This window comes from Pholcus phalangioides, unplaced genomic scaffold (genome assembly GCF_987345545.1).
Source record: "Pholcus phalangioides strain wild (caught in Gottingen) unplaced genomic scaffold, Ppha-v1.0 ptg000015l_1, whole genome shotgun sequence".
Lineage (NCBI taxonomy): Eukaryota > Metazoa > Arthropoda > Arachnida > Araneae > Pholcidae > Pholcus > Pholcus phalangioides.
In genome coordinates this window covers 74,513,915-74,721,497 of record NW_028301608.1, presented here as the reverse complement: position 1 = coordinate 74,721,497, position 207,583 = coordinate 74,513,915, and the positions used below count along the sequence as shown (strand labels likewise).

The window sequence follows — 207,583 nt, the reverse complement described above, 5'->3', positions numbered from 1 at the left end:
GAATTCCCCCGCGTTGAAAATGGGTGACAAAAGCGTATGAAAAATTCGATTTAAGGGAAAAATAAATTTCAATGATCGAACTTAATCTGGGAAATAAAATCTACGATTATTAATAATTTTATGAAATTATTAGTAACCACGAGTGGAATTCGTTACAGTTAGTGCGCGATTAGATGTAAAATTGAATTGAACATTAATAATTTATAGCAATAATATTCGTTGATTATATAAAATATTCTTTTGAACTTGATTTTTTTTCTGTTTTAGTGAAAATGATAAATACGAAAATATTTAAGGGGAAAAAAAGGGTGAAATTCATCCACCCCCCCCCCTCCTTAATTTTGGAGGGGTCGGCATCAAAAAAAGAAACTCTTATTTACAGAAATGACAATTTAGAACTTTGCCACTGGACTTATCTCGTTGCCGAGATCGAACTGTGCTTCCAGAGATTACAGGAATATGATCTTCACATGAATAAGAAAAAGTGTTCATTTTTTCAAGAACGTATCGAATACCTAGGACTTACTGTGGAATTCAACAAAATTTCCAAAAGTCCTGAGAAAATTAGGGCAATTATGGAAATTCCCCGTCCATCAAACGTGGAAGCATTACGCCGATTTCTCGGCATAGTCACATATTATTCAAGATTTCTACCAAATATTTCCTCTGTTGCCGCAAAGACGCAACGTTCCTATGGTCAGCAGCAGGGCCGCAATTAGATATTTCGTGACCCGGGGCAAGTGCGCATTTTAGCGCCCCCTTCTAGTGCTGAGGGAGAGGTTTGAAAATAAAATTTGCACCCCCCTCTGGCCCAGCGTCCAGGTCACGAGACCCGCCTGCTCCCCTCTAGATCATGCTTCACATGCCCTGGTCAGCAGCATGTGAAGTAGCCTTGATCAAGCTGAAAATGGAAATGTCAAGTGAACTCTTAACTCCATGGCGCTTCACAATATGCGCCTGCTGATTTCTTTGGGGCTTGCTTCGCGGTCGCTTGTTCGGAATTATGAGACGACATTTTAGAACTAGATTTAATTTCTTCAAATACAAAATGTGCGAGCTACATACATGAGCGACTTGCTACCACGGTGTTTAGAACGTAACTCACTGTTGCCATCTTACAAACAGTAATAATGAGAATAATCGATTAAAAGGAATAAAACAAAAAATAAAACGATCCCCGATCGTCCACTCCATATGATCCAAACTTACCAGTTGTCCTGATGTGTGATGCTAGTCCTGTTGGTATCGCCGGAATCTTGGCACACATTATTGATGGACAAGAAAGACCTATTGCATATGCCTCAAGATCTTTGATGAAAGCCGAACAAAACTATTCACAGCTCGATCGTGAAGCACTAGCCATCGTGTTTGCAGTTAATCTACCAACCAGTTAATCTTGAACTACCTGTTCGGAAAACGTTTCAAATTAACGACTGACAATCGTCCTCTAACAACGGATTTTTTATCCGAGTTCAAAGCTACCTCCTATGACGTTTGGCCGTTTACTTCGATATGCTAGTGTGGTGAGATTCGATTTGTATTTTATCTCACAGATGGCGGCACTTGTAAAGCCGACGCCATCCTATTGTGACGCGTGAAAATCGCGGGAGAAGCGATCGAACCATCAAGAGCTCAACATGTCGCTCCGTAGATTTTTTATTTCGTCTTATGTTTCGTGTTGTAAATAAATAATTATTTTAAGAAATTAATCAATTATCCTAAATCCATCATTTTATTCAAATCACGCAACCTCACAACCCAAACTAGTTTTCTCTCAGTGTTTGATTACGAAATTACGTTTTAGAAAGGAATTGAAAACATAGATGCCAATTACCTTTCCAGGGCTCCAGTTGTGCCGAAAGAGACATCTAGTGACATGGCTATCAACAACGAGATCAATCAAGTGTGTATGGTGTCAATTAATGAAATATCAACAGAAGTATTGAATGCCGACTCAATCAAAAAAGCAACGGGCTCCGATGAAAATTTATCGAAAATCAAACTGGAAATTCAACAAGATCCTAAACTTTTCTATGAATATACTCTAGAAGATGGAATCCTATTCAAAGAACAGAGAGTAGTAATGCCGAAAATACTACAGAAATATGATTTAAATGAACTGCATCGAACACACAATTGCATAGGCGGAGATAGACTTGGAAGTCTGAAGGGGGGAGGGGCACGGTCATTATTACTGGAGGCACGATGATGTCATTTCATATATACGCATATACTATAGATCTGTCGACTCCACCTTTGACGCTGTGGAGGGCAATGCTCCCCCACGCCCCCCCACCCACCCTCCGTATCTTCGCCCATAACACATTGGCATTTCAAAAATGAAACAACTTTCTCGTAGATACATTTATTGGAAAGGAATCGACAAAGATATTGAACATTTATCTAGATCATGCGAACATGCGTACAGATCTAGACGAAATCTAGAAAAAATCTAGATCGAAAATGCAAGTCCATCCCTAGGACGAACTAAAGGAAAATTGGGACCGCGTCCACATCGATTATACTGGGCCTTTCCATGTCAGTCAAGTTGCGTATCTAAACAACGCAACATTTTTTTGGCCGAGTGAAATGTACAGACATTGAAAAATCGATTGAAAACAATGTCCAATGAGCCAAATTCAATACATGCAAAAGTGAGAGAAATAGTTTTTCGATATCGAGCCATCCATTGTCAAATGGTAAAACTTCGATGCTTTTGGACCTAGGAAACACATTAAAAGAACACTGAACACACAATCAAGTCTAGGCAATTAAGCGTGGGAGACAGAATACAAGTCCAGTGTTATATCAATAATCGAACTGTATGGGAACTTGATACTGTCATTCAAAAATTTGGAAAGCTTCACTATCAAGTGAAGTTGGATGATGGTTATTTTTCCAAAACACACATTGATCAACTGAGAAGAACAGAGGCTCCAAAAGAGTTAGTCTCCTTACCAACTACCAAATTTAATGATAATGAGGATTCAACAACAACCCAGATGGCAAGAGTTTTGTTATCCAGAAATGTATCAGCAACAACTTGATTACTCTGAATTCAGTTATTCAACCGCAACCAAAGCCGCTTGAAAGTTAACCTTTTAATGCAGCTTTGACCGCAACCAAGAAACAGCCAGGCTGTACCAGTCACAGACCAACCGAATACCCAGCTTCGAAGGTCAACATGGCAACGCAGATCTCCATGATACTTGCAAGAGTATGTCACAGATTAACTGTTCAATTTAGCGTGGGAGAACTGTTGTATCTGGCAATAAGATGAAAAAGCAGTAGTTAAGACCGTCCAGTATGTGTGTTTACGTCCCACTGAGCGATAAGTAAGAAAGCAAATAACAAGATGGAAGGCACGTGTGGTAGTTCCTTAGTGTTAATTCGCGTTTTTCGAAAAAAAAAAATTGTTTTTTTCTCGTTTTTTCCTTTCAACGTGTTTGAATTATTCTATACTTTTCTAGTGGTTCGGTGATTATTTATTTTGATATTTCGTAAATTATTTTTTCGATTTAAAGTGAAATCTTATAAAGTTCGGACTCAAGGTAAGGGCTCTGTTCCCCCACGTGGTTACAATGCCCTTCGCAAGAACAAGGATAATTTCATAGATTTTCTGGATAATAGTATTAAAGTGTTCCAAACAACCATGAATTCTGCCAAGTCAGAGACCTTCGCTTCGTCTAGCACAGGTAAGGTGCCTAACCCTTTTAATGTTTGGTCGTCCTCGATTTGCGACATGGATATCATCGATCATTCCGAACTAGCGTGTCTTTTTACTCTCAAACTTTCCGGTCCGCAAGCTATTCCGAAAACAAGACCCATTGATTTGAAGAAATACATTTGTGGCCAAATTTCAAACCCCAAAAATATTCATGAAATTCGCTTCACCCGTGCCGGTGAGCTTCTGATTACCACAGGTGATCCACAAATAGCTAAGGAGATCTTGAAGATAGTCAATATATTTGATATTCCTGTCAAACCTTTCCTTCTCACAGAATCCATCTCATCTAAATTTGTTCTCAATAATGTCCCTACTGATATTCCGGTTTGCGAAATCGCAGATGAGCTCCAAAGTGAAAACCTCCAGGTTATCAGTGTCCGTCGTTTCATCAAAGACAATAATCCCTTGCAGACGGTATTAGTCACGATTCTTGGTAAAAATATACCAAGTGAGGTTAAATTGTGGTTCCTAATTTTCCATCCACGCCGTTTCATAGATCAACCAAAACAATGCCAAAAGTGTTTTAACTATTCGCACAGAAAAAAGTTTTGCAGAGCTACTAATCAAATTTGCAAAAAGTGTGGTGGCGATAACCATGACTATGACCAATGTCAAAACTCTGTTTCTTGTATAAACTGCAAAGCTTCTCACTTTGCCACTGACTGTAATTGCCCGACATTTGTTTTTGAAGCGAAAGTCCTCAAATACAAAGCTGAAAATTATGTCCCCATAAACATTGCGCGAGCCAGGTGCAAATCCAATGATACGTCGTATGCTGGTCGAGCCAATATTTCAACTTCGTCGGACATTAACTCTTTGAAACAGGAAATCAGATCCCTTGTTCATGCAGAGGTAAACGCTCTTAGAGAAATCGTTCTCAAGGAGCTAAATGCCAGTCTCCAAGAATCTCTCCACAACTCAATTAAATCCTTGATACCGGTGATCGTGAGCTCAATTCAGTCATCACTCCGAAATACGTGCATGCCAGCTTCAGACGGTGCACTTATGGACATGGAGGCCTCCGGTCCTTCTGGTATAAACGTTAATGACACACTATCATCTGAGAAAGGTCTAATCTCCGATGTTTCTAGTGAATTCGAGTGTAATGATTTCTCCATTTCGCCCGCGGAAAGAGCGAAGCAACGCCGAACAATTAAAAGACAAAAAAAGGGGTCTGAGCCCCAATCCTGAACTTGAGTGCCCCGCACCCGATCGTTATCAAGTAGATAGCGATGTTTTTTATCTTTTTTGCCTTTGTTATGTGCGTAGTTTTTTTTCCCCCTTGTTTTTCTTTCTGCATTCAGTGAAAAGATTTCATTGTTATTGTGCTCAAACTTGTTTTGTTGTTTTTTTTTCCCTCCCCTAAAGTCGGTTATTTTTATGTTTTTTCCTTACCTTTTTTTTTTACTATTTGCTATATAATGAATAATGTTGACAGTAATATCAAGATTATCTCATGGAATGTTAGGGGTATTTCATCTAAATATTTAGCGATACATAATTATATGTTAGATTATGATGCTTTATGCTTTCAGGAATCTTTTTTGAAGCCATCAAAAAATTTCTTCCTTCCGGGTTATCATATCTATCGTGCTGATAGACCTGACGATTTCGGGGGTGGTCTTGTACTTGCAGTTCGTTCAATCTACCCCTCCCAATTTATTTGGAAAAGAGTGGATTCATCGTTTGAACTCCTTATTGTCAAAATATTTTTTACAGATCGTCCGTTATACCTCATCAATGCTTACCGGCCCTCATCTCCTTTCTCTTTCACAGCTATTAATGAAATTTTCAATTTTATTTCCGGGGACTTTGTTCTTCTTGGTGATTTTAATGCCCATTTCTCTGCGTGGAATTCGCATTTTGATTCAACTGCTGGCCGAGCTCTTTATAACTGGTATTTATCCAATAATGTTTGCCTTACTCCTCCTACTTGCCCTACCTATTATGGTGCTACCACGCAATCCTATCTGGATTTGTGTTTTTCATCGCCTGAGGTTCATCGTTCACTATCCTGGTCACCGTTGTCATCATTATTTGGTAGTGATCATCTTCCTGCTATGATCTCATTCTCCTCATTGTCAAGTTCCAATATCTACTACTCATACAAAATTCGTTGGGCATCCTTACTTAAAGATTTAAGTAGGGTTTCCGCTAACGCACCGTTTGATACTCTCTATGCTTCCATTTCTGAAATGGTTCAAAATAATTCCTTTATCACCAGGCGCCCTCGTTACCCTCGTATATCTCTTGATAAAGATGGGCGTCTTCTCCTTAAGGAGAAAAAACTGGCCTTTCGTCATTTTAGGTTTTCTCCTTCGCAAGACAACTGGATCTCATACAAACGGTTGTCTGCTAAATTCCGGTGCCACCTTCGCACTCTGAGAGTCAAACTTCTTTCAGATGAGATACTTCCTTTCTCTCCGCCTTCCAAGATTTATTCAACACTAAGACGTCATAGATACGTCGCAAACAAATCTTTTGATAACTCTCATCTTTTTTTTGTCATTGCCCAAAACTCTTATGCCGACGCTCTTGATCAAATTGACCTCTTCCGAGATCATCATTTCCCGTGCGGTCGTAGGGTTCCCCCTCATGTCTTTGTGGGGCCCCCTCATTCATTCGGTGAACATATGGATATGGCGTTTACAAATATAGAATTATTGCGAGCTCTTCGGACTGGTAGATCGAGTACTCCGGGTCCAGACAGTATCCCACTACGTGTCTATAAAAGTCTTCCAAAAAAAGGTCTGGAATTTCTACATGCGTTCAATGATTTATGGTCATCAAATTATATCCCTCCTTCATTTAAGGAAGGAAGAATTGTCTTTATTCCAAAACCTGGCCGTTCACCATCGGAACCCTCCGCTTTTAGACCTCTCACTCTGATTAACACTGTGAACAAAATTTTCGAACGCCTCATTCTTTTTAGATTAAATTGGATTTCATTCAAATTTAATTTGTTCTCTTCCTGCTTTTATGGGTTTCGCCCCAAAACTGGTTCAGAATCATGTTTACGAGACATTGTGTCCACTATCTGGGATGCTTTCAAGAACTCTCATGTCTTGTATCTCATTGCCTTAGACTTGAAAGCAGCGTATGATTCGGTTCGTCATGATCTTCTAATTAACAAATTAGCACGAATGGGATTCGATAAGAAATTTCTATCGTGGCTTTATGAATACCTCATCAACCGTCTCCATTTTATTCACTGGAGAGGCAGGAAGTCCAGTACGTTTTCTCCTACTACTGGTCTCCTTCAAGGCTCTTCTTTATCGCCTCTTCTGTTCGCTTTATTTACGATTGATTTACCTTCATACTTGCCTCCTAACATTCATCTCTTCTTGTATGCGGACGATATTTTCCTGGCCGCAAGTAGTTCGGATGGATCCTCCGCTGAATCTTCTCTTACTCTCGCTGTATCTAAGACCATGCAATGGGCTGAAGACAGTGGTCTCACTATCTTCCTTCCCAAGTCAAAATTTTCAATTTTTACTAGGAAACGTTCCTTTCATGTTCCTACATTTACAATTGGTGGAGTGTCTGTTCCTTTTGATCCCTTCATAAAAATTCTGGGGGTCTTTTTTGATAGATCTCTGACTTGGGCGAAACAACTCAGTACAATTAAAACTAAAGGCACTTTTATTTTAAATATTTGTCGGTCCATCGCATTCCGCTCTCGAAATGTTCCTTGCAGGTATACGAAACCCATTATCTTAAATATGATGTCTGGTCTTCTATGCTATGGTGCACATGCTTGGTTCAATTCCTCTCGCTCATCTCTTTCTAAAATTAATATTATTTATCACTCTGCTTTGCGTTCGATTTTAGGTTTACCTATATCTACTAGAATTGACAAAATGAGAATGATTTTGGCATTACCGACTCTTACTGAACTCCTTTCATCTCGATGTGGCTCTGCTTGCATTCGGTCAACGGCGTCACCCTCCCAGGGCCCTTCTAATCTGTGGGACTCAGGTTTCAGACGTTTAGCCCCCCCTCTGAGGATGAAAATGGAAAATTTTTCCGAGACTATTGATTTCAATCTTACAAGCACTCTTCAACCTATTTTTGATTTTTACCCTTGGCATCTTCAAAACGTTTCTTTCATCACTGATGACTTGGATTTTCAGAAAAGTTTCCCCCATGGTTCTTTGCAACTTTCGTTCCAGCACTATTTAGACTCCTTGGACCCATCTTCCATCATCATCGCCACGGATGCCTCTAAGAAAAATCAAGTTGTCTGCGGTGCTTTCTGTCCCTTAACTAACGTCGTCAAGACATGATTTATCAATTCTAGCTCTTCTGTGTTTACCGGGGAAGCTCTTGCAATCATTCTTGGCCTCCGATTTTTTATTCCTGGTTCTCGGCAACCCATTGTCATAATCTCAGACTCCAAATCTGTTATTTCTGCAGCACGAGCGTTCTCATTCCATTCTCCTACAGTCATTTTTCTTCTTTATTACCAGCTTGTTTTCACAAGCTCTCTTTCTAATCACATTTCTATTATCTGGGTCCCTGGTCACTCTGGCATTACTTTTAATGAGATTATTGATAGTCACGTTCGCACTGCGGCTTCTTCTCAGCGTGTAACCCCTTCCAGCCTCTACCCAGAAGATCTGATCTCAATTTTTAAATCCCGATATAAAAAATATTTCACTCAATCACTTAAAAATACACTTCCTGATTTCCGTCCATTTTATGATTGTTGCAAATTGTATTCATCCTTTTTTTCGTCCGGTAAATTTGAAAATATGTTTTACAAGCTCCTCTGTAACAGGGCTCCTCTTTTTGAGTATTTACATCGCATTAATAGGGCGGATAGTCCATTGTGTAGCCATTGTAACAATTTGGAAACTGCTTCTCATTTTCTTTTTTATTGCAGTCATTATGATTCTGTGCGTAATGCTACTTTCCGCAATCTTCATTTTCCGGTCTCATGTTGGCGAGATTTTGCGTCGACTCCTCCTAATATTATTATTCCTCTCTTTGAACGTTTCGTCACTCGTAGTTCCCGTTTCGTCTAGTTGTTGGTATTCAAGTTTCATCCTATCGATACTCACTATATATATATGTGTGTGTGTGTGTATATATATATATATGTATGTGTATAAATTTTTCAGTATTACTATTCTTTGCTTTGTTTCAATACTTTTATTGTTGTCATTATCTGTGCTATGATTCTTATGCTTTTGTTGTTGTCATCACCTGCGACAATGTATTATTCATGGTTTTTGTTATCATTCAATTTTGACAATTATTATTATTTTTTTTATTATTATTGACTGTTAATGTATAATTGATAGGCATAATTTCTTTTTTCTAATTTCCTAGATGTTTTTGTTATGATCCTGGCATCTCTATTCTCAATTTTTTTTTTTAATGATCAGGGGATGGTCATAGTAGCCGAGAGCCCTGTATAATTATTATTGTATTGTATTGTGAGCGATAAGTAAACTTCACTTTAAACTTATAGCTCAGTGTTACGTCCTGTATCAATCACGGGCGTCTGCCATTGAGCTCGATGCCTGCCTGTTCTTGGTAGTTTCTTGTGTGCGATGGAAGTGTAAGAACCGCGGTTTTTTTTTCAAGAACCGTCGCTCACTCGCTCTTTAAAAAGAACCGCTCTTCTAGATGACTCATGAGCAGATCGCCCATCTCTACAAGTCGTGCGTCTGCCTGATGCTGAGATGTTCTATATTGTACTTCTTTGTTCTGCACAGTTCTGTCCTTCCTGATCTCCTTGGCAACACTGCACTCTGAGGACATGAACCAAAGCGGTTAAAGAATCATATTCAGCTTTGAGATGAACTAAAGAGCCTTCAGGAGACAGAGGATGTCAATCTGCCAAAAACTTAAAGCAGGAAAGATTGGTTGTGAGTGTGCATCTGGTATGGAGGACATCAATCAGTCAAGCCAAATGTGCTTCTATATGTCTATTTCTTCATTTTGATTTTTACCAAGTTCATCGTAACTCGAAATGCACCTGCCTGCCCCATTTATAGCGGCTCAGTTCATCTGAAATCATCAGTAAAAGGGAAAAATATGATTGTGTCTCGTATATTTTCGATACTGTGTAGTAGATGTATGCATTCTGACAAGAGGGTAGTGGTGACAGGGTTAGGTATAACTTGTCCTCTGGGAACTGGTGGCAGATATGTTTGGGCGAATTTACTCGATGGAAAGATTGGTACTTCGAAATTGAATGGTGCCGAGTATAAAAGCATCCCGTGTCAAGTGGCAGCTTTTGTACCAAGAGGAACACAAACTGGAGAATTGGATTTGAGCAAAGAGTTCAGTGCTAAGGATTCCAAGAAACTTTCTCTGTCAACAAAGTATGGCCTCGTTGCAGCCAAAGAGGCTCTGGAGGATGCAAATTTGTTGCCAATATCAGAACATGATCAAGACATAATAGGCGTTGCCGTTGGCACAGGAATGGTAGATCTTAGTGATATAGTGGCTGAAGGAAATGTTCTGCAAACAAAGGGATATGGGAAGGTTTCTCCCCATTTTGTGACAAGAATTTTAACAAATATGACTGCTGGTCATATTAGTATAAAATATGGCTTGAAGGGGCCTAATCATTCGGTCTCAACAGCATGTGCAACAGGAGCTCATGCCATAGGGGATGCATATAATTTCATTAGGTATGGACACGCATCAGTGATGGTTTGTGGCGCTTCAGATGCTGTCATATCTCCTCTGTCCATTGCAGCTTTTTCAAGAATTCGAGCTCTTTCGACAAATTTCAATGAAAATCCTTCACAAGCCTCTAGACCATTTGATAAACTGAGGGATGGATTCGTGATGGGTGAAGGAGCTGGAATCTTAATTTTGGAATGTTTAGAACATGCTGTAGAGAGAAATGCCAAGATCTATGCCGAGATGCTGGGATATGGTCTTTCTGGGGATGCGTATCATATAGCTTCGCCATCTCAGAATAGCCATGGTGCTTACCGATGCATGAAATCAGCAATCCCGAAAAGCTATACCAAAGATGTTGGCTACATTAACGCACATGCTACATCAACACCTCTAGGTGACATTGCAGAACTGATGGCCATAAAACGTTTATTCAATAATGATATTTCAAACATGTGCATTTCATCTACGAAAGGAGCAACAGGCCATTTATTGGGTGCTTCAGGAAGTATAGAAGCCATTTTTACTGTGCTTGCTTGTCATACTGGACTCATCCCTCCAACAGCTAATTTAGATGAATGTGATTGTGATGTTGGCTTAAATATAATTGCAAAATCCAGTAACAATTGGCCTGAGAAACATAAAATCAACAGAATTGCGCTGACCAACTCTTTCGGATTTGGGGGAACTAACACTTCTCTTGTTTTTTCAAATTACAAGCAGTAACTTAAAAGCATAATATAGTCAACGTTAGTTATAATGACCCCCCCCCCTCGTTCCACAAAAAACGGACATTATTTTGGGAGCTGGTTATGTGGAAAGTTTGGGAAAGGGTAGCCTTTTTTGAAAGAATTTCATATTTGGATGGAATAAAAGATTATATTATTCTGTTATAATATAACATTTTCAATGAAAATGTTTCAGGTTGTAAAATACTTTAAAAAATACGTAAAATACTTATTGAAATTGATACATGAATTTCAGTTATTATTTGTAAATACAGTGAAGCCTGTATAAAATGAAAGGTTTTTAAGAGAAACAATAGTTTTGTTCCAGACAGGTTTTCGTTTCACAGGGTGCACATAAAAATATATGCAGCGATTTATTTCTATCATTTACAAAACTTGTGTTGAGAACATCACCCCAACTTTTCTATAAACCAACGAGTGTTAAACCAAGACATGCATATTTTTATTTTGAATTTTTTCACGTTTGCTGTTTCAAATAATTATACATTTGAAATTCCATATTTAATGCACTAATAGTTAAACTTCGATATAAAACGTTCTTCTGAACAGCAATAGAATGAACACTTACTTTTGTCAAAAAATGAAATTTTTTAATACAGTGAAACGTCGATATGATGATATTCTGCGGATCAGGAAAAATTATCCTTGTAGAGAGATTTATCATTATATGTGGTCAAATTTATGCTGCTATTGTCATTTCTACATCGACATTGTTAATACCATCAGAAAATGCACTTTTATGCATTTATTTGCTGCAAAAATTTTAATTGATTAATCTATTATATAAATTAGGAATGCATTGCCCCTGTGAAGAAGTTTACCGCATTGCACTTGCGTGTTGTACACAGAAAATAGCAATATCAATAACTTACTTTAGCTTTTGGTGATTTTTAGTGCAAAATATTGCTGTTATCAGATGCCTTCAGAAGAAGGAAAACAAGTGACGTAATTAAAATTAAATTCAAAATGATTTTAAGCAAAATATTTAAAAAATATCACTTTCGATTTCAAAAATCTCCCAAAAAAAAGTTGTTACAGAGCAATTTATCGTAGTAAAGGATATCGAGTATCGTTGTAGCAAGGTTTCATTGTATTTAAAATAGAAATTGAGAAATTGCATACCTTTTTTAAAAACAGTGACAATGAGATCAACGACAAATAAAGTTTGTGAAAAGAAGATTCTATATATCTTTAACACTTAAAAATTGTTTTTTTACACCTCTACGAACTCCATTTTTGTGTTCAAATTCAATACACGTTTCTTGCTGCTGGTGGCCATCTCTACATTGAATGAAAATCTCTGTAGTAGAGCCAAAACACTGTGTCGCTAAATTGTGAACAATAATTCAGTCTCCCTTGCATAATAATCTCCTGAAATTATCAAAATTTTTCTAAGAAATAGAAGTGTTTTCTAACAAAAGTCACCATTTCCATCTTAAATTAAATGCTAAACTCCCAAAGCAGAATGCTTTGCATTGTTCTGCAACAAACCCATGGTTACCTGGAAATGTTCTGCAATAGAAAACTACCATAATAAGAGTTTTTTACATTTTTCTTAAAATGCTTCCAGATTGTTCTGCAACTTATGTCACAGATTTTGGTGTATTCTGCTTTGGGGTGCTAAACAAGCGTTTACTAAATTTTGAATAGTAAATCTGTTTCCACTCAAGACTCCGAGAACCAGTTCAGATAATAAGCATTTATAGTTTTTTCAAGAAGTGAAAGAGTTCGCCTAACAAAAGGGGATCAGAATGACTTAATTTTCCGCCCATTCAAAGGACGAAAACTTGACTTGGCCAAGAATTCTTACAGTTTTAGCAGGTTTTGTATCTACAAATAAACTAAATATGCATTCTGTTTCCACATAGACAGTTTCCGTCTTGAAGAGGTTTCCTAATATTGAAAAAGCATTATTCACTAGACTATATATTTGTTCTGCTTAAGACAGGTTTCCATCTCATATAGTGTCTGTCTTAGACAGGTTTCCATCTCATATAGTGTCTGTCTTAGACAGGTTTCACTGTATTTCAATTGGACAACAAATTGTATTGCAATTAATTATACTTATAGACAAATACGGGTGGCCCTCTATCGCCTCCATTTAGTAAAAAATTTGTATTATTGACATGGGATGGAGATTGACATTTCTCCCCCATAGGCGGAGATAGACTTGGAAGTCTGGGGGAGCACGGTCATTATTGCTGGGGGGTATGATGATGATGGCAATTCATATATACATTATAGATCAGTTGACTTCACCTTTGATGCTGGGGGGGGGGCAATGCCCCCACGCCCTCCCGTATCTCCGCCCATGTCACCCCTACATCTCATTCCTGGATCTACTTATGGTTGTTCTAGTACAATGAATTCTTTTATTCTTTGGAAAAAAATAGCGGGATGGAGTGTATTTCAGACATTGTAACGAATTGAATGGTCTATTCAATTTCAAATTTATTTTACAATTTGTGTGAATACATGTTATATGATATTATTGGCAACCAAGGAGACAAATGTCCCATACTGGTTGTTGCAATGAATAGGTTTAAAAAATACAGTATAGTGATATTAGTTTCAGATATATGATGGGAAAAAAATACAAAAAAGATAGTAGTTACAGATAAAAATAGTATAATTAACAAAAAATAAATGTTAAAAATTGCAATAAAAATAATAAAGGATATTCTCATGCAACGGCGGAGGTGCTATAAAAATTACATATGAATAATATCAAAAGAGTTCTTAATATAGACTTAATATTGACCCGAAATACACAAAAGAAAAAAAATATGAATAACATATTAACGATATACATAATAAATATGGAGCCAATACATGACTTTGTACAGGATTATGGAAGGTGATTTAAAGATATGATTTAATTAAGCATAATGTTAGAGGATGTAATCAGAAATGGGATGCAATGTTAATGAGTTCGAGCGGGTAAAGTTTGAGGCATTTTTTAAAGGAAGTAAATGTAGTAGTGTCAGTGATTTCTCTGGGTAGATTATTATAGAATTTCGGAATCGGAAAGCAAAAGTGTTTTTTAAGAATATTTCTATGAACTAATGGCAGTGAGTAGATGGCATTTAGACGTGCAGAAGTACATGATACGTTAAGAGGTAAGGAGTATTGGTGTTCTTTTATTATTAATAAGGATTTATAAAAGTAGAGGTAACGCACTGGAAGAATTCTTAATCAATGAAATTTATCAAATAGAGGGGTAACATAATCATTAGTGATGCATCTGATAGCTTTTTTTTAGAGAGAAATAATAGGCTTAACCGTTTAAAGGCCAATGTTCCATAAATTGAACATAGTTTTTATTTACAAAAATATCGGATAAAAATTGATTCAAACATTTCCGGTTTTTTATCATATATAGAGAGAGTTCAAAGTATTTTTTGAAATAAATTTGGAAACTTTAGGTTGATATAAACATTTTTGACAGAATTTTGAAATTTGACATTTTCTGGGCATTTTTCCCCCATTTCGATTAAAATTTTCCAAAATTTCAATTTCAAAGTAAATTGAAAATTATTTTGTGTGTCTCTACCACTTAATATATCAATCAAAGTAAATCAATTAGTTTCTTTGTATTGTTAAACATTAAAGAGTTACACGCGTTCAAAAATGCATGTTCCATTTATGGAGCATTGGCCTTTCAAGAGAGCGTGATTCTAGGAATGTCTAATGTGCAGTGCGCTGCTCCGATTTTCCCGTTCGAACCTCAGGTTTTTGTCATCGTTGGACATGTGTATGTGTATAGGGGCTAATTCTGGGTAATATGCCACAGAGGAATGTGCTCTCTGGGGTGGATTGTTTATATTGGGTGAGTACTTTTTATTCTTGCATTCTTAGAAATGTATGTTTTTGCGAACTTCAGACTAATCAAACCGAGTTCAATGATCCTAGATAGCCTTGTTGTGTTCAGCTGAGTGTAACCATGTCAAAAAGGTATTTCACATTAGAAGAAGCTGTAGGATATTTAGAAACTCCTTCAGATTCCGAATTAGAGGAGGTAGATATATGCCGTTACGTGCTAATGAAAATGGGAACATCGTGGATGAAGATGATATTGATGAAAATGATGTAGTATCAACAGTTCCAACTGATGTACGTGAAATGCTAGGTAATGTTTCAACAACGAGGATGGGGGTGTTAGAAAACTCCTAAAATGTGTTCTTCAAAAGATGTAGGGCAGAAAAAAAGGACCAAACATAAGTGTAACACTCAAGTTTCAAGAAAATGCAAAACAGTTATGAGCAATCCGGAAAAAAAATTATTGCATGGGATAAAAATGTTCTTTTTAGAATCCCATCGAAACCTCGGCTCTGGATTCCATTAGAAAAGATTTGCCATATGACCATAATGGCACATTCAGAGTTGCGAGAAGCAGATCGTATTTCGCATTTGAAATTCCGAAGAGAAGTGACAATGAACATTCTACGAATGAAGGAGGGGTTAATTATTTATCTAGGTCCACGTTGTCAACTGAAAAAAAGATGTTAGGTCATCTGATGGCTATTATATTGTCTCCGACGAAAGAACGGTGTGCGGTTTGCCAAAAATGTGTATAAATGCTACCAATGTGACAAACGGGTCTATCAAATATGTTTTCTTTCTTTCATCATTGACATTAGAAAAAATTTTGAATTTTCTGCACTCACACACACACACACATTTTTATGTTAAAAAAGCCAGTATGTGTTACGAATTTGAATTTGTAGTAGAGAATAAAAAATTTTGTGTGATAACTGTGCTCCAGAAATAAATAATCGTGAGAATATAGGTGATACCATTTTCCGCTTTCACCTCTCCCCAAGTACCAATGTTCCATTAATGGAACATCGTGAAAAACAAAGAAAACATTTTTTTCCTTCAAATTTCAAAGTTGATCTATGTATAGGCATGCAAAAGGACCTCAAATTTCAAAACAATAAGTGACTTTGTTCATAGTTCGGCCTTTAAACGGTTAATATTAGTTAGATAATCTCCTCCCCAAACTGAGAGACCATACATTAAATATGAATAAAACATTGAATAATAGAATGTTATGAGAAAGTGGTTATTAATGTATGGTTTCAGATGATAGAGCTTATATAAAATGAAACAGAGCTGAGTTTGAAGGTATTTAATATGCGAATTCTATTTCAAATTTTGGTCAATATGAACGCCAAGGTATTGTTCCGGATAATTTTCCACAAGACTTCGAGATTGCAAAGCAAGCAGCAATTCGACAGACAAACACAGATTTATTTACAGAATAGCAATTTACACGTAGCTTTACAGGCTAATCAGAGAGCTAACAACTTTCTTGTAAAGCTTAAACACAACTGACTGAATCTCCTTCGGCCTGTCTAGCCTGCCATCTTGTGAGCGCCGCACTATTTATAACCTCGGAGAAACTTCGAGAAAAAGAACATTCCACGAAATTCTATTTTACAGTTTCCTAGTCGACGGCGCCACCATACGGAATGCCTGGAGGGGCGTTGAATCACTGTTTGGAGGGGCAGGATTTTTCTCTATACGCCCTGCCAGTTCTCCACCAATCACAGTCATTTCCGCCAAACCGAAACGGTATCAACCGATTTCGATAATTCGAACGAATCGCGCCATCTATCGTCGATAGTTCGTAACAGTATTTAATGGATGTTATTTGTTCAAGACATTGGCACGAGGTGAAGTGTGAACAGACATGGCAAGTTATATCATGGTTGATTTGCGGAATGGATTGAAGAGAAAAATTTATAAATTTACTTTTTGTTCCATTTATTTGTAAATCATTACATTGAAACCAATTTCTAATTTTGATGAGGTCGTTGTTAATAATGTCAGTGAGTGCCAAATACTCCGTTCCGGAATAAAGTATGACTGTGTCATCAGCAAAGGTGATAATTCTACCTACTATGTCGAGGTTAAAAAGATCGTTACTAAAAATTATGAATAGCAGCGGGCCCATAACCAATCCTTGAGGTACTCCCATTTTTATTTGCTTGATATACTCAGAACGCTATTGCATTTTATCATCTGGGTTCTATTGTCAAGACAAGATTTGATGATACTAAATGCATTTCCTCTAATTCCATAAGCATATAATTTCGAGAGTAGTATACTATGATTAACACTGTCAAATGCTTTCTTGATATCTAGAAATACTCCTATTGTTTTTTTAGAATGATCTATATTCTTATAAACAAATTCAATGAATGTCAATAGAGCAGATTCTGTATTTCTGACAGGTAAAAAACCATGTTGATTTTTCGAAAAAAAGTTATTAGTAGATAAAAAAGAGTAAATTCTGGATTTAATAACTGTTTCAAAAATTTTAGAGGCTAGAGATAAGATAGAAATAGGTCTATAGTTATGCAAACAATTCGAATCTCCATTTTTGTAAATAGGGATCACAACTGCTGATTTGAGAGACTTAGAATATTCCTCATTTTCAATACAATTATATATAAGATCTGTAAGAAGTTGTAAAGTACAGGAAGAAAGACCTTTTAAAGCCTTTGCAGTTATGATATCAAAACAAGTAGCCGAATTGCGCAAGGACCTTACAATTTCTGTAATTTCACCAATATCTGTTGGAGCAAGAAAAATAGAGTTTTCATTGGAACATACAAATTGTAGAAAGTTATTTTGTACCATTGTATGTTGTGTAATATTTATGAAATGAGTGTTGAAGTTATTAGCAAGGAGGTGTAAATTTTTTTCAGTGGGTAGTGTGCGATTTTTGATGTTGGATCCTTGTATTTTATTTGTTAGTTTCCAGCATTCAGTTGAAGTGTTGCAATTTAAAAATTGTACTGTGTAATAGTTTTGCTTAGCTATTTTTATTTTGTCTTTGAGAAACTTTGCAACATTTTTGTAAGCATGTTTGAACAGCATATCGTATGGATATTTTTTAGTTTTAAATACAATTTTTGTTTGATCTCAATTAAGTGTGTGGGCTAGGTCTGAATTTATCTAAGATTTGTACAATTTCTTGTTAGGAGATTTATGGTAGTATTCTCAGAATGATTGTGTATTATTGTTTGTAGTTTTAACATAAATTCATCAAAGATGAGTCCAGGAGTTGGGCTCTTGAAAACGTAAGTTATAGTTTTGTAAGTAAGATGTTAATGTTGTAAAATCTGTTTTTCTAATGTATCTTCCCATCTTATGTGATTTTAAAGCATGATAACTGAAGTTTAATTTGCAAATAATAGGGAAATGATCTGTTATTTCTGTATTGTAAATAGATGATGAAATTTCATTAATTTTATTAGAGTTTCGAATAAAGATATGATCAATGTGTGTGCAGGTTTGCTAGAGAGGTCTAGTTGTATTCATGATTAAGGGTGTAAAACCATGATAACATGTCCTGATAGTCGCAATGAATACCTGGGGCACTGTTTAGAATATCATTTATGTTGCCTATTATTAGTACATCTCTGCATTTGTTATTTTCTATCACGATTTCAAGCTCTTCAATAAATTGCTTAATAGGATAAGAATGTGATCTATAAAAGCTAATGATAGAGAATTTTAGAGTATCATCAAGAAGTATTATTGCTTCTCCAGATTGCATAGTAAAATTAACCGATTGAGTGAAATGAAAATTTTTTTTAGTATATACAAAAATACCACCCGAACTATTGTAATTTCTGCAACACATGAATAAATTAAATTCTGGCAATGTGTAAAAATTGATCTCGTCCTCAAATACCCATACTTCAGATAAAACAAGTTTATCAATAAAATCAAGAGAATCGTTCAATAAAACAAGAAGCTGGTCAAAGTTAGCTCTAATACTTCTAATATTTAAATGCACCACCCTAATACAACAAATTTGATTACAATTGTTGTTATCATCATGTGAGGATAGGTATTTGTTACATTCCTCTTGGGTGTCAAGGATTGAATAAAAAAAATTAGGATTCATGATGTAAATACATTTACACCGAGCAATTTTGCACCTCAAGGAGATCAAAAACTACACATTATTGTGTGGTTAAACTATTAAAAAAATTTAAAACTTTATAAAATATGGCGTGTTATAAAAATCAGATTAGTATTCCAAATGTAAACCAAAATTCGGTAAAAGCAACATATACACTATCTTGATTCGATAACTTCGGTTAAGAAGGGTGTGATTGTTATTTGTATATACAAAATTTGTTAAAAATGAAACATGACATCAATTTCAAGAGCTACTGATACACATAACATACTACTAATAAAAATACATGAATATTAACTTATTGACGTGTTGTAAAGATTGTCAATATGGGTTATCTTAAATACTCTGGATTTTTCTCCGATTCCCTTAAATATATTTTTCCATTGCGAGTCCAACAGAATTTGTAATTGTTATCTGTTTTGAATTTTTTTGCATGATAAAATACCTGTTTATTATACGGTGCTATGTGTTAATTGAAATAAAGACGGTTTGCTGCGAGACGATCATTGATCACACATGATGCACACATCTTTGTTTGGCGAGCTGCACTATAACACAGATCACGTTTGTTTTTAGAATTAAACTGGATTATAATCGGCTTTATCTTGTCTTTCCTTGAAGATGGAATACGACGCATTTCACTAACATCTCCCATTAAATCCAAGAGATTCAAATTATGGAAAATTGCAGTTTTTATGTTGTCCATGTCCTCATCCTCCGACTCAGGAAGTCTAAGGATTTCTATGTTGTTTCGTCTTGAATACTGTTGGAGATCTGAGATGTCAGTTTCAAGATATCGGATTCTTGATCTCAATTCGGCATTTTCAGTTTCCATTTTCACTTGATTTATCTTGTATTCAGAAATTATAGCCCTCTGCTGTGCTACTTCAGATTTCAGTGCATTTAATTCTATAGAGTGAGCCGGGAAATTCTGATTCATCAGGTCAGCAAGAGATTTGGGTGTGATTTTGGATCATTGAGGAGATACATGTGACCACTTTTGTTGATTCTGGTGATAATGAACTGAAAATATCGTTTAAAGCACTACATATACATATATACACAATACCACACACCATTCCTCCTGTGTATGGGACGAATAGAGATTTTCAGCCCCTCAAATATTTTTTTCATGTCATGTCAGCACCTCTGCTGCGCAGTTTCAGCTGAGTCACTATCATAAATTCTGGCAGAGGGACTCAGCTTCAGGAGAGGGGGAGGGACATGCCTACTTGGTGATGGTGAAAAAATATTTATTAGCCTATAAACTAAATGATCATGGGCAAGGTTGTAGCGTGCGTTCTTGGGGCCCCTGTTAAAAGGTTATAGAATTAGGAACAATTATAGAATTTTGTCATGAGAGAATTCAATCATTGTGCCCCCCTTTCCCCGAATGCAAGGGGACATGCTTAAAATTGTTTAAAGTATGTGCATAATAGATAAAATATGAACATGGAAATTTATTATTTGAAATCTGTATATTATATACCTATTTGAAATTTTACATGGTATGAGTTAAACATTAAATGAAACTTCAACACACTGATAATTGACTATATAAAAATTTCGGTCTTGGCACACTATATATTCTATACAGTGTTAAAATATTTCATCAATAACAATGTAACTTCTTGTCTCTCACTGACCACATTCCTTACTCTCTAGGTCAATCTCATGCTTGCACACTCTCTAGGTTGCTCTTTTTTTAACCTCACAGCCTAGTTCATTGCTCTTTAAGCCAATCCCATGCTTATACACTCAAACTAACCTGATCCCTTCTCTATATATGTTTTTTTTTTCTCATTATTCGCACGTTTGCACACTCTCTAGGTTATTCTGTTCAACCCTTGCTCTTTGGGTCACTCATTTAGTTGCTCACTGACATGTTTCCTTATTTTCCGAGTCACTCACATGCTGGTATACTCTCAAAATAAATCACTTTCAGGGTGGATTTTTTTAAAAATTGATTTATTTGATTTAAATCACAATTTTATTGATTTTTTTAAACAAAATATATAAAATATATATATATTACTAACAGACTAGTCATTAATCTATGCTTTCTTTAAATAATATAAAATTAAAGAAATTTAAACTTACACACACAAAAATAATGACTATTTAAAAAATATTTGCAAACTAAAGATAAAGAATCACACATAAGCTTGTGAAATATTTCAGAACATTTTATTAAGAAAAGGGGGGAAAAATAGTTCTTGAATAGATATTGTATTCAAGTTAGAAATATATATTGTATTCAAGTTAGAAATAGATATTGTATTCAAGTTAGAAATAGATATTGTATTCAAGTTAGAAATAGATATTGTATTCAAGTTAGAAATAGATATTGTATTCAAGTTAGAAATAGATATTGTATTCAAGTTAGAAATAGATATTGTATTCAAGTTAGAAATAGATATTGTATTCAAGTTAGAAATAGATATTGTATTCAAGTTAGAAATAGATATCGTCGCATCAAGTATTAAATAATTTTACCCTGCATGAATAATTGTTCATTTGTTTTTTAGAAGCACTAGTTTGAATGCTTTGTCTACTCTTAATCTGTTTCGCTATTTGGAATGAACTGCACCTTGAAAAAATCCTTTCAACACAGGCATCAATGATTTGGCTGTAGTTAGCATGTTTACAAATCACATATCGCTCTCTGTAATTGTATCTTTACCCAAAACATTATAAAAATTATTCCACTACTCAAAATCAGACATTGTATCAACGACCTTAGGGTGAAAAAAATTGTTTTTTAGTATGAAAATGGTTCCAACTTTCCCAAAAACTTTAATGTAATGGCCAAAAAATTATTTTTCCCTCTTTTTTTGAGACATCAATTCCCTATTAGAAGTTAACACTGATGAGCTTGGAATAAATGCAGCAAAGTGTGCATCTGTTAATGATTGTTCATATATATTTTTATACTCTGATGACAAAACCTTTTTATTGTTTGATGTTGATGCTTCTTTTATCTTCAATTGCAGCTTTTTCCATACCAATACACAGCTATGGAGCAGTTGTGTGTGTTCTTTTGTATAAGTACAAAATCGTTAATTTTGGCTATTAGTTTCAGAATTGCAGTAATGTCCTTGACATTTCTTTTTGAATCAATATTTAAGATTTCACTAGATGTTACTGAGATCTGTAGTCTTCACAAACTTTGGTAACAACTGACGAATTTTTAACATAAGATATTCAAGAGAATCACAATAAGTTTTCCATCATTACTCAGCAGGAAGACCAATGCACTTCCACCTTACACAGGATACCATGCTTTTGAGAGATGATTGCGGAAGTATTTAAATATACTTGTAACATACTTTGTTACATCAGTTTTAACTAAATCTTCGACTAACAAGTTTAAAATGGTACTGTACCAATATGTAAGTCCCGAAAAGCCAAGCTTTTCATCCAGAGTCTTTCTGGAAGAAACCATATTTGCAGTAACAAAATTTTGTCTGTAACAAAACTTGGTATTTTACATTTGAAGTTTTCTTCTGTGTTGACTTCACTGAACTAAAAACCACATTTGCTTGCTAAATAATTTCTAGCACGTGATAAGCTTATAGATGGCAGCACTGAAAAATCAAACACAACACTACATATGCTCTCAGACTGTTAGGTGGTACACACAGTTTCACTTCCGGCACGACTCACTAGGTAGTTGTCACCCATAAATGGTGATAAACCTGAGCAGTGTCGTCTTAAGGCATGGGCCCACCCGGGCGCCTCACAAAAATGAGATCTGGTTGAAATTTTCGAGAATTTGTTTGGTAGGGCCTCAGAAAAATCAATTGGCCCGGGGGCCCATGATACTCTTGAGACGGCCCGCCCTGAACCTGAGTTGTGCTCGGTTTGAAGGAAAAAGAAAGAAAGCATGTGATAAGCCAGATGTGTCAATAGTATCAACATGGATGGCTTTACCACACCGTTTGATAGCACACAGAATTCATTCATTACGTATATCCATCCATCGCCATGCAATTTTTGATTTTCTAAGTCAACTTTACATCCTCTAACTTCATCATTGTAAACCTTGGGTAACCATTTATCAGCTAAATTGGTACGACTATGGTATCTCTGATATTTGATAAATACATATTAATATCTATATTATAAAAATATATTTAAATTGATATTTAAAATAATTTAATAAAAATTTAAATCACTTTAGAGCTGCATAAATACTTTTATTCAATTACAACAGATAATTTTTCATATCTGAAAAAAATTGATTTAAATCAGTGATTTTTTTTAAAAAAAATCAGTTGATTTAAATCTGTACAACCCTGATCATTTTGTCACACTCACAATACAATACAATAATAATTATACAGGGCTCTCGGCTACTATGACCATCCCCTGATCATTAAAAAAAAAAAATTGAGAATAGAGATGCCAGGATCATAACAAAAACATCTAGGAAATTAGAAAAAAGAAATTATGCCTATCAATTATGTCACACTCACCTGATTTCTTGCTCTAGGTCACTCCCATACTCACACACCCTCTAAATCACTTTTTGTTACTCTTGTGCTTGCACACTGTTATTGTCACTCATGGACTTGCACTCTTTTTGCTGCGGAGCCACTTAGTTCCATGATCTCTTGGTAGAAGTGGATTTATGGTTTAGCCACCCTTCTCCCAGTTGACTTGACCAGTCATTCCTTAAATTTTCAGCCCCTTTGAAATTTTCGCCCTGAGCCATTACCTTCTAAAGCAGAAAGCCTGAGATTCGTGACGTCATCAAGATCCGTCCTACGAAACCCATCTTCCCTGTAAGATCGTTTTCCAGCAGTACCACACACTAATGCCGATGTTATATATTTTTGACCCACGTTGCTTTATTTTTTCTCAATGTTATAGAAAAAGAGGTCGAATTAGTAAAGACTTGAGCACTCGAATAGACAAGTTTATACTTATAATTCATTATTCCCAAGTATCAATTAGGGCCAGATTTTAATAAAAACTTGACAACGTTTGAAAAAATTACCCTTTCACCTCAAAACTTCCCCAAGAGTAGGCTGACCATATTTCCTCGAGAGAAATACGGGACATTAAGATTCCAAATACGGGACACCGCCAATTATCGCCAAAAATGACGCCAAAATCAAACAAAGTTGCCAAATATTGTTGATATTGCAGAAAAATCAAAATGGTGGGAAATGAACCATTACTGCAAATTGAAGTGGATTAAAATGAATTGTACGAAGAAAAACGTTCACCAAGACGAATGTGGGAGATTAATACTCTTATTTATAGTTGTAATTGTCATAAAATAATTTATGAGTTGAAAAATAATGTCAATCTTTGACTTCAATAAAGAGTAAATATTCATGTAGGCTTCGTGTAAAATACGGGAAAAACCGGGACACTTTTGCCAAAAAGTCGGGACGACCAAAAAAACAGAAAATACTGGGACTGTCCCGGGAAATACGGGACGTATGGTCACCCTACCCAAGAGCATTAATTTTTCAGAACTTCATTTCTGTTGATTTTAACCAAAAAAGTATCCATTGAATACCAAAAAAAAATTGATACCAATTCAACAATATAATATCCTTTATTTTTCATCACACATGCAATATATATTTTCAGTCATTTCTAAAAAAAATAAATACGTTAAAGGAACTTTTCATGAAATAAATATACGTTGCTTTGCTCCTTCCACTACGGATTGGATATGAATGATTCCACGATTCATACACAGATGCACAACATTCTATGCTAAGATGTGATTCAAGTAGCGATGTAAAATTTAGAGAGTATTATCAAGAATACATGTAATAACATGTATATAATAAATAATCTCAATAAATAACTTGAGAATAATTATTTTCGATAACAATATTCTCTAGTAATTTATATAATAGTAGTCCTTTGAGAGAATATTCTCTGTCCCTGTCTCTCTTCCCGTCAAGAAGATGAGAATATTTAAGGTTGTAGACACCACAACATTAAAGTTTGAAAGCAAGAAAATTAAACCAACAGGGCTGAATTGCATAACTTTTAAAGAAATGTGAGCGATGCAGAATTAAAGTGTATGTGCATTGAAGAAAACAACAGCTCTAGAATGAAGGTGATTATATAAGAATAGCTTCCTCTATATCAATCAACTTTGGTTTAATTTCTTTTGTTGTGAACTTATTTCTGAAAATTTATCTAATTTTAAAATAATTTTTTAAGGTTTTATAATTTAAAGGTTTCTAAAATCTTTATAACCAAGCTTTTAATACCTCTCATCATGACTTGGAGAATATTCTCGAACTAAAAGTTGCCATTGGGGTGATTATACCAAAAATTGTTTTTTTTTTAATGTTTCAGGCAATGAAAACTGATCTATATTTCAAAATATAAACAAAATTAGTAAAAAAGTTTAAATTATTTAAAAGAAAAATGAATATTCTCGATTATTCTCCAATTTTTTCACATCCAGGAAAATATTCTCAGCTGACATCTCTAGATTCAAGTAGTAAAAATCCACAGAATTGCCCCCTCCCACATACTTACCTGAAAGAAGTATTAGTATCTGTCTATATTTTCTAAACGTGGCTTTTGAATAAGTATTTGTATATACAGCAAAAAACTCGATAAGTCGTCACCTCAAGTTATCGAAAAATTATGACGGCTTAAGCGGAGTTCCGTCAGTTTTAATGTGCAATGTTATGAAAATCGTATAAATTTAAAGAAATATGACATTTATTGAAGTATGAATCAAAATAACAATATTAATAAAATTTATAGATTGCGAAAGAAAAAATAATAGCAATTTTTTTATCTCTTATTGCTTAAATTATTGTGGTGAAATGTACTGTACACTTTGATTTATACTAGTAATTTTTAATTTATAGACTAATAGAGCAACTGTTTGGATAAGTAGCTTTTCTTCGTAACAGAACTCTCTATTGCACATTAATTTTACATATACATCAAATTTAATTTTAGTGTTTGAATTCTTCATCAGCAGTTCATGATGCAACTACAAAGTAATCTCAAACACTTTCGACTTGGTGGAGGAACCCTGGGCAGGGAAAAGTAAACAGAAGACCTAAACTTGGGAAAGAATGTCTAATTTTTTTCAACAAAGATATTGTTACGAACTTTCGACGATAGATGGCGCGATTTGTTCGATAGAAATATCGATTCAGCAACATCGATGATACCGGTTCCGGTTATGAGCGAGAAGGTCCGATTGGCGGAGACTGGCAGGGCGTGTAGAGAAAAATCTAGAAAGTCCCGCCCTTCCATACGGTAGCGCCGCCGACTAGGAAACTGTGAAATAAAATTTTGTGGAATGTTCTTTATCTCGAAGTTTCTATCCGGGTTATAAATACCGTGGTGCTCACAAGATGGCAGACTGAGAGAGACTCAGAGAGGCTAGACAGGCTAAAAGAGACTCGAATAGACAGACTCTATTGCTGAAGTCAGTTGCGTTTAAACTTTGCAAGAAAGTTGTTAGCTCTCTGATTAGCTTGTAAATACGTGTAAATTGCTGTTCTGTAAATAAATCTGTGTTTGTCCGTCGAACCGCTTCTTGTTTTGCGACATCGAAGTATTGTGGAAAATTATCCGGAACAATATTTTGTTTAAATTTCAAGCCCTAAATTGGTAGAGTCCATGCTTTCTATGATTATTTATTATCCGTGCCTGCGCGCGTTGCACTTTAACTTGATTAATTTGATTCTTCAATTTACATAATTTTTGATTTCCCTTCACTATATGTAATCTTTGACGTATCAATAAATTTTGGTTTTGCCGAAGATGCCCTGCAAAGTGCTTACGTTGCTTCTTGCGACAGAGCTTGGGTGCCTCGCGGTTCAGTTTCTCCAATGGAGCCCAGGCAGAAATGAGATCTAGCTTGAACAGTCCCCAACGTTCCAATAACCTTAGTCGGCAAATGAACTTCCCCCAGTGTAACTTTCGTTACTTAAACTGTTCCGTTTGGGTATATAGAATTTTATGGTGACTTTTAAACGTATGGCAGTGCTGTTACCAAGTTCTTTTTTTAATGGGAGCCATAAAAATAGCCCGTTCGTCTTTCTCAAACTTTTTCATAGTGACGACTTAACAGAAATTAACGACGAGTAAACGAGGGTTTAATAACATTGTGGTCTATGAGAGCTGGAAGGGTCTGAAGAAAAATGACGACTTAACCGGAGTGACAACTTATCAGGATGACGACTTAACGAGGTTTTACTGTATTTTCCAGTTAAAACATGGAAAACCCAATTCAGCAAAACAGTATTTTGTAATTTCTAAAGAACCCAACCCAAAGTTGTTTATCATAACACATTGCAAGTCTATTTCGAAAATGGGAACAGCTTCGGTATAAGGGACACGCCAACTTGGCGACTTTTTTCCGACCATAAGTTGCCGGCGCACTGTGGTGTTCTGCGTTGCCGTTGCCTGCTGGGTTGTCGTTGTTCCAGAATGTTCTTTGTTAAAAAAATACAGCGAGATGGCCCTGGTTAGAACTCCTTAATACACAGGCTGGCGCATGCGGCATTCTGGTCCTTTTTGTAGCACTGCTTACTATCATCGCATTGTAGGGTCCTTTCAACGCTCCTATATATTAGTTAAATTTATTGCGTTTTTAGTTGTTTTTATCGATTTTTTTCGTGAAATAACTTCAGAAATGCCTTGTTGTTCGGCTCCAAAGTGTTCCAATTCCGACAAAAAAGGTTTTATACAATGTTTAGATTTCCGGCGGAAAAAGAACGACGCGAGAAGTGGATCGTGAACTCCAGGAGAGACAATTTCATACCAGGAAACGGAGCTCGCCTGTGTGAAGTGAGTTAAATTTAATTATTCTGTGTGAATTTTATTTTTTGAAAATCGTATTTGTGATAATGATTTTAAATGAGAACTATATGAAAAAATAAATCGTTTGGAGGTAGCAGACGATATTTGGCGCCATTGCTCACGTGTTGTGTTTAGATATAAAAGTTATGGTGATTTTCAATCATTTTCCTGGTTTTTTGTTCCGTTTGATTTAAGAGAAAAGATGCATAGGTACATAATTTTGACCAAGAGAACTAATTTAAATTCAAATTATTTACGAATTTATCGTGGAATGCTCACTTTCTCGGCTCTTAGTTTGGCGATTTATCGCTACTACGACGAATTACTGTTATAATGAATTTTAATTTATTTTGTTATGTTTTGAGGCAAAATTTCATGTGATATTTCTGTGGAAAATAGAAATGTTTTAATTTTGGCATTTTCAACTAAGGGAACAAGGTGATTTCAAATCAGTTGGAAATCGGTTCTTCAATCATCCTTGCTTGCTGTAGTGAGCTCTGCTGGTTTGGCGACTTATCGCTTGCAGATTGGGAGTAATTAGCTAAAATTGTATCTTCACTGAAAATCAAATAAATAATTTAATAAACAATAAATTAATTTTAATCCCATTAAATTTGAATTTGATTCGGAATTTAAAATTTCTATTTTTTTTAAATTTTAGACATTTTTATAATTTTTCTTAAATTTTAGACATTTTTATAATTTTTCTTAAATTTAAACATTTTTAAAATTTTCAATGAATCTCAAAAATTCTATCTATATCCCTATAATAGCTTAGTAAGTGTAAAAAATTGCATAACAATGTCAAATCATTCGCCAGTAACCAATTTGAGAAAAATGCATTTAAGTATTGTGAAGCAGAAATGCTGACATTTTTTTCTCAGACCCAACACCATACAGACACATGAAAATAACTTCAATGTTCAATAACATATTGTTTTTTTATATTGCTATCTTACTTTTATTTATCCCTTTAATGCTTTGAAAAGCCTGCCGCTTCTAACACTGGATGCTCAGCAAATTAAAAAAAGCCATAGATTAAAAAACTGATGAGGTAAAAATTCAATTGAATTTATTTTGCAGTCTGTTATCTATTTAACATGTTCTGAGAGTAATATTTGAGGCAAATTAGCAATTACTGTGACAAAGATAAAAAAATAGAAATTGACATTATAACCGTCAAAACGCATTATAAATGTTAATATTTTTTTACATTGACATTAGCATGAACAGATTTTCTGGTAAGTGTGATACAAAAGATGCGTAACAATTACTTTTTTAAATGAGTATTAAGCTCAACAATGTGTGCATAATTTTCCGTAGACGAAGTTTCGTCAATTGTCACCACCATATCTCATTGCATAGATATGCAATTGCGAAACACGTTATAATGATAGCAAGAAAAACCTTTTTGAAAATCAGTTTTTTTTTTCATTCACTTATTTCTGATGTCCGTTATCACAATACACAAATTCACAACAAATCACACAAAACACTGCACATCAATATAAATTTTGTGCTGCCTCCATTGTTTTAAGTGGTATTATTATAATTATTCATCTGTGGAATTTTCCCCATTTCATGAAAATGGTTTTAAGTTCATTGACCAGATTTTAAGCACACTGATAATATATACTAAAGATAAAGATATGAACTGTTGCATCCTATCTTTCTAGTATGTGGAATACATCCCCATTGATATTTTTCCTTTATCATCACACAACCTTGGTTATGTTCCAAAAACTCTGTTCATACCATTTAGATGTACTGCTAATTTGATTAATTAAAGGATAATTTCGTTGAACAAGAAACAAATAACCATGCATGAAAAAAATTATGGAAGTAATAATAAACTGTTAATGTGTAAAACAAAAGTACACAATAGATTCAATGATATACGAAATATAAAATGTAAACAAACAAAAAAAATGTAAGTCAGGGTTTGACAAATCAAGAGGGAAAAAAATTAATGCCAGTCAAACTTCTTAGGAGTCAAGGGTGATCTTAATCTCAAATAAAATGGTAATGAATAATGTTTTTTTTTTTTTTTTTTCAACTTTCTATATCTTTTTCCTACTTTAAGAGACACATGCTGCCTTGAAATTAAAAGACTCAAATTTACTTATCACATGATTTACTTTATAAAATTTGTAATGGCATTTCATCGCCATGGCGCCCTGGTGGGATTTGTCAAGTCCTGCTACAAGTAATTGTTTTTTCCTTTAACTAAATGAAGAAAAAGACTCATGAGCAAGTATTGTGAATGGCAGGGATTAGTAGGGAGTGTTTTATAGGGATTACAGATTTCAGTCAGATCGTCCATCTCAAGCTCTTTTTCACAAATTCATAGAAAAGCTCTATATTACACAGCTCACTCAATACACATCTAGGCAATTTCGTAAGCGGAAGGTTCAAATCTACACTGTTTTGTTAGTGAATGAGCACCAGAAATTTGCCACTGGACTTATCCTTTTGATGAGATCTCTTCTAGCCCAGCTTCGTGGCAGAGTACGGAAGACTGCGGGAGGTCCAAATCTATGCAACGTTTGTTAGTGATAAAGTAAAGGTGCTTGCATCCTTTTAGATTAGGTTTCTTCTTAGATCCTGTTAGGATATCAATAGGCTATTTACTATGTTTACTGGAAATTCAGATGCGTTATTTTAGAGCAGATTCAGACATCCCCATTACTGTAATTGAAGAAAATACTTTAAGGATAGGTATTAAGAATTCCATGAGTATCCAGTATTTAGAGATTAATTATGATGGTTAATGAAGATTTTAATTCCTATTCTGAGAAATTGGGGAAGAATTTTTCATCTTTGAAAAACAGATGTGTATCCCTTAAAAGGAATTTTGACTGTTTTGGACGTTAATATTTGTACCATATTAATCACTTAAAAATATGTATGTTATGCTGTTTTATCATTCTTATGTGTGATGCAATATGCACTTACCTGACATTACTTTGAATTAAGGTATGAAAAAAGCTGTGTGGTAATTTTTCGTTATTGCCCCTTTTTAAATTAGGTACATTTTGAAGAAAACCAGTATGAGTTGAAAAGGCAAGATGGCTGCAAGAAGTTAAAGCAAACTGCTGTGCCAACCTTGTTCCAGGTTCCTAACCCACCGAAACTTCTTACTCCTCAACGGAAGAAGAATATAGGCCTTCCAAAAGTTCTGAGTGATGATTATGTATGTGATATTCTCAAATAACCTTATTTTCTCAATTGTCATTATAAAGCCAGAAAATACACTAGTTAACTGTTTCATTCAGTAAGGTTTATGGCCAAAAATTAACAGTTCTTACTTTTTTGGTGCTGCTAATTTGTATAATACTAAATATAATCGGGATACAGTTATTAAAGAATTGCATTCTCTTGCACAAATGGCTGTGGCGAATGAAATATGAATGCAAACCTTCACACCATTTATTTAATTTCAGAAACACAAACATTTTATAAAACAACTTCAGCCCTATTAAACTATTTATCGGGTCTATTAATTTCACTTTTCTAGAATAATGTTTTCTTTCTTTTACAGCATTTTGAAAGCATTACTAGGGAACCTATTAAGGAGGTAGCACCGTCAACCTCAAAAAACCCAGAAGACCTTCAAGCTCAGATTAGGCAGTTGCAAGAGGAAAATGAAAAATTAAGGCAAAATCTGGAGTGCATAAACAACAAAGTGGGAACATTCTTGTCATCAGAGCAAGTTAGTGTCTTGGGGCAAAACCGTAAGTCCATTTCCCAGTGATCTAGTGCAGAGATTGTTCGGGGCTTAAAATTACGTTTTGCTTTAGGCAAGCATGGCTACAATTACTTGAGGTCAACTGGGTATCCTGCTCCCTCATACAGCACTATTAATCGCAAAGTTGCAAGCATTCAGGTTGAACATGGAGTTTTGCATGATGTTTTTGAATTACTGCAAATTAAAACAAGCAGTATGACTCCAGCTCAAAAAGACTGTGTTCTTTTATTGGACGAGATGGACATATCGGGCTCACCTGACTTTGATCCATATAAAAAAGTTTTTGTCGGCTAAGCCATTATTGGTTCACCTGGAGGTGGCACTCACTCACTTGTTTTTGTTTTGACGGGCCTGCAGATGCCATGGAAACAGGTAGTGGCCCATGAAGTAACTGGGCCATCAATCAAAGGAGAGGAGCTGAAGGGGCGTGTGATGAGCATTTTTTCAGCAGCTGAATCCATTGGCTTGACGGTTAGAGCCATTGCCTCTGACATGGCATCGTGCAGTATTTCACTTTGGAAATCGTTGTCTGTGCAGGTATCGAGGAATAATCGGGTTAATTCTTTCAGCTGGAGGAATGAAGATGTTTTTGTAATAGCAGATGTTCCTCATTTGATAAAAAATATAAGGAGTGCAACTCTGAGGCACTGCATTCACTTACCAGAGTTTGTTGCACAATCTGAAGGCCTCCCTACTCATATAGTCTCTGGTGGCTACATCAAAGAGCTTTGGCGAGCAGAAGTGGATATGATGACATGCCTCAGATCCTTACATCATTTAAGCTATGATCACCTCTTTCCCAGCCACTTCACCACTATGAATGTTGCTCTGGCAGTGCAGTTAATGTCAGTTAGAACTGCTGCTGCCCTGGAACAGGCAGTAACACTGCAGAAATTGCCAGTAGAAGCTTTAACCACAGCTTGGTGGTTACGTCTTGTTAGCCAGTGGTTCGAGTTAATGTCAGCGAGAAACAGGAAGTGCTGCATAACTACTAGGAACCATGTGGTCAAAATTTCTTTTTAAAAACCTTTATTAACATTAACCAGAGCACTGTGTTTGGTAAGGGCTGGAAGCCATTAAATACTGGCTTAATAATGTCCACACAGTCCGTCATTCATCTGCCAGAGGCATCCTTCCTGCGGGGCTACGATTTCTTTCTCCCTGGGCGAGTCAGCACAGATGCACTAGAAAATGTATTTTCGCAAGTCAGGAGGAAAGCAGGGGAAAAACCTACAGCTCTACAGGTGAAGCGGGCAATAAAGTGTACAGGTGAACAACACATTGCTGACAATGACAAGCTTCTTCTAGAATATGCAGATATGGGAGGCCTTACCAAAGAATCAGCAAAAATTTTTTTAACCTGCATAGAAGTTGAAAAGAATATTAAAGTAAATTATTCGAAAATACTCAATGGCCAAGCTCAAATAACTGAAGAATTTGTTGCCAAATTATTGAAGGCAACTGAGGAGCACTTGTTGCCAAATTGCTGTGATGTTAAGATGAAGGTCATCAAAAAATACATACAAATAAAATGTAATTCCATGAAAAGGCAGGTAGATTGTGAGAGGAAGCGAAAGCCGACATTTCTGTCAATCTAATAATGTTATAGAGCCTCAGTGTCTTTATATTTTTAAGAAAAGTTTGTGTTTCATTTTTACTCGTCATTGCTTATTTGTTTACTTTTTAGATGAGGAGAGAAAGCTTGGTTCGGAGGATACTAGCTACAGACAAATGTATTTATTAAAAGGAATCAATGTGTGTATTTTATTGGTGATTATCTATCCTAATGTGGTGATGTTTTTATACATTTATTAGGATTTTAAGATTAGCTTGTTATTGGCCCATGGCTGCAACCGGGGGGGGGGGGCATGTGGGTCTGGCGCCCCAGGCGCTGGACCAGAAGGGGTGCAGAATTCACCCTTTAACTGTTTCTACATGCAAGGGGGTACCAAAATTCTGGCTTGCCCGGGGGGACAAAGTATTTTGTTGCGCCCCTGTATTGACCTATTACTAGGGTCAAAGATAACGAAATATGGGTATTTACCATGTACGCGTAGACTATTTTTTTGGCATAATTGTAATTTTCAATTTTCAGTAGAGTTTTTATCTTGGCTCTCTTAAAGTATTGCTTTTGAATATATATATTATATATATATATATATTTATATATATTATATATATAATTTTTTTTTTTCCAGATTAATTGCTGTTGGGTCACAGTTTCAAGAAAAGAACTATATTTCTATTATTTAAGCATATTTTTTTTGTAATTTTCAAAGTTTACTGGTACTCTAGTAAGCAGCGTAATAATTGATTACATGGTGTAGAAAAATATGTGAAATTGTGAATGATATTTGTAAAATCTTGCTTTCATCAGTTATGTACATTATGTTTGAATATTTTTTTAATAAATAAATTTATTCACTCATTGAGCTCGTCAATTTACATTACTGAACCTGTGTGTGCTATTCAGAATTTGTAATTTACTGAAGAAAATTCTGATAAAATAAATGCTCCTAAAATATTTAAGAATGTTTTTACTAAATTTCCAATATCTAGAGGCAGTAGTTTATCAAATCCTTAACTTCACACAATCATTTAATATCCAGAAGAAATTTTCTTCATTTAATATCCAGAAAAATCTAAATTGACTATATATATTTTTGTATGCCACTTTTATCCGGAAATTAAGGATCGGGGTAAGGGATATATAGGAATATTTTATTTTCACCAAAAAACTGAAAAAAAGTTAAGAATTTTTTTTTTGCTATATACTTTTGTGTTTAAGATTAATTACTTGATCGTCATCACACGAACTGTTACGAATTCAACCTGTTGTTTACCAATAATTTCGTGATTAATCATAATTTCGTGAAACGTGGTTTATTTCCCATAGTAAATCCGTTCCTTGAAATTCCTTGTTTCTCCCACAAATTGAATTTTCCATACGCTTTTGCCAAGCATTTTTAGCGCGCGGGGAATTCTGTTAGGTTGCTATGCCAGATTTACCGACGCGATTTTTTTTCCCCTCTGTTTGGCGGTCATTTCCGAAGCGACGATTTCGTGCAGCAACCCTTCGGCGAGGACCAGAATGCTTGATGGTTCCGCTCGTATATGAAGGCGTCTTACCTGGAGGCATCCGTATGGGGACTCCAGGGTCTCCGAAAATAAACACTACATTCTTTTTGACGCTGCAGGCGCCGGTCAGGACTTTGGTAAAAGCTTTCTTTTTTTTCTCTCTCTCTTCTGTTTCTTTATTTGCGCTTAATGGATGGCCATCAGCGAAACAGAGACGCCGACACAAACAGTTCCATAGATGATCCTAGTTGGAATACAAAGAAATTACGGTGGTGAAAAAATCGGCTATAGACGGGGTTTGTGGTTCTGCAGAATAAGAATAGCTTTGTTTGGGGCCCCCTTGAAGTAAACGCCTTGTTTTTCCCTGAAAAAACCCCACAAATGTTGAGATAGGCAGTTCCACAGTATTTTATGGTTTGTGTGGACCACATTCGGTTGTGCATGTACAGTATAACCTTCTGTTAGTAGAACATGTTGTATTACAAGAAAACGGAAAAGTTCCTCGTGATTCCGCGCAGTTTCCTGACAGAAAAAGTAAGCAATATTAAATATAGCTACACATTTCTGATAAATTCATGCATTTTAAGCATTTTCTTCAATGATAATTTATTCAGAATCTTCAAAAACAATCTAGATACAGTATTTTTCAGCCCTCTCTAATACTTATAATCAATAAAGCGTAGTAAAGTAATTTTGTGTTTCCTGTTAGACATATCAATAAATTAATAAAACTTACCGCATGTTTTATTTTTTTCAAACATATTTAAAATTTATTTAGGAAAAACTTAAACTCCATTTCGCTTGCGAACTTCGAAAACTGACAATATTTAAATCGAGTTTTTATTAAGAAATTTATGCAACTAAAAAACACTTTTTCTAATTTAAAACCTGAGTAAAATAAATCTTAAATGAGTGAAATGTAATTTGATTTTGAGGGAAATATACACGCTGTATCATAAAATATAAATAAATACAGGACTTGACAAATCAGAAAAAAATTTATGCGCCAGTCAAATTCCGTAGGAGCCAAGCATGGTTTTTTCATGAGAAAAGTGTCTTAAATCATCTTTTTTCAACCTTTCTGGGAATTGATGACCCCTTCCCAGGGCCGCAACTAGATACTTTGTTACCTGGGGCAAGCCGGAATTTTGGCTCCCCTTAGTAAAAGTAAAACAGTTAAAAGATGAATTTGACTCCCATTATGGTCCAGCGTCTCTAGCACCAGACCCGCCTGCTTTCTCCAGTTGCGGCTCTGCTCCTTTCCATATTGAAAGACAGTTAATTATGGAATCAGAAAATTTTGAGCCATCCCTAGATTCTGATTTAGCAACCACATATACAAAATTTTAGGCGTCAATACAGATTTTCCAGTCACCATGGTGACCTGGCGCCTGGGATTTGTTCAACCCTGAAATAAATAAAGATGTATATACTGTATATATTTTTTGGATTTACTTGTATTCTTTGTATATACTGGTTTTCGTAACCCCGCCCAGGGATTTCGGGATTCATGAGATCCGGGGGGGGGGGAAACCCAGGGGGTCCTGGGTTCGTTATAACGAACTTTTATTGTATTACGAGCAATATTAATTTGAAAAATTATAAAAAATTAATTAATCTTCTGCACAACTTGAAAATAGCAGTTCTGAAAATTTTTCAATTACATAAATTTACACACACATTAATGCTAAAAAGAGGTTAAAATTGTAAGGGTGTAGCCAGAAATTTCATTTGGGGATCAGTGTTAGAACAATAGATTTGGCCATCTTATTCCCTTTTTTCGGTCATTTTCTCGCATTTCGGGGGGGGGGGAGAGGCAGACCCCCCTCAAGTACCCCCCCCCCGCTACACCCTTGAAAATATATAAATGCTAAAAACAGCACTATTCACAACAAATTTATAAATAATGCAAAAGAAATCAAAAATAAAAAGATCCCTTCTCCACTGGTTTTTCTCATTTTTTCAAATTTCCCTTCTTCCACTGGGTGACCTTTCATTAAATCAAGTTATATAATAACCAAGAATGGCCACTAAAGCAGTGTTTTCCAAAGTGCAAAATATCGCCCCCCTGGGGGAAGGGGACGATGAGGGTCCTGAGGGTCGGTAGAAGCTGTGGGTTTAGTATAGGATCCTATGGTTGGGGCTTGAGTTGGAAGAGATGAAAAATAAATTTTTTTTAAAAGAAGAGCTATGGAACAAAACGTTTGGGAAACTTTTCACTGAAGCAGCGGTTCTGAACCGGTGCTCCGTGCACCGGGGGCTCTGCCGCCACTCTAAGAAAATAAAATAAATCAGTAAATTCGATAAATGAATATAAGAGGAGGGCCTACGGGGCTCCGCCATAGAAATTTTACGTCGAATAGAGGCGACCACTGATGCATATTTGTGTTTGAGTACAGGCAGTGCCGTCTTAACGCATGGGCCCAACCGGGCACGGCCCGGGGGCCTCACGAGGAGAGAGGCCTCAGAAAGATGAGAAGTAGTTAAATTTTTCGAGAATTTGCCGGGTAGAGCCTCAGAAAAATCACTTGGCCCGGGGGTCCATGATGCTCCTAAGACGGCCCTGAGTACAGGTGATCATTTGTGGAGATTTTACTGTATTTAGGAAAATATAATGGAACCCTTCCTATACGCCTCCCTATTACGTTTCTGACCTTACTCATTTTCACGACGTTTGACCTCAGTTGCTATACATTCCTATACATTATCCCTGTATACAGGGCCTAATTTTTACATGGGCAACTGAAGCCTTTATAACTTTGATCCCCCGAAATTCAAACAACATACATTCACTGACTAATTGACATCTTTGACTCTTTCCGCAAGAGCCTTCTAATTCCCGCTTTACCCAGGGCCCCCGCCTGTATACACTTCAATTAATCAACGTTTTCACTTCGATTCGAACTCCCAAGTCTTTGGAAAACACCATTTCTATCAATCGAATATCAAATAATTTTTCAATTGGTAAAACCGTGTCATTGAAATACAGCGTTTCCCGGTTTTCAAAAACACATCATGAAAAAACGTTATAAGCGGAAAAACTAAGCGGGATCGACTGTTATTATTTATCGACTGATCTCATGCATATTTTTTACTGAAAAAGCCATAAAATTTAAGATGATTGACTGGTTCAATAGATTTTGACAGGTACTGAAATAATTATTGAACGGCCTATGGTATGCTGATAGCCAGGGCCGTAACTAGGATTTTTGCCGACCGGGGCAAATATGATTTTGCCGCCCCCACATTTGATAATTTTGTAACGGTGTTCTCTGTTCCCCCCTAAAATTGCCACCCACTAAATTTTGCCATCCGGGGCAGTTGCCTCTTCTGCCCTCCTCTCTAGTTCCGGCCCTCTGCTGATAGCAAACATGTACACTATTAGTTCTTTCTTTAAGAGAAAAATCTTTCAACAACGGAACTCAATATATCATCTACTTTTTGCTTATATATATAGAAACCAAAAGCAAAACAAACAAGTATAGGACGTTTTACAAAAGGTTTAAATAACACTTTTTTTTCTGTTAAATCTCTAAATGAATACCGTAAAATTGCTTGAGACTTTAGCAACGGTAATGTTATGAGAGTATAATATTTCTCCTCAAGCATAAGATTTTGGATCAAAACGACAGATTTTTTACAAAAAACTTTTTTTTGGGAAACGTCTGTAAAAAAAAGGGGGGGGGGAAGTAATATTCGAAAAAAAAATTCGAAGTCTCGTTTATACGACGCGTCGTATAAACGAGGTTCCATTATTTGAGGGGGGGCGCCCCCCCCCCAACATTTTTTATAAGTTTACGCCTATGTCCCCTTGTCAGCAAAAGTAAGCAAAACTCTAACCCCCCCCCCTGTCAGCAAAATTTCGTCATCACTGCCCCCACCTCCTAACGCATACTGGTGGGATCAGAAACGTACGCGGGAGGGTGGCATAGGGGGCTCGTGCGCCTCCCTCTCCCCAGACGAAAAAAAAATCATTTTTAATGCAAAAAATATTTAAAAAAAAATTAAAATTTCGAAAGAAAATACCTTTATATGTTATTATAATCGATTTCTGTTAATTTAAATGCTATTTGAAGGGTAAGAACTCAGAATTTCTCTTTAAGAAATTCATTGCGACCCATCCTTTAAGCCATATATAGTAAACTCTTGACCCGCGGACCAAATGTGGCCCTGAAGTTTATCTGATGTGGCTTGCCCCCCCTCAAACCTAATTTTGTAAAAATGAACTAAGCGGCACATCTACAAATCGCTTAAATGACCCATGGCACATTTTCAGAGCATTTAAGTTTCCCGTGGCACATTTTCAGATCACTGAGGTAGGTCTCAAAGATCGCTTTCACATTTAAAGATCACTTAACCCGCGACACAGTTACAGAACACTTAAACGATCCGTGGCACATTTAGGGATCCCTTGAGTGACATGTGGCACAGTTTTAGAGCACTTAAGCGGCCCCCAGTGCGGTTCTACGTATCTCTAAAGTTACCCGCGGAACATTTCCAGATTACGTAAGTCATCCGAGGCATAATTAAGAATCACTGGAGTGATGCGTGGCACAGTTCCAGAGCACTTAAGCGCAAACATAATTGTTGCACTCCATGGTCCAACTATTATCTGCTTTGCTCAGATATGGAAAGTTTTTCAAAAAAGTGAAAAGTTACGGTTTTTTTTTTCAAATCTTCGGAAGAGCAATATAAGAATACTCAGGATTTAAGGAACGGTGATGAAATGCGAATTAGTTATTTAAGTAATTTATAATATTGTTTTGAAAAATTTAATATTGCGGCTAATTTTTCTTAAGAATTATTATTATATAACAAACAAAATGCAATTGAAACCATTGAATTTTTGTGATATTTTCTGTGAGGTCTATGGGATGAGGTCATTTTCAAAGAAGTTTCAATTGTACGATTTTCACCCTCATACGACGTTTTGACGTGGCTTCTTGCACGTTGTGTAAACGAGGTTCTATTTGTGGTAACGAATCTGTATCATGGGAGAATCTGGTGGGGGCACAGAATGCAAAGGAACAATTTAATACTTCCGAATCTTTGAAGGAAGACCCTCATAAACATCCTCATGTAGGTCTCTTGAGAGTTTTGGGAATACCAATTCCCAGGAAGTCATGTTGACTGTTGTTGTCTGAAGGACTTGTGTGCGAGAATAGAAAAAAAGAAAGGAACCAATAAGAATATTGTTTGTCTTCTACTGGTCGATTATCCAATATTTTCTCTGAATTATTTTAGAGTGTCCGTTCTCACAACAGAAATAGAAATAAAAAATTGCTTCAGGTGAAACAGTAACAAGAAAATTTTTCAAGCTACCAGGGTTCCGGAATTTTGGGGTTCCGTCCCTTTTGATTCCGCAGAACCCCAAAAAAGATCTCATGGAACCCAAGGGTTCCGCGGGACAGCGGTTGGAAAACCCTGCTGTAGGGGCCTTATCAATAGGTAGAATGGCAGTTCAGGTGCCCAATAACTATCGAAAGGTTTTTTCGTTTTTGGCGCTCCGAATAAGATGCCATTACGAATATTTCATATCTTCATAAAGGGTGGTTGATTACGTAAGTATCATCCAAACCCCCCCTCCCCCCTTGTCAGCAAAAGTCAGCAAATCGGAACACCCCCCCCCCCCCACCATCGATGCTGACGTAATACTTGAATGACCCCAAACACGCTAGAGTGTTTGCATTTCATGTTAGTCCATGCATTCTTTGACAATTGTTTGTATTGTTGTGTACTATCACGTTTTAAAGTTTTTCTGAATCACCCTGTATTTTTAGGTGCACCTTTATAAAACGGAAACCTGTCTAAAGCGGAAAATAATTTCAGTTTCTTGTGGTTCCATCTTATGCAGGTTTGACTGTACTTACATTTTTGTTAAATTAGTAAAAAAATTAAAATAAATGAATCAATTGAAAAGTAATTAATTTAATTTAAAAAATAACCTCAACTAAAAACAAAATGAATTTAATTTGATTTTTTAAATTTAAAAGCGTTTCAAGTTCTTTGTACTAATGTATAATTTAAAGCTTAAGTTTGCATCTAAAGCGGGAAAAAAAAATGGTGGCTTTCCTAATTTCGCTCCCCCACTGACTCATTGTCTCATGCGTTGAGGTAACACATTGATTTCCTTAACCACTTCACGTACAACTTAATGAATCGGCGATAAATATGGTAACTTTGTCCTAACCTAACCGCACATTAGAAAAACGAAGAAAGGGAAAGAAAAAAATTAGAAAAGTAATACATTGTATGAGGGGGAAAAAATAACCTTCCTTACAATAGGGTTGCTATAAAGCAATCGATGGTGAAGAAAATGGAAAAAAAAACACACTGAACTTGTTTGAATTTAGTTCACTAAATTATTCACGTTATATTACGCCCGTGATCGTAAAGAGATTAAATGAAGCGTGAACATGGCCCGTGAATTTCACCGAAAATCTTTTGTTTTTTAAATTACATAATTAGCAGAGTAGACAACACATTCAGAGCAGACAGTAAAATGCTAACGAATATGGAAATTTTTTCGTAGTAGTCTTTTCGTCTTCACTTGAATGAAAAAGGTTGGATGTGTGTGTGTGTGTGTGTGTGTGGGGGGGGGGGGGGTAAAAATAAATTTGAATTTATTATATGATGAGAAACAAAATATTCAGAATTTTTATACCATCTACAAGCGAGCTCTAATTGAAAATCCTTTCAAACTTGGGATTGAAAACAGCTATTGGTGGAATTTTTAGAAAAATGTTTTTTAGTTTTGTATCATTTATGTGATTCAAGTTTCACGTATTTTTCTCGAGGAAATATGGTCAGCCTGGTTGCGACCATGAATATGAGAGTACATAGACTGACTATATTTGCTCTAGAAAATGAGGCTGTTTGGATCACGTGATATTTCCCCCTTTATTGAGGGACATACAAAGTAACCGATATGGCGACTTCCTGTGAGACTCATGAAAGAAACGAATCTAAATTGAAGAAACATGGGGAAATGAATCGTTTTTCTTCTTCTTCTTTTTAATGGGAGCTAGATATTTCGCATTTTTTTTTAACTTCAAGTTATCGATCTGCCTGTTTTTGTTTCAAAAAATGCTTGATCAAAGAATGAATTTCTTCAATGTAACTTATATGGGCCCATAATTAATTTCAAAACATCCTAAACTATATGGATTGATGCAATTGGATAATATAAGACAATACGGAGACATTAATTCTTATTTTCGTGCTTGAGAATATATAAATTAAAAACTGAAATTGTTATTGCACGGATATCCACCTCAAAAGTGGGTCTGGATAATTATTTTATATTTTATTTTCTGGGCTTCGTATCTCTAAGCGAACTCAATATTTCGAAAATCAAAAATTCAATTCAATTTTTAAAATTATTGATGCGGCTGAAAACCCTACTAAATTTCCGCATTTCTACGGTAAAATCGGCAATTTTAACATTGATCTCTATGGGGATCATCTAGTCTCTAGTGTTTGTCCTTCAAGGTGATGCTGATGATGATTATGACGTCTATTCGAAAATCCTCATACGTAAGCTGACCATATTTCCTCGAGAGAAATACGGGACATTGAGATTCCAAATACGGGAAAATACGGGACATCGCCAATTATCGCCAAAAATGACGCCAAAACCGAGCAAAGTTGCCAAATATTGTTAAAATTACGGTAAAATCACAATGGCGGGAAATGAAACGTTACTGCAAATTGCAGTGGATTAAAATGAATTTCACGAAAAAAACGTTCACCGAGACAAATGTGGGAGATAAATATTCTCATTTATAGTTGTAATTATCATAATATAGTTTATTAGTTGAAAAATAATTTCAATCTTTGACTTCAATAAAGAATAAAAATTCAAGTAAGCGTCGTGTAAAATACGGGAAAAACCGGGACACTTTTGCGAAAAAGTCGGGACGACCAAAAATACAGAAAATACCGGGACTGTCCCGGGAAATACGGGACGTATGGTCACCCTACTCATACGTGAAATTGGGCTTCAAAATACGGGACATCGCAAATAATTTCCAAAATTGATGCCAAAAGTAAGCAAAGTCGCAAACTCGTGCTAAAATCACAGAAAAGTTACTAATCGAGGAAAATGAAGAGCCACTTCTCAAACTGCAGTGAATTAAAAAAAACATGACAAATATGAGAAATAAATATCCTCAGTTGTGGTTTCAACTATCGTAATATAATTTCTGAGTTGGGAAGTTGCGGTTGTAATCGTTGATTTGAATAAAAGTCAAGTTTGCTTCGGTGAAAATACGTGAAAAACCGAAACATTTTTGCGAAAAAGTCAGAAAAAAACGGAACTGTCGTGGCAAATACGGGACGTATGGTCACTTCGAGAGTATATATTTTCTCACATATTTCTCACGTTAAGCGTTTTATTTCTTAAAATTTACTTTAATCCATGGCAATAGTGCTTCAATAAAGCATAAATATATAATATAATGAATCAGAAGATTTGTTTTCCTACGATAAGCAAATTATTTCTCTCATTTATGGTGGTTCCGTAAGTAGAAAGAGGTTGAAGAGAGAGAGAGAGAGAAAGAATAGTGGAACAAAAAAAAAAAAAAAACAAAAGCGGAAATACAACGGGTCATATGGTCAACCAGACTATCATTTCCTATTTCTTCAGCTTGAATGGCAACAGTGCTACTTTGGGTTCACGGTGATTCAAGAAACGGTCGGACATAAACTAGAGTTGGTTCGAATTTCGCTTCCATTAAGCTGAGTGAGATATTTGATTAAATTTGCTAGTTTATGTTTTCATTGGAAATTCATTCACTCTGAAGGACGTTCTTTAGTCTTGTAAGTACCTCGATGAGGATTTAGTTTCCTTCTTTATAACAGAAATTCTAACTTTGATATGTCAACATGTATCGCCTTTGATTCGAAGCTGCAGTGGAATCTCCAAATAACGGACGCTCCTTGGGACCGAAATTTTTCTCCGGTTTCAGGGAGCGTTCGTCAATAGAAAGTAGATACATTGAATCCCTTGGATGCTATTCCAAAAATTATCCTTGAAGGCAAGGGCGTACCCAGCATCTGAACTAGAGTGGCTACTAAATTGATACTGCGTGTCAATTACTACACTTTAATTTCTCTTTCGCTGGGTACGCCCATGCTTGAAGAGGAGGTGTCCGCTAACAGAGTGTCTGTTATATGGTAGGTTCCATTATATTGGTGAGCGCAGATTATATATTTCCTCAAATTATTCTTCCGTAGATTATGTCCCAGTCCTTCGAATAGTTTCGATAATGTAGAGTGTTTAAGAAAAAAAGAAAAAACCACGCTCGGTATGTTTAATGATTATCGAGTATTTTCTAAGTCTGAACAGAAAAATTTAGACTTCAGGTGCTCGTCAGTTTCCTTTTTTCCCCTTTTTCCAGTGCAGTTATGAAGACAACGTTCACTTGTACGCATCACACACACTGGGACGATTCTTTCTTTCCCTATAAATAGAAGGCCGGGGAAAATGGACCCGCCATAAATCTCAGCCTGGGAGCCCTGCTGCATTCACAGACGTATACAGGAAAGGGAGGATTTGCATCCTGAAGAGCAGTGGTTCCTGCCCTGCTACACTTCGCGGGGACCTTAAGCCGGGTTTTTCCTATGAGCAGGTTACCTGCGGCGTAGAAAACCTTTTCCTAGAAAATCAATTCCAAATTAATGAATAGTTAAAAAACTATTGAGAATTCAGATTTTTCTGATAAGGCCCGTTCAAGTATTACGTCAGCAATTTTTTGGCATTTTTGACCGCCTCCCCCCCGTCAGCAAAACTCTGACCCCCCACCCCCCCTGTCAGCAAAATTTCATCAGCTCTGGCTCCTAACACATTGGTGGAATCAGAGACGTAGGGGGGGAGGGGTCATGACCCCCATAAAAACCGATTCCCGGTTGGTCAGTTTTTTCAATCGGCTCAAGAATCCTTCAGAACACCGTACAAAGTACTGAACAAATGCTTTCATTGCAAGATCCGCTCGCTAATGAATACGCGCCTTAAGCCATATATAATAAACCCTTGGCCCGCGGACAAAATATGGCCCTGGGGATTATCTGATGTGGCCTGCTCCCTCAAACCTAATTTTGTAAAAATGAACTGAGCGGCATATTTTTACAGATCTCTAAAGTGTTCTGTGGCACAATGCCAGGACATTTAAGCGGCCCGTGCCACATTTTCAGATCACTCAAGTAGGACCGTGGCACATTCACAGATCACTTTAGTGACCCGTGGCACGGTTCCGGAGCACTTAAACGGCCCTATTCCAGAACACATGGAACTACGAAACAATAGAGATCACTAAAGTGGCTCTGTAAAGGGCTTCTAAAGGGACGCAATAGGGTGAATGTTAGTTCAGGTGCTCACAAACTAAGGAGTTTTACTCGTTTTTGGCGCACCGAGCAAGATGGGGGCCGTTCAAGTATTACGTCTTCATCAATTGGGGGGGGGGGTTCCTATTTGCTGACTTTTGATGGGAGGGGGGGGTGTTTGGATAATGCTTACGTCATCAACCACCCTTTATGAGAATATGAGTTAGGATTCAGAGGGGGCAGAGCTGATGACGAAATTTTGCTGACAAGGGGGGGGGGCAAAAATGGCTAAAAATTTGCTTACGTAGTACTTGAACATGCCATCAAGAATATTTTGTATTTTTATAAAGGGTGGTTGATGACGTAAGCATCCAAACCACTCCTCCCTCGTGTCATAAAAAGTCAGCAAATCGGAACCACCCCCCGCCCCCACCACCACCACCCACATCTATGCTACTACTTCACCAAACACCAACTCTGGCCACATCGCTATATTGCAATTTACTGCCATTAGTGAGTTGGATTGGAAGTGAAGGTGCTGTCTATCGGTGGTCGCCTCGAGTTCTTTTAGGAAAATATCTATATCCTCCCTTGGGTTCGAACCCGGGACCCTGACAACAACCTTCACGATGGTAGACGAGCATCTTACCACCATGGCACTCGGGCGCGCCCCAATCTATGCTGACGTCATACTTGAATGACCCGTAAATTATTCATTAACTATTATTAGTAAATAATTTCAACTTGAACTAATATCATTAATTAGTCATCATTATGATTCAGAAGCAACGGAAAATTATACCGTAAGAAAAAAAAACTGAATGTGGATTTACATCAATTACTGAAAATTTAGAATTTATACGAAAATTCCCCCCCCCTCTCTCTCTCTCTCTCATGTGTATGTATTATGTATGTATGTATATATATATATATATATATATATATATATATATATATATGTATGTATATATATATATATATAAAATCACAAACTCAAAAAGGGCCTGTTTCTACGCAACCGAAATTACTTTTATTATTTTCTTACGCAACCGACTGAAGTGGGTGACGTTTTTTGAGTGACGTTAATCTGTTACGATTTTCGGTCAAGTTTTCATTTAACTCTAGCATATATCGGGACCCATTTCACCTATCGGGGCCAAGTTACGTGCATGTACCGAGAGGCTCCCACATCCTACAGGGCCCTTAGGCTGGAATAGATGGCGAGCCCCCAAACCAGCTTTTATTCGTTGGTAAAATGAATATAAATGAAAATTTTTCATGGCACTCGCAGCGGGGATGACCGACAAGCTTTCAAGTAGTGGGCCCCATATTTACAGGTTTCATTTTGGGGGCCCTAGATGAATCTTATTCTTTTCTGTTGTTTAACGTAAAATTTGCAACATCGGTAGCCCGAAATAAAGCCAATCTGAGTTGTTTTATTATTGTAAAATTCGCTTCTTCATTAAGCTGGTGCTTTCACATGTCCCTTTCCATAGCACGCTAATGAAGTGGGACGAAATAAGATATCTTTGGAAGAGAAAGGGGGGAGAGGTTGGCTGCCAATTTGATCATTTGATCATTTTTGTCGCACCACGGTCATTTTCTGCACACGAGGGCTAGTTGGCTGCCAAAAGCGACAGGGGTGGAGCGCCCCCCCCCCCTCTACAGTTCGATAGAAAGTGGATTGAAAATACCGAAACTAATGGAAAAAAATCCCATAATCAATATGAATATTTGGAACTGGTCAAAAGTCAAAACATGAAAGGATAGATCACAGTTTAAAATTAATAAATAATTCCAAAGATTAATGAAACAGAATTAGTGAAATTAATAATTAAGTTTCAGATTTAGTGAAAAATAATTCCTCCATCGATCGATGAAATATAATTAATGGATATTCGGAATTAAAGCCGAATTCGGCAATTTAACGAAAATTATTTCATAGCCTAATTAAAAAATAAAAATGGTTTTTTCTCTAAAAAAGTAATGAAAATTCTGGGTGGAAAAAAATTTAATGAAAATTCAAAATTAATGACTATTGAAAATTTGGAAACAATCACACAATTAGTGAAAATTCGGTGTATCAATGAAAATTCAGGAATTAATGAATCCTATTATGAATTCGAAATTAACGAATTCCATAATTAATCGTGGGATTATTATATTAAAATAATTCCATAAGGAATGAAAATTTAGAGCTAAAAAATGAAAAGTCAAAACTAATGAGAGAACAATATTTAATAAAAATTCAGAAAGAAATTAAAAAATTCTGGAATTAATTAAAGAAATAATTGATAATACCGTGTTTATGCAAATAAACATCGATATTTTAAACAATATTTCATAAGAGAATGCGAACTCGATAAAAATGACTTTATTTTTACAAAAACTCCTACCGAATACGTGCACGGGGACACGAAAATCTGCGGCTCAGCAGCAGCGCCAACGAGTGCGCGCGTACACGCTATTATTAGCGTAGTAGCCTTGTGGCTGCAAAACAGGGTGTTGTCTTGCGTCGCGAACGCTGCACGCAGGCCCGACATTTGAGGGGTCGGGGGGAGGGCGTCGCTCCCCCCCCGGCTTTTGAAAATACACTAAAAATGGTATGTATATATAACCCGGAAAAAGTTGAAATGACGGCCCTGGGTGGCTGCACGCGGTTCAATTTGCGCTTAGCCGCTACACGCCTCCCGCCAGTGCTTTCACGTCGAGCGGGATTGGCCGACTGCTTCTGGATAGGGTATGAAAAAAAATCATGATTAGAAAAATCAGATTTTTTTTATTATAATTAACTGACTGCTTATTAATTAATTAAAACAAATCTTATTAAGCATTAAAAAATGTATATTTCTCATATCGCCTACCGATTTTTTTTTCACTTAATCACTCAAATTTAATTCAACATTAATGAATAAACTGCAAGTAACCAAATTCTGTGTTATGCAACATGAAAGGTCGTTGAGCTCAAATTCATGGATTAACATTTCTCTCGTAGAGAAAAGTGCTTTTAAGTTCCTCTTTAAAGTGAATGCCTGGTGGCGATTCACTATAGGATATGGTGCAAGGTTTCTCCATTCACTCGATGTACAACCAAAGGGTCATTCAGCATGAACTAAATGAAGAAAAATAATCAATTGGTAAGGTTGTTTCTTGCGCGATCGATGGATGCATTTATTTTATGTTTCCATAATAATGCTTAGTAATTTTTCACATTTTGTCACAGATTTAATGAGTTTTGGTAAAGTCCAACGGTATTTATATGTTCGTTCAATATCTATTATTTTAAAATCTAATTAGGGGCATAGAATTCAAGGCTTTATAAGAAAACTAATTTCTCTGTTTTTCTATCCGGGAACCCTAGTATGCAGATATTTGGACTGTATTGCAAATACTTAGCGCAGTAATATCTAAAGTTTAGCTTCCTATATTTCTCTGCAATTTTTTCCATTCACAAAATCTAGAAATACAGTAAAACCTCGTTAAGTCGTCACTCGCGTGCTCGAAAAATTATGATGGCTTAAGCGAAGTTCTGTCAGTTTCAATGTGCAGTATTGTGAAAATCGTACGTAAAATTCATTAAAATGTCAATTAAAATTACAATATTAACAAAATTTATAGATTACAGAAGAAGAAGAACGAAATTTTTACCTTTTTAAGCTTTTAGCACTTCACTTATTATTGCAAAATACACGTGCACTTATTCATGATATAAATACCAGGCCAAATTTGACTTGAGTGAGTCCTAGGTAGGACAAAACACAAGACCTCAGCTTGGGAATAAATCTTAGGTTTTTTAGTAAAAGATATAGAAAGTTGTTTTACTTTTTAGTATTTTTTAGTGAAATATTTTGTTTAAGAATTTGAAGCCCTAAATAAGCGAGGTCCCATGCAGGCATTGCCGTAATTACCCATTCCCGTGCCCTATGCAATAATTTCCATTCAGGCCCCCTTCCAAGTGGGCCCTGTTCTGGTGCACCTGCTTAGTTACGGCACTGCATGCAGGAATTACGTCCACAACTTGAAGTTTTAAGAACGTTTGCTTTTTAGTAAGCAAATGAAGCTGTTTCGCTTCGGTACATAAGGCTATTATTATAGTCACTTTGAACATATGTGGCGATGCTGTTATCGAGCTCTTTCTTTAAGGTCGGTATTACACTATAAAAGTTCTTTTACGTCTGTTCCGTAGGGGGCCGTTCAAGTATTACGTAAGCAAATTTTAAGCCATTTTTGACCCCCTCCCCCCCCCCCTTGTCAGCAAAATTTCGTCATCGGCTCTGCCCCTCTGAACCCTAACCCATATTTTCATAAAGGGTGGTTGATGACGTAAGCATTATCCAAACCTCCCCCCCCCCTTGTCATCAAAAGTCAGCAAATCGGAAACCCCCTCCCCCCCCCCATTGATGATAACGTAATACTTGAACGGCCCCTAAGACGACAGATATTGGGCCTAAAATTATCTGTCGTATCTTGAACTTCAAGGGTAAGGAAATTATAAAAAAATATGCTTCGAAGCTAAAGGGATCCGGATTTTCTATATCAGATGACTTTAGTGTCCGTGTGCGTACAATAAGAAAAAAGAACTTTGGGCTTTCGAACAAGAAATTAAATTACCATGGCAGAAACCACACCTCTATTTCGACAAACTTAAAGTGAATGGCAAAACATTTGTATATGTCGCAAACTCTGATTCGATCGAGGAACTGAAAATTGGAAGTTCGAAACTGAAATCGGTCCCCGTGGGCGGCAATATTCTCCCTCAAGATCTGATGAAACAGTAAGTTATCTAGGAATTTTATTTTACAATGTCACGGGAGTATTTTTAGTAAATTTTTATTTCCCGATTTTTCGAGACTTATTATCGCATGATATATTACTCTGTCTTGCTGAAACTTGGAATATAAATCATTCCCTTCTCCCTAACTTATTATCCGTATATTCAACCGTTCAAGTCGATGGTGTCAAAACTTCAAACAAAGGCAGGGCGAGCGGGGGAATCCATATTGGGTCAAAATGTAAAAATCAAAAATTTAAAAATTGTCTCGAAAACTACATTCTCTATTATTGCCGAATTTTCTTTGACGAGTGATCTAAAATGTTTAACAGTTTTTGGCTATTTCCCTCCTGGCAAAGAATATAACACTAATTTTAGACAGTTTTCATCAGACCTGTCTGAACTGATTTGTAACTTCGATAATGTTATAATTGCTGGGGGCGTTAACGCTAGATTAGGTGATAAGACATATTTTCTTATTATGCATGATGAAAATGATACTGTTACTAGAGCTTCAATGGATAGGATAGATAACGAGCGAGGTCGTTGCTTATATGATTTTTTCTTAACTAATAACTTGATCTTATTGAATGGGTATTCAAGGGGAGATGCGCATGACGCGTTCATATATTATTCCTACAATGGTGCTAGCACGGTTGAATTATTTGGGTTCAACAAAATCCAAGTCTTGTAAAAGCTTATCTTCCACTGATTGGCGAGAGTAAAAAACAAGAGTATTCAAAACTGATTTCTCCCGTATCGTAAATAGTAAAATTTTTTCTCACTATAAACATATGAAAACAACTTTCCTGATGGAAGAATATTTTTCCTCCCTTTTCATATCTCGGCAGTCAAAAGGGTTTTTGCCCAACTCAGACTTAACCAGACATCAATTTTCATATGATTTATACATACAATTTTTTCATGACTTGGAAATTTTGGATGATTGTTTCTTCGATCATTTTCCAATTAGTGCTAAATTTATCTCAGCTACTGTCCCTCAAAACAAAATATTATTAACAAGCTACAAAAGATCATTCTGGAATACCGATTGCTCAGATGAGTTTGACACGAACTCCAAACATATTCGTTGAGACTCTAATGTTGCTACTGAATTGAATCTTATTCGTACCGTACACAGTCGCGAGTTTTCCCATAGCAGATCAACATAGTTTGATGAGGACTGCCGTAATTTAAAAAAAAAAAAATTTCATAGAACTGTTCGTTCTCTCAGAAAATCTCACTCTCAAGAAATATTTTTAACTTTTCGAGCTCTAAAATTAAGGTATAAAAACTGTAAAACGAAAAATTTTTTTTTTTTCAAACCAATAGATTGTTGATTTTTGCCAAAAATTCTTATGAATTTTGGAGAATAATTAATTTTAAACCTAGACGTTCGAATCTCAATAATGTTTCTACACCCACATGGTACCAGTTTTATTCAAATCTGTTTTCACCCGCGACTGATAACAAAAAAGTACAAATTTTTCCCTCCAGTTTCGAGACGACTCTTGCTCATACGGATCCTATTTTGGACAACCCGTTTTCAATGGAAGAACTTTAGTTTTCCCTCAAGAATATGAAAAGTGGAAAGGTTCAAGGAAGTGATCTCATAAAACCTGAATATTTGAAGAGTTTGAGACCTGCGAATCTTTCAAGGCTTCTAAAAATCTTCAATGATATCTCTGAAAAATGATGTTTTCCAGTTACTTGGATCGAGATACAAGTCAATCTTGCTTGTCAGACCTCGCAGCGCGCCTATTTTTCCTACTTTTCATATTTTTTAGAAATGTCCTCCTATTTTCCTACTTTCGCCGCAATCGTCCTTTTTTACCGCAATTCTCTCCTACTATTCCTATTTTATCCCTCCCTCCCTTTTGTTTACAGCCGAAATCTCCTACGAAAATTCCGAGAAACCGCAAAATGTCACCGCTTTCCCTCCCTTTTTGACCTGTTTTATTCCCATCACAACTCGCTACTAAAAAAGAAGAAAAAAATTATTCAGTTCCACTGGAGAGGGGAAGACGACAACCGTAGTCAAAGCGCTGAAAACAAGTTCGGTGGGGAAAGCGAATCTGTTTCGTAGATCGGTTGCCGCGTAAATAAGAAGGCAAAAAAAAGGAGGGAAGAACAGGCTCTATCCATCCACACGAGATCGCCGACACGAGATTAACTTGAACGGTTGAATATGTGGATAATCCATTAGGGAGAACGAAACGCAAGTATTCCAAGTTTCAGTAAGACAGGATACATCATGCGATAATAAAAGTCTCGAAAAATCGGGAAACAAAAATTTACTAAAAATACCCCCCCCCCCCCCCCGCGACATTTTAAAATAAAATTCCTAGATAACTTACTGTTTCATCAGATCTTGAGGGAGAATATTGCCGCCCACGGGGACCGATTTCAGTTTCGAACTTCCAATTTTCAGTTCCTCGATCGAATCGGAGTTTGCGACATATACAAATGTTTTGCCATTCACTTTAGGTTTGTCGAAATAGAGGCGTGGTTTCTGCCATGGCAATTTAATTTCTTGTTCGAAAGCCCAAAGTTTTTTCTTATTGTACGAACACGGACGTTATAGTCATCTTATATCGTGGTCTCTAAATACTTAGCGGATCCAAGTGCTCTGGAATTGTGCGACTGGTCACTCAAGCGATCTGTAAATGTGCCACTTGGTTCATTTTTACAAAATTAGGTTTGAGAAGGACAGGCCACATTTCGTCCGCACAGGCCAAATGTTTACCGTGGGTCAAGGATTACCAAGGGCTCAGAGGTAGGGTTGCAATGAATTTCTTGAGCAATTTTGAGTTCTTAGCCTTCAAATAGCTCTGAAATTGATTATAATAACAGATATTTTCTTTCGAAATTTTAATTCTTTTAAGAAATATTTTTTGCATTAAAAAATAAATTTTTGATCGCTGTGGGGGGACCACGAGCTCCCAACCCAGATTCCACCTCTCTCCCCCCCCCCCCGCCATACGTCTCTGATCCCACCAATATGCGTTTGGAGGAAGGGGGACAGAGCGCTGACAAAATTTTGTTTACGGGGGGGGTCAGAGTTTTGCTGACTTTTTCTGACGAGGGGGTCAAAAATGGCTAAACATTTGCTGGCATAATACTTGAACGGCCCCTTATTTTAAAGCGTGCATGTGCTCAACCCATGGCCTAAATGTGGTCTGCCTCAAGTGGCCCCGGTGCACTCACAAATAAAATAAGTGGCTCGCGGCACATTCATATCGCATTTAAAAGACCCGCGGCATATTTCCAGATCACTCAAGTGGCTCGCGGCGAATTATTACTTCAATTGAGCGGCCCGAGGCATTGCTTGAGTGATCCGCGGCACATTTACAGATCACGCAAATAACCTGCGGTGCTGTTCTAGATCACTTGATTAAGTGGCCCGCGACAGGTTTTTAAATAAATGAAGTGGCCTGCGGCATGTTTTCAAATCAATGAAGTAGCCTGTGGCATGTTTTCAAATCAATGAAGTAGCCTGTGGCATGTTTTCAAATCAATGAAGTGGCCCCACACTCTCCATTAGTAGAAATTTTATTCATTTCTTTTTAGTTTTGCTGTTTACATTGTTTTCGATACCACATTCTGTGGAAATAAACATTTTTTAAATGCGTTAGAGAGAACTTGAGTTTCTTAAAATATCAATAGATAATACTATAATTAAAATATATAAGGTGTGAATCTCGATGGCACAACATTTTTAAATGTCACAATAATTTGGGAATTCAGTTTTCTCCCCTCCTATTTGTTGTCAATGGTTTTTCCTATTTTTCTTACTCTTTTTTTCAAATTTTCACTTCTAGGCCTGCCTGTGTATAAAAAAGGTGACCCCACCCAACCACAGACCCATTTCTTTGATCTCAGTCGCGACCAAGTTATTTACCTCCATCTTGAATAATCGATTAAACACCTGGCTAAATGAGAAAGGCATTATTCCAAGGGAACAAGCTGGATTTCGTTTCAATTTTTCAACCACTGATCAAATTTTTATTTTGAATAACCTCATATAGAAGTATATTTTTAAACCTAGAGGTAAACTCTTATGCTGTTTTTATTGATTTCAAAAAAGCTTTCGATAGTGTTAACCATTCCCTACGCTGGAATGTTCTGAGATCCATAGGAAACAGTGATAAACTTATCAAGATACTCTCCGACATGTATGCTAAAGCAAAAGTGAGAATCAGAACCCGCGATGGGCTAACTGCTGCAATAAATATTACTAAAGGGGTTTTGCCGGGTGAAGAGTTTTATCTTCCTCACTTCACTCTATTTTTATTATAGAACTCACAGACCGTCTAAATTCCTCTAGTATTTCACCAGTTTTTATAACCCCCCCCCCGGCTTTTGAAAATACACTAAAAATGGTATATATGTGGTATTTAAAAAAAAAAAATTTGCGTAGTGTTTTTATATTAAGATATAGACACGTAGATTCAGCACCAATTCTATAACATCAGGAAAAATGAGAATTTATTTAAAGTGGTGAGAGTAGATGAGAGCTGCTGCCACCCTTTGCAAAAGACAAACCTCAACTGATGCGAGTATATGGGTTTCTTCTATACACTCCCACGCAGACAGCGTGACCTATATTTACATTACCGTTCTCAAGCACATTCCAAGAATCCGAAAACATTGTAGAAGTTTCAAATACAAATACAACGCCACAACAGGCAAATTGCCCAACGAGGTGGTTGACTTAAGAACATCATGGATCCCCGAGCCATTTTTTGGAAGCCCTACCTACTACTACTACTATACTACACCCCCCCCCCCCGGAACCCCCCAACAAATCGGTACATGCGGGAATGTGCGTGTACGTGTAGTGAAACCTGACGTGAAGTTTTGTTGTTTCTCTGTAATGCTTGTTATGTGTAGTGCTGCCATCTGCCACTAGTTTTTCAAACTATGAGTGAAGTGTTATGTTTGAATGATTTATCGTTGTAGGACTGTTGCTCTCTGTGGCGAGACTTTTTAATGGGGAGATCGGCTCGCATTTGCGCCTTGAAGTTGGGAACCACAGAAAACCAACTTCAGCCGACCACCACTGTGGGGTTCGAACCCGGATCCTCGCATCGCGAGTCCGTCACTATAACCACTCGACCACCACAGCGGCATTGGGGGTACACCAGCACCTAGTATATGAGGGAACGTTTCTTTCTACGTAGAAATACGACATATGCTCCCTTAATAACAAGAGTAAAACTCTGCATTCAAAGGGAGGGTGGCTGGAAATACATAATAATAATAATATAAAAATATATAAGTGGCACATGTGAGAATGGCATTGAAAAATTAAGAAAAATATCACAAAAATACAAAATCATAATTTCTAGAGTAAAATAAAAACAATACACGATTGAATGTGCTTTTGATTATGTACAAGTCCTCTGACATGACTGTCTTGAGAGTTTGTCAGCATATTCAGTAAAATTGACGAAACACGATTTCACATCAATATTAATAATTGAAGACATTTTCTCGATGATTGCAACATTCTCTATATGACACAAAACCATAAATTTTACATACAGCATTACGCGCACACATGAAATAGGAAGAAATAACAATAGCAATAACAAGAAATGAAATGGAATTTTCTGAATACAAAATATTAATAATTTTACGGAAGCTTTACCAATATCTGAAAATGAACATTCTGAATTACCAACAGCGCCTGGGTTCGTGTCCCGGCGGAGACGTGATGACTTTTCTTTCCGAGCTCACCTCAGCATAATATCCGGAAAATAACTGTTTCCTTGATATCTCTGGCTGAGAAAAAAGCCATCTATATCTCTCTAAACCAGATTGAGTTTGTTCATTATCAAAAAATGGTAATTCACTAAAATAACATGATTTTTCAACAATGTGATCATTGTTTTCATTTTGAACATCACAAAAATATGGTTTTAACTTATTTACGTGTATAACTTCACTATTCCTTCGTGTGGGTTGGTTCGGTCTGTCTATTTCAACATTTTGTGGACTTAATATTGATATTATAGTGTAAGGTCCAGTGTAAGTTGGACACAACTTTCCGTTATCTGGATGGGGAAACACTTGAACCTGGCTGAAAATTATGTGGTGGATGTTTCTTTTCGTGGAGAGCAGCGCTCTTTTCATGTTGTTTTTGGGATCTAGAATATGCTAAACGTCTAGCTTCTTCCAGAGGTGGATATGGGTTTACATGCTCTGTCAAATCGGAAGAGATATCTCCAAACATGAGATACTGAGGTGGGAATACTTTAATTGTATGAGGAGTTGAATTGTATTGTTCCAAGATCGTTTTTATATGCTTTATCCAAGAGTTTTTTGATTCTCAAAATACAATATTCTCAACCTTTCAGTTAAAGTTCTATTTAACTTTTCATTTAAACCATTTGTAGATGGGTTGGCGCTTGATGTTAAAATATGTTTTATCCCTTGTTTACTTGAATACTTCCGAAATCTGGGACTCGTAAATGAAGGTGCTCTGTCTGTTAATAATAATTTTGGTTTTCCAGTTTCAAAAATCTTATTAAGGCATTGGATATAAGCATTGATGGAAGTAGATTTGGAAGGAAATCCCCATGCAAATCTAGAATGGTGATCTATAACCACATGAAGATAAGATTTCGTACTTCCGTACTTGGTCAAACCTCCAATTGTATCCATAGCAAGTAAATCAAAGGGTACTTTGGCTTCCGGTAAATTTCCTAAAACCCCTAATGTTGGTCCTACAGGTTTTTTTAGAGTCTGACAAGTTGTACAAGATTTAATGAAATTTTTGATGTCTCTAATTATGTAGGGCCAATAATATCGAGGAGACAGCAGTTTAATAGTTTGAGTAATACCAGTATGGCCATGTTTTGTATGCGCTCTGAGAATGAGTTCTTTTCTTAAGGATTCTGGTACGAAAACCTTTCGAATGCCTTTTCTCTGAATGTAAATGACATTATATTTATCTTTGAAATATCTTTTGTCAGACAGAATTGTATCTTCTTGTGAATTAATAATTTCGGTAGGTGATAAAAATTGAACCATGGGAAGACGTGATAACATGTCTGCTTCAACATTGAAATTTCCCTTGATATGCTTTACAGTAAAGTCGTATTGTGAAAGACGCAATGACCATCGGAATAACCTACCAATGGGATTTTTGATGTTTTGAAGATACTGAAGAGCTGAGTGATCAGTGTAGACCGTAAAATGGCGTCCGTGAAGATACACATGAAACTTTTGGATTGCATCTAAAATTGCAATGCATTCTTTTTCACTTATAGTCCAAATGAGCTAATTTCTTTACCAGAGAAATTGGGAAAGCCCACGGTGATGCACAAGGCTCAATGATTTGATATTTCACCAAGTCTGAAATTTGTTTCCTGATTTCTGATGAATCAGAAAAGGGCGGTCTATAAGGGTGAAGGTGAATCGGTGTTTTGTCTTTCAGAATTAATCTAGGGGAATCAATATTTAAAGGTGGAACATCATATTTTGATTTTGCAAAAATATTATGATATTGTTTAACCAATGGCCCAATGTGTTCCTTTGCTTCTAACTTAGAGCAGTCCTTCTTTTCAACTCTAGTAGAAATTGGAATCATAGGAGATATATAGAAACTTCTATCGATACCAATATTATAATTACTATTTGAAATAGAAATAACCTTATTAAATTGCAAAACACAGAAATTTACAAAACCAATTTTTAAGAAAAATTTCCGAAATTCCTTTAAAGATAATAACGCAAAATTTTGAGGAGCGTCTAATACAAAAAATTTCAGATACCTTGAAATAGTTCCAATTCTGATCAGCAAATTGACGGAACCGATACTATTAATGTCGCCACCGAATGTAGAAACAGTTACATTGTCCTTGCCGTTGATATCGGGACAGTTGTGAAAGTTCGCTAGTAGGTGTAGAGGAATGACATTTATACTGGCACTTGTGTCTGGAAACATTGGTATAGTCTTTTGTCCTCTTGATATACCTTCAATCAATAGCTGTCAGAATCCTTGCTTTGGTTTCGTGCTCTCTCCACTGTCGCAGTTGCATTTATTCGGTTGGCTTGGCTGACATCCATGGGTAGCTTGTGATGAGCACGCCATATTATTGTTATGTGGATTATTCTTGCGATACTGGTCTCTTGGAAGATGGCAATCGGACAGCCAATGATAATGACGCTGATTTTTCTGCTCGAGATGTCTTGGACAAGGTTGTTGAGGCATTTTTGATGAATTGAACATTTGCCGCTCAGGAGAAGGTACATGAAAAGGCATCTTAACTTTCGTTTGAATTCCAGGTTTTGGATCTGATGTGTGTGATGGAGACGAGTGCATCTTTTCCGCAACGTTTATCAATTTGTAAACAATTTGATACCATTCTTCGGTTGTATTTGGCTCATTAACTATAATTAGTCGTTGAATATTAGGAGGTAATCCATGGGTGAGTCCTTCTATGATTTGCTTATCTTCTAGTTTCGCGAGTTTTCCGTATTTGCACTTGGTAGCATAATAGTTATCAAGTCCATCAGGAAGATCAGACACTTTGGTTTCATTGAAGAGTGTGAAATACTTCAACGGTTTTGTGGGAATGATGCTCTTCAAAATTTCAGATGCTGTGGACCATGACATATGAACGTCATATTGAGTCAAGAAAGAATCCAGCACGCGGCCTCCAAGAAACTGAGGAAGAAGAATTACCAGTGCCGCATCTTCAAGTCCGATAATCTTACCCATTGATGAGTAGAGTTTCAAATAATCCTCCACTGCCATGGTCGAGTTTTCATCGAATATAGGTGGTTTGAATTTCAGCGATGGTGGTAGATTTGATACAGGAACGGATGGCATAGGGAATAAGAATGATGATGACGATAGAAGAGGTTGAGATCTTCTTCTTCTTGGCATCTTTTTCCTTGATATCTCTTGCCTTGACAATTCCACTGAGTTAATATCCTACCGACTTATTTGTGGTATTTAAAAAAAACAATTTGCGTAGTGTATTTATATTAAGATATAGACACGTAGATTCAGTAGCAATTCCATAACATCAGGAAAAATGAGAATTTATTTAAAGTGGTGAGAGCAGATGAGAGCTGCTGCCACCCTTTGCAAAAGACAAACCTCAACTGATGCGAGTACATGGGTTTCTTCTATACACTCCCACGCAGACAGCGTGACCTATATTTACATTACCGTTCTCAAGCACATTCCAAGAATCCGAAAACATGGGGGGTACACCAGCACCTAGTACATGAGGGAACTTTTCTTTCTACGTAGAAATACAACATATATATCCACTGAAGAGCCAAAAAAACTGGTACACCAGCCTAATATCGTGTACGGCCCCCGCGAGCACGCAGAAGTGCCACAACACGGCGTGGCATGAACTCGACTAATGTCTGAAGTAGTGCTGGAGGTAATTGACACCATGAATCCTGCAGGGCTGTCCATAAATCCGTAGGAGTAAGAGGGGGTGGAGATCTCTTCTGAACAGCACGTTGCAAGGCATCCCAGATATGTTCAATAATGTTCATGTCTGGGGATTTTGGTGGCCAGCGGAAGTATCTAAAGTCAGAAGAGTGTTCCTAGAGCCACTTTGTAGCAATTCTGGACGTGTGGGGTGTCGCATTGTCCTGCTGAAATTGTCCAAGTCCGTCGGAATGCACAATGGACATGAATGGGTGCAGGTGATCAGTCAGGATGCTTACGTACCTGTCACCTGTCAGAGTCGTATCTAGACGTATCAGGGGTCCCATATCACGCCAACTGCACACGCCCCATACCATCACAGAGCCTCCATCAGGTTGAACATGCAGCAACCCTGTTGACATGTAGGGTCCATGAGGTTGTCTCCATACCCGTACACGCCCATCAGCTCGAAGCAATTGGAACCGAGACTCGTCACACCAGGCAACGTGTTTCCAGTCCAATGTCGGTGTTGTCGGGCTCAGGCGAGGCGTAAAGCTTTATGTCGTGCAGTCATGAAGGGTACTCGTGTGGGCCTTCGGCTCCGAAAGCCCATATCGATGATGTTTCGTTGAATGGTTCGTACGCTGACACTTGTTGATGGCCCAGCATTGAAATCTGCAGCAATTTGCGGAAGGGTTGCACGTCTGTCACGTTTAATGATTCTCGTCAGTCGTCGTTGGTCCCGTTCTTGCATGATCTTTTTCCGGCCGCAGCGATGGCGTAGATTTAATTTTTTACCGGATTCCCGATATTCACGGTACACTCGTGAAATGGTCGTACGTGAAAATCCAAACTTCATCGCTACCTCGGAGATGCTATGTCCCATCTCTCGTGCGCCGACTATGACACCACGTTCAAACTCGCTTAAATCTCGATAACCTGCCATTGTAGCAGCAGTAACCGATCTAACAACTATGCCAGACACTTGTTGTGTTATTTTTTTTTTTTTTTTGAAACCGAGCACGACTCAGGTCTATCGCCATGGGCAATTTACTACCTAGTGAGTTGTGCCGGAAGTGTAAGTGTGTGTACCTAATAGTCTGAGTGCGTATCTAGTGTTGTGTATGATTTTTCAGTGCTGCCATCTATATCTCAGAAGTGAAGTGAGTGATGTGTAGTGACTGAATATTTGTACTGTTTGTAGGACTGTTGCTCTCTGTGGCGAGACTTTTTAACGGGGAGATCGGCTCGCATTTGCGCCTCAAAGTTGGGAACCACAGAAAACCAACTTCAGCCGACCACCACTGTGGCGACGGTGGGGCTCGAACCCGGGTCCCCGCGATGCGAGTCCGTCACTATGACCACTCGACCACCACAGCGGCACTTGTTGTGTTGTATAAGCGTTGCTGACCGCAGCGCCGTATTCTGATTGGTTCCGTATCTCTTTATTTGCATATGCATGCCTGTACCAGTTTTTTTGGCTCTTCAATTTATATACAAATACAAACATGCATATAGGTACAAACACATAAATACAAACACTTTGTGACCCCAAGGGACTTAATAAGTCCTTCCAGCAGGTGTAAAGGGGGTTATAATCACATGTTTCAGACAACAGCTTCTATAAAGATTAGACATGTTACATTGTATTTCTATTTATATATTTACGATTAAGGTATGTTAAAATGCTAGATTTCTCATTTTGAGTCATAATCACGGTTATATAATTAAATTACGTATTATGAATATCAGTTAGTACATTACATGTAACACCTCAATGTCCACCCCAAACACAAATTGCATAATTAATGATTAAATGAATCCATGCATAAAATAAGTCTCAAAGAATTTTCATCGATTGTTTTTCATTTTATATATGATTATAGCATATTTTCTGATTTTATTGATTAAAATATCGCAGTGCGAGTTCCATTTAAGGTCATGTTGTATTGTTATACCCAGATAATTGTACTCATGAACTTTTTTTATTTATTGGCAATAGCAATCACCATTATCTTGGCAACGACAATGATTATGTATTTTCAGGTGTATGCTTTCATTGAGATTCATGTTTCTTGTTTTTATAATTTTTTTTTTTTTGTTTTCTGTATGTTAAATTTTAATTTGTTTTATTAGCCAGATGTTAATATTTGTTAGGTCATTTACTTTTTTTTATTAAATCTAATGTTTTTGTATCTTCTACGTAAAGCACTGTGTCATCAGCAAAGGTTATCAACTTTCCATTTAATTTCAGATTGCATAAATCATTTATATATATATCAAAAATAGTATTGGTCCCAGTACAGATCCTTGTGGTACTCCTTTCTTCACGTCTCGAATGAAACTAATTTCTTTCTGAATCACAACTGCTTGTCTTTTATTAAAGTACTAGCTGATACCCGGCGACGTTGCCCGCCCCGTAAAAAATGTATATATACGTATAGCTTATTAATTATTTCTTAATCAAAAAAATTTCTGCATCAAGTAAGAGAAAATTACTTTTATTTTTAAATATTTTAATTAAAATCTTCAGGCAATCGCTTGTGGATACACAATATTTTTTCTTTTTCCATCTGGTGTGTAGATATACAAATTTTTGCTATTACCAACACGCGAACAGGTGACGAAAAGGTGTCCGTGTGAAAAACAGGGCTCAAGTAAGTTGATACCTGCCACTGCTAACAACTGGCCTTGCGCTTTGTTCATCGTCATGGCAAAAGCTAAACGAATCGGGAACTGTAATCGCTTGAAAGTGAATGGCATTTCTTCGGTGATGATTGGGATACGTGGAATGAAGACTTCTTTTTCTTTGTAACATCCAGTTAGAATCGTTGCTTCAATGATGCAATTGTGCAATTTCTTCACGCAGAGTCTGGTGCCATTGCAGAGTCTAGGTGTGTCCAAATTTCTTAAAAGCATTATAGGTGCTCCGACTTTGAGGGTCAAATTGTGTGGTGGCACACCCGGAATATCCAAAGGAGTTCAGAAATTCTGCAGGATACAGAACTAAATGCCTGTGCCGTGTCTGTGACAGCGTCAACCGATTTGTAAGATGTGGAGTCTCCTGGAATAATTTTTAGGATTTTTTCGTTGATCTTGTTCACACTGTCATTTTCCGGCGCCAGAAAGCCACTCATGGTTTTGGTCATTTTGTTGAATGTTTGGGAAGACTTTGTCTGCAAGTTCTATCGTAATCGGTCCAGTGCTTGGGTCTACTGGTTGGTCAACTGATGTGAAAATGGTAGCAGTGCTGAGTCATTTTGCAGTTGAACTCGCATGTTGGTGGATAATGATAATTTTTTAACTTCGTGCCAGAGTGTTCATGATTCGAGGCAAGCATTGAGTTCATCAGTTGGCGTTGAACATTTTTATTCCCAGTTTTGTCAGCGTAGTTGTTGTTCTCTGTTGTTAGCGACGTCATACGTCCAGCTTGTGCAGCGAATATTATTCAAACGCCTTACGCATTTTTTAAATTGAAACTATACCTATACGATGGGCGGTTGATGAGATAAAGGCCGCATTATCACTTACAGGACACCCTGTATATAGGCTAGAAGAAATACCCGGCGCTTCCCGAGTTTTCTGCAATTACTGAGAGGATTGGAAAACTTACAAACCGTTATAAATGAATAAACTGTTATAATAACAGAATTAAAGGTGTGACAAACCATTGTAAAGGCATATATACACGTCTGAAACGCATTGTTGGAAACCACGGTAACCGAAGTAAACGTTCCGAAAGTGATTGTTGAGGCCCCAAAACCATTGTTGCCCGACAGTTTTTTGTCCATTTCGGGCATTTGCCCAGCTCTGACGAACTTTTAAAGTAGCCTACGGTTCAATCCCGGACCTGTTTGGTATATATGCAAAATCTGGCGACGATCGGCTTAAAACTGTAGATTTGTATAAAGAGCATACATACATACATACACACATACTTTCACATTTATATATAAGATGACTCAAACCATTAAAGCATGTTTCCTCTGATTCCTATTGAGAATAGTTTACTTGTTAATATTTCCAGATCAACGAAGTCGAATGCTCTTTTTAAATCTAGGAACACAGTTATGGAATGCACATTATTATTGAAGCCATTGTTTAGATAGTTACTTAAATCTAATATTGCCATTTCTGTGTTTATTTTTTTGGAATCCATATTGATTAGAAGAGAAGAAATTTTGTCTGTTTAGGAAACAGACTAGTTTTAGTTTTATATAACTTTATCTATAACTTTAGTTTTTAACACATTTTTCAATTATTTTTGAAAAAAAACTGTAAGTATACCTATCGGTCTGTAATTTATCAGATCATTTCTATCTCCTGCTTTATATATAGGATGGACGAGAGTATTTTAATTCATGATAAAAGATACCATTTAAAATAGAATGATCAATTAATTTTTTTTAATGTATTTAGGTGGTATTTTGAAATTATTTTCATAATTTTAGTGGTTAGTCCATCATAGCCACTTGCTTTACTTTCCTTTAGGTCTCTTATTACTTGTTTCAGTTCTTCTTGATCTATCTCAGTACAATACATAGAGTTGGTCGAACTGATTGATATATTATTTTGTTCCATACAGTACATGCAAAAATTATTTTGTTCATTGGTGTCTAAATTCCTAGTAGTGAAGTCATTATTTAAGTTGTTAGCCAAGTCCATAGGGTCCTGGCAGTGTCTTATGTCCAATGTTTTTATTTAATATATTTTCATTAATGCATTTCCATTGTAGTCGTTTGTTTTTCCCAGTGTTTTTAAAGTTATCTTTAATATACTCCTGCTTTTTTTTTTTTAATGTATTTTTTAAATTTGTTTCATATTCTTTGTAATCTAATTTGTACGAGAAATTGTGAAACTTTCCCGAGATCGTGTCAAAAAAAACCGAATCTAAAAACTCACAGTTTTGTCATCTAGCTGCTATGTGGTAGTTACCGTTTCGCATCGCGAAAATCACGGGTGTGTACGCACAATCGGCTTTTGGAGGGGCTCCAAGATCTAATTCTTTACAGAAAGTTTGGGTCACTAACACTCGAAAACAATTTTAAATTAACAGATAGTATGAAAGAAATTATTTTATTGCAATATTTTAATTCTATACAAAAATAGTTTTAATTTTTGATCTTCAGGGCATTGACGTCTTAACGCATGGGCTCACTCGGGCACGGCCCGGGGGCCTCGAGAAGAGGGTCCTCACAAAAATGAGATCCGGTCGAAATTTTCTAGGATTTACCAGATAGGACCTCCGAAAAACCACTTGGCCCGGGGGCCCATGTGGTGGCCTTAAGACGGCTCTGTTTCAGAAGAGGAGAGGCCCCCTTATAACCCCCCAATATTGCGCAATGGTAATGGACTAAAAAAATGTGATTTTCTAAGGTTTTCAAAGTTTGAGTTTGAAAACTTTGAAAAAAAAACTTCCGATTGCCACGGCGATCACTTAGACCTACAACACAAATATGTATGCATTAAACTTCAAATGCACAGATTACCAATTTGGAGGAGAGATGCAGGACCATAGGCGTAAACTTGTATCCGGCCCATCGGCCCGAGCCCCCCAACATTTTAGAAGAGCGGGCTCGGCCTCCCCCAAAAAATTCGAATGGATATGTTTCTCACACGTGGCTCAGAAAAAACTTTTTGACAAAAAATTTCTCTGAATAGTTGAAAAATCATCTGCTCGAAATTTTATTTATTTACTTTTCTTTAGAATCTCAATGCACTTGTTCTGTGACAATAGTACAAGTAGTACAAGTACTTATAGTAGTCTTATCTCGCAATCACCCCGGCAAGAGCATCTCTTCTTTTGAGTGTGACCCTTGTTCGGGATGGGGACATGAGACAACAGCAAAAAAGTGGGAGGAGGTAAAGTGAACAACGATTAAGCTTATTAACAAGTTCGAAGGCCCGATATTTCGAGTCTTCACAACAGAGGCGCCAACATGAAGAAATTAACATTGGGTGGGGAGAGAGCGCTGAAAGTTGCTGGCCGTCCCGTATATACGGGGCTGCAGCGCATACGCAGAAAACAGATGACGTACTGCATTGTTTTTCTAAAAACTATTGGTGGGGCGGCTCAGCCCCATACAAAATTTATTGGGGGTGGGAGCTCAAATATCCACCGCTTCTAGGTTCCGGTGCCTTTGATGAGGAATCAAATAATAGTAAAATAAGCCCCTGAGCGCCGGGTACCATTGCATTCTAATACTAGGAATATGAAATTTAATCCTTACACAAATCAAGGATTCCCAAACTATTTACGTTCGCAGCACTCTTAGAAATTTTAAATATTTCAAGTTATATTGAAGGGAGGTTAAAGGGTGAAACTTGCGCCCCCCTCTGGTCCGGCACCCTGGACACTTGACCCTCCAGTTGCAGCCCTGTTTCCAGTACCCAAACATTTAGGTAGCCAAGGCTGGAACTAGGGAAGAAAGCGGTTTTCACAGGCGGAAATCTTGAGGAGGGCTGCTAATTCTGGGGGGGGGGGGAAAGAGAGAAATAGTTTCGATCGATTTTTTCAGTAGAGAGGGTGAAAAAATTACATATTCTTCCCTCCACGACTAAAATGAACCTATCTCCGTTGGACCGGGCTTTTGGATTGAGATCTTTCTCGAGGACCCCAATTTTTCACAGGGAAGTTCTTGGAACCTTCATAGGCGTAAACTTATATTGGGCCAATGGGATCGAGACCCCCCCCCCTCCCCTATTAATTTTGGAGAGCTGGCTCAACCCCCCAAAAAATCGCATGGATAAGTTTTCCACACCTAGACTCGGAATAATCACGTCACGTCAGTACGGTGTTTCGGCCTTTAGGGGCCGTTCAAGTATTACGTAAGCAAATTTTTAGCCATTTTTAACCCCCTTCCTCCCCTTCTCAGCTAAAGTCAGCGAAACTCTGACCCCCCTCCCCCTTTGTCAGCAAAATTTTGTCATCAGCTCTGCCCCTGTAAATCCTAACGCATATTGGTGAGATCAGAGATGTACACGGGGGGGGGGGGGAGGCATGGGAGGGCTCGTGCTCCCCCCCCCCCACGATCAAAAATTTATTTTTTCAATGCAAAAAATATTTTTTTAAATTGAAATTTCGGATGAAAGTTCATTTCACTGTTATTTGAAGTCTATGAACTCAAAATTTATCTCTAATTGTGCGACCCACCCTCCAACCCATCTAATGTTGAGACCCACCCTCCAACCCATCTAATGATGAATCGCATAAAGGCCCTTGGCCCGCGGACCAAATATGGCCCTGGGGTTATCTGATGCAGCCTGTCCTCCTCAAACCTAATTTTCTAAAAATGAACTAAGCGGCACATTTACAGATCGCTTAAGTGTTCCGTGGTATAATTCCAGAGCATTTAAGCGGCCCGTGGCACATTTTCAGATCACTTGAGTGCCCCCCCCCCAGTGCGGTTCTACATCACTCAAGTTACTTGCGGCATATTCTCAGATTATTTGTGATCCGCGGCACATATAATTATGGATCACTTGAGTGATGCGTGGCACAGTTGATCTTGTTTAAGTTATCGATCTGCCTGTTTAAGCTTCCAAAAATGCTCAGTTAAAGCTGTGGAATTTCTTCGATGCACTTTATGGGCCCATAATTAATTTTAAAACAACCTATAAACTATATGAATTTATACAGTTGAATATTGAAACTTTAATTTTCATGCTTGAGAAGATATAAATGGAAAGTTGAAACTAATGTTATTTTGCATGAATATCCAACTCAAAACTAGGTCCGTCTAATCACTTCGTATTTAATTTTCTGGGCTTCTTATCTCTAAGCGAACTCAATGTTTCAAAAATTGAGAATTCAATACACTTTTTTAAAATTATTGATGTAGTGGAAAGCCCCACTAAATTTCCGCATTTCTACAGTAAAATCGTCAATTTTAACACTGTTTCTATGAGGAATACCCTTTTCCTGACCCTCAAAGCGATGCTGATAATGGTTATGACGTCATTCAAAAAACATCATTACTGGGAGAATTGAAAATGTGGCAAACCATTATAAAGGCATAAACACGTCTGAAACGCATTGCTAGGGAACCACGGTAACCAATGTAAACGTTCGGAAAGTGATTGTTGAGGCCCAAAAACCATTGTTGCCCGACAGTTTTTTGCCCATTTGGGGCACTTGCACTTCTTCAATGAGGCTTTTTGGATCACGTGATAGCTCCCTCTTTCTTTGAGAGACATACAAACTGTGTCCAAGTTAACCAATATGGCAACTTCCCACGCGACTCATGAAATAAACAAATTTAGATTTAAAGAAACGTAGAAGTGAACATTTGTTTCCTTTTTTAAAGGGTGCGTATCTCTAAGCGAACTCAATATTTCAAAAATTCAGAATTCAATACATTTTTTTAAATTATTGATGTGGCGGATAACCCCACTAAATTTCCGCATTTCTACAGTAAAATCGGCAATTTTAACACTGATTTCTATGAGGATCACCCTTTTCCTGACCCTCAAAGCGATGCTGATAATGATTATGACGTCATTCAAAAAACCTCATTACTGGGAGAATTGAAAATGTGGCAAACCATCATAAAGGCATAAATATTATACATATATTGACAGCGTTGAAGACGTGGAAAGCCATTGTAAAGGCATAAACACGTCTGAAACGCTTTGCTAGGGAACCACGGTAACCAATGTAAACGTTCGGAAAGTGATTGTTGAGGCCCAAAAACCATTGTTGCCCGACAGTTTTTTGCCCATTTGGGGCATTTGCCCTGGGCTGACGAAATTTTAAAGTAGCCTATCGTTCAAGTCGGGTCCCATTTGGTATATATGCAAAATTTGGCGACGATCGATCTAAAATTGTAGATTTGTATAGAGAACATACATACATACACACAGACAGAAAATCAATTTTATATATATAGACTAGCTGATACCCGGCGACGTTGCCCGCCCCGTAAAAAATTAATATATGTATAGCTTATTAATTATTTCTTAATCAAAAAATTTCTGCATCAAGTAAGAAAAAATTACTTTTATTTTTAAATATTGTAATTAAAAACTTCGGGCAATCGCTTGTGGATAATACACGATATGTTTTGTTTTTACATCTGGTGTGTAGATGTACAAATTTTTGAAATTTCCAACACGCGAACAGGCGACGAAAAGCTATCCGTGAGAAATTCAGGGCTCAAGTAGGTTGATACCTGCCACTGCTAACGACTGGCCTCGCGCTTTGTTGATTGTCATGGCAAATTGGGAACTGTAATCGCTTGAAAGTGAATGGCATTTCTTCAGTGATAATTGGGATGCGTTGGATGAAGACGTCTTCTCCTTTGGCATATCCAGTTAGAATCGTTGCTTCGATGATGTAATTGTGCAATTTCTTCACGCAGTGTCTGGTGCCATTGCAGAGTCTCGGTGCCTCCAAATTTCTTAAAAGCATTATAGGTGCTCTGACTTTGAGGGTCAAATTGTGTGGTGGCACACCCGGAATATCCAACGAGTTCAGAAATTCGGCAGGATACAGAACTGTCTGCGCTGAGTCTGTGACAGTGTCAACCGATTTGTAAGATGTGGAGTCCCGGAATAATTTTTAGGATTTTTTCGTTGATCTTGTCATTTTTCGATGCCGAGAACGCCACTCACAAAGCCAGTCATGGTTTCGGTGATTTTGTTGAATGTTTGGGAAGACTTTGTCTGCAAGTTCTTGAACTGAATTTAACAACTGGCAAAATCCATTTGGGAAAGTAATCAGTCAAGTGCTTGGGTCTACGGGAATTCTTCCATTGCCAAGTTTGATCAACTGATGTAAAAATGATAGCAGTGCTGAGTCATTTTACAGTTGAACTCGCATGTTTGTGGATAATGATAATTTTTTAACTTCGTGCCAGAGTGTTGATGATTCGAGACAAGCATTGAGTTCATCAGTCGACGTTGAACATTTTTATTCCCAGTTTTGTCAGCGTAGTTGTTGTTCTCTGTTGTTAGCGACGTCATACGTCCTGCTTGTGCAGCGAATATTATTCAAACGCCTTTTACGCATTTTTTAAATTGTAACTATACTTATACGATGGGCGGTTGATGAGATAAAGGCCGCATGACCACTTACAGGACACCCTGTATACAGGCAAGCAAAAATACCCGGCGCTTCCCGGGTTTTCTTCAATTACTGGGAGGATGGGAAATGTGACAAACCGTTATAAATGAATAAACTGTTATAATAACAGAATTAAAGGTGTGACAAACCATTGTAAAGGCATATATACGTCTGAAACGCATTGTTGGGAACCACGGTAACCAAAGTAAACGTTCCGAAAGTGATTGCTGAGGCCCCGAAACCATTGTTGCTCGACAGTTTTTCCGCCCATTTCGGGCATTTGCCCAGCTCTGACGAACTTTTAAAGTAGCCTACGGTTCAATCCCGGATCTGTTTGGTATATATGCAAAATCTGGCGACGATCGGTCTAAAACTGTAGATTTGTATAAAGAACATACATACTTTCACATTTATATATAAGATTATTAGTTGAGAGTAAATAATGGGTGACATTTTTTTGATTAGACGTAAAATTGTGACAAGTGTTGAAAAAATTTGTGAGATCCGTGATGACCCTCCACGACGAAAGCGTGGGAAGGGTCAAGGGTCAGATCGGGGGACTGGACAGCTGCATACCAGGGACGGAAGAGAGAGAGAGGAGGTGACAAAAAAGAGAGACATTCTAGGAGGGAACGTACAAACGAGAGGATGTAAGCAGCTCATGTGAAGAGCTGACTAATCAAATTATACCTACGATGTAATAAGTGTACATAATTAACATATATACCTTAATTAAAGAAAATGCACCTAGCACAAATAGTGTGGTTCTTCCCGTGTTTCGGCAGCGTCGTTATTTATATTGGTGGCAGCGCGTGTGTGATGATAGAATCCATTGTCTTGGATGGAGGAGTGACGATGTCAGCAGTAGGAGAATCAGCACGGAGGAATCGACGGAACACCGAAAGGACGAACTGACGTGAAATAGTGCGAAAGAGTTTTCAACGAGGGACTGGCACATTGGAACAACAAGGCTGTATGGAGATCCTGGAAATAAGGGGTGAGTGGCATGTTTATCTGAAACCTTAAGATTGCTGGATCTGATGAGATAAATTCAAGTTGTTTGGTTAATTTTAAAATATTTTTGATAGAGTATAATTAACATTAATAATATTTCATAATGTTATTTCTAATGAAAGCAAAGAAATGTGATTTAAGGGTACTTGCCGAAGAATTGGGTGAAGATCCCGGTAATGCCATAGTATTTGAACTCAGAAAGTTAATACTTAAAAGTAAAAATTTTGAGGAAGAAGCAGTAGAGGAACGGTTAAAAACTATAGTTGAGGAAAGAAAACAAGAAGAAGAGCGATCACAACAACTTGAGTTAGAAAAACTAAAACTCGGTAATGAGTTGGAGCTAGAAAAAATCAGATCAGGCTATGGATCTCATAGGACGGAAGAAAGCGGTTCCGTAGAAACATATCTGAAAAGTATTCGGGCGTTGACGGTGGAGGTACCGCGGAAGTCCGAAGGCTGGAATTTGTTCTTCTTCATCTTGGAGAGAGCTTTTAGAACGAAAAATGTGCCAGAGCCGTTGAAAGCCGAAATTTTGATAACATTGCTGGGCAGTAAAGCGGCAAATATTTTGACTCATTTGTCAGAGGAATCGATAGTCTCTTACGAAGATGTGAAGATGTTGATTCTCAGAGAATATGAGCCGTCTGCGCAGGCATGCTTGGAAAATTTCAGGAAAGCCAAACGGTATCAAGAGGAAAACCACGTACAGTTCGCATCCAGGTTGATCACAGGGTGGGAACATTACTGTAAACTTAGGGGGGCCGACACGATTGAAAAGGTTAATAAATTGATCGTTGTCGATGCTCTAATCAACACCCCTAGATCGGGAGACTGGCGCACATATCCAGCTGAATACGAGCAAAGAGAAATGGTTGGAACCCATTGGAATAGCCCAGGAGTGCGACAAGTACTTCTTGGCTAAGAGCAAATCATTTTTGGTTTCTGGATTCAATACAGAGAAACCTAGGCACTATGGAGGAATGGATGGGTATGAGGAAAAAGGGAAAGACCCTCATATCATAGAAAACTCCCAAATTGGGAACCAAGCTTCACCGGTAAGGGGTGACAGGAGCTGTTTTTCCTGCGGATTGAAGGGACACTTCAAAAAGGCTTGCCCACAGTTGAAGGGACAAGGGAGAAGTGGAGGACATCCGAGATCAGGAAAAACAGTGGTGCACCAAGCATTATCAGGGAAAGGTAAGGTTCCGGAGGGGGCAGTTCTCGCCAGAGTGTCCGGGGAAAGGTATCTAAGGAGCTGTAATAGCCAGTTTAATGAACTCGAAAGGTGTGCTTTGAGCATTAACGGGAAACTGGTGCAGGCGTTAGTTGATTCCGGAAGCGAAATGACTGTCGTGAGGGCTGATGTGGTTCCCGGGATAACTTTAGAGGGGGCGGCGACCATTTATCTTGAAGGTGCTTTCGGAAATGCTGTTCAGGTTCCGTTGGTACAATTACCAGTAGCGATTACTTCAGGGATAAACACTAATGTGTTACACCAAGAAACAATGTGTGCTGTAGCCCCGGAGTTGATTGAGGAAATGATCATACACCCCAATACACTAAAAGAACTGAAGGGACAAAATGTGGATTATCCGACCTTAGGAGATACCAGCGAAGAACGAATAACAGCCGGAGTGGAAAAGGATTCAAATTTGTTAGGGTTGTGTGTCATTGAAGAGGCGGGTATCAGTAATTTCCCTCAGGATTCGGAGAACACTATATCAAATTCCGAAAGGTTCTCAAAAGAGCAACAGGATTGCCCAGATTTAGTGAAATTTTGGGAAGCGGCAAGAAATAAGAAATCGGGCTACTATGTGGTAGATGGTTTATTATTTCACAAGGATAATATTTTAGGAGAAGCTGTTGGGCAGCTATAGTTTGTTTCAGGTTAACTTTGCAGTGGAGAGAAAGGTAGAGAGTGTATTCCTTCGCCGCAAAATATAGTTCCCATACATCGGAGGTTTATGATGATCATTTATATAGAATATTTCAAATTTTTTTATGATTTCGAAAAAGATACTGAAAAAATACCATTTTGAACCAATGTATATTCGTTTAAAATTTTTAAATTAGAAAAATATTGGTTACCATTATCAAAAATCCATGGCGAGCTCAAGAACATTTTGGCGCGATTTCCAAAAAATTTTCCCCGCCAATATTACTATCGTGCTTTTTTTTTTTTTTTTGATTGCTCAGTTATATATATATATATATTATATCGTCATTTTGTTGAATTTTCCAATAGATACACTTTTCCATTCAGTTTTGCATGTAGTTATAGGCCTACACACCCAGACGAATATTCAATCAGGTTTTTTTTTTCTCGCGAAAATAACCTCCAACGAATTCAGATATTCACTCATAGATTACAGGAAGTGTCCCTCTTTCACGACAGCGCCGATACCGTTGTGAGAGGCTCTCTTTATGGGGGTAGGTTACGGTTCCAGGCGCCCCCCCTTTTTTTTTATATCTATCTCTTGCCGTGTTCGTAGGATAGGGGTGGTTTCTGATTCCAATAGCCGATAGCGGAGGGTGTTGACATAAGTAATGTCTCTTTTTCACCCACACCAACTTCCTCCCCCACAGCAGAGGCTGTTCCTCCAGATGCCCCTTCAGTGTCTCTCCAGATAAATATAAATAAGCAAGAGAGAGAGAGACCCACAATGGTTTAGGCTTGCAGTGTATTCTTTTCTTCTGTGACAGTTGTATCTTGCTTTGCACCAGAGATAGACACGCTAAAACGTTCTCCGCTCTTTTTGGCAATAATGCATAAAGCACGTTATTGAAAAGAAGAGGAATTTTGGATTGCAGGTGGCCTGATGGAACACATGTTGGAGCAACAACAATTAATAAGTAATAGAGAATCAGATAGTTCTACAACGTCAAGTGAGGATTCCATAGAATGGGAATCCGTGAAAAATGACTAAAACTGTAGTGATAACAAGTGGCATCGACGTATATGCGTTCGGGTGGATGAGCGACGGAAATTTCGGCAAGAAAAGTGAGTAAAAGAATTCTAAATTTTGCCTTATCATTTTTATTATTATTATTTGGGGCTATTCCCAAATTCAAACGTGAAAACCGGGTTAATAGGAGTTACTAAGATACTTTTCAATAAAAAAAAATTTTTTCAAAAACCGCACTTCAATTTCTGAAAGTATCGACGATGGTTTTTTTTTTTCATTAGCTAATTGTTACTGACAGCAATTTTTTCTACAAGCATTACGTTACACGTAAAAAATATTTTTTTCTGCGAGATTGGCGAGAATCGGCCATACCTTACCGAGGCCGCGCATCGATACATAGGTTAAGAGGCTTTCGTTGCCATAACAACGAGTGATGCGGTTCCCTCGTAGCTTCCTCTTCACTGCAAAGTTAACCTGAAACGGACTATAGTAGTGCCTAAGTGTAAGCGCGAAGAAGTAATCAATTTAGCCCATTCTTCAGTGTTCGGAGGACACAATGGGGCACGAAAAACAAGCCAAAGAATCAAATATTCATTTTTTTGGGATGGTTTGTCAACAGAGGTAAAAAAATTCTGCGAATCGTGTAATGCATGCCAGCTAACGAGAAGAGAAAAGGTTAAAGATAGAGCACCTATTACCCCAGTGGCAAGACCTGATCTGCCATTCCAAGTGGTAAATGTGGATATAATTGGTCCCATAGATCCACCGAATTCGAAGGGACATAAGTATATTTTATGTTTAGTGGACCAGCATACACGTTGGGCAGAAGCCATTCCACTAGGTAGTTTATCGGCAAAAAGTACTTGTGAGGCGTTGTTGCAAATCTTTTCTAGAACTGGGATACCCAATGTGATAGCGTCGGATAATGGGACGAATTTCAATTCGTCTTTGACCAAAGAGTTCGAAAAAATACTTGGGGTAAGTCCACGATTTTCGACCCCTCAGTATCCACAATCCAATGGATTGGTGGAACGATTTAATCAAACATTGAAGCGTATGTTGCATCATACCATAAGAGAAATGGGTAAGAAATGGCATGAACACGTACCCTACATTTTATGGGCTTATAGAGAAGTACCTAACAGTACAACGGGTGTGGCACCGTTTCAACTACTGTATGGTAGACCCCCAGAAGGTCCGTTATCGATTTTGAAATCTTCCTGGACCGAAAAATATCACAACGCTCAACTGAACACTATGCCCACTTCGCTATACCTACAGAAACTCAAGGACCGACTACAAAATGCAGCAGATTTAGCTAAGCTAACTTCGGAGGTGATGCAGGAACGTATGGGTAAATATTACAACCTGAGGTCAACGGATAGAACTTTTAATGTGGGAGATACAGTTATACTGTTGATTCCCGATTCCACTAATAAGTTATACTCACGATGGCAAGGGCCAGGTACAATTGTGGAACAAAAGAACCAACATTCATTCATAGTTGAACTAGAAGACGGTAGTCGCAAACATGTGCATCAGAACAAAATTCGGAAATATATAATTAGGGCAAACGCAGTGAATGTAATTTTCGAGGGGGAGGAGGATTTCGGACAGGTAGAATTCACACCGGTAAATGGGGAGGAAGCTGTAGTAGAGAAAAAAATATGTGATTTAAAAAATTCTGATTTGGGACCGAGGGAAAAACGGGAATTGAAAGAATTACTAATAGAATTTAAAGAGTTGTTTCAAGGTCCAGTAAAACTTGCCAAGGTAGGAGAACACCGAATAGAGTTAGTAGAAGGGGCGGTTCAAAAGAAACCCCATTGTTACAGTATTCCCATGGTATATAGTGATGAGGTAAACCGACAAGTCCAGGAATTATTAGAATTGAATTTGATTGAACCATCCACAGCCGAAATAGCACATCCGGTCGTTTGTGTGGGTAAAAAGGATTCATCAGTAAGGTTATGCGTTGATTTCAGGGCGCTAAACGCAATTACACGAGTGCCTAATTACCCAATGAAGGATGCACAAGAATTGCTATATACGGCTGGAGCGGCAAACTGGTTAACATTTTTAGATATGTTGCGTTGTTATTGGCAAATTAAGATGTATGAGGGCAGTAAACATTTGACTTCCTTTGCCACTCATAACGGCACATATCAGTGGAAAACAATGCCATTCGGATTATCCGGTGCGGCAGGGACATTTCAAAGGGAAATGAATAACGTTCTGAGAAACCACCAAGAGTATGCACAAGCATATATAGACGATATCATAATTTTTTCTAACAGCTGGGAAGAACATAAACACCACCTTATTTCAGTTTTCCAGGAATTAAAGAAATCAGGTTTCACGGTTAATTTAGAGAAATGTAAGTTTGCTCAGAAGGAACTGAAATACTTGGGACATAAGATAGGTGGGGGGAATCACGCTCCAGATGAAGAGAAAATTGCTGCTATAAGAGAACTAAAGAAGCCAGTCACTAAGAAGGACGTTAGATCAGTGCTTGGGCTTATGGGGTTCTATAGAAATTACATACAAAAATTTGCAGAGTTATCGATTCCCCTGACAAATCTGACAAAATCCAATATTTCAAATACCATCCCGTGGGATGAAGAGGCAGATGCGGCTTTCGAGAAACTTAAAGAACGCCTGTGCAACGTGACCAGGCTGGCAACACCAAATTTAGAACTGCCGTTTCAGTTACACACTGACGCATCTGACTTAGCAGTAGGCAACTTAACTCAAGGGGTTGAAGGCAGATACCAGCCTATCGCTTTCGCGAGCCAGAAGCTGAACAACACCCAAAAGAGATGGGCCAGTATAGAGAAAGAAGCTTGGGCAGTATTATTTGGGTTGAGAAAGTTTGAAAAATGGATCCATGGCCTGAATGTGGAGATTATAACGGATCATGAGCCTTTGAAATACTTAACCGAAACGACTCCAAAAAGCCCAAAATTGTTACGGTGGTCCTTAGCCCTGCAAAGATGGAATTTAAAGATCACTCACAAGGCAGATGCGCAGCATTTGGGAGCCGATGCTTTATCAAGGTTAAGTAGAGAAAATTGGGATTAAATTGCAAAAGAGTGAATCTTTTTTTTGTAAATAAGTCTAGTTATGATAATTTTTTTCATATTAATTATAAGTAGATCATTAGAATACAGTAAATGTTTCTTTTATTAGTATCATTATTTGGTATATGCAGTATCCAGCTTTCTTGGGGTGAGGGAAACTGTTCACTTCACTCTGTTATTACTCCAAGAAAAGGGTCCAGTGTTGTGTGTGCGTAAAAAAAAGAAAGAAAAGAAACACCCATTCTCCCAGCTGGTTGGGAAACTGTTGTGTTGGAAGAAAGAGAAAATGAGGAGAGTCCGTTAATGAGAAGGCTATCCCGTCATAAAAGGGGGTGAAGAAGCATAATCACCAGGGCTCTTTCTCTCTCTCTACACCATCTCGACGTGAGAAATACGTATGCCAGCATAAACAAAGAGTGTCCGAGGGTCCGAGTCATGGCAAGTCCATTGCATACTACGGTGCCAACAACAGCGCAAGGAGAAGAAAGAAAAACTCAACCATGAAGGCAGAGTTTTTACTTGTGTTCGGGCGTGTTAGATCCGTGATGACCCTTCACGACGAAAGCGTGGGAAGGGTCAGATCGGGGGACTGGACAGCTGCATACCAGGAGCCGAGGGACGGAGGAGAGAGAGAGGTGGACAAGGAGAGGAGGTGACAAAAAAGAGAGACATTCTAGGAGGGAACGTACAAACGAGAGGATGTAAGCAGCTCATGTGAAGAGCTGACTAACCAAATTATACCTACGATGTAATAAGTGTACATAATTAACATATATACCTTAATTAAAGAAAATGTACCTAGCACAAATAGTGTGGTTCTTCCCGTGTTTCGGCTGCGTCGTTATTATATAATTGGTTCTTTAAATAATATTTAAATACAATATAGAACTTGGTTAATTCAAAGTTAGGATAATTCGAACTTTTGCGATCTCCCCTGAGTTTTCTGTCTAATGTTAAAATTTCTTGTTTAATTCGACGTTAGAGGGAAAAATTATGCTTTTTGTATCAGCAAATTTAGTTTAGAAAAATTCTATAAGTCACACAAACTTTGTTTTATTTGACCAAGTTGTTAAACAACAAATTTTCAAAACAATTCTTTCTATGTTAATTTAGTGCCTATTTTGATATTGTTTAGCTGGAATGCATCGAGAATGTGTACCACTTAATACCAATTATGTTGTTCAACCTATGGATCAAGGTGTACCATTCAAAATCTGAATCTTTTTATAGTCAAAGTACAAATTGTAATACGTTACTGAAAGTCTATTTCATTGATAGCATAAGAATGACAAGGAAAATTTTTAAAGCGGTTTCGTAACCGATGATCATCAATTGTTTCAGTAAATAAGCATAGTCAAGAAATGCTGCAGTGATGTCGATTAAAGAACAGTAGCTAAGATCAATTACTATATAAATAATAATTTGGGAAACAGTTTCGTAACTGATGATAAAATTTTAATAATTGATGACTATTATTCCCCCCTTCCATGTGAATTTTGATGATTAAGTTGCAATTTGTAGCCTTTTTACAGGTCCAGGATAGATTAATTGGATTCGAATTTTGGATAAATTGAACTTCGTTCCAGTGACTTTGGATTGTGAATTAACTAAGTTTGACCGTTTATCATCGTTAAATTTGATTTTCAGTATCATGACAATAAAAGTCTCAATTTTACTACAGTTTTTAATATTTAAATAATAAGTTGCATAATTGAAATGCGATATCATTTAAAATTACAAATAATTTCATTTTCAATTAAAAACGCTAATTTTATTTACAATTTTGATGAATTTTAAGAAAATGTATATTCGGTATTCAGCCAAATCACTATTCGTCCCATCCCCAATTATGTCTGGCACGCTTGGTATGCTCGTTACCCGAAATTCCCGAACAGCTTGACGTGATAAACTCTCATTGCGATCAGGAACGCCGAATTAAATCTTAGCACCTCGAGACATTTTGTATGACTTGTCTTCAAAAAAGCATAACAAATTGACAGAAAATTGAAATTGATAATACTTTCTGAACAAAAATATTGAAAAACAATTTTTGATCGTCTCGGGGGGAGGGGGAGATATGCACCCGTCTTTATACCCTTACCTTCTTACGCCTCTGCGATGATCACTTCTAGCGATGTAACCATCACCGTTAGTCGAGTCGACTCACCGCTTATTCGCGGCTTCCTGGAGCAGTTTATTAAAGGATCTCTTTTTGAAAAACCTGTCAGAGCCGCAGCTTCGCGGTGCCCTTGACAAAGGTTTGCGGCCCGCCGTTTGAGAACTCCCTGGGTTAACGGGGGAAAAATTCATTGAAAAAAATAGAAAATTTCATATGTGTGAATCAGACTTTGTTTTAAACACAAAAGATGTATTCTATTTTATATACATTCTTCATTCTGTCGTTTATTTTATTTGTGTGTGTTACTGATGCTGTGCATTTTAGGAAATTTACTGGATGTCCTCGGAAAAGGGTAAGAACCAGGCTGTCGGCAAGCAAAAAGTTACTAGGAAAGGGCCGAAGAGAACAGCAATGAAATCTGATCCTGACGATAAACAGTGCAAAGCACGAAAGGCAAAGAAGCAGAGAAAATCTGTCACTGTTCAAAGCAAAGCTGTTGCTGCTAAGAAGAAGGTGCTTTCTGGTTCTCGCAGCACTGGCACTCGCAAGATTCGAACAAAACCGCGCTTTAGGCGACCAATTACTCAGAAGCTGCTCAGGAAGCCAAAATACCCGAGGCGCAGCGTGAAGATGCAACCGTGAGTAAAATTATTATACTCGAAAAATAAATGCAGACTGTCTACAGACAGACATTAGTAGGGGGGGAGGGCGCGTTAAGTCAGATGGTTTAAGTCAACTTTTAAGTTAAGTCCAAAAAATCTAGTGCTTAACTATTGGAAGGAAAAATGAACCAAGTCTCTCAATATTTGTAGTAAAGCCTTTTCTTATTTTCTTGTACAGGCGTTTGAGAAAATCACGACAGTTTTAGCAATACATAGTACTGCTAGTGTGGTATTGGTTTTATATAGTTTTACCCATAGGGTAGCCTTACTTGATAGGGTAGGCACTTGCGCCAAGTTGATTTTTAAAAATATTTTAAATCAGTTGACTTTTTCTGAATCCCCTGAACAAATACGTAACTATTGATTATTGTACAGGTAGAATTTGATAGAATTACATTATGTGATACATTTACTGCAAATAGTTGTTCAGCTAAGTTGAGGCATTTTTTAGTTTTGACATATTTACTTACGTTACGAAAATTAGTCTTACTCGAACGTTTTTATTTTGGAGAGTCTCACACCCCGCACCCAGGGGGTTGTAACTCACACTTTGGGCACAATACTATTCGATTTCTAATTTTTTTTATGTACATTTTTTTTATCACTATTTATTTTTTCATGCCATTTTCCTAAGTGAATATAATCTAATTTACTAGATGGACGTCTGGAATCTTCCAAATCTGGTGATAGTTCTTGTGAAATATCTTAATAAATACAGTGGAACCTTGTTATAACGGACTCTATTATGTATAACTGACAGTTAAAAAAAATTAATTATCATAAAGGGTAGAAATGAATTACCTTTTGGGTGAAACAATACTAGGGAAAGACCAACGTGTGTAGACACAAAATTACAAAAAGGAACCACGGCTGAACCCGTTTCGGAACTATGTAAAGTTCCTTCATCAGTAGCAAAGAAAGAATAGTGAAAATACTCCTTATAGCGGAAGTTACTCGCTATTGTAGACAAAGAGTCGAATTCAAAATGAACCGGCAACAAGTGCAAAGGAGGAAGAAAGAAAAGAAAAATGGCGGAGCTAATCACAAACGAGAACGTGATAGTGATGTTGATGGAGAAAAAATAATTATTGTAGGAACTGTTGCCAGATTTTTGAGAAGGGTTGTGTGCTAGTTGGATCGTTGACCAACTGGTTTGAGTTTTTGTTGATGCAGAATGATTCGAAGAAGTCCAAGTCAGACGGTGAGGGACATTTTTGAATAATTTTGGCAGAAGAAAAGTCCAATTTATGGTAAAAAAAGGACCAGCAATGTTGGGCCATGGATGAGCGGTTAAAGTCTTAGTTGGTTATATATCTTCTGTGCTCGTTTAAACGGTATTTTAGGGCACTTTTAGTTTGATCTATATGATAATCCGCATTGGCATGAAATGCTGTAGATGCCCCAATTGTTGAGTGGACAACTAAGCTTCTCTAAACTTTTAGTTTAGAGAAGCTGAGTTTATTGACGGGGGTGAAAATCAGAAAAATTATATTTTCGAACGATTTTAGCAATGCGTTGACTGGTTTTTGGATAGAAAGGCAAAATGATCAAGTTTTTTGAGTTCAGGTTTAGATTTCGTTTTGGAAGTGTTTTTAATTAGTTTGCTGTGTAGATTATCAATGAGAGAGCTGCGGTAGTCACGATCGACTGCTATTGCTCTAAGGATATTCAGTTCAGCATCGGGTAACGTCGGTGAAGAGCAAATATTAATGGCTCGCTTCACGTATGTGTAGAACGAGGCATACTTTTGTGCCGGAGGATGCGCAGAGAGGTTGTGAGGGGGGTTAGAGAAACAGCAAACGCGCGGTTTGCGAAAGACAGTGCTAGAGAAAGTTTGTTCGTGGCGAGTGACCAATACGTTAAGGAATGCAAGTTGGTTATTGTTTTCTTCCTCTATAGTGAATTGGATGTAGCGGTCAATGGAATTGAGGATCTTTAGAATATGGTCAATGTCAATGTTGCGGTCGAGAAGGACGAAGCAATCAACATATCTGACGTAAAAAGGAAATCTAATTTCACGGAAGAGTTTTACAAATACAATTTGTTTCGAAATAGTGCATGTAAATGTCGCTAAGTACAGGGCTGAGAGGATTTCTCATGGCAAGGCCTTCAGTCATGCGATAGAATTGTTTGTTGAAAGAGAACGTATATTGGTTGAGACAGACCCGAGTAAGATCTAACAGTTCAGAGAGATTTCAAATTGGGAAAAATGGAATTCTGTTAGTCTAGTCTCGAGACCTCGAAGAGCGCCTTCTACAGGGACATTCATGAAAAGAGATTTTACGTCACACAGTGTGTGTGTGTGTTATTGTAAAAGTGGTGAAAATATTGAGATGAGGTGTTTTGCAAGCTTGTACGAGGCAGTGCCGATATTCGAGACTATGGGTCGGTGTGGAATGTCAGGTTTGTGGACTTTGGTAAGTGTGTAAAACCTGTGGCAAAACGCAACCGATGGGGTGAGAGCTTTTTTCATAAGCAATGCACCACCTTCTGCCACATACCACTATAAGCAATGCACCACTATATGCAGTATACCACAATGAGCAATACAGCAAAAGCGCAATGCGCCACCACCGGCAACATAGCACAATGAGTAATGCACCACTATAAGCGGCACAGCACGCAAAACACCATCATCGGCAATAAAGCAGAATAAGCAATGCACCACTGAGAAATCATCAGTACACGACAATGAGAAATACGGCACGAAAAGAAGTGCACTACCATTGGCAATACAGCACAATAGTGTACCACGATAAGGAATGCACCATAATACGCAGCATGCACTGCATTCTAAGAAGCTTTACGGCACGCGATGCACTTCAGTACGTAATGCATAACAATACACAATGCACCACAGTAAGCAATACAGCACAATAAGCAATGCTTCGCTTATTGCGATACCATAATAAGCAATACACCAAAAATAAGTACCGCAATACAATAAGCAATACAGCATGTGATACACTGCAATACGTAATTCATAACAATACGCAATGGAGCGAAATCAGCGATGCGCCGCAATAAGCAGTTCAGCACAATACGCAATACAGCGAAGCGCTACAATACGTACCGTAATGTATTACAATAATACTGCACGCAATGCACTACAATATGAAATGCATCACAATCAGCAATACAGCACAATACGCAATGCACCACAATACGCAATGCGCCACAATACGCAATGCGCCATAATCAGCAATGCATCACAATACGCAATGCACCACAATCAGCAATCTACCGCATTGCAGTGCACCACAATCAGCAATATAGCACAATAAGCAGTACGCACTGCATTATAATACGGCACGATGCTACAGTACGTAATGCATAACAAAATTCAACCACAATAAGCGATATAGCTCAATACGCAACCACAATAAGCGATATAGCTCAATACGCGTGATTTATCGCAATAAGCACCACAATACGCCAGAACCACTGAATTACAATAAGCAATACAACAAGTGATACACTATAATCAGCAATGGACAACTATTTGCAATGTATCCACAATAAGCAATACAGCCCAATACGTAATGCACCATAATACGCAATAAGCACTGTATTACAATGAGCAATGCAGCAGGCGATGCATCATGATGCGTAAAGCATAACAATACGCAATGCACGACAATCAGCAATGCAACACAATAGGCAATACAGCGCAATACGCACTGTATTATAATAATCAATACAGCGCAATACGCACTGTATTATAATAAGCAATACAGCTCGATACGCACTGCATTATAATAAGCAATACAGCACGCGATGCACTGTAATGAGCAATACAGCACGCGATGCACTATAATACGTAACGCATTACAATATGCAATGCACCACTATTTCCAGTGCACTGCAATACAGCATAAAACGTAATGCAACACAACGTGCAATACAGCACTATACGTGATGTATCGCAGAAAGCGAAGCATCATAATATACACGCACTGCATTACAATAAGCAATACATCACGCGATGCACCACAATAAGCGATACACACTATATGCTGTGTTCCACAATGTAGTGCAATACAGCGTAATATGCCATGCACCACTATCGACAATTCATCACTATATACAGTGCACCACAATAAGCAATGCACAAATATATATTGTGCACCACAATAAGCACTACAGCACAATATGCAATGCACAAATATATATTGTGCACCACAATAAGCACTACAGCACAATATGCAATGCACAAATATATATTGTGCACCACAATAAGCACTACAGCACAATATGCAATGCACCACAATATGCGCACCATTGGCAATACAGCACAACGGGCAATGCAGCACAATAAATAGTGCACAGACCTGCCAACTCTCCGGATTTTTCATCCTTCCTTCTGCTCTCCGAATTTGTTAATATTTCTCCGGATTTCGGCAGAAAATTAGATTTTACGCGAGCTTTCACGGTGTCGTGACGTCAATGACTGCCGTCGTCGTTAGGGAAAGCACCCATAGAGGACAGCCGTGGTCATTTCCATCGAGCAGCCATGAAAAAAGTCTTGGTGACCGCATTTAAGCAACTGGCAAAGACGTGACTTCGTTTACGTAGCGTTTATCGGCAATCATTTATCAGGGGCATGACCTTGATTGCCGAAATTCCTGTATAATCGTTATTGTATTCCATTAACAGCCGTGCGGTAAACACAAGTTTTTTCGCCAGCAGCTTTGTATTTTGAAGTTTTTTAAAATTGTTTCCTCCGATTAAATATGTCTGCAGAAAGAAAATATAAAACTTTAAGCTTATATGAAGATGAATATAAATCTTTTAAGAGTTTAGATACCCACGGATAGCATCCACGAAAGGAAACACTTATGTTTTATGAACTGTATGGAAAGACTGACATGTGGAATTATATTTTGCTCAGGGGCAATGCAGAACCTGCCTTGGGAGGAATAATTAAAATTTGTCTTAATTGATTAAAAAAAATTGTTTAGTGAATTTTTTTTCCCTATCGAGTCTATGAATGCCGGGAGGGATTCTCCGGATTTCTGGATTCCAAAAGTTGGTACGTCTGAGTGCACTACAATACGCAATACAGCACAATACGCGATGCATCATAATATGCAATGCACCGCAATACACTGTAAGCCTACAATAAGCAATACAGCATTCCATGCACTGCAATAAGTAATGCGCCAACATTGGCAATACAGCACAATAAGCAATGCACCTGCCTATTCAAGGCACCACAAAAATCAATTAACCACTATATTCATGGTATCGCAATAAGCAATACAACACAATACGTCACCATCGCCAATACATCACAATAAGCAATGGACGACAATACACCATAAGCACTGCATTAGAATAAGCAATATGGCACCACATCAATCGTAGAGGCACGTGAAGTACTAAAATACGAAATGTACACCACTATTTACAGTACACCGTAATAAGCAACGCAGCACAATACGCGATGCATCGCAATAAGCAAAGCACCTAGGCTAATAAGCACTGCATTACAATAAGCAATACAACACTCAGTGTACTAAAGCACGTAATGCATCACAGTCAACAAGGTACCACTATTTAAAGTGCACCCCAATAAGCAATGCAGCATAATATCCAATGCACCAGAATTCGCAATACAGCACAATACGCGTTGCATCGCAAATAAGCAAAGCACTATAGTATGCAATGCACCGCAATACGCAATAACCGCTGCATTACAATAATCGATACAGCACCAGATGCATTACAATAAGCAATACAGCACTAGATGCATTACAATATGCAATGCACCACTATTTGCAGTGCACCACGATAAGCAATACCGCACGTTACGCAAAGAAAAGCCCGAAAACAATGAGATTCATTTTCGAAATGAGACCTGTCCTTCGCTACGAAGGTATATATGCATTGTCTCGCCCTGGGTACCCGGACTCTGTGTGTTGGAAGCACTGGTGCACTATATATACATACCTCATGGCACAAAACTTGGTCCCGATGGGTCAAATAGTGAAATGAGAACTTGACTCAAAATCATAACACAAAAACGTCACCGACTTCCGTTACATAAAATCGTCACTAATTTCCGTTACATAGAAACGGGCCCTTATCGAGTTTGTGATTTTATATTATATAGTAGATGTGGGCCATTATTTATTAGACTTGAGGATGTTTCAAGGTAATCCGATCCCGAGATGACTATTTACCCTCCTGTGCCAGCCTTGGTTATGGTTAGGTCGGGATTATCGCATAATTTCTTGACTACCATGCTGGTAGTCCTACATGATTGGGAATGGCGGGCCTTAGCGTTGAAATCCACGGTGTAAACGATCAGTTGTCCTAAAACATTTTTGTGTAGGTACCAGAGAGCTGAACTTGAAAGCTCTTTCGATGGGGTCAACTAATTGTGTAGCAGAAGGTCTACGTGGGAGATAATTAGTTTCTACATGGACATGAGAAATACACTGCTCAAAACAATTAGGGAAGCAAGCAAAAAAGTGAAGAAAATCGTTCGAGACAGCCACGTATTGGCATACAATGGATAGTACACGCGTATCAATGCGCAATACAGAAAAAAGACGTAAAAAAATTTGGAATTAAGCTTTAATTCTTTGAAAATATGGAAAAAACATGAAAAGATGATTTAGGGCAACAATTTGGTTACATGTAAACGATAAAAAAAAGTACTGTTTAGACATTATGAATGAGTTTTAATAGGGCGTGTGGTCTCCTCGAACAGCTAAGACTGCTCACACCTGTTTGCCATGGATGCGATGAGGTTATCGATCAGACTTTGGGGAATACTGTTCCACACCTCAAGAAGTGCAATCTGCAAGTCTCGGACAGTAACAGGCGGCCTTGGTCGCGCAGCAATGCGTCGTCCAGGAGATTGGATTCAGGTCAGGAGAGCACGCTGGCCATTCCATACGCTGTATTGTTTCAGCTTCAAGCATGTTCTCCACCAGACGAGCTCTATGCGGTCGAGCATTATCATCCTGGAAAACAAAGGAATCTCCAATGGCTCCAGCGTAAGGGATGACATGAGGTCGCAGTATCTCGTCTGCATACCTTCGGGCCGTCAAAGTGCCATTCCGAATGATATGCAGGTCCGTACGTCCGCCTATGCTGATTCCACCCCATACCATCCAACCAGCTCGTCTGTATTGTGACCTTTCACGAACGAATGCGGGGTTATTTCGAGTGCCCCTGTCCCTCCATACCAGAACACGTCGGGTGTCACACTCCAGACTGAATCGGGACTCGTCTGTAAACAGCACTTGGCTCCAATCATGTTGCTCCCAATCTCGATGTTCAGCAGCCCATCTTCTTCGAGCCGCACGGTGGCGTGGGGTCAACGGAATGCAGACCATTGGCCTACGTGCATAGAGCCCTCCCTCATGAAGCCGATTACGTACTGTTTGGCTGGACACCCTTCGTCCTGTTGCCAAGAGCAACCGTCTTTGCAGCTGCGTAGCATTCTCTGTTCTGTTTCGACGGGCTGTTAACCGTATATACCGGTCATCAGTTGCTGTAGTGGCGCGTGGCCGACTTTGCCCTGGTCGACGTCTAACATTTCCTGTTTCTTGGAATCGATTCCACAGCCTTGCAACAACACTTCTGGCGACACCAACAGCGTCCGCGACACTACGTTGTGTTTGCCCGGATTCCAGTCTGCCTATAACACGCCATGCCATGGATTCCGGTAAATCACGTTGTTGAGACATCCTCAAGTCACCTTGTCTCAAAAAAAATTACTGGGCAATCGAATTTCACAGTTACGGCAGTAAAACAGACGTTTCTGTAACATCCCGATTTCTGCCCTTTTTCTGGTTTTTGACGTCATGAACTTTGATTTGCATATGAAGTTTTCTTCTTCCGTTTCCTGCAAGTCTTTAAATTATGGATAATTCATTTTATGTTACTTATCGGTATACATCTTTGCGTAATTTTGTTAAAACCATGTGCTCCCCTAATTGTTTTGAGCAGTGTAGTTATTAAATTTTTGGGCGCGGAGCTCCTGGTCATTAATTTCAACTTCCGATAAATTAATTACAGCATTGTTGTTAACCTTGGGGAAGGGAAAAGTGGCATTTTTATGTACGAGTTTGGAAAATTTCATTTGGTGAGACATTCTATGGTTAGCTACAGATTGCATAGTTCTTATCTAAGACCCGTTGTCAATAGTATTCTAGTCATCAACTGTGTCGGAGAGAGTTAAATGGAGATCAAAAAGTTCATGTTCAATGCCGGAGATTTTAGTACGACAGTCTTGTATTAGAGCTCTTAAAATAGCGAGTTTGGAGTTGCGTAGTGCTTTCGCGATCCAGGGCGAGTTTGTTAAATTATATTTATTGTACGGCAATAAAACTCGGAACCAATTTCTTACGTTCACAGTCAAGGAGAAAATGAAGGTGCCCAAGAAATCGGTTTTTAAAGCGGAGATTACAAAATCCATTGATTAGGAACATAATTCAGTTGAAAAAACAAACGAGTTGTAAGAACGAGGAGAAAATGCCAAAAAATTCTGTGCACCACGTGCCGGCATCAAGCAAAACAAACAGTACGAAGGAAAATGGTAGCACGAACGACCAGAACTGAGGCGAACAACAAGCACACAAAAGTGAAAATTCAATATCGAAAAAAATAGCGAAGAAATACAACAGACGAAAAAATACAATATATACGACCCGTTGACGTCTAAAATAGAAACAATATTTTTATAGAATAAATTTTTTTTTTCTCCATCAGCATCACTATCACGTTCTCGTTTCTGATTGGCTCCGCCATTTTTCTTTTCTTTCCTCCTCCTTTGCTCTTGTTGCCGGTTCATTTTGAATTCGACTGTCTACAACAGCGAGTAACTCCCGCTATAAGGAGTATTTTCATTATTCTTTCTTTGCTACTGATGAAGGAACTTTATATAGTTCCGAAACGCGTTTAGCCGTGGTTCCTTTTTGCAATTTTGGGTCTACACACCCCCAGTATTATCATGAAGGGTGCTTCCAAGCAAGCGAAACATCGATTGTTGTGTTTTGCATAAAACAACATAACACAAATCAATGCAAATATATTGATGTGCGTGCGCCCTTATCACTCGCCGTCCAGAAAAATTGATATATTAATAATTAGGATATTAAAATCCCGAAGAGTGATACAAATACAACGCCACAACAGACAAAATGCCCAACGAGGTGGCTGATAAAAAGATGCCCATAAAAATATGATTGTCATATATTTCAAAAATACAGCAACCCAATTAAAAATGCAATTAACACAAATTATAAACAATATATACACATGATAAAATATTATACAATGCCCATAAAGAATACTTATGGTTGTCTTATTCTAAGAATGGATAGCTTCTCGATTTACCCCAACATGTTTATCGTACTTCTTTTTAAACGTGTCAATTGTGTTACAATTTACTACCTCCGGGGGTAAGCTATTCTATTTATTAACAACCATATTAGAGAAAAATTCCCTGCGACACTATAGCCTTGCATTGTCCCTCACCAATCGATACTGGTGTCCCCTTGTAAAAGCAGTCGATTGGCGGTGTACTAAAAGTTCATGGTCCATCCTATCCATCCCGTTGAAAATTTTGAACACTTCGATCATATCTCCTCGACACCTGCGTTCATCCAATGTAAACATATTCAAAAAATGAAGTCTTTCTTCATAACTCAAGCCCTGTGTGCCAATAAGGACACGCGTAGCTCTTCTCTGCACCCATTCAAACAAGTCTATGTCCCTCTGTAGGTATGATCTCCAAAACCTTACAGCATACTGCAGTCCAGGACGAACTAAGCCTCAAAAAAGCGGAAGAATGACTTTAGGAGAACGCGAAGAGACCTTTTTGAAAATGAGACCAAGCATTCTATTCGATTTTTTGACCACCGCTGAACAATGTTCAGAAAACCTAAGTCGCTCGTCAATGAGAATTCCCAAATCGGTGACCCTTGTTGAATCCGGGATAGTGACACCATTCAACTCGTAAGAGAATCGTGGGTTGTTCGAACCAAAATGAGCGACCATGCACTTATCTACGCTAAACGTCATGCTCCATTCATTTGCCCATGCTGCAATCCTGTTTAAGTTGGTCTGGAGCAACTCCCTATCGCTTTCATTCCCGATTACCCCCATTAGCTTCACATCATCTGCGAATTTGCTAGTAATCCCATCGATACCCTGATCGAGTTTGTCGATAAAAAGGGAAAAAAGTATGGGGCCAAGGACACTTCCCTGAGGAACTCCACTTGTGACGTCTGTCCAACCAGAGAATTCCCCGTTCACCATAACTCGTTGCGACCTATCTCTTAACCACGATTCTATCCAATTCAACAAGTTGCCCCCTATTCCAATCTCGTGTAAACGCTTCAAGAGTTTGCCATGTTGGACCCGATCGAATGCCTTCTGGAAATCAAGGTAAACAACGACATTTTTGCTCTTACCCAAAGCCTTAGTCACGTAATCATAAAAGCAAAGGAGGTGTGGGAAATCGGTTAAAGCCGTCCGGATATTACACATATTTTTCCTTGTGGTGGGAAGAGAAGTCAAAGCCGTCTGGAGATGACACTCGGTGGTTTGGTTGAGGTGTCACATGTTGTCGCGTATGTGTATGTCCGTTCCATGCGTATGTAGTGATTTTTGTGATTTGTTTTTGTTAATTAAATAAATTGAATAGATTTTATCATCGTTAATCACTACAACTGGTGACCTATATTGTGAAGAGGACAGGCAACCAAAGGATTTAAGCAGAACAAAATGGCAGATGAAAACGCAACTGGTTCGGCAGAGATCGCCCATGTTTCCGCAAAAGCTCCACCGTTTTGGCGAGCAAATCCGGGGATCTGGTTTAGGCAGATGGAAAGTCAGTTTCTTCTGGCAGGAGTGACAGCCGAGGTGACCAAGTATCATCACATCGTATCTGCCTTGCAACTATAGGACCTGTCTGTTGTCGGGGACATTATCACCAGCCCACCCACCGCAACATCTTACGCTACGATAAAACACCGTTTGTGCACGCAGTATGCGGATTCGGAGGAACAGCGGTTGCGCGACCTAATTTCTGGATTGCAACTGGGTGATCGGAAACCATCCCGCCTTCTCCTGGCAATGCGAAGTAAAGCTGGGCAACGGGTGAATGATGATATTTTGAAGTCCTCCAGCGGCTGCCTACAAATGTTCAGCAAATACTAGCAATATCCAATGATAGCCTGGATAAATTGGCAGAAATGGCTGATGCCATACTTGCCGCCGCGGAAAGCTCCACTGCAATTCATGCGGTGTCAGCTGAAGCTTCGCAAATGCAGACCATTCTAATGGACATTTCTTCCCGTTTGCAGCGTCTCGAAACGCGTGCTCGATCCCAATCAAGAAATCGCCGAGGATCTCGTCAGCGTTCCAGTAGTCGTGACAGAAATTACCAGCACTGCTGGTACCACTGGCGTTTCAAAGAAAAAGCAACCAAATGTGTCCAGCCTTGCAGTTTCAACCAGCAGGGAAACTAGTTGGGCTGTCACTCGACGCTCAGAGTGACGGCAAACTCGAGTGCTTCCGGCTATATCTGTCTGACCAGTCATCTTCCGTGCAGTTCCTCATAGACACTGGCGCTGATGTATCTGTACTGCCACTACACAAAGAAGATTCCCGACGTCAGCCAGACAAGCTTCAGTTGTTTACTGCAAACGGAACTGCCATACATACCTTCGGTCAACGACTGTTAAAACTAGACCTAGGACTTCTTCGTGCATTTCATTGGTCATTCATCGTTGCTGCCGTTTCACGTCCAATCATCGGATCTGACTTTCTGCGGCATTTTGGACTGCTTATAGATGTTCGGCGCGGTCAATTAATCGATCCACTCACTCAGCTTCGTTCACATTGCAAGATTGCTGTAGCAACGTTTAATGCTGTTAAGCATGACGTCTAACACTGCATTGAGACCAAAGGCCCGCCAGTTGCATCAAAACCTCGCAGGCTACCACCGGACAAGCTGCGTGCAGCCAAGTGGGAATTCGATCTAGTTGCCCAAGGAGTTTGCCGACAATCTCAAAGTTGCTGGGCAAGCCCACTGCACATGGTACCCAAGTGCAACGGCGATTGGAGACCATGCAGCGACTACAGGAGACTAAATGCTGCAACTATCCCTCACAGATATCCCGTTCCGCACATCCAGGACTGTCTTCAGGTGCTAGAGGGGAAACAAATATTCTCCACCCTAGATCTCGCAAAAGCTTTTCAACAAATCCCTGTGAGACAAGAGGATATTCCGAAAACAGCCGTAACAACACCATTCGGGCTGTTCGAATTTCTCTTCATGCCTTTCGGACTGTCGAATGCAGCTGCAACATTCCAGAGGTTCATACATATGGTGTTGCAGGGTTTCACCTTTTGTGTACCGTATTTCGACGATGTTCTCGTGGCATCTACAAACGCTGAAGAGCACAAGGAACATTTGCGCCAAGTATTCAAACGTTTTTCCGAATTCGGAGTTCGCCTCAACGCTGCTAAATGTGTTCTGGGGCAACCATCAGTTCGATTTTTGGGTCATATGATCTCTGCAACCGGCGTTGCACCTCTTCCTGAGAAAGTGTCGGTCATCGCTCAATACCCAAAACCAGACACAGTCAAAGAGCTCCGACGATTTTTGGCCCTCAATTTTTATCGTCGCTTCGTTCCAAAAGCAGCAGAGACGCAGGCACTCCTGCATAAATTTCTAGCGGGTTCCAAGCGAAACGATAAGAGGAAGATCGTTTGGACCAAAGAAGCCGATGAAGCATTCCTGAAGTCTAAGCGGGATCTGGTAGATGCAACAGCTTTGGCATTTCCAGTGGCAGCAGCATCTTTGGCTATTGTGGTAGATGCTTCCGATATTGCCATGGGCGCAACTTTGCAACAACGTGTGTCAGGATCTTGGCAGCCACTTGGGTTCTACTCCAAGAAGTTATCTCCTGCACAAAAGAATTACAGTGCCTATGATCGAGAGCTGTTGGCAGCTTACTCTGCTATCAAATATTTCAGGCACATGGTTGAAGGCCATTCATTCGTCCTGTACACGGATCAGAAGCCTCTCACATATGCCTTCAGACAGACTACTGACAAATGCTCACCTCGTCAGCTTCGACACTTGGATTTCATTGGCCAGTTCACCACAGACATCCGACACATCAAGGGTGCAGAAAATGTTGTGGCATTTCTGCCACATATGAGGTGTACACTGAAGGATAATACACTGAAGGTATGGATATGTCTCGGATATCCATACCTTCCATAGACACACCATCTCTCACCGACTTCAAACGAATGGCAGAGGAACAACTCAAAGATGAGGGTATTCAGCAACTACTCACCAATCCTTTATCTACTTCCTTGAAAATCCACTCTCTTCCTGTTGATGAATCAAAGCTTCAGCTGTACTGTGACGTCTCTACAGGACGCATTCGACCACTGGTTCCATCCTCGATGCGTAGGGACATCTTCACTGCCTTGCATGGACTGTCACATCCTGGAGTGAAGGCCTCTGTGAAACTAGTTCAAGAGCGTTTCGTGTGGCCCGCACTGAAGGGTGACGTGACCACTTGGTCACGTACATGCATTAACTGTAAGAAGTCTAAAGTGAGTTGGCATACGAAGAGCCCACATGGGGAATTTTCACCACCTGATGCCAGGTTTGAACATGTCCACATTGACTTTGCCTCCATCAGAAGGCTACACATATTGCCTCACCTGTGTGGATCGCTTCTCTAAATGGCCTGAAACCTCTATGCCTGATAGCTCTGCTGACACCGTGGCCAAGGTTTTCTATTCTGGATGGGTTGCTCGGTTCGGTTCACCTAACAGAATCACCTCAGATTAAGGTGTCCAGTTTGAGTCCTTTTTGTTCAAGGCTCTAACCAAGTTCTTGAGAACCAATCGCCAGAGGACCACATCATACCATCCACAAGCAAATGGTCAAGTAGAACGCTTCCATCGAGACCTTAAGTCTGCTATCAAGGCTCATGCAACTAACCGCTGGGTAACAGTACTTCCTACGATTCTGTTGGGTTTTCGAGCCGCCTGGAAGGAGGACTTGCAAGCTACAACTGCGGAAATGGTGTATGGTGCACCTATACGGCTTCCAGGAGAATTTTTCGTACCTAGTCGTCATCACCCAGATCCATCAAGCTTCGTTGATGAATTGAAGACCACCATGGAAAATTTAAGCCCAAGACAGACTGTTCGCCACGGAAAACATTCTGTTTTTGTCAGCAAGGACCTGCTGTCTTGCTCATATGTTTTCCTCCGCACGGACAGAGTGAAGAAAGGCCTAGAACCTCCGTACGAGGGACCTTACCAAGTACTGTCAAGATCAGAAAAGGTGTTCCAAATACTAATAAAAGGTCGACCAGTATCTGTAAGCATAGACAGAGTCAAACCGGCTTACATCTGCGGTGATGACCTGCCCTTCAATGCCCACAAGCCTTCCAACGATCAACAAGAAACAACAACTTCAAAGCATCAGCAGACAACTTCTAACGATCAACAAGCGACAACAACTTCACAGCAAGCAACAACAACTTCACGGCAAGCAACAACAACTTCACAGCAAGCAACAACAACTTCACAGCAAGAAACCACAAATTCAAAGCATCAGCAAGCAACAATAACTTCAAAAGATCAACAGACGTCCAGTGACGAGGACCAACCTTTCATGACCACCCGCTCAGGTAGACGGGTCAGATTCAGGTTGCCCTGCAGGTAGTTCTCTCGCTATCGCTGGTGGGGGACTACCTGTGGGAAATCGGTTAAAGCCGTCTGGATATTATACATATTTTTCCTTGTGGTTGGAAGACAAGTCAAAGCCGTCTGGAGATGACACTCGGTGTTTTGGTTGAGGTGTCACATGTTGTCGCGTATGTGTATGTCCGTTCCATGCGTATGTAGTGATTTTTGCGATTTTTTTTTTTGTAAATTAAATAAATTGAATAGGTTTTATCATCGTTAATCACTATAGAGGTTAGTTACACATGACTTCCCCTTCCTGAACCCATGCTGATTATCCGACAATACATTATTCTCGTCTATCCACTTCACAAACTGCCTTTTGATGATAATTTCCAAAATTTTCGAGAGGGAGCTCGTCAAACTCACTGGACGATAATTTGACACCGCTTCTCTACTACCCTTCTTAAATATCGGAACAACGTTAGCAAGTTTCCAATCTCTTGGGACGATACCCTCAGCAACACTATTCCTGTACATCTGTGTGACTGGCCCCAACAATTCATTACCACATTTCCTGAGGACCCTGGGATAGATATCATGTGGTCTTGTTGTTTTGCTTGCACATACATTTTTTAGAAGATTTAGGACCTCCACGTCTTCTACTTGAATATCGTTGAGGGTTTTATTACCCCATGCAACACCCGTATATCGAATATCGTTATCTCCATTAAAAACCGACGCGAAAAAGTCATTGAAAGCACTACACATGGCCCTACATTGCTCTCTACCCTAGAGCCTCCTATCGAGAGGGGGCCAACTGTCCCCTTACATCCATTATTGACGTATCGAGAAAATGATTTTGGGTCAGAGCCAATGTTATCTGCCAACCTAGATTCAACTTCATTTTTACTATCTTTTATCGTTTTCTTCAACAGTCTTCTTTTATCAGTAAATAATGATAGGTCACCTCGTCCACTTTTATACTCTCTGAATGCTCTTTTCTTTTCAAGATAAAGGTTCCGCACGCTATCCGTGAACCATAGAGGGTGCGATGTACAAACACGCGTTTTTCGAACAAAGGGTATGACGTCATGCAAAACGGAGGACAGCTTCGTACTAAATTCTTCCCATTGACTTACCACCCCTACTGATTCCAACCGGTCTTTGAAAACTTCCGCTAACCTTCTTCTCAAAACATCAAAGTTAGTTCTCCGAAAACAAGGAACCAGTCTTTTGTTATCAACCTTACCCGAGGAAAAGTTACAGTGAAATCTGACAATACGATGATCACTGGAAGAAAACTCTTCCCCCACCGAAACATGTTCAACTAGATCCTCAGAACTAGTAAGAACTAAATCCAAAATAGCAGTACCCCTAGTGGCTTCTGATACATGCTGATACAAAAAATTTTGGAGCACCAAGTTAAGAAAGTCTCTTTCATACTGATTTCCAGATGAAAGGTCCTCCCACTCAATACCTGGGTAATTGAAATCCCCTAGTATGAGAACCCTTTTTCGCTTACACATGTAGGAAATTTCATCGTGCAATTTGGCGATGTAGTTTTGATCCCTATTCGGTGGATTGTAACAAACCCCAACAATAAGTTTATGACGTCTTTTGTTCTCAAGCTCAACCCATACAGTTTCAATATCACTTCTCTTCACGTTACACTCTCTAGCCTTCAAACAGGTTTTTACGTATATCAACACTCCACCCCTTTCCTATGAGATCTATTTCTCAAAAAAGTATCGTATCCTGAGATGTGTAAGAAAGATTCATCCCCATCGTTTGCCCAAGATTCTGTAATGGCTATAAGATCCAAGTCCTCCACAACTATCATAGTTTCTAAAAAATCTTTCTTATTACCCAAGCTCCTGGCATTTATTAACACACATTTTTATTTGCCCGGTGATTTAGTGCCAATCGAGAAGCCATCCAAGTCAGAGGTGGGTAATTCCCCTTCAGTACTGTTGTGATTTACTAACCCGCATTCCCGACTACGTGGTCTGGGAGTAAAAAACCTGACCTAAGACCTCCCAGACCCCATTCTTATTTAGATGGATCCCATCCGAACGAAGCCACCTATCGGTAAATGCGGGAAGCTCCAAGAACGTGTCCCCAATAGAGGAGCAAATGTCCTTCAGGCCTATATTGAATTGGTGGATCCTACTCCTATATCCCCTACTACCCCTTGGCAGCACTGGAATCACTGCCACATCTGAACCCCCCTTCCCAGCGGATAATAGTGAATCCCGGTACTCTGACAGAGACTCACTAATATTAGCTCCTACCTGATTTGTTCCCACCCACAGAATCACCCGCAAGGGCAACTTTCGGCGATGAAAAACGTTTCGAACGTTGCCAATCTTCCCCCCCAGGAAGACAACAGCGCTCGAAACCCCGAAAATCCCTACACACTCGGTTCCCAAGTTCCCTAACCATAGAATCGCCGATGAATAAACCCCTATCACTATCCCCCTCTACCTCATCCACGACCACCCATTCGCTCTCTAAACTGTCGTTGCTCGTGGAGATTGCTTCTTCATCAACAGGTGGCTCGACGACGAGAGGCTCCGTTAGAACCGGGCCCTCAAACCTATTACCAAGTCGAGTTGGTAAAAAAGCCCGAAGAGTGGTAAAACCAGTCGAGCTGGTAAAAGCCCGAAATACGTGCTGACTGAAATCATAATTAACTAATTAGTCATTCAAATTCGTGAAAATTAGTAAAATTGAGAATTTTTATACATTTGAAAAGATTTCATAGCCGGGGGTGGGGGTTTAACAGTAGCAATCAGTAAAACCGTGGTGGACATGGTTCGATATGCTCGCGTGATATAAATTAGAGCTTGTCTTTTAATCCCGTCCATCTTTGACATTTGCCAGGAGCTGACCAGATGGGAGCCCCAAGTGTAATCTTTCGATACAGTACAGTTCTGTAGAGTGTAGAGGCTGTTCTTCAGATTACGATGGTATCCCCACTCTGCACCCAATAACCGTCTGAAATAATCCAGCGTATTGGTCGTTTTTTTAGTAAGTAATGTGCGCGTGTTAAAAAAATGAGCTTGTTGGCGAACCACGTTCCTAAAATTTTGAGACCTTTTTTTTTGGAAAACTTAATTCGTTCCCGGTTAATTTTGATAGTGGAACTCGTTTTGCCAGAGAAATGATGATTTGGATTGTTCCACTTGCAAATCATTTTGTTGTAACCATTCGGAGATCTGTGTCAACGCAGCTTTGGCAGAATCTGTAATTTCAGTGGGTTCCTTAGCAGACACCAAGAGAAGGTAGTCATCGGCAAAGGCTTGTGCTGTGACCCCCCAGGGCGCACTGGAGTCGAAGTAATGATTCGAATGCCGTATTCCAAAAAGCGGATTCACTACGTGAGCCCTGGGGGTAACCTTAAACCTACGTCTTGGATGCTGGTGCTGTACTTGTGTTAAGTTAAGGTGCTCACCGAGAAAATGTCCTACACAATTTTTCTCAGCTGAAGAGGAATAGAGATCCTTTGGAGGTTATTAGCTATTACCTCATGACGCACACAATTGAAAGCTCTCTTAATGCCGAGGGAGATAACGGCTGTGAGTAAATATTCCTTCCTCTTATTCTCAATCTCTTCCATTAGATGATGATGAAGAGCATCATCCGTTGAGCGACCTATACGGAAACCAAATTGAAGAGGATGAAGGAGGTCGTCCCGCTCAACATAGTTAGGAGAATCTTTGTATAAGAAGTTTTTCGAGCACCTTTCCCAAATTGGAGGTCAGTGTAATGGGACGAAGTATTTAAATCATCGGCTGCCGAATTGTGACTGAAATCTTTTAAGTGCGTTCCATAAGAACTGAGAGTAAAATATTTTTTTTTCTTTTTGCCTATAACTCTTTGTGAACCTCTTAAAGCTTTTCCCATCTTTTCTGAATCACCCTGTATTATTCGTAAGATATCATGTTCCTCAAATAGTGACTATGCAAGAGGGCTGTCCAGATGGTCGTTTTGAATCGGTATTGATGTACACACTTCTGGAAAAGGGCTTGCTAGATGTTGCTCTGCTATATATTTTGGTGGGGAGCTGGACTGCACTGGAAGTTGCATCTGCTTTCACCTGGGCCGAAATACTGCCTTATAGGGCATACATATGCCGTAGTAGTTTGCGTGCAGAGCCTATTCCAGGAGCTGGATTTGGTTTGCGTTACTTCTCGTTTGAAAAGTGCTCGAGCCCTTTCGAGTGTCGCGGATATCCTGTCCAGTCTTCTTCATACGGTTTAGTTTTCTCTCGATGGCCCGTACTTGCCATTTTTGTCGTTTGAGATCCTCCGTCCACCATTTGATGCCCTTTGGGTGTGAGTGGGTTGTTTTTACAATCTAAGATAGTCTTGCAGTTAATGTTTATTACCTCCATCAGTCTTGTAGCATGCTGCTGTAGCTGGTTTTGATCGGTAATCTGTATCAGCTCTTCCTGAAATCTTTTGAAGTACACCATGTATACTCCCTTGAAAACGACTTAATCTTTGTAAGTCGTAGAGTAAAGCGAATCCTTTCTAATATTGAGACAGATCTTTTCTAATATTGAGACAGATCCTTTCTAATATTGAGACAGATCCTTGTGCGTGCTCACTTATACTTTTTTTAAACCGAGCACAACTTAGGTCTATCGCCATGTGCAATTTACTTCCTAGTGAGTTGTGCCGGAAGCCGATCGTCGCCAAATTTTGCACATATACCAAACAGGACCGGGATTGAACCGTAGGCTACTATAAAAGTTCGTCAGAGCTGGGCAAATGCCCGAAATGGGCAGAAAATTTTCATGCGACAATGGTTTCTGGGACCCAACAGCCACTTTTGGAATGCTTACGCTCACTTATGCTTTTTTTTTTTTTTTTTTTCAAACCGAGCACAACTCAGGTCTTGCCATAGGCAATTTACTACCTAGTGAGTTGTGCCGGAAGTGTAAGTGCGTGTACCTAACAGTCTGAGTGCGTATCTAGTGTTGTGTATGATTTTTCAGTGCTGCCATCTATATCTCAGAAGTGAACTGAGTGATGTGTAGTGACTGAATATGTGTACTGTTTGTAGGACTGTTGCTCTCTGTGGCGAGACTTTTGAACGGGGAGATCAGCTCGCATTTGCGCCTTGAAGTTGGGAACCACAGAAAACCAACTTCAGCCGACCACCACTGTGGTGACGGTGGGGCTCGAACCCGGGTCCCGCTCACTTATGCTGTCCACTCGTTCATTTTTTCTTTCATGTGTTCTTCGGAGGCTTTAGCCAAGGAGCTTTCAACATATGGCCACATGTGGCCTTCGAAGCTTTTTGCTTTGGCCCGCCAACGAAAAATCTTATAGTTACAGAATTTATGGAAATTCTTGAGAAAAAAACCCTTGATGAAGGAGAGAGAGGGTATTCGAAAGTATTCATCGAGGGAATGTTTTCCACCTGTGATAAGTTTTTATTTTTTATATTGTTTGTTATGGAAAAATTCGATTCACGCAAATGTGAAGTTAAGAACAAAAGAAGTATTGTGCTTGTTTGGTATTATTTCAAATACGTAGACAAGCTATCAGTATGGAAGCAGTTATCGATGAAAACAAAAACATTTGTTATATTTTGAGTGGTTTGCCAAATACGAACTGTGACATCTTTGCAAACTCTTTTACTGAATGCTAAAACGTTATGATAGAATGATGACAAATATGTGAGATGAATTTTCTTATTTATAGTCGTTATTATCATAATTTATGAGTTGCAAATACAGTAATTTCAATCATTGATTTCATTACAGACTAAAAATTGAAGTTGGCTTCATTGAAAAAACCGGAACATTTTTACGAAAAAGTCGGCATAGCAAAAGTTACGTGAAAATACGGGAATGTCCCGAGGAATACAGGACAAATGGTCACCCTACTCATAGCTCCCAGTTCCGCTGCAAAAATGTCCCGAACAAAATTCAAGCCCATCCATTTAAGACTGCCACATTCTAAGAAGGAAAGAGGAGATTAAAAAACAGCATCTAACTGAGCGTGTGTACGAGCCTTAATAGGGCCGGATTAAGATGTTTGCAGGCCCTGAAGCATTTGAATGGTTTTGGTGTTCCCCCTCCCGCTAACACCTTTATTTTCCTACTTGCAAAGGCTTTGATAATATCCGAAGATGATGTCTCTCGCCGCTATTACTACGAGGGTTTTGACATCTGGAAGATAAATCCAGGAAAGAAAATTCAAATTCCTTTGTGGGGACCCACGTCCTCTCACATATCGGGTGAGCGTACTAGACCACAAATCCAACGAATCCTCTTTGCTTAGAGTTTGTGTGTGCTGAATGGGGCCGTACATGAACAGCCAGACCTAAGTCAGGCCAAAGCTCACAATTTCTGACACTGCCACCAGATGGAAATTTATCCGAAAATGATAACGCTCTCTGCTACAAAACTTTGACAATAGTCCATGTACAGTCGCGTTCACACGAGCTGAAAGGAAAGAGGATTCGGTGACTTTGTAGTCTAGTGTGCTCACCCGGCAAGTGAGAGGAAGTTGGTTCAATTCCCAGCAAGACCGGTTGAATTTTCTTTCCTGGATTTATCTTCGTATCAGCCAGCTGTTAAAAAAACTTCATATGGATAGCAGAAAGTAACATCATCCTCGGATGAAACTAAACTGTCTCACGACGGTCCCGGGCGGCGGATAAGCTCGAGCCACCGCATGAAGGGGGACAGTGGTAAGACGCCTTCATATATATCATGTATTAAGGAGTTCTAGACAGTGGTAATAAGATAATGACTCATGAGGCCTTTCAAAATATCTACAAGAAAAAGCACACTTTAAATGAGCTTCAAATATTCCCGTAGAGTAGATAACACTGTCTGCTTCCTTTTTTGTAAAAAAGGAGTAAAAAGGTATTCATATACACAGGATAGTTCAGACAAGTGGTTTTGAGATATTGAATCTGACCGACTCTTTTTTTTATCACACAGGATTTCTATCAGTTCCAAAAATTGCATAAAATAAAATGAAACAACTCCTACCCACTGCGCTGGGAACCCACACTGTTTAAGGAATGACAATGATTTCGAGAATAATTCTTTGAACCAACTTTGATTGGAAATTCATCTAAAGGTAATTAATAGGAATAAGATTTTTGGCTATTTCGAAAAACATTAGCTGGAAAAATTACTATAAATTAAATTCAATGAATTTGCCAAGACAATCATAATCAATCATTTGCAGAATTTGTAAATTACAGTTATTACGATTGATATCACAACTGTATAATAATCTTTTTTTTTCCAAAATTTGCCGATTGGTTTTGGTTGTTGCCGAGGTTAAAAAAGCCCGAAATGAGCTGTAATTACAGTTTACTGCCAATTATAATTAAAATGTCCGGAACATGTGTTCTCGATGGCGTGCGGGAAACTAGAAGCATTAATGAACTTGAATGAATAATTATTTAATTAATTATGATTTCAATCAGCATCGGGATCGTAATGATTCATAAATGACAAGCTTTAAAATTTATGAAAATTATAGAAATCGCAAATTTACTAATTTTAATGAATTTGAATGACTAATTAGTTAATTAATCATGATCATAATTAGCATCAAGATCGTTGTGATTGATAAATGACAAGCTTTCAAATTTATGAAAATTTAAAAATTTGCAATTTTAGTAATTTTCATGAAAGTTACTAAATGTCAGCTTTTAATTGATTGATGTCGAGGGTTGTTCTTTATTTGATCTACAATAAACATTTTTATATCTATATTTTCATGCCCGTATATTGGCTCTGCTTTATTTTCATTGATGCACGTGCACCATGTTGCATTGCACCCCTATAAAAATTATTTGTTATATAAACCGGACCTTTTCATTAAAACGAACAACCTTTAGACCAGTCGTTCCATGGGGAAAAAATTACATGTTGACTGATTCATTCAGGAAAATTAAAATGACGATAAAAGTTGAATTTTTCGATTCCTAAAAAAAATATAATAATAAATAATAATAAAATAAATATATATATATGAATCATACCAACATTTTGACGCCTCATCTTCAGACTTCTGCGCACAGAAATGTGTCTTACATTGTAGAAGTTTTTTTTTCCGATTAGTGATCGTATTTGTTTTCCGTATTTCGGTCGAGAAAAAATACCAATTTTTTACTTAAACTTGTCGTGGTTTCTTTACGTTGGTACCTCGTGTTATCAGCATGTTGTGCTTGGATTTTATACTGTCGTAAACGCACATGACTCAGGAAAAAGAAATTTAGTCAAGTGTCAAATACAAATACAACGCCACAACAGGCAAAATGCCCAACGATGTGGCTGAGAAAAAGCAACCCAAATTAAAAATGCAATTACAAATCTAACACTTCAATATGTATATATACATGATAAAATATTATACAATGCCCCCACAAAGAATACTTATGGTCGTCTTATTCTAAGTATGGATAGCTTCTCGATTTACCCCAACATGGTTATCGTATTTATTTTTAAACTTGTCAATTGTATTATAATTTACTACGTCCGGGGGTAAGCTATTCCATTTATTAACAACCCTATTAGAGAAAAATTCGCTGCGACACCATAACCTAGAATTGTCTCTTACTAATCGATGCTACTACTACTGCTAAACCAGACATGCACCTCGTCCATACTCCTCTGCGGAACTTCTAACGACTTGGTACATGTTGGAATGTGTGTGTATATACCGTGAAGTTTGCCTCTTTTAATGTTTGTTATGTGTAGTGCTGCCATTGCAATCAATTTTTTTAAACTATGTCCCTCTGTAGGTATGGTCTCCAAAACCTTACAGCATACTCCAGTCCAGGACGAACTAGTCCTCGGAAAAGCGAAAGAATGACTTTCGGAGAACACGAAGAGACCTTTTTCAAAATGAAACCGAGCATTTTATTCGCTTTTCTGACTTCCGCTCAACAATGTTCAGAGAACCTAAGCCGCTCGTCAATGAGAATTCCCAAATCGGTGACCCTAGTTGCATCCTGGATAGTGACACCATTCAACTCGTAAGAGAACTGTGGATCGTTCGAACCAAAATGAGCGACCATGCACTTACTTGTCAACGCTAAACGTCATGCTCCATTCATTTGTTTATGCTGCAATCCTGTTTAAGTTGGTCTAGATCAACTCCCTATCGCTTTGATTCTCGATTTACCTTCATTAGCTTCCCGTCATTTGCGAATTTGCTAGCAATCCCATCGATACCCTGATCGAGTTTATCGATAAAAAGTGAGAAAAGTACAGGACCAAGGACACTCGTGACACTTGTCCAACCAGATAATTCCCCGTTCATCATAACTCGTTGTGAGCTATCTCTTAACCACGACTCTATCCAATTCATCAAGTTGCCCCAATCCCAATCTCGTGTAAACGATTCAAGAGTTTACCATGTCGGACCCGATCGAATGCCCTCTAGAAATCAAGGTAAATGACAACATTTTTGCCGTTACCCAGAGCCTCAGTCACATGAACATAGAAGCAAAGGAGGTTAGTAACACATGACTTCCTCTTCCTGAACCCATGCTGATTATCCCACTATACATTATTCTCGTCTATCTGCTTGCCAATGCCTATTGGTAATAATTTTCGAGAGGGAGCTTGTCAAACTCACTGGACCAGTGGTTCTCAAATTGTGTGCCGCGGCGACCCTGATAAATGTTTTTTGAAAATATTCTTTTTCAAACAGCTCTGGGGAGTCGGCGCAGCTCGCAGATAAGCATTGAATAGGGGAAAGAGGCGCCTCGGGTGTAAAAAGTTTGAGAACCCCTGCACTGGACGATAATTGGACACATCTTCTCTATTATCCTTTTTGAATATTGGAACAACATTAGCAAGCTCCCAATCCCTTGGGACGATACCCTCAGCAACACCACACCTGTAAATCTGTGCGACTAGCCTCCAACAATCCATTAGCACAGGGGTTCAGGTTGTGCGCCATGGTGCGCCGCGAAGCGATGACCCCTGAGAGATGTCTTTCGAAAATATTCTTTGTTAAACAGCTCTGGGAAGCTAGCGGAACTGGTGGATAAGCATTGAATAGGGGAAAGGGGCGCCGAGGGTTGAAAAAGTTTGAGAACCCCTGCATTAGCACATTCCCTGAGGACCCTGGGATAGATATCATCTGGTCCTGGTGCTTTGCTTACACATACATTTCTTTAGAAGATTTAAGACCTCCACGTCTTCCACTGGAATATCGTTGAGGATTTTATTACCCCATGCAACACCCGTACATTGAATATCATTTTCTCTATTGTCAAAGAAACACTAATTTAAGTAGTTGCGCTCCGATCTTGCAATGATGAACGAGACCCCCCCCCCCCCGGCAGCGGTTCTAATCCATTCGAGGGTACACAAACTTCCTTTGTGTTCCTTTTTTTCCCCCGTTTGTGTTCGTTGAAAAACCGATTCGAGGTAGGCGCGCGCGCGCCCCTCTCTCTCTCTCTCTCTCTCTCTCTCTCTCTCTCTCTCTCTCTCTCTCTCTCTCTCTCTCTCTCTCTCTCTCTCTCTCTCTCTCTCTCTCTCCTCTCCCCCCCCCTCCCCCCCCCTCCCCCCCCTCCCTTCCTTCCTTCAAACGCCTTTAAAATCAATAAGTGAATCATTTCCCCGCAAATCTCAAATTAGTAAAGATAATAACCTGATCCTCACGTATTCCCAAGGGATCAGCATGAACGGAATTTTTTTTAGTGTTAGTAAACATCCATGCGAACCGGAAGTCGAATACAGTCCTGCACAGTAACAGGCTAGTTCCCTAACCACTGGCTGGCGGTATCAAGCTATGTAGTTTCGTTTTCGTATTTCATTTTCAGAAAATAGCCGATAAGGGCATTAAATATTACGTAAATTAACTCGTAGGAATTAATTATTGGATAATTAATGTAATCAATTGCAGAAAAAAAAACGAATTTTGTAACAGATAAAACACATTATTTAAGAGGGTGCGGGAAGGTAAGTCGCATTGCTCTGATGGTGCGGTAAGAATAAAAAAGGCTCATAACCACTGCTGTAGACCCCTATTTGTCCGTTATAATGAGGTTCTACTGCAATAGCATTTTTAAATTTTTGACAGTCAGGTCTATGTATCAAATTATATTTATCCGGTGGGCGTGAAAATGCTCAAGTATCTATTTGGAGATAGTCTGGCAGACGCTCTTTTTTTTTTCCCCCCCCCCCTTCAGCCCTTCCTACAGATGTGAACGTTTCGACATCATCAAGTACCCTCTGAATTCTGAGACCGCCATGAGGCTGATCGAACATCATAACATTATGGTATTTATTGTCGATGGGCGTGCTAACAAGCCAAAAATCAAATCTGCTTTGAAAAAGCTGTACAAGATAAAAGTCCAGAGTGTTAATACGTTGATACGGTAATTTGCTTATTTTTCCACTTTATGAACTTTCACGCATAGTTTTGCGAATTTAGTCATATATATGTATTATATATATATTTTTTTTCAAACAAAAGGGTTTTGGAGTAAGTAAATGTTTGGACATAAGGAGTGCATTTTATGTGGAATGAAAGAGGAAGGAAGAAAGGAAGATTTAGGCCGAGAATACACATGCAGTGCAAAAGCGTGCCACTTTCGAGCAAATATTGCCAGTATTGTATATGTATATTAGCACATATAAAAATTCGAGAACAGCAGGTTACTGAATCCTACAATGGTCTACTTTTCCTATGTGTGTTAGCAATGGGGTTAGGCCAGACGCGAAAATTAAGCCGCGTACAGCGTGTGCGACTCAACATCGTGTGCGGAAAATTCACCGACCAACAATTCACCGCTAGCAAAATTCACCGACTAGCAATTCACCGACAACAGTTCAATGCGAGTCAGTTAGCGAGGGAGTGAGCGATTGAGTTACTGAGTGACCCAGTGAGTGACCGAGTCCGTGATTGAGTGACCGAGTGAGTAAGTGATTGAGTGACCGAGTAAGTAAGTGATTAAGTGACCGAGTGATTGATCCACTGACCGAGTCAGTGATTGAGTGACCGAGTAAGTAAGTGATTGAGTGACTGAGTGAGTAAGTGATTAAGTGAAAGAGTGATTGATCCACTGACCGAGTCAGTGATTGAGTGACCGAGTAAGTGATTGAGTGACCCAGTGAGTGACCGAGTAAGTGATTGAGTGACTGAGTGAGTAAGTGATTGAGTGATTGATTGAGTGACCGAGTAAGTAAGTGATTGAGTGACCGAGTAAGTAAGTGATTGAGTGACCGAGTAAGTAAGTGATTGAGTGACCCAGTGAGTGACTGAGTGACCGAGTAAGTAAGTGATTGAGTGACCGAGTGAGTAAGTGATTGAGTGACCCAGTGAGTGACCGAGTAAGTAAGTGATTGAGTGACCGAGTGAGTGAGTGAGTGACCCAGTAGTGACTGAGTGAGTGAGTGAGTGACCCAGTAGTGACTGAGTGACCGAGTGAGTAAGTGATTGATCGAGTCAGTGATTGATCGAGTCAGTGATTGAGCGAGCGAGTAAATTGGTTAGTGAGTGAATTAGTTAGTTAGTTAGTTTTTAACCTAGTAGTGTCACAAATGATTAAAAAATCCGATTGTTCCGAAAACGTATTTATGATGAAGTGTAGATTTGAAGACACTTGGATCGGGCGTCCTCTTCGTCGTGGTGGTCGTCGCGCTTTGACATCGACATTTGGAACTGCTTTCAAGGAGAACGCGTAACTATTTCCCTAATACCAACAATGCTATAGAAGGATGGCATCGAGCGTTCCGACAGCAATTATCTGCTCACCACCCAGATATATGGAAGTTCATTTGATCATTTTTGTCGCACCACGGTCATTTTCTGCACACGAGGGCTAATTAGACCGGGACCTACAATTTTTGCCGATTCCGAACGACAGGCTTGTTTTTTTTATACTCATCGAGAGGTTGGTGCGCTAACCCCTCGATGGGGGACTCCCTGCGGATTTTTTGCTGCGGTCAAGTCGCCGTTTTTTGTTGTGTGTACCCCTGTCAGGAAAGTTTTCTGACAAGGACGGGTTGGTTGGTAGGGTAGGGGTATGGCAGCCCGGTCGATAAGATGCTCGCCTAATGTACCAAAGGATGTTTAGAGGTGTCGCGAGTTCGATACCCGGTTCGTCCTTGTCAGAAAACTTTCCTGACACAGGGGTACAACAAAAAACGGCGACTTGACCGCAGCAAAAAATTGCTACCGCAGGGAGTCCCCATCGAGGGGTTAGCGCACCAACCTCTCGACGAGTATAAAAAACAAGTCTGCCGTCCGGAATGGGCAATAAATTGTAGGTCCCGGTCTAATTAGCCCTCGTGTGCAGAAAAATGACCGTGGTGCGACAAAAATGATCAAATATATGGAAGTTCATCGGTGCCATGAAAAGAGAACAGAGTTTGAATGAAGTTCGGATGGAGCAAATTGTAAGTGGACAAAACCATCACGTTGATTAGGAGAAAGAAAAAGAATTAGCTATTAACTATTTGAGAGGTTATAGCTCATAATGTATCATTTTAATTATGATATCAATATTTGTGAGAAATGAATATTTTTCTCCCGTTTTTTCTTACATTTGCGTGTTATCTGTTTTTCTAGATCAGTAGATTGGAACCCTTTAACTATGAATATGTAAGGAAGAAAATCATGTCGAAAATTGTTAAATAAATACTGTATGTTTTGAATGAAAATTATGTCAGATATTACTAATTAAATATTGTAGGTTTTGATTGAAAATTACCAATTAAATATGTATGTAATGAAAAGTGTGTGATAATTATCCTTCTAAAATACTCCTCTAACATTGCCCAAAAAGAATGTCATTTTTTATATCGTTTTTTGAAACTGTGGTTCCGTGAGTTTCAGTTTTCGAAAATGTTATTTGTCACCCAAGAGGTTTTATGTCCAAGAATTGGATGTTTAAAACGAGATAACTTCATACGATTTTTGAACTCACGCATATAACTTTAAACAATATGAGGCTATGGCTTACTTTTACCAGTTTTGCTGATGGAGAAAATTAAACTTATCTTTATATTCACTTTATTCCATTAAATTTTTTTCCAGCATCAGTAGTAGGACATAATTATATGGCCTCTAGAAAACGAACTGCGTCGTAGCGAACTAATATGAGGTGGGGATCATACATAATCACCGGTAAATGTTAGGAAATAACTAAAAGAGCTCTAGAACAATATTCTAAAATTGAAAGCAATACAGCCAGACTCGGTTATAACGCCGAAATCCCGCGGAATCTTCGATGTCGTTATAACCGAGTTTAACTGTATTTAAAATACTGGTTTTAATAGGTGTGGCATCATCAACAACCAATTTCAATCCACTGCTGGATGTAGGTGTCCTCCTTAGATTTTCCCTCAAACGAAATGCGATATTTTATGAAATTTTCGGAACTTCTATATGGTAATATTGCAACAACAAATTAAACAACAAATTCAAGAAAACTTCGACTATAAACGATTAAAACTGTGACATTTTTCAAAAAGTCTGGATGGAGAAGAAAAAACGGGAAAACCGGACTGTCACGGAAAATACGAGACAAAATGCAGGACATGTGGTCACCGATGCTTAGACTAGATTTTTAAAGATTTGTAAAATCACCCCTACCAACAGCGAGCTCTAAATCCACCCCCGTCTTCAACATATAGGCTTGTGTCATCTGCGAATGAAATTATTTTACCGTTCTACTTCATTTTACATAAATCATTAATATAAACTAGAAATAATTATGACCCAAGGGCCGATCCTTGTGGTCGAAAGGATCCTCCTTTCATTATACTTCAAATGTGCTGATTTTACCATTTATTATGGCAGCTTCTTTCCTGTTGTAGTAATATGTTTTAAACCAATATAGTACATTACCTCATACGCTTGCTGAGAAGTGTTTTTATTTGTTAGAATATTTAAATCAACATAATTGAATGTTCGTTTTAAGTCTAAGACTGTAAGTCAAATGTCAAAATTCAAATGGGTTCAAAGGTTATATGGAGTAATCATCACTGAGCCGAAATCCCTGAAGCCATAAATACAAAATTTAGTAAGCATTATTTTATTACCAGTTGTTACCTGCGGCTTCGCTCGCGTGGATTTTGCAATCTCAAAATTACTCTCACCTCATAACCCCCATGGGTGATGAACTTTCAGAAATCCTGTCTTAGTGTGTATGTACATCATAGCTGCCAAGTCTTCCAAATTTTAACTTCATCGCTCGACCTCCCGAAAAGTTCTTAAATCTCCCGAATTTTTACGAAAATCACAAAAATCCCTAATTGTCCCTAAACATTCCCTACTTCATTAAAAAAAATCCCCGCTTATGAAACAATCCCTAAGAAATTTCTTGTGGGGCATCAAGCCTCTTTTTTTTCCCTTTCGAAATGACGTCACACGTCGTAAATGGGGAAATTCCCTTTTTAAGGAAGTTTTACAAACCCTCTGATGGTAACAAGGAAGTTGCTTGTCTTATCCTGCAGGGAAATGGCTTAGCAGCCAATAGTCCTGGATAATAATTGAAGATTATAGTGACGCGTATATGGTCAAAATTTCTCTTGTTGAAGTTACGTACGTGCGATATAACAAAGCATGAATACTGATAAGCAAAAACATATTTAATCAATTTTAAAGATACTTATTCCAATGAATTTCCATTCATCAAACGTTCCAGAAGAGGGCCGACTTTTCCTTTTTGTACAAGTTGTGTTACGGACATAAACATCGGTCATGGAAAGACTGCCATCAACAGTCGTGAAGTGAAAAAAAAAAACCATCAAGCAAGCGTAAGGGTACGTCCATAGTGAACCGCTTCTCGCTTCTCGTCTCATCGCGGCGGGCGAGCGGGGAAAAAAAGATCGTGAAAACTCATTGAGGTGGTCATAGCGCGCCCGCCTACCTGCATTTACTGGCTCAAACCGCTTTTAACCGCTTTAACCGGAATGAATTATTATTTCTTTTTCTCGCTTGAACTGCTCACCGCTTGAACACGCTCGGTGTGTTGTTATCTTCTGGTGCACGTGGTGTTCTTGTCCTCTTGAGACTGCACGTTTTTCTCTGTTTATATAAAATGGACGTGGATAAAGATATTTTAATTGCGAAAGTATTCCTGAAAAGTGTCATTTGGAACAAAATGTTGAAAGGCCACGCCAACCGCAACGTTGTTGACAAAGCATGGAAAGAGATAGCTGCTGAATTGAATGTTGAAGATGGTAAGTGAGAAATAATGTTTCATTATTATTCGTTTTTGACTCAGCTTATTTATAGATCATTATTTTTCAAACAACTAGAGCAGTATTTACTCAACAAACCTATTCACTGCATTTCACAATATTGTGTGGTTAGATTTTGCTGAATATTTTTGAATGGGACTAGAGCAGCCAGTTATTAACAACTAAGTTGAGTAAATATTCAAATTCAGTTTTATTTATTTCACATCATAATTATTAATCAATATCTTTGTTTGCATGCATAGACCCATGACAACATAAATATACGTTAAATTACATATTGGCAATTACAATAGAGCTATGAAATGGTTAAAACAAAATTACAAAATATTAATCGGTGAAAACAAGATATAAGTAAAAACACAAAATAACAAATATTAAGAATACAAACTATACAATGCATAAAATAAATGAAATGTAAGCACATAAAACATCAGGAAAACTGTGTAAGGGGTTTCAGTCAAACAAAGTACGGAAGTTATTCAACACAGAAGAAAACGGAAGATACTATTACAATTTACTGTGCATTAAGGTTTGCATAAGGCAATTTAAAGACAGTCTCATCGTGTATAACTTTAGAAAACTGAAGCCAGTCTCATCCAAAGTTGTTCAAACATTGGATAACCAGTTGCAGGGATTATTTGGGTCAAAATCCATCAACAACATAAATACTACACAACAGGCAAATGAATCGAACCAAAATGAGCGACCATGTACTTATCAACGCTAAAACATATTACACTGATGTGATAATCACGTCCCGTCAGAGACGTTGTGTATTCTGATTCCTAGCAAGTCTGTGACATGAAAATTATGTGACATGGAATTTTCACGTCACACAATTTCCACGAATCAGAACTCACAACGTTTCAGACGGGGCGTGGAATCACATCATGTCAGTGTAATGTGTTTCGGCATTAAATGTCCTGCTCCATTCATTTGTCAAGCTCCAATCCTGTTTAAGTTGGTCTGGAGCAATTCCTTATCGCTTTGATTCCCGACTATGTCCATTAGCTTCACATCATCTGTGAATTTGCTAGCAATCCCATTGATACCCTGATTGAGATCAAGTTTATAGATAAAAAGTGAAAAAGGTATGGGGCCAAGGACACTTCTTTGAAGAAGTCCACTTAATTGTGTAAGTAGGTTACATAAAACAAATTTCTTGTCAAATTTAAATGGTCAGAAATTAAACATTAAATTTTATGTACGTGTTTATGCATTTACTTTTCACACATAACTTAAAGGATATTTTTGGAAGTATTGCGCAAATGTGGATCTGACGTTTTCTGCTTGAGTTGCAGGCCTCCCTCTTCTTTCCCAACTGACCTCGTGTCCTGCAATGTGAACATCAGACAGGTTTCTATGCATTCCTTCTCGGTCAATTACGACATTGTGCAAAACACAAATGCATTTGACTATTTTATCAGCGAGACGTGCTGAGGTCTCTATTGATTTCGAAAGTATGCGCCATTTTGAGTATGTTATTCCAAATGCACATTCCACAGTCTTTCTGGCACGTGATAATCTTTCATTGAACATTTGTTTTGTCTCGGTCAGTCCCTCACGTTTATAAGGCTTCATGATGTACGGAAGCAAAGGGTATGCCTCATCCGCAAGAATAACGAAGGGAGCTTCCATTTGACTGTGCGGCAACATTTCTGGTGCAGGAAACTTTATCAGCTCTTGGTTGATGAAATTAAATAACTCAGATGCTAAATATGTCCCTCCATCGCTCTGTTTTCCATACCCTCCTACGTCAACAACTATGTACTTGTAATTGGCATCAACAAGGGCCTGCAGTACCAAGGAAAAATGCTGTTTGTAATTGTAGAACATTGAGCCTGAGTTTGCTGGACAAACTAAACGCACGTGCTTTCCGTCCAGACAGCCAACTACATGCGGAAAATTCCAAATGTTGTAGAATTCTGTTGAGTTTCTTTTCAGTGACTCAACAGTTGGAACTGGCATGTGTAGTGGGCACAGTTCAATCCATATCGCTTCCACTGTTTCCTTGACTATGTCAGCAACAGTGGATTTGCCCATCCGGAAACTGAAGGCCAATGCTCTGAACGATAGTCCAGTCGACAGATACCTAAAATGAAAGGATATTGAATTTATTCAGTTTTACTTGCATATTTATTAATATTAAATGAAAATAGAATGGAAGAGAAAAAACGAAACATGTATGTTGTGGTTGAAAACATTTAGAGAAACTAATAATTTTGTTTGTTTTTTTCAGATGGGGTTCTGCGTAAAAAGTGGAAGTATCTGAGAGACCAATTCGCAGTAGAAATGGGAAAGTTCCCTCCTAGACGTTCAGGTGATCCTGGCAGTCAAACGGTATCTAAGTGGCCATATTTCAAATCGCTCATGTTCTTAGCGGGCATCGTCAAGCCAAGAGCCTCATCGAGCAACTTGAATAGCAGCAAAACTGATCAGGGCAGTGAAAATTTTGAAATGATAGCTCACACTGCTGAGAGTGGAACAGAGCTTGCGGATGGTAGTCAGGAAACAGAAATGCAAGATTCTGACACCCAAAACACAGCTCAAGAAATGCAGCTGGATGAAACCCCAGATCTGCCAATAAAAAGGAAGCGAAATGATTCAAACTTCAGGTGCAATGAGCAAATGATAATAATTGAGGAAAAAAAGACGTCTTTGTTGGAACGCATAGTGCAAGAACGCAAACGTGATGACACGGATGATGCTTTGTTTTTCCGCAGCCTTTTGCCTTACGTAAGCAAAATACCGCAGGAGGTGAAAATGCGATTTAGAAGTCGAGTTCAACAGCTAGTTGACGAGTTCGCTTTCCCAGACACTCGAGCCAGCCCTAATTCAAGTTATGGTACCTCAAACGACCAAACTACTCAAATATTACCGCATGAAGAAATTATTGTGGAGGTGAACACCGCCTCAAATACAATTGCGTGGTGACAAAAACTGTCAAAAACCTAAATGAATGCGTTTTGATCACTATAGGAATATAACATGATGAAAAACTTTTTGTATATTACAATGTTTTATTTTTGAACATACATTTATTACAACAATTAAAACAAATATTAATTATAATTTGCAATTTTGAATTTTTCAACAAGAGTCTAGAAGATATAAAATATAGTTTTGTGGTTCATTTTATCTAAGCTACTGCTAACCTGTGTTCAATTTGCTAAGTGGAATAGAGCTGCTTATTCAAAATATGTATGATAGGGACATCACAGTTAGGTTTAAGACTTCAGAACATAGTTAATACACTAATTAAACCCATTTATTTTCATCTAAAAATTTCTTTGAGCTCAGTGTGTATTAATTCATAGAGTTTTAAAGAGTATTTTCAACCAAAGAAAAGCTGATGGGACTTGATACCCAAAACATTTTTTTTTGCACAGTTATTGAACATTGATATTAAATGAACATTAAAATTAAATACAGCTTCAACTGGAAAACCATTGCATTATAAATGCTATTAAATATACCATATCATAGTGCAGAAGTAAGAATAACTAGGTTTGACTAAGGATAAGTTAAGAAGTTTCTTAAGCTTCATGTAGACGCTAGCATTACCGAATTAAATGTCATTTTAGTTTTACAATTTAATATTTTGATCGCTAGATATATTTCAATGTTTTAATTGCACAATAAAAGTATCAGTGATTATCTAGATAATTTATTAATAACAAAAATCATCATCACATATATGATGTAATGAACTTTTTTAAGCACTCATCTGTTTTAAAAAAGAGTACAGCAGATGGTTTATATCAAAGCACATATATAAGCAGTTGAAGAAATTTTGGAAGGTCAAGAATCATTTTGAATCAGAGAATGTCAAATCATTCCATAGTTTTCCCTTCATGTTTATGCTATGCTTCATTCAAATTGCATATTTCATAAGAAAAAATATATATTTTTTGTTCAAAATAATTCTGTAGAGAGTAGAAAATTATTTTAGAATCATATTAAATATTTATTCTTTGTATAGCATAGCCACTTTAAACATTACATGCAATTAAAAGTGTGCATTTCCAATGGAAATTTTTATATTGAAAAGCAATATTTGACGTTTTTGAAGTAACAGTTTAAACCGTCAAAAACCTGCCAACCCCGCCATAAAGTATATTAAAAAAAAAATTCCAGTTTTAATTAAGCATTTTTAGAAGCATAAATAGGCAGATGGACAATTCAGCATAGTGATTGTGTTTTGTAAATAATAATATTCCCTTCCCACTTTTTCCAGATTTAGAACTGGCATACCCTGAAAATGCTTTGAAATGATTTTTAAAGTAAGCTAAGTTAGTATTAATTCAGTTACATGGTATCTCGAACACGTCACACTCATTGTCCAACCCACAGTAAATTGGTGCTAATTAATTATCAGCTGAGATTCATAGGCATTCAAGTACATGCAACATGGCTGCATGGCCAGAATTAAAAAGAACTGCAATACGTGTCCGCAACAGCATTGTTTGTAGTTCGCTTAGACAAAATTGTCCAAATCACACCATTGAAGCTTTTTTGGACTTCAGCGCCATACCATGCAAGCACTTTGAAAGTTTTTTTTAAGAGGAAAGGTAATTCCGAAGTAACCAGGAACTTCCTACCAGTGTAGCTTTTACTAATCATTCTCAATTTGAAGACCACTAGAATATATAACGTTTTTGCTGCTGTTTTTCCACTTGAAGCGAATGCTTTTGTATAATCACATTTCACAGTGACGTTTCAGCGCAATCTGAATCTCGAATCCTTCTTCAGTGTTGCAAGTCAGATACCAATACAGAATTGTGAAATATTCTATTTCCTTTCAACTTTTCACACTGATCAGTTGTCGTGGATTCCTTCATATCAGCAGAAATGTTCAATTCTGATGAATGAACAATCCTAATAGGCCTATCAGTGGTGGAAATGTCAGCGGGGGGGTGTCCAGCATCATGGATGTTCAAAAAAGCATTAGCAATTGTTTTTTACAGAGATAGAAGTTATAATAACAGCAATTTCTTATAAAATGTGAAACTGCAATGTAAACAAGCACAAAGATTTTGATTGGGTTGCCACTAACCTGATTATGCATTTAACATTAATATTTATTCATGAGCATTGCACAAAAATATTTTTAACTAATACATGAATTTAAAAAAAATGTGATTCAAGTTCATTTCTATGCAAGATAAGTATTTATTACAGTTAAAAACCTCATTGTTTACTTTTTTGGGCCCTTTAAACAGTACTTCAGGTGCTTGAAATTTTCACTTCCCGTTAACTGAATGAGCTATAACTTCGGTTCTAATTATCATTGGAACAAAAACAAACCATTTTAAGATTACTGAATGTTCTTTGACATGAGCATATAAAAAAACCAAAATTTTTTTTTTTTTTTTCAGAAAAATTTTTACTTCTTACGCTCCCACCCTACATTTTTATTGTTGAAATAAAATTGTTGACATTATTATTCACTTCTATTCATAACCCCCTTCCTCATCATCTTTTAGCATTTTTTTTGTAGAAACAGAGCAATCAAAACTAATAATTCAAAACGACTTACCTCAGAGTTACCATGAGACGTTCTTCAGGAAGAATTCTCTGCTGGTGAAAGTTGCACCACCTTTTCTTCAGCCTGCATTCGATTTTCTGCAGAATATATTCGAATGTTCCCTTATTCATTCGAAAATATTCGAAAAATTTCTCTGGGTGAGATTTGAGCTGGGGAAACAAAGTGTGGTATTCACCTACTTTAAGACGTGTGCTATTAATTTCATGCACGTTTGTTTCTCTTTCATGTTTAATTTTATTACAAATATTATCAGTTGTTAGCAAAACACACAACAGATCTTCATGCGACAGCTCCATGATGCTAACTGATCATGCAGGCGGACGCTCCCGCGAGCTGTGCACTATAACCCCCACCGGCTAGAATCGCGCAGGATCATCTCGCTTTCTGCAACTGCCGCTGTTTCAGCGATAAAACGAGAAGCGAGAAGCGGTTCACTATGGACGTACCCTTACAAAAAGTCAGTGTTCTTCAAAAATTGACGGTGTTTTCCTTCATCTTCCGATGATTTTGGGGTCATTCGCGCAGAATGTTTGTTCACAGCGTTTCTGATTGAACACAATATTTATTTTTACATCATTGAAGTTTTGGCCTCCAATTTCACTTGTTTTTTGCGTAGGGATTTTATTCCCAAGGGTTTAACTTCCATGTGTGTAAAATCCCTATTTTAATTTGACTTCAGTTTTTGAGTAGGGATTTTATTCCCTACGCTTTAACTTTTATGTTTGGAAAATCCCTATTTTATTTGGAAAAATCCCTATTGTATTTATTAGGGAGTGGTTTTAGCATAAAATACGGGTGTGCGCGAAAATCTCCCGAATTTTCATTTTCAAAAGTTGGCAGCTATGATGTACATTATAAAATATAATACTAACTAAATTTCATATTTATGGCTTAAGCGACTTCGGCTCAGTGCTGATTGCTCCATATAACTTTTTAAACCCCCCTTAGGGGGTTGAATTTGGAAAAATCCCTTCTCAGTGAGTCTGTATTACAATATTGATCTAATGTCATATTTATAGCTTCAGCTGTTTCGGCTCGGTATGATTTCAACGTTGACCCCCCCCCCCCCTCTTATGACGCCCTTAGGTTGTCGAATATGGAAAAACCATTTCTTAGTGAGTAGTGAGTCTTTACGTCGTGAAAAAAACTATTCACAAAATTTGATATTTACAGCTTCAGCGGTTTTGGCTCGGCGATGATGAATCAGTCAGGACATGTTATTTTATATACAGTACTAGGGGGCTCTGCCCCCCTACAACCTTTGGCAGCCAACCCCCCCCCCCTCTTTTCTCTTCACATTATATCTTGTTTATTTCGTCTCACTTCATCAGCGTGTACGGAAAGGGACACGTGAAAGCACCAGCTTACTGAAGAAGCGAATTTTATAATAATAAAGCAACAAAAAACAAATGTGATTCTTTAAGTAACCCCAGAAAACTTCCCCATGGGGGTCCCCAAACTCCAATTCGTTGAAGTTTAGTGGGAGACACAGACTGGATTTATCTCGGGCTACCGATGTGTTGCAAATTTTACAATGTTAAACAACAAAAATCAATGAGATTCATCCAGGGACACCCGAAATAAAACCTGTCAACTTTTCCACGGGGCCCCGACCTGAAGGCTTGTCGGACATACCCCCTGTGAGTGGCCACAAAATTTTTTAATTTTTATCAATTTTAAAACGAATAAAATCCAGGACCCACATCCAGTAACGGGGACCCAATACGCAGATATTTAGTGGGGCACCCAGACACTGGATTTATCTCGGGCTTCCGCTGTTGAAAATTCTACAATGTTAAACGGCAGAAAAGAATGAGATTCATCCAGTGCCCCCAAAATGAAACGGGACCCCTGACTCGGAAGCTAATCGGGCATCCCCCTGTGAGGGCCACAGCAAATATTAATTTTACCAACGAATAAAATCCAGCCCCCCCCCCCTCCACGCAATTACCCTCGACCGAATTCGAAAATTTTATGATGTCCCAGACTGGATTTACCTTGGGCTTCCGCTATCGCAAATTTTTCAATGTTAAACCAGCAAGAAAACAATGAGTTCCATTAAGGACCCCCTGGAAATGAAACCTTTTAACTTCCCCATGAAGGTATATGTGCAATCCCCCGGGTACCCCGACCCTGTATGTTGGGAGCACTGGTGATATATGTATATTTTACGTATACATACCTCTCTCGGCATGACCCCCACGAGGGCAGGGCTGACAGGGGCCAGAACGTTTCTTATCGTTTTTTGATATTTTCACACTATAAATTAAGCACAGAGGGGCCCGTGAAAAAGCTGGTTTGGGGGCCCGCCATCTATTTCAGCTTAGGGGACCTGCTGTAGGATGTGGGAAGCTCTGGGTACATGCACATAACTTGGTCCCGATGTGTCAAATGGGTTCCGATATATGCAAGAGTCAAATGAAAACTTGACCCCAAAATCGTAACCGACTTCCGTAACACAAAAACGTAACAGATTTCCGTCACTCAAAAAACGTCACCGACTCCCGTAATTAAAAAATCGTCACTAATTTCCGTTGCATAGGAAGTACACTGCTCAAAACAATTAGGGGAGCAAGCAAAAAAGTGAAGAAAACCGTTCGAGACAGCCACGTATTGGCATACAATGGATAGTACACGCGTATCAATGCGCAATACAGAAAAAAGACGTAAACAAAATTTGGAATTAAGCTTTAATTGAATCAACTGACCAATCGCAAAACAATAGTGTAGTTCAAGCCACTTATGTGCATAAATACAACCTGAGACTCCGGAAAACTTGACATTGATCCAGTTTATCAATTCTCCTGATGATGCCAACCACTAGTGTTGGGGAAACGTTGAGAACAAACTCAAACGGACGACGGTCTTCGAACCCGAAAAAACAATTTGTATTAAGCTTTAATTCTTTGAAAATATGGAAAAAACATGAAAAGATGATTTAGGGCAACAATTTGGTTACATGTAAAGGATAAAAAAAAGTACTGTTTAGACATTATGAATGAGTTTTAATAGGGCGTGTGGTCTCCTCGAACAGCTAAGACTGCTCACACCTGTTTGCCATGGTTGCGATGAGGTTATCGATCAGACTTTGGGGAATACTGTTCCACTCCTCAAGAAGTGCAATCTGCAAGTCTCGGACAGTAACAGGCGGCCTTGGTCGCGCAGCAATGCGTCGTTAGGTCAGGAGAGCACGCTGGCCATTCCATACGCTGTATTGTTTCAGCTTCAAGCATGTTCTCCACCAGACGAGCTCTATGCGGTCGAGCATTATCATCCTGGAAAACAAAGGAATCTCCAATGGCTCCAGCGTAAGGGATGACATGAGGTCGCAGTATCTCGTCTGCATACCTTCGGGCCGTCAAAGTACCATTCCGAATGATATGCAGGTCCGTACGTCCGCCTATGCTGATTCCACCACATACCATCCAACCAGCTCGTCTGTATTGTGACCTTTCACGAACGAATGCGGGGTTATTTCGAGTGCCCCTGTCCCTCCATACCAGAACACGTCGGGTGTCACACTCCAGACTGAATCGGGACTCGTCTGTATACAGCACTTGGCTCCAATCATGTTGCTCCCAATCTCGATGTTCAGCAGCCCATCTTCTTCGGGCCGCACGGTGGCGTGGGGTCAACGGAATGCAGACCATTGGCCTATGTGCATAGAGCCCTCCCTCATGAAGCCGATTACGTACTGTTTGGCTGGACACCGTTCGTCCTGTTGCCAAGAGCAACCGTCTTTGCAGCTGCGTAGCATTCTCTGTTCTGTTTCGACGGGCTGTTAACCGTATATACCGGTCATCAGTTGCTGTAGTGGCGCGTGGCCGACTTTGCCCTGGTCGACGTCTAACATTTCCTGTTTCTTGGAATCGATTCCACAGCCTTGCAACAACACTTCTGGCGACACCAACAGCGTTCGCGACACTACGTTGTGTTTGCCCGGATTCCAGTCTGCCTATAACACGCCATGCCATGGATTCCGGTAAATCACGTTGTTGAGACATCCTCAAGTCACCTTGTCTCAAAAAAAATTACTGGGCAATCGAATTCACAGTTACGGCAGTAAAACAGACGTTTCTGCAACATCCCGATTTCTGCCCTTTTTCTGGATTTTGACGTCATGAACTTTGATTTGCATATGAAATTTTCTTCTTCCGTTTCCTGCAAGGCTTTAAATTATGGATGATTCATTTTATGTTACTTATCGGTATACATCTTTGCGTAATTTTGTTAAAACCATGTGCTCCCCTAATTGTTTTGAGCAGTGTATATATATATATAGAGTAAGTAAATATAGAGTACATATAGATATAGATACGCACTAAGGCGGGATTTCCTATTTATACGCACTAAGTTCATCACGTGAAATCGCGGGTAACAGCTAGTTCAGCATAAAAAAATCCATTGGTTACTGACCATCAGCGATGTTTTTTATAATATCAAAGTGATAACAGGAGATGATTTTAAGCATTTTTAGGGGGTTGATGTATCGCGTATCCACTTAATTTATTATCTTTTAATTCTGTTATTACCCCATTTAACATTTCATTAGAAGTTTCTGAGTAAAGCAGAGTTAATGGAATTTTGTTGAATTTACTATTCTGTATTGGGCAACAGCAATTTGTAATTTATACAAATACAAGGCTACAACAGGCAAAATGCCCAGCGAAGTGGCTGAGAAAAAGATGCCCGCAATAAATATGGATGTCATATATTTCAAAAATACAGCAACCCGAATCCGTATCATCTGAATTTCTTCTCATAAAGTCATTATTTAAACTTATATTTTTTATATTTTTTTTCTTAGCGCTATATCTTTAGGATATGGCACTTACTCACTCACTAGATCGCTCACTCAGTTAGCAGCTCGCTCACTCACTCACGCACTGACTTGCTCATTGAATCAGTAACCCACTCGCTCACTGAAACACTTACTCACTCGGTCACTCACTGGGTCACTCACTTAGTAAGTTAATCGCTCATTCCCTCGCTAACTGACTCGCATCGAACTGTCGTCGGTGAATTGCATGGCGGTGAATTGTCGGTCGGTGAATTGTTGGCGGTGAATTTTCCGTAAACCACTCAACATAGCCTAGCCGAAGCCTCTTATATACTATCTAGGACAGGCGCGTCGAAAGTGTTTCGAACCTGTGGGTGCTCGTTTTATATGGAAAATTTTGATTTCTGAATACATTCTGGAGGTGCTCGAGTCATAAATTGCCGTGGCTGCGCGGCACCCTCGGCTCTCATGCCACTGATGTAAGAGCTAAGATTTTAGTTTTTTTGTATGGCCTTAGGGCCTCCTCAAACGGGGATACAACGGTTTGGCAATTGATAGGAGACTCGGTATCCAACGGATCGACGCGTATGTTTCTACAGAGTTTCTCACACGACGATATTGGTGTAATGGGAACGAAATGTCCTACGCAACGGAGTTAGTTACTTGGCGACTGGCGTGCTAGACGAACGCCAACATTTGTTGCGATCGTTTAGCATTTCTTCTTGTTATCGTTGGTCGAGTTTGTACGAGAGGTGTCCGACGCTGAATTTTGTAACAAGATAAACAGTTATATTATATGTAGCTTTTATTTTCTACACAAATGTTTTTGATGCAACCCTAACCCCCCAAATCCTTCTCGAATGGAATGTGCGTAATATAAAATATGTCACACAGTATATAAACTGAAGAGCCAAAAAAACTGGTACAGGCATGCGTATGCAAATAAAGAGATATGGAACCAATCGGAGTACGGTGCTGCGGTCGGCAACGCCTATATAACACAACAAGTGTCTGGCATAGTTGTTAGATCCGTTACTGCGGCTACAATGGCAGGTTATCGAGATTTAAGCGAGTTTGAACGTGGTGTTATAGTCGGCGCACGAGAGATGGGACATAGCATCTCCGAGGTAGCGATGAAATTTGGATTTTCACGTACGACCATTTCACGAGTGTACCGTGAATATCGGGAATCCGGTAAAAAATTAAATCTACGACATCGCTGCGGCCGGAAAAAGATCATGCAAGAACGGGACGACTGACGAGAATCATTAAATGTGACAGACGTGCAACCCTTCCGCAAATTGCTGCAGATTTCAATGCTGGGCCTTCAACGAGTGTAAGCGTGTGAACCATTCAACGAAACATCGTCGATATGGGCTTTCGGAGCCGAAGGCCCACTCGTGTACCCTTGATGACTGCACGACACAAAGCTTTACACCACGCCTGGGCCCGACAACACCGACATTGGACTGTTGAGGACTGCAAACACGTTGCCTGGTCTGGCGAGTCTTGGTTTCAATTGCTTCGAGCTGATGGACGTGTACGGGTATGGAGAAAACCTCATGAATCCATGGACCCTACATGTCAACAGGGGACTGTTCAAGCTGGTGGAGGCTCTGTGATCGTATGGGGCGTGTGCAGTTGGCGTGATATGGGACCCCTGATACGTCTAGATACGACTCTGACAGGTACGTAAGCATCCTGTCTGATCACCTGCACCCATTCATGTCCATTGTGCATTCCGACGGACTTGGACAATTTCAGCAGGACAATGTGACACCCCACACGGCCAGAACTGCTACAAAGTGGCTCCAGTAACACTCTTCTGACTTTAGACACTTCCGCTGGCCACCTAAATCCCCAGACATGAACATTATTGAACATATCTGGAATGCCTTGCAACGTGCTGTTCAGAAGAGATCTTCACCCCCTCTTACTCTTATAGGTTTATGGACAGCACTGCAGGATTCATGGTGCCAATTACCTCCAGCACTACTTCAGACATTGGTCGAGTCCATGCCACGTCGTGTTGCGGCACTTCTGTGGGTTCGCTGGGGCCCTACACGATATTAGGCAGGTGTACCAGTTTTTTTGGCTTTTCAGTGTATATCGCAGCACACACGTGCGTGTAGGAGTATATGGGAAAACACCGCACCCGCCCCTCAAAGATAAACACGGTCATATTTTTTTTCTCTCTGTATGGTAGCACTAGAGTCAGCTTATAAAAGGATATAAAGCTTCATGTTCTAGAATTAAAACTCCTTCCAAATACTGGATATTCGCAAAATGAATTTCACTTACCTTAATCAAAAATCACTAACAGTTATTCAGCTGATTATTAATTCAAGGTAAGTGTCTTTTCTGATTCCGAATAACGCAAATAATCCGATTCCCGTTGGCCGAAACGAATAGTGTACGATGAATGTTATTTTCAATGTATGAATCTACCCGTAATTTTGTGTCTCTATTTATTCATTTTTAGCGGAAATAATAGTGTAAGATTATAATTATTTATAATTATAATAAAATATCAACTTCATCACTGCTAGAATCGCTAAAAATTTGATTTTTTTTTCTCCTATCCCGGTATAACGGTCGTTGTACGGGAAGATAAAAAAGTGAACTTAATAAACACTGCGTCGTTTTTACTCATTTTCCCGGGCTTTGAGATGTTTTTAATAGCACCATGCGAGGGAGAACGGGCAACTCAACTCGTTCAAGTCAACTCAACTGTCAAGTTGAGGCAACTCCAGCTCAATTTTAGTTTCCCCGTATGAGGAGGCCCTTATAACTTCATCCGGATCAGTGGTTTCCAATCAGCACTTGCTCGAGGACCTTTTGGTCAAATAATGAGGGAAACAAAGGCCTTATCTATTACCATCGCTCGTTATATTTTCATATTTTTCCGATTTGTTCTGAAATAACTAAAATAACCAACGAATGAGGCAAATAAAAGGGAAAAGTCAAGAAATTCCTAACGCCTTTTGACACAATGGGTGCCGTCTTGAGAGGATAAATATGACCACTATCATGCTGGCCAGTGATCCCACTTGCGTTGGTTATCAAATCTTGACTCCCGGTTGCTCAGCGAAAAAAATACGTCTATGCAAGTCAGTCGTCGAGGTCAGAATTTCTGACTCGTAGATCGCTTGATATTTTTCAAGTTAAGATTTGGTAATTTATCCAAGTGGGATCCCCAGTCAGCGTAAGAGTGGTCATATTTATCGCCTGAAGACGGTGCCCTTTGTGCCGAATCGCGTTAGTAATTTCGCGGTTTTTTTCCCTCTTATTTGCCTCATTCGTTGGTTGTTTTTTGTGATTAAACAGTAAATAATCCTTTGCTGATTTAATTTTCTGAAAAACACTCCGTGCAAGGGCGGCTCAATAGGGCTGTGCGGCCCATGCGCCACAAAGGACGACACGATAAGAGGGACGCCAAACCAGAGCAGGGGCATGTCCAGACTTTTTTTTGTAGTGTCCTGTTTTTGAAATGTTTTCTTATTTTTGTGAAAGTATAATTTTTTGAATCAGTCATTTCAAAAAGGGCTCATATCGGTAAATTTGAATTTTTCAGGAGAAGCCGAAAACTAAATACGGTCAAAAGTAATGAAGATAATAACATAGTTTTTTTTGATGGGATTATCTTGAACAGAACGTATTCCATTATGCGTTGACGCGAAGTTTAGAATTTTAAAAATTTTCTGAGAACCGAGGTATAGCCAAAAACATTTTTTCGAGATAGGTCCTTTTCGAAATGAACTGGTTAAAAAACAGGAAATAATAAATAAAAAGTCGAGTAAAAATTTTTTTATTGATAATAACAAACATTATTTACTAGCTATAATACCCGGCGCTGCCCGGGTTTTCTTCAATGAGGATTTTTGGATCACGTGATTTGACCAATATGGCGTCTACCTGCGCGACTCATGAACGATCACGAATCTAGATATAAAGAAACGTAGAAATTAATATGCAGGGTGTTTCAAAAAGAATGATCCGCTTTAAAAAATCATTACTATTCAGCTTTTAATCCGTTTTGATCGAACAATGGTATAGGTAGAAAGGGAAAATTTTTTAAGCTTTTGCAATTCATGGCTTCATTTTTACTTGGCAATCTACTGACAAGGTTTGAAGTATAATGCGCTTGAGAAATTTGTGAAAAGATTGCATGTGCGAAATGAGAAAAAATAGCCACCAAATCCTGAGCAATGTAAAATACATACGTAGGACAACTTTTCAATGCTGATCAAATTTTGCATTGAATGAATTCATTTTGTCTAAAATACCAATGACAGTCATTAGTAGAACAATAAAATTTCATATTTCCAAAAGAGGACAGTTTTTACCCTATGAGGCAACTCTGACGAACGTTTAAAGTAGCCTATCATTTGAGTTGGGGCCTGTTCGCACACATATGCAGTTTGGCAAAAATTGGTATGAAATTGTAGGTTTGTATAGAGAACATACACACACAGAAAATCAATTTTATATATAACTAGCTATAATACTCGGCGCGCCCATATGTTCTTCAATGAGGCTTTTCGGATCACTTAATATCTATCTTTGAGCGACATTCAAACCGTGTCTAAGTTAACCAATATGGCGCCTTCCTGCGCGACTCATGAAAGAAACAAATCTAGATTTAAAGAAACGTAGAAATGAATATACAGGGTGTTTCAAAAATAATCATCCGATTTAAAAAAATTATAACTATTCAGCTTTTAATCCGTTTTGATCGAATAATGTATAGGTAGAAAGAAGGAAGTTTCACGTTTCAAGTTCTAGAGTTTCACGCAGTTGCCAATAGGTAGCGCTAACGCACTTCCTTTGGCCGCCACTTCAGTTTTAGTCAATATTGGCATTTCCCACAGTTAGAAACCGATTCGGATGACTTCATTTTCCAGCAAGACGGGGCGCCACCACACTGAAGCTTGGACGTTCGAGAATTTTTGAACAATCGCATTTCTAAACGATGGATCGGCCGTACGGGACCAGATGATTCAGTTAAACATCACTGGCTTCCAAGATCGCGGGACCTCATAGTGTGCGATTTCTTCTTTTGGGGGTTTATAAAAGACTACGTTTGTGTGCCCACCCCCCCCCCTTCCAGCTGCATTAGCCGAAATGAAGATACGCATAACAGCAGCAGTGAATACAAACATGCTCGCAAAAGTTTGGGACGAATTTGATTACCATATAGAGATATGCCGCGCATCCCAAGGTGGGCATATTGAGCACCTTTAATTTGGTTTGCAAAAACATGATTAGCCATGTGATATAAAATTAATCGTAAGTGTCTATGTTCAATATTTTTTGTAATATACGCATTTCAAATCAGGTGACTCTTTTTAAAACACCTTGTATTTTTCCTTTTTTAAGGGACGCTAAGTATTTTGACCCCCCCCCCCCTGAACTTGAAGTTATCCATCTGCCTGTTTCTGCTTCAAAAAATGCATAATTTCTTTTAATGGAATTTCTTCGATGCACTTTACGGGCCTATAATTAATTTTAAAACAATCTAAACTACATGAATTTATGCAGGTGAATATTAAAAGACAATACGGAAAACTTAATTTTCATTCTTGAGGAGATATAAATAAACAGTTGAAATCAATGTTATTGCATGAATATCCAACTATCCCACTGAAAACTAGGTTCGGCTAATTACTTCATATTTAACTTTTTGGGAACCCTCGCGAACTCTCAATATTTCAAAAACCGAGAATTCAATACAATTTTTAAAATTATTGATGTGGCGGAAAATGCCACTTAATTTCCGCATTTCTACAGTAAAATCGGCAATTTTAACACTGATTTCTATGAGGATCACCCTTTGCCTAACCTTCAAAGCCATGCTGATGATGATTATGGCGTCTAATCAAAAATCCTCATTACTGAGAGGTTTGAAAAAGTGACAAACCATTGTAAAGGCACGCACACGTCTGAAACGCATTGCTAGGGCACCACGGTAACCAAAGTAAACGTTCCGAAAATGATTGTTGAGGTCCAAAAACCATTGTTGCCCGACAGTTTTTTGCCCGTTTGGGGCATTTGTCCAGCTCTAAAGCGGCTCAAGATCTTCACTACAGCTTTGCCTAGTTCTGACGAACCTTTAAAGTAGCCTATCGTTCAAGTCGGGTCCCATTTGGTATATATGCAAAATTTGGCGACGATAGACCTAAAATTGTAGATTTGCATAGAGAACACACACACAGAAAATAAATATATATATAGATAGATTAGAAATATTTTTACAAGTAAAAAGTCGAGTAAACATTTCTTATTAATAGAAACAAACATTATTTTTATTGATAAACACAAACATTGTTTCAGAAGTCTTAAGGATTTTTTTTGCCGTAGAAGTAGTGAGCCATTGTAGGATTTATTCGTAGAAGTCACGATATTCTGCAGGAATGTACTGTTCGAGCTTTTCCAAGTCCCCCATCTTCAATATATTCAGGAATTTTAGGCACGTTTGAACAAACGCCTTTAGTTCTGGACAAAGAAAATGATTCTTGTCTAAGCTGGTTGTCGATATAAGTTCGAGCCAACACTTCGCTCGATACCTCACTGGTATCTCTAGATTGAACTCATATTCGTAATATTTCGAAACTTGCAATGTTACTTTGTGTTCCTTTGGTACGTTTTTTCCATAATTTCTCAAAGACAACGTTTTTTTCTTAAAATTGGAGGCAGACCAAGCCTTAAGTTTTAAGATGTCATTCAACAGTAGTGACCTCTTTGATGTCGAATTTGTTTACATTTGAAGGTTTTTAATGAAAAATCGAGTGGGAAGCAAAGAAATCTGGTTTATCTATCACAAAACAAATGAAATTCCAAATTTATGGTTTCATTAGTTTTTATTTTGTGAAAGATCCGTTTTTTAAATATGAAATTTTATGAATGGTCCTCAAAACAGACCCAAATTTTGGCTGGACAGACCCCTGCAGAGCTAAAGGGAAAATAATTGCAGAAAATTTTAGAAAAAAAAATGTTTTGTCTGTAAAATTCAAATTACAAACTACAGCAAATGTGCATTGGATGGAATGATTGAAGTAGGGAAAACTAATATTTGATGCATTCCATCTAGCTGGGAACACAGCCGTGAGTTTCCGTGGTTATTTTACTTGTGTGATTTGTAGGTTTATAGGGTAATTTGTAGTGTTGTGTAGGGTTTTGCAACGGGAGGGTTCCTTGGTTTAGGGGGGATAGTAGCTGGTAGTTTCAAGTGTAAGGGGTGTTTGGAAAGGGCAAGGTTGGAACTCGAAGCGTTACGGGAGAGAGTTGGTGTTTTAGAGGGCCCGGGTATAACGGAGTCATCTATCGTCGAAGAAGCAATCTCCACGAACAACGACAGTTTAGAGTAGTGGTTCTCAACCGGGGGCCGGTGGTACTTGGATACTTCAAGGGGGCCACGGAAGAAAATTGAGAAAGGGGCCATGACAGGTTGTTTGGACGGCTGCAGAGAGCTAAGAAGAAAAATTAAGGTGTGAAGAAATAAAGCTTTTATATTAGTGACTGGAAACTTACAGAATCAACTACCCGTAAAACCAGGGCCATTTTAGGGCATGGACCCACCAGGGCCACACCGTCTACATTAAGCAGCAGGTTCCCTAAGATGGGGTTTTTCACAGGTCCCTCTATATTCAATTTATAGTGTCAAAAAACTAAAAATGATGAAAACCATATCAGGCCTCCCGGGCTGCAGCTCTTTCAGTCCCACTCTTGTGAGGGGGTCATACCATAGCATCTCTTTTCCTAGGGGGCCGGCCCATGATGTTGAGACGGCCCTGAATAGAACTCGGACTAGCGGGGAGCTCAATAAATTCTAGGCCAGTGGTCTGGAAGCCAGTCTTATTAAAAAATTTTCGTTCAGTTTAAATTCACTGAAAAAATCCAATACGCATAAAGAATCTTGCTTCTAGATGAGGGTCGAAGACTCCGGGTAAGACAGGGGAGCCACGAGAAAAAAAATGTGGCTCAAAGGGAGCCACGGGCAAAAAAATGTGGTTCAAAGGGAGCCACGGGCAAAAAAAGGTTAAGAAACACTGGTTTAGAGAATGAATAGGAGGTAGGGGGGGGGGATAGTGACAGGGGTTTAATTATCTGGGATTCTATAGTTACGGAACTGGATCAGGGTGTGTAGGGATTTTCGGAGTTTTGAGCGCTGTTGTCTTCCTGGGGAAAGATTGGCAACGTTCGCGACGTTTTTCGTAGACGAAAGATCTCTGGGCGGGTAATCATGTGAAAGGGAACAAATCAGGTAGGAGCGGATATTCTGTGTCAGAGTATCGGACTTGCTATTATCCGCTCGGAAGAGAGGTTCAGATGTAGCAGTAATTCTAGTACTGCCAAGGGGTAGTAGGGGGGTATAGGAGTAGGATCCGCCACTTTAACTTATGCCTGAAGGACATTTGCTCGTCACTTGGGTTCACGTTCTTAGAGCTTTCCGCATTCACCGATTGGTGGCTTCGTTGGGATGAGAATAGACGGGGGGTCTGAGAGGTGTGATAGGCTTTTTACGCCCAGACCACGTATACGGAAATGAGGGTTAGTTAGTTAATAACAATAACAGTATTAACGGGAAATTACCTACCTCTGAGTTGGACGGCTTCTCGATTGACACTAAATCACTGGGCAAATTAAAATGTGTTATAATAAAAAAGTAAGAAACACCATTGGATAAACTATACCTTGTACTGTACCTATTGTTTGATCAACTTCTTTCATTTATGTATATTTGTAATGCTGAGCTAAGTATAGTGTTTCAATAGTATGTGTTTGTACCGTTGAAATTATTAGTAGTTCGACACTGGACAGATCACATATCTCTTGGGTCTGATATGCATTGATTTCCCCCCCCCCCTCCCGTTGTGTTTGTTTTCCCCTTATTCATGTTTTACTCCCCCGCGTTTTGTATGTTTCGTGTCAGAAAGACCAGACGCGCCTCCACGTTAATATTCGTGAGAACCTCTAACGTATTGGAGACGCGCCGGAGACCGTTTATTGAGTAAAAGAAAATCTGACTGCAAGAGCCATACAGAATGGACACAACCGTGGAAGACAATACTGTCCCAGAACGAGTCCAAGATTCTTGGATAGATATATGTGAGAAAAGGAAAGGTGACAGAGCAGCGCGTCCGCTTTCGAGGGAGCTTGGTGTCCAGACCGAGGCTCCCACCCGGGCCGTCTGCCAGAGAGTGATGGCTCCCATCTAGCCGTTGCTAGAGAGCGCTCCCATCCAGGAAGCTGGAGAGCCAAGTTTTACCAAGGGGGGGGGGGGACACCGCGCCGTCCCTCTACGACGGTTACAGAAAAAAAAAAGATTGAGCGAAGCAGAGTGCCCGTGCTGTGCAGATTTCCAAAATGATGAAAAAAAGGAGAGGAAAAAAAGTGCAAGAAAGAACAGTATACAAATTTTGGAAATGTACAGGAGATCCTATAATACACACTATACACACACGATAATACACATGTGATCCTATAGTTACGGCGTCGACATCAGGGAGCTTACACACAGAGGATGAATAATATAGAGCGCGCGCGAAGGGTTACAATGTGAAGCAAAGATCCGGAGTCACGTGACTCCGGTCAAAAGGCTGGTCAGGGAATCTCGCTTTCAATGCTTTCCTTATGGCTATTCGTATGACGATCTACACGCGCTGTCTTATTTTTGATTAGAATGGCCAACACTTGCGCAGCTTTCGGATGTTCTGAACGGTTTAGGAAAGGGGGACCAGTATCCTTTCACAAGGGAATACTTTTTTGCTTATTCCCCTTCTTATAAATTAAAAATTGGAATATTAAATTGACGATTCAACGGATTTCTGACGTAGTCTCAGTTTTTAACGATTTCATTTTGGATTTAATTCAATTAAAGTTCCAAGTTTTGGTAAAATTCAAATGTCATGAGCCATTATTAAATGTTTTAATAGAATTTTTGGCAATAAATGATTGAAGTAATGAGTTTTATTAACTTTTAACTGAAATATACGTCTCTGCAAGATTTGGCGAGATTTGACGAGCTAGTGAGTTTATTCGAGTTTTGCTCAACTTGAAGAAAATATGCTTTTCAGAATGAGGAATTTATGGCAAATATTTTATTTAAATAGAATGTAATGAAAACGCACCCTCTAGACCCAGTGATTCACAACGTGGGCGCTAACGCCCCCTTGGGGCGATAGAAGCTACGGATGTAACATAGGATCCTATGGGTGAGATTGCGTTAGGGGGCGATGGGAGAAAAAAATTTCTGAAGAAGGGGGCGATGGGACAAAAAAGGTTGGGAAACTATGCTCTAGACAATGGCAGTTTTGCAATGGCATGTATAACTACCTCTAAAAATAGTATTTTTACCTCTCTTCACGCCTGAGATAAAACTATTACAGAAAAGAATTTTTTTTATTGATTAATTTGTTTTTGTTGTATGTGAAATTGCCCTCAAATAACAAAAATCAATTAGTTAATTGATTAATTAATTTTCAGTCAATATCTTCATTAGGACCATCTGAGTTAAGATCTGAAGTCACTATGTGTACCTCAGATGTTAACTTGAAGAAAGAATCATTCGAAAAACTATTTAATGCCTAAAAAAAATGAAGATTCACATATGTATACTTCTGGAGCGAAGAGGTTACATAAATGTCACATGTAACATACATTTACGTACTCTACATTATTACATACTTTATATATGCTACACGAAATTTCATTTCTTATAATTTAGAAAAGTACTGACGATGAGGTATTACAATTTTCTTGAAAAATTCATTTTATTCCTGAAATATTATGTAAGTGTTTACATTTTTGTGTGATAAGGTTATAAAAGATTTTTCAAGAATGACTTTTACTTATTGTTTAAATATTTCATGACTGAATATGGTATGAGTGCGAATGTGTTACATTACATAACATAATATGATGCATTATAATTATATACTCAAAATAAATGTATGATTAAAGTAATTTTAATGTTCTTGGAAGATAATTTTTATGTTTTAATAACCCCTAGTTAAAATAAATTTTCGAAATTAAAAGTGACGAAGTGAATGAGAAAGAATGAGATAAGAATATTTGGAAATATAAATGAAATAGGCTGTATATATAAGAGATAGATTATATATGTAATAAGATTTAAAAACTCAAAAGTCTTAAATTGTTAGGAATTATCCCTTTTGGATCCGTTTTTTTTTCTGAATCCCTCATTCCCTAAATATTTTACAAAAGAATGAATGAAATTCATTGAACAATTGAAGGAAAGTTTTCATCAACTCGATCGAGTCAAATTTCGTTACAATAACATACTAGCATTAACACGAAATCACTATGTTCTGCGCAAACGAGCCAAATGTAATAGCGCAGAATCTGTTCTTTCCCCGACAATACTGTTCATCTTTTCTTCACGTTCGACAAGTTTTATGAATAGCGTGCGCGGTCTATTATATCTTTAGTCTATGAGCTTACACAAGCCCTGGGTGTGGTGAGTGGTTGAGTTGGTCGTATCGCATCTCGTTGAGGGGTTTCGGATTACACCAGCATAAAATGTTGACCGGTGGAGCGTGATCTGGTAACTGGCGGGTCAAGATCATCCGTATTTCCGCTGTCAGAGTCGCTAGACGGGGGTCAGACATGGTATCTTGGCGTAGAAGGTGCGAAAAAGCTTCCAAGAAGTTAATTAGTGCAGCAATTTTGTTGTAGTTGAAGGGGCTGCGCATCATACGTCGTTTCCATGCATATTGGTGCACGCTCCAGTCTCCCAAGAAGAAGGAGTGGTACGATTCCGTAAGGGTACATATGGAAACGTAGTGATGGAGATCGCCGATTCCCCCGCAGGCGCAGGAGCGGTTATTCGAGGCCTTAAACCTCTTCAAGTACGTCGGGAAGGGACCATGTTCCGTGTAAAATATGATTTTCGTCCTTGACCACACCTCCCGACCACGTGAGACCGTTGGGACAATGAGGTTAACATTGGTGGAAGTCTCCTCCGCATTCCATATGAGTTGCCACCTGCGGAGGACCCAGCGTAGCAAAATGTGACTTCGCGTGCGAAGCTGGCAGCGGGAGAGTGATGGCAGAAGTGGCTGTCGTGGCGCTTTTAGCTAGGGTGTCGGCCTCCTCGTTGCCTTTAAATCCTTGGTGGGCTTTAATCCATGAAAGGCGTATGCGTGGGTGCAGGAGGAGGGTATTACGAGTGTCGTTCACCAGTTAGGTTCGGTTGAACGGGTTTGATATGGCGTGGAGGGAAGAGAGGCTGTCAGTGAAGATCATGGAAGGTTCAGAGCATGATGAAGCGAAGCGGACCGCTTGGAGAATGGCAAAGATCTCGGCTTGGAAGATCGAGTTGAAATTGTTGAGTCGGGAGCTCCAGTCTTGTACTCGGACATGGTTGCGGAATGCCACGAATGCAGAGGCCACGCCGTCGGAGTTCTTGGAGCCATCTGTGAAGATCTGCCACTGTTGTTCGTTGAATGGCGCCTGGAAAAGAGCAATTTGGTCCGTGGGCAGCTCCTTTGACGGGTGCTGGGGAACGCTGGGGACCGGGCGTTCAAACCTGTCGGCCAGGAATCTCGTGTTAAAAAACGTGACGTCTTCCCTGAACCTAAGCAGCCGAACCTGGCGATTCTCCGCTTGCAGAACGAGGCCCAGAGGAGGGTTGTGGGTTGTCAGCTGGAGTACCTTGTTCGACGTGGACCCTGTATGCTCGAGTGATGAACAGGAGGTGCGGGCGCTGAAGAGCCTGAACCGCCCTTGAGAGCCTGACAATAAATTCTAATTCTAAAGTCAAAAAAAATGCCAGGAGCTTGGGTAATAAGAAAGATTTTTAGAAACTATGATAGTTGTGGAGGGCCTGGATCTTATAGCCATTACAGAATCTTGGGCAAAACATGGGGATGAATCTTTCTTACACATCTCAGGATACGATACTTTTTGAGAAATAGATCTGATTGGAAAGGGGGTGGAGTGCTGATAAACGTGAAATCATGTTTGAAGGCCAGACAGTGTAAGGGCCCTTTCACACGGAGCGGATGCGGATGCTGGTCCGGAAGAAGTTTTAACAATTGGAATATACTGCGCCTTTCAGACGAGCCGAAAAATCTCCGCACCTAGGAAATGTTCATGCGGGTCCGAACGTCGTCCGCATGTGTCAAAACCTAAGGCCCCTTTCACACGGAGCGGATGCGGATGCGGACGCGGGTCCGCATACCCTTTCAAACGAGCGCTGAAATTCGTATTCGAAATTCGTGCATAAAAACTGTTTTTTCGCAATTTTTGTAATTATTTTTCTCCTTCACCCCTGATTCAGTGCCCATAGGCAGCCTAGAGGCATTCTTTGGTGGTTTTTATCATTGAGCCTAAAGATGCCTCCATTCCGATCTTCACAAGTAGTCGATGGGAGAAAATATCTTAAAATATTTTCAAAAAATTTTGAAAAAAAATCTGTCTTTTCGGAAAAATATGAAAGAAAATTCCAAAAACACATCCAATGTTCGAAAAATCCAATCCAAAAACATCCAAAACATTCGATGTTCCAAAAAAAAAAAAAAAAATTCAGCAAATATCAAAGAATTTGCAAGTATAAAAAAAGGGAGGGATTGGGACTTTCAAAATGTCTGCGCTTAGAAATATTCACATCACAATTCTGTCTTAGGCCGGAATTACACTATAAAAAGTTTTGTAAAAGCTCTTTGATAAAACGTGAAAAATTCAACCATTAAGATCACCGGTTGCATTCGCTTGAATGCAACCGATGCGCCTATTGGTTGAATTTTTTAACTTTTATAAAAGATCTTTTACAAAAATTTATAGTATAATCCCGGCCTCAAGTACGGATTACACTATAAAAATTTTATAATAATTCTTTTAAAAAAGCAACTAATAAATTTATCGGTTGCACTTGCAATTTATTAGTTGCTTTTTTCAAGTTTAATAAAATAACTTTCATAAACCTTTTAGAGTGAAATCCCATCCTTAGATTAGTCTCACTTCTGAAATATAAAATTTCATTTTTTCAGTTTATAGACTGAACATCGAGTAAAATATACTTGTAGGTATTCGGGGGGAACCACCAAAAATATTTAAGCCCTAGGGTCTTCAAACGTCTTAATCCGGCCCTGAGTGAACACCGTACGTGGATAACGTTGTTTAATAAAAGTATTTTTTTAAAGTTTAAAAGAATTAACAGATTAAAAATTTAAAAAAATAACAAATATTTAAAATAATATTTCAGATATTTATATTTTTTAAATAATTTTAAAAATTTAAAAAGAAAAAAATTAAAATTTTTAAATTAAATTTAAAAGTTATTAAAGTATTTAGTCAATTAAATATTCGTAATGAACAGAACGGCTTATAATTTTGGTCCCGTCAGTGGCCGTTGTTGACAGGTTTTATTGTATAAAATTGTGAAATATGGACAAAAGGCAGTTAAAGTTGCTATATCTCCATCTCAGAAGGAAACGGAGGGATGGACGTATGTAGGTACATTATATTAATGAGCAGGGAATATGATATGGTTTTTTTAAGGCTATTTATGGCAAATAATTAAAAAAATTCCGTGAAAAATCACCTTCAAAAAGTAGCCAAAGATGCGGACGAATTCGCTCCGCATCCGCATCGTCCGAACAGCCCCGAATAACCCAATTGTCAAAACTTCTATGTGCGGATGCGGAGCCCGCACTTAGGTTTTGACACATGCGGACGACGTCCGGACCCGCATGAACATTTCCTAGGTGCGGAGATTTTTCGGCTCGTCTGAAAGGCGCAATATATTCCAATTGTTAAAACTTCTTCCGGACCCGCATCCGCTCCGTGTGAAAGGGCCCTTAGGTTTTGACACATGCGGACGACGTCCGGACCCGCATGAACATTTCCTAGGTGCGGAGATTTTTCGGCTCGTCTGAAAGGCGCAATATATTCCAATTGTTAAAACTTCTTCCGGACCCGCATCCGCTCCGTGTGAAAGGGCCCTTAGATCGAAGGGCACGGAATTTTTTAAATTATTTGCCATAAACACCCTTAAAAACACCATATCATGGTCCCTGTTCATCAATTATGATGTACCTACATACGTCTATCCCTCCGTTTCCTTCTGAGATGGAGATATAGCAACTTTAACTGCCTTTTGTCCATATTTCACAATTTTATATAATAAAACCTGCCAACAATGGCCACTGACGGGACCAAAACTATAAGCCGCTCTGTTCATTACAAATATTTAATTGACTACATACTTTAATAACTTTTAAATTTAATTTTAAAATTTTAATTTTTTTTCTCTTTAAATTTTTAAAATTATTTAAAAATATAAATATCTGAAATATTATTTTAAATATTTGTTATTTTTTTAAATTTTTTAACTGTTAATTTTTTTAAACTTTAAAAAAAATACTTTTATTAAACAATGTTATCCACGTACGGTGTTCACTCAGGGCCGTTTGAAGACCCTAGCACTTGAATATTTTTGGTGGTTCCCCCGATACCTACAAGTTTATTTTACTCGATATTCAGTCTATAAACTTAAAAAAATGCAATTTTATATTTCAGAAGTGAGACTAATCTAAGGACGGGATTTCACTCTAAAAGGTTTATGAAAGTTATTTTGTAAAACTTGAAAAATGTAACCAATAAACACATCTGTTACATTCGAGAGAACTTAACTGATCAGCCTATTGGTTGCATTTTTCAAGTTTTATAAACGAACGTTTATAGTGTAATCCCGGCCTAAGACAGAATTGTGATGTGAATATTTCTAAGCACAGGCATTTTGAAAGTCTCTACCCCTTCCCTTTTTTACTACTAGCAAATTCTTTGATATCTCCTGAATTTTTTTTTTTCTTTTTTTTGGAACATCGAATGTTTTGAATGTTTTTGGAATTTTTCTTCCATATTTTTCCGAAAAGACGGATTTCTTTTTTCATATTTTGAAAATATTTGAAGACATTTTCTCCCATCGACTACTTGTGAGGATCGGAATGAAGACATCTTTATTCCCATATTCTATGTGGCTCTAGATTAAACCACCAAAGAATGCCTCTAGGCTGCCTATGGCCACTGAATCAGGGGTGAAGGAGAAAAATAATTACAAAAATTGCGAAAAAACAGTTTGTATGCACGAATTTCGCTCGTTCTTCAGCGCTCGTTTGAAAGGGTATGTGGACCCGCGTCCGCATCCGCTCCGTGTGAAAGGGGCCTAACGCGTGCAGAGAAGTGATATTGAAACTATATGGGTTGAGCTCGAAAACAAAAGACGCCATAAACTTAATGTATTAGGGGATTTCAATATATAATTAGAAGAACTTTTGACCTAGAAATTAGAAATCAATATGAAAGAGACTTCCTTAAGTTGGTGCTCGATCATTTTTTGTATCAGCATGTATCAGAAGCCATTAGGGGTACTGCTATTTAGTTCTCACTAGTTCTGAGGAGCGCGGTATCCCGGGTCGATAAGATGCTCGCCTAAAGTACCAAAGGATATTTAGAGCTGTCGCGAGCCAACAAAAACGGCGACATGAACGCAGAAAAAAAATTGCTACCGCAGGGAGTCTTCCCATTGAGGGGTTAGCGCACCAGCCTCTCCATGAGTAGGAAAAAACAAGCCTGCCGTTCGGAATCGGCAATAACTTGTAAGCCCCGGTCTAATTATTCCTCGTGTGCAGAAAATGACCGTGGTGCGACAAAAATCATCAAATGATCCTAGTTCTGAGGATCTCCTCGAATATATTTCTATCGAAATGTGGAGGACGAGTTTTCTTCCAGTGATCATCGTGTCGTTAGTTTTCTCTGTCACTTTTCTTCGAGTAAGGTAATACTAAAAGAATAGTTTCTTGTTTGCGGAGAACCTACTTTCATATTTTGAGAGACTGGTTAGTGGGAGTTTTCAATGACCAGTTGGAATCAGTTAGGGTGTTGAGTAAATGGGAAGAATTTAGTGTCGGTCAATTTAGAAGCTGTCCTCTGCATTGCATGGCGTCATACGAGTGAGTTTGAGCGAGCTCCCTCTCGAAATTTTTCTAAATCGTTATCAAAAGGTTATTGCTGAAATGGACAGAGGAGAATAACGTATTGTCGGAAAACCAGCATGGGTTCAGGGAGGAAAGTCATTTGTGACGTCACCTCCTTTGCTTCTATGATCACATGACTAAGGCTTTGGATGAGGGCAAAAATGTTGATGTTGTTTACTTTGATTTCCAGAAGTCATTCGATCGGGTCCATTACGGTAAACTTTTGAAGCGTTTACAAGAAATTGGGATTGAGGGGGACTTGTTGAATTGGACAGACTCTTGGGTGAGAGACAGGTCACAACGGGCTATGGTGAACGGGAAACTTTCTGAATGGACAGATATGAAGAGTGAAATTGGCTCAAAAAAATGCCCATACTTTTTTCACCTTTTATCGATAAACTGGATCAGGGTGTCAATGGGATTGCAGGACTCCCACTCGTCCTAATTTTCCTTCTTTTTGGTAAAAATGTCCTACTTTTCCTACCAAAACCTATCAACAAAATTCATGTAATTGATTTTAATTGAGGAGGAAACCATTGATATAATGCCAAATAATACAAATAATTAATGATTCTGCCAAAGCAGAAATTGTATTGTTTTTAAAGTTACTTGGGGGTGTATGTGGACCATTTGCTGGTTTATTCATTTTTCATTAGTTTGAGGGTTCAACAAATAGAGTAGTGATTAAAAACTTCTACCTGATTGAGAAAAAATTAATTTTGTAGTTCATGAGATCTTGTGCAGTAACATTCATTATTCGAAATTATTTTGCACATTTTGTGTATAGGTGACACAACAGTTTGCATAACAAAGCAGTTGGGTACATAGGCCTATTCTAAGTTTTGTGACTCTGATGATACCCAATAACCATAGGCAGAGATTGACTTGGAAGTCTGGGGGGGGGGGCAAGGTCATTATTGCTGAGGGGGCACGATGATGATGTCAGCTCTCATATATACATTAGATCAGTCGACTCCACCTTTGACGCTAAATGGTGGGCATTCCCCCCCCCCCCCCGTATCTCCGCCCATGTCAATAACATTCAGTTGTCTTCTGTATTTTTAGGGCATACAGAGGCATAAACAATATTTACAATGCTCAGCAAAGAGCTAAAAATGAAAGTGCTTCATTTGTCAAAAACGATTACACTGGCGTTGAGCACTAAAATTTAAACAAATCCTTTAAAAAAATGGATTACTGACAATGCAGTAAAACTATCTGTGTACCTTGTCTCATTTATATCGGACATTGTAATTTACACATTTTGCACTGTGCTCTTGGAAGTCCAGTGCTTGGGTCTCTACGGGAATTCTTCCATTGCCAAGTTTGATCAACTGATGTGAAAATGATAGCAGTGCTGAGTAATTTTGCAGTTGAAACTCGTATGTTGGTGGATAAGAGTGTGTGTGTGTGACGTGAGAGAGATAAGAGAGTGACGTGTCAGAGTGTTGATGATTTGAGGCAAGCATTGAGTTCATCATGTGGTGTTGAACAGTTCTCAGTTTTGTCGTCGTAGTTGTTGATCTTTGTTGTTAGTGACGTCATATCTCCGTCTTGTGCAGGTGCAGCGAATATTATTCAAACGCTTTTTAAGCATTTTTTAAATTGAAACCTCTACGATAGGCGGTTGATGAGATAAAGGCCGCATTAGTACTAACAGGACACCCTGTATATAGGCAAGGAAAAATACCCGGCGCTTTCCGGGTTTTCTTGTAGTATTGGAAAAGTGACAAAAACCATTATAAAGGAATAAACTGTTATTATGGCAGCATTAAAGATGTGACAAACCATTGTAAAGGCATGTACACGTCTGAAACGCATTGTTGGGAACCACGGTAACCAAAGTAAACGTTCCGAAAGTGATTGTTGCTGCCCCAAAATCATTATTGTTGCCCGACAGTGTTTTTTGCCCAACTCTCACGAACTTTTAAAGTAGCCTACGGTTCATTCCCGGTCCTGTCGGTGTATATGCAAAATCTGGCGACGATCGGCCTAAAACTGTAGATTTGTATAAATTACAGACACTCATACTTTCACATTTATATATAAGATTTTCTTCCGGACAATTTTCCACAAGACTTCGAGATTGCAGAACAAGAAGCGGTTCGACGTTAAGTCGGCGGGTTGCATTCACTGTGGTAAGAGGCCAGTCTGTTGAAATGGACCACCTTGCACTTCGAGGATGGCGTTCTCTGGATCCGAGCTACGACGTCGTTCAGTCTCTTCACAACTCTGTAGGGTCCTTCCCATGACGTCTGAAGTTCCGGCACAACCCTTTCCGGCGCTTCGGGTTCCAGAGCCAGACGAGGTCTCCTTTGAAGTCATAAGATATGGCCTTCGCATCGTAGCGGTTCTTCATCTTTTCGGAGCCAATGTTGATCCTGTCTCTGGCGATTCGATGTACATCCTCGAGGCGCTCCTGGAGTCCCTGCACGTATTCTTAAGGTGGAAGAGAAGCATCTGGCGGACACCCAAACAGGCAGCCGCAGATCTCGTCCAATCAGCATCTGTGCTGGTGAAAATCCAGTGCTCTCGTGGACGCCAATTCGGTAGGCCAGCAGGAAAAGCGGTAACTTTGCGTCCCAATCCTGTTGGTTCTGCGACACGAAGAGCGAGAGATGATTCAGGATGGTTTTGTTGAATGTCTCGTCTATCCCATCGGATTCCGGGTGGAGCGGAGTTGTTTGGGTCTTCTCTATTCCTAGAAGCTTGCACATGCTGGCGGGTCGCCTGCTGACCTTCGTAGAGGAAGGCCTCACAATTGTTTACTCCGGCCGACGCGCAAACCGTCACAACGCTAGCGACGCGTATCTGCTTCACTCCCGGGTAAAAAATTTCCCTTTCTACGTCAACCAACTTTTCTCTATGGTCGCGAAGCGTCATAGCCGGCGCCATCTTGATTTCCATTGGCATCATGCATCGCAAGAACAAACAATTAACTATGCGGTAATTTAGGTAAATAATAACTGTTGGATTGCCGAATCAAGCACTCGCCATTGTGCCCAGCTGACTGGAAGCAAGCAGACCGAGGTTGCAGTGTCCAGACGACCGAAGTGAGCAAGACCAGTGCGACCCCAGGAGATCTCGACAACAGCATCACAGGGCCAGAACTACAAGATCCCGGAAAAATTTGAGCGGACAATTATTCTCTGTATGTTAGTTCTTTTTAGTTAATCAATGTAGGAGTACTTCGGGTCCCGGAATATATTCAGGTTAGTGTTTTACATATACAGTATATATATTTGCATATCGTTTAGCCAAAACTTTTTCTTAACGTTTTACACGTGCCATTTCGATAGGGGTCTCATCGTTTGATCAGATTTTATTTATTTATTTTCAATCCTCGTGCCACGTACATTTTTGTACATTTCTCGTCGTTTAAACACGTAGCCACGTTTTTGTGTATTTCCCCCCTAGCGCCATTTTTCTTTGTTCAGACATCCCTCCACCGGATAGGTAGCTAGTATTTTGTACTTCGCTGTAATTTTTTTTTTTCCTTTTCGAGTTTTTCTGTCCGCTTTCGTTGTTGAATAGCCATTCCGTAGTACTTCATGTAATATATATATATAGTGCACTTGTTTTTTTTTTCTCTCTCTCAGATTTTAGATAGCTTTATACAATATTTTTCGAGATGGCATTCTTTGATATTTTCACATGCACGTGCCGAGCCACACACTGTTCTTAGATTTAATTAAATGTTCCATAGTTCGATAAACTTCCAATAATCTCAAATAAATACCAAATCGGCATATTCCTCATCCAGAAGCCCTACATCTACAATAAAAGAATACCCAATATCCCAAAATCATAGTCGGTCTGGCTCGCAAAAAAAAAAATAAAGCTGCGATAATCTGTCCTAATCAAAACATAAAACCAATTTTAATAGAGACCCTTAATCACACCGTCGCCGATAAACTTTCTTTCGACAACAAGCCTCTTACTCTGATTTCAGCCTACGCCCCTCCCCAATGGTGACATGAAAGAAACACTCGCTGAAATTGCAAATATCCACGATGCAATCAAACTGGAACAAGCACTGATCGGGCAAAATCCGCTATGGAACTATCCGAGGCTTAACGGTAGAGGCAAAGACATAGAGCAATTCATTGGCGGACACATTCGTTTTCTCCATCACTCGAACTCATACCCACCGTCATATTGTTATGAACTATCGACGATAGATGGCGCGATTCGTTTGATGGCTCTCAGAAATATTGAAATCGGTTGATACCGGTTTCGGTTTGGCGGAAATGACTGTGATTGGTGGAGAACTGGCAGGGCGTGTAGAATCTAGAAAGTCCCGCCCCTCCAAGCAGTGATTCAACGCCCCTCCAGGCAGTCCGTATGGTGGCGCCGTCGACTAAGAAACTGTAAAATATAATTTTGTGGAATGTTCTATTTCTCGAAGTTTCTGTCGGGGTTATAAATAGTGCGGCGCTCACACGATGACAGCTAGAGAGGCTCAAGGAGATTCAGTCAGTTGTGTTTAAATGTTGAGAGGAAGTTGCTCTCTGATTAGCTTGTAACGTGTAAATTGCTGTTCTGTAAATAAATCTGTGTTTGTCCGTCGAACCGCTTCTTGTTTTGCAATCCCGACGTCTTGTGGAAAATTATCCGGAACAATATATTCATGGCGACAAAAAAGGCTGGCCCGATCTAACTCTCACAACAAACACAGAAATACTGCAATGTCTAAATCTAGTCTATAATATACACTCATGTCCATAAATTAAGGATAATGCCACCAGCTCCGGCAAATAAAGGTTCAGAAACAAAACAAACGTTACTTATTCATAAAGCCCATTTATTAAACAAAAGATAAAGAACAAAAACGATGGTGTATGTATGATACCATTCATAAAAACTACGATTTTTGCTCCCTGGAGCAATTGTATAAAAAATATCTCCTTTACAAAACCTTACTATTACATGGTTGGTATGATGGTTAATACATTGTATGTCTCCCATGCTATGAAATACAGTCCGTACAACGTCTAGGCATGCTGAGTATCAAATTATCGATCTGATCTTGAGGAAGATCACTCCACTCAGCAAGCAATGCTCTCCGAAGTTCCGGTACACATGTAGGAGGTGGTTGACGGGCTGCAACTCGTCGGCCAAGCATGTCCCACACATGCTCTATCGGATTCAAGTCAGGTGAGAATGCTGGCCATTCCATACGGGTTATATCCTCAGATTCAAGGCATTCGTTTACGATGTTTGCTCGGTGAGGACGGGCGTTGTCATCCGTAAACACAAATTCTGTGCCCATGGCACCCCTAAACAAACGTACATGTTGTTTCAGAATGATGTCCCGATAAATTTGGGCTTTCATGGTTCCGGTTTGAACATGCAGATCTGTTCTGCAACCCAGTATAATTCCACCCCAAACGAGCAATGCTGCAAGCTATACCTGGACTCGTCGGAAAACATCACACAAGCCCACTGTGACGATGTTCACATTGCATGTTCTCTATTTCAGGCTAATCGCTGCCGACAGTGAGTTGCCGTGAGCGGAAGACATCTGACAGGCCTGCGAACATATAGACCAATATCTCCCAAACGTCTGTACACGGTTTGCCTTGAAACTGTGGTACCCGTGGCTGCAGATAGCTGACGAGACAGGTCGGATGCCGTGCTCCGTCTGCTTCTTTTGGCAGTTACTGCCAAATACCGGTCTTCATTCGGCGTTGTAACTCGGGGGCGACCTGTACTGTAACGTCTACTGGCATTTCCGTTATCTTGGAATCGTTGTCAAAGCCTAGAGATGACACTTTGGGCAATTCCAAGTTCCTCGGATACTTCCATCTGAGTGCGCCCACATTCCAGGCGGCCGATAATTCTACCACGTAAAAAATCATCCACATGCGTCCTCTGTGTCATAACTATTCGCTTATGGCACTGAGCGCCTTACAGAACTCTTGTGAACAATTTTACTTCTTTGCCACCATTCCTTATATACCCCCCTCTTACACTCTCGTCATTGTGACGTACTATCGGCATCATCTGGTGGCTTCCTGAAATTTGCATATCATTCTTGCAGATGTGTGTGATAATTCTACAGGTGAAATTTTTACTTTAGATTTCGATTTCCGTGTGATTCTGAATTATCCTTAATTTATAGATATGAGTGTAAAATCACAAACTCGGAAAAAAGCCTGTTTCTAAGCAACCGATTAGTGACGATTTTATCTTACGGAAATAGGTGACGTTTTTATGTTACGGAAATAGGTGACGTTTTTGTGTTACGGAAGTCGGTGACGTTTTTGTGTTACGGAAGTCGGTTACGATTTTGGGTCGAGTTTTCATTTAACTCCTGAGGACATCGGGAACCACTTGACCTGTAGGGATCAAGTTTTGTGCATGTACCCAGAGGTATGTATACATCACCAGTGCTCCCAACACACAGGGTCCGGGTACCCAGGGCGGGACATTGGACAGATATCTTTATGGGGAAATTGACAGGTTTCATTTTGAGTCGAGGATGAATACTTGCTTCTCATTGCGCATTGTGCTGCATTGCTTATTGTGGCACTGCAAAAATAATGGTGTATTACTGATTGCGGTGCATTGCATATTGTAGTGCATCGCGTGCTGTATTGCATATTGTAGTGCATCGCGTGCTGTATTGCATATTGTAGTGCATCGCGTGCTGTATTGCATATTGTAGTGCATCGCGTGCTGTATTGCATATTGTAGTGCATCGCGTGCTAAATTGCTCATTGTAATGCCGCGTTTAATGCGTATTGTGGTGCATTGCGTACTATAGTGCTTTGCTTATTGCGATGCATCGCATACTATGCTGCATTGCTTATTTGTGATGTACAATATTACTTATTACACACATTACTGATTGTGATGCTTTACGTGTTGTAGTGCACCTGCTGTATTGCTTATTGTAATTCAGTGCTTATGGATTATTGTGGCTCATTGCGTATTATGGTGCTTTGTTTCGTGCGATGTATCGCATTTTATGCGGTATTGCGGTGCATGAGGTATTGTGCTGCATTGCTTATTGTGGTGCACTGTAAATATTGGCCAATTGCGCATTGTTATGTATTACGTATTTTAGTGAATCACGTGACATATTGCTTATTCTAATGCAGTGCTTATGGTGTATTGTGTGGTTCCTTGCGTATTGTGGTGCATTGCTTATTGCGGTGCTTTGAATATGGTGGTGCACTAATTATTGTGCTGTATTGCCTGATGAACGCCAGGGGTTCTGCCACCGGACTTATCCCGTTGCCGAGAATCAGGTGCGACCAGACGAAGAGTAGACGACGTCACAAGCAGATCACTTTTCCTGCCTAAATATTAACAAGTAATATAACTAACAAGCTCGTTCCAGGCATGTTTAATTTAAAAATTCCTGGTTAATTAAATGAAAATTTTTAATTAACAGTGGGCTACCCACTTAGACCTTTTCTCCCTACTTCTGACCAACTTACACGCACTTTCACTGAAACACACACACGAGCTCTCTTGCCTTTCCCCCTTATAATGGTCCCCCGCGGGCCTGTTCAGAGGGCAGTTAGTGCTCGCAAACGAGCAGGCACTGCCAAAAATTTGGATACATGCTCTCATGTTCCCTAGTTCAAGTTCAATAAACAGAATTGTGATGTGAATATTTCTAAGCACAGACATTTTGAGTCTCCACCCCTCCCCTTTTTTTCTACTTGCAAAGTCTGTGATATCTCCTGTTGTTGTTGTTTTTTTTTGGAACATGGATGTTTTTGGAATTTTTCTTTCATATTTTTCCGAAAAGACAAAATATTTTCAAAAGATTTTGAAAAAAAATCTAAGATAATTACTCCCATCGACTACTTGTGAAGATCGGAATGAAGGCAGCTTTATACCCATATTCTATGGGGCTCTAGATTAAACCACCAAAGATTGCCTCTAGGCACCGAATCAGGGGGTGAAGGAGAAAAATAATTACAAAAATTGCGTAAAAATAGTTTTTATGCACGAATTTCAAACTAAAGATACGGACCCGCGTCCGCTCCGTGTGAAAGGGGCCCTAATATGGGAAAAACTAGTCTGTCCCTTAAAATAACATTAATCACAATTAACTGCTGTATCACATAGTTAACTATGTGATACAGCAGTTTCTGTTCTAAAATGGGAAGGTTCTGATTAGCGGGCTAATTAGTTTTCGCAAAGTGTAATACAAAAAAATTAAAGTGGTAAAATTATTTAAATTTTTGATACAATATTTGACGTTTGAAATTAGTTCAGAATTAAGGACAGGCATCGAAATTTAAAAAAAATCCTTATGCAAATTATATTTTTTACTGTTATCTGGTCGAGCGAGCTAATCAAACAATTATTTCGTGCCAAATGGAACTTCACCGTTCCGTTCCTTGAATTTTTCTCTTGCCAAATTCCTCAGCAACCTCAATCGGAAACTAAGGTAGAGCACGCCAAATTTTCTCGAGGGGGTGGGGTCAAGTTTTTCCCTGCAAAATAACACTATAATCTTGGCTCAAGAGGGGAGGGGGGTGTTAGAACCTCAACCCCCCCCCCCTTTTGCGTACGCTAATGCGGTAGAGTACAAGCCACCAAACCTAGAAGAGACGTGGTCCAGGACGTGGCGCCTGGCCACAGAAGACGACAAAAGGCTAGAGCTGCAAAGCCATGGACGTAAATTTTGTACAATAAGAATTTTTCATCATAATTTTTTTAAATCTGTATGTACTTTTTGTTTGTCTTTTTTTATATGTGTATTTTATATCCATGTATTATTTATATATGCATAAAAGCACCCGACACCGCCCAGCCCCCACATCCGGGGCAGTGGCTGAAATTGTGAATGGTCGATAGAGCTTGGGTGGTGCACGGTATGCAGTGCCGTCTTAAGACATGGGCCCACCCCGGGCCTCACAAAAATGAGATCTGGTTGAAATTTTCGAGAAGGCCTCAGAAAAATCAATTGGGCCCGGGGAACCCATGATACTCCTAAGACGACTCTGACGGTATGAAGCGTCCAGCGCCCGGGCATCAGACACGCCCCTCTAGTTGCGGCCTTGATTCTCAATCTTATAGTTTTTTTTCACTTCTTTTCAACATGAGACACCCTTATTTGAGGCCCCGGCTCATGTATTAAGACGATCCTACTTTTGTCTCAGTTTCAACGAGCGAAACAATAACATAATTTCATGAAAGCTGTCATAATCAAGTAATCAAGTTTGACTCTACATGTACACATGAAAGTAAACGCACTCTTAAATTTGCAGTTAAATCATGCCCCCCCCCACCCCAAGGAAGCTAACAGGGCCTTCAGGGCAATTCTTACTCTTTGTCTTTTCACAATTGCTGTCTTAATGCAAGACCCGGGGGCCTCACAAAAATGGGAACCGATTGAAATTTTCATGAATTTGCTGTGTAGAGCCTGTGAAAAATCAAATGGCCGGAGGCCCCATGACGCTATTAAGACGGCCCTGCTTTGCACACTCGTAAATTCGTTTGTGAGAGCCTGTGAAAAATCTGGCCCGGGGCCCGCTCCGGATGCAAGTGCCCATGCCTGGGAGGGGGCTCTGTAGCAGATTGTGCGGGGGGGGGGGCAATAGTAAGATTGGTTCCAAAATCTTTCGCCGCGAAGAAAATGTAAATTTTCGCGGTAGAAAACTCGTCGCTTCAGCCGCCAGCGTATTGGTGCGCGTATAGTATAAATCTATATCTTTTCGATTCCCCCTCGAGTGCTGCTGCAACACAGCGGGATCTGGGCCTTACACAATTTTTTGCACCTCCCAATGACACATCGCCCAGAATAAAACCAGGGGATGGATCCGTGCCTTTATTGATACGGTTGGTCAGTTATTGGCAAAACTCTTGGAACTCTGGCTTGACCAAGTAAGTAACAGAGGATTTTGATCCGTACGTGAAGAGTCGCAGCATTTTTTTTTTTTTTTTTTTTCTCCTCTTTGTTCTCACTTTTGATCTTTTATTTATTCCGAGACAGGCCAGACGGGCAGAAGAAAGCTTACGTCAAGCTGCCGTTGGATTACGATGCTCTGGATGTTGCAAACATGGTAACCCCGTTTACCTATCTCTGCTAAGATTCTTTATTTTATCAGTTTTAGAAACAGTTTTTAATGGGGGGAGGGAGAAGAACCAAATTTGTATATCAACACTTCAGATGCAGTGGCTATGAAAATTATTGAAATCACAGGGCAATATCACTCGCTGTTATATAAGAACTAAGAGAGATTTAATAATAATACGTTAATGTTATTAAGCGGGATTATTATCTAACGGACGCTGTTATTTAAGAACTACGTTAGATAATTATCATGCTTTCACGGGATAATTCTAATTGTTTGTCCACAGTTTGCAATTATTACAAGTATACTTCCAATTACAAAATGCTTTCAAATGACTACGGTTTCTTATAATAAAGGCCTCGCAGCACTTTTATTTTTCCTACTTTTTAGAAATATCCTACTTCGCCACAATCGACCTTTTTTACCCCAATTCTCTCTTACTGTTCCTATTTTATCCCTCCCTTTTGTTTACAGCCAACATCTCATTACGAAAATTCCGAGAAATAGCAAAATATCACTGCTTTCCTACTCTCTCCCTTTTTCACGTTTTATTCACATCACAACATCACCATACAGGAATAGAAATTTCTTTTTTTCAGTTCCACTGGAGTTGGGGACGACGACAAGTGTATCTTTTCGCCGTCGCGCTCAGCAATATGCTAAAAATAAGCCTGAAGTCCAGTGGGGAAAGTGAATCTGTTTCGTAGATCGTGGGCCGTAAAATAAGGAAGACAAAAAAAGAAAAGGGAAGTGGAGGGACAGGCTTTTGTCCACAAGAGATTCCACGAAAGACGGGTTTCTCTCCCGTGATCCCGTAACGAGCAGGCCCTTCATTTGGGGGGTACGGGGGGGCCGTCATCCCCCCCCCCCGGATTTTGAGAATACACTAAAAATTGTGTGTAGATATATATAATTATAAATATACATTAAGTACATGTTCTTTGCCCCCTCCCCCCCCCCCAGAAAAAGTTGAAATGACGGCCCTGATAACGAGCGTTCATCCCTAACGGGACAGAATAGTGTCTAGGGCCGGTATTACACTGTAAAAGTTTGATAAAATCCCTTTTGTAAAACTTGAAAAATCTAACCAATAAGGTTATTGGTTACATTCTAGAAAATGCAACCGTTGACCTTATTGGCTGCAATTGTCAAGTTTTATAATAGGACTTTTATCAAACTTTTATAGTGTAATACCGGCCTAGGAGGTATTGACAGAGCCCGGGCAATACTTCCTAGATACTTACTAACCGAAACGGCGACCCAGTCCGTATTCCGAAGAATTTCTAACCGATAGGTCACCGCCTAGATACTTCCTACTAGATACTAAGCTATCTAGGGCGTATTGGTCCGGGCCACGTCTGGTTTTACGGGGAGGGGGTGGGAGACGAGCCGATTAGTCGCTAGTTGAACCCAGTTTTTTTAACCGTCAAAAAATAACTTTCGGGTGTTCTATGATATTTTAAAGCATACATGTGCTCAACCAATGGCCCAAATGTGGCCTGGGTACATTTACAGGTAATTTTAGGGGCTTGCGGCACATTCTTGCCTTATTTAAATGACCTGCGACATATTTCCAGATCACTCGTGATCTGAGGCTAATTTCTAGATCACTTAAGTGGCCCGCGACACACTCCCATATTACTCGAGTGATTCGCGGCACATTTACAGATCTCGCAGCCTGCGGCGCTATTCTTGATCACTCAATTAAGTGGCCCGCGACACGTTTTCAAATCAATGAAGTGGCCCACTCTTCTAAAGGTTGAGTTAACCCATTAAAGACGACTTTGATTTTTTGAAAGAAAAGAAAACACTCCCACCATTTATTGGCAAAGAAAAAAATTAAAATTTCGAATGACAAATTTTTTTACCAATCTGCGTTAATGGGTTAACTGGAAATGTGCCGCGAGTCATTCAGGTGGTATAAAAGTGTGCCGCGGGCCGCTTGAGTAATCTAGAAATGTATGCGGGCCACTTTCAGTCGTCTAGAAGTGTGCCATAAATCACTTGGATGATCTGAAAGTGCGCAGCAGGCCACTTGAATGGTCTTGAAATGTGTCTAGATCGTCAGTTAAATGATCTATAAAAAGTTCATCGGTCCACTTAAGTAAACTTTTGATATATCGCAAACCATCAGGTGATTTGTGTGCTGCGAGCCACTCAAGTGATTTCGACTCGAATGATCTATCGATAAATGTGCCTCCAGCCACTTAAAGTAATCTGAAACCGTGTCCGGAAAATTCACCGCCATGCAATTCACTACTAGGAAAATTCGCCGACAACAGTTCGATGCGAGTCAGTTAGCCTGGGAGTGAGCGATTGAGTTACTGAGTCAGTGAGAGAGGAGTGAGTGAGTGACCTAGAAATTGAATGAGCGAGTGAGTGACCTAGTGAGTGTGTGATTAAGTGATTGAGTGAGTGACCTAGGGAGTGAGTTAATTAGTCAGTTGTAACATAGTAGTGTCACAAATTATTAAAAAATCTGATTGTTCTATGTTATATTGTATATATTACAATATCGACCTAATGGCATATTTATAGATTCGGCAGTTTCGGCTCGGCGTGATTCCAACATATGACCCCCTCCATTATTGAACCCCACTTAGGGGTCGGTTCTTAGTTCATGTCATGAAACAAAACTATTCACAAAATTTGATATTTATAGCTTCAGCGGTTTTGGTTCGGCGATGATGAATCAGTCAGGACATGTTATTTTATATACAGGACTAGGGGGCAAAGGGCCCCCTACAGGACTCTGGGGATATTCCGCCACCTCACGGAAAAGAGACGCGACGTCCCCTTATAGAATTATATTAGCAAAATCTCTTTGGGTTCCTTGCGCATCTTCTCCAAGAAGTTTGAAAAGCTGGGAGGGGATGGTGCTTTTGGATTTAACTGTTTTATATTGTTTACCATAAGGATTAGAAGCTTTATTACAGAAGTCTCTGAAGGTTTTTCTTTTTGATTCACGAATTAGTTTATAAAATTTTGCTCTTTCACGTTTAAATATCATGAAAAGTCTGGGTTTTTCATCTGGGGACGCTTTTTGCGTTCTAAGCTGTAGAGCTTTGAGTTTAATTTGCGCGGCATTTACTTGGGGAGTTACCAGGAGGTTTTGATATTAAGTTTGGATGTTTTCTTTTTGAGAGATTTATGGCAAGCCTGAAAAATTAAGTTTTCCAACGCTTCCGTTTTGGCGTTGAGATCCTCCGAGGTGTGACAATTATTAATTAAAGTTATTAATTTGGGGATGTCCCTGAGATGCTTGTTAAGAAAACTTTAAATTTTAGTAAATTTGATCTTGAAAGATCAAATTTACTTTCGAATCTTGTGAGTGAGATAGCGTTGGCAGAGATATTTAGTTATATCAGAATGTATTTATGAAGGCTGGCTGAGAAGTCTGTTATTATATTTCTACTAGGGGGCAAAGCCCCCCTGACGCCTACGGCGTCCAACACACCTCCTCTCCCCAACTCCTCCAATGAAGCTAACTACTCGTCACATCTTTTTTAATTATAACGCAAAATATTCCTCAGGCACTGCAAATGCCTGCGAAATAGTTATTCATTGCAGTTTCCCATTCTGATTTCGATAAGCAATGCACTGCCATCATAAATCAGGGGTGCAAGAGCTGCGCCAAACTGCGCCGAAATGGTTCTCTTGCTACATGGTGCCGCCAAGGCGCCGAATCCCTGCGCATTTGCGCCAATTCTTGTTTGTGGTTTGCGGAGGTACCGCTAATGCACGTAGTGCGTCAAATACCCGGAATTTAGGAAAAAGAAGCATGACAATTTTGTTCACGGGACGCGTTCTTTCCGAGACAAGGAAAAAGATATGGAAGGGAAACTTCAATTTTTTTCACTTCCCACCATCTACCACAATCGCGTCATCTCGTGACTTTGGAAAGTAGTACTACTTTGAAGTAGTCCAATAACGGTCCCGTACCGTTATTGGTATAATATAATATACTTTAATATTAATATTATATTTGTATTTGTATTTGTAATATTATAATATACTTTAATATTATAATATACTTTAATATTATAATATACTTTAATATTATAATATACTTTAATATTATAATATACTTTAATATTATAATATACTTTAATATTAAAGTATTCAGGGCCTTTGATAGCCCGCGGGCTATCAAAGGCCCTGAATGAATATGCCGAATGTTCCGATTTCGAAGAGCGTTTTTTCTCCTTCGGGTTATATACTGTGAAAATAACGGTAATTTCTCCGCTACCAACCTGCGTTCAAAGACAGCGTATCTACGGCGTAAATTCGCTTTATTTCCCGCAAGATTGCACCCGCGCCTTTGCGAAGAATCAAAAAGGGACATTGGTTTACTCGTTTAAATTACCGAAATTTTTCGGAGATCGTTGGGAAAAAACGGAATCTGTAAAAACTCCAGCTAAAATATCCATAGCTTTGTCGTCTAGCCACTATGCGGTCGTGTGGTTATCGTCGGCGGTTGCCGATCGTGACAATTTCACATCGCGAAAATCCGAATTTGGCGAACAGGGCCCGGCTCGAGGAAAAAATCTCTACCCATGCAGAACCTATTTTTGCTGTTACTGACAATGTTTTATTGGTCGACAATGCTTTTTTCACCCTTTCAACTCCATTTAGCACCTCTCCTAGAGCAGCGCCCAATATAGCCGCAAGTTCCGCCCCTGCATTGGTGGGGGAGGGGCATGCTCTTAACAATAGTCAAAGGAAGGAGTTTATACTAAGAGCATGCTCATTTTACATAACTTCTGTGAGATACCTTTTTTATATTAATGTCCTACCTTTCCAAAACATGTTGTTGGAGAGAATGAAATATTTGCACCCTCTCTTGGCTTTCGCACTCCCTCTCGTGCATTGCTGGGATTGTACATTACTCCTTCACGTATTGCTAGGATGTTGCTTAACATTGTATCGCCAACAGAACTATCAATTATGAGTGATGAATTGGTTGCACCACAATGCAAAGAATTAGAAGAAGTGAAATCAGTTCAGAGGATATATATATATTGGGCAGACATATTGAAACTTTGTAACCTTGAAAGCAGCACAAAGTTCACAATTTTGCCAGTTTTGGTGAAGGCTTTTTTTATCTTTAGCACATGGTAATGCAGACAGTGAAAGAGAGTTCAATGTTAACAAAAGTCTGTTTGAACAGTGAAAAATCTGTCCATCCAATGCTTTAAAAGAATAAGACACACAAAATCTTATGTTCAAGGGCATGAAAAATTCGAAAAAAATTGTCATTAAGATGTTGAACTTCTGAAAGCGACTCTTGATTCGTATAGAAAATATTGTAAAAGGCTTCAGGCTGAGAAAAACAGCAGAAATTTTTTCTTTAACATGCTATTATGTTGAGAAATTGTTTAAGTAAATAAGGTATTTATATTTTTTTCATTTTTTGCATTTTACTTTTAAATTTAATCATTTCTTTAAATTCTGTGAGAAGCTAACTTATTTCACAGAAACCCTTATTATATTCTACATGCATTTTTTTTTTTTTGCCATATCAGGATGAATAAGATTTGGTGTTCAAGCAGCAGAAATTCTTGCTGCCTAGGTTTTCAGTATGCATGGTGCTTAATTTGAAAAGAGTCTAATAATTTTTATTCGTCATTTCAGTAATTCATGTTTTAGTAGTGACAGATAAGATGCTTCAGAAAAAATTTAAATGGACTTTAATTTATGAAGGAAATTTATTTAGAATTTATTCGTTCCAACCATTTTTGGCAAAACTTTTGGCATTTCACAGAAAAATTACTCCTTATATTGCAGATACAGTTAGTTTTTAGTTCTACTCCATTTTCAAAATTTCTGCTCAAAAATGGATGAGGGACGCTTGCACCCCTGATAAATACAACAGAATACTCGATGCACCGCAATACATACGTGATACACCACGATAGGCAATACAGTACAATAAGCAATGCACCACTATATGCAATGCACCACCATATCAGCAATACAGCAAATTAAGTAGTGATTCACTATATACGGTGTATCACAACACGCAAAGCACCACTATCGGCAATAAAGCACAATACTCAATCCACCACTATATGCAGTACAGCACAAAACGCAATGTACCACCAATCGGCAATGCAGCAATAAGCAATGCACCAACATCAGCAATACTGCAAAATAAGTAGTGTACCATGATAAGGAATGCACCACAATACGCAATATGCGATGCATCGCAATAGGCAAAGTACCATAATATGTACGTACAATAAGCAATACAGCACAATATGCAATGCACCAAAGTGCGTAATGTATCGCATTGAACAAAACACAATAGTACGCAATGCACCACAATACGTAATAAGCACTGCGTTGCAATAAGCAATACAGGATGCGATGCACTACAATACGCAATGCATTACAATCAGTAATGCACCACCATTTGCAGTGCACCACAATAAGCAATATAGTATAATATGCGATTGCATGTTATACTACGTATCCACCACAATACGCAAACGCGATATATCGCATCAAGCAAAGCATAATAATACGCAGTGCACCTCAATACGCAATAAGAACTGCATTACAATGAGCAATACAGCACGTTATGCACTACAGTACGTAATGCATAACAGTACAAATCAACAACCAGCAAAATCAGCAATGCACTGCAGTCAGCGAAAAATCGCATTAAGCAATTTACCACCATACGCAATACAGACTGCATCGGTCTGCATTATAATAAGCAATACAGCATGCGATGCACTAAAATCAGCATTGTATTGGCAGTGCACCACAATAAGTAATACAGCACAATAGCAATACCCACTGCATTACAATAAGCAATACAGCACAATAGCAATACCCACTGCATTACAATAAGCAATACAGCACAATAGTAATACCCACGGCATTACAATAAGCAATATAGCACAATGCGCAATAGCAATAACCACTGCATTAGATTAAGCAATGCAGCACAATACGCAATGTATTACAATACGGAATAAGCACTGCATTAGATTAAGCAATGCAGCACAATACGCAATGTATTACAATACGGAATAAGCACTGCATTATAATAAGCAATACAGCATGCAATGCACTAGCATCACGTATTGTAGTGCATTGCATGCTGTTTTGCTTATTATAATGCAGTGCTTATTCCGTATTGTGGTACATTGCAATGTGATGCACAATAATACGCAATGCACCATATTGCAGTGCACTACAATAAGGACTACAGCACAATAAGCAGTAGACACGGCATTATAATAAGCTATACGGAACACGATGTACTTCGTAATGCATACAATACGTAATGCAACACAATCAGCGGTGCACCCCAATACGCAATGCAACACAATCAGCGGTGCCCCACAATACGCAATGCAACACAATCAGCGGTGCACCACAATGCGTAATGTACCATATAATACGCATACTGCATTGATGCATAACAATACGCAATGCACTACATTCACCATATTGCAGTGCACCACAATAAGCAGTAGGCATGAAATTATAATAAGCAATCCAGTACGCGATGCACAACAGCATGTAATGCATAACAATACGCAATACACACCATAATAAGCAATACAGCTCAATACGCAATAAAGCACTATACATCGGAATAAGCACCACAATACGCCATAAACACTGAAACACAATAAGCAAGCGAGGCACAACTATTTGCAGTACACCACAATAAGCAATACAGCCCAATACGCAATGCGTCACAATAAGCAATATAGCCCAATAAGCACTGCATTCCAATGAGAAATACACTATAATGCATATAATGAGCGATACACTATAATGCATAACAATTAGCAACGCACCACAATCTGCAATGCACCACAATAAGCAATACAGCACGCGATGCACCACAATCTGCAATGCACCACAATAAGCAATACAGCACGCGATGCACCACAATACATATAACTATATGCAACACAGTACAATACGCGATGCATCACATAAGCAAAGCACCATAATAAGCAATACAGCACGAGATCCATTACAATACGCAATGCACCAAAAATAGCAATGTACCAGTATTTACAGTGCACCGCAATACAGCATAAAGCGTAATGCACCACAATACGCGATGTATCGCAATAAGCGAAGCACCATAATATACGCAAAAAGTACTGTATTACAGTAAGCAATATATCACGTGATGAGCTGCAATGCACCACAATAAACAATACAGCATAATACGCAATGCCACATCATAGGCGATTCGGTGCAATACCACACCATCGGCAATTCGGTGCAATAAGCAATTCACCATTTTCGGCAATGCAGCACAATAAGTCGTGCAGCCTTATATTAAGGGCACCACAGAAAACAATGCACCACTATGTCAAGGCACCACATTAAGCAATACAGCACAATACTTAATGCACCTCCATCGGCAATACAGGACAGTTCTTATTGCACCCATCATCGCCAATACAGCACAATAAGCAATGCGCCACCACAGACAATACAGCACGCCGCTGTGGTGGTCGAGTGGTCATAGTGACGGACTCGCATCGCGAGGATCCGGGTTCGAACCGCCACAGTGGTGGTCGGCTGAAGTTGGTTTTCTGTGGTTTCCAACTTCAAGGCGTGAATGCGAGCCGATCTCCCCGGTAAAAAGTCTCGCCACAAAGAACAACAGGCCTACAACGTAACAAATATTCAATCATTACACTTCACTCAAAATTTGAAGTACAGATGGCAGCACTAAAAATATCAAGCACAACACTAGCTACAAACTCAGACTGTTAGGTGCACTCACTTTGTTCCAGACTCTGCCACGAAGCTGGGCTGGAGGAGATCTCGGCAACGGGATAAGTCCGGTGGCAGAACCCCTGGCGTTCATCAGGCAATACAGCACAATAATTAGTGCACCACCATATTCAAAGCACCGCAATAAGCAATGCACCACAATACGCAATGAACCACACAATACACCATAAGCTCTGCATTAGAATAAGCAATATGTCACGTGATTCACTAAAATACGTAATACATAACAATGCGCAATTGGCCAATATTTACAGTGCACCACAATAAGCAATGCAGCACAATACCTCATGCACCGCAATACCGCATAAAATGCGATACATCGCACGAAACAAAGCACCATAATACGCAATGAGCCACAATAATCCATAAGCACTGCATTACAATAAACAACACAGCACTCAGTGCACTACAACACGTAAAGCATCACAATCAGTAATGTGTGTAATAAGTAATATTGTACACCACAAATAAGCAAAGCACTATAGTACGCAATGCACCACAATACGCATTAAACGCGGCATTACAATGAGCAATACAGCACGCGATGCACTACAATATACAATACAGCACGCGATGCACTACAATATGCAATACAGCACGCGATGCACTACAATATGCAATGCACCGCAATCAGTAATGCACCATTATTTTTGCAGTACCACAATAAGCAATGCAGCACAATGCGCAATGAGAAGCAAGTATTCATCCTCGACTCAAAATGAAACCTGTCAATTTCCCCATAAAGAGATCTGTCCAATGCCCCGCCCTGGGTACCCGGACCCTGTGTGTTGGGAGCACTGGTGATGTATACATACCTCTGGGTACATGCACAAAATTTGATCCCTACAGATCAGACCCGATGTCCTCAGGAGTTAAACGAAAACTCGACCCAAAATCGTAACCGACTTCCGTAACACAAAAACGTAACATATTTCCCTCACTCAAAAACGTCACGCATTTCCGTAACATAAAATCGTCTCTCTAATTATGTCTTTGAGAGCACACAATGACAAATGCAGACCTGCCAACTCTCCTGATTTAGGCGGGAGACTCCGGAATTTCATCCCTCCTCCCGCTCTCCGGATTTGTTAAAATTTCTCCGGATTTTGGCAGAAAATTAGATTTTACGCGAGCTTTCACGTTGTCGTGGCGTCAATGATTACTGTCGTCGTTAAGGAAAATACCCATAGAGGACAGCCGTAGTCATTTCCATCGAGCACAGCCGTAAGAAAAGTCTCTGTGACCGCATTTAAGCAACTGGCAAAGACGCGACTTCGTTTTAGTAGCGTTTATCGGCGATCATTTATCAGGGGCATGACCTTGGTTGCCGAAATTCCTGTATAATCGTTATTGTATTCCATTAACAGCCGTGCGGGAAACACGTTTTTTCGTCGGCAGCTTTGTAATTTGAATTTTAATTGTTTCTTCCGATTAAACATCTTTAGAAAGAAAACATAAAACTTTAAGCTATATAAAGCTTAATATAAAGCTTTTAAAAGTTCATATACCCAAGATTATCAATCACTGATAGCATCCACGAAAGGAAACACTTATGTTTTATGAACAGTATGTAGATGTGATTTCTCTATTCTGCATGTAAAGACTGGCATGGAATTATATTCTGCTCAGGGGCAATGCAGAACCTGCCTTGAGGGGGGGGGGGAATGTAACTTTTTCTTAATTGATTATAAAAATTCTTTTTATGAACTTTTTTTTTTGATCGAGTCTATGATTGTCGGGGGGGGGGGGGTCCTCGGGAGAATCTCCGGATTTCTGGATTTTAAAAGTTGGCACGTCCGCAAATGTGTGCCATGCTGATTCCTGTAACATCGCAAGGAAAAAAAAGCCGAAGAAGTCTCAACCTACAGAAAAATCGGTAGCTCCGATTTTGTACCATTTCCGTGGCCAATAAAAATTGACTCAAGTGATGGTGATTTGGCAATCCCTCTACTACCACGAGCTCATCCTGAAGCATTAAGTCAAACTGTGGTAAAGACAGGAAGATGCCATCCTATCAAGCACCACAACTGTGATAAATAGTGGAAGGAGGAAGAAAATTTCTCCCATTCAGCCAAGGAAATTGGAGGGAAATTTCCAAAGAATTCGACCTGATCTGCCCCTCTGGTTTTCAAGCAAAGACCATGAATAACAGAGTAACGGTCATTCCAGAGAGTGCCAATGACTGACAACATCGAATTTCACACGTATTTGTTGGACTGTGAAAAACCAGACTCACGTCATCAAGGGACTTGAAATTTAATTCCTCAAATGGGGATATTTCTCTCTCTTCACAGGACTTAAATTTTGTTGCTAAAGATTCAGCAACTTCGACGACGTCGAGACGGAAGAAAGTTACCTATTCGGAAAGTGGATCTTCCCCAAATCCCGAAGTCGGCGAGGATCCTGGAGCTCAAAACCATCGACCACATCAAGATCGAAAAATTCATGGAAAAGAGTACGCAGAGATACATCATCTGCTACCGCTGTCAAAAATGGGGACACCATAGCTCTGAATGTGAGGCGCCCGTAAGATGCGTCAAGTGTATTCTCGCGCATGCATCCAGGTCGTGCCCCAAGTTACGTGGAGTGAATCAACCTCAGTGTACGAACTGCTTGCTGTACCACACAGCTAATTATCGGAAATACCGATTTTCCCCATTTAGTAGGGAGTACAAGAAAGCCGAAAAAGAGGCCCAGTCTACTCAAGGACCCTCCACCAGGCCTAAGGAGCGTATCCAGAAAAAGACGCCCGAAACCCAAACTGATGTGGGAAAAAAATCAAGAAGGAAACGTAACTGCCCAAAGAAAATAGCATCTCCTAACCGGAGACATCTAACTCACCGGGAACAAGTGTGGAAAGTGCAGTTGACCCAGTTGACGAACTCGCCACCGTAATACAGCCCTTCATCATGAAATTGGTAATGGTGTAATGGGTGCAAACAGCGAACTAAGCCTAACTGATCTGGTTCAGCGGCTACAAGCCAGTGTTGTGTGATCGACCGAAGGTTATTCGGAAGTCGATGCCAGCAATTATGATGGACTAATTTTCAAAGAACAAGGGGTTGTTGCTCTTTTTCCACTGCAGAACAAGCGATTAATCGACTTGAATTGAGGAAATCAAGTAAAGGTGCTCTCCAACCAATGGGGAACATGCTGCTAGTTTGGACCTATTAGGAAGCTCCTGCTCTATCACTTCTTGCAGTGTTGCGGCGGCATTTTTCCTCTCTGACCAAATTTGACCTACTTTCTCGACTTAAATCAAGATTCCACTATAAAAGTTTTGTAAAAGTTCTTTGATAAAACGTGAAAAATTCAACCTATAAGATCACCGGTTGCATTTGCTCGAATGCAACCGATGGGCCTAGTGGTTGAATTTTTCAAGTTTTGTAAAATATCTTTTATTACACTTTTATAGTGTAATCCCGGCTTTCAGTACCACGTGTCTAAAAATTACTGGTTACCGTGGAGTTTCTTATCGATCAGAATCAGGGTTATAAAAAACCCAGCCGGGAGGGTTTTTTGAGCAAAATGGGAAAAATTGAATTTTCTTTTTCCACAACCTCAAAATATCTAATGTAAACATGTATGTACATTCTTTACGTGTACATTATGCCTAAATATATATTTTTAGTTCATGTTAAATTATGTATTTGATTAATAAAATTGACCGTACAATAAGGGAATAATTGTTCACTTGCAGCCCGGGCAGGTTTTTCGGGCAAAATGGGAGGAAAATTTCCTTTTTCCACAACCTCAAAATATGTAACTTAAACATGTATGTACATCTGGGCGGGTAGAAAAAAAATGAAGTTTTTATTTTCGAATTGCTATATTGCGAAAAGTTGCCTCCTTTAATAAAAAGAAAAACGACGTAAAAAATTTAAAATCGGTTGACACCTTCCGGTCGCACATCGTACTTGAAGTTTATGGAAACTGACGAAATCAAACATTTTTCTAATATTACGTAAAATTGAACGATCGACATGCAAAAGTTTGTTATGCTTATTTTATGGTTAGACATCATTAATATTTCAATGTTTATCGGTCGCGCAATGTGTTCGAAAAACGGGAATGACCAAATTTTTGCAAGTTTCATTATGCAGCTCTTCGCCACGAAGAGGTGGCTGCCTGTCGAATTCCTCCTACATCCTATCCAATTAACCATCCAAAGTAGGAGAAAGTGTGCAATTGACATTATATTTAAAAACTATTTACCAAAATTGACACGTTCAAAATCTGACGATTACGAGAAATCAGGCGTAACTGATCTTAATAATAGTGTAGATCTGATGTAGCCATCTCTAGCTTCATGTCTATATACTTTAGTTGAGGCATCTGTAACAAGTTTGACACATCTCTGGACTGTCCGAGTTTGACAGGGAAACTTTTTGATGTCTGTGATGTTAGTGTCGGAATTGATGAATATACTTGTAATATCATCATTACATACTTCCCGTAGCATTGTGGGAGGATACAACAGGCCAGTATTCCAGTAAATAATCTGAAGGTAATCTCTCGGTAGCTTTAAAGTTAATCTTAGGTAGCATGAAGTGTCTGAACTGTACAGAACAAACCGATCACAACCAGGCTCTGTCACATTGGCGATGTGTGCCCAGAAGGGCGCGGTCATGCCGGAAAAACTCCAGTCGGTAGTCTGGCCGGTTAATCAAGGGGATCAGGAGAAAAGAAAAGTGAGGAAATTAAGAATGTAACAGAAAATTATGGCAATTAAGCTGGGCTAATGCAATTAAGCTTAGCATGAAGTGTTCAGTAGTTTTTAATTCAGAGGCGGATTATCTTGCTTTTAAAATTCTTCTATACCCAATCTCTCTCTCTCGAATGTGTTCTGTTATCAATAATCATAGCCAATAGTAAATTTTCAGGGTGTGCATTGTGCTCAATTATTGGATTAACAACTTGAAGTAAGTCATCAAATAAATACTGCAATGTTTGAACTGCTAGAAAAACATGATTAACGCGTCACTAAAATACTTTTTATTTTTGATGTCGAACCTTGACAAGGCCAGGATCTCGAATTGGCAAATCCTCTGGACAATGTCTCGACTTTGTTGCTTTGGATACATCGAATAAATACAGTACTGCTGGTCTTTGCGCACAGCATCTTTCTGGCTACTTCTAGAATCAAATAATCTCTTGATTCATACTACACCACAGTGAGCTTTTCAAACCAAGTAAACTGGGCCCAGAAAAACGATTTTGGTCCTGTGGGTGCACCATCTACACTCATGTCCATAAATTAAGGATAATTCAGAATCACACGGAAATCGAAATCTAAAGTAAAACTTTCACCTGTAGAATTATCACACACATCTGCAAGAATGATATGCAAATTTCAGGAAGCCACCAGATGATGCCAATAGTACGTCACAATGACGAGAGGGGTATACACTATCTACCAATAAGTATTTGGACACCTATGCAAATGACGATATCTGCGGTCCTGAGATACGTCACGCCCTCCGCCGGTATATATCGTGTAGGAAACAACATCGGCATTAGTCGCATGCAAGATGCCGCGCAGTTCGGAGCTCTCTGATTTCGAGAAAGGTATAATTATCGGGTATCACAAAAATGACCGATCCTTAAGGGACATATATAGCGAGCTGAAGTACCCAAAATCGACAGTGGCCTATGTGATTAAGAAGTGGAAGGTGAGCTGTGATTGTCGGAATTCGCTCCGAGTCGGCAGACCAACGAAACTGGGAGATAGAGACCGACGGGTGCTGTCCAGAGAAATTCGGAAGAACCGCACCCAACCAATGGCCCTCATCCGCGAGGAGTTTCAACAGGCATCCGGGAGTATTGTTTCAATGAATACCATCCGTAAGGAAGCACATCTGATTGGTTTTCATGGTCGTGCTGCTGCCCATATGCCTTTGATCACAAAGTCCAACCGCGTTGCTCGGTTAATGTGGTGCAAAGCACATCGAAATTGGACCGTAGATCAGTGGAAACGGGTTCTTTGGAGCGACGAATCAAGATTCACCCTCTACCGTTCGGATGGCAGGGTCTGGGTCTGGCGTCTGCCTGGAGAACGTCTCCTGCCAGAATGCATTGTGCCAACAGTCAAGTTCGGCGGAGGTGGAATTATGGCCTGGGGGTGTTTCTCCTGGTATGGACTGGAACCCTTGGTCCCCATTCATGGTAAGCTCAACGCCGATGCCTACTGCACTATTTTGGATGACAATATGGTTCCTACGTTGTGTCAGTTTTACGGGGTGGACCCCTGTTACTTCCAGGACGACAATGCCATCTGTCATACTGCGAGTTTAGTATGGTGCCAATGGGGTTCATCGAATGGACTGGCCTGCCCAGAGCCCAGACCTGAACCCTATCGAGAACCTCTGGGACCAGTTGGATCGCCGAATTAAGGGGTGCCCTACCCGTCCAAAATCGGTGAAGGAACTGACATGTCTTCTCCAAGCCGAGTGGAAGAAAATACCACTAGCCGTCACACAAGGACTTGTGGAAAGTATGCCCCGGAGGGTTCACGCTGTAATTGCCTCTCGTGGAGGCTCTACCAACTATTGATTTTGAATAAAGTTAGTTTTTCTTTTCTATCACAGGTGTCCAAATACTTATTGGTAGATAGTGTATAAGGAATGGTGGCAAAGAAGTAAAATTGTTCACAAGAGTTCTGTAAGGCGCTCAGTGTCATAAGCGAATAGTTATGACACAGAGGACGCATGTGGATGATTTTTTACGTGGTAGAATTATCGGCCGCCTGGAATGTGGGCGCACTCAGATGGAAGTATCCGAGGAACTTGGAATTGCCCAAAGTGTCATCTCTAGGCTTTGGCAACGATTCCAAGATAACGGAAATGTCAGTAGACGTTACAGTACAGGTCGCCCCCGAGTTACAACGCCGAATGAAGACCGGTATTTGGCAGTAACTGCCAAAAGAAGCAGACGGAGCACGGCATCCGACCTGTCTCGTCAGCTATCTGCAGCCACGGGTACCACAGTTTCAAGGCAAACCGTGTACAGACGTTTGGGAGATATTGGTCTATATGTTCGCAGGCCTGTCAGATGTCTTCCGCTCACGGCAACTCACTGTCGGCAGCGATTAGCCTGAAATAGAGAACATGCAATGTGAACATCGTCACAGTGGGCTTGTGTGATGTTTTCCGACGAGTCCAGGTATAGCTTGCAGCATTGCTCGTTTGGGGTGGAATTATACTGGGTTGCAGAACAGATCTGCATGTTCAAACCGGAACCATGAAAGCCCAAATTTATCGGGACATCATTCTGAAACAACATGTACGTTTGTTTAGGGGTGCCATGGGCACAGAATTTGTGTTTACGGATGACAACGCCCGTCCTCACCGAGCAAACATCGTAAACGAATGCCTTGAATCTGAGGATATAACCCGTATGGAATGGCCAGCATTCTCACCTGACTTGAATCCGATAGAGCATGTGTGGGACATGCTTGGCCGACGAGTTGCAGCCCGTCAACCACCTCCTACATGTGTACCGGAACTTCGGAGAGCATTGCTTGCTGAGTGGAGTGATCTTCCTCAAGATCAGATCGATAATTTGATACTCAGCATGCCTAGACGTTGTACGGACTGTATTTCATAGCATGGGAGACATACAATGTATTAACCATCATACCAACCATGTAATAGTAAGGTTTTGTAAAGGAGATATTTTTTATACAATTGCTCCAGGGAGCAAAAATCGTAGTTTTTATGAATGGTATCATACATACGCCATCGTTTTTGTTCTTTATCTTTTGTTTAATAAATGGGCGTTATGAATAAGTAACGTTTGTTTTGTTTCTGAACCTTTATTTGCCGGAGCTGGTGGCATTATCCTTAATTTATGGACATGAGTGTATATGCTGAAAAATATGACGTAAATGGAGTAGACACACGATCCACTGTAGTGGTCTTCCTACATGCAATTCACATGTGCTCCAGTCCCACTCAGGTAGTCGAGAGATGTGCCTGACTTGTTACCGAATCCTCAACTAAAGTATGTGGAGATGAAGACACAGAATGATGACACATTGCGCGACCGATAAACATTGAAATATTAGTGATGTTTTAATTTATTTTACTTTATTGAACTTTACTTTATCAAACAATCAAATCTTTATTTGTTTGGGTGCATGAACGCATGACACCACAAATATGATGGCAATTACAATAGAGCTGCGATATTATTAAAAACATAGGATTACGAAGTATAAATTAGTAAAAACAAGATAATAAGTAAAACACAAAATAAGGATCACAAAGTATAAAAACTATTTACATGTGCAAATCAAAATAAATAAAAGACTCAAGCAAATACGACTGGAAGATTGTGTATGGGGGAATCAGTCAAACAAAGAACGAAAATTACAAATGGTACGGAAGATACTATTATAATTAATTGTGGGATCATTAAGGTAGGTTACTATATCATCGGTCGAGACCTGTCCCAGAAAATGCACTCTATATGAATTATATGCAGGGCACCTTAGCAAAATACGAGACCATGGAACTATAAAATAAGCATAACAAACTTTTGCACGTCAATCGTCAAATTTTAAGTAATATTAAAAAATTAAGAAAAATGTTCAATTTTGTCAATTTTCATAAACTTCAAGTACGATGCACGACCGGAAGATGTCAACACATTTTAAATTCTTCTACGTCATTTTCCTTTTTATTAAAGGAGGCAACTTTTCCGCACTATAACGATTTGAAAATAAATTTTTTTTTCGACCTCTAATATACATCCTTCATGTGTACATCTTATTATGTCTAAATATACATTTTTGGTGCATGTTAAACTATTTGATTGACAAAATTGATCATTCAATAAGGGAATAATTGTTCACACACAAATACACCCACTTCTGTGTAATTGTATCTGAACCTTGAGTTGCATGCGGAGCTGTTGCAAGAAGAAGATTGTGGTAGAATAAATGACTTTTGGATAATGAAAATTCTGAGAAATCAGGATGGTGCCTGACAATCTTTGCCAAATTTTTCAAACCCCGCAGAAAATGTATCCAAAAGTGTCCTGAAACGTCAAAAATAAAACCTTTAGCTGTGTAACCAGAACCATAAAGTTTTTTTAATCGAACCCAAACTTATAGGAACTAAAGTCACGTGCTTCTCTTTTTCTTGAATTCCTCACTGTTAAAGAATATCCCTACTTCATTAAATTAAATTCTGTAATATTTTTAAAGGAGCAGTAATTAAAAAGTGATCTGGTTGAGAGGAGATAGCAGTCATTCTGAGGATTCATTACTCTGGAAGTGTGTTCTACATGTCCAAATTAGCAGGGTTCGTACGGGTCAGGGAAAACCTGGAAAAAGTCAGGGGAAGAAAATTTTACTAAAAAAAGTCAGGGAAATCAGGGAAAATGGCCCATTTTTGCTTTAAAACCTGGAAATTTCAGACAACGACCTGGAAAATCGTCACGATTGCCGTCTGATCGGGAAAAAAGATTGATCAAAAATAATAATGAGGGGAAAAAATCCGTGGGAATGAAAAAGGGAATTCCGATAACATCGTAAATATTGATAATCATTAAAATATTGCAATATATCGCAAAAAAAAACGTTAGATACTGCCAAGGAGGAAGGAGGATTTCGTAAGTCCGCTTGGAAAAGCGTATTGCTACGACTTTATCGTAACTTTTTCCTAGTGCTTCCCCAGAAACATCATAACTACGCATTGTAGAAAGCCATGGGTACAAAGCGCAGTTGCGATAATTTCGTAAGTTGACTTCAGTTAGGAACGACAGATGACGCACGGGTATGTTTTGATTTTCCACTTGGGTATTTTTATTTGAAAACAATACGTTGTAAGAAAACTTGTCTGAGCGGATCGTCAGTAGGATGATTGGATCGAAGCAGTCAAAAATGACCCGTATGGTGGCAGCTTTGCGGTAAAACTCGCAACATGGGCAGATAAGTCATCCAGAACTATGCCAAGCACGTGAAATCAGAGTTCAGTGAACAACCCCCGATTGCGTAGCTTCTCGGTTCTAGCGCTTACGCGAGTGCAAGCCAACTGTAAAGAATTTTGATGCAGTGAAACCAACTACATCTTTGACTAATTATGTCACAAAGGAAGCAACTGTAAAGGCTTAAATCTTGTGGGCATTGAAATTGCCTAAAAGGGAAATCTTTCATTCCTTAATTGTGCTCCATTTTTCTTCTCCATCAGGTGTATTTGAAAAGCATGAATGTGTGTAAAAAAATCTGCGATAATGATGTCATTATGATATTGTAATTAAAATTATTAATTTTATAATTAATATAAATAATTTTATAATATAAATAATTTTATAATATAAATAATTTTATAATATAAATAATTTTATAATATAATTAATTTTTTCTAAATTTTTATTAATTTATATAAATTTTTTGATTTAAAAAAAAAACCTGGAATTTTTTTAAAATTTGACTGGAAAACCTGGAAAAGTCAGGGAAATTTTTTTACGAAAATGAGTATGAACCCTGATTAGCCATTTTTGGGAACTTAAAACTACAGAATAACTTGAATTATCATTAAACACAAATGTCAATAACATAATCGTATATTAATATCACTTTATACAAGAAAACCTGTCATGTATAGCAACAGATCTACAGAATGCCTTCATCTCGTTGACGATTTTAATAGGCAAATTTTCGGGATCAGGCTTATATTATGAGCATCTTGAAAAATCAAGCTAAGGCTTATTTTCTGGTTGTCTTATTTTTGGAGAAAAACTATACTTTTTGTTCTGTTTCACTTTAAAGTGTTCGTTACCAATTCTCAATTCAAGAATCCCAGTTATTTTCTTTTCGTTACTTTTGTCTTTTGATATTTCAGTTATGAAAGTCTGATGTGCCTGTATAAAACTTATGAAAAAGTAATGCAAACATGTAAATATATTTTTGAATGAAAATTCAGTTTACACACATTGGTACATTGGTTTACTTCTTCGCAGAGGCTTCAATATATTTATACAAGGGTGTGTGCGTGCGTGCGTGCGCGTGTGTGTGTGCGTGCGCTGTTTGTGGTTTCTTGTAACATATTTTAATATGTGAATCTCATGCCTAAATGCTTACATAAAAAAAGTAGTCAGAAAATTTATAAAAAAGTGTGTGATTCCAAGAAATTATTTATTATCACATTTTTCTTCTTAAAAAAATCATTCAAAAATATTGCAAAATATACATATTCTAAACACTGCACTATGCAGCAATTTTTGGAATATATAAACTAAGCTCAAACTAAAATTTTAATTGAAAGCAACACATTTTCTTCGAAAGCAAACAATATTCTTTGAAAAAAACCCATTTTTCCCGAAAAACCCAGCCCCTAGGGGGAAAATGGGTATCTACCCGGGGAGCAAATTTGACAACCCTGGAAACAACAGTTTGCATTACAAAGCAATTTGATACATAAGGCATCTAGGTTTGTAGCATTCAATTGTATTCTGTATTTTTAGGGCATGTGTGCGGAGGCATAAGCAATATGTACAATGCTCAGCAGAGCTAGAAGTAAAAGTACTTCATTTGTCAAATACGATTTTGCTGTCATTGAGCCCTAAATTTTAAACAAATCCTTTTTAAAAAGGGATGGACAATGCAATGAAACCATCTGGTCCACCTTGACTTATTTATATCGAGCCTTTTGTAATCTACATATTTTGCACTGTGCTTTTGAAAGAGCGTCATTGTTAAAAAACTTACATGCCTTCATAATTTGCTGTGCATTGTCGAGAACAGGTGACAGACTGGACAGTGGAAGACTCCAAAAAAGAATGGAATTAATATTGTGAAGAGAGACAGAAAGAAATTATTTTGTGTTTTGGCCAAAAATTGTTTTTGTAACCAAGTCATTTCTGTCATTTTGTTGTGGCTCCAGTCAATCTTATAGGATACTGAAATAGTACTACGAAAATAAAAAAAAATTATTTATTTTATACTATACTATGAATGTTGTTTTTTTGAGGGGCCTCTCCCATCCTACTTATTTTTTCTCATTTTTCGAGACTGGGAGCCCTGTATCCTTTTAAAGCAATCTCTCATGAGAGATGATTTCTTGTATTGGGAATGGTGCTGTAGCACCATCTTCAAAATTTTTATTTGCAACGGTCACAGAATCACCGACAAAATCATCTTTGTGATTTTCGGGAGGTACGTAATTTTTACTACCTTGTGAAAAAAAATATTATATTATAATTATATCATGGCCCCCATATAGGTGGGGCTGACAGGGCCCGGGACGATTATCACTGGGCTCCCACTCGTCCTACTTTTCCTACTTTTTGGTAAAATGTCCTACTTTTGTCCTACTTTCTCGGTTTTGTCCTACTTTCTAGTTTTTGCCCTACTTTCTGGTTTTGTCCTACTTTTCCTACTTTATTACCAAATTCTATCGACAAAATTTGTGTAATTGATTTTAATTGAGCAGGAAATTATTGATATATTGCCAAATATTACAAATGTTGGCGAATGCAATTAATGATTCTGCCAAAGCAGAAATTGTATAATTTTTAAGGTGATTTGGAAAGGGGAGGGAGGTGTATGTGGACCATTTGATTGATAAATTTTTCATTTGCTTAGTTTGAGGGTTCAAGTATAGTACTCATTAAAAACTTCTGTCTGGATGGAAAAATAATTTTGTATTTATTACTTCATGGTCTTGGACAGTAACTTTCATCATTCAAAATTATGGTGCAAATAGGTGAAACAACAGTTTGCATTTGAAAGCAGTTGCATACGTAGGCCTATTCTAGGTTGGGTGATTCTGATGCTACCCAGTAGCATTCAGTTGTCTTCTGTATTTTTAAGGCATGAAGAGGCATAAACAATATTTACAATGCTCAACAAAGAGCTAGAAATGGAAATGCTTCATTTGTCAAAAATGATTACACTGGCATTGAACAGTAAAATGTGAACAAAACAGTAAAATTTAAAAAATGATGAACAACACAGTAAAACTATCTGGTTCACCTTGCCTTATTTACGTCGGATCTTGTAATTTTCACATTTTGCATTGTGCTTTTGAAAGTGGTCTCGAAGGTGCGTCATTCTTAAAAAACTTACGTCTTCGAAATTTGCTGTGCCTTGTCGAAGAGAGTTGACAATCTCTTCACTTTGGAAGACTCCAAAAAAGAATTTAATATACACTGAAGAGCCAAAAAATAAGCCTAATATCGTGTACGGCCCCCGCGAGCACGCAGATGTGCCGCTACTCGGCGTGGCATGAACTCGACTAATGTCTGAAGTAGTGCTGGAGGTAATTGACACCATGAATCCTGCAGGGCTGTCCATAAATCCGTAGGAGTAAGAGGGGGTGGATATCTCTTCTGAACAGCACGTTGGAAGGCATCCCAGATATGTTCAATAATGTTCATGTCTGGGGATTTAGGTGGCCAGCGGAAGTGTCTAAAGTCAGAAGAGTGTTCCTGGAACCACTTTGTAGCAATTCTGGACGTGTGGGGGGTGTCGTATTGTCCTGCTGAAATTGTCCAAGTCCGTCGGAATGCACAATGGACATGAATGGGTGCAGGTGATCAGTCAGGATGCTTACGTACCTGTCATCTGTCAGAGTCGTATCTAGACGTATCAGGGGTCCCATATCACGCCAACTGCACACGCCCCCTACCATCACAGAGCCTCCACCAGCTTGAACAGTCCCCTGTTTACATGTAGGGTCCATGGATTCATGAGGTTGTCTCCATACCCGTACACGTCCATCAGCTCGAAGCAATTGGAACCGAGACTCGTCAGACGAGGCAACGTATTTCCAGTCCTCAACAGTCCAGTTTCGGTGTTATCGGGCCCAGGCGAGGCGTAAAGCTTTGTGTCGTGCAGTCATCAAGGGTACACGAGTGGGCCTTCGGCTCCGAAAGCCCATATCGATGATGTTTCGTTGAATGGTTCGCACGCTGACACTTGTTGATGGCCTCGCATTGAAATCTGCAGCAATTTGCGGAAGGGTTGCACGTCTGTCACGTTTAATGATTCTGGTCAGTCGTCGTTGGTCCCGTTCTTGCATGATCTTTTTCCGACCGCAGCGATGTCGTAGATTTAATTTTTTACCGGATTCCCGATATTCACGGTACACTCGTGAAATGGTCGTACGTGAAAATCCAAATTTCATCGCTACCTCGGAGATGCTATGTCCCATCTCTCGTGAGCCGACTATAACACCACGTTCAAACTCACTTAAATCTCGATAACCTGCCATTGTAGCAGCAGTAACCGATCTAACAACTTCGTCAGACACTTGTTGTGTTATATAGGCGTTGCCGACCGTAGCGCCGTACTCTGATTGGTTCCATATCTCTTTATTTGCATACGCATGCCTGTACCAGTTTTTTTGGCTCTTCAGTTTATATGAGGAGAGACAGCAAAGAATTATCTGTGGTTGCTAGTGCACTGTTTTGGCCAAAAATTGGTTTTGTAACCAAGCCATTTGTCATTTTGTTTTGGCTTGACTGAAATAGTGCTAGGGAAAAAAAAATTAATTAAAAAAATTTTTTTTAGGAATTTTTTCCCATTATGCTATGATTATGTTGTCTAAGGAGGTTACCCTCCCCCATCCTGCTTTTTAGTCCCGCTACAGGATGTGGGGGCCATGAATTATATATATATATATATTATTTCGTAGTTAAAAAATATAATTTTTATTTACATTGTTAGATACTATACTAACGGCACGCATGCCTAACAGGCGTTTCCACGCTTCGCTGTTTAGCGATCGACTCACTCTTCTCTTTCCCCTCTTGCTCGCGCTCTTAGGCCCCTTTCACACGGAGCGGATGCGGACGCGGGTCCGCATACCCTTTCAAACGAGCGCTGAAGATGCAGACGAATCGCCCGCATCTTTAGTTCGAAATTCGTGCATACAAACTGTTTTTTCGCAATTCTTGTAATTATTTTTCTCCTTCACTCCTGATTCAGTGCCCATAGGCAGCCTAGAGGCATTCTTTGGTGAGAATGTGTTAATCTAGAGCCACATAGAATATGGGAATAAAGATGTCTTCATTCCGATCCTCACAAGTAGTCGATGGGAGAAAATGTCTTCAAATATTTTCAATATATTTTGAAAAAAAAAATCCGTCTTTTCGGAAAAATATGGAAGAAAAATTCCAAAAACATTCAAAACATTCGATGTTCCAAAAAAAAGAAAAAAAAAATTCAGGAGATATCAAAGAATTTGCAAGTAGTAAAAAAGGGAAGGGGTAGAGACTTTCAAAATGCCTGTGCTTAGAAATATTCACATCACAATTCTGTCTTAGGCCGGGATTACACTATAAAAGCTCGTTTATAAAACTTGAAAAATGCAACCAATAGGCGGATCAGTTAAGTTCTCTCGAATGTAACAGATGTGTTTATTGGTAACATTTTTCAAGTTTTATAAAATAACTTTCATAAACCTTTTAGAGTGAAATCCCATCCTTAGATTAGTGTCACTTCTGAAATATAAAATTGCATTTTTTTAAGTTTATAGACTGAACATCGAGTAAAATAAACTTGTAGGTATCGGGGGAACCACCAAAAACATTCAAGTGCTTAGGGCCTTCAAACGTCTTAATCCGGCCCTGAGTGAACACCGTACGTGGATAACATTGTTTAATAAAAGTATTTTTTTTAAAGTTTAAAAAAATTAACAGTTAAATAATTTAAAAAAATAACAAATATTTAAAATAATATTTCAGATATTTATATTTTTAAATAATTTTAAAAATTTAAAAAGAAAAAAAATAAAATTTTTAAATTAAATTTAAAAGTTATTAAAGTATGTAGTCAATTAAATATTCGCAATGAACAGAACGGCTTATAATTTTGGTCCCGTCAGTGGCCATTGTTGGCAGGTTTTATTGTATAAAATTGTGAAATATGGACAAAAGGCAGTTAAAGTTGCTATATCTCCATCTCAGAAGGAAACGGAGGGATAGACGTATGTAGGTACATCATAATTGATGAACAGGGACCATGATATGGTGTTTTTAAGGGTGTTTATGGCAAATAATTTAAAAAATTCCGTGAAAAATCACCTTCAAAAAGTAGCCAAAGATGCGGACGAATTCGCTCCGCATCCGCATCGTCTGAATAGCCCCGAATAAACCTATTGTCAAAACTTCTATGTGCGGATGCGGAGCCCGCACTTAGGTTTTGACACATGCGGACGACGTCCGGACCCGCATGAACATTTCCTAGGTTCGGAGATTTTTCGGCTCGTCTGAAAGGCGCAGTATATTCCAATTGTTAAAACTTCTTCCGGACCCGCATCCGCTCCGTGTGAAAGGGCCCTTAGATCGTCCGTGACGTCATAGCTCAGCTATTTATTGGAGGCGACACTGCAGTACCCCCTTCGCAGTGTTCTTGAACACGTTAAGGGACGAACATGACCATAAACTTGACTTTGCGACCGGACCGCGTCTTTCGAATGCCCTTCACTTGATGGTCCTCTGGTGGGTCGCTGGTACGTACTTGTGTGTGCTGACAGTGGGACTTCAGCATCTTGAGGCATGAAAGCGGGCATGATTTGATCGATGTGTACGCCGTATGGCTCTCCCTTCTTTAGTATTTTGAAGACATCTTTCTTCTGCTGTAGCACCGGATAAGAGCCTTCATACGGCGATGCCAAGGGACCTTTCACTTTGTCAATCTGCAAGAACACATGCGAGCATCTTGCGAAGCCCTTGTGGATGAAGATATCTGTGGAACCGTGAGTTGACGTCGGCTTTGGTCGGAAATTCTGGAACAGTCACCTCAACCACTTCACGTAGGTCTTCTAATCTCTTAGTTGAAGTCTTCAAGAGTTCTCCCGCTAGTCGAATGGTTGAGCCATACATCTATTCGGCTGGACTCGCCTGGATATCTCTCTTCAGAAATGCTTGGAAGCCTAAGAGGATTGTCTGCAGTGATTTTGTCCCCCTGAAAGAACTAACAGACTTTATTGCACATTTTAGATGACGGTGTAAATTTTCTATCAAACAATTGGATTTTGGGTTATGAGGCTAAGTTCGTCTTCTTTCGATTCCGAACAGTTTAGTCATTTCATCGAATAGGCATGATTCGAAGTTCTCGAGTGCATCACGACCGATCAGGGTAGACAATACGAAGGACACCCATTCTGTGAAAGGTATTTATTTCACCGGCCACATGGACTATGTCGGTCGCATATGCAAGAAAGCCTACGAAACTGTCTCTTTGAATAATTCTGTGGTGTTTGGTCAGAACATGATATCTCCAAAAAATGGCTTTTTGATCTAGTCGTAAGTCTTGCTAATTATAATTAATTAGAAGTGAGATAAATGCACAAATACGTGCGTTCGGTTAATCAACATGCTGATGTATGATAATTTCATTTGTATTTGTGTGTGTGTTTAATTTTGATTTTTAAATGGCAATAAAAATGCTTATATCTCAAAATGTGATTTCTGACCAAACACCACAGAATCATCACCTGCCTTTCGAAAGGCATAGATGATCGGCTTATGATCGGTCTGGATTTGGCACAGTCGTGCTTCTAGCATATGCTTAAAAGTTTTTGCTGATTCGTGAGATTACGGCAAGTAATTCTCTATCGAAACTCGAATATTTCTGTTCTGTTTTATCTAAATGCTTAGAAAAAAAAAAAACTAATGGTTTTAGTTTCTAATTCCTTGTTATTTTCGAGAGTGTTCAATGTTGCACCAATTGCTTTGTCGCTGGCATCACACTGGAGTATTAATTTCCCTTTGTTTATAACAGTTAGTTCCCTCGTTTTCAATGGGGAGTCGACTAGTAAACGAGAATTCGGCTTTGGATTTTTTAATGTAGTATTTAGGTCTACATTCTACTCAATTTTCGTCTGATCATTATTTTTTGTTGACCCTCTAAAATTTGAGCGGCATTTTTAATGAATCGGCATGGAAATGTATAAATCCAAGATATTTTCCGAGTTTGGCAATGCAATTAGGTTTAGGAAAATTTTGAATAGCAGTGATCTTGGATTCGGATAGTCGTATGCCGTCATCGCTAATTTCGTGATCTGAGAAGGTGACTTTAGGTTGGCCATAAACGCATTTTGGAACATTTATATTTAGACCATAGGCATCGAGTCTCTCGAGAACGTTTTCTACATGTTGTATGTGATGTTACTCGTTTTCGGGGGGGGGGGGGGGAAAGAACACACATCGTCTATGGCGAAATTGAAAGAATGCACAACTTCGTTCCTTTGGAAGGTTTGTGCTGCACATCTAAGTCCGAAATTTAGATACAAAAATTCGGGACTTCCGAAAGGGGTCACGAGGGCTGTTTTCTTTAAAAACAGAAATGTGGAAATACGTATGTGGATTTGCTCTGCGAAGGCTCGTCGTTCAGGGAGGTGATTTGACTTAGAAAATTTAAGACACAATTTCTTAATTAAAAAATATAATTTTTATTTACATCGTTAGATATTAACGGCACGCAGGCCGAACAGACGTTTACACGAAGCCGTTTAGAGAGCGATCGACTCTCTCTTCTCTTTTCCCCTTCTGTGCGTGAGCGCAGGAAGGTTCATGTGACAGGACAGTTCCACGTGACGAGAAAAAAGTGAAATTTGAGATAAAATCATAAAAATAATTTATATAAGCAAAGTTTTTCTGCAAAATTTTAGAGGGAAAATGATTACCCCATCGTAACTGCGGTTCGATGGGTTGCCATAACTAACGTGGGCATAATTATCACGAAAAAATACACCAACTTGACGGTGATCCTGAATCGTGTCTCTTGTTATCGGACTTTGGACAGGGATCATCGGCCAGGTCGCGAATTGGCCAATTTCGGACTTTGGCAGTAACATATATATCTATATATATAAAATTGATTTTCTGTGTGTGTGTGTGTGTGTGTGTGTGTGTGTGTGTGTGTGTGTGTGTGTGTGTTCTCTATACAAATCTACAATTTTAGATCGATCGTCGCCAAATTTTGCATATATACCAAATGGGACCGCACTTGGACGATAGGCTACTTTAAAATTTCGTCAGCCCAGGGCAAATGCCCCAAATGGGCAGAAAACTGTCCGGCAACAGTGGTTTTTGGGCCTCAACAATCACTTTCCGAACGTTTGCTTTGGTTGCCGTGGTTCCCTAGCAATGCGTTTCAGACGTGTATATGCCTTTACAACGGTTTGTCACTTCTTTAATCCTGTTAGTATATGTATAATAGTTTATGCCTTTATAATGGTTTGCCACTTTTTCAATATACTCTCAGTAATGAGGCTTTTTGAATAGACGTCATAATCATCATCAGCATCGCTTTGAGAGTCAGGAAAAGGGTGATCCTCATAGAAATCAGTGCTAAAATTGTCGATTTTACTGTAGAAATGCGGAAATTAGTGGGATTTTCTGCCCCATCAATAATTTTAAAAATTGTATTGAATTCTCGATTTTTGAAATATTCAGTTCGCTTAGAGATATACGAAGCCCAGGAGATTAAATACGAAGTAATTAGCCAAACCTATACTTTTGAGTTGGATATTCGAGCAATATCATTGATTTCATTTATATCTTCTCAAGTATGAAAATGAATGTCTCCATATTGTCTCTTTTGATATTTATTTGCATAAATTCATGTAGGTTAGGATATTTTAAAATTAGTTATGAGCCCGTGAAAAGTGCATCGAAAAAATTCCACAGCTTTAAGGATTTTTGGAAGCTGGAACAGACAGATGGATAACTTGAAGTTCAGGGGGGGGAGGGTCGAAATACCTAGCGCCCCTTAAAAAAAGAAAAATATATATTCATTTCTACGTTTCTGTGTAAATCTAGATGTGTTTATTTCATGAATCGCGCAGGTCGCCATATTGGTTAACTTGGACACGGTTTGTATGTCCCTCAAGAAAAAGAGAGGGAGATATCACGTGATCCAAAAAAGCCTCATTGAAGAAAACCCGGGCAGCGCCGGGTATTATAGCTAGTTAGGAATAAAATAGGTCCTAGTTTTGATGCTTGAGGTACACCATTCGACCACCAACATTCGACTTTTACTTGTGAGAAAGGCTAAAAGTTACGTCTCCTATTTCTTGACAGGCCAAGCAAGAATGATTTTTAACCCTAGCATTTTGGAGGGAAATACCATTTGTGGAGGAGACATGTAGACAACGATGATAGAAAAGAAAGTTGGCAAACACAGTAAATGACATTTTTTTGAACTAATAAAAAATCTATGTAAATCAAATGATGTGTGCTCCCTGGCCGATGTGCTGGTCGAATGGTCATAGTGACGGATTCGCATCGCGAGGACCCGGGTTTGAATCCACTGTCACCACAGTGGTGATCTGCAGAAGTTGGTTTTCTGTGGTTGCGAAGATGATCCTGTGAACAAACAATTGGAATCGCCCTGTATATTTGTATCTATGTCTGCGTGTATGCTAGGATTGGTATAATTACAAAAAAACTTTCTCTGTCTTATTTATTTTTCAGATTGGACTCGTCTAACTAATCGAAGACATTTTGAATATTCAGTTGGATACCTTTTCCTGTCATTGTAAAATGCACATGTGTCCAAAAGTTAAGGAGAGAGTACATGCCAAGAAAAATATACACGAACAGCGACAAACACATGCCATGTGCATGTTGTGTTTGTCGCTATTCGTGTGTAGCTTTCTTAACATGTCTAAAAAAAGTGCTGTCTTACCCGTACGCAGAATGCATGATTTGCTATGTAATTTGGATACGCGTATTTACTATGTAAATCGCGTCTTTATGTAATGAATAAAAATATGAAAAATCAGTGGAAAATCTCATATTTTTGTATAATTCAGTGTTTTCCGAAAAAATAATTTTGAAGAGTAATTTCACTCCTTTCCACAATTTAAAGGGATATTTTTGTAACAAAAAAATGGGGGTAAAAAAATTGTAATGAAATACAGCTTTATTTACATTGTTAGATACTACACTAACGGCACGCATGCCTAACAGACGTTTCCACGCTTCGCTGTTTAGCGATCGACTCACTCTTCTCTTTCCCCTCTTGCTCGCGCTCTTAGATCGTCCGTGACGTCATAGCTCAGCTATTTATTGGAGGCTTGACTTTGCGACCGGACCGCGTCTTTCGAATGCCCTTCACTTGATGGTCCTCTCGTGGATCGCTGGTACGTACTTCTGTGTGCTGACAGTGGGACTTCAGCATCTTGAGGCATGAAAGCGGGCATGATTTACATCTTTAATGAAAATAGGGAAAAGTGAGGGAGATTAGAGAGAGGAGAGTTTTTTCACCCTCTGTAAAATTCCTTTAGTAATATTTACTTCAGCAGTTAGACCATAAGGGGTTCTAATTCTCACTCTTGCCTTAGCATACATATGAGAGAGTATCTTGTTTCGAACGCAGTCAGGAAAACGTCAAAAAGCCGATAAGTTTATCACTTATTCCTACGGATCTCAAAACATACCAGAGTAGGGAATGATCAACACTATCGAAAGCTTTCTTGAAATCGATAAATATAACAAAGTTTGTCCCTAGATTTGAAAATATACTTCTGTATGAGGTTATTCAAAATGAAAATTTGATCAGTGGTTGAAAAATTGAAACGAAATCCAGCTTGTTCCCTTGGAATAATATTTTTCTCATTCAGACAGATATTTAATCGGTTGTTCAGGGGTGCGAGAATTGCGCCGAAACGGTTCTCTTGCTACATGGTGCGCCGAATCCCTGCGCATTTGCGCCAATTCTTGTTTGTGGTGAGCAGAGGTACCGCTAATGCACGTAGTGCGTTAAATACCCGGAATTTAGGGAAAAAGAAGCATGACAATTTTGTTCACGGGACGCGTTCTTTCCGAGACAAGGAAAAAGATATGGAAGGGAAACTTCAATTTTTTTTCACTTCCCACCATCTACCACAATCGCGTTATCTCGTGACCCTTGAAAGTAGTTGTACCACCACTTTCAAGTAGTCAAATAACTGTCCTGTACCGTTATTGGTATCACCCGCGGGCTATCAAAGTCCCTGAATGAATATGCCGAGTTTTCCTATTTCGGAGAGCGTATTTTTCCCTGCGGGTTATATACTGAAAATAACGGTAATTTCTCCGCTACCAACCTGCGTTCAAAGACAACTTATCTACGGCGTAAATTCGATTTATTTCTCGCAAGATTGCACACGTGCCTTTGCGAAGAATCGAAAAAGGGGGATTGGTTTACTCGTTTAAATTACCGAAATTTTTCGTAGATCGTTGGGAAAAAACGGGATCTGTAAAAACACCAGCTAAAATATCCGTAGTTTTGTCATCTAGCCACTACGCGGTCGTGTGGTTATCGTCTGCGGTTGCCGATCCTGACAATTTCATATCGCGAAAATCCGGATTTGGCGAAAAGGGCCGGCTCGAGGAAAAAAATCTCTACCCATGAAACTATTTTTGGTGCTACTGACCACGTTTTTTTTTTTGGTCGACAAAGCGTTTTTCATCCCACCCTTTCAACTTCATTTGGCACCCCTCCTAGAGCGGCGCCCAATATGGCCGCACGGTTCGCCCCTGCGTTGGTGGGGGATGGGGCATGCTCTTAACAATAGTCAGAGGAAGGAGTTTGTACTAGGAGCATACTCATTTCATATATACATAACGGAACAGCTTTGGTATAAGGGACAGGTTGGCGACTTTTTTTTTCCGACGCCAAATATGTCCAACGGTCCGAGAAAAAGCCGCCAAACACTACGTGCGCCAGAAAAAAAAATCGCCAGCATAGAAAACAGCAAAAAACAATAAACAAAAATAAGCTCTGGATTGTTTAAAAAATAAAACTGGATAAAAATAAATCGATCAGGGTTTAAATAAAATCCGGCCATTGTTTAAAATAAAGCCCAGATCGTTGTTTAAATAATAAATCGATCAGGGTCTAAATAAAACCCGGGCATTGTTTAAATAATAAATCGATCAGGGTTTAAATAAAACCCGGCCATTGTTTAAAATAAAGCCCGGACCGTTGTTTAAATAATAAAGCGATCAGGGTATAAATAAAATACGGGCACTGTTTAAATAAAGGAAAAAAAAGGGAACAATACAACCTGACCAGCGACGAAAATGTAATAGAAACACTCGGCACAAACGACAAAATGGCTGTACGACTGTTTGAAAAGACGCGCTACAACAACTAACGCCGCCTGGCAGAATTTTCCAGAACAGCGACAACCCAGCAGAACAACACCGAACCAGAGTGCGCCAACGATGGCAACTTATCGCCGGAAAAAATTCGCCAATTTGGCGTGTTCCTTATACCAAAGCTGTTCCTACATAACTTCTGTGAGATACCAATTATATATAAATGTCCTACCTTTTCAAAACATGTTGTTGAGAGAATGAAATGTTTGCACCGTCTTATTAAGACCGCCAAGCTGCGCCATGCGCCAAACCCCTCCCACTGCGTGGGAGTAGAAGAGAGTTGCTGACTTAGCACGAGAGAAAGAGCACGGGCCTTCCGTCGCTCTCTTCAGTTATGTTTAAACAGCATAAGAATAAAGTTGTTTAAGTTTTCAAAGCCTTATTCAGATACAGTCCACTTGCTAGAGCAGAGTAAAAACATTTTGGTCAACATCTTCGCCGGAGAAATTAAAATTAAGATGGACCAGACAACACTCAACCGCACTCGCGGTGCGATCAAAAGGAAGATTACACGAGTCCAGTCGGTATTACAAAACATCGATGAATCGAGTGAAGAAACTTATGTTGTGCTCTTACAACAATTAGTGAAAATTGAGTACATTCGAACGAGCATCAAACTCTTAGAGGGATACGCCGCCTTGCCCGCGGACGCACAACTTGATGTCTTCGACCAAATCGAGGAGATGGAGGCGAACGTAGACGCACTAGAGGTATGTTCAAAATGCTTAGTTTCAAAACTAAAAATCAAATCGGAAAATAACCAGGTCACTCAACCTGCAACCGTAAAATTGCCGGAGATTCCTTTGCCGAGGTTTTCGGGAAATCCGGAAGAGTGGAGCTCATTCAAATCGGAGTTCAAATCTTTAATTATAGACAATGAATCATTGAATGAAGCTCATAAACTTCACTATCTTCGAGGCTCGTTAAGAGGGGAAGCGAAACTTGTCGAAAGGGTTGACGATGCCTTCGACTCGCTTTTCGGATAATTAGAGAAGCAATTTGAGAACAAAAGGTTCATCGCTGACACACATATCAACGCTATTCTCAACCTTGAGAAAATACATCATGAATCAGCTAAAGAGCTTCAAAAAATGGTGAATACTATCCTCAGACACCTCAGAGGGCTCAAACTTGTAAACCTTGAAATCAATAAGCTAACTGAGATACTGCTTGTTAATGCTATTTTGCCTGAGCTAGACCGTGAGTCACGCAAGCAGTACGAAATGTCACTGAAAAACACGGAATTTCCCGAATGGGAAGAATTTGTTGACTTTTTTTGCAAAGAAGGAGTCAAGTGCTTGAAAATACTCAACGAGTTTCCTACGCGAAATCTAAATTCGATGCATTTTCAAAACCTAAAAGTCTGATAGCCAAAGCGAATGCAAAGCAAAATTCCTGCCCCATTTGCGGAGAGAATCATCCAATTTATAAGTGTAGAACTTTTCATAGCCTTTCTATTGAAGGGAGAATATATGAAGTAAAAAATAAGAAACTGTTCTGTCTGGAATCCCATAGAGTAGTCGAGTGCGACAGCGATAAGAGATGCCGTATATGTGGGAAGAAGCATCATCTTCACTAATCCATAGAGAGGATGCGCAACCACAAAAACCAAAACAAAATGAGTGCCCCACTGAAAGAAGAAAAATCGGGGCTTGTGAGACCAAGAAAGAAAAAACAACAGACTCATGTGCTGCATTTTCCTCCGGTGTTGGCAATTGCTTACATTCGAACAAGAAAAGGGGATGCGTTCTGTTGTCAACAGCAATAGTTTACATTCAGAGACCAGCTGGTGGGATGTTTCCAATATGGGCTTTACTCGAAGCCGGCTCTCAAGTCAGTTTTGTCAGCAATGAGGTGGCAGACTCTTTACGACTTCGGAGAGACACTGTAAACGTTCCTATTGATGGACTGAATGACTCTATTCTGAACATAAAGAAAAAAGTAACAGTGCTAAACGCGAAGGGGACTATAGTAAAAAACTGGATCTTTTAGTTGTTCCAAAGAAAACAGATTTAACGCCGTCAAAGCGTTTGGATTTGACCTGCGTTGAACTTCCTAGAAACTTGAGTTTCGCGGATCCCAACTTCAATATTCCGCAAAAAATAGACACATTGCCGGATGCAGAAATATTTTACACGAGTTATTGGAGAACAACCAAATAAAATTGAAGAATGAGCCTATCATACTTCAAGCATCTGTGTTTGGTTGGATAGTAACAGAGACATTCCAGAATGCGATAACCTACTTGTACAACAATCTCCATTGCCATTTAACGATTTGTCGGGTTGAGGTTGTAAAGGGTTGGGCAAAGTTCTGGGAACTGGAGTCAATCGGGATAATGGACGATCCTAAGGTTGGCTTCCTTGAACTGTTTCTTGGATGATGATGATGGTATTTTGAGAGTTGGTGGAAGATTTCAGAATTCCGATCTAAATACCAACAGTAAATTTCCCATGTTACTGCCATCTAATCATCCTCTCACCATGATCATATTGAGATACTACCGTTTAAAGTATTTGCATATTGGTGCACAGCCGTTATTATATCATGTGAGACAAAAGTTTTGGCCAATCAATGGTAGAAATCTTTGTAGGAAGTTACATGAGTGTCTTATTTGTTTCAAAAACAAACCTGTACTGCAAAGTCAACTTATGGGTAGTTTACCAAGCACTCAATGGAGTACTGACAGGATCACCGAAGTGTTCCATGGCAACGACAGAAAGATAAGAGTTGTAAATATGCGTTTGCCCAGTGGCAAAATTTTAAAAAGAAGTGTGAGAAATATTTGTGTTTTACCTATTGAGTAAGAATTATTTTTGAAATTGTGTATAACATGTTCCAATGTATTTGTGGTGTTGTATATTCATTTCATTCTCTTATTCAGGACATTAATTTTTATTGCGTTATTCATTTGAACATTGTATTTTGAAACATTTTGTAATTGAAGATGTATTGTATAATTGAAATTATTTAATTTCAATCGGCGGGAGTGTTAAGACCGCCAAGCTGCTCCATGCGCCAAAACCCTACTACTACTACTGCGTGGGAGTAGAAGAGAGTTGTTGCCTTAGGGGCCGTTCAAGCATTACGTAAGCAACTTCTGAGCCATTTTTGACCCCCCTCCCCCCCCCCGTCAGCAAAATTTCGTCATCAGCTCTGCCCCTCTGAATCCTAACTCATATTTTCATAAGGGGTGGTTGATTACGTAAGCATCAACCCCCCCATACCCCCACCCCCCCTTGTCATCAAAAGTCAGTAAATCGGAAACCCCCCCCCCCCCCATCGATGATGACGTAATTCTTGAACGGCCCCTTATCACGACAGAAAGAGTACTGTCCTCCCGTCGCTCTCTTGAGTTATGTTTAAACAGCATAAGAATAAAGTTGTTTAAGTTTTCAAAGCCTTATTCAGATACAGTCCACTTGCTAGAGCAGAGTAAAAACAACTCTCTTGTTTTTCGCACTCCCTCTCGTGCATTGCTGGGATGGTGCATTACTCCTTCACGTATTGCTAGGATGTTTGTTACTTAACATTGTATCACCAACATAACTATCAATTATGAGTGATGAATGGGTGAATGCTACAATGCAAAGAATTACAAGAAGTGAAATCAGTTCAGAGAATAGATAGATATTGGACAGATATATTCAAACTTTGTAACCTTGAAAACAGCCCAAAGTTCAAAATCTTGCCAGTTTTGGTGAAGGCTTTTTATTTTTGGCACATGGTAATGCAGAGAGTGAAAGAGTTCAGTGTTAACAAAAGTCTGTTTGAACAGTGAAAAATCTGTCCATCCAATGATTTAAAAGAATAAGACACACAAAATCTTATGTTCAAGGACATGAAAAATTCGAAAAAAATTGTCATTAAGATGCTGAACTTCTGAAAGCGACTCTTGATTCGTATAGAAAATATTATAACAGGCTTCAGGCTCAGAAGCAGCGGAAATTTTTTTTTTTTAATTTTAACATGCTATTATGTTGAGAAATTGTTTAAATAAATAAGGTATTTATATTTTTCTCGTTTTTTGCATTTCGCTTTTAAATTTAATCATTTCTTTAAATTCTGTGAGAAGCTAACTTTTTTTTCACGGAAACCCTTATTATATTCTGCACGCACTTTTTTTTTGCTATATCAGGATTTGGGTGTTCAACCAGCAGAAATTGTTGTTGCCTAGGTTTTCAGTATGCATGGTGCTTAATTTGAAAAGAGTCTAATAATTTTTATTCGTCGTTTCAGTAATTCATGTTTTAGTTGTGACAAATAAGATACTTCAGAAAAAATTTAAATGCACTTTAATTTGTGAAGAAAATGTATTTATAAATATTTGTTCCAACCTTTTTTGGCAAAACTTTTGGCATTTCACAGAAAAATTACTCCTTATATTGCAGATATAGTCAGCTTTTAGTTCTGCTCCGTTTTCAAAATTTCTGCTCCAAAAATAAAAGTTTCTGCTCCAAAATGGATGAGGGGCGCTTGCACCTATGGTTGTTCAAGATGGGGGTAAATAACTTGGTCACGACCGAGATCAAAGAAATGTGTCTGTAATTCTCTCACGCATAAAAAAGTCACCTTTTTTATGCATGGGGTTGACTCTAACCTCAATCCAGGAAACCGGAAAACGTGATTTTTCGAAAATATCATTTGGAGGATCCAAACTCTTCAAATATTCAGGTTTTATGAGATCACTTCCGTGAGCCTTTCCTATTTTAATATTCTTGAAGGCAAAAAGTTCTTCCAAAGAAAAGGGGTTGTCCAAAATAGGACCGTATGCGTTAAAGCCAGCTCAGAATTGGAGGTAAATATTTGTATTTGATCAGCTGGTGAAAACAGATTTGAATAAAACTGGAACCATGTTACTGTAGGAACATTATTGAGACTCGAACGTCTGGGTTTAAAATTATTAATCATTCTCTGAAATTCAGAAGAATTTTTGGCAGAAATCAACATTTTATTTTGGTTTGAAAAGAAAAACGTTTTTTTTTTTTTGTTTTAGAGTTTTTTGTACTTTAGTTTGAGATCGGAAAGTCATAAATGTGTTTCTTGAGAGTGAGATTTTCTGAGAGAACGAAGAGTTCTATGAATATTTTTTTAAGTTACGGCAGTCCTCATCAAACCATGTGGGTCCGTTGTTGAAAAACACGATTTACTGTCGACTAGCAGCAAATGTTGATACGACGAACTAGAATAGAGGGCAACCGAAAGGTTCATGGTTCGAATCCCACTCGTAACGCTATTTTTCCCCGTTTTACCTTACATCCTCAATTTTTTGAATGATTATTTTTTTTATTTTTCATTGCACTCAGTGTTATTAAACGTCCTGGCATTCCCGGAGGTGTGTGTGTCCGGTGCTGGCGTGTCACGATGCGCTTGCCGCGGGAGATGGCTTATCAGCCAGCCGCTCCCACACACGTTTTATTACTTTTCGCATCGTAAAATGAAAGTATTTGAGGTTTTGTGATTGTGTTGTGATTATTTTTCTCAAAAATAAATAAAAAAATCAATTTTTCACAAACGCAACGCTATCGCGAGTGTAGAATAACGTAAACCGAATCTCAGTCAGTGGGTCCCTTCGACTTCTTGAATAAGCATCGTTTTCCCTCCGTGTATTCGGAGGTAAACCCAAAGAATCATGCGAAGAAATAAAGTAAGGGGGAGAAAAATAGAGTGGAGTTTCGAACCATGAACATGTTTGATGTCATCGTACCAACTACTCAACAGTTGCTGCTAGCCGTTCATGATTAAATATATCAATTTTCGAACATCTATTCGTCTCTAATGCGCATGCGCTCTCAAAATGGACACCTATAGTAATCCAGGGGATGTACCACCTTCTGATTCTTAATAACTAATCATCCATACGTAGGAATCGGTTCGTAAGAATCACGTTAAGAATCGAGCTCCGAATGCAACCACGGTTTGATTGTTAAAAGTTATTCTTAAGGTCACGTGACGATGGACAGGCCTATAAATTTCTCTTTTTGGGGAATTTCGCCATAGGCCAATCAGCGCCCAGCTAAAAATTAACAACAACTTGTTGTTGACAAGATGGAGAGGAAAAGAAATTTTAGAGGACGCTAGCCTGAAAAAATGGCGGAGATTATTTCTCAGCAAATGTGAATACGGTTGAAGAAGAAATGATAAATACATAATATTTTTTAACATGGTGCAGTAAAAAACAAACATATCCATACTTAATCGTCCGATATGATTCGAATCAAAGATTCATCCCACGTTCACTGGGATGGATCCCTGCCACCCTCCATGAAGAGGGACTATGCTATATATGTTATGGTGAAAGTGATAAAGAGCTTTTATTATATGAATAATCACCGGCCATTTCGGTAGGTTTGATAAATTTTGCTCATATACCGTGAATCTATCACATTTGTAGGTCATCTTATATATAAATGTGAAAGTATGCTGTCTGTATGTATGTCTGTTCCTTATAAAAATCTACAGTTTTAGGCCGATCGTCGCCAGATTTTGCATATATACCAAACAGGACCGGGATTGAACCGTAGGCTACTTTAAAAGGTAATCAGAGCTGGGCAAATGTCCCAAATGGGCGGAAAAACTGTCGGCCAACAATGGTTTTGGGGCCTCAACAATTACTTTCGGAACGTTTACTTTGGTTACCGTGGTTTCCTACAATGCGTTTCAGACGTATAACCTTTACAGTGGTTTGTCACACCTTTAATTCTGTTATTATAACAGTTTATTCCTTTATAACGGTTTGTCACTTTTCCAATCCTCCCAGTAATTGAAGAAAACCCGGGAAGCGCCGGGTATTTCTGCTAGCCTATATACAGGGTGTTCTGTAACTGCTAATGCGCCCTTTATCTCATCAACCGCCCATCGTAGAGGTATAGTTTCAATTTTAAAAATGCTTAAAGGCGTTTGAATAATATTCACTGCACAAGCTGGGCGTATTACGTCGCTAACAACAGAGAACAACAACTACGACGACAAAACTGGGAATAAAAATGTTCAACGCCAGCTGATGAACTCAATGATTGCCTCAAATCATCAACACTCTGGCACGAAGTTAAAAAATTATCATTATCCACCAACATGCGAGTTCAACTGCAAAATGACTCGGCACTGCTGTCATTTTCACATCAGTTGATTAAACTTGGCAATGGAAGAATTCCCGTAGACCGAAGCACTGGACTGATTCCGTTCCCAAATGGATTCTGCCAGTTATTAAACTCAGTTCAAGAACTTGCAGACAAAGTCTTCCCAAACATTCAACAAAATCACCGAAACCATGAGTGGCTTTGTGAGAGAGCGATTCTGGCATCGAAAAATGACAGTGTGAACAATATTGTTACGATCTGTAGGCGATAGATGGCACGATTTGTTCGATGGCTCTCAGAAATATCGAAATCGGCTGATGCCGGTTTCGTTTTATCGGAAAGAGATGCTATTGGTGAGAACATTCTAGAAAGTCCCACCCCTCCAGACATTGGTTCAACCCCTCCGTACGGTGGCGCCGCCGACTAGGAAACTAAAATAGAATTTTGTGGAATGTTCTTTTTCTCGAAGTTTCTCCGGGGTTATAAATACCGTGGCGCTCACAAGATGGCAGGCTCAAAGAGACTCGAATAGAGGGATTCGTTGAACAGTCAGTTGTGTTTTACGAAAAAGTTGTTAGCTCTCTGATTAGGTTGTAAATACGTGTAAATTGCTGTTCGGTAAATGAATCTGTGTTTGTCCGTCAAACCGCTTTTTGTTTTGCAATCCCGAAGTCTTGTGGAAAATTATCCGGAACAATTTGGTGTCAGAAGTGGGATAATTGAAGACTTGCATGAAGACGAGAAGAATGGACATGGATGAAACGCGAGAACAGCTGAATCAACTGATTTCTGTGATGGGCCAGATGTAATCAGGCATCAACGACGTCAACACGTCCATAGCTGCCGTCAAGGGAGATGTCACCGCTGTCAGCACGTCCATTGCTGCCGTGAATGACAGGATAGAGGCTACGGGCACATCCGTCAACACGTCCATTGCTGCCGTCAAAGACGACGTTGCCGCTGTCAATTTGTCCATCACTGACGTGAAAGAAGATGTCACCAACTCTGGCTGCTGTCAATGTCTCAATCGCTGACGTAAAAGAGGATGTCACCGCCGTGAAGCAAGATATCACCACCGCCATCGCCGGTGTAAAGGGAGACATCGCTGTCGTTGAAAACAGAGTGGACGGAATAGTCGACACCGTGAAAGAGCTCTCCCACGAAATGAATGCAGTTGATGAGAAGCTCTCAAAAATGATATTGGAGCTCGAGAAGAAAATTCAAGAGCCAGCAACGCTTTTCCCGGACGCTCACCAGGTCCTGCCAGCCATAGCTGACGTCAATCGGCCTAACATCAAGCCCTGCACGTATGACGGGAGGACATCGTGGTCAATCTTCAGGACCCAGTTCAAGATGTTCGCCTCAGCGAACGGATGGGACTGTGTACTCAAGGCCTTCCACCTAGCCGCCGCTCTCCGAGGTCAAGCCGCCGAAGTCCTTCCACCTAGCCGCCGCTCTCCGAGGTCAAGCTGCCGAAGTCCTTCAGACGCTCGCCGCCGAGGACCGATCCAGCTATGAAGCCCTGACGAGCGCACTCGAGCTAAGGTTTGGAGAAAATTACCTCAAGGACTTCCACCGTCTTCAGCTCAAGACCAGGCAACAGAAGGCTGACGAAACGTTGCAAGAACTGGCCATGGACATCGAGATACTCTCGCAACTGGCATATTCCGATTGCTCGCCAGACATCAGGGACGGACTCACCCTGCAGTGCTTCGTCGACTCCGTCAAGGACCCCGACATCCAGCAGGCGTTATGTCTGGGAGAGTACAAGGACGTCAAGAGTGCACTCGTCTACGCCATGAAGTACGAAGCAGCCCATGAAGCTTCCAGACGCGAGCGCCGAATGGTCCGCGGTGCTGTTGCGGAGGACGCTACGGCGGGCATCATCAGGGAATTGAAATAATTCCTGAAAAGTGTCAGGGATGACCGTGAAAGACGGAAAGACAAGCCCTTGGTGTGCTGGAGGTGCAACGAGGCTGGCCACCTGCGAAGATCTTGCCCCATGACAGTTCCCAAGAGAGGGGACACCTCCCGGGGCACCGAGCCGTTAAACTGTAACGCGGCCATCTCGCGGGACGGAGGTCGCTGCAAGGAGAAAATGCCCCATCAAGTGTCTACCATATCTCGCAGCTGAGCGGCGGAGACCATGGAATGTACGTGGAAGGTGAAATTGACGGATTTCCTTGCCGGATGGTCATCGACACCGGAGCCAATGTGAGCATCGTCCGCACCGATGTGGCTCAAAAATTCTGACAACGACTCCTATACGTGGCACCTTCACTGACGTTACAGACCGTTACCGTGGACAAGATGACCGTGCATGGGAAGATGGAAGCATCAGTGAAATTCGCTGCGGTCCCCTATCGTCACACCGTCTTCGTGGCTGACATTCAAGATCCATGCATTATCGGATTGGACTTTCTCAGGAAATATGGGATCTCCCTTGACTTTAAGAATAACCAGCTGCACACGCCAAAAGAGCATGTCGCCCTCTTCGGGTACGACAGCGAAGAGATCCGTCCCCGAAAAATATTGGCTGTTCGGGACTTTACAATTCCACCAAGAATGGAAAGCATCATCCATGGCACAGCCGGGACAGCCAGGGACTTTCAGCTCGGACTAGTGGACTTCCCTAGCGAAAGCAAGAATGGCCTGCTGATTGCCGCTGCTCTGTTGGATTCATCGAAGGACGTCGTCCCTGTCAGACTAGTCAATATTAGCGACAAGCCGAAGGAGATTCGGAAGGGCGAAGAGATCGCTAAGTGCGTCCCCGTCACGTGTGTGGTTCGGGACTCGTCGGAAAATCAACCAGAGGACTCCGGAAGTTTGTTCAAGAACCTAATAGAAGACGCCCAGCTGGTTCCGGACCAGAGAAGACGCGCAAAGTCGACTGTCGAAAAATTCCGAGATGTCTTCTCCACGTTAGCAGCTGATGTTGGCCGAACCAGCTTAACGCAGCATCACATCAACACCGGGGACCATTCACCAATTAAAGAACATCCTAGAAGACTTCCGTTTGTCAAGCAAGAAGAAGTTGGTAAAACTACTACAGGAAATGCAAGTCAACAACATTATCGAGCCATCAACGAGTCCATGGGCATCGCCGATCGTGCTGGTGAGAAAGAAGGACAGTTCCACACGATTTTGTGTCGACTATAGAAGATTGAACGACGTCACCAAGAAGGACAGTTATCCACTCCCAAGGATCGACGACACTCTTGACACACTTTCCGGACATCAGTGGTTCTCTACCCTGGACCTGAAGAGTGGGTATTGGCAAGTGGAAATACAACCGGACGATCGGGAAAAGACGGCCTTCACGACTGGACAAGGACTGTGGCAGTTCAAGGTGATTCCATTCGGCCTGTGCAATGCCCCCGCTACTTTCGAACGACTAATGGAGACCGTTTTAAATGGACCGTCTTACGAATCGTGTCTCGTGTACTTGGACGACATAATCATTATGGGAAGGACATTCTCGGAACATCTAGAGAATTTGAGCAAAGTCCTCCAGAAGCTGAGAGATGCCAACTTGAAATTAAGCTCGACAAAGTGCCGTCTGTTTAGACGCGAGGTCACCTACTTGGGTCACACCATCTCCCGAGAAGGAATAAGGACAGATCCTGAAAAGACCAAAGTCGACACGGACGCAAGTAACAGCGGGTTCGGAGCTGTTCTATCGCAAGAAATGGACGGCAAAGAAAACTTCATTGCCTACTTCAGCAAGAGTTTGTCCAAGTTGAATTATCGCGTCACGAGGAAAGAGCTGCTCGCAATCGTCAAAGCCGTAGAACATTTCCATCACTACCTCTAAGGTCGAAAATTTCTCCTTCGCACGGACCACGCTTCCTTGAGCTGGCTGTTGAACTTCAAGAACCCCGAGGGTCAAGTCGCCCGATGGATACAACGGCTGCAGGAATACGACATGGAAATCCAGCATCGTAAGGGAGCATGGCATCAAAAATGGCTGAAAATCTGCTCACGTAATACTTGAATGGCCCCTATCCCAATTATCACTGAAGAAATGCCATTCACTTTAAAGCGATTACAGTTCCTTATTCGTTTAACTTTTGCCATGACAATCAACAAAGCGCAAGGCCAGTTGTTAGTAATGGCAGGTAGCAACCTACTTGAGCCCTGTGTTCCCCACGGACAGCTTTTCGTCGCCTATTCACGTGTTGGTAATCTCAAAAATTTGTACATCTACACACCAGATGGAAAAACAAAAAATACTGTGTATCCACAAGCGATTGCCTCAAGTTTTTAATTAAAATATTTAAAAATAAAAGTAATTTTTTCTCACTTGATGCAGGAATTCTTTTGATCAAGAAATAATTAATAAGCTATACGTACATAAATACATATAAGCTATACATAAGCTATACTTTATATAATATTCCGGCCTGAGCGTATAATTCGGGACTGAGTCCGGATTACACTATAAAAATTTTATAACAATTATTTTAAAAAAAACAACTAATAAATTTATTAGTTGCTTTTTTCAAGTTTTATAAAATAACTTTCATAAACCTTTTAGAGTGAAATCCCATCCTTAGATTAGTCTCACTTCTGAAATATAAAATTTCATTTTTTCAGTTTATAGACTGAACATCGAGTAAAATAAACTTGTAGGTATCGGGGGAACCACCAAAAATATTCAAGTGCTAGGGTCTTCAAACGACTTAATCTGGCCCTGAGTGAACACCGTACGTGGATAACGTTGTTTAATAAAAGTATTTTTTTTAAAGTTTAAAAAAATTAAAAGATTAAAAATTTAAAAAAATAATAACTATTTAAAATAATACTTCAAATATTTATATTTTTAAAAAATTTAAAAAGAAGTTAAAATTTTTAAATTAAATTTAAAAGTTATTAAAGTATGTAGTCAATTAAATATTCGTAATGAACAGAACGGCTTATAATTTTGGTCCCGTCAGTAGCCGTTGTTGACAGGTTTTATTGTATAAAATTGTGAAATATGGACAAAAGGCAGTTACAGTTGCTATATCTCCATCTGAAGGAAACGGAGGGATAGACGTATGTAGGTACATTATATTAATGAGCAGGGACCATGATATGGTGTTTTTAAGGGTATTTATGGCAAATAATTAAAAAAATTCAATGCAAAATAAGCTTTAAAAAGTAACCAAAGATGCGGACGAATTCGCTCCGCATCCACATCGTGTGAATAGCCCGGAATAAACCTATTGTCAAAACTTCTATGTGCGGATGCGGAGCCCGCACTTGGGTTTTGACACATGCGGACGACGTCCGGACCCGCATGAACATTTCCTAGGTGCGGAGATATTTCGGCTCGTCTGAACGGTTCAGTATATTCCAATTGTTAAAACTTCTTCCGGACCCGCGTCCGCTCCGTGTGAAAGGCCTCTAACTATGCAACAAAAACGATTCTTAGTTAAGAATGTGGTTGCAAAATTCCCTCTTAATTCTTAACTAAAGATCAAATCCATAGTTAAGAAGCGGATTCTTATTAAGAATCAGAAGGTGGTATATCCCCGAAGCGCTAGACACGTCAAATTCCCTCGGAATATCCTTTTATAAGCATGGGGATAGTAGGGCTCCAAAATTATCTTTTGCAACTTGTTAATGATTTTTTGTTTTCAGGAACGATAGCTAAGACAAATTTTGCTCTAATTAGAAAACGATCGGAAAAATTACATCTAAAATTTCAAAATCATGAAAAAATTGTCTGTATACACCATATATGAGATAGCAAATAAATCAACCGGAGGAGGAACGTCGATAGTACGAAAATTTCCCTTTTATGCTTATATTGTCATAATCGGTGCGGATACGTATCGGATTCCTGGTCCAGGGGGCGCTACCATCTCCCCCCCCCCCATGCTTATAAAAGGATATCCGAGAGAATTTGACGTTTAGCGCTCAGGATTACTATATGTTCCATTCTAAGAGCACATGCGCAATAGAGACAAATAGATGTTCGATAATTGGTATATCTAATCATGAACGAGTTACAAATCAGTTCAGACAGGTCTGATAAAAACTGTCTAAAATTAGTGTTATATTCTTTGCCAGGAGGGAAATAGCCAAAAACTGTTAAACATTTTAGATCACTCGTCAAAAAATGCTTAATTAAAGCTTAATGACATTTCTTCGGTGATAATTGGGATACGTGGAATAAAGACTTCTTTTTCTTTGTCACATCCAGTTAGAATCGTTGCTTCAATGATGCAATTGGGCAATTTCTTCACGCAGAGTCTGCTGCCATTGCAGAACCTCGGTGTATCCAAATTTCTTAAAAGCATTATAGGTGCTCCGACTTTGAGGGTCAAGTTGTGTGGTGGCACACCCGGAATATCCAAAGAGTTCAGAAATTCTGCAGGATACAGAACTGTCTGCGTTGTGTCTGTCAAAGTGTCAACCGATTTGTAAGATGTCCCGGAATAATTTTTAGGATTTTTTCGTTGATGTTGTTCACACTGTCATTTTCGGTGCCAGAATCGCTCTCTCACAAAGCCACTCATGGTTTCGGTGATTTTGTTGAATGTTTGGGAAGACTGTCTGAGTAAATTCTTGAACTGAGTTCAACAATTGGCAAAATCCATTTGGGAACGTAATGAGCCCAGTGCTTGGGTCTCTACGGGAATTCTTCCATTGCCAAGTTTGATCAATTGACGTGAAAATGATGGCAGTGCTGAGTCATTTTGCAGTTGAACTCGCATGTTGGTGGATAATGATAATTTTTTAACTTCGTGCCAGAGTGTTGATGATTTGAGGCAAGCATTGAGTTCATCAGCTGGCGTTGAACATTTTTATTCTCAGTTTTGTCGTCGTAGTTGTTGTTCTCTGTTGTTAGCATTGGCGTACGGCAGGGGGGGGGGGTTCTAACTCCCTCCCCCCTTGAATCAAGATTACAGTGTTGTTTTGCAGGAAAAAACATACCCCTTCCCCCCCCCCCCCCCCCCCAGATGGAAAATAAATCTGAAACCTCCTCGAAAAAATTCTGCGTACGCCTTCAGTTGTTAGCGACGTCATACGTCCAACTTGCGCAGCGAATATTATTCAAACGCCTTTTTAAGCATTTTTTAAATTTAAACTATACCTATACAATGGGCGGTTGATGAGATAAAGGCCGCATTATCACTTACAGGACACCGTGTATATAGGCTAGCAGAAATACCCGGCGCTTCCCGGGTTTTCTTCAATTACTGGGAGGATTGGAAAAGTGACAAACCGTTATAAAGGAATAAACTGTTATAATAACAGAATTAAAGGTGTGACAAACCACTGTAAAGGTTATACGTCTGAAACGCATTGAAGGAAACCACGGTAACCAAAGTCAACGTCCGCTCCGCGGGACATAGCTTTCTTGAGAAAAATGCGAAAGGCTTAGGACCATCCCTTTTGTGAGTGTGAAGAACTGCTCCGATGGCAATGTCGGAGGCATCGACCATTACAGAGAGTTGTTGCCCAGGGGCCTGGAATGCAAGAGTCGCCGCTTGGGATAAGTCGGCTTTGCATTCTCAAAGTTAGCGAGGGAGTAGTATACGCAGCGGTATACCGCGCTTTTTTGGCACGCTCCATCTCCGGGGAACCTCCGTCTCTAGGTATTTACTGAGATATAGTATGATATGGTCTTCCCTACTCCGAGGACCCTCCGTCTCTGTGTTTATATGTTTATCCCCACTTTCGGTATCTCGAACGAAATCTCTCTATTATCTCGAGTTTTTGTCTATTCATAGTTATTTTATTATTTATGTTTCAACTATTACTTTTTATTTCATTCACTTGAAATTTTTTATACATTTCTATTAAAAGTTTTTAAAAGTTTAAAAAGTTTTAAAAATATGTTTTAACGTACTTAATTTTTTATACATTTATTTTTGTTATATTAGATTCAAGATTATTTTTACCGACTTTTTTTTATGTTTTTTTATTTGAAATTTTTCACTTTAATACATTTTTCAATTTCTATACAAAGTTTTTCAATTCAACTCTTTAAACAAATACTTTTAAACTGATTCTTTTTTCTATATATTTATAATATATTAATTCAATATTGTTATTTACTTAATGTTTTCTTCATTTCTTTAATACTTCTTATATTACATTTATGAAATTATATGATACATATAAAAAATAAGAGAATGCATGCAAAAAACCCACAAGACAGGAAACAAATCTATAGCAAAAATAATTTATTCATGAAATAGGAGCGTATATACATATTGGAGATAGGGGATTTTCCCCTATTGTGGAAACATTATCAATATCCGTAGGGTAACGTGGAGAAGTCATGCTTCAATATTCTTTTGTCGTAGACAAGGCCATACTTCTTCTCTTCAACTCTAGTGAGAATTCGTCTTCTTTTAACCTCTCTGGTTATCTTATATTCGTCTCGAATGACGACTTTTGCGGTGAAGTCCAGGGATTGAACCAGGGCATTCATCGTGTCGTAATTGAGGATTTTTGAATTCCTATAGTTCAGTGTGAAACCGCGAATCTTACAAAACACTCGTCCATCCGACCTTCTATATGCATAGTTTTTTGCTCCACCTATAAAATTTACGAAAATAGAATAAAAACGTTGACAAATATCAGTTTTCCCTATGGAAAAAAATATTAATGACACTTCATTCAAATGAGAACCTTTTTTTTTTATGGATTAAATATTAATTTTTTTAAAAAAGGGTATTACCTGATACAAAGTCAGTAATCGTATGTCCATCAAGTTCATCTGTGAACTGTCCAAGAAAATCACCAAGTGGCGGGTCGTTGGCCCCGTTACTGGCATAGATTATTCTGAAATTTAAAAAATAAAAATCAATAAGTAAATGATTGCTAATAAAATTAAACAGTTTCATCAAAATTTTTATAATATGTTAGCAACTTACGAGTCTGTATCAAAATACAACAAGGCATCTCCTAGCTTCTCCATCTCCGAGTATAACTTTAGCCGAGCCCACGCTGTTGTGAATGTAGCGAGAAAAATATTTGTCCTATCTGTTTGGGGTGTGCAATCAGTCTTGTACTGCCAATGAACAGCTGCTATGTTTTCGGTTGGTAGATACAAGTCCTTAACCTGCAAAAGTTTTTGGTTTAATGAATGAGTATTTGAATTTTTTAACTAGTTAAAATTATAACTCTGAATGTAAACTATGAAGAATAATCTAAAAAACATATTTACCTCTATCGCAGTATCATTCATCATCTTATAAAAATCGGATGTTTTGCTTACATACGTCAATTGGGTCTTGTTTTCTTGCATTCCCCAGCGACCCCAGAAGCTAAGAAAAAAACCGTTAGTTTACCAGTGATTCTATATGATCATGAAAAAAAAAGAGAAAAACATCGTGACTTTTATCAAACCATGTATGATAAAGTTAAAAGTTACCTATTTAGACATAACTTTGCCACCTGGCATCGACCTGGATTAACCTGGATGTTTTTGGGATCTAGTTCTATGTCCTCGACTTGCTTATACTGGTTAATGTATGCGGTTTTCTCCTCGTTTGTCACACAGTTAGTCGGCCAACCAGAGGATTCCTGTTTGATCTTGAGGAAAGCATTGATGTAGGGGGAGAATAGACCCTCCTGCGATTGCTCAAAATGGTAAACCTGGAAAAAACAATTTACGGTTTGAAACAATATCACATTATATGGATTAACGTTAAAAACTACAAAAAAAAAGTGATGAATAAACCAATTACCTCGTATATCTTCTTCACAATGTAGCCTTTAGACTCCTCTCTTCATCATTGTGCTGACATTCTTTAGATAATGTTTCAACACACGAACGACATAGGGGAAAAGTCAGTTTTCCATTAGACCTAGAAAAAAAAACATTTTTTAATAAATGAGTAAATAAATATTTAGAAAAAACACTCAAATAATAATAATTTAGAGGGGGAAAAAAGACGCTCTATTTACCTGTATGGGAGAACGGGTAGGTATAAACCTCTGGGTGCTAAAACCTTGCACTTTACTATACCGAAATATGATGATAGGTCATCGAAATCTTCTGTGACAATCCGTGGATGTCCGACCGGATATCTGGAATGGAAAAAACTATCGACGAAAACTATCGAAGCATAGTGACGAACTCAAACAATCCAAAAGGAGTTGTGACAGCTGTTTTTGGGATATCATCTGGGTGCACTGGAATTTGGTGGTATGCCCGTGTGAGGTCCAAGGTTGAGAAGATGGTTTTTCCGTGGAATAGTTGAGTGCAGTCCTGGATGTGAGGGACTGGGTAGCGGTCTAGTACCGTGATAGCATTCAATCGACGCAAATCTCCACATGGTCTCCATTCGCCATTGGACTTTCGAACCATACGAAGGGGACTAGCCCAAGGACTTCTAGAGGGTCTAATGATACCTTGTGCCATCATGAATTCAAACTCTTGTCGTGCTACTGACATTAATTCGGCAGATAAGCGTCTCGGCTTAGAAAATACTGGGGGCCCTTTTGTTTCAATATGGTGGAATACTGTGGTATTCTCCGTCTTGTCAGATAAAAGGAAGGGGGCTTGTGATTTCTGGATATTTCAGAAGTATTTGGTTGAAGTCGGAAGCTTCAAAAAGAATAGTGACGCTGGAGCTAGATGAGCTGACGTCAGCGGTTTTACCATATGAAGAGATATTGGTCTTTTTATCGATGAGGCAACTGTTTTTGGCATCGACAAGCAAATTAAAATGCTTGAGGAAATCAATGCCTATGATAGGATGTTCGACATCGGCTACTACAAATGACCAGCACGACGTAAATTTAGGTTGAGAGTAAGCAGTTTAGTGCCATATGTAGAGATTTTGGTGCCATTTGCAGCACGAAGGACTAGACCATCATCAGTTTTTTCTTGTGGGCGGTGGATTTTTGGGAGTACCGAAATGTCGGCGCCCGTATCGATGAGAAAGTTTACTCTATTCTTACGGTCGGCCAAGATGATTCGCCTGATACGGCAATCGCGGTCATGGCCGTCTAGCGATCGCCCGCTTAGTTTCCCGAGTATGCACGAGGGGATGCACACTTTTTAGCCTTTTCGCCGAAATTAGTGCGGTAGAAACACAAGTTATTTGCGGCGGGTTTGTATTGACGATTGCGGGAACGACTGCGCGGTCGCCGATACGAGAAACGTCTATGTGAGCGGGACGCATGGACAGTAGCTGAAAGTTCGCTCACCTGCCTGGTCAGCTGCTCAATTTGCTTTTCTAAGTGCGTCGTGGGGTATTCCACTCTAGCGGCATCTACGTGGGGTGAAAAGGTAAGATCATTGATCTTGTCGGCAACGGCGGCGAGTTGGGTTAGGTCTTCGTTTAAGGCAGCCAGACTGCTTTGCGTGTTTTTTGGGAGTCGGGACAACCATAGCGACTTCAAAAGTGGCTCACCAACGGAACCCCCGGCAAGCGATCGCATCCGAGTGAGAAATTGTGATGGACGCTGGTCACCAAGCTCGAGGCCTTAAAGGAGGGTTCGTATTTTTGAAGCCTCGCTTTCTGAATGCAGTTCTATGAGACGCTTCTTTAAGGCGTCGTACTTGTCACCTTCAGGAGGGTTGATAATGATGTCGCTTGCCGAATTGAGGACATCCGATTCCATAGCCGATACCACGTGATGAAATTTTGTGGCATCTACGGTGATTTTGGCCAAGGAGAATTGGGCCTCTATCTGCATAAACCGTAATGTGGGATTTGTCTTCCGAAATGGGGGAAGATTAATGGCAACGCGGTTGATTTGCGGCTCGGAATTGTCAACCATGCCCTTTTTATGCGTTGCGAAGAATGAAATAATTTAGATGCGAACAATTAAAAATGCGGTAAATACCGGGAAAAATAACATAGGTATATACATGGGTTGAGAGGGAAATTTGCTCAGCGTGACATATCGACATGCACCGATTCTATTTTCAAGCATCGTGGTAGAAATTAAAAAATAATTTCACGGATACATTAAATATACAGAATGTGCCACATTACCTGTTGTATATCGCTCGCATCTCGTGCAGATGTTCGGATGTTGATGGATCACTCCACGAGGTGTGTTTTTGTTGTTGTGTTTTTTTGTTTTTTTTTATACTGAGTCGGCATCAGATGAGAAGGTTTATATCACGTTTGGACACCATTTTATTTATGGGAGTTTGATGGAGTTGGAAAAGAACTCAAGTCAGCTTTTTTCTTTATATATCTACTATAACCTTTTTTCAATTTAACATAATATAAGAACAATTACATGTTTAAAGTAAAGCGACGGAAGAGCGTCCTATCAGTACCGCGTGGTCTAGCCAAAAGTGTCAACTCCTCTTGTTGCCAGATTCATCTCTCTTTTTGTCTCTTCCTGGCACTACTGAATCTAGTATTTGTTGTTTCTAGGCCGCACTAGATATACACCACGCATTATCTTTTACAGGACACCGTGTATATAAGCTAGCAGAAATACCCGGCACTTCCTGGGTTTTCTTCAATTGCTGGGAGGATTGGAAAAGTGACAAACCGTTATAAAGGAATAAAGTGTTATAATAACAGAATTAAAGGTGTGACAAACCATTGTAAAGGCATATATTCACGTCTGAAACGCATTGTTAGAAACCACGGTAACCAAAGTAAACGTTCCGAAAGTAATTGTTGAGGCCCCAATACCATTGTTGCCCGACAGTTTTTTTGCCCATTTCGGGCATTTGCCCAGCTCTGACGAAGTTTAAAGTAGTCTACGGGTCAATCCCGGTCCTATTTGGTATATATGCAAAATCTGGCGACGATATTATATATAATAATCACATTTATATATATAGAAGATATGATTCTCCCGCTTGTCCTGCCTGTCCTCGAAGTTTTGACACAATCAACTTGAACAGTTGAATATTCGGATAACATATTAGGGAGAACGAAATGATTTATATTCCAAGCTTCAGCCAGGCAAAATATATCATGCGATAATAAAAGTATCGAAAAATCGGGAAATAAAAATTTACGAAAAATACCCGCGACATTGAAAAATAAAATTCTCATATGACTTACTGTTTCATGAGATCCTAAGGATGCCATCGGTGGGGAAGTATCGCTGCCCACAGGGATAAAAGTAAATAATATATAATTAGGCATAGATATAGGCCGAACACATACTGGGGATGTGAGCGGAGAGGTACGAGATAGCATCGAAAACAAATGTACTGTTTTGTTCTGCGCCTCACATACTCGGGCAGCGAGACAAGGAGGAGAAAGAGGCAGCTCCAAGAGGTACGCGACTCTTTCAAGCCGGTTTGTTTTCATCGAGAGGTAAAATCAGACGCTATTTGGGGATTGGTCAGTTTTCTCCCCTTTTTTTTTCTCCTCGCTCTCTTGGAAAAAAAAGAGAACTTCTGAGGGGGGTTCATCATCATCATCACACCCATTGGGTTTGGAGCAAAGCGCTTGAAGAGGCGCTTTGCAAGCGCTTTGGTTTGGAGGGAGTGCTTCGGATTTTTTTTCACTTTTGGCGCTCTCTCTTCTTTTCAATTCCCATTTTTTGTGCTTAACCCAGTCTATCCTAATTTAAAAGTTTGACGATTGTTGTGGTAGCATTTTACGGATTAATTCCCCAAGTCATTTTTTTAGACGTGAATATTTTTCAAAATTTTACTGGGACTAACGAGATAGATATTTCGCAAATTTCCGCCCATCCCATTGCGCTTTTTGCATGGAAAACTACACTATGTGCAAGAGAACTTCCTTCTGATGAACGGACAGTGCTGCAACTAGGGGGGGGGGTTGGTCTGGTTTCCTGGGCGTAGTATCAGGAGGGGCGCAAATTCCATCCTTCAAATTTCATCTTTTCAATTGTCTCTGAATAGCTTTTAATAAGAAACGTACTGCCGTACTGCCATGGGACGTAGGCACCAAAACATGGCGGGGGGGGGGGGGGCTATTTCAACCCCCCCCCCAATAAATTTTGTGTTGGTGGGGGCTGAGAACCCCCTTCCCCAATTAATGAATAAATAAAGCGGGGCACTGCATCCTTCTACATACGGGCTCGAGGCTCGTCACGGGACGACTGGCAACTTTCAGCCCTCTCAATGTTTTTTCATGCCCACGCCTTTGCTCTGGGCTGCAAAATGTAAAGGGTGGCAAATTTCAGTCGGAAACTGGAAAACCACTATAAAATCATAAGTTATATACCACTATAAATCATTATGCAGTCGCTGGAGCGGAAAAACCTTGTCCTCCCCACAAACACATCAAAAATCTTTAAGAAAGAAAACTTTATCTATGTACTGTCTATACCAGCGGTTCTCAACCAGTGCTCCACGTTCACTCAATTAAAGTAGAGTGAATCAGTAAATTTTATGACCAAATGAAAAAAAAAAAAAAAAAGTAGCGTACGGGGCTCCGTCGTAGAAATTATATACTAAAAAGGGCTCAGTGACTCAGAAAAAAGGTTGAGAATTGCTGGTCGACACTAATTTTCTACACAATACTGAACATGTTCTTAGAATTTCAACAAAAAAATTTGTAGACATTTTTCCAGGAACGTCATTTCAACGTTTTCCAGGGGAGGGGGGGCAGGCAAAGAACATGAACTCAATTTATGTATATCTATTCTATAATATAAAATCACAAACTCGAAAAGGGCCTGTTTCTAAGCAACCGAAATTAGTGACGATTTTATGTTACGGAAGTGAGTGACGTTTTTTGAGGTTGGGAAATCGGTTACGATTTTAGGTCAAGTATTCATTTAACTCTAGCATATTCGGGACCCATCGGGACCAAGTTACGTGCATGTACTGAGAGGTTCCACATCCTACAGCAGGGCCCCTAGACTGGAATAGATGGCGAGCCCCCAAACCAGCTTTTCGGGGGCCCTCTGTGGTTAATTTATAGTGTGAAAAATCAAAAAATGATAAGAATCGTTCCGGCCCTTGTCAGCCCTGCCCTTGTGGGGGAAGGGGGGGGTCATGCTGAGAGGTATGTATATGTATCATATACATATAACACCAGTGCTCCCAGCACACAGGGTCGGGGTACCCGGGGGGATTGCACATATACCTTAATGGGGAAGTTAAAAGGTTTGATTTCCAGGGCCCTTGATGGATCTCGTTGTTTTCTTGCTGCTTTAACACTGAAAAATTTGCGATAGCGGAAGCTCAAGCTATATCCAGTCTGGGGGACCCCATAAAATTTGCGAATTCGGTCACGGGTAATTGGGGGGGGCCTGGAATTTATTCGTTGGTAAAATGAATACAAATGAACATTTGCCGTGGTACTCACAGGGGGGGATGTATGACAAGCTCCGAGGGGACCGTTTCATTTTGGGGCCCTGGATGAATGTCATTCTTTTCTGTTATTTAACGTTTTAGAATTTGCAACAACGAAAGCACAAGATAAAGCCAATCTGGGGGCCTCACTAAAAGTATGCGAATTGGTGTCCCAGGTAATTGGTTGGGGACCCTGGATTTTATTCGTTGGTAAAATGAATACAAATGGAAATTTTCATGGCGATCGCACCGGGGATGACCAACAAGCTTCCAAGTCGGGGGCCCCATGTTTACAGGTTCTCCTTTGGGGGCCCTGGATGAATCTCATTCTTTTCTGTTGTTTAACATTGTACAATTTGCAACAGCGGAAGCGCGAGATAAAACCAGAATTCAATCTGCGTCCCCCACTAAAAATCTGAGTATTGGGTCCCTGCTGCTGAACGGGGGCCGCCCTGGATTTCATTCGTTGTAAAATTGATAAAAATTTAAAATTTTCGTGGCCCCTCACCGGGGAGATGTCCGACAAGTCTCCAGGTCGGGACCCCATGGAAATGTTGACAGGTTTTATTTTGGGTGTCCCTTGATGAATCTCATTGATTTTTGTTGTTTAACAATGTAAAATTTGCAACACATCGGTAGCCCGAGATAAATCCAGTCTGGGCCCCACTAAAATTCAGCGAATTGGAGTCTGGGGGCCCCCATGGACAAGTTTTCTGGGGGTACTTGATGAATCGCATTTGTTTTTTGTTGTTTTCTTATTATAAAATTCGCTTCTTCAGTAAACTGGTGCTTTCACATGTCCCTTTCCATAGTACGCTGATGAAGTGGGACGAAATAAACAAGACATGTTGTGATGAGAAAGGGGGGGGGGGTTGGTCGCCAAAGGCGACAGGGGGGGGGGGGCAGAGCCCCCTAGTATATATATATATATATATATATATATATATATATATATATATATATATATATATATATATATATTGTATGTATAAATACTATTTTTAGTGTATTTTCAAAAGCCCCCCCCCCCGAATGACGGCCCAGGATTTGTTAACACGTTCATGGATTAGCAGGGGTTCTCAAACTGTGCGCGCCAACCTTTGTCAGGGGTGCAGCTTCGCAGTGGTCTTGACAAAGGTTTTTCAAAGAAATGCTTTTCTTACAACTGCTCTTCACATAGACGTACGCAGAATTTTCTCGGGGGGTGGGGGTTCAGATTTTTTTTTCCTTCTGGGGGGTTTACGTTTTTTCCGGCAAAATAACACTATAATCTTGGCTTAAGGGGGGGAGTGTTAGAACCCCAAATCCCCCCTTTACGTACGCCAATGGCTCTTCATAAGAGAAATGGGCGGCGCGGGTGGAAAATGTTTGAGATTGAGAACCCGTTTTTTAGGAAAACGGATAAACACCGTGATGATTGCTCATCGCTTACTAACATTGTCGAAACACGGTTTCTGTTTTTTTCTCTTTTATTTTATTGTACTGAATATCTATTATTTCCGTGGATTTGAATTGGAATGTCGTGTGTTATGAAAGAGACACGAGCTTTTTTCTGATACAAATAATGAACATCTCACACACAATACATATCTCTATATTTCTTACAAAATCAAAACCAGTTTATTGCATCATCCGCGCGTTCATTGAAATTGGTTATGTATAGAACACTGCCAAAAGCAGTGCCATCTTAAGGCATGGGCCCACCAGGGCACGACCAGGGAGCAGGGCCATCTTAAGAGCATCGTGGGCCCCGGGTCAAGTGATTTTTCTGAGGCCCTACCAGGCAAATTCTTTAAAATTTCAACCAGATCTCATTTTTGTGAGGCCCCTTTTCTCTTGAGGCCCCTGGGCCGTGCCCGGGTGGGTCCATGCCTTAAGACGGCATTGCCCGGGAGACCTCAAGATAAAAAAGGCTTCGCAAAAGAGAGGTGGTTGAGATTTTCGAGAATTTGCCTGGTAGGTAGGGCCTCAGAAAAATCATTTGGCCCTTGGGCCCATGATGCTCTTAAGACGGCCCTGCATATAGGAGGAATCTATAATTCCGGGGTGTCATAAATAATGGATCCACTCTGATAATTTGTGATTAACGACCACGTATACATTTATCGCTAATAACAATCATTTTCATAATGATACGGTGGCCATAAAAAAATTACAGTTGCGTCATCGAGGTGTATGGATAACTTCTCGCTTCATCTCATTAACGGTGATATTTTGTTTAGAAAGTATCGAAATTAGCTTCTGCGGATTATACGCATGTATTTTTATTCAGTGGCTAACTAATTCTGTTGTCTCTCTATCTTGATTGAAGTATAATTATTTAAATCTTTATGTAATAATATTATAATATAATAACATTATGCAATAATAATATTCGAAACAACGGTTTGATACAAGAAGTCATTAAAAACATATATCAGGACTTGTAGTCTTTTGAGGATTAATGGGTTTATTGCAGCGCTTCTCAAGCTTTTTTGACCCACGGAGCCCTTTCCGGTATGTAATTTCTATGGCGGCGCCCCGGACGCCTATTTTTTATTTACTCATCAAAGTTTCTGACCTATTTTTATTATTCAAAAATATTAATAATTATTTTTTTCAAATTTACTGGTTTTTATTACTTATTTTCCGCGAGTGGCCACGGAGCCCCTGGGAGTTCACACGGGGCCCTAAGGGCTCTACGGAGCACTGATTGAGAACCGCTGGTTTATTGGAATCCTCCAATATTGCCGAACTGATTGATTTGGCATGAGCAGGCTGGTAGGGTTACTAGTTGGCGAGATGTCACTTTTCCCGCTCAAAGGCTTCTCTTCTTTTCCCTTCAGAACGCCTGTGGTCATTTTCGCTCTCTCCGCCTCGTTAGCATGTGAGGGGACATCGAGATGAGCATCGATGTAATTTCTCTTTTGAAATCGCTCTCTTTGTCGACTCCCCAGTATGTGTTCGGCCTTACTATCAGTTCCCCCGACATTTTTGCGATAAACAAGCTTTGGAAGTCAAAAAGCAAATATATGAGAAAATACAAAATTATAAACAAAAACATGAAAAACTCGCATCAGTAGCACTATATTAAATTGAAGTGTGTCAAATAAATTTGGTTTTAAGTCAGTTGCTCTTTTATAATGCACGTTATACTTTATATATACACACACTCATACATTGAGCACATGTTCTTTGCGTCCCTCCCGGAAAAAGGTGAAATGACGGCCCTGGGCATGGGCGGAGATACGGGCAGGCAATGCCGCCTCCCCCCCAAGCGTCAAAGGTGGAGTCGACTGATCTAATACATATATGTAAACTGAAGAGCCAAAAACACTGGCAAAGGCATGCGTATGCAAATAAAGAGATATGGAACCAATCAGAATACGGCGCTGCGGTCGCCATATATAACACAACAAGTGTCTGGCATAGATGTTAGATCAGTTACTGCTGCTACAATGGCAGGTTATCGAGATTTAAGTGAGTTTGAACGTGGTGTTATAGTCGGCGCACGAGAGATGGGACATAGCATCTCCGAGGTAGCGATCAAATTCGGATTTTCACGTGCGACCATTTCACGAGTGTACCGTGAATATCGGGAATCCGGTAAAAAATTAAATCTACGACATCGCTGTGACCAGAAAAATATCATGCAAGAACGGGACCTACGACGACTGACGAGAATCATTAAACGTGACAGACGTGCAACCCTTCCGCAAATTGCTGCAGATTTCAATGCTGGGCCATCAACAAGTGTCAGCGTACGAACCATTCAACGAAACATCGATATGGGCTTTCGGAACCGAAGGCCCACTCGTGTACCCTTGATGACTGCACGACACAAAGCTTTACGCCTCGCCTGGGCCCGACAACACCGACATTGGACTGTTGAGGACTGGAAACACGTTGCCTGGTCTGACGAGTCTCGATTCCAATTGCTTCGAGCTGATGGATGTGTACGGGTATGGAGACAACCTTATGAATCCATGGACCCTACATGTAAACAGGGGACTGTTCAAGCTGGTGGAGGCTCTGTGATGGTATGGGGTGCAGTTGGCGTGATATGGGACCCCTGATACGTCTAGATACGACTCTGACAGATGACAGGTACGTAAGCATCCTAACTGATCACCTGCACCCATTCATGTCCATTGTGCACAGGACAATACGACACCCCCCACACGTCCAGAATTGCTACAAAGTGGTTCCAGGAACACTCTTCTGACTTTAGACACTTCCGCTGGCCACCTAAATCCCCAGACATGAACATTTTTGAACATATCTGGGATGCCTTGCAACGTGCTGTTCAGAAGAGATCTCCACCCCCTCTTACTCCTACGGATTTATGGACAGCCCTGCGGGATTCATGGTGTCAATTACCTCCAGCACTACTTCAGACATTAGTCGAGTCCATGCCACGTCGTGTTGCGGCACTTCTGCGGGCTCGCGAGGGCCCTACACGATATGAGGCAGGTGTACCAGTTTTTTTTTTGGCTCTTCAGTGTATATGTTAATTGACATCATCATCATCATCGTGCACCAGACTTCCAAGTCTATCACCGCCAATGCCCTGGGGAGGGTATCTTCTCCGTAGAGCTATCTATGGAGGTGTTGGTGCAATGGTCAGGACGAAAAAAAAGGGGTCTTTCCGTGACTGAAGGCTGCTGCACCCTTCCCAGCTGACCACAAAAAACATTTCAATAGCTCAATTGGGGCTCTTTTTGAAGGTAAAAAAGACAGAACATTCAACTAATATTAACGACGCCCGCCATATGAGAAGGAATCTTCTGCAACAAAGATGCTTTTATTGGCTCCGGTCGGGGCATTGGTGAGAGTCTTTAAGTGTGGGCTATGGTTGACCATCTTGGGGGATAGAAACAGTGTTAAGTGCTATAAATGGAATGAATGAATTTGATTATAATATGATTTTTTAAACTTGTTTGAGAATCGAAATGGGATGAAGCTGCTCAATCCAGAACGTCTGTTTGCAGTCACTAATTGGAATATAAGGAAATCATGGTACAGAATGGTAGGCGGGGGTCACATGATTCCGTTTACTGGTCCTCTAAGGATAGCTCTCCTCATGTGACTTTTCCTGAAAAAAAATGGGGGTGGGGACAAATGTGGAGCTTGGCAGAACCCAAGAATCCACATTTTTATTAATTGTATACAATATTACAAAACTACATTCCGTTATAAACGCAGTATTACCAACAAAACGGGAAAAGCTCCTCTTCATTTTACACTTTCCCGAAGAAAACAAAGTAAGTAAATAAGAAATATAGCTACTCACATTTCTGTAAGTTCATACGTTTTGTATTTTCTGAGAGTTTTCTTTAATGATAATTTATGAACAATCGCCACAATTCAATCTTAGGTAATTTGGAATCCTCTGTAAGGGTGTGAGCATAGTGCTTCCGTATTTTCGATTCTGGAAAACCGATGTTCATTCTCGTTTCAAAAAACAATTTGCAAGAGATTGGCCAGTTGAATCACGTGATATTCAACTGTCAATTAACCGAGTAGCATTTTGAAAATTGGCAAAAATTTAACAACTATTTCCAAAGTTAAAAATAAGTATTCAATAAATTTTGTATCAGAAATGTGCGGCTGATGCTTGGCCTTATGTTAAGTTCATAAACAAAATGTCATACATGATGGGTTTTTTTCGATACAGCGACGCATACAGTCATGTGGTGATTATTCCAAGAAATGTGGTACTGTATTAAACTACATGTACGGCAATGAAAAAATATACGCAACGAAATATAGAAACAAAAGACCACAATATATATATATATATATATATATATATATATATATATATATTAGTTATTGCTAATTTCATTTACATTCCGCAAGAATGACTTTAATATCTGTCACCGTTTTCTTGCTATTCCCATTTTGAAAACCGCCAGGCAACTGTGGGACACTCTGTACATTCCAGTAATGCAAGCATTTAAATTACACGCGTGCACAAACCACTGGCGGGACCCGTCTAGAATTTTAATCGGTCCGCGAAACAGTTTTACAAATGTAGTTACCTGTTTCAAAGTACACTTTAGGACGTGCGGTTAAACATAATATGTATAGATATTATATAATGCATTACTGATTTTGTTGCTAGAC

General features: G+C 39.2%; 7 protein-coding genes across 11 annotated transcripts; 6 read left to right on the top strand and 1 right to left on the bottom strand.

Annotated features, from left to right (window-relative positions):
- Positions 1-9,179: 9,179 nt before the first annotated feature.
- Positions 9,180-19,630, top strand: LOC149076677 (3-oxoacyl-[acyl-carrier-protein] synthase, mitochondrial). Its single transcript, XM_089244286.1, has one exon. The coding sequence runs from the start codon at positions 9,773-9,775 to the stop codon at positions 11,093-11,095; it is 1,323 nt and encodes a 440-aa protein (XP_089100412.1). The 5' UTR covers positions 9,180-9,772; the 3' UTR covers positions 11,096-19,630.
- An 8,130-nt stretch (positions 19,631-27,760) lies between these two features.
- Positions 27,761-33,374, top strand: LOC149076675 (uncharacterized). Its single transcript, XM_089242288.1, has 4 exons — positions 27,761-27,859; positions 30,900-31,064; positions 31,413-31,583; positions 33,307-33,374. Exons 1-4 carry the CDS (start codon positions 27,761-27,763, stop codon positions 33,361-33,363), a joined length of 492 nt encoding a protein of 163 aa, XP_089098414.1. The 3' UTR covers positions 33,364-33,374.
- Positions 31,977-32,642, top strand: LOC149076676 (uncharacterized). The gene has a single exon (XM_089245366.1). It carries the CDS (start codon positions 31,977-31,979, stop codon positions 32,640-32,642), a length of 666 nt encoding a protein of 221 aa, XP_089101492.1.
- Positions 33,375-34,897: 1,523 nt separating the features above from the next.
- Positions 34,898-176,828, top strand: LOC149076673 (large ribosomal subunit protein uL23-like). 5 transcript variants are annotated; one of them, XM_089244281.1, is made up of 5 exons: positions 34,900-35,231; positions 78,701-79,014; positions 104,914-105,102; positions 147,226-147,295; positions 176,519-176,828. In XM_089244281.1, the coding sequence occupies exons 1-5, from the start codon at positions 35,169-35,171 to the stop codon at positions 176,531-176,533; spliced, it is 651 nt and encodes a 216-aa protein (XP_089100407.1). In that variant the 5' UTR covers positions 34,900-35,168; the 3' UTR covers positions 176,534-176,828. The 5 variants fall into 5 exon arrangements, with proteins under 5 accessions (XP_089100409.1, XP_089100408.1, XP_089100411.1 ...); XM_089244284.1 differs by lacking the exon at positions 34,900-35,231 and adding an exon at positions 43,363-43,517; XM_089244283.1 differs by lacking the exon at positions 147,226-147,295 and having other exon boundaries at positions 34,898-35,231.
- LOC149076674 (uncharacterized) lies at positions 109,237-113,567 on the top strand. Its single transcript, XM_089244280.1, has 2 exons — positions 109,237-109,915; positions 112,176-113,567. The coding sequence occupies exons 1-2, from the start codon at positions 109,774-109,776 to the stop codon at positions 112,868-112,870; spliced, it is 837 nt and encodes a 278-aa protein (XP_089100406.1). The 5' UTR covers positions 109,237-109,773; the 3' UTR covers positions 112,871-113,567.
- An 11,752-nt stretch (positions 176,829-188,580) lies between the features above and the next one.
- Positions 188,581-189,429, top strand: LOC149076672 (uncharacterized). The gene has a single exon (XM_089242286.1). It carries the CDS (start codon positions 188,581-188,583, stop codon positions 189,427-189,429), a length of 849 nt encoding a protein of 282 aa, XP_089098412.1.
- Positions 189,430-194,515: 5,086 nt separating this feature from the next.
- On the bottom strand, positions 194,516-195,503 carry LOC149076671 (uncharacterized). Its single transcript, XM_089242462.1, has 4 exons — positions 195,440-195,503; positions 195,147-195,334; positions 194,951-195,054; positions 194,516-194,808 (listed from the first exon to the last, which is right to left on the bottom strand). Exons 1-4 carry the CDS (start codon positions 195,461-195,463, stop codon positions 194,519-194,521), a joined length of 606 nt encoding a protein of 201 aa, XP_089098588.1. The 5' UTR covers positions 195,464-195,503; the 3' UTR covers positions 194,516-194,518.
- Positions 195,504-207,583: the final 12,080 nt, after the last annotated feature.

Bases quoted from the DNA above. Each gene is read 5' to 3' on its own strand.
- LOC149076677 (XM_089244286.1), top strand. From the start codon at position 9,773: ATGATTGTGTCTCGTATATTTTCGATACTGTGTAGTAGATGTATGCAT.
- LOC149076675 (XM_089242288.1), top strand. From the start codon at position 27,761: ATGTTTAGATTTCCGGCGGAAAAAGAACGACGCGAGAAGTGGATCGTG. The intron at 27,860-30,899 runs GTGAGTTAAATT...TTTTTAAATTAG, and splicing joins ACGGAGCTCGCCTGTGTGAA to GTACATTTTGAAGAAAACCA. The intron at 31,065-31,412 runs GTATGTGATATT...TTTCTTTTACAG, and splicing joins AAGTTCTGAGTGATGATTAT to CATTTTGAAAGCATTACTAG.
- LOC149076676 (XM_089245366.1), top strand. From the start codon at position 31,977: ATGCCATGGAAACAGGTAGTGGCCCATGAAGTAACTGGGCCATCAATC.
- LOC149076673 (XM_089244281.1), top strand. From the start codon at position 35,169: ATGTTGTATTACAAGAAAACGGAAAAGTTCCTCGTGATTCCGCGCAGT. The intron at 79,015-104,913 runs GTGAGTAAAATT...CCCCCCCTTCAG, and splicing joins CGCAGCGTGAAGATGCAACC to CCCTTCCTACAGATGTGAAC. The intron at 105,103-147,225 runs GTAATTTGCTTA...ATTCCGAGACAG, and splicing joins AGTGTTAATACGTTGATACG to GCCAGACGGGCAGAAGAAAG.
- LOC149076674 (XM_089244280.1), top strand. From the start codon at position 109,774: ATGGACGTGGATAAAGATATTTTAATTGCGAAAGTATTCCTGAAAAGT. The intron at 109,916-112,175 runs GTAAGTGAGAAA...TGTTTTTTTCAG, and splicing joins TGAATTGAATGTTGAAGATG to ATGGGGTTCTGCGTAAAAAG.
- LOC149076672 (XM_089242286.1), top strand. From the start codon at position 188,581: ATGACCGTGCATGGGAAGATGGAAGCATCAGTGAAATTCGCTGCGGTC.
- LOC149076671 (XM_089242462.1), bottom strand. From the start codon at position 195,463: ATGATGAATGATACTGCGATAGAG. The intron at 195,335-195,439 runs GTAAATATGTTT...AAACTTTTGCAG, and splicing joins TGAATGATACTGCGATAGAG to GTTAAGGACTTGTATCTACC. The intron at 194,809-194,950 runs GTAATACCCTTT...TAAATTTTATAG, and splicing joins GATTACTGACTTTGTATCAG to GTGGAGCAAAAAACTATGCA.